Source organism: Ochotona curzoniae, unplaced genomic scaffold (genome assembly GCF_017591425.1).
Source record: "Ochotona curzoniae isolate NIBS_2020 unplaced genomic scaffold, NIBS_Ocur_1.0 contig_293, whole genome shotgun sequence".
Lineage (NCBI taxonomy): Eukaryota > Metazoa > Chordata > Mammalia > Lagomorpha > Ochotonidae > Ochotona > Ochotona curzoniae.
The window spans coordinates 611,897-873,393 of NW_024465655.1; the positions used below are offsets into that span (position 1 = coordinate 611,897).

At 48.4% G+C, this 261,497-nt stretch overlaps 6 protein-coding genes and 1 non-coding gene across 10 annotated transcripts; 2 read left to right on the top strand and 5 right to left on the bottom strand.

The window, feature by feature from the left end:
• Positions 1-18,327: 18,327 nt before the first annotated feature.
• On the bottom strand, positions 18,328-71,429 carry MCCC2 (methylcrotonyl-CoA carboxylase subunit 2). Of its 2 annotated transcripts, XM_040979051.1 has the most exons (17): positions 71,189-71,429; positions 67,143-67,209; positions 57,906-57,990; positions 57,223-57,324; positions 54,691-54,818; positions 46,461-46,573; positions 40,370-40,483; positions 38,062-38,126; positions 34,308-34,407; positions 34,101-34,196; positions 31,549-31,621; positions 28,170-28,246; positions 25,213-25,279; positions 22,858-23,014; positions 21,952-22,066; positions 21,110-21,195; positions 18,328-18,554 (listed from the first exon to the last, which is right to left on the bottom strand). In XM_040979051.1, the coding sequence occupies exons 1-17, from the start codon at positions 71,315-71,317 to the stop codon at positions 18,437-18,439; spliced, it is 1,692 nt and encodes a 563-aa protein (XP_040834985.1). In that variant the 5' UTR covers positions 71,318-71,429; the 3' UTR covers positions 18,328-18,436. The 2 variants fall into 2 exon arrangements, with proteins under 2 accessions (XP_040834985.1, XP_040834987.1); XM_040979053.1 differs by lacking the exon at positions 40,370-40,483.
• Positions 71,430-75,305: 3,876 nt separating this feature from the next.
• On the bottom strand, positions 75,306-147,709 carry BDP1 (B double prime 1, subunit of RNA polymerase III transcription initiation factor IIIB). Its single transcript, XM_040979078.1, has 39 exons — positions 147,421-147,709; positions 142,325-142,598; positions 140,169-140,278; positions 138,971-139,030; positions 137,275-137,406; positions 135,710-135,843; positions 134,625-134,719; positions 132,497-132,551; positions 131,421-131,564; positions 128,215-128,484; positions 126,376-126,523; positions 123,688-123,831; positions 122,415-122,574; positions 121,146-121,237; positions 119,578-119,770; positions 118,415-118,545; positions 116,926-117,898; positions 113,734-113,927; positions 113,086-113,308; positions 111,559-111,716; positions 110,655-110,862; positions 108,423-108,565; positions 104,810-105,866; positions 104,387-104,547; positions 102,225-102,609; positions 99,558-99,680; positions 97,129-97,165; positions 95,026-95,118; positions 93,868-94,096; positions 92,150-92,304; positions 90,302-90,452; positions 89,873-90,044; positions 86,446-86,512; positions 85,821-86,001; positions 84,753-84,957; positions 81,238-81,277; positions 79,726-79,981; positions 76,933-77,785; positions 75,306-75,752 (listed from the first exon to the last, which is right to left on the bottom strand). The coding sequence occupies exons 1-39, from the start codon at positions 147,609-147,611 to the stop codon at positions 75,621-75,623; spliced, it is 8,529 nt and encodes a 2,842-aa protein (XP_040835012.1). The 5' UTR covers positions 147,612-147,709; the 3' UTR covers positions 75,306-75,620.
• A 2,681-nt stretch (positions 147,710-150,390) lies between these two features.
• Positions 150,391-156,905, top strand: LOC121155622 (small EDRK-rich factor 1). Its single transcript, XM_040979054.1, has 3 exons — positions 150,391-150,513; positions 151,079-151,187; positions 156,641-156,905. The coding sequence occupies exons 1-3, from the start codon at positions 150,507-150,509 to the stop codon at positions 156,711-156,713; spliced, it is 189 nt and encodes a 62-aa protein (XP_040834988.1). The 5' UTR covers positions 150,391-150,506; the 3' UTR covers positions 156,714-156,905.
• A 1,645-nt stretch (positions 156,906-158,550) lies between these two features.
• On the top strand, positions 158,551-173,315 carry SMN2 (survival of motor neuron 2, centromeric). Its single transcript, XM_040979055.1, has 9 exons — positions 158,551-158,683; positions 160,542-160,613; positions 162,077-162,196; positions 163,579-163,779; positions 163,916-164,071; positions 165,896-165,991; positions 167,271-167,381; positions 169,151-169,201; positions 172,681-173,315. The coding sequence occupies exons 1-8, from the start codon at positions 158,606-158,608 to the stop codon at positions 169,196-169,198; spliced, it is 882 nt and encodes a 293-aa protein (XP_040834989.1). The 5' UTR covers positions 158,551-158,605; the 3' UTR covers positions 169,199-169,201; positions 172,681-173,315.
• A 1,366-nt stretch (positions 173,316-174,681) lies between these two features.
• Positions 174,682-192,068, bottom strand: LOC121155624 (general transcription factor IIH subunit 2). 2 transcript variants are annotated; one of them, XM_040979057.1, is made up of 16 exons: positions 191,743-192,068; positions 191,346-191,432; positions 190,814-190,891; positions 190,518-190,554; positions 190,194-190,280; positions 186,600-186,650; positions 186,267-186,321; positions 185,027-185,132; positions 183,875-183,965; positions 183,677-183,764; positions 183,148-183,255; positions 180,664-180,727; positions 178,850-178,953; positions 178,275-178,377; positions 176,787-176,826; positions 174,682-174,970 (listed from the first exon to the last, which is right to left on the bottom strand). In XM_040979057.1, exons 2-16 carry the CDS (start codon positions 191,399-191,401, stop codon positions 174,839-174,841), a joined length of 1,200 nt encoding a protein of 399 aa, XP_040834991.1. In that variant the 5' UTR covers positions 191,402-191,432; positions 191,743-192,068; the 3' UTR covers positions 174,682-174,838. The 2 variants fall into 2 exon arrangements, with proteins under 2 accessions (XP_040834991.1, XP_040834992.1); XM_040979058.1 differs by lacking the exons at positions 190,814-190,891; positions 191,743-192,068 and having other exon boundaries at positions 191,346-191,428.
• On the bottom strand, positions 190,048-190,125 carry LOC121155646. The gene has a single exon (XR_005883695.1). It is a non-coding gene; the product is annotated as a small nucleolar RNA SNORD83 (small nucleolar RNA).
• A 4,844-nt stretch (positions 192,069-196,912) lies between the features above and the next one.
• OCLN (occludin) lies at positions 196,913-229,769 on the bottom strand. Of its 2 annotated transcripts, none has more exons than XM_040979084.1 (8): positions 229,720-229,769; positions 225,304-225,979; positions 222,634-222,795; positions 209,285-209,430; positions 203,915-204,130; positions 202,901-203,072; positions 200,246-200,287; positions 196,913-197,976 (listed from the first exon to the last, which is right to left on the bottom strand). In XM_040979084.1, exons 1-8 carry the CDS (start codon positions 229,767-229,769, stop codon positions 197,875-197,877), a joined length of 1,566 nt encoding a protein of 521 aa, XP_040835018.1. In that variant the 3' UTR covers positions 196,913-197,874. The 2 variants fall into 2 exon arrangements, with proteins under 2 accessions (XP_040835018.1, XP_040835016.1); XM_040979082.1 differs by having other exon boundaries at positions 209,282-209,430.
• Positions 229,770-261,497: the final 31,728 nt, after the last annotated feature.

Below are 261,497 nucleotides of genomic sequence, written 5' to 3' on the forward strand. Positions count from 1 at the left end.
CCAGTGGCTGGGTAGCAAACATCCACCAGCAGGTGACTCCTGGGAAACACATCCAAAGAGTGTGTGAAGGTGAGTGAGTGTGTGAGCATGTGTGTGTGTGAGCATGTGTGTGTGTGAGCGTATGTGTGGGTGTGTACTGGGAGTGTGGGAGGTACAAGCATGTGTGTGAGTGTGAGCATGTGGGAGTGTGCAGGTGTGTAAGGGTGTGGGGGTGTGTGTGTCTATGTGTAAGCGTGTGTGTGTGTGTGTGTGTGTGTGTGTGTACTACAACATATAACAGCCTGAAAGATGTATTGATGGGAAGCAGGACCCTTGGAGCGACTACATAACACATCCTTGTCACAGCTAGGATTTGAAACCAATCTGACCCGAAGCCCCCGTGCTCCAGCATTCTGAAACAGCAGCATGAAGAGGATCTTAACACTGTTGTCATAGAAAATCCCGAATCTATCCTAAAAGCATTCATCAAAAGATGGTAACGGATCCGACACTCCTAAAGAACAGCTTATCTGCTCCCCTTTGCCATACTCACGTTCTGTCCTCCATGAATTTTACACTTACAAGTGATCCTGGTTACGAAGAAAAAAGGATGATCTGCTTAGCCAATGTTTTTTTCTGTGAGATTTTGCATTTGGGGGGTGGTTTCTTTTTAGTTTAGTTTATCATGCATTCGTTTTTTTTTTCCTCCTTTTATTAAGGGGGTTATTTTCATCTAAAATGCATAACAACAGAAGCCAAGGAATATTGGGAAAAGCCTATCTATGGTTATTATTTTTAATATAACATCTGTTATTAGCTATAAACATCATGGGAAACCAATAGCATAAATCCGGAGAGAAGCTGTCTACAGCAAGAGGCAAGAGCCCAAAGCAAAGAGCAGGGAGACAGCTCAGGGCTCGTGGTAACTGGGTCACTCGGACAAAGACCTCTAAGCTATGCCTCATGAAAAAGCACCATTCACTTTTCTCTGCCTTGAACCTCCTCTTTCCCCCGCTTCATCTGATGAGCTAACCCTGGGGTCATTCAAGATCAAGTCCCAAAGGTCACGGACACATAGGAAAGAACAACGGCTGGCTGGCAGAGTCAGGCTGCTCCTCATTGAAGTTGACAGAGGCGGGAGTGTGGCTGTCCGCTCGCCCTCTCGTCCACATCAACTCTGGTTGCAAAAGGCCTGTGTCGCAGTGATGTGTCACTTCATGTTGCAAGTACCAACTGGGAGATGCATCCTCAGGTGACTTTGTCACTACGCAATCATCGTAGTGTGGCCATTCACGTCACAGGTGGTGTGGGCTGTGATGGCATAAACAATGTGGTGCAGTCATGGTGGCATGTCATTGACCAAAAACATCACCTTGCCGCTCATGGATGCACTTGAGGGCCAGAGGCATAACAGCCTAGGGACAGGACTTTGGTGCAGCCATCAGGACACCACTGGGAATGACTGCAGTGCCTGGCTTCCGCCCTCACCCCACTTCTGTTTCCAGCTTCCTGCTAATGGGCACTCCAGAAAACAGAAAGAGATGATGCAAGTTCTTAGGGCTCTGCCAGCCACGTGAGAAACAAGGATGAGTCCCCAGCTCCTGGCTTCAACCTGGCCCAGGCCTGCCTATCACAGGTGCTTGAGGAATAAAGCAGCAGAAGGACAAAAGATACTTTTCCCTTTTGACCTTTCAAATAAATAAAAACGAGGGAATGAATTAAAAGCTTCCTTTTTTAAAAAAAAGAGAAGAAGGAGGAAAGAAAAGAAGATGCAGGGGAGGGGAGGAGAGGAGGGGAGGAGTGAGGGGAGGAGAGGAGGAGAGGGGAGGGGAGGAGAGGAGGGGAGAAAGCAAGACCCCACAGGTCCCTAGGGAGACGCTGCGCATCTTTCTCTGCACTCATCGGAAGTCTTCTTCCTGCTGCCCAAGGAACCATCATGGCATAGCACCCGTCCAGCCCCTTTCTCTGATTATTCCAAAACAACTTCAGGCTGTAAGACGCCGAGGGTCTGTCTGAGGGAGACTGTGAAGTCTGTCTGGGGATGGATTTTACAAAACAGAACCGATAGCGTCCTCAACTGGGTGTTGAACATGGCCCCCAGCAAACCAAGACATTCATTGATCTGTTGCTGCCTCACCCCAAGGCCCCGACGCCCTCTTTCCCCTCTCCTTCCCTACAAGCCTTGCCTCCTCTGACATCTTGAAATGCTCCACCACAGGTCTGAAATAAAGTCGCACCATCCAATAATTCCTTGGGCTCCATGATGTACAGACAATTAAATAGTTCTTGGCTCAGCCAGAAGACTCAACAGGTCAGACTAGAAAAAGAAATATTACTTTGGCTCTTCTTGCCCCCACAAATCGCCACTCTCTTTCAAGTCTGTCACAAATGTCCATGACTCCGACGTCTTTTGAATTCAGAACATTTGAAAACTCTTTTTTCTTCTAACAAACTCCGATTCGTGGTATAAAACCTGTTCTTGTTGACAATATCCACGTACTTGCATTTTCTTCTCTGTGTCTATTGCATCCGGGGGAAAGCTGGATGTGGATTCACCTACATGAGTGAGGCCACTGTGGACGTCTCCACTACCCTGAGCCTCTCAGGATGCCTGCTGTCCGTGAGGGACCAGGGCCACCTGGGGGAGATTCCCCTCCTCACCACCTGCCTCGTTCCTCGTTTGTCTCCACATGTGAATCTACCTGAGGCACGAAGCACAACACGGGCCTTTCTCACTCAACAGACCGGCTCCATCCCGATCCAGCTTTCCACATCCCCACGTGTACACTGAGAGCCTTTGCGTGGATACAGAACACAGACCAGAAATACACGGAAGCTTTTTTTTTTTTAATTAAAAAAAATACTCATTTTTTAAATTGGAAAGTCAGATATACAAAGAGGGGGAGAGACAGAGAGGCTTTTCATAGAGAAACAGAGCAAGTAATCCAACCATCCATCCCTCCCGAAATGAAAATGTATGCACATGGGGGGACATCCCACAAGAGTTAGAAGGGACAATCCTATTGAGGACGACAGCTCACAGTTACCAAGTGCACCACAGAACAGTGGCACAAAGCTCTCTCCTCCAGCGATTGGTTTCAAGTTCACCCAGTGCTGCGCTATGAGTTACACTTGGGCTTCAGCAGAAACCTTCATCTCCCACCCCCAGACACAAACCAACAATCATCTTAGAGACGGGAATTTTTAACAATCACCACAACAAACACCAGTTCCTGAGGCCTCCCTGGGCCGGGCCTGATCCAGCGCCTTGGCTTGCTCTAACTCAATTAAACCTCCCAACAACCCAATAAAACAGTGTCACCAGGATTCACTAGAATTCATAGACGAAATAAGATGCAGAGAAGCCAGGAAATTGACTCAAGGTCACACAACTAGTATTGGTAATGCTGGAACTCAACCCGAGCCGCCTGGCCTCCGGGGTCATGATCTTCATCAACACAGAGATGGCAAACTAAAATATGAGCAGGAACAACGCAGGATGAAGGATTTTTATGCAACACCCCATTTCTGGAGACTTTCCCTTGCACCTAAGGAAAATTTCCTGAAGTTTATATGGTTGGTTTTATTTAAGTATTTTTCACCAGAGATATTTGTTTCATAGAGATGCTTGGTCGGTAGTTTACTGCCCCTGCTATGCTAAAGTTTATTGCTACTTTTTTCATTATTGTGCTGCAGGCTGGAAAAAAAAAACACATAAAATATCCCTCTCTCAGACGACAGACTGACATTTATAAGTCAAAACCAAATTTCTTTGCATTCTTCAAAGAAAGACAGGTTCCTGATGACTTTCAGACTGCATGAGAGAGCCAAGCGCAGTGGCCTAGTGGCTAAATCTTTGCCTTGCACGCACTGGAACCCCACGTGGGTGCTGGTTCGTATCCCAGCTGCTCCACTTCCCATCCAGCACTCTGTCTCTGGCCTGGGAAAACAGTAGTGAACGGTCGAAAGCCGTGGGAACCTGCACCTATGTAGGAGATCCAGAAGAAGCTCCTGGCTTCTGGCTTCGGGTCAACTCAGCTCCAGCCATTGCAGCCACTTGGGGAGTGAAACAGAAGACGAAAGACCTGTTTCTCTGTCTCTCCTTCTCTCTGTAAATCTGCCTTTCAATAAAAATAAAGAAATAAATCTTTAAAAACTGCATTGATGGGCCTGGCACGATAGCATAGTGGTTTAAGTCCTCGCCTTGAACGCACCAGGATCCCATATGGGCGCCGGTTCTAATCCCAGTCGCCCCATTTCCTATCCAGCTTCCTGCTTGTGGCCTGGGAAAACAGTCGAGGACGGCCCAAACCCTTGGGACCCTACACCCACAAGGGAGACCTGGAAGAAACACCTGGCTCCTGGCTTCTGATTGGCTTAGCTCCAGCCATTGCAGCTGCTTGGGCAGTGAACCATCATATGGAAGATCTTCCTCTCTGTCTCTCCTCCTCTCTCTATATCTGCCTTTCCAATAAAAACAGATAAGTCTTTTTTAAAAATGCGTTGAGTGGGTTGCCATGGGTGGGATGCTAAGGTATGAATACGATGTTTTTAAGTGGACAGAAAGCAGCTACATCCTGCTCCTCAGAGTAGTTCTATCAGTAAAGAGGGCAGGAAGGGTAACGAAACACTGTCTCGCTAGTGTCTTATCTCCTTACAGAGAAAGCTGGCCAACAAATATACATTTCCAGCACAGCTAAATCTTATGGATACACGTATGGGTGTTTGTTCTGTTATTCGTTGGATTATTGTTATTTTTTTTTTTTTAAAGATCTGAGTCCCCACTGCTCCACTTCAGATCCAGCTTCCTGCTAGTATGTCACTTTTTTTGCTGGGGTGAATTCGTGGATGGCAGATTTTGTTCTGTGAAAAAGAGACACAGAGCGGTCTTCCACCCACTGGCTCATTCCCCAAGTGTCCCCAACAGCCATGTCTGGGCCAGGCTCAAGTCAGAAGTTGGGACTCCATACGTGCCTCCACAATGGTGGCAAAGACCCAAGTGCGGGGTCACCTTCCATTGTTCTCCTAAGCACTTCAGCAGGGAGCTGGATCAGAAACTGGGCAGCCGAGACCAAACTGGCATTCCTATGAAATGCCGACAGCGAGTGGCAGCTTAACGTGTTGGGCCACAATGCTGACCCCAGCTGAACAAACCTTTAAAAATGTCCCAAAACTTTTTTTAAAAAATTGAAAATGAACATAGTGGGGTGTGGGAAATCACAAATTCCAGCTGAATTATTTACACGCTAGGTTTCAGAAGCCACTAACTTTCTCTGAATCTCAATATCCTGATCAAAAACAGAGAGAAGCAAAGACTGTTCACGCAGCACACCGACTCCTGAAAACGATGCCACGTGTGCCAAGCTGTTGGTGCTGCAGGAATGGGAGCTACTATTTTTGAGATTGAACTAAACCAGACGCAGCTATTTCTAACATAACAGGGACAGAAGCAGTTGAAGATTCGGGGTTTGTGGAATTGCTTTCGGGCAATTTTGCAACATGAGTGGTGCTTGAAGCTGAAGAGGGAAGGTAAGGAAAGTACTGGTCCACCTTTACCAGAAAAGAAAGTCAACTTAAAAAAAAAAAAAATTCTAGGCCCGGCTCACAATAACCTAAAGTCCTCGCCTTGCACACGCTGGGATCCCATATAGGCGCCGGTTCTAATCCCGGCAGCTCCACTTCCCATCCAGCTCCCTGCCTGTGGCCTGGGAAAGCAATCAAGGATGGCCCAAAGCTTTGGGACCCTTCACCCGCGTGTGAGACCTGGAAAAGGCTCCTGGCTTCAGATCGGTTCAGCTCTGGCCATTGTGGTCACTGGCATGGCATTCACCAGCAGGTGCTGCAGCCTAACCCAGCCCAGCTGTTTCACTTCTGATCCAGCTAGCTGAGAAAGCAGCAGAAAATGGCCCCACTCCTTGGACCCCTTTCAGATTGGCCCAACTGTGGCCATTACAACCATTTGCCTCCCTATAAATCTTCCTTTCAAATAATAAGCAAACAGGGGCCGGCATAATAATTCAACTGGTTAATCCTCTACCTTCAAGTGCTAGTGCTCACCGGCTCTCGTCCCAGCTGCTCACACCCACCCAGCTCCCTGCTTGTGGCCTGGGAAAGCAGTAGAGGACGGCCCGAGGCCCTGAGATCCTGCACCTATGTGGGATACCCAGGGGAAGTTCCTGGCTCCTGATTTTGAGTCAGCTCCACTCTGGCCATTGCAGTCATTTTGGGGGAGTGAACCAGCGTGTGCAGGAAAGAATCCATCAGTGTAGAATCGAAATCAACAGCAAAGGTGTAGACACAGGAAAGTGTAAGGAAACCACAATCCACACCCAGAGGACCCTGCCATGTCCCAGCCTGGAGTTTCCGAAAAGCAGACCCTGGCACCAAGATTTGAATCCAGACACTTTACAGAGGACATACCATGCCAAAAAGCAGTAATGATGGAGGCATGGGACCAAGTAAGATGGGAGAGCAGGAGAGAAATAAAACTGGGCTTCACATGGACTCCAAGAAAGCTGCTGAGTGTCCCTAGAGCTGTGTCCCCTTGGGGGACAGAGAGGACCAGCCCAGAGAGAGGACTGGGCTAGTCATCCAGACGGGTCCCTGCTCCTGGCTGAGGCTGCCCCGCAGCAGTTACATCCCCAGGGCTGGCAGGCCACCCCGCTTGCTGCACCAGACTCTGACACGTGCAAAGGCCGACCCCCGAGGGAGGAGAGTGTTCAGGCTCAGAGGAACTGTGAGGGCAGCCTGACTCAACCGAGGGCTGTGGGGACACGGTGCCCGGCAGAATAGCTTTGGTGAGGGACAGGCCCCAAACTCAGGGATTAGCATGGAGACCCAGGACAAGAGCCTACTGAGATCAAACAGGCATGTGTGTTTTAAACTGGTACCACGATGCTTCCATGGCATTGGTAATTTCCTCCCATATCGTATTTTTTTTAACATTTATTTATGTGTAAAAGTTACATTGAGAGAGGGAATGACACAGAAAGAGGAAGACAGGCAATTCTTCCATGTGCAATTCACTCTCAAGATGGCTGCAATAGGGCCCGGCAGCATGGCCAAGCAGCCAAAGTCCTTGCCTTGCACGCGCCAGGATCCCATATGGGTGCCGGTTCTAATCCCGGCAGCTCCACTTCCCCTCCAGCTCCCTGCTTGTGGCCTGGGAAAGCAGTTGAGGATGGCCCAGAGCATTGGGACCCTGCACCCACATGGGAGACCCAGAAAGAAGTTCCTGGCTCCTGGCTTCGGATCAGATCAGCATTGGCCATTGCGGCCACTTGGGGAGTGAACCATCAGATGGAAGATCTTCCTCTCTGTCTTTCCTCTTCTCTGTACATCTGCCTTTCCAATAAAAATAAATAAATCTTAAAAAAAAAAAAAACATGATTGGGCCAAACCAAAACCAGGAGCCAGGGACTTCATCCAGGTCTTCCATGTGGGTGCAGGGACCCAAGCCCTTGGGTGCTGGGAGTAGAGCAGACAAGACTCAACTTGCCATGATACAGGATGCCTGTGTGGCAAGTGGCAGACTAGCCTGAGCACCACAAGGCCAGCCTCCATAGGCCCCCTCTTGTGAAGCAACTGCCCCAAGTAAGATTATTATAGCATCTTCAAAGCCAAGAAACGTGAGCCTGGAGAAGAGTGGTAATCATAGCCAGTGGTGTGGTATGGTAGGTTAAGCCTTTACTGTGACTCTGGCATCCCATATGGGCATCGGTTCGGGTCCTGGCTGTTCCACTTCTGATTCAGTTCCCTGCTGGTGACCTGGGAAAGCAGCAAAGGACAGCCCAGGTGCATGGGGTTTTGTCATGTGGAAAAGCAGAAGAAGCTCCTGGCTTCAGACAGGCTCATCTCCCTCCAGTCATGGCAGCCATTTGTCTCTCCTTTTCTCTCTGTAACTCTGCCTTTCCAATAAATAAATAAATTTAAAGGAGGAAAAACGGTCAAGGTAGACACCTGGGCTTGCATGGCCATGCAGTGGACATAATGAAGGCTCGAAGGCAGAATGTTGTTGGTTCTGCAGGCATACCAAGAATGTGGTTCCTCTAGTCCTGCCTCTCTCAGCTAAACACCTGCTTCCTCCAACACCTGGGCCATGCCTTTCTTGCCTCCTGGGCCTCTGGGACCCAAGCTAAGGTGTGCACCAGACCCACCTGAACTGATCCAGGCAAGGCTCCAAAGGTCTTTTATGCGTTTTCCCAATAAACTACTGCAAAGTCAGACTTCCTCAGTTCCATGCCTAGGATTTTATTTCCCTGATTTAGGTGCAGGGCCCTTTATTTCTCTTAAATTTCCTTTTGCTGTTTGGCAGCCTCATTTAACCTGCCAAGAGTTTTGAGATTTATTCCCTCCCCTACTGGGAGGCCGTGAGCAGACAGGGAAAAGCAGTGCTCTCAAGGCAGGTGCAGGCGGGGGATGTCAGATGTGTTTGAGAGCTGGCACCAGTGGCTCTGTGGAAGACACTTTGATTTAAGAGTCTGGCTCCAGGCTGGACAAGAGATGTTCTGCTGTGCAGTGTTTGTTGAGCACATGAATGCAATACTGACTGAGGGCGACCAAGGAGGGACGCGGGCTAGGAGGCTCTGAGGCTGCTCTGTATGAGAATAGAAGTCCTAGTGCAGGTTGCATCGGAGTTGGAGAGGAGGAATTTGGAGATGTAGAATCGCTACAGTTTATGGGGCAATCAGAAACTCAGAGGAAGGAAGTGGGGGAGAGTCACAACAACGCCCAGGGCTCTGGACCCAGCAGCAACGAGGAGGGAGGAGACGCCCCCATCGGCAGTGCTCCCCCTCAGCCCTCCCCACCAGATGTCTGGGGAACAGGAAGCTGTCTCCATCCCCCATGTGTTTAACTGAAAGGAGACTGACACATTCATGAACCTAATTCAATTGTGACATGGACCTATTTGATCAGAAGCAATCTCTGGATGAGATTTGACAACATCGTGCCAAGGCCAACAAACCAGATCCAGAAAGACAAATAAATAGTGTGGTTCCACAGAGAAGAGGCAAATCCACAGGGACAGAAAGTGGAAGATGGTTGCCGGAATAGTGTGGGTGGCTGGAAGGAAATGGGAAGTGGTAGTCTTTGATGAATGGGTCCAGCTTTCATTTTGGATGACAAAAAAGTTCTGCAGATGGCAATAGTGGCACGCACATGAATACCCCTGCATGCTTAGCAAGGTTACCAGGGTGTATGGGCATGGCAGGGATAGTTCACTGTAATTCATTTTTGCTTTATTTTGTTTTTAATGATGTATTTATTTTTAGTGGAAAGGTAGATTTACAGAGAGAAAGCTTCTGTCCTCTGGTTCACTCCCCAAGTGGCCACAACAGCTGGAGCTGAGCCGATCCAAAGCCAGGAGCCAGGAGCGCCTGGAGGCGCAGGGTCCCAAGACTTTGTGCTGTACCTGATTGCTTTCCCAGGCCGCAAGTAGGGAGCTGGATGGTGAGTAGAGCTCAATCGGACTTCAGCACATTACAAGGCAAGGGTTTAGCCACTGAGCCATCATTCCAGGCCTAGTTCATCTCCAATTTGAAAAGCTCAAAAGAAAGAATAATCTCCAGTTATCAACCATTCAAGCCGGTGATGAACTTTTTTTTAAGCCTAATCATGGTTGGTTGGAAATGACAAAGTGACAGGAATCCTTGGAGACCCGTTGCCTCTGTTGAATCCACTAAGAAGTTACAAGACAGGCACCAGGGCATGAAGAAATGACTCAGAAAATGCCCCTGTTCTTAGGGCCATGGTATAAACTCCCTCTGCTTGGGCCGGGTTGGTTTTTGCTGTTATCTTGTGTCTACGCTGCTACCAGGGATTACATCTCGTTAGGAACTGTCAGCTCATGACACCCACTTTCCTCCGTGAACCCAAACCAAGGCAGAGCCAGAGACCATATCAGGCACAATGTGAAATTGGGGCTTTCCAATCCATGGAAGCAAGTGTCTTTAGGGAACCATTGCCGCACAGTGGAACTCGGAGACATGGTCTTCCCTCAACATCTCAAGGGAGAACTTTAGGGATTACAGGTCCCGGGGTTTGATCACCGGAAGGTCTGACTCCATCTGGATGTCTGCTGCTTAAAGTCGCCTGGGTGACTCTGATACACAGGCCGGGTGGCGTGGGAATCACTCACTGAGAACCGAAGGCGACTTCAGTGCCCCGGGTGTGAGGAATCTGCTGTTGGGTGGTAAGAAATATCCAACAGTGGAAAGAGGAGCAAATTGGTCTTTTTTTTTAAATTAATTTATTTTAAAAATAGAATTAGAGAGGGACACACACACACACATATACACACACAAGCTGCCATCTGCTGGTTCACTCTCCAAATGGCTACAGTGACTAGGGATGGTCCAAGTAGAAGCCAGGAGCTTCTTCTGGGTCTCCCACATACGTGTAGGGTCCAAAGGCTTTGGGCCATCCTCCACTGCTTTCCTAGGAGCGTTAGCAGGGAGCAAGATCGAATAGAGCCACCAGGACATGAACCAGAACCTACTTAGGTGCCAGCACTGCCGACGGCGGCTTTACCCTCTGTGCCACAATGTTGAACACAATCTTTGAGTTCTGAAATTTCAAAGCTAGTGGAGAACTTAGAGCTTGGATAGGGCAATGGTTCTCAAAGCCTGGTCGCTGGATCAGCCTCTTAAACATGCACATTCCAGGGCCCAAGGCAGAACTGCAGTTTGGCCCAGCATTTCATGTTTTAAAAAGCTTTCCCATGAAGTGAGAGCTGCAGTGTGACAGGTAGAGCCAGGGCCTGCAATGTTGGCATCCCACAGGAAGGAAAGAAACCTTCCCGATACTCGTAGAACCCAAAGTTTGAGAACCTTGTTTTAGAGATCCGTGGTGCTCAGGTGGCACAGGGTGGGCTTTACAAAAATGTCCCAGTGTACCCCCAGAGACTCTGAGGCAAGCATATTTTCATTATGTTTTGAAAGTTTACTTCTAAAGCATTTGAAAGGCAGAGGGAGAGTCCAATCCATCTTCTATCTGCCAAGTCATGCCCCAAATGCCCATACCAGCCAGGCTAAAGTCACAGCCCTGAACTCAGGCCAGGTCTCCTATGTGGGTGCTAAGGACCCAGGACTTGACTGCCTCCGAGGGGGCCCATCAGCAGGAAGCAGAGGCAGGCCCAGACCTCCAACCCAGGCCCTCCACTGTGGACCACAGACAACACAAGTGTTGTCATAATGGCTGCACGAAGGGCCCACCCCAGGCCCGTTTTTGAAATCCTTAGTGGATTATTCTGATCCTGATCAGATTCCATTGCTCCTTTATCTTTTCTACATTCCTAAGCGTGGAAAGAAGGAGTTTGAAACCAGGCCATGCTAAAGTCAAGACAAAGTTACAAAATGAAATGAAAATGTCAGGCGCTCCAAAGCGCAAACTGTAGCATCAGTAATACTAGAAGCATGCAATAGAACCTGCCTTTGGCAGACAAAATTATGAATGGAAATGAGAGGTGTCAGGCTCGCAGATCCTCAGGGTGGCGTCAGGGAGCCAATGAATGGCCTCGTTAGCGACACGCAATTGACTCAGGGCCAGTTGTCCTGCTCTTTCATTCTTCAACCTGCCAGAGGGGCCACCAGGCTAGGCCTTGAACATGCTTCAGCTGTCGGCTGGGCCTCAGAGCTCTTTGCTTGACTCATCAAGCCTGCACAGGCCAGAAACGAGGACATTTGCCATGGGAGAAAGAGGTTGCACTGGGCAGGTGAAAGCAGGGCCCTTCCGTGCTGCCCAGGCACAGGGGCCAACCTGCTGTTCTCTGTCCGTCACCCCATGGCCGGGCACACAGCAAGCCTCCAGGGAAGCTCAGTCCTTCCAACACAGGAACCGTGCAACAGGGAGGAGGGACCAGCCTAGTAAATGGTTCCCACCATGAGTCCCACAGAGCTTTCTGGAATACGCTTCCGCAGATTCCCGGGGAATCAGGAAGCTCTCAGCACGCCCCCACAAGACCTCCCCCACACCCTCCCCGTAAGCCACTGAGTAGCAGAGATCAGGGAATCTTGGGCAGCGGATAAAAGGCCTGGGCACCCAGAGAGGAGAAGAGCTGCAAGGCTCAAGAGGCTGACTTTGGTGTCCTGCCCCGCTTTATTATTATTATTATTGTGTTGTTTACATTTTAATTGGAAAGACAGATCAGATTTACAAAGAGAAGGAGAGACAAATCCTCCTCCCGATGCTTCACTCCCCAAATGGGCACAACAGCCAGGGCTGATCAACCTGATCCAAAACCAGGAGCGTCTTCTAGGTCTCCCACACGGGTGCAGGGTCCCAAGGCTTTGGGCCGTCCTCGGCTGCTTTCCCAGGCCACAGGCACGGAGCTGGATGGGAAGGGAGCAGCTGGGACACAAACCAGCATCCACAAGGAACCCTGGAGCCATCATGTCGACCGTAGCCACACAATTTCATATCTTAATTATATCTTAAGATAGAAATTAATATCTTAAAATAACTAAATACATTTAATGTGTCATTAAAATTATTAGAAACATTTAGAAATATATCAGTATATTTACAATATGTTAAAGATAGACTACAGGATGACAATATAGTACATCATTTTTGCAAAAAAAAAAGTTACTCGGCCCAGTGCAGTAGCCTAACAGCTAAAATCCTCACCTTGCACGTGTCAGGATCCCATGTGGGCACTGCTTCTAATCCTGGCAGCCCTGCTTCCCACCCAGCTCTCTACTTGTGGCCTGGGAAAGCAGTGCAGGATGGCTCAACTTCTTGGGAATATGCATCCAGGCACAAAATCCAGAAGAGGCTCCTGGCTTCAGATCATCTCAGCTCCTCGGGGAGAGAATCGGCAGATGGAAGCTCGCTCTCTCTGTGTCTCTCCTTCTCTCTGTAACTCTCTCAAATAAAAGAGATTTTTTTTTTAAAAAAAGAAAGGAATACTAAGAGCAGAAACTATCCCTGTGTGGCAGGATTATGGGCAGGGCTCTTGGGGTTGTTTGTTTTTCACTCTTTTCTTACTTTGTCTTCCTAAATTTTCCACAAACACTGTGAGATCTTAAATCACAAATAATTTAAGAACAAATTACTTGTAGCCATCTCATAGCTATGAGAGTGACTAACAGGCTGTGCCTGAGCGCTGAGGTGACATGCACCTGCAGCGGGGCGGCAGCCACCACGTGGGCCTCTGGCATCCCGACGCAGCTGCCTACCAGCCCATCTGGAAGGCAGCAGGTGACAGTCAACTGCTCCCGCACCCCGTGGGAGACCAGCTGCAGCCAGGCCCAGCCCTGGCTCTCGTGGGCCTTTAGGGAGTAAATCAACAAACAGCATGATCTCACTTTTGCTCTCACGGCCTTTGAAATAAATCTTCTACCCCTTAAAATGGTTAAATATACTTCCTCCTGATATTAGTCTCAGAACTTGAAAATTCTAGTTATTTTTCCTCGGGTTTTGCTCCTTGAAAGAAACACTTACTAAAAATACACTTACAGAGGTTGTGGGTGTGTGCGGTGTTTTTCCTCCCAATCTACTTGTAACAAACAACTCTGGGCGTATCTTCTCTTTACACATCATCACCTTCTAAAACCTTGTTCTCTCTCAGATGCCTCTGACGACCTAAGGAGGACTACAAGCCAATGAGTTGGGTCAGCTTTGTGAAGAAACACTGAAACACATCTCAGAAAACTAACAGTCGGGGATAGGGGAGTTGAAGCCATCATTCTAACTCATACCCTGTGGTTGCAACCACACTGAACTCTATACTAGACGTTACAATACAGGTATCTGGAATACTGGCTTGTAAGAATTATGAAGGGCCCAGCATTGTGGTGTATCCGGTTAAGCCTGCACGGGCAGTGTGGGCATCCCACGTGGGTGACGTTCCCAGTCCTGGTTGCTCCACATTCACTAAAGTTACCTGCCTGGGAAAGTAGTAGAAGATGGCCCAAGTGCTTGGACCCCTACAACTAAATGGGACACCCAGAAGTAGCTCCTGGCTCCTGACGCCAGACCAGCTCAGCTCCAGTCATTGGAGTCATTTGGGGAGTCAATCAGCAGATGAAACATCTTGTCTCTCTTTCCCTTTAACTCTGCCTTTCAAATAAGCATAAACCTTACAATTTTTTTTTAGAAAGAGTTACAGTGGTGAGCGGGCTGGAGGGAAAGAGGATGTTATGTGCAACAAGGATTTCAGCTTGGGACGCTCCTATCCTCTCAGCATCCCAGCTCTTCTCTGTCCAGCTTCCTGTTCCCACCCGTGAGAGGCAGCGGGTCCCTGCCAGGCACATGGCAGACCTACACTGAGTTCTAGCTCTTGGCTTTGACCTGGCCCAGCCCAGGCTCTCACAAGTATTTAGCGCAAATTTTAAAGAGCAAAACAAAACAAAAACTTTTTTTAAAAAACATTTTTCATTATTACTATTTTTGTTGGAAAGGCAGATTCACAGAGAGAAAGATTCTTCCATCCACTGGTTCACTCCCCAAGCGGCCACAACGGCCCAAGCTGAATTGAACTGAGCCAATCTGAAGCCAGGAGCTTCTTTCAGTTCTCCCTTAAGGGTGCAGGGCCCCAAGACCTTAGGCTGTCCTCCACTGCTTTCCCAGGCCACAAGCAGGGAGCTGGATGAGAAATGCAGCAGCCAGGACACGACCAGCCCCCATATGGGATGCTGACGCATGCAAGGAGAGGAATTTAGCCACTAGGGAATTGCACTGGGCAACTGCACCCCCCCTCAAAAAAAAAGAAAAAACTTTAAAAAATGTTTCCAAAAGCCAACTTGCAGCCATATGCTTCTGGGTGAGATTATTCTCAGGTGTCCCAGAGTAGGTACCAAACTACAAAGTTATCCTGATTACAGCTGCCTCGTCTGGAATGCACATCTGCCTTGAGAGGTAAAAGGTGTACGGTAATTTCACTTCACACTAAGCTTCATCCTTAGCAGAAGGATTCCAGATCCAGGAGAACTGAGGCATGCCAACGAGGAACACATTTAACAGAAAGCCTTATCATCAACCCAAACTCAGCCATCTGTAAGCAGTGCCAGGGCACCTCCGTCGCTAGAATATTCAATACAAAGATGGGCTTATCTGAGGCGAAAAGAATGTTGAAACCCAAGTCCATGGGGGGGTCCTCAGAAAGTTCACGGTCGAGATCGACATCTGGCGCAGCTGTTTGGGGTGCCCTCAGCCCACACCAGGAGTGCCTGGTCCAAGTCCCAGCTCCTCCCCTTCTACACAGCCTCCTGCTAACGTGTACCCTCAGAGGCAGCAGATGGGGGCTCAAGGACTTGGGTCCCTCCCACGCACTGCGGGAAGCCTGGATTGCATTCTGGCCGGCTGGTAACCATCCCAGCCGAGCCTTGCTTGTTGCCAACATTTGGAGACGAACCAGAACATGGAAAGTACTTCTCTATGTCTCTCTGCCTTTGAAATATAATGAAAATAAATCTCTTTTAAAGGAAAATAGTTATCAAGGAAAGTGTCATGAATTTCAAATTTTGTTTGCACCAATTATCTTGTAATTCTGTTTTCCCGTGTACTTTTTAAGTGCCTTCGCATTTGTGTTTACAATTTGTAAGATCTTGAGACAAATGTGATAAATGACACTAGGCTATAATTACCTAGTTCATCTTATTTAGACAAATTCTAATTTGAAAACATATTTTCAGAAAAACTGAAAAATAGAAGTAATTTTCTCTTTTCATTCCTTACACACTGAGGAGCAAATCTGGAAGCTAATCATCGGACTATCAAAATGTTAAGCAACTAGTATCTTCTCCGTTAAAATTCATACTTACAATAGTGAATGTGGGAGGCAAAATCCTTACCTGTTTTAGTAGATCAACTGCAAATGCTTCTTACAAAATAATCTGTGATTTGATTAACAACCACAATCTTCATAAAAGGGAAGAGCAGACCTGCTAGAGCATCCAGAACTACCTGACCTGGTCATGGTTTCTATCCAGGGAACATCGCTGAGCCTATTAAACAGAGAGGCCAGTGCAGTGCCTCAACAGGTTAATCCTCCAAGTGCCAGCAGCCCATACAGGCACTGGCCGACATGCCCGCTGCTCCACTTCCCATCCAGCTCCCTGCCATGTGGCCTGGGAAAGCAGCGTGGGACAGCCCAAGGCCTTGGGAAACCCGGAAGTAGCTCCTGTCTCCTAGCTTTTGCTTGGCGCAGCTCTGCTGGTACAGCCATTTGGTGAATAAACCAGTGGATGGGAGATCTCCATGAATGTGCCTTTCAAGTCAAAACTAAAATACTTAGTGTGTCCCTCACAAAAGTGCAACCTACCTCGGAACTGAACTCTGCTGTCCGTATGCCCCCCTGCAAAAAACCCAACTGACCTCCTGGTATGCAGAAGCGGCCCTTCAAACTGAGCCTAACACACAAACGCTTGGGCTACCCTCCCTTTATTAGGAAGCACGGACAGCTGTGTTGGGTCAGGCCATCGAGCACCTCGATTTAAAGCTGTGTTGTTTGAAGACATCAATTACAATATGGATTTTTATTTTCCCCACTCATTCAACAAATATTTGAGCATTGCCGAGTGTCAGGCATGGGAGACCCAGGGTCCACAGGAGGCTCCTGCTTGCGTGGCACTCACGCTCCAGGAGGGCGGTATTACAGAAGGCCGTGGCAGCGTGCTGTACAAGAGCATAGGGGGCCACCGACCCAGCCCTGGGACCTCCCAGAGACATTTCCAAGTCAGCATGAAAAATAAAACACTCAAGCAGAAGAAGGGACCGGAAAGCAGTCCAGGCAGCAGGAACATGAGACCCCAAGGAAGGAGCCGCCTAAAATGGTTGGAGCCACACGCCTGTGAAAAGAGGGGTCAAGGAGATTGTGGAGGGCATTCGGGGGTCGGCACTCGTATAGGAAGCCATGGTAGGACACTGAGAGAGGGGCAAGTATGACCTCTGACTGCAGACCTTCGGCCTGTGGCGGTAACGGAAAGAAGCGAGGCCACTCCAGAGGGAGTTAGGGGGCCATGACAGCTGAGTGTGTGCTTCCTCTGTGACAGCCAGGGAGCGGGTGGAGGAGACTGGGAGGCAGGCAGATACGAAGCCTAGGGGTGGGGACCATGTTAAGAACTGTGTATGCAGGAAAACCAACCACATTTTGATCACTACTCAAGCCAAGAGTGGGGCTGGAGTGGCTTCTCAGAAACAAATCAAGCCATGAGAAACACAGGCCTGGAAGAACAGGAAGTGTGCAGGCCCCGGGGGGTACGGGACGCAGAATGGGAGTTAGCATGAAATGGATAAGGAGTTTCAGTTAGGGATCATGGATGAATTCTGGATCCAGATGGTGGTGATGATGGTGATGATGGTGATGGTAGTGATGAGGAGATTTAATGCCACTGGTCTGTGCACTTAGGATGGTTCAATGTTTTGTGTGTGTGCATAAACACAGATAGAAAAAGGCATAATGCATATACGTATGCCTTACTAGAGTAAGAAAACTAAAGCTATTCCTGCGTTATTCTTCTTTTAGTATTCATAGCCAGTAAAAATCATGGCAAATAATCAACGTACAGGATGACAACAAAGGAAGGGCATTGGGACAGGAACTCGGAGGGAATGGTCCAGGGGGTCAGCAGAGCACCTGCAGCGCTCAACAAAGGCAGCTGAGAACAACATCTCGGGGAGCAAGCGTGCAGCTGCTTGGCCTGCTGTGGAGTTAAACCCACTCGTCTCAGCAGCACGGAGCCCATGGGGAACCTCGCACATCGCTGCTGGCCAAGGACGGTGAAAAGGAGCGGAGCGAGCAGGGAACAAGTTAGGGTGGGGCAGAGGGAAAAGTAACATACGGCTTTTTAAAACAAGACAGGGTATCAGGCATAATCAGCAAGACAATCAAATGAGTAAGATCAGTATAGACTAAACAGCTTTAAGAAAAATAGCTGGAAATTATTCTCTTCATTTTATGATTTTCAATTTGATCTCATTTATAAATGTAAAATTAATTTCCTTTAGAAAAACCTACAAGGAACTGATATGCAACAACTAGGTATCCTTGTTGATATTTTCAAAGCAGAAAAGTACAAAGTACTGTGATTTAAAAAATTCTCTTTACAATGGGGCTGGCATCATGGAGCAGCAAGCTGAACCTCCACCTGTGGTACTGCCATCCTGTATAGACGCTAGTTCTGACAGCTCCACTTCCCATCCAGCTCCCTGCTTGTGGCCTGGGAAAGCAATGTAGGACGGCTCGAGGCCTTGGCACCCTGCACTCGCATGGGAGACCCAAAAGAAGCCCCTGGCTCCTGGCTTCAGACAGCCCCACCAGCTATTTGAGGAGTAAACCAGTAGATGGAAGATCTGTCTCTCCTCCTCTCTCTCACTCTGGAATTTTGCCTTTCAAATAAAAATAAATATCTTCAGTAGTAAAAAAAAAAAAAAATTCACTGTAATAACCACATGTAAGGCTATCATAGTTGCTGCTTTTTGGTACATGTCCAACAGAAGACATTCTCTCTTTGGGTTACATCCTGAAGATGCCGAACTCAGACTTCTGGATGGGAGCGTTGAGGGCAGCGCTAATGCTCAGACCCACGACCAATCTGGTGTCCGCCGGGTCAATGATGCCATCATCCCACAGCCTGGCAAAAGAGCAGAAAACGAGTGGTAATGGATTTGCCATCAAACCACCACACACACACACACACTTCAGATGACACAGGTGTCCACCTCTGTGCACTGTGATCACACAACAGAAGAGGTGGTCAAGAGAAGGTAAAAAGAAAAAAAAAATATGCACAGCTCTTGTCTCAAGCCACCAACGAATGTCACAGAGGTTAAGATGCTACAAACAGCTAACCATGAGAAACCCCAAAATGATCACTGGCCTACGCTTACTTACTTTGAGAAAAGTTCACCTGCTCTCTCTTTGCCCACAACGATATATAAATCAACCTGCTGTATTTCTGCCACTAATATGGAGAGACATGGGGACCCAGGTAATAAGTTAGGGACCAGCACTGCGGTACAGTAGATTAAGCATTCGCTTGCAATGCCAGCATCTCGAATCAGAGTGTCAGTTCAAGTGCCAGCCGCTCTGCTTCTGATCCAGCTTCCTGCTAATGCGCCTGGGAAAGTCAGCAGATGAAGGCCCGAGGAGCTGGACCCGTGCCGCCCACACAGGGGACCAGGGTGGAGTTCTGGGCTCCTGGCTTCACCTCACGCATCAGTGGCTGTTGTGGATACTGGAGAGCGAGCCAGCACATGGAAGGTCTCTGTCCCCTGTCTTCTGTGTTCACTATACTGCTCTACCTTTCAAATAAATAAATAAAGCTTTAATTACCCAGTAGGATTCATTACATTTTGATGTAAGATACATTTTTACCACAATAGGAAAAATATGTACAGTCATAACTTTAAGCTACTGTCAGAAGAAGCTTTTTTTAAAAAGATGTTTATTTAGTTGAAAAATGACAAGTATTACTTTCTAAAGGTTATTAATCGGTGGCGATTTTGCTTTCCGTCAACAAACTGCCTTCAATATCTGGCCGTGACATCAATTATTAAACTGTTCCTACAGTGACAGATATGAATCAAACCTTTGCTCATAAAACATTCATCACAGGGACCCTGAAGTCACAAGGGCCAATGAGAAGATCTGTGACAGGTGCACTGCCCACCCAGCCTCTCTCTCTGCAACCTGAGCACCGTCAGCCAGCAGACACCAGGAGGAAGGGGCTGGCTGACCACTGCTAAACAAAGCACAGCTCCTCAGCGGAGACATACCGACTGCGTTCCCAAAGCTCTAGAGAGAGCTTCTAAGCAAAGGCCTGATGAGGGCGGCTGCCAACAGCAGCTGGGCAGAGGGCGGCAGCACACACGGAGGGCCTGGCCCAGCGGACGGATGACCTCATTCTGCAAACACACAGAGCCTTGCCCAAGCCTAACTGGGCAGGTCGGGCAGTTTTACGTTCGGCCAAGCCTGCACTACGTCTGAAGCAGGCCACGGACGGTTAGCTCCTTACCACCAAAGGGCCTTAAAAGGTCGAGCAACTGCCAAGTTAACAAAAAAACCTGGCTTTCAACATCAGTTTCCAAAGATGACCCCATCTGCCCCACGTGATCTCCTGCCTTGGATGGGATCCCTAAAATCCTAAAGTAAGAAAATAATGAAGGATGTGATCTTTTTCAAGAGGCGACTTGTCTTAGCCAGGAGTGAAGAACAAGTTAATACTGGCTCACCCACAATGCACTAGTCTCCACAGTTAATATCCCAACAGCCACTGGGGAAGTGGAGAGGCAGCTTTGTGGCTTGGGACGTTCATACCCCATATTAGTGCCTGGATTCAGATCCTGGCTCTGTTTCCAGTTCCGGCTTCCTGCCAAGGCTCTCCCTGGCTCACAGCAGGTGATGTACTGAGTCCCTGTCACACACATGGAAGACCTGGAGAGAGTCCGAAGCTGCTGGTTTCAGCCTGGCTACTGAAGGCATTTGAGGAGTGAAGCAATGGATGGAAAATCTCTTAATCACCCATCACAGCACAGCCTGCTCACAAGGCACAGTCCATCCATCTGCCCAAGGGGAGTCAGGCTGCCCGACATCACAGGCGCCAGGAGAAGTCCAAAGGCACGGGCCAGCGAGGCTGCTGCTGTGCCGGCCGGCTCGTCCTGTTATCTTGTTAAATGGCTGGTACAAGAGCCAACCAACGAACAGCAGACTTGGAGCTGACATGGAGAGCTTGGCCACTGATCACCCTCTGGATGCACACACACTGCCAGTGAGTACACTGAGGACTTGGACTTGGACTAGCAGGTGTTCAAAACCCGCTATGAGACATGAGAGAGACAGAGACAGGACTAGGCCAAGAGGGCACAGTGGTAAACAAAAGTCAGAACCAACTCCTGGGAGCCCAGCCTGTGGGCTGCATGGCCCTGCCAGGCTCCAGACACCTGAAACTGGGGTGGCTTCACAGCACAGGGAAGCCAGGGAGAGGACCGGCACGCCACCAGTACACAGCAAGCAGTCGAAGGTGTGCGAGTGCACCCTGGGTCTGCATCCCGTGAGGCTGTGCCATCCCACCCAGTCAGGTCCCCAAGAGAGAGCCATGACACAGCCTGCTGTGCCGTCCCACCCACTTGGGTCCCCGTGAGATGGCCATGACACAGCCTACAGGGCGAGGTCCGCTCTGGCTCCCACCTGGCACTGGAGTAGTAGGGGTTCCCCTCCTCTTCGAACCTCCTGACGATGGGCTCCTTCAGAGCAGCTTCCTCAGCACTGGAGAGCTGCAAGGAAAGGACCCAGGCATCAGGGGACTGCAGGGGGACAACGGGCCACAGGCATCCAGGCTGCGTGCCCACCCTGAACAAGCACAAGTGACAAGCAACAGAGCACAACATGGAGGGAGTGCAGGGGAGGGATGTCATACCGGGTAGATACCCGGATCCCACCTGGGCGCAGGTTCGTGTCCCAGCTGCTCTACTTCCATTCTAGCTCCCTGTTGATGGCCTGGGAAAGCAGTGCAGGTCAGCTCAAAGGCTTGGGCTTACACCTACGTGGGAGACCTGGGAAAGGTCCTAGGCCCCTGGCTTCAGCCTGGATCAGGTTTGGTCGTTGCAGTTATTTGGGGAGGGAACCAGCAGGTGGAAGATCTGTCTCTCCCTTTTTTGCTGGCACTCTGCCTTCCAAATAAATAAAATAAGTCTTTAAAAAAATTTTTTTTTCATTGTAACAGTAGCCACATGCTGACTGGCCTGTTTCTCCACCTGCTAATGTATTCAGGTCTCACTGGGTGACTGAGTTCTCCCACTCAAGGCCAACCAGATGGGCTGCTGTCAGTGGAACAGGCTAAGGCCTCCCCGACAGCACAGAACCAAGGATCACACACCGCATCCCTGTGGGCGCTCACAGGAAGCCTGACACTTAAAGCACTCACACCAAAAGGACCCACAAGAAGTAGCTTTAAAAAAAAAAAAAAAAGAAAGAAAGAGGCAGCAACTGCATGAGCAAGCCACAGCTGCTGGTGAGCATGCGCCACTTACCTGCTTGCCCTCCCGCGCCTTCTGGTCCCTGGTTACAGTGGCCAACACGTTGGCTGCCTGCTCTCCTCCCATCACCGAGATGCGAGAATTAGGCCAGATGTAGAGAAACCGTGGGCTGCAGAGGAAGAAAAGGAAGAACAAGCTAATCACCTCCATGATGAGACAGCAGAGGGGGCACGCAGGGGCACGCAGGGGCCCACGTCTGCCTTGTGAGCCGCAGGCTCTGCTTCCAGCTGTGCCACTGTCGCCTGCAGAGCTTTCTGGAGAGACCTGCAAGGAGCCTCTTGCAGACTGACCCCCAGCCAGGAGGGCTGAGCGTGGCTGTGGCCGTCTGGGTCCCCAGGGGACTCTGGTGTCAAGTCTGGTGACACCGTTTAGCCGTGGTCACATCCCATTTCCCACTCGTGCCACTGCTCCTGTGTGACCTGCGTATTTTTTAGCCTCACCAAGGGGTTATTAAATTCACTAAACCTTTTCAACCTAGATGGGACTCTGCTGATCCATCTTCCACTTGCGTTCTGTCACGTACTTGCCATTTTCCTTACTGTGCCGCTATTCTGACTTCCTGAACTATGTGTTCATTCCCTTGATTTGCCAGCCTGCTTTTCCAGTACATACAGTTACATAATCTGTTAACCTTTCACAAAACTAGCCCTTAACTAGCAACACACAAGTCTTAATATGCAGTATTTTCATGATCGGCCATTACTGATATGTCACAACTCCCACTGTAAATCTGTCCCAAACAGTATCTTGAACACTACATTTCATCTCACCTGGTCAGACGACACCAATGGCAGTGCAACCAGTCGATGACGTTCTGCATTTTAAATAAGCCTGAAATGAAGTCTTTCTGACTACACTGTTAGTGTGCCTCTTTCAGAAAGCACGGGGGCTGCGACCTACCTGTACGCTCTGCCACACATCCCATAGTTCCCGGCTCCGTACGACCCCCCGATGATGACAGTTATCTTGGGCACATTGGCACAGGCTACCGCGGTCACCAACTTGGCCCCATCTTTGGCAATTCCTTCTGCTTCATAGTCTCTACCAACCATAAATCCTAGGAGGGAGAACAGAAACAGAGCTATGGGTGAAGAAAGCTGTCCAGCCCACCAGGTACCACAAGGACATCCAAAAGCAGGGATGTGTGACTTCCGCTCCCTACAAAGTTTGCTCTCGAAGGTGCAATAAAATGCCCCTCTGCTAACTCCTCACACCTGGCAGCACACACAGAGACATCTGAGCCACACAAGGATGTCATCAGAGCAGTCATTTGATAATGAAAGAATGTGACATGCCCGCTATGGAAACAACACCGCACAGGCCAAAATGAGGGCTTCCGGATTCGCTGACCTGGTTTGACAACACGGATTGTTCCTACCAAAGCCAAGGTTTAAACATTAATGAGACGAAGATAAATGTTTCATGGAGGTACTTGGTGTTCCTGCTGGGGACTCAGTAGCAAGGTCAGAAAAATGGTGTCTTTCACTGTCATGGCGGGCTCTTCTACCTGTTTAGAACCCACGCTGGAACTGCTCTAAGCTTTACTCTGCACCTGGGGCACCTGGGGCTCCTGCCACTCCACCTGACAAACAGCAGGTCAACCTTCAGCTACCTCCCTCCCTGAGCGGCTCTCCAAGGCCTTTCTTACCCCCAGTCCCGCAGCTTTGCACACCTCCAGTACTGGATGACTCAGGACAACCTAGTGGATTCCCAGGGAGTACCAACCAGCACCTGTCACGGGCACCACAACCCCTGGCTGCCAGGACTGGACACATTCTGCCTCTCTCAGCTACCTGGAGATGATCATGCCTTCAAAAGGAGAGGGGGAGGGCACCCAGATCCTGGCCTTGGCCCTGACCTTGCCCTGGCCATTGTGGCACTGGGGATTGAACGGCACATGAAATTGCCTATGTCTTTCTCATGCTCTCACCCCTCAAAATTAAGTAACAGTAACAATAATAAAAAGAAGAGTGAAGCCACCTCACTCAACTTTTTTCAAATCTTCCTTTCCAGCTAAAAAAAAAAAAAAAAACAAAAAAAAACACATCATCACATTGGCTGGCTCCTCGGCTCTGTGGACGAAACGGGCTGCTCAGCCCCTCCCAGCAGTTCTTATTTCAGAGACGCCTGCTCTGTCGTGGCCAGCTGCAACTGCGTTTCTCTGCTTCAGATTCAGCCAGAAGCCAACTACACAACTCCAGATAGAAATCTACAAAGGAGATGCTGCAAGGGTAAGCTCAGCCTCTGCCTGCTGCCCCAGCACAGGCCAAACAGAAGAAGCCCGCAGGTGACTTCCAAGCACTACACCATGTGGGTCATAATCCTCGGATCGTGACTCGGAAAAAGGCCCCGGGCTGAACCTCCCCATCCAAGGGCAGCCATCTTTACAGCACTCCTTCCGAGCCTCAGCAAGCGCAGGCACAGGACAAAGAGGAGTCCTCCCCGGTCTGACTTCCACCCCATGCACTGTCCAGAGCCCACCCTTCCCTCCTCAGGAAGCCTTGCCTGACCCCAACCCCAGCCAGTAAGAGCCTCTCCTCCCACTGCAGGCGAAACACTCTGCAGGCCAAACTCAAATCCAGTGATCTGGGTTCTACGTGTGCTCCAAGTAACCGCAGAGAGACAGGAAGGGAGGACCATGACTTAGGGGCAAGCACAGGCCTGGGAAAGAACCAGTGGGCCAGACGGCAGCCCCGGCGAAGCTCAGGCTGTGCCCCGGCAGGCGAGAGTCTGCAGCTCTCCAGATGTGTGCAGAGGACAGGCCATCTGACTGCTTATGACTCACGAGGAAACTATGCACAACGGCCTCAGGATACCTGACATGCACAGAGAAAAGTGTGTGAACCATAAAGACACTCCTGAAAGCGTGTTTCAGGGGCATGCAAAGCCGCTGCACGCAGGGACAGCATCCCATCACAGACTCCAGTCCAAGTCCCAGCTGCTCCACTTCCCACCCAGCTCCCTGCTACGCCTGGGAAAGCAGCAGAGCAAGGCTTGAGTGCCTGTGCCTCTACGCCACATGGGAGACTCAGACGAAGCTGTGGACTCCTGGCTTCAGTCTGGTCCAGGCCTGGACATTATGGCCGTTTGGGGAGGGAAGCAGCAGATGGAAGACCTCTCTCTCCCCATAACTCTGCCTTTCAAACAAATAAAATAAATCCTAAAGCAAGCAAGCAAACACGAGGAGCTCCAGGACTGTGTGCTGTGGTGGACGGTGCGCATCCAGGCAGCCCGCTCACTCAGCCGTTGTCTTACCAGTGATGTTCTGCAGGAAGAGCAGGGGAACGTTTCTTTGACAGCACAGCTGGATGAAGTGGGCACCCTGCAAGCAAGCCACAGCAATCTCTTAAAAGGGGGGCTTGAGACTTTGTAGCCATCACACACCCTACAAAGGCCATGCCTTGGGTCCAAGATGGGAAACTACAAGGCCTGGCTGTCTGACCGTGTACAGATAGCACCAGCAGTTGTCCACGGCACTGCCCCCTCTCCAGCAGGACAGAGGACCGTGCTTCTGTGCAGGACCACCCCACTGTGACACCACCAGTACCACGCTACAGGGCACATGTGTCATGTCAAGTCACGGCCGACTTCAGTCCAACATTCCAAAGAACAGCTACAATTCAACTCAGAGGAAACACCCGCTGTTGGGGAGAAGGGCTGATCTTTGTTGCAAGATAATCTCCTAGTTCACCACTTTTGAAAAGATGGAACGCAAGCTCTTTCAGGATATCAGGATGACATTCACATTTTGATCACCATCTGAAATTCCCTCATGCACCAAGATCATAATGAAATACACCTCTCTAAAGAGGTTGGCATTGAGGCAGCTGAGCTAAGCTGCCACATGCCGTGCCAGCATGCCACACTGTAGCGCTGGTTTGAATCCTGCCTGCTCCACTTCACATCAGCTCCTTGCTAACATGCCTGAGAAGGCAGTGGACAATGCCACTAGCCCTTGGGCTCCTGCCACCCACACGGGAGACCAGGACAAACGTCCAGGTTCCTAGCTTCGGCCTGGACCAGCCCCGACTGGCTGTGACCACCAGCAGATGGCAAATCTTCTCACTCCATGTCTCGCTCTTTGTCATTCTGCCTTTTGAGCAAATGGAACAAAGTTTTTATAAAACATTTATGCATCTATCTCTTACCATTATGCCCCTCCCCAACCAAGGAAACCTCAACAGGGTTGAGGGAAAAAAATGGAATGAAAACTACGTTCAAGCGTCAAAATAAACATATCTTTTAGTTCCATTTTTCCATCACCTCTGGGAAGTACCTTTGTAACCTTCTAACCTTGACCTGAGAACACAATTTCACAGTACCACAATGTAGCTGCTCCCTCCCTGTTCTCTGAAGATTCCATGAGTAAGCGAGCAGAGCATCCGTGAACATCTGTGTCTCACTCTTCTTCCAGAGCCTGCTACCTGTGCGGGAAAGTGCTGGACAGGCACAAAATCTCCAAGCAACTGCCCAACCTTACTAGGACTGTTGACAAGAATGAGGAAATGACACAGACCTCCAGGGCTTACTGCAACAAATGGAACGTCAAGCTGAGCCGATCCTAGCTCCTCCCGGGTTTATATGTGTCAAGGAATAAAAGAAAGAAGAATAAAGAAATAAGCCCAGGCAGAGTTGTCAACTCCAGCCAGAGGTTGCCTCTGCTTAAATAAATACAGCAGAGCTGCGGTCAAAGTCACTAATTCAGGAATCCTTACTATTTGGAAAAACACTCAGCATACGAATAAATGAAAATGAGAAAAACCTCTTTGTATATAAATGGCAATATGCATTTTACTTTAAGAAAAAGAACAAAAGTAAGGAAACAAAATGAAATGTTCCTAAGGTTGGTTTCTGGTGTGATTATGGCTTATTTTGCTTTTTAAATCACCTTGATTGTTTCCATTTCCTAAGTGAGCTGAGGGAACAATAACAAATAGCATTCATTGATAAACTATTTCACCAAAGAAAAACGCCTCCCAGCGGGGGCTTGAGTAAGTGTCTGTCATCTTCTTATGAAAACACTTTAGCAAAGAACATGAATTACACTTATCGCAGCTTGAGCAAAGCTGAGACGGGGACGTACGCGAGCTAACAGGAAGCTGAACAACATTCCTCAGAGCTCCAGTGTGAAAGACGCACTGCCTTTGCATCTCCAAAAGCACCAGGAGAATCCGGTGAAACTGATGAAAGCGTGGACAGGCGTGAGGCGGTCACATCCCAGGACCGCAGGGACAGGACACCTGAACCTCCTCCGTGCGCAGAACACAAGACAATGAGACACTCGTGACGAACGCTCTCGACCCGCAGAGCACGGACATGTGTAGGACCAGCTGTGCGGTGCCACCAGGGGGCACCGCTTGGAGTCCCAGCTGCTCCGTTTCTGATCCAACTCCCTGCTAACATGCCTGGGAAGGCAGCAGAAGACGGGCTGCACACTGGGCCCCTGCACCTACATGGGAGACCCAGCTCCCAGCTCCAGCTGCTGTGGCCTTTTAGACAGTGAACTGACCAGCAGATGGAAGATCTCTCTCTATGTGTGTGTCTATCTCTCTGTAAATCCTTCAAATAAATAAATATTTTTAAAAACATACAAACATGTGTTTCCTCTACAGAAACTATACTTCAAGTACCTAGGGGCCAGTGTTGTGGCGAGTAGATTAAGCCACCATCTGCAATTCAGGATGCCAGTTCAGGTGCTAGCTGCTCTCTTTCTAATCCAGCTCTCTGCTAATGTGCCTGGGAGAGGAGCAGAGATGACCCAAATCTTTGGGTCCTTGTACTCATGTGGGAGATGAGGAGAAGTTCCAGGCTCCTGGTTTCAAACTAGTCCAACCGTAGCAATTGCAGCAATTTGAAGAGAGAACCAGTGCATAAACACATACACACACATTCTCCCTTCTCTCTCTTTCTCTCTCTGCATGGCATTCTTTAAAATACATAACCCTTAAAAACTAAAAAGAACAGTCATAAGGTGAGGATATGTGTTTTTTAATAATGCTCCAGCCAGCCCATTGCACAGTGTTAAAGTCAACTACCACAGCAGTTTCAAAGCTTCCACACACTCACAGAGCTGTACACAGTGTTCTGTTTGCACCTGGAGACACATTTTAAATATTCTGTGCAACAAGAACTTTGAATTCATGATTTGACCTTGAAAGTTAACAGTGCTAAATTAAAACAGGAAATCCCAAAGCACTATAAACAGTACTTGCCTTTTTTGCAGACTCAGAAAAGAGAACGCCGTTGTTTCCAATGATTCCTACTGGGTACCCAAAGATGCGAGCAAATCCTCCAAACAAAATTCAAAACGGTTATGCTTTACACAGGGCTTTTAATTCACACACAAACACAAAAAAAAGACATATCTGCACATTCTTTAATTTCAGGTCAAATTCTCGTGAGTCATGAACTAAGCACACTGTCCCATTTGTTGGACTGGTTTGGTTACAGGACTGACTGGGTGTGTCATCCATCTGCTCATTCAAGGAACATTCATCTGAGAGCCTGGCATGTGCCAGACACCAGGAATATTCTGAAATACAACAGACTGGACGCCAGGCAGCTATTTCAACTGTAGACTCAGGGGCAGAACTCCTGGCCAGCTGGACTTAACATGCTATGGTAAAGGCAGGCCCTTCTAAAGGTCGAACCAGCAGGCAAAGGCAAGGAAGACAAAACAAAACAAACAAAACAAAACAGGGCTGGAGCTGGCCACACGCAGGGCAGGCAATCCGGGTCAGCTGGAAGAACAAAGCACTCTCCTTCCACTGTCCCAGTGTCGCTGTATCTGACCACACGGCCCGCACCAGCACAATAACACTTGTACTGCACACACTTGTACTGCACACACAGGACCACACAACCCACACCAGCACCATAACACTCACACTACACACACATGTGCACATGCTCACACCTGACTACATGGCTCACACCAGCACCATAACACTTGTACTGCACACACATGACCACACGGCTCACACCAGCACCATAACACTTGTACTGCACACACATGACCACACGGCTCACACCAGCACCATAACACTTGCACTGCACACAAACACCCACACGCATACACACACACAGGAGAAACGAGGCAGGGAGGGGAACCACTGTCTTGTGAGGCACAGAGCTACTGATCTGCAACCTGAACTTGTCCAGCCAGATCTTCCCAGAGAGATTTTCAATTCCAAACATGGCTGATGGTTGGAGCCCGAGAACCAGCACGCCAGGCTTGGGAGAGGAGGGCAGAGAGCGTAGGCTACTATGTCCCTATGGCTAGAAGCTGAGTCGAGCCAGACAGGTGCCTGGCAGATAATCAAACACCACGGAGGAGTCCTGAACAAGATGAGAATGCTGAAAACCAAGAAGCCAGGCCACTAACTTTTCTTTATTTTTTTAAATTTGTTTGCTTTCAAAGGCAGAGAGACAGAGAAAAGGAGAAAGAGCTCATATAGTTTACTTTCCCCAAACAGCCAAAGGCCAACGGCAGGGCTTGCCCAGGCCAGGCTGAAGTCAGGAGCCAGGACCTTCATATGGGTCTCCCCATAGGTGGCAAGGACCCAGGTACTTGGCCCATCGCCTGCTGCCTCCCAGGAATCAGGGCCGGGCCGTGACCCAGGCACTGCAGTACAGGATGTGGGAGTCCCTACCAACAGCTTAACCACTGGGCTTTCTAAACTCGGGCTTTTTAAAGATTTGATTTTTTTTTCTTTATGCTGGTTTTGTCTTGACTTATTATTATATCCACTGTGAAAAGACAGAATACTGAGAGACCGCCTAGATTTCTCTCTTTCAAAAATTCCAAGCAAAGGCCTGTGTTGTTCATCCTAACTGGCACTGCCTTCCAGGGAGGAGTAAACTTCCCACAGGGTCAGCACATCGGGCTCGCCAGCAAGCCACCAGCCTTGCAGACCTAAGTGAAGTAGCTAGGCCTTCAGTCCAGGCCTGGCCATGACTGAGAGGCTCCAGGCATGGGCAGGGCCTGCCAAGCGGAACACTTGCCCCCTACCAGACTAGGGACGCCAGGAGGGTGGGTCTTCACCAACTGCCCAGCCCAAAATGCAGTTCCAGACAGTAACACAAAATGGCTTACAAACTCAGGCCAGGGCTGAGACAGGACAAAACACAAGGACTTCTCGGAGCCAGCGCTGTGGCGTGGCACGTAAAGCTTCTGCCTACAGCGCTGGCATGCCATATGGGTGCTGGTTTGAGTCCCAGCTGCTCACTTCCCATCCAGCTCCCTACTAACGTACTTGGGAAGCCAGTTACAGATGGCCCAAGTCCTCAGGCCTCAGCACCCACATGGGAGACCCAAAAGAAGCTCCTGGCTCCTGGCTTCAGCCCAGCCCTGCCCAGTTATTACAGCCATTTGGTGAGTGAACCAATGAATGGAAGACCTTGCTCTCTCTGTCACAATCTCTCTCTCTCTCCCTCTCCACCCCCACCTCCCCGGGACTCTGACTTTCATGTAAAATGAATTCATATTTTGAAAAACAGAAGACTTTGTTCTCCCCCCAACCCGCACCCTTCATGCCTCCCACCATCTTCTTTTCACGACCCCCACCTCAGCCACCTTCTTTTCCCCGTTTCCACCCCCTTCTGCTTCTTCCAGTCTGGTTGCTGACACTCCAGGGAGCCGGGGCAGCACGAATCTTTCAAAGACACAGCAGCTGCCAAGGACAGAGAAAGCCGAGACGGCACGGAGCTGCGTGTCTCCCACACAGTGAGGTTACTTCCTGGACTATCTGGTGCTGACAAATCCTGCCTACAGATCAGATGAAAAGCTCTTAATCACTTAAACACCTAAAAACAGAAACATAAATTCCAGTCCCAGCATGAACCTTCTCTTGTTCACAAATCACACTGGAAGGAGCTGTTCGTCCTTAAGCCTCAGCCTGTACTGTCCTTCCCTCCCCTCTGTCTTGATACGTTATCTCCAGACCAACCATCACACTGCCAAGCTTTTTAGGACCAAGAAAAAACCACAAAATTCGTCCTGCTATTTGTTCAAGGCGGATTCATACAGGTCTAGCCTGTCTCTAATCTTTTTCTCCAAAGGCCTACAGACTGAGCACATGAGCTGACAGAATTACAGGCGTCCTTCTGTTTCTGCAGCCGTGCCATGCTGAAGTGCCTGCCTGTATGCAGCGGCTTCAGACGGGCAGTTGGTAGACGCTCTGTGTACGCAGGGACACTGAGAAGGTTTAACTCATTCTTGACCCTTCCAGGAGGCTCAACAACACATTCAATCTCCTGCTTAAATCGGAGACTCTAAGGAGGTGGCAGCACCGAGGTTCTCAAACTAATTACAGCTACCTAGAGAAAAAGAACGCAACCAGGTCCTGCTCACCTTAGGATGCACACCTTCGTATTCGGACAATGCCACCCTACCTCCCCTCCACAAAGGCACTCGGCTCCAAGCGACCCTCCTAACGCAGCCCCTTTGGCAGCCTGATGCGCATGCGGGTACTGCCTACAGTCTCAGCCCGAGCCGAGGCAGGCAGGGATCACACCGAAGCCGTGAGACCTGAGAGCACTCGTTTCAAAGTGGCAGGAAATGTTCTGATTGCCAATTCTTCACTTCCATACCTGTGACTAATGTGTCCCCATACAAGGCTTTGAACTCGTTGAATCTGCTTCCATCCACGATTCTGGCAATGACCTATGAGGAAAAACAACGTCCTGGAGAAATTAAACTGCAAGCAGGTTTCTGCATGAAAGCTATTTATAAGGAGAACAAATTCCCGGGGAAACTGGCACCCCATTTCAGCCTACCCAGAACACACTCTCACTCTCACTCCGTGTAGGTGATGCCTCCAATTCCCTCCGGGCGGCGACCTAGCATCAAGCTGCCTCTGACCCATTCACCCAGAGCACACGCTCTGTGCAGGTCCTGACATGTCATGGAACAGACCACCAGTCCTACAGGCTGGCCAGCAGAGCTTTGGGGACAACTGAACGACTTGGTGGAGGGCCAGGGATCCCTTTAGAAGGTGGGGCTGGACAGGGCGTGCAGTGAGAAGACACAGGCTCCAGGCTAGGATAGCACCGAGCACATGGTGTCCCACAGCAAGCCACTGACCCCTCAAGTCTTGGTCTTACTCCTGGGGTAAGGGTCACGGTTGTGAAGAGAGGACGAGCCCCATGGTCAGGAGAATCTGAGCCAACAGCACCAAGGCAAAGACCAGCAGCTGCCCAGCTCTTCCACAGAGAGCCTGGAGTCAACAGGTGGCTGCCCTCAAACCTCCCTGGCCGCAGTTTCCTCCTCTGTTGGAAACCAGAAATGCTGAGCCTGGCACGATAGCATAGTGGCTAAAGTCCTCGCCTTGAACGCGCCGGGATCCCTTATGGGCACCGGTTCTAATCCCAGCAGCTCCACTTCCCATCCAGCTCTCTGCCTGTGGCCTGGGAAAGCGGTCGAGGACAGCCCAAAGCCTTGGGACCCTGCACCCGTGTGGGAGACCTGGAGGAGGTTCCTGAATCCTGGCTCCTGGCTCCGGATCAGCACAGCACCAGCCACTGTGGTAACTTGGGGGGTGAATATTCAGACAGAAGGTCTTCCTCTCTATCTCCCCTCCTCTCTATATATTTGACTTTGTAATAAAAATAAATAAATCTTTAAAAAAAAAAAAAAGAAAGGCAGAATTAGAGAGAGAGAGACGAGACAGAGGGAGAGATTTTCCATCCACTGGCTCACTCCTCAAACGGCAGAAAGGACTGGAGTAGGGCCAGTCGGAAGCCAGGAACCAGGAGCTTCTTCTGGGTCTCCCAAGCATGTGCAGAGGCCCAAGGACTTGGGGCATCCTCTGCTGCTTTTGCAGGACATAAGCAGGGAACTGGATAGGACTGGAACTGGCGCCCACAGGAGCTGTCAGTGCCTCGAGTGGTGGATTAGCCCACTGTGCTTCAGGGTCAGCATACACATGTATACACTGAAACACCACAGTCATCAATTCATCCCAAAAATACTGACCCAGGGCTTCAGCACCTGGGACCTAACTACACGAAATGACTCATGAACTACTTTGAAAGACAGGGGAAAGCATTTATAACTTAAGCTGGAAAAAAGTAAAGTTTAACATTTTACGTGTATTCTGTATCAACTGCATAAATACATACACATTGTGCCAAAACATCAAAATATTGCCTGCTTTTGTTAGAAAGTGAAATGATAAATAATTCTTTATTTTCTTTTTTGTTTTTATATAATCACAACTAGTAAATGATAGTTTTGTAGTCAAGGGAGAAAGGTAACCTAAAATGTTAAAAGGTTCTAACACAATCTGAAATAATTTCCTAATTTACAAATGATTCTGCCAGCCACAGAATAAAACACTACACGCACCATGCAGACACCAAAAACGGTCAGTCTGATTACAGGAGACTACGTTGGCAATCAGTAACCATAGCAACATCTTCACCGATAATGGGCCCAGTCTCAGCTGATGTCACATTGATCTAAAAGGGTATTTTTCCCCAACAACTTACTGACATTTTCCTGTTTCCTGAAATAAGACACTGAGGGATTATTTGAAAATTTGGTGCAGCACAGTGGCTCAACAGGCATCCTATATGGATAGCAGTTAGTGTCCCGGCTGCTCCACTTCCCAGCCACCGCCTGCTTATGGCGTGGGAAAGCTGCAGAGGATGGCTCAAGCCCTCTGGCCCTTGCACCTGCACGGGAGACCCAGAAGAAGCTCCTGGTTCCCGGCTTCGGATCAGCACAGCTTTGGCAACTGTGGTCATTTGGGGAGTGGAGCAGTGGATGCAAGATCTCGCTCGCTCTCTTTGTAAATTTTTCAAATGAAAACAAATCAATCTTTTACAAAAGAAAGAGAGTTGAAAATTATAAAGTTCTAGAACATCATTACAGGTCCTCAGGAAAATGGAATCCTGTTTAGCAACAAACCAAGCTTTGTGACTATGGCACAAAAACTTTCTGATCCGAACTAAGGGTGGCTTCCCCCTTCTCTTTCAGCGATTACTGTCCTAGTAATATCTCCCCTACTGAAGATTACCTTTCCCACATACCTTGTTACTTCGCGAGACCTCCATATGGGTACATCAAGACAGAGTCAGCTTGAAACACAACACACAGACCCACAGCGTGGCTTACGGCACGGGTGTGCCCTCCTACACACCTCTCGGATCTCAAAGCTCCTCTTGAGGTTGGCACCAACTATTCCGTAGAGTTCATCGGCAGGAAACAGCGGCTCCTCGGAAGGCTCGATGGTCACCTGCAGGCATTCGGGGCAAATACGCGGACGGGTGAAAGGCATGACCTCAAGGCGCCTTTAGTCAAAATGCACTTCAGGAAAACAAGAGACAGAGGCACGCGCCCTACTCACATCCAGTTTCTTCTGATAATTTAGATTCCTTACAACCTTCCTCGCCAAGTGGAGGGCATGCTGGTCATCCAACGCGTAGTGGTCAGTGACGCCAGATGTTCTGCAGGAGGGGGCACAAGAAAATAACCAGAACTTGGTGAGAGCCGAACATCTTAGACGCCCCAACATCTTCTCCCATCTAAAGATAAGAGCAAAGACACTTTCCCCACAAAAAAAGGAGGGGGGAGGGATTTGCTTTTTTGAAACACACAGTTACACACAGAGAGGGAGAGATGGCGACAGCTCTTTCATCTGCTGGTTCACTACCTAAACAGCCACAATGGTCGGGGCTGGGCCCATCTAAAGCTGGGAACCTAGTGCTTCTTCCTGGTCTCTCAGGTGGGTACAGGATTCCAAGTAGTTGGCCTATCTTCTGCTGCTTTCCAAGGCTCATTAGCAGAGAGCTGGACTGGAAGTGGAGCACCTGGGTCTCAAACAGGCATCCATATGGGATACCAGCATTGCAGGTAGAGGTTCAACCCGCTACACTACAATAACAGCCTCACCCAGACCTTTTCGTAAGTGTCGACCCATGTGATGCCCCGTATGTCCCTAGGAAAACAGTGTCATCCTGTTTTTACAAACAGGGAAACTGAGGCATGCCTACACTAAGTGCCTCACCCTAGGCGAGTACGCCCTAACAGGTAGCCTTCTAACCACGCCTTCCATTTTCCTGCCTTGGTCTTGCTGTCAGAGCATCCACTCAGCGCTCCTTCCGGGCACCCTGAACAGCACTGAGTGCAAGGACACCCGCCATTGCTGACGGGGTGCTGGGGCCAGCACCATGGACTTGCACCTGCCTGGTGTCTAGGGGCAGCACTGGCCACAGGCTCTCATTTCTAAGAGATTGCTGACCCCTTCCATCCGAGGTTACACCTGCACATGAGCTGTCACAGGGAGCAAACAGAAAGGCTGGGCGTAGTGTGCCCTGGGTCGTGTGTGAGCTGAGAAGTGACACGATGGTTCTGTAACAAGCAGCAGTGCCGTGACTCAAGCATGGGCTATCTCGGCTCACCAGCTCTCACTCAATGACAGCGCTGGTTACCTGGCACTCAGATGTCCCGTGACTCCCTGCTTAAGAATTTTTAAAACTCAGGAAGGTTAAGCAAAAACATACACCTCAAAGAAGCAGAATTTTGGTTCACTGTATGAATAAGAACTAAACAGAGAAAATCTAGGTTTCGGCGTCATCACCCGTGGCACATGATGTCATCACCCATGGCATGTGATGTCATCACCCACGGCACATGACGTCATCGCCCACGGCACATGATGTCACCGCCCATGGCACATGACATCATCACCCACGGCACATGATGTCATCACCCGTGGCACATGTCAGACCCCAGGACCAGGGTTCCTCCTCTCTGTAGTACCCCACAGCCAGGCAAGTCTCTTTCAGATACTTCTCAACTGACCACAGCCTTTCACCCCTCACATCACACACCAGCGGCACTGCCCACTCAGCCTACGAGGCAGTGCTGTGAGTCACAAGGCCAGAGGACACGGCTTCTACATCCGTCAGCCAAGAGAAGAGCTGGCTACCGTGTCGGACACAGCGGTCAAGGGAACGCTGGATGAGACAGCAAGCAAGGAGGTCTCCGTGTCGACTCATCGCAGAGGGGCGAGCATGGATGCACAGTCACAAAGAGAAAGTAAGGCAAGTGGTGACAACGTTTTATAACACCATTTAAACAAACAAACAAAAAAGCCCTCCCAAATTCATCCCACCCACTGCGTGCAGCAGGTAGCTAGACCTAGAGCAGGGCACACAGGGGACAGGGTGCTCTGACGCCACTGCCCTCCAGAGCTTCATGTCACAGGGAGGAGCGGGGCTTGGTGACGCCAGGCAGCCTGTCTAAGTCACAAGGGGAATAACAGTGAGGCAAGCAAGATGGATTCCAGACTCTACACCCCAATCCGATCCAATAGCTACAGTTTAATGCTCTAAAGGCAGTCAGCATTTTCATAAAAATGATCACACTTCCGACTTTATTTTCAGCATCTCACGCTGCCTAGTCACCCACCCACAACAGAGGTGCGCTCTGTCCTGTGTCCCTAACTCACCCTCCTCAGAAGATCCACACCAGCCGGCAATCCCTACCATATCCCCGTGAAGGTCAGGCTCTGACCCATTCTTGTGCTCACCAAAATACCAGGATACTGTGCAAACGCAGGCAGGAGTTGATCCCTGCCCAGCTCCTCTCTGAGTACCGGCCTTAATCTCTCTGCTGCCTTCAGCTATACAATTATCAGCATGGGCGCTGGCATGGTGGCTTACAAGATGAATCTTCTACCCGCCAACTGCCAGCATCCCACATGGCCCAGTTTGTGTCCCAGCTGCTCCGCTTCCAGCTGTTTATGGCCTGGGAAGACAGCAGAGGAGGGTCCAAGGCTTTGAGACCCTGTACCCACTCGGGACGTACAGAGAAAGCTCTTAACTCCTGGCTTCGGATCAGTGCAGCTCAAGTAAATAATAAATGAAAGTTTGGGACTGCTAGCATATTAGCCCTGTTCCTTCCTTTCTTCCTCCTCTTGCCCAATTACACTATAAAACATGAGAGTAAGGGCTAATGCAATGGCTCAACTGCCTAATCCTCCACCTACAAGCACTGGCATCCCAAGCTGGTTTGTGTCCGGCTGCTGCACTTCCCATCCAGCTCCCTACCTGAGGCCCAGGAAAGCAGTAGAGGACCCCTTGGGACGCTGCACTCACGTGGGAGACCTGGAAGAAGCTCCTGGCTCCTACCTTCAGACTGACTAACTTCCAGCCATTGCAACCACTGGGGGAGTGAACCAGCAAATATTTCTCTCCCCTTCCCTACTTCTCTCTGTAAATCTGCATTTCCAACATAAATAAATACATCTCTTTTTTTTTTTTTTTAAAGAAATGAAGGTATGAGCCTGGCCTGAACTTTTCCTCTAAGACTCCTAATACTTAGTCCAGTCCGTCCACCCAGAGTGGAAGGCATGAGGGAAGCCCTGCGGCAGAGGTCCCAGAGGCAGCCACAAAGGGCAAAGCTGTGTCCCGACAGCTGCCCCCATCTCCCGCACAGCACTGCCTCCGAGCTCGCCATGCGGCAGAGGGCGCATCATCACAGCCACTCACAAGGCCAACCCGTCTCTGGTTCTTCCCGGCATGGTCCTGAGCCCTCTTTTCCAGTTAGTCACATCAAGGTGAGCTTACCTGGTCTCATGGCACGAAACTGCCTGCCCCACCAACGCCCAGGACTCCAGCTAAGGGTCTCAGCTCCGACCGGGACTGCCTGCCCAGCAGTCGCTACCGTGAGGTCCTACGAGTATCTCTGACTTATCATCCAGTCCAAAGGGCAAGCCTGCCCTTCTGCCCATCTCCAGCAGTGCTCACTTAGGGGCATGGAGTCACCTGGTGTCGTCATCTCGGCCACTGACTTCCCCACGAGGGCCTCTACACGAGACCCATCCACACACCTCACCTCCAGAACAAAGCTCAGCCTGGTTAACCGTGGATGTGTAAAAAAATAAGTGCAAAGCTGCCTCTCAGTGATGATGGACAAGCAGATGTTCCAGCTAACAAAGGCAAGTCCAGTGCCAGGTGCTGAACCGCAATGGCAGACCAGAACAGACAAACTGGCGTTGGGCCTGGCACGTGTAGCACTGGGCAGCAGAAATGTAAAACTGCTTTGACAGAAACAAAACAACAGCACTGAAAAGAAACACCTCGTTCCCGCTTCACCTGCAGTGAAGGTCAGCTCCTCCGAGGTCCTCAGCAGAGATCTCCTCTCCCGTCGCCGCTTTCACCTACAACAAGGACCAAAATCAACACTGGAGACTGCGCCAATGGTTGAACTATGCTGAAACAAGCACACCTCCCAAGCGGACTATACCCACACCCTCTTCCCACAAAGCCAAAGTACTTTCGCATCCCATCCCCGGCAAGCCTGGAGGAACACCCCTGGGCCTACGGACAGAGGACTGGAGCCCAGAGTCATGAAGAAGTTGCTTGCGGTCCCTGAGCCACTGATGCAGTTTGACCAGAGCCTGGGCAGTTCCGAGCTGAAGGTTTAGCCCCTTGCTATGTCCTAGGGCCCAGACACCCGTGGTCAAGACTCTGTGTAAGGTGTGTGCATATGTGCGCGTGTGCACACCTGCTCCTATCCCCTTCTCTGCTCCGTGGTACTTGTCATCACCTGAGCCTCCACGTCCCACCCCAAGTCACCCACTGCTTTCCTGTGGCACCAGCAGCCCATATGGATGCCAGTTTGTGACCGGGCTGCTTCACTTGTAATCCTGCTCCCTGCTAAGGGACCTGGAAGGGCAGTGGAAGAGGGTCAAGTGCTTGCGCTCCTGCACCCATGTGGGAGACCTGGAAAAGGCTCCTGACTTGGGATGGACCCAGTTCTGGCCACTGCAGCTACTGCAGGGGAGAAACAGTGGCTAGTCTCGCTCTCTTGCTTCCTCTCTCTCAACTCCCCCTCCTAGATAGATAGATACATAACCTTCTTTAAAAATTCCTTTTTCTTCACATAAACAAATGATTATTTAAATGATGGATGTTAACCTAAAATATACCATAAAAATTAATTATTAGTCATTACGTCAAAAACTGTCTTAGCTAAAATGTTTTTCCATAAGGGAAATAGAGTTTACACTTCCAATTTTTCTAAATTCTTACTTCTTTCCTTTCCAAAGGAAAAAAAAAAAAAACAGTGTACAACTCAGTGCAGACAATAATTAGAAGAGGTGTCTGGATATTTAAAGTTGTAGAGAGCAATAAGCAACAGAAACACTGTGCTTGTACTCAGCTGTGACATCAACTGAGAAAAATAATGATTTGTCATCAGTTGTTATTTATGAAACATCCGCAACAGGTTTGCTAGCAGGAGAGGTGAAAAGACAAGAGAAGCGAAAATTAAAACAGTTTCATTCTACCAAATGGCAAGCTCAGAAGACAGGAGAACAAAAGCTCCTTCACACACTCATGTCACACTGCTCTGCCTCCGCACACCACCCGCAGCCACGCAGGTTGCAGCCACAGACGCCTACGCAGCCTCCCAGCCCTCGGCTCAGCGAGAGGCACAACTTCAAACACCCAGCGACAGCACGCTGGCTCCACCAGCTAATCCACCGCCTCTAAACGTGGTATCCCACAGAATCGCTGGCTCCTGTCCGTGCTGCTCCACTTCCCACCCAGCTCCCTGCTCACGGCCTGCATGGGCAATAGAGGATGAAGGCCTTGGGACCCTGCGCTCCCAGGGGAGACCCAGAAGAAGCTCCTGACTCCTGGCTTTGGATTGGCTCAGCTCTAGCCAGCGTGGTCGTTTGGGAAGTGAACCAATGGATGGTAGATCTTACTCTAGCTCTCCTTCTCTCTGTAAATCTGCCATTCCAATAAAATATATATAAATACTTTAAAAAAGAAAACAGATTTCCGATTCTTGCATAGATGAGGCTGCGACTGCATATCCAGCTCTTGGGGTCTTGTGGCAGGCACTGAGCAACCCCAGGCTACCTGGCGAGCCACTGGGCTGCGTTTTGCTAACAGGAAGCTCCTGCCACAACACACCTGCTGACTCTCAGACACAACCGTCTCTCTCAGGATACTGCCCACATTCCTAATCGGCACTTTCAATTTCTGGTCCCTCCTTTGTTCATTCTCCAATGAAAAGTCGAGGAGAATGATTCGTGTAAAGTGTATACCCTTCACTAGCCCTGACGCTACGTGCATCGGGCTAGGCACAGAAGGGCAGACACAGCAAGGATGCGCTCTCCTATGAAGCATCAAGACAGACGGACAGCGGGGTGCTGGCGAGCAGGGCAGGGCAGGTGGCAAGCCCAGCTGCCAGGCTGGAGTGGAGGAAGACGGAAGCTCCTGATGGTGGCACAGCACGTGAATCCACCCAAGCCCACAGAAGTGCGGCCCAAATGGTGCATTTCAGGCTGTAAAGTTTACATCTGATCACGTTCTAGTAACCACCGGTAAGCAGTGCAAATGACTTTCATCATGAACATGCAGCTTCAATGAGTCAGGATCATGTTCTTACCAAGGGAGGTCCTCCCAGGAAAATGGTGCCTTGTCCGCGGACAATGATGTTCTCGTCAGCCATGGCGGGCACGTAGGCACCTCCCGCCGTACAGGAGCCCATGACCACTGCTATCTGGAATCCAAGCACAGGGACAAGTCCATGAGAGGCAGCTCAAACCAGGACAAACACCATGCCACATCTGCCATGCCATCAACGCGGCAGTGACCAGGTGACGGTACTCGCTGCTCCCACAGACTTCATTCATCAGAGCTGTCCAACACAGCTTCCTCGTCTCCTGCGTCAAACCATTTTGAGGGCCCAGCACAATAGCCCAGCAGCAAAAGCCCTCGCCTTGCATACGCCCGGGATCCCATATGGGGGCTGGTTCTAAACCTGGTGGCCTCACTTCCCATTCAACTCCCTGCTTGCGGCCTGGGAAGGCAGTCAAGGATGGCCCACACCCTTGGGATCCTGCACCCACATGGGAGACCCAGAGGAGGTTCTGGGCTCCTGGCTTCGGATTAGCTCCAGCCATTGCGGCCACTTGGGGAGTGAATCATTGGACAGAAGATCTTCCTCTCTGTCTCTCCTCTTCTCTGTATATCTACCTTTCCAATAAAACTAAAATAAATCTTTAAAAAAATGTTTTTTAATTGATCTATGTCACACTCTTACAAAATCCAGACAAGCTCCTGGGAGGCAGGAGGCTGGCCTGACAGACTTAGCCTGTGCAACTAACAGAATAGAGTCACACTGGCAACTTAATAAACCTGTATTGAAAACTAATTTAAATCTAACTGTACGTCCTCTAAACAGTTGCCCCTCCCCTCAACAAAACACACAGGTAATTTTTCCAAGTGAGTGCTACTCACATGTTGCTACCCTCAAACTACCTAAATATAAAAGTAACACCAGCACTGCTCTGGGAAGTCTTGCCCCAAAGAAAGTCGACTTTACTGAATGTAGTTGGATCACAGGGACAGCCGGACTCACAGCGCCATCTTCCCCTCCGCTTTCCTGTGGATAAAATTCTCCACAAGCAGCTTTAAAAAAGTCTTACCCAGGGATTAGTATGGCACAAAAGAGAATAATCAGTACAGGTTTGGCTGACTAACTCCGGACAGGGGCGCATGGCGTCATCAGAGAAAAGGAAGCGTGTAACAGACGGCCTTTCCAATGACACCAAAGTGGTTCTTGCCACTTGCTCCATTACCTTCCTTACGGTCGTGACGATATCTGTTACGAAAACTACACGTCATACTGGGATGACTCCTCAGAGCAAGGGTTGCATGAGTTAGGAATTTTCCACCCCAATGACCGTTACAAAACACCAAGTTTTCTCTCATGTTATTAAAAGTGGCTGCCGCAACTGTGACTATTTTAACGAGACATGTCACCTGTTCTGTCTATCACCCAAGTTTGCTCCAAAGGTTTCTATGGCTACAAACACTCCTGCCTGTGAACACAAAGGAACACTCCATGTATCAGTGTTTATTATAGGAAAAAATATGCAAATAAACAGCACGGTCATCCACACGGCATTGTGAATGGTCAATGGGTTTTTCCAAGATAGATTTTTAAGTCAATAAATACTCTGAAGATCTGAGGCAAAATTAATAAAATGACCGCCAACACTTAGCAAATCCCGACAGTGAAGATGTGAGCGCTCTGTTCCGTTACCCTTGGTGCTTCCTGTGTATCTGAAAATCCTTTTATGGGCTGTTCTCCAGCTCCACAGGGAGCAAAGGACACAAACCCACCCACGTACCCGCTTCTCTGTAACAGAACACCAGGGCTGGCTCCACTATCCTCAGGGCTCAAGGGAAAAAAAGCCAAGAAACTTCGAGAACAGGCAGCTGAAAAGGAGCTCTTTTCCCCAAATATGACCAAGAATGAAACAGGCAGAGTCGGGGGGCAGACAACAGAGGAGGGGGGTCCGCAATAACAACGGAGAGCAAGGGAGAGGGAAGAAGAGCGAGGGCCAACCCAAACCCAAAACCCAGGGAGCAGGTGGCAAGGGGTGACAAGACGAGGAAGGCCCCTTTGTCTCACGGCCACCCCCCTCCCGAGTCACCGGCACGTTGTGATGTCACGCGAAGATGCAGCCTTCGGGAAGCCAACTTTACATGCAGTCATGAGGGCGGAACCTCCCTGGCAGGACCAATGTCCCGCAGAAAGAGGGAGAGAGAATAGCTCTCCCCATGCACCAAGACCCACAAGAGGGTCCCCACACATCCCCCAGCCACCCCGGCCCTCTGACCTCTGCACACCCCCAGAAGGGTCCCCACACATCCCCCTGCCACCTGGCCCTCTGACCTCTGCAGACCTCTGCCTCTAGAAATGTGAGAGCTCAGTGCTCGCTGTTGGAGCTGTCCAGTCTCTGAGCATTGGGTAAAGCTGCCCTCCTGGGAGGGCAGCGACATGCCCATCTGGTAGAAACACATCAGAGGTGAAGTGCTAACCACTTCCAGCGTGTTGGCCACGCTGCTCAGGGCACTTCAGCAGCCAAGAAACCAACAACTGGCTTCTCTGACTCCAGCTCACACGTGCTCAGTGTGTGGCAGGCGGACTTTACCGAGGGCCCCAGGAGCCCCTGACTCGGAGTTTCCACCTGTGGGGCATCCCCGGCACGTGTGGCAAGTCAGCGGATCTGTGGCTAACAAACAGAACAAGGCAGGTCATGAGGAGTGACTTCCAGGATCACGTAAGACAAACCACCGTCTTCCCACTCACCGCCCTCTCCCACACTGGCACACTCTGTGTTGCTTCGTTGTCCTTTTCCTTGACACACAGTGGGATTTTATATGCCACGGAGCTGAGTGAGGGCCCAGCTCTCAGTGGAGCAGGTAACAGGCCGCTTGCGTGCAAAGCACTTGGAACATTTTCTGCTGCTTTCCCAGAGCCGTTACCGGGGAGCTGGATAGGAAATGGAGCCAGGTCTTGAATCACAAAGGATGCCAGTCCTGTAGGCTACACTACAACGCCAGCCTAAGCCTTTACACAATCTGTAACACTACTCTTGGGATCTATGTGGAGATGAAAACACAGCACAGCCATCAGTAACAATGCTAATGACCAGGGTGACTGCCTGGAGGTAGCGCCCGAGACCTGGCGGACTGCCGGTCACTGGCCACATGCTGGCACGTCTTTTAAGGACACAGCTCTGCTCAGAAGACAATTTCACATTCGTCTCTACGTGGCACTGATCTTTGCTAGGCTCCAACACACTGGCTCCAACATTCCCCGTGAGGCTTTTCAGCTGCTGCTGTGCTGTGCTGTGCAGCACACACAGAGATGCACCGCATGTTCACTCTAGTAGGGGCCACAGGCTGGGCGGGACACACATAGATACACCGCACATGCATTCCCACAGGGCCACAGGCTGGGCGGGACACATAGATACACCGCACCGCACTCTGCCAGGGCCACAGGCTGGGCGGGACACGCATAGATACACCGCAGGCGCACTCCACTGCAGGCGCACTCCGCCAGGGCCACAGGCTGGGCGGCAACGAAATGAAGGATGCCACACCAACTCTAGCAGTGACTTCATTCTACTCTGGCAAGTGCAGCTCTAACTCATCAAAAGCTCCTGAAAGAAATGGCAATGATGCGTCTTTTAATGGAAAGGCAGCACAACAGAGACAGAGAGGGGAAGAGAGAGAAAGACAAAAATTGCCCACCAGAGGATAATGCTCCCAAAATGGCCTCAAAGCTGTGCCAGACTGAAACCAGAAGCCAGGGAATTCTTAGTTCCAAATTCCCTACTTTAAAAGCACAATGCAAAGAGAAGTGGCTCAGTGAAAGAAATACTTAGGTTACAAGTTGTAGAGGACAAAACAAGCTAGCAAAAATAAATTAATGAATTAATTAAATAAGCTAGCAAAAAAAGAAGCCCTTCAAAGGCACGTCGGTCATTTTGGACTGTCCATCACAGGCACATTTGGCTTATTCAAAAACAAATGCTCTCTTCCTCTTAGAAAGGCCTGTTTTACTGAAGCACCTCCAGTTCTGAGTCACACGGAAGAGCCCACCTGGCTTTGTCTACCAGCACGGTGTCTGGCACACCAGATTCTCCATGCAGACTTGCTATAGTGCCCACAGAAGCTGCAGGAATAACACCAAGCCAGAGCAGAGCACACACATGCAAGCTGACAGAGCTTTCCAATGCCCTGAGTGACAGCCCCCAGTGGACAGACCCACAGCCCGATCCCCAGGACCTGTACGACCCTGCTTGGGGAAAGGGGCTTTGTATGTGTGATGAGATTGCCATGGATTCCCCTGGTGGGCCTTGAATGCAATGATGACAATTCAGGTAAGACAAACACTCATGCAGAGGAGTAAGCCACAGGAAGTGGGGTTGCAGAGAGCGCCACCTAGAGTTCAGACCTCTGCCCTCCACACTCCAGAGAGCCAATTCCCGCTAAGTCTCTTTGGTCATTTGTTTCAACAGCCCTGGGAACCTAAGACAAACACAAACTGTAACAGCAGCTTACATGGGCCGATTTCCCCCATAATACACAAGGAACAACTTGCTTCAGGACAGCGAGGGTCAGAGGTACAGAAGTCAACGCAGCCCAAGTTCCTATTTAGATGAACAGAGGATGGCAGTGGGCAAGGTCACTGCCAACATTACAACACACCTGAACATCAGCAGGTAACTAATTAGGCTGGAAATCCAACAGGGAAATGGAAACAATGCCAGAGCACAGCAGTATTACAAAGTTTATCAAACATGCACAAAAAAAGGTGGGAAGGACAACAGCCATTCATTCACTTACTCCCAGTACTAACAGATCTGGACATTCAACCAAATGTACCTCAGAGCTTTTTTGTCTTAGAGGATTAAAATATTTCAGATACAACTGGGGCTGGCTGTGTGACCACAGCAAGTTAAACCACTCCCTGTAACACCAGCAACTCATTCGAGTGCCTGCGCCAGTCCTCGCTGCTCCACTTCGGATCCAGCTCCCTGTTCATGTGTCCGGGGAGGCAGGGGACAATGGCCAAAGAGCTTGCATCCCTGCCACCCACCAGGGAGTTGCGCAGTGAGTTCTAGGCTGCTAGCTCTGCCCTGGCCCGGCCCTGACCTTTCTGGCCATTTGGGGAGAGAACCAGCAGATGGAAGATCCATCCAGCGCTTTCTCTCTCTCTCCTTCGCTCTATGACTCTCCCTTTTAAAATAATAATTCCCATATACGTTTATACATACGTAAGTCGCTGGAGCCCCACGGGTCTCTTGCCCATCCGATTCCTTTCCCCTCCCTCCAGCCTCAGAGACAGCCGCTGTTCTGCAGGTGAGCGAAGCATTCCCGTGTGCCTGTCCCCATCGCGCAACAGGCAGTACAATGACGCACTGCCCCTTTGCAGACACAGTAAGTGGTTGTGCTCTGATTCTACTGCTTTTCTACTCAACAACATAGTTTGATATTGATCTGATGGATTGATTTCAGTGCATTCCATACTAAAAATTCTTAGTCTCACATGAATGAATATTTGGGTTAGTCGTTAACTTTTGTTCCACCGAACAACACTACAACGAACTTTTAATGTCAATGTTTCTTTATTTATTTTTAGATCTTTTGATTACTTGGAAGGTAGAGCCAAAGAGAAGGGAACCCCAGAGAAAAAGGGATCTTCCATCTGCTGGTTCACTCCCCAAATGGCTGCAATAGGCCAGGCTGGGCCAGGCCAGCGCCAGGAGTGATGGCTCCAGCCTGGTCTCAAACACCTGAGCCACTTCTGCCTTCCAGGCACATCAGAAGGAGCTGGGCCAGAAGCAGAGCAGCTGGGACTCAAGTTTAACTGACCGTGACCTGTCCTTCCCTGTCTTCTTCTAGAATCTCTCCACAGGACAGGCCGAGAACAGCAACTACCATATGCCCTTTCTTTTCAAAACTGGTCTTCTTAGAGAAATGACCTTTACTGCGGTATGGGGCAGTGCCAAGATCAACAGAAGGCTCTGACTAGGGACAACTGGAAGATACTTTCTGTGGCGGGGCAGGGCAGCGGGACTAAATTCTGTGTGATTGTTTTCAATCATCCCAGAGTAGCTGATTGGCAAGGACGTGTGGGGTAAACGGCCGTGCAGCTCACCTCGAGACATTACCTGTGTGATATTTTTAGACGACATAATTGCCTGGTTATAGAAAATGCGGCCGAAGTGATCTCGGTCTGGAAACGTATCTGCTTGTCGAGGTAAGTTCGCCCCACCTGAATCAACTGAAGGACAATGAGAGAAATGAGTACATACATCCCTGTGAACAAAACACACTGCCCATGGACCGCAGTGGTCCCCGGTCACAGTCACGTTCCACCATGCTCTGCAGTCTTTCTCCCACAGCCCAAGACAAGCTCAAGCATCACTGCTGATCCCAAACCCACCAGGCTTCCCTGAAACATTTGGGACATTCTCTTCTTCGGACCAGCTAAAGTCCTCTAACAATCCAGAACCATCAGAATGGAACTGAAAATGTATCTTTTCCTCTTCCAGCCCACAATAAAAGCCACTTATGGAATCCATGGAACTGTTCATCACAGAACACCTTCTGATACTGTGTTGATGGCGGACTAAAGCAGAGGTAGGAATGCTATGTTGGGGACCGGCACAAAGGCTCAACTAGCTAATCCTTTGCCTTGCAGTGCCAGTATCTCACATGGGTGCTGGCTCACGACCCTGTGCTCCAATTCCCATCCAGCTCCCTGTTGGCGGCCTGGGAAAGCACTGGAGGATGGCTAAATCCTTGGGATTCTGCACCCAGCTTCAGATATTGGCTCAGGTCCAGCCATTGTAGCCATATAAGGGAGTAAACCAGCAGTTGAACATCTTTCACTGTCTCTCCTTTTCTCTGAAAATCTGTCTTTCCAATTAAAAGAAATATTAAATATTTTAAAGAGAGAGAGATGTTAATTTTTTTTAATTGAAAAGTCAGATATACAGAGAGGAGGAGAGACAGAGAGGAAGATCTTCCATCCAATGATTCACTCCCCAAGTGTCCACAACAGCCAGAGTTGAGTTCATCCAAAAACAGGAGACAGGAACAACTTCTGGGTCTCCCATGCAGGTGCAGAATCCCAAGGCTCCGGGCCGTCGTCAACTGCTTTCCCAGGCCACAAGCAGGGAGCTGGATGGGAAGCAGGGCCACTGGGATTAGAACCAGTGCCCATATGGAATCCCAGCATGTTCAAGGTGAGGACTTTAGCCGCTAGGCTATTGTGCTAGGCCCAAGAGAGATATTAATTTTAAAAAAGAAGAAAAATGCTGTGTTCAGGACAGGTATGTGGTTACAGGTGTCTCCTCACCATGCTGTCTCCGTCTCTCCCCCAGGAAATTAAGGTAACAATGGAGCTACGCCGGGAGTAGTCAGGGGGTCTAGTGAGTGCATACGACAGATGCTTTAAAATCTAGCTTAGCCTATACTTATTACTACAAGTGTGAAGCCTTATAACCTATTTCAAAGTCATTACAAATCTGATGAAGACAGACAACCTTATACTCTTTGCTTTGCCCACTACGGCATCTGGCCTAACACAAAAGAGGTGGGGCCTCACCTGCTGTGGCCTGTACGTGCCCAACTCCCCAGCTGGACCACTGGACTCAAAACTGCCATCACAGGGAAACCATAGGATTCATGGTCTGATTTTGGAATGCCCTTATCGAGACTGGGCCTCTTTGATTGCGCATGCCTATGCAGTGGACGGCATGCCCAGGTGCATCAGAGGGGTACGATGGCCAGCAGAGCCTGCCAAGTGCCATGGCAGAAGGTATGGAGAGCAGAACAAGTTGGACAACTTTCCTGACTAATCTTTGGCAGCTAAGCTTTAGTGAGTGGAGCCAACGAACCTTGGAAGGATCTTCTCAATCTTGGAGCAATAAAACCAACAGCATGTCAGAGCTGTCAGAACCACTCAAGTAATACCCTCAGAACTTTCTTTTCCACTTCGGGGTTTCTAAGATGACATCAGGCGGATATCTCCCATCCCTGGGCACTGATACACTTTAGCAGCCTCTTCCCCCTCCCTCACTCCATTCTCCCCCAAATACAAGAGAAAAAGGAAGAAAAGCAAAGTTGAAGCATTTGCCCCACCCACTTTCCCGCATACCTCAACCCTCCCCACCCTAATCAGAGGTCTTCATGGGTGTACCTCCTTGTTAACTATATAACCAACATTAAGAAATAAAATTAAAAAAAAAAACTCATATTGTGAGTCCATCAGGGAAATTCACTTTCCAGAGAGGGGAAGCAAAAATCTCTACATCAGTGTTTGTGCATAAATGAACAATGTATGTTACCACACTAAATGATATCCAGGAAGTGACAATGGTTATTACACGGTTTTGTTTTTAGGATCTCTTTTGGAATATTCTCTGCCTTAAGAATACTTTAATTCCAGATCCAGTAGAAACTGCATTCCTTGGGGCCTGGCAGGATGGTTCAATGGCTAAATCCTCCCTTGCAAGTGCTGGGTTCCCACAGGGTCACCAGTTCATGTCCCAGTTGCTTTGTCTCTCCTTTGCTCAGTAAGTCTGATCTACATTTCCAGTTTTAAAAATAAATCAATAAAATCTTAACACTAAACCCCGGGGCTTAGAGACCAAGATGGTGGTATAGGATGAGGACAAGTTTAAACTGTTGGGGAATAATTAGCCAGGGTGAAACAGAGGGCAGGTTCCAGGAACTAGGAAAGGCCGATGGCAAAGGAGGCACCTGGAGACGCGCAGACACAGAGAAGCAGCAGAGACAGCTTGGTGGTGTTGCAGTGACCAGACACCCCAGCAGTGGTCAGCCGTAGGTCAACAGTGATCAGCGCTCACCAGTGGGAAGGGGACTTCACCAGGTCAGGATGTGCACCCAGGTAGACTTGCCCATCCTGCTGATCTGTTTGCTCTGACCACAAGCAGAGACAGAGCAGCAGACCCCAAGTGGCAGCACAGGAACAGGGTTGACCAAAAGCGATCTCCACCACAACACACAATAATCAAGCTCTCTTCAGGTAACATAAGGAAAAGGTCCTTAAATGTGCACATGAAAAAAAAAATCAATTAACATTGAAAGGAGCCCCAATCAGGTTCACGGCTGACCTCTCAGGGGAAACTACAGGCCCGAAGAGAATGGAGTGACATATTCCAGATTTTAAAGGGGAAAAATTGTCAGCTCAGAATAACATACCCAGCAAAGCTTTTTTTCTGTCTTCAAAAATGAAATAAAATTCCTCCACAGTAAAGAAAGGTTCAAAGAATTTGCCTCTTCCAGACCTGTCCTACAAATGATACTTAAAGATGTTCTCTTGAAGGAGAAAAGGAAAACCCAGGGCAGTGGCCTAGCGGCTTAACTCCTCACCTTGTATACACTGGGATCCCATACAGGTACCAGTTCTAATCCCAGCAGCCCCACTTCCTATCCAGCTCCCTGCTTGTGGCCTGGGAAAGCAGCTGAGCACAGCCCAAAGCCTTGGGACCCTGCACTCATGTTGAGAGACCTGGAAGAGGCACCAGGCTCCTGATTTGGACCAACTCAACTCTGGCTGTTGCAGCCACTTGGGAGCGAATCACTGGATGGAAGATCTTCCTCTCTGTCTCTCCTCCTCTCTATATATCTTACTTTCCAATACAAATAAATAAATCTTAAAAGAAGAGAGAGAGAAAAGGAATAGCACCTGGCAAGACCAAAGGCAAACATGGAGAACATCCCAGGAAAATAAAGAAGACTAAAATAAATAATTAACAATCCATTGCTAAAATGACAGACCAAATTGCCACATATCCATATTAACCCTGAATGAAAATGGCTTTCAAAAGCATCAATCAAGCATCATAGATTCACAGACTGGATCAAAAAACAAAACCCATGTATCTGTTTGCATCTGTTGCCTACAGGAGACACATCTTACCAACAAAGATAGGCAAAAACTGAAAGTAAAAGGATGGGAAAAGATATTCCAGGGTAACGGAAAGGGAAAGCGAACAGGTGTGCCCATTCTTCCATCAGATATAGACTCTGACGTGAAGAATAGTAAGAGATGAAGAAGCACACCGCATGATGATCAAAGGATTCATTCAGCAAGAAGAAATCACCATAATAAGTGTCTATGCACCAAATGCCAGGGTGCCTAGCTACGGGAAACAAATATTCATGGATTTAAGGGGGAAAGAGACTCCAACACAACAGTGGCGGGGGACCTTAATACAGCATTAACATCATGGACAGAACAACGGGACAAAAGCTCAGCAGGAGTACAACAGGACTCACCCGGACACCAGAGCAAATGGACTCAGTTGATATCTACCATACCATTGATCCTACAGAGAATACATATTTTTTTATCAGCACATGGAACTTTCTCCAGCACTGACCATGTTATAGGCCACAAAACAAGACTTGGCAAATTTTTTTTTTCTTTTTTTTTTTTTATTAATAAATTTTATTTTGACATTCTTTACATAGTTAATTAGGGTAAGAAGGTTCAAGGGCTACAGGAAAGTGGATAATACTAGTATGTTTTCCATATTGTTAGCTTCATATTCAAAGGGGGGTATTTAAGGGAAAAGCCCACCCAATTTCCCACCCTCCCCAGGTCCCGGATATAGGGCATGCTCTGAGGTTCTTGCTCAAGTGGTCTTGATATTGCCACAGTTATGAATCACTGTCAATCTTGCCACTCCAAGCACTATGAGATCTTTGAAAAATCCACTGATTGACATAGTCCATCATAGCTGAGATGGTTGGTTGACCTGTTCTGTCTTCTCTCTTTTCTTCGTTAGGGTTCTGAGTCCAGCATTTAGATTAGGAAGATCTCCAAAGAAACTTCTTGTATGTGCTAACAAGTACAGGGCCTGGCACCGTCCATCGCTCCAATCAGCTGGTGGTTGCAATTCCTGGGTTGGTTCTGTTTTCACTCCCGACTTCCACTGGAACCAATGGGTGTTGCAGTCCAGCCTGGTTCTGCCCAGCACATACTTGGCCCTCACATAAACCAGCAGGAGCTGTAGTCTAGGTTGGAGCGACCCACAATAACCCCAACCAGGCCCACCCCCTACCCTGGTTTGCCAGTAAGTGTAGCAGTAATCCAGTCTGTCCCACATCCCATTCCACCCCAGCCGCTGTCTTAGTTTTATGTCCTCCCATGGAAGTGGTAACCCAAGAGGGATGAGCCCACTATTTCCCTCCCAGGCCTCTCCCACTCCCAGATTCCAGTTGATGCTGCCCAAACAAACCTCGCCCACTTTAATTTTGTTTGCACCAGTAGGAATAATCTGCCCAGCCTGGCCTTTCCCTGATCTAGTCCAAATGAGGCGCACAGGTGTGGTAGCTCTGCCTAGTCTGGTCTGCCCCCATCCCAGCCCATGCTCTCCTGTGGAAGTAGCTGTCCAGCAAAGGAACCCTCCCTTATTCCCCTGCCAGCTCTGCCCACTTCCTTTCTTGTTCTCAGGCTGGTTGGGCGCTGCGGTCCCTTCCGGTACAGGCAACCTCACCTCGGCATTCCATAATGTGCACTAGTCTTTGTTGCGACCGAACCTGGGTCGACCCACACTGGTGCCTGGATTTGCCAGTGGATGACGTGGACAGATTCAGCCTGGTCTTGCCCCCACGTCTGCCAATTGTATGCCAGTGGGTAGTTTTCCATGGCTTTTTCTGGGCTGTTTCCTATCATGTTTCTTGCGTTTACCTGCTGGGTCTGTGCCCTGCCAGAGGAGTTGCCCAGGCTCCTCCATCAGAACCTCTCCCAATGCCAGGTTTCACGCTTACCAGTGGGTCCATGAGCCAACCCTACTCAGTCCACCTCCTGTCATAGCAGGAACTGTGGCTTTTCCTGACTGGCCTTCAACCCAATCTGGTTCTTGCTGTTGGATGTTCCAGCCCAGACATGGTTTGCCCATACCCACGTATGGCTCACACATGGCTCAGTAGGGGTTTGAGACCCTGCCTAGTCCATCCCACATCTGCCCTGGTCCTCCAGAACACCAGGGGGAGTCGGGGTCCGGCCCAGTTCGGTGCATTCAATCCCAGTCCACACTCGTGCCAAGGGAGACTACAACTGTTTCCAGATCAGAACGCAGCCCCCTTCCAGGCCACGCGCCTCTTGGTGGGAACCTCAGCCCAGCTAGGGTTGTCCCCTTTGCTCCCCAACCGGGTCTGTTCCCAGCCATAGATCACATGCCTGCCAATGGATGCTCTGACTCAGCTTGGCACAGCCCCTCCCCTGTCCCGAACTCTGCCTTAGACACTGTGGCTTAGCGTCCCAGGCTCCCACAGACCAGCAGGTACAAGAGCCTAGCTCGGCATGACCTCTGCTCCCTCCTGGTTTCTAGTTTTACTTGTGGGCTAAGGTTTGCTCAGTCGTGCCTAATCTACTCTGTTCCATTACCAGTTGACACTTTGGCCAGCTGTTGGAGCTACTTGTGCAGGACAAGCCCCAAGCCATAGCTTCTGCATGACTGGTATTTGGTGCTCAGCATTATTAGTGATTACAAGTTTTGCTAAGGAAGAGTTACTGCCTGTTTCAGGTCCAAGAAGCACAATGGGTTCAACCTGGAGCTAATTAAGCAGCAACTCAAAGAACCAAATCCCCAGAGCTTCCGGGCCGGGCGGCCAGCAGGCGGAGCCTGGCACCAATGGCGCACTGGCCGCCCGGGGAGAACGGCTCACCATGTGCCCATGGCGGCCGTCCGGGATCCAGGCATGAGACGCCCCGTCCTGAGACCCACCAGCTGCCAGCGGGCTGCTGGAGGTTTAAATAACCCAGGCCCAAGGTCGCGCCCCTCCCAAATCCCATTCACCGCCCCATGAAGGCGGCGGGTGGGCCCCGGACCTGCCCAGTCCCGGAGGCCTCCCCCACTCGGTCTACTCACCCCGAAGGAAGCGGCCCCCGAAACCCAGCAGGCCCGGGGAGAACGGCTCACCATGTGCCCATGGCGGCCGTCCGGGATCCAGGCATGAGACGCCCCGTCCTGAGACCCACCAACTTGGCAAATTTAAAAGAACCGAAATTACACCATGCATCTTCTCAGACCATCATGGGGTAAAAATGGAGACCAACAGTCAAATTACCCCAGAAGACATGCAAATACCTGCAGACTGAACAATACGCTGCTAAATGAACCATGGGTTAGAAAGGAAAGCAAGGGGGAGATTTAAAAGTCGCTTAAAACAAATGAAGGCAACAACACAACATATCAAAACTTACAGGACACCATCAAGGCAGTACTAAGAGGAAAGTTCAAAAAGAACAATACATAAGATCAATGATTCAAAGAGCTAGTCCTTTGAAAAAAATCAACAAAATAGACTCCCCACTAGCACAACTAATCAAAAAAAAAAGGAGGGATAGATATGCATCAAAAGCACCAGGGACAAGAAAGGAAATAGAACAGATACCTCAGATATACATAGAATTATTAGGAACTATTACAAGCAACGATAAGCCAACAAATCAGCTGACCTAGAAGAAATGGATAAATTTTTGGACACATTACAATCCACCAACATTGACCCATGAGGTAATTTATCTAAACAGACCTATAACAAGGACTAAGATTGAATCAGTAATGAAATCCCTCCCAATCAAACAGATTGGACCAGATGGCTTCACTGCTCAATTCTACCAAACACTTCGAGAAGAACTTACCCCAATCCTCCACAAGCTAGTACAAACAACGGAATCCGAAGCAATCCTTCCAAACTCGTTTCATTAAGTCACTATAACCTTAATACCAAAGCCAGACAGAGATGCAACAGAAAAAGAGAACTACAAACCAATACCCTTGATGAACACAGACGCAAAGATCCTCTAACAAAACACTGGCCAACAGGATCCAACAGCAATCCAACAGGATCCAACAGCAATCCAACAGGATCCAACAGCAATCAGGCAGATCATTCACCCGGACCATCTGGGATTCATCTCTGGCAAGCAGGAACAGTTTAACATTCGCAAATCAATAGATGTGATTCACCAAAAAAGAAAACAAAATTATCTTAATCCCAAATTTAAATTTGCTCAAATTATGTAATTTTGCCTTTCCCATGGTGTTGGGCGCTCAAGAGATCCATGAATAGTAGCTGTTGTTTTCACAATTTGGACTCATTATGGGTAAGAGTAAAAATACAGGAAAGGAAAAAAAACTTCCACAGTGTGGAACAAAGACAAACCAAACCCCCACTTCCACCAAGGCGTTCCCAGGGGTCGTTCCCGAGCCGTATTAGCACAGGATGTTCCCCCAGAGTTTCCTCTGTGATTATGGCAGAAATCAACCACCTAGGTTTTTTTTCACTACCCACTGATCACGTCCCATGTCCAGCCTTCTAAACAGGCTTGCGTGTCCCCAGCCGGCCACTTGCCCAGGTAGATGCAGGGCAGCCTGTTCTGCAGCGCGATCTCTTGTGCCCGCAGGTGCTTCTTCACCGTGACTGGATAGTAGGTCCCTCCCTTGACGGTCGCGTCGTTGGCGACGATCATGCACTCTACCCTGAAATTCCACCGGAAAGAGAGCGTGAGTGAGTTCCTCAAAGCAAGGAGCACATCAGAGATGCTCAGCATAAGCTCCGGCTTGCAGCGCATTCCCCCAGGACACTGCCTGGAACCGGTCTTAACGACACCAGGGCAAGCCTTCACTATGCCTTGGCACATTCATTTACACAGTTCTGGATGATCCCGTTAACAAGCCTGCAAGCTCCCACTTGAAAAATTAAAAACCTACGCCTCATTTCGTGATAGCTCCCTGAATGAAAAGATCCTAATGAAGAACAACCAAAAATTAAAAATGCAAGTTTTAGGGGTGAGACACTTTAAGAGTTTCTTTCAAGTCAGATAATTTGCAAAAAATGTACACAGACCCGTGAGGAGTACCAGCACTTAATTCAGCATGTTTTTCAGAAGTTGTCTAGTATTTTGGCATGATGTCGTTCCAAAAACCCAAAAGCTTAATCTAAAATGCAGCATCACCGTGAGGCCTGAAGTCACAGTGGATATAAACTCTAGAAGACATGTGACAGACACAGCGAGCCTCCATCAGGGCCCCTTCTCACCAAAACCCCAGATGACAGAGAGCAGGGCGGGGAACGCAGGCAGCCAGGGCAGGGAACGGGTCTCTCCCCGCCTCCCCGCCAGCGGCTCGTGGGAAACCACGCATAGATTCGTGATCTCTACAAACTTCCATTTTCTTTACATGGATGATACTTTCATTATCTCCTTCTGCATTCCCCATGTCTCTGAAGGATAACCCACTGCACCCTTGTTGCAAACAAACTAGAGAAAAGCAACTGAGCTCCCAGGGTAAGGTGGTGTGTTTGTTTGGGGGTCATAACCCCCGTGCCATACAGCCGCCCCGGGACTTTGCCCTTCTTGTTCAAACAGAAGTCGAAGTAATGAAGACTCATACAACAGTGTTTGATGAGCTGTGGGCAACCGGCGTAGCTGTTAGGATGCACATAGGATGTTCACGTCCCATAGAGTACTAGGGTTCACGGCCCAGCTCTGCTCCAGACTCCAGCTTCCCGCAAACACACATCCCGGAGGGAGCAGTGATGCCTCAAGCGGCTGGGTCTCTGACAGCCATGTAGGAGACCTGGGTAGAATCCCGGCTCCTGGCTTCAGCCTGGCCCTAGCCCTCGCTATTGCAGGCATTTAGACGGGGAATGTCTATCTGTGTCTCTTCCTTGATAATCTGCCTTTCAAATAAAAAAAGAAACTAATCTTAAAAATTAAAGAGGATTTGGGGTTGGTGTTGTGGTGAGTTAAGCTGGTATAATTGCCACTGGCATGCCATATGGGTGCCAGTTTGAGTCGCAGCTGATCCACTTCCGGTGGATGCACCTGTGAACACAACAGAGGATGGCCCCAGTCCTTGGGCCACGTCCCCATGTGAGAGACCCAGAAGAAGCTCCTGGCCAAGCCTGGCCAAGTCCTGGCTGTAAGAGCCATTATAGAGTGGACCAGCAGATGGCCCATTTCTCTCTCTCTCTCTAACTCTACCTTTCAAATAAAGCAAATCTTTCTAAAAAGAGAGAAATTATCCCACTCTATCATACGTTTCCACGACAGATGAATTTAACTGCATTCTGAGTTACTGTTCACCATTTTCAAAGACTGAGAGAGAGTTTTTCAGAATGTGATGCAAAGAATCCAATGAGAACTCTAAGGGCAGAGGAAGAAGCGACATGGGTAAATGGCAATGGCCGCACCTGTGCCCAGGACACAGAGCGTGAGCAGATAGGGAGCACGCGACCAGCCAGCATCAGGGTGCGCAGCAGGCAGGCCAGGCTCTGTGAGACTGAGACCAAGGCTGAGTCTCGCTACCTTGACCTTGGGCCTCGGTCCTCGCTGCGCACCAGCGATGATTAGGACAGCACCCAGCCTCACACAGCTCTGGGCAGAATGAACACAGGCAGTGGATGGGAGCAGCTGCCATAGTGCCTGGCACAGCAGCTGGCAGGAAGGACTGTGGGAGTCCAAGGAAACACACACAGAGAGAACTCCAACAGCAGGAGCCTGGGGCTCATTCAGTCACACGTTGCAGGGCCCCACGCAGCGTTTCTGGCTTAGCACTTCGGCAGAAAAGCTGCGATGGCTACCTGGGGACTTGGAAAACATGGCTTTCACCCCAGGAGGTCACCTGTAGGGTCCCTGAAAACGACACACCAAGTCCAGCCCTGGAGAGTCTGATTAAGCAAGGAGGGCTGGGCTGCAACAAGCACCTTCTGTGGGGTTTCTCCCAGTGTTGTCTGCAACACTCCTTGGGGGAATCCAATGCCGGCCTGCTCTATGGGATGCCTCTGTTCTAAAGGACGGAAAGAGCAGAGAGCCTGCACACTGACACGTGTGGGGAACACACCCCATGACTCGCACTCCCGGGTGCAGCCGCAGGTGCTCACCCTGACACTCTCCCGATGCCCGTGATGATCCCACCGGCTGGCACCTCCTCATCGCCATACAGCTGGTAACCTGCAAACTGGGACAATTCCAGAAACGGGGACCTGTAGGGAAAACAGGGTGCTGCTTGAATTAAGTCACTTAAAATAGACAAACCAACAAAACCCCACTCTTCAGTGGGGTGATGTTTCAAGTGCACCTGCTGTGTATAAGATCTGGAAAAGTGGCCCAGCGACAAGGCACGCTCCAGGGCTGGGTCCCAAACTCCAGTGGCAGTTCAAGTCCTAACTACTCTGCTTGTGAGTTAGCTCCTGGTTAATGTGCCTGCAAAAACAGAAGAAAATTATACAAGTGTTTGGTCCTCTGCCACCCAGGTGGAAGACCCAGATGGAGTCCCTCGTCCCTGGATTCAGCCTGGAGCAGAACTGGCTGTTACAGCCAACTTGAGAAGTAAACCAGTGGAAGGAAGATCTCTCTAGCGCTCTCTCTCTCTCCCCCGCCCCTCCCCTGTCACTTTGCCTTTCAAATAAATAAATATGGTGAAATAACGGACCAGAACACTGCAGGCAGTCTGACACTGCTTGGACGAGCTAGAATCAGACTTGTGCATTTACAAAGCGTCTAACAATGCAGCACACAGCAGAGAACCCTCGGCACCAGCACCCGCACCCGGCCATGCACCGACCCTGGGTCAAGAAGGGTGTCGATCCTGTCTCTGGGTAAGAGCTTTCCTCTTGCTGTGTGACGGGCTCGCGCTTTCTCGTTGCCTCCTACGGTTAAAAATAAGAGTCACTACGTTACACTGACGGGCTAGAAGGTCTCCAGAAGAACACACAACGCTGAGGTGAAAGGCTGGCGCTTCTAGCAAAGTCAGCATAGCCTGTAAGAAACAACTCATTTCCATGTGACTTACAAGTTGCCAGTTTTCTGGAACAAAGGAATAAAAACTCGTCTGACCTGCATTTTGTGCTACAACAACTTCAAGTCCCAGCTATTCCATTCTGATTCAGCAAATGCCCCTGGGTGGGCAGCCGAGGATGGCTCTGGTGCTTGGGCCCCTGGTGGATCCCACCCACGTGGGAGACCCTGGTGCAGCTGCAGCTTCCTGGTTTTAACCAGACTCAGCCCTGGCCAATGAGGCCATTTGGAGAGAGAGAAGTGTTCTCGCTCTCTCTCTCTGTCTCCTCTTCTTTGTCATTCTGCCTCCTAAATAAAAATCAATCTCTCGAGAAGTCAGCAGGCCTAAAACTGCTCAGCCTGTACCTTACTGCTCAGGCTCCCGATCGGCCTCTTCCTAGTCCTCACCAGGGAGCAGGCAGAGTTCAGTTACTCCTCACTTGCTAAGTTACTGGGGATTTCTCTCTCACCCGCCTAACACCATTCTACTCTTCCATTGTTACTATACATCTTGTTGGAGATATCAGACGGTTTTGATTGCCCTAGAATGCACAATTCTGTAAAAGCTTGCTTGAATACTATAAACTGCTAAGTTTAAATTTTTTAAAAAAAAAACTAATTTTAAAAAATAATAAAATTAAGCAAATAGTAAAACTGAAAAGAAGCCTGAAAAACATCAATCTATCCCTGATCCTGGAGTATATCATGCATGTTCCGAAATCACTAGTAATAAATTAAAAGTATATTTATCAGCAATTTATATGTAGCGATTACTGCCTCAATACCACATTTTTTTTAAAAAATTATTTATTTTTATTACAAAGTCAGATATACAGAGAGGAGAGACAGAGAGGAAGATCTTCTGTCCGATGATTTACTCCAAGTGAGCGCAACGGCTGAAGCTGTGCCTATCTAGACCCAGGAGCCAGGAACTTCCTCCAGGTCTCCCACACGGGTGCAGGGTCCCAGTGCTTTGGGCCGTGCTCGACTGCTTTCCCAGGCCACAAGCAGGGACCTGGATGGGAAGTGGAGCTGCTGGGATTAGAACTGGCGCCCATATGGGATCCCGGTGCATCCAAGGCAAGGACTTTAGCCGCTAGGCCACCAAGCTGGGCCCTCAATACCACATGTCAAGTACCTACAGAATATATTTGTATTTACCACTGTACTACATGCTATGCAAAATTTGAAAGAAACTTATATTCATTTACGGCAGATAAAATCATAATTTTAGATGTTTCTTCCATAATAAGCATAAGGCATAAGTAACCATAACTATTTACACTTGCACTTGAGAAAGTTGAACACTTACATGGAACTTACAAAGTGTCCCTTTTGCCCATGTGTGCAGCAGCAACTCTGCTCCCAGCTGAGACACCAGATCCCGAGCCCTGGCAACTCTGATCCAGCTCCCCGCTACAGCATTCCTCCAAGGGGAGGATGGCGACAGCTCTGTGCTCCTGGCTTCAGCCTGGCCAAGGCCCCTGCTGCTGCACGCAGCTGGGTAAAGATACAGAGGAGCCCAGCCTTCCAAATGGATGAAAACAAACCAAAAGAGAAAAAACAAATACAGCACCTCTTTGCTATCATTACTCAGAAATTACCTTCAGTGTTTCTCAACATGGCACACATATTGACAGACAAAATAAATCATAGGGTCTGGTGCAGTAGCCTAGTGGATAAAGTCCTCGCCCAGCATGCACCAGGGAGGGGAAAGGGAGGAGCCAGGGAAGAGCTAGGGAGGAGCCAGGGAGGAGCCAGGGAGGAGCCAGGGAGGAGCCAGGGGCCAGGAGCCAGGGCGGGGTCAGGGAGGAGCCAGGGAGGGGCCAGGGAGTGTCAGGAGCCGTGTACTGTAGCCACACTGAAGCCATTTTGAATATAGAACTATGGGCCAGTGGAAAATCCCTGGCTGGCTAGATGCTTGGGAAAGAAGTTATGAAACTAATCACACGCTTAGCTTCAATTGTTTGTAGCAACTGTTTTAGAATGTGATTTATGTTGTACCTGCCGACATCTTGTTACTGATTACCTATGCTATTGTTGATATGCTGGTTACTATGGTTGATATGGTGGCTGCTCAAGAACAATCGGTCTGGAGACCATGGCTTGCGTCCTAGTTTCTCCTTTCCTCCCTGAGCCTTAGTTACTGAAGAATATAAAAACCCTCAGTTGAAATCAATAAATTGACAGCTTGATCAGACATCCTGTCTTGCTGTCCATTCTTCGTGTCTCTTGTCCCCCAATCTCTCCTAGGTGGTTGCGACCCCCGTTGACTGTCCTGCTGGACGGGACAATTTGGCGCCCAACGTGGCTGGTGTGCAGACCACCGACAGGGAGATCGCCACGCAAAAGGAGAGGCCTCTCGAAGTGGTGTTGAGTAGAACACCGGGTGAGCAGTTTCACGGTTGACCCGCCGGAAGTCGTGCTCGTGGAAATTCGTGGCGCAAATCTTACGGGGTGAAGGTAAGATGGGACAAGCATTATCACAGCAAGAATTATTCTTGCAAGGTTTTATCAGTCTTATAGACTTATTCAAGACACGAGGAATTTGGGTGATTAAAAAAGACCTCAAAACCTTTTTCGATTTTGTTGGTCAGATTTTTCCCTGGCATCCCCAGGAAGGTTCTATATAAGTCAATTAAGGTTTATATAAAAAAAACAAAAAACAAAAAAAAAATGTGTTCTGTAACTTGGTTTAACAAAAGTAATCTGATATAGAGTGGTCCAAATCCACTGTTAAATTAACCTAAAGCATGAGATGAATTATGTGTGCTTGTTTTACAAAATATCTCCAGGCTAAAGTATTTCAAAAAAGAGGTTGGAAATTGCAAGAGATTTAATAGTTATGTGTCTCTGTTCTGACATGTTTGGTGTTTGTGTTTATGTTTGTTTTGTCAATATTGTTGGTGTTCTATTATTTTTGTCCGGACAAAAACTAAATTTTGTTTTAATACTCTTCCTCCAGTTGTGTCTTTGTCTTGAATTGTTAAGTTTTTGTTCTTGTTCTGAATTGTATGCATGTGTGACTGACTGACAGACGAGATGGGACGGACCATGACTAACCTACCTTTTCTCTCCTGGTAAATAATTTTAGAGAGGTCTAACAAATTTAACAGGACCTAGCCAGAACAGACTCCCCACCTCCACTGGGGAAATGTTCTTGTGTCATTTTCGTGCTGTTTGGTCTTCAACTTACAGTGTTGTCCTGGCATTGATTAAGTCTAACATACAGTATTTAACATGTTCATTTAAATGCTAAAGGTACTTTTGGTTTAACTCATTTAGACTTCTAAATTCTTCATAGTCTCATAAATTTGAGGGTTCTAGTAGGATCCCTGGAACTCTCAAAGATTGAGACAAAATTTGAATAATGTGCTTATCATTTAAAATAATTTGGATTATAATCTCACAATATTATAAAATTATGCTAAATTTGTTGCATTATATATGCTATTAAACTAGGTGATTATTTATGTTTATTGGTCAAAATATTTCCTATTCATAAAATTGATTCAGATTGTAAATTACTTGTGTTCTTATTTACAAGGAAGTATGTGAGATTTTGCCTTGCAAGAGAACAATGAATTCTTTAAAGATACATAAGTAAAACTGCTCATAATGTGTATATTTTCTGAATGTTTGCCTTTAAAACAATGGAATTGAAGTCTGATTCTTTGTAAAAAAAAAAACAGTGTTTTAAATCTCCTGTAAGTTATTTTCATCTTATTAATAACTAAACCTATTAACTAACTTCAGTAAATTCCAAGGTAGTCTCTCAAGACAACAGCCAAACTGAAGTTTTTTCAGCTCTTTTAACTTCAATAAAACAGAAGCTAAGGAAAAGCTCCAGGCCCATCAGCCATAAAACAAGGAAGGGGCATGCCTGGAGTCTGCGCTTTGAAGAATTTGGGACTTTGACTTTGTCCCAGTTGTGGTAATTCTTATCTGCCTTCATTAAAAAAAAAAAAAAAAATTCCAAATCAGCTAAAAGAAGGTTGTTTGAAGAAACTTTTCTTTCCTGGTTTTAAAGTGGATTTGTGCTAAAATATATTTCCATGAATTAGGAGAAATGGTTAAAAATTGTTTAAAGCATTGTATTTAAAAGTTGGTATGCTTTTATTTAGAATATGTCTTAAGAAAAGTTGAGGAATAAATCTTATAAGCTTTACATATAATTGGCTATAATTTTAAAGATACTATTACAACATTGTTTAAGTTTTTAACATTAATACCTAATACATGCTGACGTTAGAATTGATACCTGTGTTCAAAAAGTTTTTGAAGTGTGCATACACAGAAATGCTAGTAAATATCTAAAGATAAAAATATCTCCAATTTTGAAAGCTGTTAAAAAAAAATTGAAGCATTGAACCTTAGGTAGTCTCTGTTTAATTGGTGAATTTGTCAATTCTCTATCCAGCTTCAGTAAGCTCTATTCTTATTCCAACTTTTGAATTTGTTAAAGTTCTGAAAAAGTTATGAGATAATTTTATACAGTAATTCCTGTATTTAAGGTTATATTTCCATTTAGGTGATTGACTAAGGAAATATACATTTTGCCTTTCAGTTAGGTAATCCCTTGCGTTCTGTATATTGTCTTTGTTAAATTCTCATGATTTAAAAAAAAACTGTGTTTTCAAGAGTATTTTCTGATATGTATTTACTTTAAAATGTTTGGATGATCATTTATAATTGACAAAAAAAAATTTTTTTTTTGATCTGTTGCTATTTGAATCAGTCTGACTAAATGGGTGGTTATTATAATGAGAAATCTTTAATCAAATACTTTAAGGCCTCTTAGCATAATTAATAGACTTAACTCTTCTGGTTCTGGGATTTCTAATAAATAAGTAAATAAATAAAATAATAAAAATTTGAGGGGGCAGGGGGAATTGCAGAAAAGACACTGGGAAACCTTGCCAGTGGGGAGCCAGGACTAGAATCAATCCTGCTGGGAAGGATAGATCTAAAAAGTACAAGAGTGTGTAAAATCCAACAGGTCATATCAGCGCCAAACATAGAGACTTTGTTTTCTAGGATTCCAGCAGACCTATTTTATCCATTAAAGCTAAAGTTTAATTGTAATACTAAGAGCATATTAATAATAATAATAATAATAATTCTAAAAAATTGGTAACTTTAACATACTTAAGAAAATTCTCAAGTAGCTCTTAAAAGCTGTTGTTTTATGTGTGTTACCTGATATGTATGTGTATGTTTATGAATGAGAATTACTAAGCTAAATCCTTTTTGAAAATAAGGTATAGATGCATAATTAGGCTCTTAGAGAGTCATGTCCATTATTGTTTTCTCAGGATCTATAAGATCTGTTCAGCTCAATAGTTTAACATGATTTCAAATGCATTTACTGCTAGGGTACAGTTTGAAGACTGGCCATGGGAACCCAAATCCACATAAGTTAAATGGAAAATATATGGGTATATGTATGCAAGTGTTTAATGATAACTCAGATCTCAGAGAATGTTAAAATGCTCCAACATGGGAAGCAGCTCCTACAGCAGACTCATAGACTGACAATTTTGAGTAGCACTCAGTGGCCTCAGAATCAGCCCAAAAGGCATTCTGGTCTGACAGGAGAGCCAGCAAAAGAACAAGCATATCAAGTGTGGAATGCCAGGACACTACTGCTAAGAGTGTCCCTCCCTGAAGGACCTCAGTGGTCCACACCCCAGTGCAAAGAAGCAGCCATCAAGGACGGTTGTGCTCTTCCCTCAATGGAGGAGAGAACTTCCACTTTGTGTGTGGTCTTGTCTAATGGGGTTGTTGTAGATTCAAGAGGCTTCCACAGCCTAAACACCATTTGTCTGGAACCTCAGGTTATCACTGACATCACACATAAGAGTGCTAATTTGTTAAATCCACTAGTCACTGTGTACACTGTCTTCCAATGCAGGATCTGTATATTCAGAGTCATAGTACACCTTGCTGTATTTTAGTATAAAGATTTATCATCTCAGTTTTGGTTATGTCTGAATATTTAACTCTTTTGCCCTAAGAAGTCAGTTTGCATTTACCTGTCCTGTGATGGGCTTATATCCTGATGCTGTATGCTAATCCTTGCATTGTTACTGTGCCTTCTGATTAATCTAGGTTACCAGTTTTATGCAGCTCAGAAGTTTCATGTGTTCCATTAAGCTTATTGGGTATGTTCCAAAATTTGAGACTTAAAGAAGTTAATTTAGACAGATACAAATCTAGTCCATAGTCTTAAATTAATGTTCACTCTGACAAAAGTTGAAACCTAACAATTCTCTTACATCTAAGTTCTGATGTTCAAATATTCAAACTGCTAACTGAACTCACAATATGCTAGGCTAGGAAGAGTTATAACTATGTTATGTTTTGCTATTTAGATTTCAACACAGAGAAACTTTTCAAGTGCCAGGATGTACACCAAACACCTGATGACTTCTGCCTTCTATCAGGAACCACAAGATGGACCCCCAACAGCTGCTGTTACCCAACGGCGCCCCCTTCTCAGCAGGAAGTAGCTAAGAGCAGATGACAACGCCCTTTCTCCCTAAAAACAGTTGGGGTTCATTTCTGTTTGAAAATGTAGGAGTCAGATGGGATGATAGGCAGTTAGAGTCTCTGGTTCCTGATAAAACTGTTTTGTATACATGTAACATCTTAGCACTATGTGATTCTGGAATGTTAGTATTTTCAACAATACTTGTACATTGTTAAGTATGTCTTCTTGAATCTCACCAGCCAGCTGTTCCCCAATATACCATCATATATGTATCACCCCAGTATGAGTTCACAATATTTTGGCGAGAGTGATAAAAACCAATCAATACCTCTGGGGACAATGGTCTAACGCCTTCCTAAATCTCACCAGTCAATTAGCCACCAGTATAATTAAAGTAAATGAGACCCCAGTTCTACCCATGTCAGGGAAAGTTATTCTAAATGGCATTAAGCTGGCAGCTTGCATGTTCAAGAAATGCAGCGAGGTTATGGCCTTAAAAACCTTGACGGTTGCTGCAATGGCTCAGGCTCCCCAAGTGATAACACCCCACATTGTGCTGTGCGGCTCCAGTCTTCAAAGAGGCTCATCTAATATAATGAGGCATGGCTTTTCCTGGGTAAGCATTTAGCCAATGACGGGCATCTTTCTGGTACCCCGCCAACCTAAGACAGGGAGCCCTGGATGACTGGCAGGGCTGCCCAGAGACGGGTAAGAGTTGAGGGTCCCTCAGAATGAACCTAAGACAGGCAGTGCTTATCTTGCCTCAAGGAACCTTTTTCTTTTCGCCGCTTTCATTGATATATAGAAAAGAGGGGGAGATGTCAGGAGCCGTGTACTGTAGCCACACTGAAGCCATTTTGAATATAGAACTATGGGCCAGTGGAAAATCCCTGGCTGGCTAGATGCTTGGGAAAGAAGTTATGAAACTAATCACACGCTTAGCTTCAATTGTTTGTAGCAACTGTTTTAGAATGTGATTTATGCTGTACCTGCCGACATCTTGTTACTGATTACCTATGCTATTGTTGATATGCTGGTTACTATGGTTGATATGGTGGCTGCTCAAGAACAATCGGTCTGGAGACCATGGCTTGCGTCCTAGTTTCTCCTTTCCTCCCTGAGCCTTAGTTACTGAAGAATATAAAAACCCTCAGTTGAAATCAATAAACTGACAGCTTGATCAGACATCCTGTCTTGCTGTCCATTCTTCGTGTCTCTTGTCCCCCAATCTCTCCTAGGTGGTTGCGACCCCCGTTGACTGTCCTGCTGGACGGGACAAGGGAGGAGCCAGGGAGGAGCTAGGGAGGAGCCAGGAGCCAGGGAGGAGCCAGGGAGGAGCCAGGGAGGAGCCAGGGAGGAGCCAGGGAGGGGCCAGGAGCCAGGGAGGAGCTAGGGAGGAGCCAGGGCAGGGCCAGGGAGAAGTCAGGGTGGAGCTAGGGCAGGGCAAGGGAGGAGCCAGGGTGGAGCTAGGGCAGGGCCAGGGAGAAGTCAGGGAGGAGCCAGGGAGGGGCCAGGGAGGAGCCAGGAGCCAGGGAGGAGCCAGGAAGGAGCCAGGAGCCTGGCACTGGCCCTGGGTCTCATGTGCAGGAGTCGAGGCCCATGCACTTGGGACCATCTTCCACTTGTCTCCCAGGCACATTAGCAGGCAGCTGGGTTCGAAACAGTGCTCACACGGGATTAATGCTGGCTCCTCAGATAGGAGTATTTTCAAAGGCACACAGCAATTTTTATGATTAAATTTGCCTTAAGATAACCAAGCACATTATATCTCAAGTCTAATTTTCTTCAAAATGAAAATAACTCAAAAAGGGAAAGACATGGTTACAAGAGAGTGGGAATGAAGTCACATGGCTTTTCTCCCAACCACTGGTTAAGTCCTTCCTCGGGTGTGTCTAGGGACAATGGAGGGAGGTAGGGGTTTATTTTTATTGGAAAGACAGATATACAGAAGAGGAAGACAGACAGAGAAGGCACAGTTTATGTGAAAATTTACATCATTTAATATAAGGAAATGGAACATTGTTATATTGGGCATTTCAAGGAATCCTGGAACTGGTGCCCAAGGACATTAAGAGTTAATAGGAGGGCCTGGTACGATGGCCTAGCAGCTAAAGTCCTAGCCTTGAACTCATCAGGATCCCATATGTGCACCGGTTCTAATCCCAGCAGCTCCGCTTCCCATCCAGCTCCCTGCTTGTGACCTGGGAAAGCAGTCAAGGACGGCCCAAAGCCTTGGGACTCTGCACCTGTGTGGGAGACACCAAAGAGCTCCTGGCTCCTGACTTCGGATCAGCGCAGCACTGGCCGTTGCTGTCACTTGGGGAGTGAATCATTGGATGGAAGATCTTCCTCTCTGTCTCTCTTCCTCTCTGTATATCTGACTTTGCAATAAAAATAAATCTAAAAAAAAAAAAAAGTTAATGGGAAAAATAGAACAAGTCTGCACCCTTGCTTGGTGCTTTTAGTTTTCCCCAAAAGCAGCAGCTCTTGGGGAAGAGTCTGGAGGGTAGCCTGCAGCAATGCCGGGCTCACCTAGTTTTATGTACCGTGCTCTTTCATGCAGCTGATTCACCAGGGCCTTCATCTGTTCGTAGTTCTCCTATAACAGAAGGAGGGCAGAGAGAATATTGAGAAAGCAGCTTTTAACCAAAATAAGGAAGGAAAACACCAACCTGTCCCACCTCTGTGGGGTAGTGGCATGCGGCCACACCTGCTGCTGAGGTCTGTGCCAGGCAGCTCTGTCCAATGGAGAGCACACCCCGTTCACACCTTCTCCAACGCCACCACCCCTCTCCAGCACCGCTCCCACAATCTCACCCCTCGTTCCAAAGCCAATCCACGTTCATTTCCTCACCAGCCCTGTACTCCCGCCACACCATCTTTCCTGCTTAAACATGGATTGAACTTCCCCGACCCCCATTGGCTTTCCATTGGAAAGCGAACATCACTTTTAGATATTACTGCACTCAAAACAAAACTTGGAGCTTAGAACTGGATTCCTGGTCTTTCTCTTTTCGGCTCCTCCCAATTCAAAGTGCTGGCAGCCAATACCCTTAGATCTGCAGCTGGGCTCCGCACACTCAAACCTCAGAACCATCTTGTTTGTGGCTTTGCCCTTTTCCGGAAAAACAGGCTTAGCCTGTGCACCGTGCATATCACAACGCCACGCTGTATTCGTGTGTTTCTTGCACAGTGTTGCCATGTGGGTGCAGGGCTTGCCACACTCCTTACACAAGGCCCAGTAGGCTTTGGCAACATTCGCCATGCTTGCCAAACATGAAGAGCTGCTGAAAGCTGTATGCTTGGATGAAGAGCCGCACACCCCATAGGACAGTGCGTGGGTTCAAGTCCCGCCTCCATCTCACGCTAATGTGTCTTCTTGGTAGTAGCGAGCAATGGCTTAACTACTTAGATCCTGGTCACCTACGAGGGAGACCCAGACTGTTCTAGAATCCTGCTGTCAGTCTGGCCCAACCTTAGCCATGATGGGTAGTATGTGAGTAAGCAAGTAAATGGAAGATATCTTTCTCTCTGACCCTCTGCCATTAAAAGAAATATATAAATTTTGGGCCCAGCACAATAGCTCAACTGGCTAACCCTACATCTCCAAGAGCCTAGATCACATACAGGCAGGCTCGAGTTTGTGTCCTGGCTGTTCCACTTCCCATCCACCTGCCTGCCTGTGGCCATGGAAAGATTTCTCTATCTCTCCTTCCCTCTTTCTCTGTACATCTGCCTTTCTCATAAAAATAAATACATCTTTAAAATGTGTATATAAAAATCTTTTTTTGAGGGCTTATTTATTTTTATTGGAAAGGCAAATTTACAGAAGGAAGGAGAGACAGAAAGATCTTCTGCTGTTGGTTCACTCCCCCCAAGTGGCCACAAGAGCCGGAGTTGAGCCAATCTGAAGCCAGGAGTCAGTAGCCTCTTCCAGGTTTCTTACACAGATGTAGGGTCGTAAGGCTTTGGACTGTCCTCAACTGCTTTCCCAGGTCACAGGCAGGGAACTGGATGGGAAGTAGAGCAGCTGAGATTAGAACCGGCGCCCATAAGGGACCCAGCACATACATGGTAAGGACTGTAGCCACTAGACAGGCCCTATCTGTAAATCTTTTTTAAAAAGAAAAAAAAAGTCAGCAAATTGAGAATGTACTGGAAAAGGGGGGTTCAGTTCAGTGTGGCGCAAACCCCCCCTTCGTGCCACAGGACTTGCCTGTGTGTCAGGGAAACCAAGAACTTGGCCCATCTGACAGTAAACCTTTAAGTCCACGAGACAGGAGCCCAGTCCACCTGCAGGAAGAACAGAACCTCCCAGGGCCTCTGAAGGGCCTTGCAGGAAAGCAGAACTTCCCGCCAGTACATGCCCACTGCACCCATCCTCACCAGGTGGCCTGAGGGCCACTCGCAGTGTCACTGGCAAGGCAGCCATTCAGAACTGCTGGCCTGAGGCCCCACAGGGGAAACCACTGCCTGCCTTTAAAGGCTGCCTCCTGTGTGCCCGTCACCTGACACAGGCCCTGTGAGCACAATGGCTCCTGACACACAAACCCAAGTACCAGAGCAGGGCTCCGGAACACCTGTCCCCACATCTGATGCCAAAGGCAGATTTACAGACAGAAGGAGAGACAGATCTTCAATCCGCTGACTCACCCCTCAAACAGCCGCAATGGCTGGAGCTGGGGCTGTGCGCAGCCAGGAGCTTCTTCCGGGCCTTCCCTATGCAGGCAGCGGCTCAAGGACTGCAGCCGTCTCCCACTGCTCTCCCAGGCCATACGCAGGGAGCTGGATCGGAAGTGGAACAGCCGCGACTAGAGCCAGCACCCACCCGGGATGCCGAAGCTGCAAAGCTGATGATTCACCTGCTGAGCCACTGCCCTGGCCCCACCAGGCGCCATGTTCTCCTGAGCCAGGACTGCAGCCAGCACCTGACGGCTCAGGAACAGGCGAGCTACTCTGGCCTCAAGCCCAGGCTCCCCGCACGCTGCGCTCCCTCTGTTGGGGAGCAAACATGCTGATTAAAACACGGCTGCTAAGTGGGAACAAAGCAGCCTTAGGCTCTTGCTTTATGCTTCAGTTCTGTTACTACACTAACGCCAGGGCTGAAAGAAACCCTCTAATGTGACGCCTGGTGTCTCCCATGAACACATGTAGTGAAATGTCCCTTGTGCCCCATAAGTGTGGGAAGTCTCTGCATCCATGAGAAACAAATGCAGAATGGCATGGGAAGGGCGGGCAGCCATCGTCAAGGCCCCATGCTTCGCACGCCATCCCGCCTCCCTCCCTAGGCTCCCTGACTAGGACTTTGGCTTCATTCTTCATGTGTTTTGTCTATTCTGGCTGGGCCGGCTGGAGTCAGAAGTCGGCAACTCAACCCAGGCCTCTCAAGTCATCATCAACCTGCTGCTTCCAGGGCCCACACTGGCAGGAAGCTGGAGTGGGAGGCAGAGCTGGGAATCAAGCCAGCCACTCACTCCAGTGCAGACTCGGAAATCCTAACCAGCATCCTTAAATGTTCCGGCTCGGTGTCTGCCCCTGGTTTTGTTTTGCTTTGACAAAAGACCTGACCATTTTGAATTGAGAAATTTTCCATAAAGAACCTCATCCAAATTGTCAAATACTGGGCCTGGCACCGTGGCCTAGCAGCTAAAGTCCTCGCCTTGCACATGCCGGGATCTCATATGGACAACAGTTCTAATCCCAGCAGCTCCACTTCCCATCCAGCTCCCTGCTTGTGGCCTGGGAAAGCAGTCGAGAACGGCCCAAAGCCTTGGGACCCTGCACCCGTGTGGGAGACCCGGAGGAAGTTCCTGGCTCCTGAATTCAGATTGACGCAGCACTGGCCGTTGCTGTCACTTGGGGGGTGAATCAACAGACGGAAGATCTTCCTCTCTATCTCTCCTCCTCTCTGTATATCTGACTTTGCAGTAAGAATAGGCAAATCTTTTTTTAAAAAAATTCTGGGAATCTGGGTGCCAGGTTGAGCTTCGGCTGCTCCACTTTCAATCCAGCTCCTTGCTAATAGCCTAGGAAAGCAATAGGGGATGTCCCAAGTGCTTGGGCCCCTGCACCCACGAAAACCCAAAAGCAGCTCCTGGCTCCTGGCTTCACACTGGCCCAGCCCTACCTGCTTCAACCAGTTAGGGGAGTGAACTAGTACATGGAAGGTTCCCTCCCTCTCTCCTTGTTTGCAACTCTGCCTTCCAAATAAATAAATCCTTCCCAAAGGAAAAAGAATGTACCAGCTTTGATCATTAAAAAGCTGTGACTTGATTCTTGGAGCTTGCAAGTATTGTTCTGTGAGTATAGTACACTTTTTAAAGACTGGGTATGCACAGTCCGGGAGTAAAGTGTTTTTGCCTGTTAGTTCCCAAAGCTGCCCCCACCAGGTCCCTACGGACTTCACCAAGGGGCTTGACAAAGTCCAGAAGGTCTCCGGGGGGGAGTGCAGGCACCTGCCCACGCGACCGGCTGGCCAGTTCTGGAGTGGACCGACACGGTTGACCCGGCTGCAGGGTCCGGACCGCCGCTTCCCTTAGCTGTGGTCCGCAGCCCGCAGGCGCGCCCTGCCAGCCTACCTGGTAGAGGGCAGAGCCCGAGTCCAGCTGCGTGCCCATCGGGGCCACCGCGTCCCCGTGGTAGGCGCGCGACCCGGGAACAGCGGCGCGCGCGCAGGGCCGCAGGGCGGCCCTCAGGAAGGCCCACATGGCGGCGGGCAGCACGACGGGGGTGCAGAACGAGAGCAGCTGCCCGCGCAGGACAAGCCGGAGACGAGGGGCCCTTCCCGGTCCTTCCCTGGCGGGCAGACACAGCCCGGTGCCCAGGCGCAGTGCGCATCCCGGAAGCGCCGCCTCAGCCCAGGCCTCGCCCAGGCCCGATTGGTCAGCGCCGCGTGCCGCGCCCCCTGCTGCAGCCAATAGGGAAGAGAGGCTCCTCCAGGCCCGTACTCTGGGCGGAAGTACTCTTCCGGGATGACCGGATGCCCCAGTTGGCGTTCGAGGGGTGGAAATGGGCAGGGAAAGGAGACAGGGGAAGAAGGGTGGGAGGACCACGGGATGCAGGAGTGCACGGTCCATGCAGGACACACGTTCAAGGAACCGGAGGCAGAGTGCCCGGGGGGGAAGCCTCGTGTAGGTCGAAGGGAGAGAGGCAGTGGCCCCCAGAATCACCAGGCGTGACTCCCCAGGTGGACGCACGGGCTGGCACGGCCGTGTGCTTGGATGATGTGAGAGCCTTAAAAATCACACCTGTAGAAGGGAAAGTCACAATGATTTGTATGTAGTGCTTGTTTTCATTAATATTCGCTGTGTTCTTAAAAAAAAAAAAAAGAAAAGAAACAAAAAACTCCCTGCTTGTGGCCTGGGGAAGCAGTCAAGGAAGGCCCAAAGCCTTGGGACGCTGCACCCACGTGGGGGACCTGGGGGAGGCTCCTGGCTCCTGGCTTTGGATCAGCACAGCTGCGACCCTTGCAGACACTTGAGGAGTGGACCATTAGATGGAAGACCTTCCTCTCTGTCTCGCTTCTCTGTATATCTGACTTTCCAGTAAAAATAATTTTTTTTTAACTAAGTTACAGAAAGACACACACACTCAGAAAGCGAACCATCCGCTGGTTTATTCCGCAAATGGCTGCAATGGGTAGCCCCGGGGTTGGACAGAAGCCCATGTGGGTAGCAGGGGTCCAGGAACTTGGGCCATCTTCTGCTTTTTCTCTGGCCATTAGCAGGAAGCTGGATAGAAAGCAGAGCAGCCAGGACTAGCTCCTCTCCTTGCCCACGTCCACACTCTCCCTCCCTCTGGTGCTCTTTCAAATAAATAAATTTCATTTAAAACAACAAAACCTTTCTCATCCTGAAGGGCAGAATGACTTAAGCCAGAAGGATAAGGGGTTAGTACCATGTCCAATCTAACGAAATAACAAGGAGTGAGACAGCCCAGGCCATATATTAACAAAACAAAATTGAATAGATACACACTTTTTCCCAGCAATGGAACCAAATATAAACAGGATACCAGTAAACAAAGTCTGCATGATTATAATAAAACCCAATTTTTAAGACTTCTATATGTCATAACGCCCCCTAAAAGGGGGCAGACAAAATGGGGACAATGCAGCCCATGTGAGTAGCTCTTTGATCGTCTGACAAAATCCAAGGCCAAGTTCTTGCGTGTCTCCCATCAGGACACTCATCACAGACATCTCTCTTGACTAAACTTTTTTTGCCAGCCGAGATCCTATCAATGTCCACTTTGCAGGACTAAGATTTCCCAATTGTCTTTTTCTATAGAGAAAATAAACTATGTGATGGGGCGGGGGGTGTGGGAATAAAACACAGGGCTCATGTGCCTAGGAGGACATTAAAAGCAGGCAGTTCTGTAGATGCCAATGCTGCAGCGAGAATGTTTGTTCTTCATTCTTTCCCTGGAGAAGAGCGAAGCTTCCATCACAGCAAACACACAAGAATAAAAATTAATTCCTGCAGGTGTATTTAAACAGAAGGAAGGAAGAGTACACCTGAAAACAGTAAGTGATCCTGCTTAACTGAGCACAAATAACCGTTCAAAACAGACACAACCAAAGTATTATAAAATAACTTTTATTTACATAATGTATACCTATGGAACATAACTTTTCTTTAGAACAAGAAAATTTACAAATGACAGATACTGCATCTATTTGTCAAAAACTTCTTCAGGCGAGACAGAATGCAAGGTCCTTTCTCTACCAAGCAAGGTGGTACACAGAGGACACGGAAGTTTATACCTGGGCCCCAGTCACTTACCAACCACTGGGCTCTAAAGCCACCATGCCCATCACTTGCTGAGACCTAAGTGTTCCGGAAGAACAAGCAAGATAAACAGCTGTAATTGTATCTCCTTTGAGATTTATAAAATAAATTCTTTGCAATATCTTTACATGAAATCAGACTTAGCATACATGTGTCCTTCCATCGTACAAGGCAAATACACTGATTCTGTTTCTTTTCTTCCAAGACTCATTTTAAGAATAACTAGGATAATTTAGCTGGCCAATTTGATTCTCTAATACAAGGAATGCCCTGTGTGTTCACTACCCAGTAAGAAAGTCTATCTTCCATAAAAATAGCGGACTCTGGATGAACAGGGACATGTGCACACAGTTTAAAAATAAACATTACACAGGGACGGTAATCATGGCAACCTAACATCCAACTCAGTACTAACAGACAGAAGGAAATCCTTTCAGAATGAGATTTTTTTTTTTTTTTTAGAACTTACAAAAGCAAGTTATAAAACAGGACTGTGGTTTACTCCATGATTTTTGTGACATATTAATCGCACAGAATAAATACATGTACATCCATGGAGAATGTCCATTCATACTAACACATCCTCCTTTGCGACAAAAGTTATTGTCAATTTCACTCTAAGGCTATGAGTAAAAACTCTGTTGACAGCGTTTCTGCAGATGAGCCATACTGTCATACTCGCTGAGCCCACGCACTGACCAAGCACCTCGAAAACCAGCTACTAGGTTTGTTTTTTTTTTTTAAAACACAGAAGATTTTAAAAACTCTTTCAATTAAAAAATCTAATCATTTCATAATGCAATGAGCAGATCTGACTTATTCAGGCACAAATCGTGACTTCAATGACAACCAGGACACAGTGAGGTCAATACCAGAGAGGTTAGATCAGACTCGGAGCCCACTCCGGCCACTGCCCTTCACCCACGCCCTGCCCCAGACAGCGAGCCCGCACACCCCGAACGAATCTGCAGGAAATGCTGCCAACTCCTAATGAATGCCTGACTGACTCCTGAACCAATGTTACCGACCCAAGACGTCTTTCAATGAAACCGCAACTGGTCTGCTCTTGGAATAGTTTTGACTTGAATCACTAAGATCCGTTTGGGCAGGTAACAGCCAAGGGTCTACTGTATTTGATAATCTGTAAATCATCAAATTTCAAAATTAAAAATCTTTAAATTCATATTGTGATAATCACTGATTTCCTACTGTGACATTAGTTTCTATTTTTAACATCAAAATTAAGTTGTGTACTCCTAAGTATTCCAGCAACAGAATTTTATGGGGAAAAAAAAAAAACTATCAAGAATTTTTTTTTTAAAAAAAAAAGGAGTGTGTGTGTATATATATGTGTAGGAAATTGCTCTGATAAATCAAGTTTTCCTCACCCATGAAAATCCTGAGATTACCCAAGAAATAAAAATAAACCAAAAAAAAAAAAAAAAATTCACAGTATAAAGTTAATATACTAAATAGAAAAAAAGTATCCATTCCAGTTGTTATCACTTTAAATATCTTTAAAATTAGAGAGGAAAAGACAACAGGCATAATTTGCTCATGTCTCCCTTACGCACAATCGGAGGGGTGGATATAATTAAGACTGACTAGCATCATAAATAAAAAATTTAAAAATAAATAAGCTCTCTGATGTGTCATTTTTATAAATAATAACTTTAAATATTAGTTCTCCAATTAGGACTAATGTTATATCACCACGAATTAGAAAAATACATATTTTTCAGTCAGCCAAACAGCTGACAACAGCACAGTTTTCATCTTACCACACTAGAGTGGAGCTACGCAATCTGCTTGCGGATAGTCCGAGGCAAACGCAAAGACCTCATCACGCTCTCAAAAAACAGACACAGGAAATTAAAAAAAAAAAAAATCAAAAACCCCAAACTTCAGAAAAGAAGTTCACTAAGCTAAACAGGACCACCCCACAGCCAGGGGCTCTGAGATCTCCACGTGACGCTCCGGAACCGGGGGGCTCGGCATGTGAACACGAGGGGCGCGTCTGTCGGAGAAAGCTCAGTCGGAAGGAAGGGGCCTCAAGCGATCCTTTCCAGCGATTACAAAAGCTTCCAGCCAAGCTCAGCAAACAGGCAAAAGCAATCTAAACCAAAAACAGTGATTTTTCTCTCTCTGGAAACTGCTCTGTGGATGTAATTCAGTCCGTAAATATCAGCCTTTTTCAAAAGAAACAAGGCCCAAGGCTGTCTCATTCTGCTTCATCCACCTCAATGAAGATATCATTGAAGAAATACTCGGAGACGGTGGTCGGCTCCTCAGCAGGCGCCGCGTGCTGCCCGCTCTGACATTCCCCTCTCCGGGGGGCTTCATCACAAGACACCTAAGGAGACAGTGAAAATTAGAATACAATGCAACATTCACGCACTGCCAACGATGAGCCACCTGCACCTCAACTGCTTCCAAAGCAATACGGCAATTCTGACTTCTGAACAAATTCATCCAGTTTATTTCCATACTGTTAAAATCAAGAAAAGAATCCTAAACATAGTGAGAGTGCTACTAACACGACCTTTGTAGCATTCCTTACAGTAACAGATCATCACTCAACCGAAACAACGCAAGAGACCTTACCAAAAAGGAACACGCCAATAAAAAATTAAGACAGCATGGTACTGGCACAGAAATGCACACCTTATGGGCAAAAAGCAAGAGGTGCAATCGTCCCAAAATATGTGGAATTTTAGCATCAAACAAAAGAAGCGAAAGAAAAACTGGATTATTCAATGAATAACGAGGCATGCCTTCTGATGCCGCTTCCCTCCAGGAGGGCAGCAGCCATGGCGCAAGCCCGCAGGCCCTGCCAGTCACACCGAGCCCTGCAGCTCTGGGCTCCTGGCTTCCAGCTGCCGCACTCACTCAGAGTGAAGCCGCAGATGGAAGATTTCTCTCACACATACACACATACTGCCTTTCCAAAAAAAGAGAAATCTTTAAAAAAATAATAATAATGATGAAAATGAAAACTCATAAAATCTTGGTCTCACAGACTAATTCTAGGGACTATTTTTGAGAAACTCTGAGGTGACTTGCAAGGCCTGCTCCTCGCCGAGGTCACGGATCACACCAGGATCTTTCCGGTCTCTGACACAGGTGGGCACTTCTCCATCACAATACTTGACTGTGGACAGCTTCAAAAATGCACAAAAATGATACATACAAACAACCCAGCTTTCACAGTTCCTGAAACCCTTGCAGGTGTCAGGGTAGGTCTAAGGTAAATAAAACACAGCACTGCTTCATTCTGTCTCCACAAGGCAGAAATGCCTCGAGCTGAAAGGAATGAATGAATTCTGTGTCGTGTATAGGGCTAGTTCAGTCCGACAGCATCCTTCACTTCCTAATCCAGTACCTTACCCTCCCAGCTGGGGGATTATGGGGAAGAGACAGACCCAGTTGCTCTGGAATCATTTCAGATACCTAAGCCACCATTACAGTGCTCCCTCCAGTTAGGCGGGAAGTGCGGTCCATCTGACGCACACCCTGGGGAAGGGATCACGCACCTGCACCTGGGCCGCTGACTCGCCAGGATTCTCAGGCTGGGACCCAGCGTCGGCGTTCGGGGCTGGAAGTGTGTCACGGGACTCCCACCTGGTCTCCTGAGGCTGGGACTCAGCATCCACGCTTGGAGCTGGAAGCGCATCCCAGGACTCCTGCCTGGTCTCCTGAGGCTGACCTCTGGCATCCACGCTTGGAGATGGAAGCGCATCACGCAATTCCTGCCTGGTCTCCTGAGGCTGGGACCCAACATTGGCGTTCGGAGCTAGCAGCGTGTCACAGGACTCCTGCCTGGTCTCTTGATGCTGGGCCCCGGTGTAGACGCTCAGAGCTGGAAGCGCGTCATGGGGTTCCTGCCTGGTCTCTTGATGCTGGGCCCCGGTGTAGACGCTCGGAGCTGGAAATGTGTCACAGAGTTCCCGCCTGGTCTCTTGATGCTGGGCCCCGGTGTAGATGCTCGGAGCTGGCAGTGCGTCACAGGGTTCCTGCCTGGTCTCTCGATGCTGGGCCCTGGCGTTGAGGCTCGGAGCTGGCAGCGCGTCACAGGGTTCCTGCCTGGTCTCTTGATGCTGGGCCCCGGCACTGACGCTCGGAGCTGGCAGCGCGTCACAGGGTTCCTGCCTGGTCTCTCGATGCTGGGCCCCAGCACTGATGCTCAGAGCTGGCAGAGCGTCACAGGACTCCTGACTGGTCTCCTGGATCTCACTTGGTGGGTCAGACCTCTTTACACTCTGTCTTGCTGCAGGGATCAGAGGTTTCAGGCGCTTCTTTCTGTGGACTTGAGCGGGCTCATCAGACCCCAGACTGGTTTTTTTTGAACATATTAAAGATAAAAATCCCAGGGGTTTTCTGTGAGGTCTGAAAATGGAAAATAGAAAACATTAGTCAAACATAACCTAAGGAGATATGTTTTTTTTCCTCTGAATGCCAAGTAGCTTCTGTATTCTCTGTTTAAAAATTATCATACTCTGTATCAAGACACAAAGAGATGATAGATTTCACTTCTAAAGCTCAATATTAAATATTTGTATCTTTTTCCATTCTAATCCTACATAACCGAAAAGCAAAAACTAAAACTCAAGTTATTTGAAGCGCGTCACACTTCTATGATTAGCCAGGCTATGTGATTTTATTCTTGTGCTGTGTGAGCAGATCTGGAGCCTAGAAAGATGGGACCAGGGTGTATCTGTTTTTGAAAAGGTGTGCTAGAGGGCCCGGCGCGGTGGCGCAAGTGGTTAAAGGTCCTCTCCTTGCACGCCCGGGATCCCATATGGGCGCCGGTTCTAATCCCGGCAGCCCCACTTCCCTTCCAGCTCCCTGCCTGTGGCCTGGGAAAGCAGTCGAGGATGGCCCAAAGCTTTGGGACCCTGCACCCGCGTGGGAGACCCGGAAGAGGCTCCTGGCTTCGGATCGGCATAGTATCGGCCCGTTGCGCTCACTTGGGGAGTGAATCATCGGACGGAAGATCTTCCTCTCTGTCTCTCCTCTCTGTATATCCGCCTTTCCAATGAAAAAATAATAAAAATAAAATCTTTAAAAAAAAAAAAAAAAAGAAAAAGAAAAGGTGTGCTAGAAAAACAGACAGCCTGTTACAAGCCAGAACCCAAGGGAAGGACAGGGGCAAGGAGACTCTCATCCAGAAAAAATGCGACTTTCAAAGAGTCCCAGTTTGTACTTTTTTTTTTTTCTTTCTCTCAAAATGGTTAAGAGGAGGTTAAACCCTTTATGAGGAGCCGCAAAGTACTGCTTAGGGTCAGCGCTGCAACAGAGCAGCTGAAGCTGCCCTCTGCAGTGCCAGAACCTTATAAGCACCATTTCACAGCCTCGCTGGTCCACCTCCAATCCAGCTCCTGGTGAGCAGCTCAGGAAGGAAGCAGAAAACAGCCCAAAGGCTGAGTGAGGCCCTAGCAGCTCCGTGGGAGAGGTGGAGAAAGCTCCTGCCTTCAGCCTAAACCAACCCATCAGGATGCTTCCTGCCCCTTGCCTTCAGCATACTGCCCAAGACGCACAATACTGCTATGCTTCACTATCTGGAATTTTAATAACCAAGTAATTTATTAAATACACCTGCCTGCATTACAGTCCTTTCTCATCACTTTCCTTGCGGGAGGTTATTATACGTCCTCCTCTACTTCAACTCCCATATCCCCCTTCGATGCTGCTGCTAAGCTGGAAGTTATCAACAGTCCAAAAACTCACTTGGTGACAATGAGGAAAACAAAGTGGGAGGAACTCGTTTTAGACTTAAATTCCAGTTATTCTTGCAAGGGGAAAACCATGGTTTATTTCATTGCTATGCCAAGTCATCTTTTTTTTTTTTTAAATGGCCTGGCGCGATGTCCTAGTGGCTAAAGTCCTCGCCTTGCATGCCCGGGATTCCATATGGGCAACAGTTCTAATCCCAGCAACTCCACTTGCCATCCAACTCCATGCCTGTGGCCTGGGAAAGCAGTCGAGGACGGCCCAAAGCCTTGGGACCCTGCACCCACGTGGGAAGACCTGCAGGAAGAGGTTCCTGGCTCCGGATCGGCACAGCAATGGCCGTTGTAGTCACTTGGGGAGTGAATCATGGAACAGTCTGGTTTCTGGAATGAACATTCAGCCAAAGCATTTCGACCCCCCCGTAGAAGCTTCCTCCCTTTCCATTGCCAATGGAGGACTATGTTTCTAGAAAAGGACCCTTGGGGCTTGACTTCACCTTCACAGATACACCTATGTTGTAGTCGCTGCCTACAGTGCATGTTCGTAACTGAGAAGGGGGGAGGAAGCTGCTTCTACTGAAGGTTTTCTCCTGGTACCTGGACAGGGGCGGTTTCGTGGCGGGCATCTTGTCCTCCATCCACGGGGACGCACAGGCAGCATCTGTTCTTTCTTCCTGGGTCACCTCAACCCGAGCACACTGAGGCACACTTTTCTCGCCATGTGGGCTGGTGATTTCATTGACAGTTCCAGGCGCCAGACTTTGGCAAGCTGACTCCAGGTGTTCCTTTGCAGGGTCTGGATGCACTGAGCTTCCCAGGGAGGGGGAACCAGCTCGACCCTTACAGGACTCCCCTTAAAAAAACAAAGGCAAACAGCACACACAGGGAAATACCATATTCAGTTTAATTGCAGTATTTGAAGGAAAAAAGCAAGCCATTCTATAACAAACCTACCGTAAAAAGCTAAAGCTGAATGATAATTGAGTTACTGGAACTATTTAAAATAGCACAACTTGCTAGATTTGGCAACAGCTCTGCATTCAGATACAAAGCTCAAACCACAACTTGCCTAGAAAACTTTTGTTTACAAATATTCCTTGAAAAACAATAACAACCAAAAGCAAAAAACAAATATTCCTTGAACTTGATGATATTCTAAAAATCTAGGACTGAGAAGACAGTAACCACCAATCCAAAGCAGAGGGGCAAGGCCACGGGCACAGAAGGCATATGAACCACAGAGGCCCAAACAGTTAAACACGTCTTCCACAGCAAGGAGTGGGAACCAGAACAGTATTTAATTAGCACAAGACAGAGAAATTTCTTGTTAAATAAAAAACTTCATTTTCCCTTAAAATAGTTGCTTTTTTTAAGGTCTATTGCCAAAGAGTTCCAGCACCCACTAAAACAACCCAATTCCAGACAGCATGGAACAGACTCGTTGACAATGCTGGGCACTGTGACCCGCTAATGCCTCTACAGGACAGGAAGAGAACAGAAAGGGCAGCCACACACGAGCCTCCTGGGCCAAGCTGGGAGAGCCAAGGTGGGCCCGTGAGGACCACCGAGGTTACGGAACCTTCCCACTGCCAACACTCTTGGATGCCAAGAGCAGCAGCGTGGCTGCACGGGTCAGCAATGGCTATAGACACGAACGATGAGATTAACAGAGACTGCCGTAAAAGCACAAATGAAGACAAATGCATACAGTACAGGATACACATGTCTAGCTGTTTTACTTCTAAGAGAAATGGCCCCTAGAAGGTTTAATATCCCGGAGAGATTTTTCAATTCCTATAAAAAAGAAAAACTCAAACTGTCTTTTGAGCCTCTGTAGGTAACTTAAGCCTGAAAAGATCCCTGGTTTTAAATGAACTCTCAGGTATAGCTAAGCACTGATTTAAACAATTTTATTCACAAGTTTCTAAGTCCTAAAAGGCAGTCAATGAACTTTTAAAAGAACATCTCTGTAGCCCCTATGGTTCCCTAATAATTACAGTGTGAAAGCAAGACGGACTTCCAAGAATAAAGGAATCACCCAGGGGAAAATGCATCAGATATATCCAGAAACACTCGGCAAAATGCAATGTTAAAATTTACTTCACTTACCTGTTTCATCCAAAACATTTATTAATTCCGTTGAGCATACCTGTTTTGAGAAAATTTATAAGTCATTAGAAATCCACTTACAAAGTAAAATTACAGTTCCTTCCTTCTTTAAGTAAATAAAGCATATCAGGGGCCTGGCACCATAACCTAATGGCTAAAGCCCTTACCTTGCATGCGCCGGCATCCTTTATGTGCACCGGTTCAGGCTGTGGCGCACCACTTCCCATCCAGCTCCCTGCATATGGCATGGAAAAGCAGGCGAGGATGGCCCAAAGCCTTGGCACCCTGCACCCATGTGGGAGAGATCTAGAAGACGTTCCTGGCTCCTGGCCTAGAATCGGCTCAACTTTGGCCATTGTAGCCATTTGGAGAGTGAATCGGTGCATGCAAACAGAGGACTTTAGCCACTAGGCTGCCGTGCCAGGCCCTCGCAGCTGCTTTTGATGCCTGTACCGCATAGAAGAGTGTCAGTTAGCTGTAGGCATCTCCCATTCAGCTGCCCGCTGCCACATCCTAGGAGGCGGGTGACGGCGTCCTAGGTGTGCAGACACTGCCAGCCATGTGGGAGGCTCCTGGCTTCAGCCTGGCCGAGCCCTGGCTGTTGTCGGCATTTGTGGAGTGAACCAGCAGACGGAAGGTGTCTTTGCCTCTGTCTCTTCCTGCTTCTATGCCTTACAAGTAGCTGAAAATAAATATTTTCTTAAAATATGGTCTTACTCCCTACCAAAATATTCTAATCAAGTCAACAGTATTAACTAGAAATTTTACCTTAAATCTCAAAGATGTATAATCCCCAGAAGACACACATGAAAGGACTGATATTCGATTACGGAAAACAAAAACATTTTGTGTGCCTTTCTAAATAAACTGTGTATGCAATCTTTCTCTTTTTTTCTTCTTCTTCTTCAAGACTTTCTTATTTTTATTTGAAACGCAGGTTTACAGACAGACAAGAGAGAGGTATTTTCCATCCCTGCTTCTCTCCCACAATGGTTAAGGCTGTGCTGGTCCAGAGCCAGGCGCTTCTTCTGGGTCTCCCACGTGGGTACAAGCGCCCAAGTGCTTGGGCCATCTTCCACTGCTTGCCCAGGCACATTAGCAGGGAGCCTGGATTGTGAGTAGAGCAGCCAGGACTAGAGTCAGTGCCCATGTTGGCTGCCCGCATTACAGCTAAAGGCTTAACCTGCCATGCCATGGCGCTGGTTCCAAGCATTCTAAATTACATTCAGCAGAAGTGTTTACTGTTAAGGAAGATGAGGGAGTGGTTTTGAGCCAAGTGGCCAGGATGCCCATGGCTGGCATCAGAGCAACTGGCTTCATTTCCCAGCTTCAGTTTCCAACCAGCACACAGCCTGGCACGCAGGGGTGATGGCTCAAACACGCGGGTCCCTGTCAGCCACGTGGGAGATCAGGACTGAATCTCCAGTTCCCATTCACGGCTCCCGGCGTCCACCTGGCCCCAGCAGCAGAGGGTCCCTCGGGGAGGAAGCAGCAGATGGACAATCCATCCGCGATGCATTGGTCTGCCTTTCTCACTCTAAGCCTTTCAAATAAATAAATAACTAAACACAAAAACTAAAGCACAATATGCTTAAGAGAAAAGAAGTGTAGCCAAAAGGTAAATGACACAAGAGGGACAAAACATGTAGGTAATCACAGACACCCCCAAGAATACAAACACTTGGAAATGCATAAAAACAAAAAACTAACCCAGCTGAAACTGGGTAAAGAACACCAAAACTCATTTCACAGAGAAGAAAATGTAAAAGGCTTTTTTTTGGATGATCTTTACATAGTTGCTTAGGGCTCAAAGGGTCAAGACTTACAGGAAAGAGGGTAAGACCATTGTTTCCACATTGTCTTTCCCTCCTGTATCTGGGGGAAGGTGAGAGACAAAGGGAGAAGCCACTCCCAGCCCTGGGAACCATCCCAGGGTCCCCAGTGGCTCTTAAGTATATGAAAAGATGTTTAATCTCAGCCACAACAGAAATCACAATTAGCTGGGATGACATTTCATTATTATTATCCCTTAAGATCCATAATTACTTGGTTTTTTGGTTTGTTTATTTGAAAACCAGATCCCCCATGTGCTAGCATACTCCAATGGCTGCCAAGCTTGGGGACGGGCCAGGCCACATCAGGATCCTGGGGGCTGTTGGGGTCCCTCCCACATGCTTCTGCTATCACCCACTACATTCCCATCCACACAGCAGGGGGCTGGACACAAAGTAGGGCAGCTCTGATAAACTCAGCACCCCGAACAGATAAGCAAAGACCACTGCTCTGCATCCACTATCATCCTAGGACCAATGGTCTCCAATTCTCCCTTTGAGAATGGAGATTCCAAATCGACTGTTGCAAGAACTTTAGACACATGGTCTCATATTTCCCTCAGGCAGTGAGAAATCCTTTTGAAAAGATTTATTTATTTGGGAAAAAAAAAAAATACATAAAGAGGGAGAAATATATATGTATGGGAGTGCCTAGGCTCAATTCTCTTCATGTGCTGGTTCACTCCCCAGATGGCCACAACAGCCAAAGCTGGAAGCCAGGAGTTTCTTCCAGGTCTCCCAGGTGGGTGGCAGGTGCCCAAGGACTTGGGCAATTTTCTGCTGCTTTCCCAGGCACAACAGCATTGAATTGGAAGTGAAGCAGCAGTGGCTGAAATCAGGGCCTAGGGCGATGGCTCAGTTGCCTAACCCTCCCCTTTTCAAGCACTAGGATCATGCAGGTGCCAGATCATGTCCCAGCTGCTCCAATTCACATCCACTTTCCTATTATGACTTGGGAAAGCAGTCGAGGACGGCCCAAAAGCCTTGAGACACTGCACCCATGTAGGAGACCCAGAAGCAGCGCTTGGCGCTTGGCTCTTGGCTTTGGATCAGGTCAGCTCCAGCTGTTGCAGCCACTTGGGGAGTGAACCAGCAGCTGAAAATCACTCCCTCTGTCTCCCTTCTGTGCAATTCTGCCTTCCATATAAATAAATAAGGCAATCTAAAGCCAGTTTTGCCTGGATTATTTTTTAATTTAAAGCAATTATGCTCATTCCATTTAGGTTTCATAGGTTTGTTATGGGTTTCATTGGTTTTAAATAATTTTATTTTATTTGAAAAGCATAAAGAGAAAGAAAGATCTTCCATCTGCTGGTTCACCCCTTAAATTCCCTCAACAGCTGGAGTTGGGCCAGGCTGACGTCAGGAGCCTGGAAGTTCAGGTAGCTCTCCCGAGTGAACGCCGGAGACCCAGACAATTCAGCCAGCACTGCTGTCCGGGCATGCGCATCAGCAGGACATGACCATGAGGAGAGGAGCTGGACTTTATCCCAGGATTCTGTTTCTGATGCAGTTACACCAAGCAGTGATGTAGCCGCTGAACCAAAGGCTTATGGCTGGATAAGCTATGGAGCAAAATGTCAGAACTACGTATCTATCTCAAAGTTCAAAGAGAATGAAGGAAAACAGAACCAGGATCTGCTGCAGTACGGCGATGCTAATTCGGCAGTGATTCGATCTTACCCCAGAGGCGTATTCTTGATGAAGAATTCTTGAAGTGAGTGAACTCTTTTTGGCAGGGGGAGCCTGATCGCTCTCCTCAAGGCTGCAATGAAACCTCTTTCTAGTGGTGAGATCCAAATTAGCAGGAGACTTCTCAGAACCATCTCTCCCAGAAACTGGTAAACACATGGCACCTTGATGAAGTGACGCTACCGGTAAATTCACACTGCACAGAAAATAAAAAATACTAAATCAATAAATTAGAAGTTAACTTACTAAGAATAAGACATAAATCATTACAACGAAAATTCAAAAGAAATTTTCAAATTTCCTAATTCATATATACACGGCCATAGTCGTAGAGCACATTCACAAATGCTGGTTATAAAGTTTCATTCCTATTGAAAGGCTCACAGCCTATTCCATAAGACTGAGTTAAATCTGAGGCACACAGTGTTGTCCATGCCTGTAAAATTAAATAAACCTAAAATGTCTCATCCTGAGGTGAAGGGCTTCAATTTCTAGGGTTACCTGATAGATAGTTAAGTATCATAGGCAATGGTGGTTAAAATGTGTAACACATCTACAACAAGGAATTAAGACACAAGCGTCAGGAATGTCCAAGAACATCTATTTCAATTTTGTATGCTTAAATATGCTTAACACACAGACATTTATTTCTCCGAAGTATCATTTTATGATCCAGACTACTCACATTTTAGACTTCAAGATACCTTAAAATAACACACAAGTTTGATATCCCAGGTATTATGCCTCAAATAAATGGTATCCTTTAAAAACATTGGAAGCAGTTGTCTCACCCACTTCCCCCATTCCTCAACGCTCCTCCCCATCAATCATGGTCCACATGGACATGCACTCCTCTCAACTATGTAAATATCATCAAAAATAAAATGACTTTACTATTAACAGGTATAAAACCACCTACATTGCATTTCCTTTGTTTTTATACAATTACTAATTATGATAACAGAATAATGACAAATAATATTAGTTAGCACCTTGTTCCACTGCCACTGTTCTGCTCACACAGACCCTTTCTGCCACCCAGAACAAGTCACTCATTACCTCCCGTCAGCCCTTTCTTCAGAGCTCGCTGACTTGACCAAGATGGGTGCTGGCAGCAAGGAGGCTGGCACTGATTGGGCAGTGGTGTCAGTAAATTCTGCGGCTGCGCTGGTTGGGATTTCCACCAGAGTCAGAATGAATGCCTGCTCGTCTTCTTGACGGATGTCAGCAGCCATCAAGCCTAGCGGAGTTACAAAGTTAACAACGTTATGCTGAGTCATGGAATAACACAAATCATTCATCTCTAAAAAATAATTTTATGACAACCTATCACCAAAACTAAAAAAACCACATCACATATTCACACCCCTTACAAAGTGGTTTCACAAAAAATAATGATGGTGGGTGAGTTAGTGTGCCACTTCACAAGTTAAGTCACCACCTGAGCGGCATTGCACATCAGAGTGACGGCTCACCTCCGGGCTTTTCTGCCTTTGATCCAGCTCCTGCTATTGCGCTGGGAAAGGCAGCATACAATGGCTCAAGTCCCTGGGCCCCTGCCATCCATACGGGACCCCCAAATGGAATTTAAGCCTGCCGTCAACTTAAAAATGCTGTTCTGCATTTCTGCCTAGTTAGATGAGGTGGTAAGTCACACCAGCAGGCACCCTGACACGCATCATACCTGTTAAATCTTGAGAGCTGATGACATTCCCCTGGTGGACTTCTGCAACATTAGCTGGTGTACACTGCTATAAAAATGCAAATGAAGGATGAGGTTAGCCAGATCTTACTTTCACAAAGTTTCCTGGACAATTTGACACAGCAAAGGAATTCTTCCAATTCCAACAGCTGGGCCCAGCGCTATAGCATAATGGTTAAGGTCCTCTCCTTGAACATGCTGGGATCCCATATGGGCGCCGGTTCTAATCCCGGCAGCTCCACTTCCCATCCAGTTCCCTGCCTGTGGCCTGGGAAGGCAGTCAAGGACGGCCCAAAGCCTTGGGACCCTGTACCCACGTGGGAGACCCAGAAGAGGCTCCTGGCTTCAGATCGGCATAGCATCGGCTGTTGCACTCACTTGGGGAGTGAATCATCAGACCAAACATCTTCCTCTCTGTCTCTCCTCCTCTCTTTATATTATATGTCTAACTTTACAATAAAAATAAATAAATCTTAAAAAAACAAAGTGCTATGGTGTGGCGGGTCAGGATTACACCTACAGCATGGCATCTGGCACAGGCACTGGTTTGAGTCCTGCTGCTGCACTTCCGATCTAGCTCTCTGCTTATGATCTGGGAAAACAACAGAGGGCAGTCCAAGTCCTCAGGTCTCTACACACAGATGGGAGGCACAGAAGCTTCTAGTTTCTGGCTTTGGACCAGCCACATCTGGCTGCTGCGGCCAAATGGGGGGTGAACGCTGCATGAAAGATCTCTCCAACTATGCATTTCAAATAATAAATAAATAAATTCTGAGAAACTCATACTGGGGGCCCGGCGGCATGGCCTCACGGCTAAAGTCCTCGCCTTAGAAGCGCTCAGATCCCATATGGGCGCTGGTTCTAATCCTGGCAGCCCCGCTTCCCATCCAGCTCCCTGCTTGTGGCCTGGGAAAGCAGTCGAGGACGACCCAATGCTTTGGGACCCTGCACCCGTGCGGGAAATCTGGAAGAGGTTCCTGGCTCCTGGCTTCGGATTGGCGCAGTACCGTTGTGCTCACTTGGGGAGTGAATCATCGGATGGAAGATCTTCCTCTCTGTCTCTCCTCCTCTCTGTATATCTGACTTTGTAATGAAAATAAAATAAATCTTAAAAAAAAAAAAAAGAAGAAGAAACCCATACTGGAAATCTCTAAGACAACAACTGAAATGTGAGTGAAAACGTTAGATCACATCACATTCATAAATCGACTGTGAGCAACACTGAGTGGCAACAAAAGCATCGCATCTCTGCAAGGAGAGGCCCCTCCCTGAGAGGGCGTACTGGGGTGAATGCTTCTCCTTGCAGCTTCCTTTCAGAGATCTAGAGATCTAGAGATGGAGAATAAGGCAGTGGGAAAGCTAGCAAAGCCAAGCGTTCACAGCGAATGAATTCAAGCGAAGGCATCGGAGAGTTCTTCTCTCACACTGCCAAGTGCCGGCAGCGCAGGACAGTGCAGCTGCCGGGCAGCATGTGCAAAGGAGGGCCCGGGCCTCGCAGTGGCCTCAGGCCCTGACGCCAGCCTCGTGCTCATGTGCATCCTGGTGCCCCGCTCACCCACCTGGGAGACCTCAGCTGAGAGCCCTGAGCATCACCTCCGGCACCGGGGAGGGGACCAGGCGATGGGAGCGCCGGCCGAAGGGCTCACGCTCTCTCTCCAGTGAATCAGCAGATGAGGTACTTCACAGCAAAAAATAAACGTTAGCTGAGAGTTGAGGGTTTTATAACTTTGGATACCCTGAAACTCCCGAGAGGCTTTAAAAGCAATTTTATGATCTGTTGACAATCATTTCTTTTCTTTTTATTTCCTTTTTTTTTTTTAACTTTATCACTAAGCATTTCCTTCCTACTTCTTCTTTAAGATCAAGGCTTTTCTTGCCTGGGGGATTAGAAAAAAAAAAAAACTAATGCCTAAAGCCCATGCCCAGATGTCCAATTAACTGGACTCAGTTGAGGATGACTCCATAGAGTCTGACACAAATTTTTATCACAATACCTATCAAACTTCATGTAACCACGAGCCTGCTCATCCGCTTCCAAAACACCCGTAACCTTGGTACCTGAGCAGGTATACACGTCCCAGTAACAGCTCAACGAACACCTGTGCAGTGGGTGAACTGGGACTCCAGGTATGGGCAACAAGTTCATTCTTGATGTATAAAACACAGGCTTTTCCTTTCCAAGTTTGTAACAGGGTATTAGCTCTTTTTATCTGTAAGGCCTCAACACTGGCAACATGCACCATTAAAATTCTACCTCAGTCACTCTAGCAAAGTTAAAGAGAAGGGGTCAGTGCTGTGGCACAGCAGCTTAAACCACTGCTTCCCACATCAACATTGTATTTCAGGGATTTTTTTTTTCAGACTGTGTTTATTTGGCACCTGGTGTGGTAACCTAGTGGCTAAAGGATACCATTGGAATGCCCATTCATGTCCCAGATGCTCCACTTCCCATCCACATCCTTGCTTTGGCCTGGGATAGCAGTAGAGGATGGCCCAAAGCCTTGGGACCCTGCACCCACGTGGGAGACCTGGAGGAGGCTCCTGGTTTCAGACTGGCTCAGCTCAGGCTATTGTGGCTACTTGGGGTGTGAATCAGCAGATGGAAGCCCTTTCTCTCCATCTCTCCTTCACTCTGCAAATCTGCCTTTCCAATAAAAATAAATAAATCTGGTTTGTTTGTTTTTATTGCAAAGGCAGTTTTACAAAAAGAGAATGAGAAACAGAAATAAAGATCTTCCATCCCAGCTGAGCCGATGTGAAGCCAGGAGCCAGGAGCTTCTTCCAGGTTTCCCATGAGGGTGCAGGTTCCCAGGATTTGGGCCATCCTCGACTGCTTTTCCAGGCCAAAGCAAAGTTGCAGATGGGAAGTGCAGCAGCCGGGACATCAACGAATGTCTGTATGGTATCCTGCCAGATGCAAGGCAAGGATTTAGCCACTAGGGTATCGTACCAGGACCCTCAGGGGATGTTAAGAATCCAAGCCACTCCACTTCCCATCCAGCCAACTGCTAACGTGCCTGGGAAGCCAGTGGATGATGGCTCAAGTCTATGGGTCCCTACCACCCATGGACGAGACCAGGATGGAGGTCCACCCTCCAGGCTTCAACCTGGTGCAAACCCAGGTGTTGCAGTCATTTGGGCGGAAGGTATATAGGCTGGAGGAACTCTACATCTCCTCTCTATTGCTCTTCCTTTCAAATACGTAATCTTTAAAACACACAAAGAAAGAAAACAGAACCACACTGGTAGAATTTGGAGGCAGAGAATAGCACTATGCAAATTCCAGAGACTGGAGGGGCAGTGGAACTATGCATGCATTGCTTACACCGTAGTGTATGCCAATTAAACTTGAGCTTTGTGAAATGAGGTAAAGACACCCCCACACCCCAGTTCTAGCTGACATCATCACCTGTGGCACTTGAAGGGTGAGCACACCACCTCCTGCAGACTCCTGCCTCAGGAGCCCCTCACCAGAGATCTGGCTGAGAGCGAGCATGGGCACAGCTGGCTCCAAGGAGGAAACGAGTGGAGCAACAGGTGGCACCAGCACCACTTCTGAACCTTCCTCTTCCTCTGCATTTCTGAAAGAGAGCTGTATTAAGTTATCTGGAATGGGGCAACATAAACCAGAGAATTTCTTTTGAGCTAAGCACATTAAAGATCATCTAATTCAATAGCTTTGCAAACAGTTTGAATGTGCTTAATGCAACAAATGCCTTTTACCATCAGATTCCTACATTTACATCTTCTGTCTAGAGCATATAAGCCATATATACAGAACATAATATATAAAGCATATACACAGAACCCCAAACCCAGAATCCCGGCCCTCCTTTACCTTTCAGCTACGTGTGCTTCCTGGGCAACACCCGTCTCACTGCCAGCGCAGGCGCATTCCACCCTGCTCTGCTGCTCACGCCCTGCTACTGTCACTGGTCCAAGGCTTCTAGCTTCCACCTCTGCTGTTTTGGAAGCACTTTCTTCTGTTTCTTTAACATAAAACACATGTAAGATATATATCAAAGTGTTACTGCTAATCTCCTAAATCTCTGTTAACTCAAAACCCATCTTAGTCACACAGCAGGAGGCTGAACCTGGTCAATGGGATTTTCCAACAGTAAAGGATGCTAATGAGCTCTGCGTTACCCATATTCCACTCCTGGCTGCCACAGCAGCAGTGCCCCCCGTTACAGCAACAGCACTGTAACGAGAAGGACATACACAAATGAGCATTCTAAGTGGGTACAAGGTCTTGCCAGCCCCTCTTAGGGCAAAACCCAGGAGGAACCCAGAAGTGTCACAAAGAGGAACGCTAATTTTTATTTTAAAAAGGTTCTGTGAGCTGACACACTCAGAGTTCCTGGATGTTGCAACCTAACTGCACATGCTCACTGCACCACAGGCATTGCAGAAGAGAGGAAATTCCAGAAACAGAAAACTCCTGAACAGGGACGTGAGGTTAGCTCTCCAGGCAGCGTGGAGCTGGCACTGCCTTTCAAACCCTTAATACCACCCAAGGGTGCTGAGTCCTGGAACAGGGAAGTGGAAGCGTGGGAATCCAGAGCCATGCACTCAGCTCAGAAACAATGACGTCATTAAAAACCAAGAGTGCTATGTGATCACATGGCAAATACCTCCCCAATCTATTTGGCTTTAAGAACAGAAGGTGTTAATACCTAAAAAGTTGTTATAGCTCAATAAAAAGGCAGTCCAATTTGAAAACAAGCACACACCTGAACAAACATTTCTCTAAAGATACAGAAGCAAGCACATGAAGATATTCAACACTGTCAACCAGAGGGGAACGCAATCAGAAGGCGTAACGAACCAACACTTCACACCAAGACAGCTACAACCACACAGACAGATGGTGACGAGTGTCTGAAGGGAGGCAGGGAAAGGGATGCTTACAAAGACAGTTGGGTGAAAATATAAAGTAGTGCACTCCCTGTTGGAAGCAATCTGGCAGTTCCTCAAAAGGCTAACCACAGAATAATACAGGATTTTGTACACACACATACACATGCTCTCCCACTTAGAACACTTCCAGGGCAGGCAGGGAAGCCGAGTTCACGGATGCATGGATCCAAGCCCAGCTGTGCTGCCAGCTCCAGCTTCCTGCTGATATACCCCAGGGAGGGAGCAGGAGGGGACCCCAGAAACTGAGTCCCCAACACCTAGGAGGGAGACCCAGACTGAGTTACTGAATCGCAGCGTTGGCTTGGGTCAGCCGTGCTGATGTGGGCACTTGGAGAATGGACCAAGGAGTTCAAGATTTCTGTCTCTAGTTCTCGAAGTCTCAGATCAGTAAGCACATTTTGAGTTTTTAAAAGTCTGTTTCTTAGCTGTTTGCCAATCAAAGTGAGAGTAAAAAGCTGAGAGACATTCCATGTCTTTCAGGCAGTGGCTGTATTTTTTGCTATGTTTTGTGTATGTGCCTAAGGGATGTGTTTATGCACACACTCACACACAGGAAAGACTGATCAAATTACACAAAAATGGTTCTCATTACTGAAACCAGATAGCACATTTATGATATTTATTTCTTATGTAATTTTACTTTTCTCTATGTTAAGCATAATGTTAAAGATAGATCATTTTTAAATCTGAGTACTAAAGTGAATAGTTAATGTCACTTCTGGTGTCAAAGTCACACTGTAATTTGCAGTAGAGCAATAAAACTTACCAATCTGAGACTCTGTTACTACCTCTTGGGTTACACACAAACTGGCATCTTCCTTAAGCAACCTGTTGGTCCGTGAAGCTTGCTTAAGATTGGGTTTCGGCCTGGCAAATCTGCTTCTCATTCTCAAATTACTGGTCATTTTAGATACTGCACTCCTAGATACAAAGAAAGAGGCAGAGAAAGTAACCAACCTTGCAGGACCTCTCTGTCTAGTACTTACACCATAACTGTCACCTGTCAGCATTTATACTGCCTACACCTGTTCATTATTTTTTTTTTAAGATTTATTCATTTTTATTGGAAAGTCAGATATACAGAGAGGAGGAGAGACAGAGAGGAAGATCTTCCATCCACTGTTTCACTCCCCAAGTGAGCGCAATGGCCAGTGCTGCGCCGATCTGGAGCCAGGAGCCAGGAACTTCCTCCAGGTCTCCCACACGGGTGCAGGGTCCCAAGGCTTTGGGCCGTCATCCACTGCTTTCCCAGGCCACAAGCAGGGAGCTGGATGGAAAGTGGAGCCGCCAGGATTAAAACCAGCGCCCATATGGGATCCCGGGGCGTTCAAGGTGAGAACTTTAGCTGCTAGATCATCACACTGGACCCACAAGTTCAGTTCTTAATGCTCAAAGTATAAAGTAGTCATTTTACTAGAGGTCCTGAAAAGACCATCTGGACCAAGTCTAAGAAACAAACACTACATTTACTTTAACTTCACTGAAACTCCAAAGACATAAGAAACAACTCAGGCCTCTGCTGAACCTCTGGCCTGCAGGACATACAAGGTCGACAAAAATCGGTCTGTCAACTGCATAAAGGCCTTCAGATTCAATAAATCTACACCAGGCTAAGTTTTCTTTTTTTTAAGTTGATAACATTTTTTTAAATCTTTTTTTATTTTGTGAAAGGCAAACTTAAAGGCAAAAGCGAGAAAGATCTTCCACCTGCTATTTTACACCCAAGTTGCTGCAATGGCCAGCACTTGGCCAGACAAAGACCAGGAACCCAGAGGCTCCTCTAGGTATCAGACATGCTGCAGGGACGCAAACACTTAGGCCATCTTCTACTGCTTTTCTGAAGCCATTAAGTAGAACAAACTGGTCTCAAAATGCCCAAATGGGATGCTGGTGTTACAGACAGCAACTTGCCCCCGTAGGTCGCAATGCCAGCCCTGATAAATACATCTTAAGGAAAAAGTTATTTCAAAGGCAGAGTCAGAGATAGAAAGGGAGCTTCCACCCTCTGGTTCCTGCTCCAAAGCCAGCCGTGCTAGGGCCAGGCAGCAGCTAGGAGCCTGGAACATCTTTACGGTCTGCCACCTGGGTTCAGAACCAAACTCTTGAACCATTCCTATTGCTCTCCCAGGCCCATTAGCAGGAAGCTGGTTCAGAAGTGAGGCAGCTGGGACTGGAACCTGAGGCGTCACAGGGAACACCTTAACAGACCCCCAGGTGATAAGTTTGCATGGCCCAAGAACATGTTATAAATATCCAAATGACCCTTGGCAAAAAAAAAGATTCCCCACTCCCGCAATACATGCTGCTACAATTTTATAGGTGAACCATTAAACCATTAAAATAAAAACCAATCAATTCTTTCTTAAAAGGGTAAGAAGCCACCATTACCTATCTTATATTTATAAAATAAGAATTATTCAAAGCTATTCAGTGAAATGATGATGGCTTTTTAACTGCATGTACTAATTAGATATTAAAATAAACCTGGTTGGTGTGGCAGTTCCCTTGACTTTTTCCACTAGACCAACTTCTTCTCTCGTACTTTGCTCCTCCAACACAATCTTGTTTTCTTCAAGCGATTCAAGAGCTGTACTGGTGACAGGTGAAGCAAGACCCCGACACTCAGCAACGACTCCGACATTGACATCATCTGGACTAAAGGGAGCATGGCTCTTATCCTCCAAATGAGCATCAGCAAGCACACACACACCTACTGAAAGAAAAGTCAAAAAGGAAGGAGAATTAAACTGATTCACTATCAACAGGTGTCCAAACAACACTTCTAACACTAATTGTAAATTTCTATAAAGTTTGCACTTTTTGGCTCCACATTTGAATTTATGATCTTATATGTATCTCATGACCTTTTTGAAGCTTAATTCTTACAGTCTGGAAGCTCAAGACTATTATATCATTCAACTGAGTCCTTCTGTTTCTTTCAGGAAGAGTAACTCCAGATGGATTTCAAGACTGTGCTTATTAATGATTTTCTAAAAACCTGTATTTTATGTTCTAGAGATGCGTCATGGCCTCTACCATAATCTTCTGCATCTGAGAAAGAAGTGCTAAATGTACAGATTATGAACCAGAGGCTTTCCCGGTAAATACATGGTTAGGAAAGAAAAGACTAACAGTCAAAATGAAGCGCAGGCCAGCCATTACCAGTCAAAACTGTTATTAAAAAAAAAAACAGAATTACCATGACTTTCCATTTCACGTAATTAAAGATCCCAAGAAGCAAAGGCCACAGCTTCTGGGTTTAGCCCACTATTTAAAAGCCCGACTGGCCTATCTCTTGGCTTGATCCAACAACCTTGCTGACTGTGACTGGCCTTCTAGATTGGCTCCTGAGGAAGACAACCCCAGCAACAAGAGTTACAGAGTTAAAGTACTCACTAAGCTTGGCCAACCAACAGAAGCACAGCATCCACTGCTACTGCATCATCCATCTCAAGATGGCTGCCACTACACCTTAAGGAGCTGAGTAAAACACTGGATGGATCAATATGTGGATGCCATCTTTTCTGGAAAAAGTCAAGTCTTGTTTGCCACTTCAACAGCGAAAGGCTTGTAACTCACTCACTATGGGTCTAATTTCTAAAGAGTCAGATTTTTCAGGTAGGAATTAGGTTTCCCTCTTACCATCCCCCTGTTCGGCACCGATCTCCGATTGCAGCACTAGATCTCCCATTGTAAGCAAAGCTATGGCAGCTTCAGCACTTCCGTCATTGGTAGCTAGTGAGGAAACACGAGAACATGAAGACAGAACCGTCACCCAGGAAATGTTTACTAAAAAAAGATTGTTTAATTCAGGTGTTTTTCTTCTAGTAACAGTTTCTAAAATCTTCCATACCATCATTTCTGTTCCATTACTTCCTTATTAGGGCAGTGAACTGCTCAGGTTGTATACAAGTAAAGAAATCATACAATGTTGGCATTAAATTCAAAGTAAACACTCTCATCTTGGTACATCCAGAGGGAATGCTGAACCAACCTTTGTTTATTAAACATCTGACTTTGAAACAGGCATCTAGCACAGTGGCTGAGCCATAACCTGGGATGGCCACATCCTGTTCTGGAATGCCTGGGTTACAGAACCAGCTCCACTGCAAACTCCAGCTTCCTGCTAACGCACACACTGGTAGGCAGCGGTGATGACCCAAGTATCTAGGTTCCTGCCACTCACTCAGAGATCCAGACCGGACCCCAGTCTCAGTCTCACTGTTGCGGGCAGGAGGAAAGTAAGCCAGTGGATTGGTGACCTCTCTCTTTACATTCTTCCAAATAAATTTAAATTAAAACAAAAAAACCCTATCTTTGAACTTGCCTTCTAAATTTACAGTCTAAAAATCAAAGTTTCTCTCAGCTGTAGGCAACTGCCTAGGTGGCATTCTACCCTGGCAAGTGTTACACTGCTGTGACAAAAGCAGCCAACAGCTGGCAGGCACACCGGGCTTGGCTACTGCCAAATCCGTGTTAACTATACCAGTGTGCCAACACAATTGCCTATTCTATTTTTTTTTAAAGATATGTGGAGAAAGCAGGGGATGCCAGGCTGGGTGCTGCCCCAGACCCATGCCACAAGCTGTAACACAGTAGAAAGGCTGCAGATTGCACACGACTAGGGGTCTGGGGACATGCTGGAGTGGGGTTACTGAAGGCACGTTTGACAGGGGAGGAGTGACTTCTGGGGGCTTCCACATACCAGGCCACTAAACTCAGAGATACATTGAGAGAGCACAGACTAGGTAGTTTAGAGGGGGAAATTGGTGGGCATGTTTGGGTCAAGCCAGGACACCAGCCAACATGGGAGACCTGGGCTGAGCTAAATGACATCACCCGCCATCTGCTGAAACATGTAAAGGCTGGGGCTAGGGGCATGCCTGGCTGAGCTGGGCAGTAGTACCCACCTGCAGATCTCAAAGCAGAGGGTGGCCCACATCAGCCTGGGCCACAGCATCCATCAGAACATGAAAGAACCAGATCTGGGGACAGATTCTATAGGGGACTTATGGGCTCAGCTCTGTGGACTGCATGAGAACTAGGGGTGGTAACAGGCCAAGCCAGGCCAGGCTGTAGCACCCGCTGGAACATACAAAGGACAGGACCAAGGGCAGACCACACCAAGCAGGACCACCGAACCCACCTGAAAGCAGGAGATCTGGGTCTGGGGAAAGGCCATGAGGGGAACTTGGGAACTCCATTGCTAGGCTGCAGCGTCCCCTGTTGAGTGAGGCAGCCAGGGCTGGGGGCAGGCCAGGCTGGGATGGGCCCCAACACCTACCAGTTCAAGTGAGTGCCAGGACCTTGAAACATTCTTCCCCACACTGGGTCTCTAAGGCATCATGAAATGACCATTCCCATCCCCAGATACTGATGCGACTGACAGCAAGGAGCAACCCCCTCTTCTTCCCTCCGAACCTCCCCACCCTTATACAAACAGGAGAAAAACAAAGGGAAATAAAGGAAGAACTGAACCATGTGTCCCAACCACCTACTTCTAGATCTCAACCCTTCCCTACCATAATCTAAGGCCCACATTGGCCGTGCATCCCTCTCAACAAAGTCAACAACATTAAAAATAAACTTAAACTTAAAACATCAGAGTTTTTAACAGACACTGTACTAACAACAGGAATCATTTTGTCCAATTTTTCAGTAAATTGATTCACTTACTATCACCATCACTAGATCACTGTGCTAGATTTAAAAAGGAGTTTTAGGAGTTTACTTGTTAACAATTACCTGGCTCATCTTGGGTATGTACACTGCTGGTCACTTCCTATGAGAGGAAAAGATAAGCATCATGTTAAGCCTCTTCCCAAATACGTTTTGCATCTTAAAGAGCACTGCCCTTGGGAGACCTGCAGCCTGTGCTGGAGCTACTCCAATCCCAATTTAGGACCCTGCTCATTGCCTGTGAGAGCAGCTGATGTCGGGCCCTGCTACCCAAAGAGGAAGCCCAGGTGAAGTGTCTGGCTCCTGACTCTGACCCGGCCTGGCCTGGCCCCAGCTGTTGAAGGCATCTGGAGAGTGAACCAGCAAACAGAAAGTCTATCAGTCTCTCCGTGTTTCAAATAGAGGAAAATAAACAGACACCTTTTTAAAAAGCACTGTATTTGGAGCTGGCGTTGTGATGCAGTGCCCATAACGCCTACCTGCAACACCAGCACTCCGTAAGGCACCAGTCCAACTCCCTGCTAACATTCCTGCAAAGCAAGAGCAAGAGGGCCCAAGTGCTTGGCCCCTGTGCCCACCGACATGGAAGAGCTGCAAGAAGCTCCTGGCTAGCCCGACCTTGATCACTGCGACTAACTGGGGAGCAGATCAGTAATGGAGGATTTTGCCCTCTCCTACCCCACCTTACAAAACAAATAAATCTAAAAAAAAAAAAAAAAAGCAGTGCTTTCTGTGCTTTCTGGTTATAACAGTGGGCATATTTTCCGCTTAGTTACAACATTTATAAAATTTCTTGAACAATCGAAATAAAAGCCAAATTATTTATCTCATTCCTAACTTTACCTTTTTCTTCTATTACAAACACATTTTAATTATGACCATACTATTATGTCCATGTAGCATCCTTATTTTACTTTTCACAACAAAGAAAATCCTTCATCTCTAGTCATAATTTTTAGTTTTTACACAATGAAAACCAAGGCCTGAAGACTACTGCAATTCTTATACCATTAAACTTAAAACTTCATTTAATAAAGAAAGAAGCGATAGAACTTGGGGGCTAGAGCTGTGGTGCAGCACGTTAAGTGGCCACATGCGACAGTGGTGTCCCTCCCACATAGGCACTGGATCTTATCCAGATGACAGCACTTTTTAACCCAGCTCCCTGCTAACAGCCTGGGCAAAGCAGCAGAAGACGGCCCAAGTGCTCAGGCCCCTGGAAACACGTGGGAGATCCACATTAAGTGCCTGGCTCCTGCCTTACACTTGGCTGGCTCAGACATGGCCAGTGCAGTCCCTTGGGGAATGGTTCAGTAGATGAAAAATAGCCCCTTCCCTTCTGTAACTCTTTCAGTTAAATAAAACTTCAAAAAAAAAAATCGTTACAGGACTAACAAGCCCGAGGCAACCTAAGGAGCTCCAGAGAGCAGGGTTCCAAGGAAACCAGTGAAGTTAATTAAAAACAACAACAAACAGACACCTGGGGATGGGCCCTCAGCCACCCACCTCCTGAACTGCTCCCTGGAGCACCCACAGCCCACCCTGGAGTTCCTGAGCTCAGGGCCTGGCTCTGCCTCCAACTTCCGCTTCCTGCTAATGCACACTCCGGGAGGTGGCAGGTGTTTGGGTCCCTGCTACCCGCCTGTCTCACATTCCTGACTCTGGCTTAGTCCAGCTTTGTCACTGAAGGAATCTGGGGAGAGAAACACTGGATGGACACATCCCTGGCTTTACCTTCAAGTTTTTAAAAAGAAAAGACTCTGCAACATCATTTCAAGTCTCTAGAAATGGCCCAAAGGGCAAGAAGCAAATGAAGAAGCATCCCTTCTAGGGCCAGCAATGTGGTGCAGTGGGTTAGGCTGCCGTCTGCACGTGGGAGCCAGCTCATGTCCCAGGTGTCGCACTTCCAACCTACATTTCGGCTAATGTAGCTGGGAAGCATGGGAGATCTAATGGCCTGGGGAGGTAGCTGAGGATGGCCCAAGTTCATGGGCTCCTGCATCCACGTAGGAGTCTCCAAGGAAGCTCCTAGCTCCCCAACTATGGAGCAGTCCAGCTCCGGTGAGAGAATCACTGGGGAGAATTACTGGGGAGTAATTCTGACTTGGAAGTGAAATAAACAATTTTTTTAAGTACTCCAACACTTTTTATGATAAAAAAATTTCTGTTCATCATTTACAAAAAATATGAAAGAAAACACACACACAAAAAAAGCAACTGAATTTAAGTAATTTACATTTGATAAGTTTCATGCAATAGAATTTTAACGTAAAACTAAGGATATTAAGAGGTCATACACTGGAAACAAACAAAAGAAACCAATGCCTACCAAATCAAATGTATATGATTATTCATACGTAGATGAATAATTTTTACTGCTCACATGAACAACTCCACACATGAAAGAAGCCAGCTACAAAGTGTTTGTATAAGTCTCCAGGCATTTGAAAGCAAATGGAAATTAAAAAAAAGAAGTCATTGAATTGAAGGCTTACAAGTGATGATGCATTCCCATTTTCTTCTTGTTTCATTTCCTGAGCTGTCACATCTGTGTTTGGGAGCTGAGGTTCAACAACCACGATGCATTCCATGTCTGGAACATTCACGGTAATCTCAAACTGCCAAAATAAAGCTTTATTATTTAATTATGGCATCCCATTGCCAGCAAAACAAAGCTTCATTTTCCACACAGGTGAAGCCAACCATTAAAATGAAGAAATAATCAACTCACACATGATTAAGAAATTCTTAACGTTCCATGAAAGCAATTCGGCAATCCTAAAACATTTGAAGTTTTTGAAAGTTCTGTGACAATTAAAACCTGCAAATAAGTTTCTCTCCCGAGTGCCTATCATATCATTTTCCACACATTCCATTCTGGCCCCTTCGGTCTGCTAACGTTTCTGGCGTATTTTGCAAAAGCTGAAATGCTGTGGGTATAAAGATACCGAATCTGGTAAGACAAAGCTTGGTCCCACCCTCAACAAAGTCACCACCCAAGAGAAAGAGACACGTAATCAACTAATTCTATACAGCTCTACCTGCTAAAGCAGGGATAAGCTGAAGATGCTTAAAAAGACATATCAACCCATTCCTGCACTGCGCTCATCCTAAGCCACAACCCCAAAGCCTGCACGATTCCTAACCCTTGCAACAGCCATGTAAAATACGAGGCTCATTAATCTGACAAAAGCTTTATCAGCTGAGCCTCAGATACACACAACACAGTCTGGCTTTTATTCACCTACTAAGAGTATAAAACGTTGCATGATTCAGCAGAAAACATGAGCAAAGAGTTCATACAAGACTCTGCTTCGAGACACCACAGTGATACTCAGTATGTTCTCGGCTCACTCAGAAGCAAGGACAAGAGAAAGACCTTGGTAATGCCTGATGACTGGAATGAATTAAAAAGGACCAAGTGATCTGAGAAGATAACTAGTTTTCTGAAAACCTAACCTTAAAGAATCATACAGAGGTAGTGCCTTCTAAAAAGTTGCTTTATTCAAATACAATTCATCCATTGAAAGTGCTAAATTTACTGTATTTAGGAATAACACAGATATGTGCAACTGGCACAATTTTATGGCATTTTCCTCACTTTAAAAAGAATCCCCACACCCATTAGCTATCACTCCCCCAATGCCATAAGGCCAACCCCAAAATCTAGGTCTTGACTTTTGTTTATAAATGTAACTACAGATTCAGGCAATCTGCTCATTACTTAAACGGCCTTCTTTCCCATTCTTTCTTTCATCAAGTTGAACTGGGATATCACAAGAATGCAGATATGAAATCCGGTCCTCTCCCAGTCATCAGAACAGGCAGGGAAAGAGAACAATGGCTGCTAGCAAGGATGCTGGGACACTGACACCCTTACATGGTGTCTGTACGCATTACCATGTGATCCTCTAATTCCCACTGAAGACACAACTCCAAAGGGACTTAGAGCAGGGATTCAAAGTGGTATCCCTATAGCCGTGTCCACAGCATTACTTTCAATAACCAAAGGAGCAGAAGCTACCCAAGTGTCCACTGCTAGACAGATGACTCAGTAAAATGTTACACACAAACGAACAGTAGCTACTCTTAAAAAAAAGAGGGGGGAAGGGGGCACCCCAAATTATACGACACAAACCTTGAAAACATTATGCTAACTGCAATGCGCCAGTCAAAATGAACAAATACTAAGTGAGTCCACTTGGATGAAGCTGCTAGACCAGCCAGATTCAGAAAGACAAAAAGGAAACAGGACTGGTCAAAGGTGGGGCAATGGGAATTAAAGCTTATTGGGTAGACTTCCATTGTGCGAGACAAGGATTCTGTGAATGGATGGTGATGATGGCAGCATAACAAAGTGAATGTACTTAACGCCATTGAAATGTGCACTGGAAAATGGCCAAGATGCTAAATCCTACACAATAGATACTTTACTACAACATTTTCCCCCTACTTCCTCTTTTTTACTGGAAGGCAATTTACAGAGCGAAAGAGAGGGAGAGATACAGAAAGATAGTCCGTCTCCTGGCTTATTTTCCCAAATTGCTAGCTCAGTTGGAGCTGTGCCGAGCTAAAGGCAGGAGGCAGAAGCTTCTGAGCTTCCTACATGAGTGCAGGGCCAAGGATTTGGTCCAAGTTCTATAGCTTTCTCAGGAGCATGGCAGGGAGTCGGATCAGAAACAGCTCCCAGTACTGAAACCGATGCCTTAGGGGATGCTAGTGTCACAGACATAATGTCAACCACTACCACAATTTTTTTCCAATACAGGGGCAGGGTGGAGGGCAGGGGCAGAGGAGGGAGGGCCTTTCCACCTTCACTAACTACCAGAACTCAGCCTGAGCCCACAAAAAGGATGAACAGAAAGTAGACTAAGGGGCCACCACATACAAACACACACAGAGCTCTGTCATTGTTCACTGGTGCCGACGGCCTCGCTGGGCCTGCGTCGGAAGGGCTGAGTCATCAAGGGAGGTCACCTTAACCCACCGCTACTGATTCTTCATGTTCTCCACTGGGCTCGAAACAAATTATATTTAGTACAAGTTATTTTGAGAAGCAACTCTTCAAATCTTAATAACCAGTAACAGAAGATATCAGAGAAAGAGGAGGGGAAAAAAGCAAGGGAGATACAAGTGCTAAGGAGTCAAGAAAAACCAAGTACCTCTTCCATCGTTTCCTCAATCTGAGCAGAAACAGGCTCGGGAGACCTGAGACCCAAGGGCACAAACACGGGAGCCTTGTTGACTTCCTCCGGGGCGAGATGGCAGGGCTCTTCCTCGGTGAAGTCAAAATCCTCAGCATCATCTTCCTCTTCTTCGTGACCAGCCCGCAGAGTCACCAGTGTGGACCGGGATGTCTTGGGCTCCCTCTTGGAGGTCCTACCCCGGATTCGCTTGCATCCGCGTCCTCTGCTGACATTTGGCTTGATGTTCCTTTGCATTCTCCTTTTGTTATGACCCATCTTACTCTCAGAGCCAGAAGAGACGGCAAGCGTTCGATCAGAAGCAGTCTTACAGTGATCGGATTCATTGGTCAGTTGTGGACAGCTAAATGATCAAAAAGACAACACGGTCACATATGCACAAAAATAATTGTAAACTTTTTACTTCTTTACTTTACTTGAAGGAGACAGAGCTTGTCTGCTGGTTGTTCCCCAAATGCTCACAGCAGCCAGCTCTGGGCTAACTTGAAGCCGGGAACCCGTAACTCAACGCCAGGTCTTCATGTAGGCGAAAAGGCCCCTAACACGTGGGCCTCAGCTGCCGCCTGCCAGGGTGCACGTCAGCAGGAAAAGGAACGGAGCACAGACTCGCCAGGACCAGGTGCAGGCACGCCAACGCTGAATTAACGCTACATCAAATACCTCCACCACAAGGAATTTTAATGAAAACCAAAAAAGGTAATTCCTTTTCCAGTCATTCAAAGAAAACACCTACCACCCATTCTTTTAAAGCCTTATGCTATGAGGCGAGTAAACAAATTAACAAGTAGCTATCAGTTCTTCAAACAAAGTGAACGCTTAGTTATATAATCATAAACTTTTCATGGTGAATTTTTAATTCTAGGCTACGTTTTCACTATGAAATGGAAGTGGAGATGAAATAAACAGCTGAGTCCGACGCTAAAGTCCTTGCCTTACATGTGCTGGGATCCCATATGGGCACCGGTTCTAATCCCAGCAGCTCCACTTCCCACCCAGCTCCCTGCTTATGGCCTGGGAAAGCAGTCGAGGATGGCCCAAAGCCTTGGGATCCTACACCTGTGTGGGAGACCTGGAGGTGGTTCGTGGCTCCTGGCTCCAGATCAGCACAGCACCGGCCGTTGCAGTCACTTAGGGAGTCAATCATCGGACGGAAGATCTTCCTCTATCTCTCCTCCTCTCTGTATATCTGACTTTGTAATGAAAATAAATAAATCTTTTTAAAAATTTAAATAAATAAATATTAAGAGAAAAGCACTACTGAAAACTCCAAGGAAAAGGGATGTGGGCAGGCACTGTGGCACAGTGAGTAAAGCCGCCGCCTGCAGCGCCAACATCTAACAGGGGCCCTCCAAGAGCAGGCTGCTCCTCTCCCGATCCGTCTCCTGCTGATGTGCCAGGGAAGGCAGCAGCCCATGACCTCAATGTGTGGGTTCCTACACCCAGGGGAGGCTCCTCACTCAGCTCTGGTCTGACCCAGCCCAGGTCCTTGCAGTCAATTCAGGAGTTAATCAGATGATGAATTCAGTCCCTCTCTCTCTCTCTCTTTGCCTCCCTCACTCTTCCTGTGTAACTGTTTCCAATAAAGAAATAAACTTTAAAGAAAGGAGAAAAAGGGAAGAAAGACATGGAACCTACAAATACTGAATATGGAATCACAAAGTGATACTGATTTATATTACTGGATAAACAAATTAGACTTAAAAGCAAAAAAAGGCAGGAGGCAGAGAATCTCTGGGAGTTTGGAGAGCTCAGGCTCCTCCCAGCTTATCAGAGAGCCACGCAGGCAGGGCCCACTCCCGTCCCCAGCCCCAGCTGAAGGAGCACGCTCGTTACCTTGGCAGCATGATTCACACCACCTTATCAGGCTTCTGCTTGTCCCTGACGGACAACACAGAAACTGTAACCCTAGGGAAGAAAAACAATCTTCCTAGGGATTAAACAAACAGGCTGTAATAAAAAAGTATGAGAAATAGGAAAGAAATAGACTTGTGATGAAAATCAACCCCCGCCTGTAGTAACAAATTATCGTTTCAGTCTGCCACTGAATTAAAGCAAGACGTCTACAAGGAGAGATGACTTCTCTGTCTTGGATCCCAAGCATGAGGTAAACTGAGCATTACCTCGCTGGCGTCCTGAGAGGCTGGCTCTCAGCAACGGGGTGCGGGCAGCCATCTCCGCCAGCTCCCAGCCGAGTATCCCGCTCAGCCACACTGGACTGCGCAGCACTTGTGTCGTCCTTTCTCGTGCAAACCTCCAGAGATGTCAGGAACTCGGCCTTCTCCTCAAATTTAAGCAGAAATCACTAACATTACTATGGAAACAAGCTCTGTGTAAACATACGGCTTGGTAGTTTGACCTACACCACTAAGCTTTTATCCACATCCACAACTGATTGACTTCTACATTCTTATACTGCTGTAAATTCATCCCTTTCCATGAAAATAGTTACAATACAATAATCACGACAGCATTTTATTATCATTTTCCTTCGTGATCCTAACAAAACAGAGCTGGCCGACAAGCAGCAGCTTCCCCCAGCTTACCTTGGGAAGCAGCCGGTGGTCGGCCGCTCCAAGCTGCTGGGCTCCAAGCTGCTGGGCACCAAGCTGCTGGGCTCCAAGCTGCTGGGCACAAGGCTGCTGGGCACCAAGCTGCTGGGCACAAGGCTGCTGGGTACCAGGCTGCTGGGCTCCGAGCTGCTGGGCTCCAAGCTGCTGGACACAAGGCTGCTGGACACAAGGCTGCTGGGCACAAGGCTGCTGGGCTCCAAGCTGCTGGGCTCCGAGCTGCTGGGCTCCAAGCTGCTGGGCACAAGGCTGCTGGGCTCCAAGCTGCTGGTCTCCAAGCTGCTGGGCACAAGGCTGCTGAGCTCCAAGCTGCTGGGCTCTGAGTTGCTGGGCACAAGGCTGCTGGACTCCAAGCTGCTGGGCACAAGGCTGCTGAGCTCCAAGCTGCTGAGCTCCGAGTTGCTGGGCACAAGGCTGCTGGACTCCAAGCTGCTGGGCACAAGGCTGCTGGGTACCAGGCTGCTGGGCTCCAGGCTGCTGGGCTCCAAGCTGCTGGTCTCCAAGCTGCTGGAAACCAGGCTGCTGGGCACAAGGCTGCTGGGTACCAGGCTGCTGGGCTCCGAGTTGCTGGGCACCAGGCTGCTGGGCTCCAGGCTGCTGGGCTCCAAGCTGTTGGTCTCCAAGCTGCTGGGCACAAGGCTGCTGGGCTCCAAGCTGCTGGGCTCCAAGCTGCTGGGCACAAGGCTGCTGAGCTCCAAGCTGCTGGGCTCTGAGTTGCTGGGCACAAGGCTGCTGGACTCCAAGCTGCTGGGCACAAGGCTGCTGGGCACCAGGCTGCTGGGCTCCAGGCTGCTGGGCTCCGAGTTGCTGGGCACAAGGCTGCTGGGCTCCAAGCTGCTGGGCACCAGGCTGCTGGGCATCAGGCTGCTGGGCACCGTCTTCGGGGCTGCTCGCCTCACGCTGTTCGGTTGTGTCTTTTTCCACCTCTGGCTCCTCTTTCTCACACTGTGCTGCTCCCAAATCCGGCTGAGTTGTTTGGAATTTCTCTTTTATCAATTGTTCAGGACTAGGAACATACAGCTTATTTTCATGTCTAGAATGAAGCACAAATCATGTTGAAGAACAAAAATTCTGAAGGGATTCTGATCCCTTGTTGATGCAACAGCTGTTAAATCAAACAATTCCGGATACAAACCAATTCTATGCTCAAACGACTATAGGGAAATTGGCTATAAAACCAAGCATGTAAAATGAAACGACACATTACTGATATGAAAGAAAGAACATAAAAGCTTTTACAGCTTCCATTTTCTACAGAGCCCAGGGAACTGTGATAAAATTACATTAATCTCTTTTGTTTTTGGCTTACTTTCAGTCACTTATTTGGCATGTAGCTTCATGCTGCTTTAAGTAAGTTTCAAAAAATAAAACTAGATAACTCAAGAATGCTAAGTACCTAAAGAATTTCATAACTGCGCTTTGAAACAAATGCCATGAACTCAGCTTCAAAACACACACAGTGGCCACAAGCTGTCCTGGACCAAGGGCAGCCTTCAGGACGAGCCGTCTCCCACCCGATGCCCGGCAACTCAGGGCAGCTCTGCGGACAGCCCGGGCCACAGGTCTTCAAGGTGGCCCTCCGCCTGCCCAAGCAGACTCTTCCAGAGGAGCCCTAGTTTCCTGGAAAATATTTCTAACAGCTGGCAAGGAACTCAACTAAGAAGTTTAAGCACTAATAGAAACTTGGATATTCATTAAAAAAGAAAAAAAATCTGGGGTTTCTACTTTGAGTTATTTGAAAGATATGTATTAAAAAAACTAATCCTACAGGATGTTTTAAAATAAATTACCTGAAAGAGGAAAGTGGATGGTAGTGAAGAAGTGCACAGGAAGTTCTAAGCTATGACACTGACTAATATATTGCAGTACAGGCTAATGTATTTGGGCAAACAAATTTAACTACAAACTGTTTACAGTCAAATGCGCTTCTGCAAAGTTATTTAAGAATAAAATATATACGTAAGCCCAAGCTGCCATTGAGCTCAAAAGGGACAACAAAATGTAGGGACATTAAAAGTTAATTATATTCACAGTATTTAGCGATGATTCCTCTAGTCACGGCACAGCTGACAGCTGCAACAGGCTCTGAGGATTTAAAACAGGGGAAGAAGCAGGAGTGGGGATGGACTGCCCTACAGGAAGTTCAAGAGTTAAATCTTCCTCATTAAGAAAAACAAAGGCTGAGCATAAAAATGCTTCTTTTAGGAGACAATACCTGCGTAACTGCAGGAATCTGCTAGTCTGAAAGTCATAAATCCTAAGAACTAAAGTTTAGTAACGAAACTTCTGATTTCACTTTGAGACAGTCATTTAAATCTTCTATTTGCCTGACAATAAATTAAAACATTGGAAGAGGCTGAGCCCAAAGGTCCCTAGCGTTTTAAAGCCCATTCGGTAAAACTCACAGCGGCCCTGCAAAATCGACCCTCGCTGCCTCTTGCCCAGGCACTCCTCCGCCCCAGCTGCTCTGCTGCCCACGGGCCGCCTCCCTGCTCCTCCGTCAGGCCAGGCCTACACCTGCCTGGAGATCTGCACAGGGCTGTGCCTTCGCACCTGCAGAGCCCCTCGACTCGCTCCTTTACCTCCTTCAGGTCTTCTCATCAGTGGCACCCTTTCAACGAAGCATGCTCTGCTCACTGCTAATTAAAAATTACACCAATCACAATACTCCCTCCCCCTCATGTTTCTGCACTAAATCATTTCTTAGTTATTCAACTTATTTCTCATTTATATTCTGTTCTCCAAATTAGAATATAACTTTCACAATAAGAATTTTTTGTCTGTCTATTATCAGCACCTAAGATAGATACAAGCGTCTTGAATGAATTTTAGTGACAAAATTCTCTAGTTTTATTAAGACCACAAAGGCACTGAATTATACGTGAAAACTGGAGGTGGATGTTTGGCAGAGCAGTCAGGACATCTCTTGAGATGTCACTGTTCCATTTCAGAGTGGGTAAGGGTTGTTTGGGTTTAGCTGCAGCATCAGCTGGCAGAAGCTGGCACTGGGGGCTAGTTCAGTCAAGTCAAACCACAGAACTATCTGGAGAGTGCATAATCCGGGAGGGGGAGAGGCCTGGGAGGGAAATAGTGGGCTCATCCCTCTTGGGTTACCACTTCTACAGCAGGGCACGAAAACCAGGACAGGGGCTGGGGTGGAATGGGATGTGGGACAGACTGGACTAGTCTGCTACACATACTGGCAAACCAAGGCAGGAGATGGGTCTGGTGGGGGTTATTTTGGGTTGCTCTGACTAGGCTGCAGCTCCCACTGGTTTATGCGAGGGCCGAGTATGTGCTGGGCAGAGCCAGGCTGGACTGCAACACCCATTGGTTCCAGTGGAAGTCGGGGCTGAAAACAGAATCAACCCAGCGATCGCAACCACCAGCTGTTTGGGGCCATGGACTGAGCCCTGTAGCTGTGCAATTCTTACAGTATTTGAAGAGGTAAATTTAAAATAGTTTCAAAATGATCAACTTACACTTTCACTACATCTTCAAGATGCTAAGTAGCATAAAATCAACCATGCAAAATTTCAACATGTCTCTTCGAAAAATTTTGCGCTTTTCTCAGAAACAGCACACTCACCTCATCTCTTCAGCTAGAATATTTATTTGGTTAACTTGAACATTTTCTGGAAGAACCACATCATGACCTTCATTTTCATAAATTCTGCATTCTGAAACTTTGCAGGACACAGCTTCAATTTCAGCTCCAATTTGTGAATTTGCCTACAAAGATAAAACCATATTACTTTCTTTTAAGGTTTTTGTTTTGTTTTGTTTTGTTTTGTTTTTTTTTTTTTTTTTTTAAAGATTTATTTTTATTATTTTTTCATTGGAAAGGCAGATATACAGAGAGGAGAGACAGAGAGGAAGATCTTCCGTCCGATGATTCACTCCCCAAGTGAGCGCAACGGGCCGATACTATGCCGATCCGAAGCCAGGAGCCTCTTCCGGGTCTCCCACGCGGGTGCAGGTTCCCAAAGCTTTGGGCCGTCCTCTGCTGCTTTCCCAGGCCACAGGCAGGGAGCTGGAAGGGAAGCGGGGCTGCCGGGATTAGAACCGGCGCCCATATGGGATCCCGGGCGGCAAGGTGAGGACCTTTAACCACTTGCGCCACCGCGCCGGGCCCATTTTGTTTTGTTTTTAATGAAAGGCAGAATGAAGGCGAGAGAGAGAAGCAGGGTAGGCGTAAGCACCGCTAGTTTATTACCCCAGATGTCTGCAGCAGGCGGCACAGGGCTGGCCGAGCGAGGAGCATGCAGACACGGCAAGTGTGCCGTCAGTGGGCGGGATGCACTAGCACGAGACTGGACAGAACGCAGAATAACCAGGACTCCCACTGCCCTCAAAGTGCAGGCGCAAGCCAACACGCAACAATCGCACCCCAGTTCTGTCACCTTTTTAATAGCAGAAAATACTTTCTAAATTATTTCAATCACTAAAAAGGGTATTTAGTTTCTTAAAATTAAGAACCAAACGGAGCATTCAACATGCATGCTCTGTTGCCAAAACAATATTACTTAAAGAAAGAGAAAGTTTGAAAGATTATTGAAGAAACGCACATGCTGCTTTAAGAGCACAAGTTATTCACTGCAAAATAAAAAGTAACTTCACTGCTTTTTTTTTAAATGCTTTGGAATCAAATAGAGATCTTAATCATTTTAAATCTAGACTTTGTCCTGATAAAGTACTAAAAAAAAAAAAAAACTGGACATTTTAAAATATGTGTCCATATGTATTTAGATATATAGAGCGAGACAAAAAAAATTATTATGGAGAGGAAAAGACAGAGCGAGAAGTGAGTTCACAGGGAGAAAGACCAAGAGTGAGATGCCCCCCGCCCCCACCTGCTGTCACACTCCTCAAATGCCTGGTGATGGCCAGCTTGCGGATGCACTGGCCCACGCTGAAGCCAAAAGCCAGCAACTGATTTCAGGGCTCCCATGAGTGGACAGGATACAGGAGCCCAGCTTCCTAACTGACCATAACAACCTCCTCAGTAGGAGGCTGGAATCAGCAACCAGGGCTGAAATTACTCGGTCACTCCAATACGTAAGGTAAGGCTAGCTGCCCTGGCCTGCCCTGCACCTTGCAGGTGTCAACACTACAACGTGGACAGGTGTTCTACTACGAAAAGAATATATCACCAAGAAATTGATTCTACTGTCAAGGCAGTATAGCATTATAAACCAAAAAAATATTTTCCTCCAGATTTTTTTTTTTAAGATTTATTTATTTTTATTGCAAAGTCAGATATATAGAGAGGAGGAGAGACAGAGAGGAAGATCCTCTGTCCACTGGTTCACTCCCAAATTGGCCACAATGGCTGGAGCTGAGCCAATCTGAAGCCAAGAGCCAGGAACCTCCTCTGGGTCTACCACGCGGGTGCAGGTTCCCAAGGCTTTGGGCCGTCCTTGACTGTTTTCCCAGCCACAAGTAGGGAGCTGGATGGGAAACGGGACCGTCAGGATTAGAACCGGCACCCATAAGGAATCCCAGCTGGTGCACGGTGAAGACCCTAGCTACTAGGCTACCGTGCCAGGCCCTAATATAGCATTTTGTATATGGCTGAACATTTGTATATGACTGAACATTTCTTAATAAATAACTTCAACAGTTCAGGAAAAAATTATTTTAACTTGCAAAACACAGAACAACAAATCTGAAACAAAACTAGATACATTATATATTCACTGAGTGGAGTAAGTGTCAGATAACTACATTTCAAATCAAATCTGAGTGATCACTTGAGATTTCACTAAAACTCACCACACACAGGGACCTAAACTCACCACACACAGGGACCTAAACTCACCACACACAGGGACTTCTCGTTAGCTTTATCATTTTTTAATACTGCTGTTTCTTGCTGAATCGCACTTCTGGCTTCACCTTTTTGGATCTCTCTTTGTGCAGCCTTTCTTAAATTTGGTCTGGGTCTCTGAAGTCGGCCCCTTATTGGTTGAACAGTTTGGGTAACACTTTCCTTTGTTTCTTGCTGAATAGCATTTTTACTCTGGATTCTAAACAGGTAGACAGAGAGAAGTCATTTGACTACAGAAAGTTGAGAACCGCAATGAAAATAAAATTTGCATCTTCTGTAATAAACTTTCCACGAACATATATCTTAGTTCATTAAGAAATGTTTAACTCTCAGGAGGTAACGGTAACAGATCTCACACTCAGTGTAGACTAAAGCTACAGGGGCAGGAAGTAGAATGTGGATCGCCAGCGAAGCAAAGTAAAGAATGCAAAACCTAACGCTCAGTGGCTAGAGGCTCGGCTACAAGGATGGAGACAGCTGTAGAGACGGATGGCGGTTAACAACTGCACAACAATGGAAGTATACGTAAAGCCACTGGCCTAAACATTCCAAAATGTGTGAAATAGTAAATATCACGTGATGTTTATTTAAACATTCTTTCAAATAAATACAGAACTTAATTATATGCTTTTGTAAATGAAGTGCCTTGCATAAAACATAACACAGCCAATAATGAGATAAGATAGCAAGCATTAAAAGATTTCAAACTCATAAAAATAAATCTTAAGAAAAAGATCTGAAACTCAGTTTGGTTTTTCATGCCTAACACATCAAGAAAAACAAAGCAAGTATTACATTCACTCTTAAAATACATCGATACTTTTTAATGAAATGAAGAACTATGACACAGAAGTATCTTGGTGACTTAGATATTCGAAGAAGCATCACTGCTTACCCACTGGAAGTGATGGCATCATGTGGCTGGATTTCTGCTGACTGAGCGCTCTCTGCAGGCTCGGAGGAGGCTGGAGGCGCCAGGCCCTTTGCAGGCTCTGACCAGGGCAGCCTTGCACTGGCATCCTTTTCTTTTGATGTCATGAGGGAAGCCACAGCCTAGAAGGCAGGAGAAAAATATCCATCCAGCGTTGGTAAAAAGAAAAAGGAAATAAAAACTTTCATGTGCTATTAGAATAAACTGATCTAGACTTTGCAGAGGGCACCATGGTAGTGGTAGCTACCAGAATACTACATTACTAGTGTTTTTCTTTCTACAAATGTGCTTTCTCAGGATCCTCCAGCACAGGAGACTCCGCAGTCCAGCTGCTGTGGATGCGAGCATCCCAGAGTGGGTCCACACAGCTCCCAGTACAACTGGGGCTCAGACACAGCTCCTGCACAGGCCTGCTCCTGCACAGAATCACGGGCAGGGTCCAGCGGGAGCTCCTGGCTGCAGCCCAACTACGATGGGCATCAGGAAGTAAACCAGCAGATGAAAAACCACTCTCTTCCTCTCCATTACTCTCTCAAGTTAATACAGAGAATCTTTATTGCAACACACATGCACACACTAAACACCTATGCAGAAATGTAAAGACAAAGATGCTTATTGTGGCAATTTAAAAGATTCCCCCAAAAGGGGAGAAAAAAAACCAAGAAAATTGGAGAAAAGACAAATCAGTAGAAGACAGATAACTTCAGTTGTTCACAATGCATTACTATCCAGCCTTTAAATAAACTTCATACTAATCCAAAGATGTTCACAATTTTGTTCTAAATGGAAATCCACGACAAAAGACAATGCCATTTTTGTAAAATTAGAAAAATATTCGTACTGTTTTATCATCTGTAAATGTACACGTGGAAAAGTATGGGTGCATATATCCCAAACTGGTATCATTATCCTGGACTCGCAACTTTAAGAACATGTACTTTTCTAAATTGACATTTTTATAATCAGAAAAATAAATAATTTATATTTCATAAATTTATCTGTTATAAGCATTGGTACAGAGTAAAGGATACAGTTATTTCCAGACACAAAATGAGAACTGCAATTCTAAAAAGTACTTTTTAGGTAAAAGATACTCATAAATTGAGCAATTACATTTCACTTCTGCTATGGTCCAAATTAATGAGGTATATCTCTACTTAACTCATATGTGTCTTCCAACTTTTCCTCTCTCATTTGTAACAGAATAAAATAAAGAAGGACTGTTATTGTCTCTCTTTGTTTTAACCACAGAGGCTCATACTACCAAGATCATATTGTTATGTTCACACAAGCCAGGCCTTGAACCGGAGCCAAGACCTTACCCCGACACACCAAGACTCTGACACAAACAGTGAGGGACAAAGGGGCATTTGACGCACCGGAATAGCACTGCACAAGATAAAAATTATTTGGTTCAATGTAATCCAGGCAGTTTTGGTGGGCTGATCACACACGCACACACACAAAGTGCCCATCTTACACAGCACTCACGTGTTGGCAAGGGGGGCTGCGAGCTTGCTGACCGTCCCGCGGTGCCGCACCGGCCTCCGCTGTGCCAGTCTCGGATCCCTCCCCAGGTACACACTTGGCTGCCTCCGCAGCCTCTCTCTTTAACACTGCTCTCGCGAGGTTTGGTTTGGGCCTCTTGAATCGACTTCTCACAAAGGATGCCGGTTTAACTTCGAGTGGCTTCTGCTCTTGAGGAAGAGAGATGCTTTTGGAACAAGGATTACCAAACGTTAGAATGAACTGCAGGGCGCTGGGAGGAGCATCTTGGACAATCTTAGAGAAACGACAGTCAACGTTTGCTTCTACAGAAAAACAAACAAAACTATCTGGTATATTCTAAAGAAACATGAGTTACAACCCAGTCACAAGCCTTGGAATCACACTTTGGGCCAAGGAAAATGGTAGTCTGTCAAATTTGTACTGACTTGGGAGCAGGTGTTAAACCCAGTTCTGATGTGCGGGTAATTCTTACCACCCCGTCAGGCTGACCCCACTTCTCTCCTCCAGTGATCAAGATGATGGACACTCCCCTGTACAGGCTCTGCTTTGAAAGCTCACTTAGCTTGACACAATCCACAAGCACAACTGTGCAAGCTCTTCCTTGACAAGCACACAGAGGCACACACACACCTTAAGGTGGCATCTGAAAATTGCTTCACAGCATCTGGAGGGTGCAGCTCCCGCTTGTCTTTTTCAGTAACGTCGGCAGAAATCTGTGAGCGGGTCTCCAAGTCAGGGAAGTGACTCGATCCTTCCTTCCCGGAACTTCTGTTTTCTTCCGCAGCCATTGAGCACATCTCCGACAGTCCTTCACTGCCAGCGCTCTAGCACGGTTACCGGAAATTACACATCAGCACACAGACAGATACAGGTCTCAGAGCATGCCAGACAACAGACTCCAAACAAAAGATGACTAGACACTAAATACTCTCCTTTGAAGCTTGAAGAGCTTGTTTTTTCATTTTTTAATAAAATAAAACTTACTACAAGTTAAATCTAGAATGCAGGAAAATCTTCCTTTGATAGATTCATCACCATTTTCCAAACCACAAATGCCATTATCTATGAAAACACTTAAAGGAAAAAAGTTCAAGAACATTCTAATGGCATGAATTTCAAGAAAAAAGACCTATTTTTTTTTTCATTGAAAAGGCAAATATACAGAGAGGAGGAGAGACAGAGAGAAAGATCTCCTGTCCAATGATTCACTCCCCAAGTGACTGGACGGCCAGAGCTGTGCCAATCCAAAGCCAGGAGCCAGGAACCTCTTCCGGGTCTCCCCACGTGGTGCAGGGTCCGGCTTTGGGCCGTCCTCGACTGCTTTCCCAGGTCACAAGCAGGGAGCTGGATAGGAAGCGGGACTGCTGGGATTAGAACCAGCAACCACATGGGATCCTGGCGTATTCAAGGCAAGAAGATTAGCTGCTATACCATGCCAGGCCCGAAACTAGCAACTTTTAACAAAAATTTATTTGAATAGCAAAGTGGCACCGAGGCGATGTGACAGCCCGAGTCAGTCAGGGCCAGGGTTCAATAACAAAGTGAACAAGCGCTGCATGGGACCTATCAGGCTGCTGCGTCCCATCCCAAAGTGCCAGGATTCAACACCCAGCTCCGGCTCCCAACAGCAGCCTCCTGCGATGCGGACTGAGGGAGGCGGTGGGAGTGGCTCCAGGCACTGCATGCCTGTCCCACACATGGGAGACCTAGGGTGAGTTCCTAGCTCCCACATTCATACATGGCCTGGCAATGCCACTTGAGAAATGAAACACTGGACAAGAGTTCGTTCTTTCTCTTGCCTTTCACAAGGATTTTATTTTTAAAGATTTATTTCTTTTTACTGGAAAGTCAGATTTACAGAAAGAAGGAGAGAAGGAAAAGATCTTCCACTACTGGTTCACTCCCAAGTGGCTGTAACAGCTGAAGCTGAGTAAATCCGAACCGAGGAGCCAGGAGCTTCTTCCAGGTCTCCCATGTGGGTCCTGGGTCCAAAGGCTTTGAGTCATCGACTGCCTTCCCAGGCCACAGGCAGGGGGCTGGATGGAAGTGGAGCAGCTGAGACACAAACCAACGCTCATATGGGATCCTGGCACATGTAAGGCAAGAACTTCAGTGGCTAAGCTACCACACTGGTCCCTCAACTGAATCTTTTAAAATATTAATTTTTTTTAAGTTAAAAAAAAAGTGAAGTAGAATAGGGAAAAAGATAAAGCAAAAGCAGATACTGATATGACCAAAAGCATAATTAACATGATTGCAGCTAATGGTGTAATTCAGTTCAATTTCCAGCATTCAGTTCAAATTCTTCCATCTTTTTTTAATGGAGAAATGATTTTATTAAACTACACTGCGGCCTTCATCCATGCTTTTTAGGATGATGCGTCCTCCAGCTTTTTAGCTAAAAAAGTTAACTTCAAAATGACACTAAGAGTAACTTGAGGGGAGAGAAGGACCTGGAGTTGTGGTGAAGCATGTTGTCAGATTGCTGGTCCCAGTCAAGCTGCTCTGCTTAAAAGTCAGAGTCCTGCCAATGAGCCAAGGAAGGCAGCAGCAGATGAGGCCCTGCCACCCACAGGAGAGACCACGACGGGGCGACTGCCTCCCGGCTGTGACTGTACCCAGCCTTGGTTGTTGCAGAAATGAAGGAAGTGAAAAAAAAAAAAAAAATAGGGCCCAGCACGGCAGCTTAGCAAAGTTCTTACCTAGCACATGCCAGGATAACTTATGAGCGCTGGTTGTGTTCCGGCTGCTCCACTTTGCTTCCAGCTCCCTGCCTGTGGCCCGGGAAAGCAGTCGAGGTCGGCCCAAAGCTTTGGGAACCTGCACCCGCGTGGGAGACTCGGAAGAAGCTCCTCGTTTCAGAATGGCTCAGCTCTGGCCATTGTGGCCACTTGGGGAGTGAGGCAGTGGACAGAGGATCTCTGTCTCTCTTCCTCTCTGTGTATCTGACTTTCTAAAAAAAATCCTTAAAAACAAAGTCTTGGGCCCAGCGCGGTGGCGCAGTGGTTAAGGTCCTCGCCTTGCACGCCCGGGATCCCATATGGGCTCCGGTTCTATCCCGGCAGCCCCGCTTCCCATCCAGCTCCCTGCCTGTGGCCCGGGAAAGCAGTCGAGGACGGCCCAAGGCTTTGGGACCCTGCACCCGTGTGGGAGACCCGGAAGATTCTCCTGGCTTCGGATCGGCACAGCATCAGCCGTTGTGGTCACTTGGGGAGTGAATCATCGGACGGAAGATCTTCCTCTCTGTCTCTCCTCTCTGTATATCTGCCTTTCCAATTAAAAATAATAATAAAAATAAATCTTCAAAAAAAAAAAGTCTTTCTTCATTTCTCTAACTCTCCCTCAATGCTCTGTCTTTCAAATTAACAGATTTTTTTACAGGTTGGTGGTGCTGTCTCATAGTGATGAGAGCGCCACTTGGGATGCTGACGTGACGTATCAGAGCAATGGCTCTGCTTCCCACTGCAGCTTCCTGCACACGCACACTCAGGAGACATATTTCAAGCGCCTGGGCCCTGCTCCCGTGTGCAGACATCTGAGACCAGAACCAACGCACGGAACGTCTCTCCTTGTCTTTCATACAAACAGAAATGAGTAATAAATTTAAAAAAATTCTTAATTGCTTTTCCATAATTAAAAAGTTTCATAAGATTTAAAAAAAAAAAAAAGAGTACAGTTTCTGCACAATCCTAAGACAGAAATTTAAGGCTCGGAAGAAAGAGGGGAGCAGAAGGCATGCTGAACGCACTGGTGAGACTCCTGGCATGATTTTACAGGCTTTCTTTGTAGACTCCCGAGAGCTATGTCGAGGACAGGACATACCTCTGGCCCTGGGGGAGGCACGGTGGCTCTCCGGTCGGCACTGCTGCTCCGTAGAGAATCCAACTCAGCTTCTCCTGCGGGGCTCGTCTCCTCGGGCTTCTCCTCCCCAGCTCCCTCAGGAACAACCATGTCCTCGGAGGGTCTCTCCTCCAAGGGCCCTGCTCCTCCAGTCCGCTCCCACGTCGCCCCTGCGTGCTGGGCAGCAGTTAGCCCTCCTGGTACCTCTTCTGATAGGGGAATGTCTTTTTTCCCATTTTCTTCCAAATGAAACTCCATTTCCTCACTGGCCTCCAGCAGTACATTTTCCCGTTGGGAAACTTCTCCAACTCCTTCTGGATCTGTTTCCATGTCACCTGTAGCTGTGATCCCCTCAGGGGCCTTGGTCTGTGTGGACAACTCTGTTCCTTCCAGAACTTCCTCTGTTTCCTCCATGGCGTCAGTCATCTCTGGTAACATCTCACTCGGGGGCCCTTCTCTTTCAATGCGTTTCAAATCTGCCTCCGTGTCAACTGTCACTGTGAGCTCCTCTGGGGTGTCTTCCTGTGGGGGTCCGTCTCCCGTGTGGGCATCCCGCACAGCCGTGCCTGCGCCCTCGGACACCTCCTCCCTGAGCGAAGTCTCTCCTGCAGTCATTTCTGAGTGCACTTCCATCTCTACAATGACGTCATCCACTTCTGGCATTTTCTCCCTTGGAGAGATGATGCTTCCTCCAGCTTCTCCTGTATGTGACTCCAGTCCCTTCGCAGCAGAGACCTCCACCAGTACCTCCCCGCTTGGCAAGCTGTCTGGTCTCACAGTTTCTCTCAAAGATGCTGTCATGTCCTCAGAGACAAGAATCTCCTCGGGGACCACTTTGTTTGAACAAATTCCTCTTCTTGCAGCTCCTCTCACTATATTTGGCTTGGCTTTCTGAAATCTAGTCCTTTGACTGGGAACTTGTTTGAGTATATCGGTTTCATTATTCTCTTGAACGCTGTTTCAAAAGAAGATACATAAATTTAAAAAATGGTCAATTGAAGACATGCTGATGGAGTAGTTACTACAGAAATATCAGAAGCACTCAAGTTAAAAAAAAGATGGGCCTGACACAATGATTCGATTAGCTAATTCCCCCCCTTGTAAGCGCCGAGATGCCATATGGGTGCCGGTTAATGCCACGTCGTCCCGGTTGCAGCCCAACTCCCCGCTTACAGCCTGGGATAACAGTGGAGAACGGTGACAGTGACTGAGCCCCATACCCACGTGGGGGACCCGGAAGAGCGTCTAGCTTCACACAGGCTCAGCTTCACCAGATGGGGGAGTGACCCAGCAAATGGGAGACCTCTCTCTGTCTCCCCTTTTCTAACTTTCAAATAAATTTAAACACACACACACACACACACACACACACACATTTACAACAACCACCACCCAAACCAAAACAACAAAATCCAGTACTAAAACTTCGTATAACATTTTTAAACAGCTACAATCAGCACCCTGGCATTACCTTGGAGAGGCACTGCCAGCCTTGGGCTCATCTGACGGTATCTCCCCAGAACCGTCTTTCCTCTCAGGCCCGGATGTGACGTCTCCACACTCCACACTCTCACGTGACTGATCTTCCACTTGTTGAGAAATCTTGAGAACAAACACAATAATTTTTCAGCTTCGCAATAAAACATAACTTAAAAGAATTCAATGAAAACTGTTCGATTTAAAATGAGGAAATGGCCAAAACTTTAAAATTGTGCAGCAAATTCGAAAGCCACATTACAGCCCCCAGCTCCGACGCTCTCTGAAAGCCCCTGTCCCTCTCTTCCCAATCAGGACTGAGTCAGCCTCCTCTGTCACATGGAGGGCAGCCTCCCCATGGAGCCCAACATCCTGAACCTCGACTGGGAACTATCCGATGGGAACTATCCTACAAAATACCACACCTGACTGAGAAATCGAAATCAGGCCAACACTCGCCCTTTTCTCAAACACTATGTCAATAACCTTTGTACCAGGAATCATATTTCAGGGGGGAAAATTTTAGTATTTTATTTTGTTAAAGCCCAGGTTAAAATTCACATATTCAGTAATCTTTTTAAATGGAAACTGTGGGCCCAGCATGGTAGCCTAGTGACTAAAGTACTCATCTTAAACTTGCACTGGGATCCCATATGGACGCCAGTTCTAATCAGGGCAGCTCCACTTCACATCCAGCTCCCTGCTTGTGTCCTGGGAAAGCAGTCTAGCACGGCCCAAAGCCTTGGGACCCTGCACCCGTGTGGGAGACCTAGAGGAGGATCCGGGCTCCTGGCTTCGGACTGGCGTAGCACTGACTGTTGCGTTCACATTGGACAGAATGTCTCTTCTGTCTCTTCTGTCTATGTACCTAACTTTACAATAAAAATAAATAAATCTTTTTTAAAAAAACAAAAAAGTAATCTTTTCAAATGGAAACTGTAACTAAAGTGTGCAATGAGAGGTAAAAGAAAACGTGAGGTCAGGTTGAGCAGATCATCCATTAGACTCTAAACTGTGCTAACTGGCAAAACTCGTACCTATGGCACTTGGACTACAAACTTACTGAATGATGCACATGAAACAGCAGCAACCTTGTTCTAAAACGGCTTCGCTTAAGGTTTAGGACCTCCAGCAGCTGCGGTAGAATAGGGAACTTACGCCACCATCAACACAGGGTGCAGCCTGAGTCTCTTCTGCAGCAGCTCCAAGATTTTCTTGTGATATCTGAGGCTTCCGTTCAGGCACGTTAGCAACATTCGGCTTTGGTCTTTGCAGGCGGCCCCGCGTGAGTCGTGCAGGTTTCAAGGCTTTGGGTGCACTGGCTTCCTGAAGACAAGCTTTCTCATCCAGCCTAAAACAACCACAAAAGAACGAAGTCAACGTTTATTCTGCAGTTACAAACTTCTCTTTTATGGAAAACACTGGGACATAAAGTCAGTTAAAAAACGTCCTCAAGAATACCTGCGAACACTCCTATCTGTATTTTCGGGGGCAGACATAATACAGAAAGACTGACTAAGCAAAATATTTTAAAATCAATTCTTCTTTACAAAATTGGTAAACCTTATGTGATGAGCTCACGGTATTAACTCCTCACCAGGACTGCTGGACAACTCGTAACTCCAGGGCTTAGCACCAACTGCAGGCTGAATACAATACCTACTGAGCAGATTCACATGGAACAAGGCTTTCCCACACCTCCACTTCAGTGTAAATTTTCCCACTTAGGGACAGGTGCCATGGTCCCACAGAGTCACGCTCCACACTGTGGCAGCAGCATCCCATACTGGTAACTGAGTCCCCGCTGCTCCGCTTCTGTTCCAACTCCCTGCTATCGGGAAAAGCAGTGAAGGTGGCCCAAGGTCTTAGACTCCTGAACCACATGGGAGACCCAAAGGAGGCTCCTGGCTTTGAATTGGCTCAGCTTTAGCTGCAGCCATTTGGGGAGTAAACCAGTGGATGTCTTTTTCTGTCTCCCCTTCTCTGTGTAACTCTGCCTTTAAAATAAAAGAAAATTTTTAATCAGTCACAGAGAATTCTTTTTTGCAAAGTGACCAGGTGAACGTGAACATGGAAAGACAGAAAGGAAAAGCACCTCTGGAAGAGGGCTAGGAGGCAAGACACCTCATTACAGAGGGAGAAAAAATGTAAAAACCACTGAGAGAAATTATCTAATTGCTAACTCAATGAACTCATCATTTATAACTACAACGATAAGGACAGAATGAAATATAAAATTGTTTCAACAGGGCCCAGCATTACAGCCTAGTGACTAAAGTCCTCGCCTTTAACATACCAGGATTCCATATGGGCACCAGTTCTAATTCCGGCAGCCCCGCTTCCCATCCAGCTCCCTGCTTGTGGCCTGGGAAAGTAGTTGAGGACGGCCCAGAGTCTTGGGACCCTGCACCCATGTGGGAGACCTGGAGGAAGCTCCTGGCTCCTGCCTCCTGGCTTTGGATTGGCTCAGCTCCAGCCATTGCGGCTACTTTGGGAGTGAAGATTCGGACAGAAGATATTCCTGTCTCTCCTCCTCTCTGTATATCTGACTTTCCAATAAAAATAAGTAAATCTTTAAAAAAAAAAAAATGTTTCAACATTCTACACTTGAAAATGGATCAAAGCACATTATCAGCCGAAAACACAACCCAGGCCCCACTATGCAGCCAATAGGTTGGACAGACAAGGCTGAGGCTCCCACTGGCGCTCAGCGCATGCATACATACCGAGAGGCAGGCTCGGCCGGCAGGCTCTCGCTCTCAGGGCGCTCCATCCCATCCCCGTCACACATCGGCATTGTGGCCTTTTCCACGTGACTCTGTGAATTTAATTTTTATACTTTACTAACCATAAAAATTGCTTAGACTTTAAAACGAACAAATGAAAACCATCTAGTTTCATTTCTAAATTGCTAGTTGGATTTTCCTAAAACTCCACATATGCAAGTCATATAAAATGGATAACCTGATATACTGTTAGAAATCTTTTTCCCAATATACAGTCTTTAAAATGTCCATATCATTTGGAAGACTATTCTAAGAAAATAATCAGAAAAAGATTTAAGTATCAACTAGGATCTCCACAGAACATTATATAAAATGTCAGATATTGCAAATACATAAGAACTACATTAATGAATAAACAGCTAAATAAATTACATTCAACAGACAGAATATGACAAGAAGTTCCTAAAAACACTGTTGTTTAGTGACACGGAGAAATATTTAGGAAATGTTTAGCATGAAAGAAAAAACACAAAAAGAATTGCCAGGGTTAGCGCTGTGGGACAGCAAATAAAGCGAGGTGCTGTGCCGCCAGCATGCCTACGGACAAAGGCCCAGGTGCAGCCGCGGCCTGCCACGCACGCTTCTCGCGACTGTGGAAGGCAGCAAAGACGGCACCACGTCCTTGGCCACCAGTCTGGACCTAAGAGAGCCAGAGGATGGGCCTGGCCCTTGGCTTCAGGTCAGCCCTGCACCAGCCACTGAAGCCACTGAGGCAGTGAACCAGCAGAGAGAAGCTCGCTCTCTCTCTCTCTCTCTCACTTGGTCTTTCAAATAAAGAAATAAATCATTTTAAAAAAACAAATCACACTGGCCGATTTTGTAGAAGATAACTGGCATAAATGTGAACAAATTTACTGTATCAGGATAATAAAATTATAAGCACTTTTTGCTTTAATTTTTAAATTGAATCTGCATTTATTTTACATGAGAATAGAGTAAAATATTCTAAAAAACTTTTAACAAAAATAATTTTCAGATACAAAAAAAAAAAAACCCAGAAAAATTTACGTATACTACAATGTAAATAGAGTTTTTCCTTTAAACTGTAAGTTTGACAATGCATAACGATAAGAGTCATGGATGTATTTAAAATATTTTGACCCAAGAAATAAGTGAGCTCTGAAAAGCCAGACAATTTTATTCCCCAATGTTTTGGAAAGATTTTTCAATTCTTTAATTTTAACTTCCATACATTCTCTTGATCCCTACCGTATCAACAGAAGTTTCAGAAGGTGAACTCTTCCTCTCAGCACCTGTTTCGGCTTGTGGAAGAACAGCCTTCTTCCCAAGTGCCCTGGACAGACTGGGTTTAGGTCTCTGAAGCCGACCTCTCACTCCCGGTTTAACATTTTCCGTCTGTTCCGTATTCCTGAAAAGTATGTGTAAATTACAATTAATGCAATGAATTTCTGAAATAGCCCACTCAGAACCACACAGAAACGGGGAAAGGGACTGCCTTATTTATCAAAGGTTAAAACACATGATTTAGTATTAGTCATTACAACTCATCTCAACATGAGGTTAATAACACAGAAACACAATTTTAACATACAATAAGGGAAAAATCTCAAAACAGTGAGCAAAACATGAAATACAAAACATTTTTAAAATATTAAAGAAAAGTTTAAAACAGAGTTGAAGAGGGCGCGGCAGGGTAGCCTAGTGCCTGAAGTCCTCGCACTGAATGGGCCGAGATTCCATATGGCAACTGGTTCTAATCGTGGCAGTCCCGCTTCCATCCAGCTCCCTGCTTGTGGCCTGGGAAAGCAGTCAATGAAGGCCTAAAACCTGGGGACCCTGCACCATGTGGCAAACTCGGAAGAAGCTCCTGGCTCCTGGCTGCAGAATGGTTCAGCTCCAGCTACTGCGGCCAACTGGGGAGTGAACCAGTGGATGGAAGATCTTTCTATCTTTCTCCTTCTTTCTGTAAATCTCCCTTTCCAATAAATAAATAGTACATCTTTTAAAAAGTATATATATGTATATATTTAACCAGTATCTGCATAGTGGAAGACGTACACACCTCCTTAAAGTCAATGCCCAAAGCCTATTACGCTGACAAAATGGGTGAACAGTAACTCCAGTGAAGTACAAGTGAAATGCAGTAAATGCAGTTAAAATCCAGCAAGTATGTGGAGAGGGAATTAAAAGTAAGGCTACTTTGTTGCAAAAAACTTTTTTAAATCTGTACATAGTTTTTTATAATACAGATTTTCTGTAAGGTTTTTGAAGTATCCTGGTATCCCAAATTATTTTCAAATTTCATCACGTTAGTACTTTGCTAACAAAAACTCTTGGCATTACTACACATCAGATATGGAAGAGAAGAAAACTTTAATGTCATATTCCTAACAGATCACAGCATAATTCTATGTTAAATGGTTTACATGACAAGCTAACACCTACACGGAACATTAGCACATCCAAGAACCTTACGAAACTTCCGGAAACCAACAAAATCCAACCGTGGTAAAACACTTACGCGGATTCACTCTTTGTGCCAACATCTGTTTCTTCTGCACACCCAGCCTCGGCATCATTCGGCGCACACACTGCTGAAGCTTCGACTCCTGACGAAGGGAAGCCTGAAGGTTGGCCTGCCGCCGGCAGGGCCCCTGGGTGACCACTGTGGGCAGAAAAACACGGACGGGCGAAGATTCCTAGTAAATACACTGTCTATGCAGTAACCTGAAGGACGTTAGAAATGCACATAATCAAGGGAGATGATTCTTAGTATAGAATAATCAAAGCTCTCAGCTAACTGATTCCTCTCGCATCAGGTTACAGAAAACCTGTCACTGTAGAGAGAGTAGCAATCCCAAATTAACACATGTGTGAAAGGATCAGGAGTCTCAAAATGAACACTATGTTATGAATTGGGGTTTACAAACAGAATGAACCGTTACGGCTTCAGTCTTCACACAACCATGCTGATCCAAAGACATGCAACATGCACAAACACTGCAAGTTGCAGTTAACACCACACCCTGCAAATGGCGAAATACGAAGTACTTCAATTAACAATACCGCCGAGGCCCGAGGACCAACATTCCCTGCTAACATTTCAACACACATTTAGCCTGACGCTTCTCTCTCCTACTGGGTGTTAATATTTTTGTGAGTTAACAATTCCCATTATATTCTACCTGTCTTCATATGTAGTTTTTTAGCTATATATCACATACAAAAATTCCCAATCATTTTCGGCTGTTTTACATTCTTCATAGAGCCTTATTAAAGGCAGTATTTGATTTCGCGATGGGCAAACCTACTAATTTTATATTTTAAGGTCTGCGCTCAGGCAGCCATGAGGCACAGTATATGAGGCTGCAGCATTCCATCCCAGGATGCTGGATTCAGTCTCAGCCACTCCGTGCTCCTCCCAGCGTTCTGCTAAGGAACCTGGGGATCAACAGCTTAGAGCACAGCCGAGAGATGGGACACAGCTCTGAGCTCCTGGCTTCAGACTGATTCCTACCTGGCTCAGGGTGGAACTGCACAGCAAGCCAGCAGTTTCATTATTTTCTGTCTCCACTTGCGTCACTTCTCTCAAATAAATACTTAAAAAAAAAAAACTAGGGACCGGCACGGGAGCCTGGGGGCTAAAGTTCTCACCTTGCTTGTGCCGGGATCCCTATGGGCATCAGCTCTAATCCTGGCAGCCCTGCTTCCCATCCAGCTCCCTGCTTGTGGCCTGGGAAAGCAGCTGAGGACAGTCAAAAGCCTGGGGACCCTGCACCATGTGGGAGACCCGGAAGAAGCTCCTGGCTCCTGGCTTCGGATCCGGCCTATGCAGCCGCTTGGGGAATAAATCGACAGATGAAAGATCTTCCTCTCTGTTTCTCCTCCTCTCTATATATCTAACTTTCCAATAAAAATAAAATAAATATTTAATAAATAAATAAATAAGGCTCGGTGCGATAGCCTAGTGGTTAAAGTCCTCGCCTTGAACGCGCCAGGATCCCATATGGGCACCTCAATCCCGGCAGCTCCACTTCCCATCTAGCTCCCTGCTTATGGCCTGGGATAGCAGTTGAGGACAGCCCAAAGCCTTGGGATCCTGCATCCACTTGGGAGACCCAGAAGAGGCTCCTGGCTCCTGGCTTCAGATCAGCACAGCACCAGCCACTGTGGTCACTCGGGGAGTGAATCAGCAGATGAAAGATATTTCTCTTTGTCTCTTCTCCTCTCTGTATATCTGACTTTGTAATAAAAATAAATAAGTCTTTAAAATAAGTAAATAAATAACTACATAGATATCTCCAAGCTGTGGGCAACTGCCTACGTTGCATTGTACTTAAGCAAGCATTACACTGCTGGGTAATGCTTTAAAAGCAGCGAGTAGCTGGCAGGCATGCTGGGCCTGCTTAATGCCAAATCTGTGTTAACCATACCAGTGTGCCAACACAGTCACCTGGCCTATTCAATTTTTTTTTTTCCTTCTGAAGATATGTGGGAGGGATGCTGGGTCCATGAGCACCGGGGGCGAGGGTTCCAATGGTGCCAGGTTGCCTGCTCTGGTCCTTAGCCCGCCTATGCAGTGGGTGCAAGCTCTGTTGAGCCCCACTGAGAGGGGTCTGCCAGGACCCAGACAACACAACAACGGTGCCAGGTAAAGCATGCTGACCACACCACAGTGAGCCTATGGAAGCTTGCTTTGTGGGCTTGCAAGGGTTCTGGGGGATGGCACAGGTGAGGGTCTGTGGGGACAGTGAATGTGTCAGAACTGGGCCTCCTCAGTGGAAAAGGCAGAGCCATGGATGGCAGGCCCAGATGCACACAAAGGATATGGCAAGGCACCGGGGCCTGCAGAGGACATATGACACCATAGCAGAGGAAGGAAGATAGGACAGATTGGACAACTCCCCCAACCAAGCACTGATAGCAAATATCTGGGTGGAGGGAGACTCTAAGGTAGCTTAACCAGCCAATGGACGTTGGAAGAATTTCCTCATCCTTGGATCAGTGAGATCCACAGTATCTCAGACCGATCAACACCACCCAAGCAGAACCCTCAGAACATGCTCCACATGGGGGACCCTGAGCTGCTGCGCCATCTGCAGGGGGGACCAGTAGATGGAAGACGTCTCCTCTCTGTCACTCTGTCTTACAAACAAATAAATGAATCATTCGGGGGAGAAAAAAAGACTAGTGAAGCTGCAGAAACGACCTGGATGGAAGGCTGGCGTCCGGGTCCTCTGGGGCTTCCTGACCGGAGACTGGGCATATGCTGGCATCCACGCTCTGCACACAGGATGACTCTTGCTTCTCACCGCACACAGCCTCCGTTTCTGCAGGCTCGAGCGACAAGCTCTTACCTGTGAACACAAGACAGAGGTTAGTCCACACAATGACCACAAATACACCCACTTTCAAAATAAAGGAATTTGGGCCAGGCGCGATAGCGTAGTGGTTGAGGTCCTCGCCTTACATGCGCCATGATCCCATATGGTCGCTGGTTCTAATCCTGGCAGCTCAACTTCCCATCCAGCTCCCTGCTTGTGGCCTGGGAAAGCAGGAGAGGACGGCCCAAAGCCTTGGGACCCTGCACCTGCGCGGGTTACCCAGAAGAGGATCTAGGCTCCTGGTTTTGAATTGGCTCAACTTGGCCTTTGTGGTCACTTGGGGAGTGAACCAGTGAACAGAAGATCTTCCTCTCTGTCTCTCCTCCTCAACGTATATCTGCCTTTCCAATAAAAATAAATAAATCTTTAAATAAAATAATTTACATGCCATGTGCCTTTCCTACAAAACATTGAGTCACACAACATTCATATTCCTATTTGGAAGGCAAATGACTCCCCTTCAGAGCAAAGTGAATACTGTGCAGGAAGGGCCGGAGCAAGGTTTCTGGACAGTCTGTAACGCCTTCCTTTGACCTTGCTGCAACTCAAGTAGCCAGATGGACAGATCTTATAGGTCCAATCAGAAAAACTGATTTGACAACCATTCTGCTGCTTTAAAAGCAACAGCAAATAGGGTTTGGAGCCTTGGCCTAGAGGCTGAAGTCCTCGCCTTGCACACACCAGGATCCCATATGGGTGCCAGTTCTAATCCCAGCAGCCTCACTTCCCAGCTGAGGTCCACCCAGAGCCTGGGGACCCTGCACCTGCATGGGAAACCCGGAAGAAGCTCCTGGCTCAGGATAGGCTCAGCTCCAGCCGTTGTGGCCGCTTGGGGAGTGAACCATTGGACGGGAGATCTTCCTCTCTGTCTCTCCTCCTCTCTGTATATCCACCTTTCCAATAAAAATAAATAAATCTTTTTTAAAAAAAAGTCATACTTGGTAAATAAAGAAACTAGATTTTTTTTAAGTGGGATGAAGACTTATTTAACTTGAGAATCAGAGATACAGAACAGGACAGAGAGATGTTCCATCCACTGATTCGCTCCCCAGGTGGCCGCAATGGCCAGAGCTGAGCTGGACCAAAGCCAGCAGCAGGAACTTCTTCTGGTCTCCCTTTGAGCGCAGAGGCCCAAGGACTTAGATCACCTTTAGTTGTTTTCTCAAGGCATCAGCAAGGAGCTACATATCCAAATGTAACAGCTGGGACTCAAGCTGGCACCCACGTGGGATGCCAGCACTTCAACTGGAAGATTATCGTGCAATGCCACTGTGCCGGTCTCAACAGCCAGATTTCAAGCATGGTCTGGGTGGGCATGACACACCCATTCCTCACATCAGAGAGACTGCATTCCCAGTCTGGCTCCAGCTCCTAACTCCAGCATCTACCAATGCAGATCCTTGCAGGAAGCGGTGAAGGTCCGAGACACCCGCCCCGAGCCCTGAGCGGGGTTTCCAGCACTCGGCCTCGAGGCAGCCCAATACCTAGAGATTATGGCCATGGGGGAAGTGAACCACCAGAGAAGGCTCTCCATCTCAAGGAAACATTTCTAGAAAACAAGCCAACCTCCTCCTCTCTGTATATCTCACTCTACAATAAAAATAAATCTTTAAAAAGAGTAAATAAATCTTAAAATTAAAAAAAAAAAAAGATAAGAAACTTACTCTTACGTTTTTCTCCTTTAGAAAGGCCAGACTGTACCATCGCATTTTCCGAAGGACTTTTTACTTCTTTGTTGTTGGTTTCATCTTTAGTCTTTCTTCTCCTTTTTTTCTGACTGATTTCCTGACCTGACACGGCCTGTTCTGAAGCCTGTCCCGAGCTCGCAGTCTCTTCTGCTGCTGCCTGAGCGCCCTTGGGAGAGCCTGCTACCCCGACCGCGCTCACTGACTCCTCTGCTCCATCAATGACATCTCCACTGGCAACTTTTTTTGCTGAAAACAAGATGGATGGTTATAAACAGACAATCTGCAGAAAAATTAACAGACAAATACTTAAAAATGTCTTCCAGGGTATTAGCCCCGTCATCAGGGAATGACAAACTATACAGTTCTGTAATAAAGAATTATGCTGCCACTAACTGCATTAAAGGAACAAATAGGTTTACAGTATAGTAAGTTGGTATGGTACGCTGCCACCATGGTACATATGGTAAGTTGGCATGGTAAGTTTACGGTATGGTATGGTACATGCTTGCAATGAAAGATTCTTGACTGGATTTGACTGTAATACTGCAACAAGGTGGAGGGATCCACCATGGGAGGGAGGGCATGGGGAGGGGTTGGGGGCATCCCTGAGCCTATGAAAGTATGTCATAAAATGAAATGTAATTAATTTTAAAAAAAAGTATCTCAGAACATATTTATACATTGAAATAATCAGGTGGCAGGGTGTCTAAGCACCACAACCTAGTGGCTAAACTCCTCACTTTGCATGTGCCAGGGATCCCATATGGGTACTGGTTCAAATCCTGGCTGCTGCATGCTTGCGGCCTAGGAAAGCAGTCAAGGACGGCACAAAGCACTGGTACCCTACACCTATGCATAAGCTCCGGGCTCCTGGCTTCCAATCAGTTTAGCTCTAGTCATTGTGGACATTTGGGGAGTGAACCAGTGGACAGAAGATCTTTCTCTTTCTCCTTTTCTCTTTTCTTCTGCCTTTCCAATAAAAAAATTTTTTTAAATCTTAAGAAAAAAAAAAACATGGTAGAACACTATTGATGGTCTCATTTTTCTTCAAAACAATCAGAGGGCAGGTACATGTAGCCGGTTCAGCTTCATTTGGTGGTCCCAGCCTCCCATGAGGGGCCTGATTTGAGTCCCAGTTGTTCCACTTCCCATCCAACCTCCTGCTTACACCCTGGGAAAGCAGCAGAGGACGCCCCAGGCCCATGTGCCACTGCACCCACGTGGGAGACCTGGATGCAGCTCCAAGTTCCTGACTTTAGAGCAGCCCAGCTACAGCTTTCGGACCCTTCAGGGAATGACCAGGGAGGGAGGATCTCTGTCTCTGCTTCTCAGGAAATCTGCCTTTCAAGTAAGTATGTGCTGGGCAGCGCCAGGCTGGACTGCAACACCCATCAGTTCCAGTGGAAGTCGGGGCTGGAAACAGAACCAACCCAGCGATTGCAACCACCAGCTGATCAGGGCGATGGACTGTGCCGGGCCCTGTACCTGCTAGTACATACAAGAATCTGGTCCGAGAACACCTCAGACGGAGTTTCTTTAGTCTTTAGAGATCTCCCCAATTTAACTGCTGGACTCAGAACCCTAACCAAGAAAAGAGAGAAGACAGAACAGGTCAATCAACCATCTCAGCTATATGTTGGCAGCGAAATACGGGGCAAACAGAGACTCTATGATGGACTATGTCAACCAGTGGATTCTTCAAAGACCTCATAGTGCCTGGAGTGGCAAGACTGGCAGCAATTTATAACTGTTGAACTATCAAAACCACGTGAGCAAGACCCTCGGAGCATGCCCCACATCAGGGACGTGGGGAGGGTGGGAAATTGGGTGGGCCTTCTCCCTTAATACCCCCCTTTAAACATGAAGGAAACAATATGAAAATAATAGTCTTACCCAATTTCCTATAGCCCTTGAACCTTTTTACCCCAGTTAACTATGTAAAGATTGTCAAAAATATAATTTAAAAAATTTAAAAAAAAAAGAAACTCAAAACAAAAAATAAGCCCTTAAAAAAGTCTAGACTGTCTTTGTGCAAAACAGTTACTAAAGCCGACTTGACTGCTACCCTTTGAAAGGCTAACCCAGGGGCTTCGTCAAGGAAGCTTCAGACAGCTTCACCCCTCGAACTGTTAAGGCTGCTTCTCACTGCGCCTCAAGTCAAGCTGTTCTGCTAGGAGTCTGAACTGCGCTGTGCTCCAGGCAAGCAGAAGGGACTCCTGGGAGCCCTGCAGTCAATCAGCAAGGCTCGTGTGGCCCTCAGGAGCCCTGCAGTCAATCGGCAAGGCTCACGTGGCCCTCAGGAGCCCAGCAAGGGTTCTCACAGTTGCACGTTTCAGTCCAGCCTCGGCCACTTACACTGTGCAACCACAGGGTAAGTAACAGGATCTCTGGCGGAGTTCCTCAGCCATTCAGCCAAATGGAAAAGAAGAGTAAGACGTGGACCAGCTAACACATAATGTCTCTTACAGTCTTAAGGTTCTGGAAATCATGTAATTCTGGCTGCACATTATCTTCACAAACTAGAGTTTGAACAGCTATGGAAATATAAGCCCTGCAACTAACAGTATGTAACTCGACACAAGCCTTTTCAAATTCTGCTCAAGCAATACAACCGAGTCATCACCTCCAAATACGAGAATTGCATTGCACTAAATATTAAAATTCAACAGCAGAATGGTATTACAGAGGAAGTACACTAGATTCTAAGGCTCTCAAGAAGCCTCAAGGCCGTCTGACAGCCCCACCAGGTGAGCTTTAAAAAGCTGCTGCTGCTTCAGCAGGGGGCTGGCAAATGCACAGGGGTGAAGCCGCGCCAAGGCAAGCTCATCTTAGTTCCCTGGACTTCCAAGGACTCGCCAAGACCTGAAGACAAGGCTTGTGGGTTAAGCAGGTGATTAGTGCTGGGCAAGAACAGGAACTGGGCTTGTGGCTAGAAACACCTAGACTAATTGGACTCATCTGTATCCAATTTCCTGGCTAAATTAGGACTGGAGGGGAATAGTATATAAGGAGAGGTGAAGGAGCAATAGAGAGAAGACTTCGCAGAGACTTCCACCATCAGTGGTCTCCTGTCGGCACTATCTCCAGACCCTCTCCCTGTCCACGTTCCTGGTTCTGCTGGCTGGAGCAAAGGCTTACGCCCACCACTGCTAAATAAACAGCACTCCTTTCAGACTCAGTACCTTTCCCGTGTTTCGTTGATTTGGAGGCCTCCTTCTCCTTTACACTGTGGTTTTTAACCGACTTTTGTTTTCTTTTCTCTTCCTCAGCAAGAACTTTCTGAAGCAAATGAGCAAAAAAATCGAAGTCAAAAGGACGCTTTTCCTCTGTTCAAAAAAAAAGGAAAGAACTTTCAAGTTTTTATTTTTTTTTAAAGAAACTTTTCACCTTTAAAAAAAAAAAACCACAATTTCAAAACCAAGTGGGTCTATCAGCTGGACCACTGGAAAACAAGGCCACAACAGTCTACTACTTAGCAACGAAAGGGACAGAAATAAAATTATTACTACCACCACCAGCATTAACACAGGTGAGTTTCAAAAACACACTGAAGGAAAGAAATCAGAGTACATTCTGTATGATCCCATTCATCAGGTGCTAATTTAAGCAAAGGGCTTGGGGGATGGCAGCTGAATGTCGGTCGAGAAAGGGAAACGCCTGCAACAAGGAACCCGCTCCACACACTGTCGGAGCTGGGGCTTCCAAAGTATATTCTTTGTCAAAATGCAAACTACACTTTGAACTGTGTGTGTGTGTGTGTGTGTGTGTGTGTGTATGATTTGTTTTTTTTAATATACAGATGACTCAGACCTCGTTGGGGGGCCAGCAACATGGCACGGCGGCTTGAGCCACCATCAGCACCTCCGGGATCTCACATGCGAGGGGCAGCTCAAGTCACAGAGGCTGCTCTTCTTCCAATGCAGCCCCCTGCCAACGAGCCAGGCAAGGCAGCAGAGGACGGCCCAGGTGGCTGAGCCCCTGCAACCACGCGGGGGACCTGGATGAAGTCCTGGCTCCTAGCTTTGGCCTATAATCTCTTCAACTTAGAACTCTATGCTCTTGGTGTTGTGGCTAGTCCCTCTTCTTAGACTTGTAGCAATGGCAAGATCCATATTGATAAACACAAGAATGTTGACTGGAATTCGTGTATCCACACAGGGACAAAAACGAGTCCAACACACAATGGGGACAAAAATAAAAGGCTGGCCCTTTACCAGGCTCCCCAAGAGGCACACAGTACAAAGGTCTCAGTACTTACGGAAGGCTTTATCAATTCTCCAGCCATTTGTTCTCTCTTCACGTTTAAATTTATTCTGTCAACAACAAAAAAGTCTGTAAACATTTTCTCCAAGCAAAATCATTTTAGTTTTTTGTTTTACAACATCATTTTAATTGAAAAACAGCATACATTTAACATGCAATTCTTAAAAGTAACAAACTACTCTCTATGAAATGCTAGGCCTTTGCCAAGGCAAGTTACCAGTTAGACCACTAGCTTCTCGTTTGTCTGTTTTTAACAGAAAAAGCAGATATACAAACACAATGAGGTACAGAGAAGCTCCTGGCTCCTGGCTTGACTGGCTTAGCTCAGGCCATTGCAGCCACTTGGGCAGTGAATGGGCGGTTCTCTCTTGCTCTGTAAATATGCCTTTCCAATAAAAATAAATAAAAAACAAAAAATCCTAGAAGTGATTGGTACAGTGGTTAAGTCACTGCCTAGCATGCCCACAGTCCAAACTGGAATTCTGAGGCTCAATTCCTGGCACTGCTCCCCATTCCAGCCTCCTGCTAATGTGCACCCTAAAAGCCAGGAGGTAGAGGTTCAAGAACTGGGGCACCTGCCACCCAACAAACAAGATCCTGACCGCTTTGGGCTCCTGGCCCAGCCCTAGATGTTGCAGGCATTTGGGGATTTTCATTTGCAGGCAGATGAAAGGACCTCTCTCTATATATTTCTATCTCTCAGTCTTCCAAATTTTTTTTTTTTAAATCAATGTTTCAAAGTTCTTACAACCCGAGGTCTGCACTGTGGCGTGGCAGGCTAAGCCTCTGCATGCACACCAGCATCCCAGATGGATACCAGTTCATGTCCCGGTTGTTCTTCTGACCCAGCTACCTGCTTAAGGCCTTGGAACGCAGCACAGGATGGATCAAGTCCTTGGGTCTCTGCAACCACGTGGGAGACCAAGAGGACGCTCCTAGCCCCTGACTGCAGCCAGGCCCAGTCCTAGCTATGGCAGCCATTTGGAAGTGAATCAGTGTATTAGGAACTACAGACTTACAGGCCTTAGACTTGTTGGCCTGCCTGACAACTTGCTGCACTGCAAAACCCACCTTGGGCAAGCAGGGCCGCAGCAAGCAGGATATTGCGGCTAGAACATCCCATACAAAGCAAGCGGAAACAGAACCTCCACCCTTATTCCTGCTCAAATAATTAGTTCCTCCCCATTTCAATACAGATGATTAGTTCCAGGAAAACCCCACTTTACCCTCCTCCCCTAGAGAAGAAGATATGTATACATAAGGAGTAAAATAAAGAGCATGGGACTTTCTCTTTCACCAAATACGTGTCTGTTTCTTGGGCGAGCAGCCCAGCATTCCCAGTCCACCCTGAGGGTTCGGACATCATGTCCTGCAGGTCGGGACACCAGTAGATATCCCTCTAAGTTTCTGTAACTTTGCCTTAAAAAAATAATAATAAACAAAGGACCCAGCATGACAGCCCCTGCATGCACTGGTATCCCATATGGGCGCCGGTTCTAATCCCGGCAGCCCCGCTTCCCATCCAGCTCCCTGCCTGTGGCCTGGGAAAGCAATCGAGGACAACCCAAAGCTTTGGGACCCTGCACCCATGTGGGAGACCCAGAAGAGGATCCGGCATCCGGCATCCTGGCTTCAGATCAGCTCAGCACTCACTGATGGGTGCCCATTTAAAAGATGCAACAAGGATCTGGTGCCATGGCCTAGCAGCTAAAGTCCTCGCCTTGAACGTGCCGGGATCCCATATGGGGGCCAGCTCTGGTCCCGGCAGCTCCACTTCCCATCCAGCTCCTTGCTTATGGCCTGGAAAAGCAGTTAAGGAGACCCAGAAGAGGATCTGGGCTCCTGGCTTCAGATTAGTGCAACATCAGCCGTTGTGGCCACTTGGGGAGTGAATCATCAGACAGAAGATCTTCCCCTCTGGCTCTCTTCCTCTCTATATCTGACTTTGCAATAAAAATAAAACTTTAAAAATATATATATATGTTATGCTTCAAATAATAAAGAGTCAAAATGATACAAAAATCTAATACCAGTGGGGGGGAAAAATCAAAGGAATTAATAATAATGATCATCATGTCATTTTGAACTACTTACAATCAACAAATGTGGAAGATTCACTTTACCTTAATTTCTGTTCTTGCTCTGTGAGGGAAAAGCTGTCCAATCATAGAAAAGTCAGTTCCTACCATGCTGATGGCTAGAAAAAACATATCTGTTTCTGTAAACACAAAACATTTACAGTGACTGGCATTAACCTTGTGAATGCTGCAGACGGAAAAAAAAATCTTACATGAGCATTTTGAATTTAAAATAAACTTGGTGAGATTTAATTTCATCAGAAACTTATGCAACAGTGTTTTAGAAACACTTTCCTTAAATACTGGGGAGCGGAAACAGCAGATTGCAGATCTCTCTTGCTCGCTCTCTTGCTCTCTCTTCCTGTCTTGCCTTCTTCTGTAATTCTGCCTTTCGAATAAATAACTCATTAAAATATCTGTTTTTCTTGGGCAGGGAGGTGGCACGGCAGTTATGGAGGACAGGACTTGGGATGCCGGGTTGTGGTCCCAGTTACTCCAGCGGGCAGCCCAGCTTCCTGCTGGGGGCTGGAGGCAGCAGGCCAGCACTGGATCCTGACCACACACAGACAGTACTTCTGAGCCAATCCGGAAGGCCCTGGCTCCAGCTCTGAGCCAATCTGCCTGCAGGATCAACGAGTAGATGGAAGATCGCTGCCTCTCCACCTTTCAAATAACACACAATTTTTTAAAAAAAAAAGAAACAAAGAAAAAATGAAACAGCAAAAACACACTTTTACATAGGAAGAGACACAATTCTGTCACGGACTGGGGCAAGCAGGAGGCAGTGCCACGGCTCGATGGGCTCATCACAACCTACAACCCATACTGGTGCCAAATCAAGTGCCAGCGGCCCCGCTTCCCATCCAGCTCCCTGCCTGTGGCCTGGGAAAGCACTCAGGGACGGCCCAAAGCCTTGGGACCCTGCTGCACCTGCCTGGGAGACCCGGAGGAGGCTGCTGGCTTCAAGTTGGCCATCTGGGGAGTGAACCAGTAAGTGGAAGATCTTTCTGTTTCTGTTCTCTGGAAATCTGCCTTTCCAATAAAAATAAATAAATCTTACAAAAAAAAAAAAAAGTATAGTGGGGACAGGAGCAATACATAACATACAATTTCAAACAACTCTTGGTTACCTTTGTTTGACCATGGTTTAGAGTAACAGCTTTTCCTAAAGCTGGAGTATGTAGTTGTAGAACCACGCTCAAATATAGGGTCATTCTCCTCAACAACACAGGGGCCTTTTGTCCTTAAAACCTCTACCGTCAAACTGAAAGAAATTTCCAAATAAACCCACATCAGAAAAAAGTCAGAAAACAAAGGCAAAGGATATTTAAATGGTTCCATTTTGACCTCTGCCACAGCAACCACCCCGAGGTGTAACAATGCACATCTCCCAGCGTCTATTTCCATGCTTGCTTCAGCAGCACATACACTACAACGGGCAATAACCGTATTTTCTAAGTTGATCCTATTTTTTACTTAATATATGATTCCAACAAGGCAGAAGAAAATATAGATTAAAAATTCTTATCAGCAACATGAAACTCACAAAATATCTTTGCGCTATCTGAAACACACTCTGTTTATACTTCCTATAGTCAATATACAGTACGTGGCAGGCACATGGCTAGACTGAGAAGCACAAGCATTTTATGCTCACATTTTATATACTTGCAGTCAAAGCAGTTAAATACTGCTTTAATAACCAGTGAAATTATCAATACAAATTAAAATTATGTGAAAACATGTATTTACATTATCATAGAATTTGCAATATTTACAACAATAAAATTTAACTGCAAAATTTTTCAAACTGTCAAAATACATACTATTCATTTTTTAAAAAAATATAGACTTTAAAAATGAAAAACATTTAAAAAAATACAAACTATAAAAGTCAAGGGCCCAGCAGCGTGGCCAAACAGCTAAAGTCCTTGCCTTGAACGCACCAGGGTCCCATATGGGCGCCGATTCTAATTCCAGCAGCTCCACTTCCCATCCAGCTCCCTGCTTGTGGCCATGGGAAAGCAGTCAAGCACAGCCCAGAGCATTAGAACCCTGCACCCGCGTGGGAGACCTGGAAAGAAGTTCCTGGCCCCTGGCTCAGGATCGGCAGAGCTCTGGCCATTGTGGTCACTTGGGGAGTGAACCATCAGATGCAGATCTTCCTCTCCGTCTCTCTTTTCCTGTCTATATATCTGCCTTTCCAATAAAAATAAATAAATCTTTAAAAAAAAAGTCAACTAAATTCCACCATGTCAAATATGAGACTTATTATAATTATTGAAAACCAGAAGATGAATTAGACTGCATAATATGAAAAGCCACTGGATGTTAAGCATAGGTCTCACTGCACATAAGACTTTGGTTGGTAATATGAAAACTTGCACATTAAGTGCAAAACTTAATCCAAGACACCTACCCTCACGGACCCCGGTGGAGCCCAGGACATGAATATTCAACTCAATGACCAGAACGTCAGCAGGACAAGGGTAAGATAATTGATGATAGAACACAGTAACACCATATTCAAATTATCACACATTATACATGAATATATAACCCACTCTGCCATTACAACAACCACTATGCAAATACAGCAGAGTCCATAACAGACACCAGATCAGTATTCTCTCATTATAAAATATACAACTGTTCTTACAAACGTACAACTTTTTGCCCCCTTTTTTTAACCTACCTTTCTTCATCCAAAATAATAGAACCATCTTCGGCCACTTTCACTCGAGGGACCAGCAATGGCCCCTCATCCGTCTCCTCTTCCACTTCTTCACTGCCATCTGCATCAGCAGTATTCTTATTTTCTTGCCTAACCAAAGTAAAGACAGGCTTAATTCACAACACTATGAAAAGGGTTTCCAGAGGAGTTGTGACGTGGGCTGGTGCTGCAATGCAGCAAGCTAAGGCCCTGCTAGCAAGGCGGGAAGCACACAGCAGAGCACCAGTTTGAATTCCAGCTTCCCTGCTTCTGTTCCAGCTGCACACCCACGCACACATGCACCAGAACCCGGGAAGGCAGCAGTGAACAGCAGTGAATGGCAGTGCATGGCAGTGAATGGCAGTGCATGGCAGTGCACAGCAGTGAATGTCAGTGAATGGCAGTGAACGGCAGTGAATGGCAGTGTATGGCAGTGAATGGCAGTGAACGGCAGTGCATGGCAGTGCACAGCAGTGAATGGCAGTGAATGGCAATGAATGGCAGTGCATGGCAGTGCTCGACAGTGAATGGCAGTGCACGGCAGTGAATGGCAATGAATGGCAGTGAACAGCAGTGAATGGCAGTGCACAGCAGTGAATGGCAGTGAATGGCAATGAATGGCAGTGCACGACAGTGAATGGCAGTGCACGGCAGTGAATGGCAGTGAACAGCAGTGTATGGCAGTGAATGGCAGTGAACGGCAGTGCATGGCAGTGCACATCAGTGAATGGCAGTGAATGGCAATGAATGGCAGTGCATGGCAGTGCTCGACAGTGAATGGCAGTGCACGGCAGTGCACGACAGTGAATGGCAGTGCACGGTAGTGCTGGGGCCCCTGCCCCTCATCTGGGAGATGCAGTCAGAACTGCATGTTGCTGGCTCTGCCCTGGAACAGCCCCACCGTTACAGCCATCTCAGGGGAAGCCAGGAAATGGAAGAGCGCTCGCCTCTCTGTTCTGCCTTTCAATAAATAAATTAACGTAAAAAAATGGAAATTTCAGTATTTCCTTTTATTTCTTTTGAATTCTGTACCATATAGCTATATTATTACCCTAAAATCATGATTGCTTTGGCAGGAAACGTATGCCCTAAATTAAAATAGCACCTCTGGAGGCAGAGTTAGGGGCACGGCAGGTAAAGCCTCCCTCTGTGATGCCAGCTTCTCACGTGGGCACCTCAGGAGTCCCTGAGCCCCAGCTGCTCCACTTCCATCCAGCTCCCTGCTCATCGACCTGGGAGAGCAGCAGAAGACGGCCCACGTGCCTGGCCCCCTGCACCATGTGGGAGATCCAGGAAAAACTCCTGGCACCCGGCTTTGGCAGCAGTCCAGCTCCAGCTGTTTTGTCAGTTGGGAAGTGGAGCAGCAGCTGGAGGTTCTCCTCTGTCTCTGCCTCTCTCTAGCTCTGCTTTCAAACGAATGAATAATCTTAGAACAAAAACCCTTTCATTCTAAAAACTTTAATTTAAATCAAAGTGACCAGTTTTACAAGTAGCACTTTTATACTGACTTAAAGAAAGCAGCAACTTTTATTCTTGTTAAGTGAGTCCACTTTCAAAATTCAGCAAAATATCACTTGACAACTATTTATTTTCTGTTAAAAGATTTTTCTAAACAATTTCATTTAAAAAAAAAGTACCCATACGAAAACACATGGAAAAAAGAAGATGGAACGCTTACTCTCTTGTCTGCACTGAAGGCAACGCTTTCTCCGTTTTCTTTTCTTGTTCCAGTGAAGAACTAGCAAATGCAAACAACAGAACTTATTTTAACACATGAACAATGCACAGCTTATGAGTGTGATCTGTAGGTAAGAAGGAAATGATTTTAACGTCCCTTTTGTTTTTAACACGCCTCAGCACTTCACTAGTAATGGCATAGGCCAAAAATCAGCTTTCCAGTCAAGAATTTGTTACAGCATAGTTACGAAACAGTCTTACCCTCTAATTCCTCAAGGAAAGGAGGCGCCTAGTCCCAAGGCATGAAGCAGCCTATCTGGCTCTTCAACCGGGCCAGCAACCTAGTCCTCTGAGTATGTCACTACTCCTCCCTCTACCTGCTAACAATACACCTATTATGCAGCTGCTGGCGGCCCTGTCCTCCACCTGTCCGGGCTAGCTTTGATTAAAGCAGCTTTGCTCTTGAAACAGTTGGTGAATCAAATCACCACTGTATTTCATTACAATGCAGCCCAAAAAACTAAACTACTCCTTTAGATCAGATCATGGTATACAATACAAACTGCGGATTTTTTTTTCTAATTTCCATTCTTTTTTTTATTATATTTTTGACAATCTCTACATAGTTAATTAGCAAACTGCAATCTTAATTACAAAAAAGAAAGTGGCCTAGTTGCCTTTAGTAATCCTGGTACTAAAGATAACAAAGCTATCTTACTTTTAATCTCAGAGGTAAAGAGTATCATTTATCACTGCCACAAAAAAGTTATTTGAGATACTGCAACTGTACAATGAATGCTCTGCTGAAGTCACGAGGTAACCTCAAGAGTCTGCAAGAGCACCTGATGCGATGGCTCAGCAGCTAAATTCCGACCTTGCTCACACCAGGATCCCATATGGGTGCCAGGCAGTGTCCGGGCTGCTCCATTTCCCATCCTGCTCCCTGCTTACGGCCCGGAAAAGCAGTAGAGGATGGTCCAAAGCCTTAGGACCCTGCACCTGCTTCAGGGACCTAGAAAAAAGCTACGTGCTCCTGGCTTTGAATCAGCTCAGCTCCGGCCATTGTGGCCATTTGGGGAGTGAACCAACAGAACGGAAGCTTTCTCTCTGCCTCTACTTCTCTCTGTCAATCTGCCATTCCAATTAAAAATAAATCTTTAAAAAAAAAGGAATCTACAACAGAAATAAATTTTATTTACGTCATTGGATTGCTCTCTGGTAGGTAATATATGAAGTCTCTCATAGTCATCTTTGAACGATCCAGCGGCTTCTGGCATTCAGTTACAGCACATTTGTTCTTCCACTGTTTCTGTATGCACACAGATTCAATTTTATGTTAAAAATACAGAGTTTCAAACAGAGTAGGTTCAAATATGCAGTTTAGATTTATATTTACATTCATTACAAATGTTTTAATAAATACTTCTAATATGCCTAAGTTGGGAGGAAATTTCATGAAGTATTTCAAAATTGTAGCATATTTTCTTAATAGTTTTTAAAAACCGAAAGTGGGGACTGGCGCAATAGCCTAATGGCTAAAATCCTCGCCTTGTAGGCACCAGGATGGACACTGGAGCCTACTCCCGGCGGCTCCACTTCCCAGCCAGCTCCCTGCCTGTGGCCTAGGAAAGCAGGGAAGGATGGTCCAAGGCCTGGAGACCCTGCACCCACGTGGGAGACCCAGATCGGCTTAGCTCAGGTGGTGCAGCCACTTGGAGAACCAAAGGAAGGAAGATTTCTCCCTTTATAAGTCCTTCTCTCTGTATTTTCTTTCCAATAAAAATAAATCTTAAAAAAAAAAAAAACTAAAACTAAAAATGACATGTCAGATCTAGTCCCCGTTGCTCCACTTTGCTCCAGCTCTCTGCTTATGACTCCAGAAAGCAGACTACACCCAAGTCCTTGTGCCCCCACACCCGTACAGCAGCCCGAGGAAGGCCCCGGCTCCTGGTCACAGAGCAGCTCAGCTGCACCACCGTGCCCATTTGGGGAAAGAGCCAAGGGATGGCAGATCTCTGTATCTCTCTATATATATTTAACTCTGTCTTTCAAATAAATCTTTAAAAAAAAAAGCTGCCATTTGTTGGATATTCTGTATTTATCATAAACTAGTCCAAATGTGGTTCACACCTATTAATTCATTTAATCTTCAGTAATATCAGCCCTACTCGACAGATGAGGAATTAAACACAGAAAGGAAACTGGCCACATCACGTAGCCAGTCAGGGATAAGTCTGCACTTCCAATCCGTATCCAACTCCTAGATGAGAGGGAGAAATAAACATACCTTCATGACCCACAAGAAAATGGATTTCATTATAGGCACACCACAAATTCTTCTCATTTGTAATTTCCCACGTCAGATTAGAAAACACTAGGACGCTGGTGTTCAGCTCAGCCAGTGAAGCTGCCAGCTCCCAGAGGATATGCCTGGGAAGCAGCGCAAGTCTGCCGAGCACTTTGTCCCTGTCGCCCTAATGGAACAGCTAGAAGGAATTCCTGCCCCAGGCACAGCCACTGCAGCCGCCTGCAGGGTGACCATGCAGACGCAAGACTTCCCCCATCTCCCATCCTCCCCAGCGTGCCTGGTTCATGTCCCAGATCATTTGTTTGCAGTTTAGCTTCTTGCTAAACCACATCCACTCAGGAACCAAATGATGGCTCGGACCGGCGTCCAGTCCCAGGCTCCTGGCTGCAGCGTGGCCCAGTCCTACAGTGCAGGCCTTTAGGGAATACTTAAAAATAACACCCAGGAGACCTTTCTCCGGCTCCCTGATTCTACAAAACTAAACCATAAAAATAATACACATACAATATTTAAAAATTACTATCCAAAAATGTAAGATTATGACTTCTTCAATCATTTTAGCAACAAAATGAAATATTTTATTCACTTAAGGAATGTGGGGCTAGTTCAATGGCTCATTGGCTAATACACCACCTGCAAGCGGGCATCGCAAGCAGATACCGGCTCATGTCCTGTCTGCTCTATTTCCCATCTACCTCCGTGCTTATGGCCTGGGAAAGCGGCTAAGGATGGGACCCAACACCCACAAGGGGAGATCCAGAGAAAGCTCCTGGCTCCTGGCTTCAGATGGACCCAACTCCAGCCACTGTAGCTACGTGGAGAGTAAACCAGTGAATGAAAGAACTTTCTGTCTCTTTCTCTATGTAAAAGCTGTGTTTCTAATAAAAAAATAAAGTTTTTTTTTTAAATGCTTAAAAAAAAAAAACAGAACTAAACTTATTTGGCTTTATTGCCCAGTAGAATGCTAAGGCGGCTTATTTTCTCGCCGAGGACACCTGCCCACAGACAGACAGCAGTGCCCAGAGGCCAGCAGCCCTTCACCTTCACCTTCTCTTTGCGCAGCTCTTCTTTTAACATCTCCCTCAGCTTCTGGGCTTTGTATATCCGGTAGCGGTCTGAGCATGGCGCCTTCTCCTTTGCTGGAACGGGCTTTGGCTGTGCAGCATCCTCACTAGCGGTGGACACAGGAGGACATTCTGAAGGAACAGTCACATCTGCCTTAAGGACACTAGACGTGCCTGACACTCGCTTTCTTCTCTGCGGAACGGGAGGAGGTTGACTGGATTCTTCAACATCATTCCCACCATCAATCTTTTCATCACTGTTGAAATGGAAAAAGGAAAAAAACAGAAGACACCATGGATCTTCTTTCCTATGTGCTGGTTTTAACACTCTAGTACGAAGGGCTGGTGCTCTGGGATCCCAGCACCCCACACCCAGTGTCAGCTAGAATCCGGGTTGCTCCACCACCGATGCAGCTCTCTGACAATGCACCTGGGAGAGCAGCAGCGCATGGCCCAAGCACTTGAGCCTTTGCACCAACAGGAGGCCCAGAATAAACCTCTGTCCAAACTCTGCGCTGATCCAACCCTGCCAACTTTGGACTTTGGGGAGTGAAACAGCAGGTGCAAGATCTCTGTCTCTCCCTTCCCCTCACTCTCGAACCACCTTCCAAAGAAATAATTTTTTTTTAAGATGTATTGATCTTTATTAGAAAGTCAGATATACAGAAAGGAGGAAACACAGAGAGGAAGATCTGTCCGCTGTCTCACTCCCCAAGCAACCACAACAGCTAGAGCCGAGCCGATCCGATCCAAAGCCAGGAACCAGGAGCTTCTTCCAGGTCTCCCACATGAGCACAGGGTCCCAAGGCCTTGGGCCATCCTCGACTGCTTTCCCAGCCCACATGCAGGAAGCTGGAAGAGAAGCGGGGCCACGAGGAAACAAACCAGCGCCCTTATGGGATCCCAGTGCATGCAAGGGGAGGACTTTAGTCACTAGGCTACCGTCCTGGGTCCAAATAAATAAACTTTTAAAAAAATAGATATACTAATTTGAAAGGCAGATCTCTATACAGAGAAAAGGAAAGACAGACGAAGTCTTCCAACTGAGCTGATCTCAAGCCAGGAGATCCTTTAGGGTTTCCCAAAATAGTGTAGTCCCAAGGACCTGAACCATCCTCCATTGGTTTCCCAGGCCAGGAGCAGAGGGCTGGATCAGAAGTGGAGCAGCTGATACCTATAAAACTGTGACACATAATTCAATGCAATTATTACAAAAAAAAAAAAAAAGTGGAGCAGCTGGGACATGAACCAGTAGCTATAAGAGATGCTGCTGCCACAGCTGGAGGTTCAGCCTGCTTAACCACAACATTGGCCCCTCAAATAACCTTCAAATCCCCCAAAATGCAACTGTATGCACAGCTCCCTCACGACTACAAACACAAAACATCAAAGTTACAGAACAAGGCTTAATTACTCTAATCTGAATTACTAGGTAACACTTTGCTCTTTAAATCGAGTTTACAAATCACAATGACTTTTCAATAAACTGGTCTGAAAACACTATCAACATAAAATCGGTCAAATCAAATACATGAAATTCAAAGCCTCTGAAACATCTGCGTGAGAGCAACTGGAGTTATCCATTTCTCTACATCAACCAAGCAGATCAAATGTATCTTTCAACAGGTGCAACTCATGCATCCTCAGAGGCAACCCTTCACTCCAAGCAAGTACTAAGTCACTCCACATATAAGATATAGATTACAACGGCCTAAAATTAAATCAAGAAAAGAGAACAGGAATGAACTCAGATAGGAGAAACTTCTAATGTTCTACAAACTTGATTGACAGCAATTAGCTACATTTTTCAAAATAGCAGAGACCGACAGCATCCAATGCAGAGATGAAAATCGTCTGAGGTGATGGATGCAACATGCACCCCAATCTACCCATCATTACATATTATATATGTGTGGATGTGTGTATTAACACAATGTACTCCACACATACAATGAACTGAAAACTTTAAAAATATTAGAGGTCACTCCTCCCCTTTGGGTTACCACTCCCACTGGAGGGCACGAAAACCAGGACAGGGACTGGGGTAGCTAGACAGAAAGACACCCAACAACATCTGTGTGGGTTGGATAGTCGGGCTGGTTGGGTTGAACTAGGCTTCATTACCCATTGACATGTACGAGAGCCGAATGAGATGTGGGACAGCCTGGACTAGTCTGATGCACATACTGGCAAACCAGGGTAGGGGGTGGGCATGGTGGGGGTTTTTGTGGGTCGCTCTGACTAGGCTGCAGCTCCCACTGGTTTATGTGAGGGCTGAGTGTGTGCTGGGCAGAACCATGGTGGACTGCAACACCCATTGGTTCCAGTGGAAGACATGGATGGAAACAGAACCAACCCAGCAATTGCAACCATCAGCTGATTGGGGTGATGGACTGAGCTGGGCCCTGTACTTGCTAGTACATACAAGAATCTGGTCCAGGAACACCTCAGACAAAGTTTCTTTGGGAATCTCCCCAATCAAACTGCTGGACTCAGAACCCTAACCATGAAAAGACAGAGGACAGAACAAGTCAATCAACCACCTCAGCCATATGTTGGCAGTGAAAAACTGGGCAGAGACTCTGTGATGGACTATGTCAATCAGTGGATTCTTCAAAGACCTCATAGTGCTTGGAATGGCGAGACTGGCAGCAATTCATAACTGTTGAGCTATCAAAACCACATGAGCAAGACCCTTGGAACATGCCTCAAATCAGGGACCTGGGGTGGGTGGAAGACTGGGTGGGGCTTCTCCCTTTACCTCAGATACAGGAAAAATACAATGTGAAAATAATAGTCTTACCCACTTTCCTGTAACCCTTGAACCTTTTACCCTAATTAACTATGTAAAGATTGTCAAAAATACAATTTAAAAAATTGGAAAAAGTTAAAAAAAATTAGAGGTGGGCCCAGCACGTTAGCCTGGTGGCTAAAGTCCTCGCTTTGCACATGCGAAGATCCCATATGGGCGCCAGTTCTAATCCCGGCTGCTCTGCTTCCCATCCTGGAAAAGCAGTGGAGGATGGCCCAAAGCCTTGGGACCCTGCACCCACATGGGAGACCCAGAAGAAATCCCTGGCTTCTGGCTCCAGATTTGCACAGCACGTGCTGCTGAAGTCGCTGGGGAGTGAATCATTGGATGGAAGGTATTTCTCTCTGTCTCTCCTTCTCTCTGTATATATCTGACTTTAACAATAAAATAAGTAAATCTTTTAAAAAAAAGAAGTATCCTCTCAAAGTCAGATTTAAAAAAAAGATCAATGCTAACGCACTAATGTCTCCAGCCTGCAGATTTAAAGTCATTTATTCCTCATCAATTACACAATCACGCAAAGTTGGCAAAATCTGAGAATTTTATTAACAGTGACTAATGGGGGCTGGGCTTCGAACATAGAGGGGTAAACCCACAGCCTGCAATGTTAGTGACCCATAGGGATGCTGGTTCCAGCTGGGCTGATCCATCCACTCCTGGGAAACGCACTGAAGTGCTACCCACATGGGAGACCAGGAAGAAACTCCTGACTCCCCCCGGCCCCCCACCCTCACACCCCACCCCACCCCCACTTCCAGCTGGCCCAGCCCTAATCCTCATGGCCATTTGAGGAATGAACCAGAGGATGGAAGATCTTTCTCTCTGTAACTCTGCCATTCAGATGAATAAATCTCAAAGAAAAAGTGATACTGGTATCTCCTTTTTAGGGCAGAAATTTTGAAACAGGTTCACATAAGAAACTTTGGGATCTGGCCTGATACAGTAACCTAGTGGCTAAATCCTCCCCTTGCATGCACTGGGATCCCATATGGGTGCTGGTTCACGCCTCAGCTGCTCCATTTCCCTTCCAGCTCCCTGCCAGTGGCCTGGGAAAGCAGTCAAGGATGGCCCAAAGCCTTGGGACCCTGCACCCACACACATGGGAGACCCAGAAGAAGCTCCTGGCTTCTGGCTTTGGATCGGCTCAGCTCTGGCTGTTGCAGCCACTTAGGGAGTCAATCAGTGGATGAAAGATCTGTGTCTCTCCTTCTTTCTGTAAATCTGCCTTTCCAATGAAAGTAAATAAGTATTAACAAAACCAAAAGGAAACTTGAGGATCACAAGCATGGGAGAGACACTGCTGATATATCAGCCTAACCCCCGGAAGCAGTAACAGTATCTCTGCATAACAGGAAATGCTGATGTCTTTCTCAACATCCACAAAGTTTGTACCACCACACTGTGATTCAGAAGTGTGTTTCGTGGCTTCCTCCAATGAGAACATCCTATAGATACTGACCTTCACACTGACAAGTCTGTTACTCAAAAAAAAAAAAACTTTATCAGCAACCATTCTGCCATGTCCTCTGTTCTTATTTGAACCTGTACAATGATTCTCCGTATAAAATAATATTTGAAATATATAGATCTTCCCAGCAATGTTCAGCAGAAAAAAAAAATTTTAAACTAGGTTAATTTCTCCAGCGGATATACCAGGAGCATCACACCGGCATCTCGCCCAGAGCCAGGGGAAGGCGCGGGTTTGCACCCCAGACCACAGCCTCGCTGTTCGAGCTTGCTTGCAGCCTCCAGCGGCCGGCTCAGCGTGCTCCCCTGCTCCCGTCCCCGACGGCGGGGCGGGCGATATGGGGCCGCGGGCGGGGGATGTGGGGTCTCGGGTGGGCGACGTGGGGTCACGAGGCGGGGACGGGGGTCTCGGGTGGGCGACGTGGGGTCTCGAGGCGGGGACGGGGGTCTCGGGTGGGCGACGTGGGGTCGCGGGCCGGGGACGGGGGGTCTCGGGTGGGCGACGTGGGGTCGCGGGCCGGGGACTGGGGTCTCGGGTGGGCGACGTGGAGTCTCGGGTGGGCGACGTGGGGTCGTGGGCCGGGGACGGGGGGTCTCGGGTGGGCGACGTGGGGTCGCGGGCCGGGGACTGGGGTCTCGGGTGGGCGACGTGGAGTCTCGGGTGGGCGACGTGGGGTCGCGGGTGGGCGACGTGGGGTCGTGGGCCGGGGACGGGGGGTCTCGGGTGGGCGACGTGGGGTCGCGGGCCGGGGACTGGGGTCTCGGGGCAGACCCAAGGGCTCCCTCCCCAACGAGCCTACCTGCGCTCGGGCGCCTTCTCCGGGGGCTCGGCGGCGGGCGCCTCGGGGGGCTCGGGGACTTCGGGGGGCTCAGCGGGCTCCGGCGGCCTGCGGGGCTCCCGTCCACGAGGAAGGACGGCGGCGCCGGCGGCCCTGGCACCGACACCCGGCCTGACATTCGGCTTCACGCTAAGGCGTGCCCTGCGGATCATGGCGGAGCCCGGGGGCCCGGGGAGGAGGCCCCGAGCCCCGGCCCCGGCCCCGACGCCAACGGGTTAGGAACGACTCTCCCCTCCCCGAGCAGGCAGCTACCGCCGCTGCGCGCCCCCGCCACCGCCGCCGTTCGCCCACCGCCGCCTCTTCTTCATGACCCTGCCGCAACAAGCTACCTCCCTCCTCCCCGGCTCCCCCACCTTCAGAGGGCGACGGAACCGCTGCGTCATCAGTCCGCGCCGCGGAGAGCGTCAGGCGCTGGGCGCCGGGAGTCATGGCAACTGCCAAGCGCCTCGGCCTGGAAGGCGGGTGAGCGGGAAATGGAGAAGCTTTCACTGCGCCTTACCGCCTTCTCGAACGCGTCCTGAGGAGTTTTTGAAAAGAGGGAAAGGAGGCCGCCTGCCCCTCAGATGGATGCTGGTTTTTAGAGGCCCCTGAAAAGCAATTTAATCGCCCGCTCACCAGTATGCATCAGGGATCAGAACTTCCAATGGAGGAAAAACATACATGAGCATCGCTGCTGTGAAGGAACTGGTAAAGGTTACCGCACGGGAGAGAAACTGGGTTTCGGAGAAACATCCTTCAACGTCTGCCCTTGTGTGTTTTTTATTTAATATTAATGTATTACCCTCCCACAAGCCTTCATTAAGTCGAGTATTCACCTGCCCTGGGAGGTTGCAGGAAAAAGCTGAATGGAACTTTCTGGCTAGAAGAGGCGAGCATACAGCAAGTAAATAAACAATAACTGAAGAATGTGATACATTGCCGTAAAAGTATTTGTTAGGAAAAACAGCTAGAGAAGAGAGATGAGCTTATCCCTGTCCCGCCGACAGGACCACAGAAATGGTGATGCAATTTCCCCCCATACGTTGGAAAAAAAAAGCCCTGGCCCTCTCCTTGGAAGCAAAGAGAATTCTGCCGGAACATCCTGTTACATTTGTAACAAGAGGTCAGAAGCATTGGGCGGTGAACCTTTTCTTCCATTCCAAGGGAGGAGACAAGGGCAGTGGCTCTGAGAGCAGCGGGGCCAGACTGCGCTGAAGCAGCTGTTCCTCCGAAAAAGGGGCCGCTCCGAGGGCTGGATTCCTAGCAACGCGACAGACTCCAGAGGCGTGGAAAGAAGCCCGAGAACTTGCGGAAGAATGCAACTGAGCTTCCTGGGGAATCCTGACTGCCAGGCCCAGGCACCTCTGAACAGACTTTTGAAACAAACTACAGATGAATAAGGCCTTTGCACTGCAAAGTCCAGGACATACCCACAACCTCGCAGTCGGGCAGTCATTAATGAGGAGAATTTAACTGCCTACCAGGAAAGGGGTGGAAATGAGATCTAACTTTTATGATTGATTGTGAAGCCATAATGTGTTTGTTCACACACTCAAGTTATGCAGCATCTGATATTCTTTTTTATCTCTATTTTTCCTTAGTAATACATCCAATGTATTGTACCTGTCATGTGTACCCCTACATCTAAAAAACCTTTCAACTGTAAATAACTCAAGACTATAAACCGAGGAGAATACAGAAATAATGTTATCACACTCACCTTGCTTTCCCCTGTATGAGCAGCTATCTCAAAGTGCAGCCCCTCTCCCTGCCCAAGAGGAGGTTTGCCAAGTGGAGAGGAGGAGCGGCGTGAATGAGTAATAACAGCCAGGGTGGCTGGCTGTCATTGTGAGATGGGCACTTTGGTACGTTACACACTGCCAATGTGTGAAGTGCAATGACCTGCTGCTTTTAGAGCTTGAGGAGGCTCCAGTGCAATGAAATCATCTACCCAAGGTGACATAACCGCTGACTGGTAGAGCTAAGCTTTCAAAGCTGACGTTCTAATTGCAGAGCCCTCACTCTGCTTCCCACCTCTTCTGAAGTAGGTAGTTTAATGACAGACTTGTGCATGTGGAAACGCTGAAGTCTGGCCATGCGCACTTGGAAGTACACTACAGAACCTTCCATACTTCTGCAGCTAGTTGAAATCCTCCAAAACAAAGAGTTTGGAAAAAAGTAAGCGGGCATTTGTCCTGAGAGCCATGTTTGCGGGTTTAAGACACCCACATCCTATATCAGAGTCGCTGGGGGTTTCACAGGCTGCCCTGGGTCCTGCCTCCAGCTTCCTGCAGTACAGACATGTGAAGGGGCAGAAATGACAGCTCGAGTCACTGGGTTCCTGCCACCCCATGGGAGATACAGGGCCTCCGTTTCTAACTTGGCGAGCGCAACAGTGGATGCTTTCTCGAAAATAAAGTTAAGAGCAAAAAAAAAACCCACTTTGCAATTTTAGGGTGTCCACACCATCTTTTACTATTATTCATTTTTATTTGAAAGTCAAAGACCAAGACCGGAGACCACAAGGAGGTAGGAGCTTCTTCTGGGTCTCCCACGTGGGTGCCAGGAGGCCAAGCACTTGGACTGCTTCCCAACAGAAAGTTGTATCAGTAAGTGGACAGCCAGGACACACACCAGTATCACATAGGATGCTGATGTCATCGCAGAAAGAGACTTCACTTGTTGCTCCACAAGACAGCAGGCCCCCACTCTGCTTCTCAATAACAGAACCAAAGAAACCGCTGGAGCATTCTTACAGGTGTTCAAAGGCAGCCTCCTTCCTGCGTCTGAATGAAAGCTAACATTCTTCGATAAGAAGTTTGATGCCGCTGAACGGCTGGTGCACACGCGCCTAGCTTTGCATCGCGCGGAATGCACCCTGCAAGCAGAGCAGCGCGGCCACTCGGTGCTCGCGGCCAGCACCTGCCCTCGCGCGCACGCGCAGCGGCCCTTGGAGCGCGCCGAGACGGTTGGCAGGGGCCCCCGGCCAAATGCCCGCGCGGGTGTCGCCTTCCAGGGAGGCCGGTGGCGACTGGCGCTGAGTCGCTCCCTTGCAGGCTCCGTTCGGCATGGCCCGTGAGTCTGCGGAGCGCTGGGCGAGGCGTCCGACCAGGGAGCATAGCAGGGAGGCGGGGCGAGGACTCCTCGCTACCGGCAGTGGAGTGACAGGGACGCACGTGGCTCCCATCCTCCTCGGGTGGTCGTTTGCACGGCCCCAGCGAGGATCCGGACCAGGAGCTCCTGCTGAGTCGTCTTTGGTTACAGGGCCTTGAAGATTAATAATGTTTTAATAAGGTCTGCCCTTGCTGGCTTTTAACAGTAAAGCTGTGATGGGCTGAACTTGTGTAAGCCGTGGTCTCTGTATTTCTGACCTTTGTCTTTCTACCCCATGCCAGCCATAAGCCAAAACTGACTTTGGGATACTGGCCCCAACAGTATCCCAAATGCCAGTTGTCCAGGGTAGCTTTGGCTTGATATTACTGTTAAACCTTTAAGCTACCTACCTCCTGATCTGATCAATTGCAGTTCTTGACTCAAAAAGCAAAGCAAAGTTCACACGCTTTTTTTTTTTTTATCAGAACTTTTTGGTAGAATCACTTTGGGACATGAGAGAAAGAGCCATGACTGTTTGCCTTTGCAGGTGGAAATCAACGGGAACTTGCCCGCCAAAAAAACATGAAGAAATCCCAGGAGATTTGCAAGGGGAAACGAAAAGAGGACAGCTTAACTACTTCTCAAAGAAAGCAGAGGTGAGTGGCATGAATGGCATTCTGTAGTGACAGCCAGGCCTTCGAAGATGACCAGCATTTGTTCAAACACTTGGTGAATTGCAGGAAAAATGGGCGATAAGGGGTAACCAAGACATGAACATGGGTTTTGTTCTGGGCCTGCCCAAAACACGTGGGGTAGTTAGGATCCAGGCTCGCAGGTGAAAACAACTCTAAACAACGTCACGCAGCTTCTCCAAGTCCAGCTGTTAGAACTTCATCTGGCAAGATAATGGTATGCATGATATTGTAAGACACTGTCTTGTATTTCCAGGAAGCTAGGAGCCAGTTCCCAAAGCAGACAGCCTACCCCATTACACTGCGTGACAAGTATATGTATGTTGTTGCCTGGAGACCAGAAGACTGGTTCAGAGAGGGAAGGCAGACTGTATATGACAAATGTTACAAAGCTGCTACAGAGATAGTTTGATGAAAAACCAAACAGAAAAGGTTAAAAACAAAGTGATGTACTTAATGAAACTTAAATAGTCACTCTCTTTGAAAAAAGGTAACTAGACACAGGACGAGGGGTTAAGATGCCAGCTGCCTGGGTTCAATACCACCCAGGCCCCTGACTCCAGCTTGCTGCTGAGGTCAGTGCCGGGTGGCAGTGGGCACAGTGTCAGCTCAGGTAAGCGGGACCCTGGTGTGTTTGTGGGAGACCTGGCTCCCAGCAGGAGTGAACCAGCGGATGGGAGCTCTCTTGTTTTCTATTCCACCTTCTATCAAATAATTTTCTAAAAGATGACCAAAGCTCAAACTCATTCTAAAATCTTGCCATCCAGGTGGATATTGGAGATGAGCTGGACAATTGGCTGCCCATGTTCAGTGTGGGCCATCAGTGGTTCCACTGGCCACGCGCACTAGAATCATCTGGGGCACGCCTCAAGTCTGTGTCCAGGTGTGATGAAATGCCCTGAGGTCAGCAGAATGCTACGTCTCCTAGGTTATACCTTGCACAGGTGGTTCTCCAATGCAGTTTCCATTAGGAGTCAGCATCAGTACCAACACTGTGGCACAGGCAGCTTACAGCAGTGATGGGGGCCGCATCCTCTGTTGGTGGCCAGTCTGAGTCTTTTCTGCTTCCAGTCCAGCTCCCTACTAGTGCCTGCCCCATAATGGGCAGTAGGTGATAGCCAATTCCTCGTGTCCCTGTCACACTGATGGAGCTCTGAGCTCCTGGCTTCAGCCTGGCTCAGGCCACCTCTAACTCTCATGGGCATTTTGGGGGATTGAACCAGCAGATCAAAGATCTCACTCATTCTCTCTTCCTCATATTCCACCCTGCCCCTCCCCTCTCTACCTCTGTCAATCTGGATTTCTTACAAAATAAAAAAAAATAATAATAATAAGGTTTTTATTTCATACTTTGATTCAGAGATTTTAAAAAAGGTTTATTTATTTTTATTGAAAACGCAGATATACAGAGAGGAAGAAAGTCAGAGAGGAAGATCTTCCATCTGATGATTCACTCCCCAGCCTGCCGCAATGGCTGGAACTGAGTTGATCCGAAGCCAGGAACCAGGAACTTCCTCCAGGTCTCCCACATAGGTACAGAGTCCCAAGGCTTTGGACCATGCTAAACTTCTGTTCCAGGCCACAAGCAGGGAGCTGGATGGGAAACGGGGCTGCTGGGCTTAGAACCAGCACCCATATGGGATCCCAGCGCATTCAAGGTGAGGACTTTAGCCGTTACACTATAACACCGGGCGCATTCAGTGATTTTTTTTTTAATATTTTTTATTGGAAAGTCAGAAATACAGAGAGAAGACACAGAGAGAAAGATTATCTGTCTGCTGGTTCACTCCACAAGCAGCTGCAATGGCTGGAGCCAAGCTGATCCAAAGCCTGGAGCCAAGCTGATCCAAAGCCTGGAGCCAGGAGCTTCTTCTGGATCTCCCATGTGGGTGCAGTGTCCCAAGGCTTTGAGTCATCCTCTACTGCTTTCCCAGGCCACAAGCAGGGAACTAGAAGGGAAATGGAGCAGCTGGGATATGAATCAAGATATTTATGATCAAAGTAATGAGCTTTGCCTTAAATTTGTTAAATTTGTTCATATTCCAATATGAGCATGGTATTGACCAGTGGATCCTGACAGTATATTTTCCATTTGAGAACGTGTCCCTCTCTTGAGGTGGAAAGGACACAGTCACTTCAGCCATGACCCACGCCCTCCTGGCATCTATATTAGCAGGAACCTGGAGGTAGGAAGCAGAGGTGAACGTTGAGGCTGGGTACTTCAATATCAGATGCAGGTATATTAACCAGACCTTGACATTTTTCAATGATTTTTTTTTTTATTTGAAGTCAGATTTACAGAGAGGAGAGACGGAGAGAGCTCTTCCATCTGCTGGTTCACTCCCAAATGGCCACAACAGGTGAAGCTAGCCAATCAGGAGCCAGGAGGCTTGTCTAGGTCTTGCATGTGTGTGCAGGGTCCCAAGGCATTGAGCCATGCTGCATTGCCTTCCGATGCTGCAAGCAGGGAGCCAGGTTGAAAATGGAGCAGCCAGGTCTAGAGCCAGTGCCCATATAGGATGTTGGTGCTGCAAGGCAGAGGATTGGCCTTATGAGCCACCATACTGGCCCCTGTACCAGCATTTTAACCATTAAGCCAAACGCCCATTACTGGATATACGTTTGAAAATGGGGTTTATGGAGCACCTGGCCTCAAATGTTTGTAGTTGATACGACATGTAGTGATTCAGCAAGAAATGCCAAGAGTAAAGTCGGGGCCCAGCTGGGCCAGTGCCTTGGCTTAGCAAGTTAATTTTCCACCCTGTGGCGTCAGCATCCCAAATGGGTGCTGGATTGAGTCCCAGCTGTGCAACTTCTAGTACAGCTCCCAGATGGAACCAACATATGGAAAAACCTCCTTTTCTTTCTCTCTGCAAATCTGCCTTTCCAATATAAACAAAACAAAGTGAGCTGCTTTGCTATAGTGCAGTTTGTGAATCACAAACTGTTTGGGGATGGGCACATATGAGAAACCTTAATTCTGGGTACCAGGTAGAATATCTAGGAGTCGTCTTATCTCTTCTTTCAGGGGTAAAAAAAAAAAAAAAAAGAACTAGAGTGGGGCCAATACATTGGCTCAATTAGCTGACTGTCAAGCACCTGTCATGATGGCATCAGATTGTGTCCCTGCTGCTCCACTTCAGATCCTTGCTTGTGGCCTGAGAAAGCAGAAGATGGACCAAAGCCTTGGGACCATACACCTATATTGGAAACCCAGAGGAGACCTCTGGCTCCTGGCTTTGGACCAGCTCAGCTCTGGCCATTGTCACCATTTGGGGAGTGGACCAATGGATGGAAAAGTTTTCTCTCTGTCTCTCCTTCTCTTCTGTATCTCTGATGCTCAGGTGAAGTAAACAAATCTTTAAATTCCACAATATTAAAAAAACAACCTAACTCCTATATCCTTTTAACACCATATGGCATGAAATTTCCACCTTTTTAGTGCTCTTAATTTTTCAAAAAAATGTTTATTGCTTTATTTATTTGAAAGGTATTGGCCCGGCGTGGTGGTCTAGCAGCTAAAGTCCTCACCTTAAATGCGCCAGGATCCCATATGGGTGCTGGTTCTAAGCCCAGCAGCTCCACTTCCCATCCAGCTCCCTGCTTATGGCCTGGAACAGCAGTCGAGGATGGCCCAAAGCCTTGGGAGACCTCCTACACCCGCATGGGAGACCTGGAAGAAGTTCCTGGCTCCTGGCTTCGGATCAGCACAGCACTGCCCATTTGCGGTCACTTGGGGAGTGGATGATTGGATGGAAGATCTTCCTCTCTGTCTCTCTTCCTCCTCTCTGTATATCTGACTTTGCAATTAAAATAAATAAATCTTATTTTTAAAAGGTAGAGTGACACAGGCATAAATACAAAAACCAAAAAAAAAAAAAAATTCACAAAATTTAAAAAAAAAGGGACACAGGCAGAGAGACGCAGAATAATCTCCTGTCCTTTAATTCGGTCTGCAAATAGCTGCAAGTGCTATGGCTGGACCAGGCTGAGGTCAGGAACCAGGAACCCCATGTACTTGGTTGATAGGAACTTCAGTTATTAGAACTGTTATCTGCTGTTTCCCAGGTGCACTAGCAGGGAGATGGCTAGTACATGGAGTAGCAGGCCCTGAACTGTCCCTCTGGCATGGACTTTGCATGTTCCAAGTGACAGCACAGACTGTGACCTCACAGTATGCACCCCCTAGGACCATTAATGTAATACTTTAGGGTCCTGCACAGTGGCTCAATTGACTGATTCTCCTCTTTAAGTGCCGGGATCCCAAATGGATGCTGGTGTGTGTCCCAGCTGTTTCATTCACACTTCATTCAGTTACCTGCTTATGGCCTGGGACAAGCAATGAAAGATGGCCCAATGCCTTGGGGCGCTGCATCCACATGGGAACCCTGGAAGAAACCCCTGGCTTCTGGGCTGTAACACCAAATAGTAAAAACCAATTAGGCGAGGCCACTGTTCCTTGCCAGGACTGGAGGTAGACTAAGTCAGTCTGGGCAAAGCCCCCACCTGTGTGCACACAAGCTCTGCCACTGGGAGGAGGCCTGATGGAGGAGCTTAGAGAACTCCTCTGTCAGGACACAGGCTCTGCAGGTGACCACAAGGACCACAGCTCGGAGCAGCCCAGCCCAGGCCAGGTTACAGTACACTCCAGCCTACGCGTGAGTCAGGTGTGTGGACAGGCTGGGTCGAGCCAGTTCATAACACGCTCTGGCATATCTGAGAACCAAGACAGGTTAACTCTGGTAGCCAGATGGTTGTCATTGTTTCTGTCTCTACCTGCCTGATATCAAATACCTTGATTTATATTCATAGCCAGGTCTTTGAACAGCCGCGATAGATATTGCTTCAATTTTGAAAGGGCTTTCAGGTTATTTTCTCAAGATCATGGTAACAATAGGGATGATATCCAAATTAAGTCAGCCTTTGAAGATTTTGAGTGTTTTTTTTTTAAGATTTATTTATTTTTATTGGAAAGGGAGATTTACAGAAAGAGAAGGAGAGACTAAGATCTTCCATTCACTCTCCAAACACTTTGCGATGACTGCAGCTGAGCTGATCTGAAGCCAGGATCCAGAAGCTTCCTCTGGGGCTCTGATATGGGTGTAGGGACATGAAGCTTTGGGCCGTGCTGTGCTGCTTTCCCAGGCTGTATGTAGGGAACTGGATGGGAAGTGCAGCATACAAGAAGTGAGGTGGCGCCCAGATGGGATGCCTGCCCTTGAAGGTGGAGGGTCAGCATGTTGAGCCACCATGGTAGCCACAGCTTTTTCAGTTTTTTTTTTTCATTCTTTCTTCCTGCATGAAATCAGGCATGTCATTTTCGTTTTCTTTTGAATGTCATGTGTCATCTGCTAAATGGGTCCTGTGTAGAATGCAAGTCCTCCCATTTCCACTAAGAGACTTCTGTCTTCTTGTAGGGACTCTGAGATCATGCAACAGAAGCAGAAAGTGGCTAACGACAAGAAGGCTTTGCAGACAAGAGAAAAGTGAAGTGTCCATGCGGAGCACCTACTGCCAGCTGGGTGCACCATCAACTCTCACCGGAGCAAGATTTTACAGGAGGCACCAGCACTCATTACATGTGCCATAACTTGTTATAAGCTGTCTGTTTTAAAGTTTGTGTTTCACTCTGGCTGTGATGTCTCTGAACCATTCACCAAAGAATAAAACACTACGCATGCACGTGTCACGTTGCTGAACATTGTTTTAGCAGCAGTGCACCTTTAGATGAGTGGATTGTGTAACGTGATCAGACGGTAGTACTTCTTGTCATAAACCTTTAAAGCAAATTTTATTTAATAGAACTTAAGATCCCTTTATATAAGTTTGCTTTGTAAATAAGTGGTTACTGCACAAACCAGATAGCGCAGACCACCTGCAGGGGTACATAGAAGGATTCACTAATACTGATCTCTGCTTGCACTGGTTTTTTTTTTTTTTTAATTTATTTTTATTGGAAAGTCAGATATACAGAGAGGAGTAAAGACAGAGAGGAAAATCCTCCTTCCGCTGATTCACTCCCCAGTGGCTGCAACAGCCAGAACTGAGCCAATCCAAAGCCAGGAGCCAGGAGCTTCTTCCGGGTCTCCCTTGTGGGTGTAGGGTTCCAAGGCTTTGGGCTGTGCTCAGCTGCTTTCCCAGGCCACAAGCAGGGAGTTTGATGGGAAGCAGGGCCACCGGGGTTTGAACTGGCGCCCATATGGGATGCTGGTGTGTGCAAGGCCAGGACATTAGCTGCTAGACTACCACACTAGGCCCAGAGTTATATATATAGTGTGTGATTAATGACCAAAAGCCTCATTTATTTGTACAATGGGTGATATGAGCATAGAGACTTTTCCCAGCGCTGCCATGATGCTAGACCTCAGCCGCAGGTAGGATGAAAGGCTGCAAAAATTCCAAAGAAGGCCCGCAGCAAAGCACGCAACACTGGACACTGTGGCAGTCCTGCGATTTGGAAGCTCCATGTTCTGCATCTTCCTTCCTGGAGCCTGAGCAGTCTAACCCTCCTCCTTAGGAGGAAAAGCAGGCCTCGCGGTCCAACTTTTAAATCTACTTGTACAGACACTAGCTTTTCTACCTTTGTCTGTGCTGACCAGGTCATGATACATGCAAGTGGCAGAAAGTTAAACTTGTAACGTGTACTAAAATACTATATATTATTGTGATCATTACTATGGTGGGGAGGGTGGTGAGAGAGGAAAAGGAGAGAGGAAGGGGTGGGGTCGATTTCTGTATTTACAAAAATGTACTGAGGAAAGCAAAATGAAAACAAACAAGCAACTACGGGAAAGGAACTCCTCATGGTAGGGATAAAAGGAGCCCAGTCAGTACCGGCTTCCACCTGCTGGGCAGCACTATAGAGACCAGGTATCAATAAGCCCTCACAGAGGACGGCGCTTGAGTGACGCATGCCCTAAGGGTGCAGGTTCGAGTCCCTACTGCTCCGCTTCCCATCCAACTTCCTGCCTGAGGCTCAGGTCCCTGGGACCTTGCACCGGCGTGGGAGACGCAAGAGAACCAGGAACTTCTTCCAGCTTTTCCTCCACGTGGGTGCAGGGTCCCACGGCTTTGCGCCGTCTTCTGCTTTCTCAAGCCACAAGCAGGGAGCCGGATGCGAAGTGGAGCAGCTGGGATGGGATCCCGGCGCGAGCAAGGCGAGGACTTCAGCTAGCGAGCCACCCCAGCACGTTAATCCGCGCGCCTTTCATGTAAACACAACCACAGAAACTCTGGCAACTGGATCCAATAAACCAGGACGCGGAGAGACGCGCACTTCCGCTCCCAGGAGCCCCGGCGGCGCCGGAAGTCGTCACTCCCACAAGGCCCCGAGCGGGCGGCGCGCTGCCTTTGGGAAGCTCACTTCCTTCGGGGAGCTCGCCATGTCGGTGAGCGGCGGTGGAGCTGGCTGCGGCCCCGAGCCCGAGGACTCGGTGCTGTTCCGGCGGGGCACAGGCCAGGTGCGCGAGGTGGCGGCGGACGCGGGAGGCCCGGCCAGCTCCGGCCTGCCCGGCTGGGCCAGCCGCTGCCCGCGTGGTCCGGCTCGAGCAGGGCGGCGTGCGGGGTCGGGGTCCCTGGGTGCCGGGTGTGTTTGGGCATCTTGAGCCGGCATCCTCGGAAGAGCTGGAGGACGGGGAGGTGGGCGGAGGTGGGGCAGGGAGGATGCCCGTGACCGCCTGTCGTGGCTGCTTGTGCCTGGGCGCACAGCGTGGTCGACTGCGCATCCTGTCCTCAGAGAACCCCCATCCACTGTGTGGCACCCCCACATTAGCCTGCCTTTTCCTGCGGCGATAGAACAGTGCACCACGCGACGTCTGACTTGTCTGGCCGTGTACTGATGTGTTGGATAGTAGTATCCTATTGCATATTGCTATGCTGTTACTGTTTTCGTTTGCTCGTTCATGAGCATTTGGGTTTTGTTTGTTTTTTTTTTTCTCTTCTTGTTTTCAGGCAGTCATATGCAGAACTGCTGTGGGCATTCGTGTCCGACACTTACTTGGGGAAATAGTTAGGCGGTAGGATAGAGGCCACTTCTCCACCTGCTGGTTCACTCCCCAGATGCCTACAGTAGCAGGTAATGGGCCGTGGCAGAGCCAGGTTCCCAGAACTCTCAGATGAGTGTCAAGCATCTGAAGTCCTTCAGCCCTCATCTGCTGTCTCCTAAGGGTGCGCAGGATCAGGAATGCCCGAATTCAGACCGGAGCAGGCCCTCGAGTATTGGGTGCTGCAGCCTTTGTCTTTGCTCAATGCCTTCTCTCAAAGGCCGCCGCTCACCGTGTACCTTTGAGAAGTTACCAGGGGGTCTGCGCGGTGGCCCAACTGGCTAACCCTCCACCTCCAAATTCCAGGACCCCACATGGGTGCCAGTTTGTGTCCCAGCTTCCCCGCTTCCCATCCAGCTCCTGCTTGTGTCCTGGGAAAGCATCAGAAAATGGCCCAAAGCTTCGGGACTCTGCACCCGAGTGAGAGACCTGGAAGAAGCACCTGGCTTTGGGTCAGCTCCAGGTGTTGCAGCTACTTGGGGAGTGAGCCAGTGGATGGAAGATCTTTGTCTCTCCCTCACCTATAGCTCTACGTTTAAAGCAGGTGTAGCACATTCCAACCAACAGTGTGTAATGTTCTATTTGTTCCACATTTTGGGAATGCCTGGTATGGTCAGTCTTTTATACATTGTAATATTAGAGTCTGCCATCTTTTTATTTGAAATATTTATTTGGAAGGCAGAGCTTCAGAGAAAGAGATTTTCCATCCGCTGGCTCATTCTGCAAACAGCAGCAACAGCTACAGCTGGACAGAAGTCAGTAGCTAGGAGCTCTGGGTCCCCTGACAAGAGTGGCAGAGGCCCACGCATTGAGTTCATCATGGAGTGCCTTCCCAGGTACAGTGGAGCCTTGTGGAGAGAGAGCTGGTTTGGAAGCAGAGATATTCCAGTCCGGGATGCAGGTGTCCCGAGTGGCAACTAAACCCTCCGCACCAGAGACAGGCCCCTCCACTGCACCTTTAGTCTGATCCGAGAAGGAGCTGAAATGGGCGCTGGGCTTAAACTACCTGCTCACAGTTGATGAATAGGAACTAGATTGTGGCACATTCATTTGGTAATATACCTCTCAAGATATGGATTCATGTCTGGCTGTGGGGGTGAGCTTACTGATGGCATCTCAGCAGGTCGGCTGTGGCTTTTCCCTGGGTTTAAGATGCCCGTTGTTGGTGTGGTTTGGCCACGCTGCGTTAGCACGGCTGTGGGTTCTGTCGCGCGCGCACGTGTTCACAGCAGCCTGTGTGAGCATGAATGGTGTGTTTATTTCTTCCTCTTCCCAGAGTGATGATTCTGACATTTGGGATGACACGGCGTTGATAAAGGCTTATGACAAGGCTGTAGCATCATTTAAGGTATGGACTTGTTTATTCACTCATTTGCTTTCTTATTCAAGTTGGATCAGAAGAAAAAGTCATCAGTGCCATATAGCAGAAGAGTGAAAGTTATCTTGTTTAGTTTTCATTTTGAATAGAAGATAATGTGAGTTAAATCAGATTTTTTTTTCTTAAGATTTGTTTACTTGACTGGCACTGACGGAGAGGTAGAGATAGAAAGATCTTCTCTGTGCTAATTTAGTCAGTCAGATGCCACAGCAGGCAGGTCCGGGCCAGGCCAAGGCCAGGGGTCAGGGACTCCAGCTGAGTCGCCCAGTGCAGGGCCGTTCTCTGCTGCGTGTCCAGGCCCATTGGCGGGGAGCTGGATGGGAAGCAGAGTGGTCAGGACTTGAACTGCTGTTACACACTGTGGCTTAGCCCACCGTGTCGCAGTGCCAGCCTCTAGAAGTTGTGGTTTTCTTAAAGTGTTGATAACCTGTCTAGAACGCCATTCCATTTGCAGAGGCAATTTAAGTAAAATGATTACGCATTTATTCCTCTTCATACTTTTTTATACTTAATACTTTTTAAAAGTGTTAAAGTATACAGGTCTTTACCATCTAATTAATAGGAAGTGGACAGTCCGAACTACAATTTGTTTAAAAATTGTTCATTTTTGTGAGAATGGAAGCTCAAATTTATAGACAAGAGGAAATACAGAGAGATCTTTCATTTGCTTGGTTCTCTTTACAAATGGCCATAACGCCAGAGCTGAGCTGAGCTGAAACCAGAAGCCAGAAACTTTTTCTGGGTCTCCCACGTGGATGTAAGGTCCCAAGGCTTTGGGCCGTGCTAGACTGCTTTCCCAGGCCACAAGCAGGGAGCTGGATGGGAAGTGGAACAGCTGGGACATGAACTGACACCCATGTGGGATCCTGGTGCATGCAAGGGGAGAACTTCAGCCACTAGGCTACTGTGCCGGGTCGGATGGGAAAGTTCTGTGAAATCCATGTTGAAATGGGTTTCACTGCGGGCTGTGATTGGTGGTATTGCACGGATAGATAGTCTGAAGAAAGGAGGGGAAAGCAGATTTTGAGGAAAAATAGTTTGGTCAGTCTCAATTTGACTGTGAAAATGTGAAACGGATCATTGGAAATGTTACATTGGGCCAAGGAGGAAACACCAGAGGTGGTCAGTCGCTTGCCTGGAAATCGTAGTTGATGCGCCAGAGGTGTATGGATTCAGCAGGGGAAGGAAGGCTACCCGCTGTTGAAGGCCTGCAACCCTCCCTCGGCGGGGAAAGTGCCGTGGAAACGAGGCCGGGAGCGAGCCGGCCTGACGGCAGGGCCTCCGGAGCTGCCCCTCGAGCTGTGAGGCCCACACACAGTTCCCACGGTGTGACCTGGTGAAGCGGGGCAGCCAGGGCCTTGGGGGTGAGAGGCCTTGAGACAGTCACAGTGTCCCGTTGTGTGACACGGCCGTTCCTGCTCCCCTGATCATAGCATGCGCTGAAGAACGGTGACGTCTGTGAAACTTCAGAGAAACCAAAACTCACACCTAGAAGAAAACCTGTGAAGAAGAATAAAAACCAAAAGAAGAATACCGCGGCGCCCTTGAAGCAGGTCTGTATATATTGGTTTTTTATTTATTTGAAAGTCAGAAAGAAAACACCTTCCATCCACTGGTTCATTTCCCAGACATCTGCAGCAGCTGAGGCCGGGCAGGGACAAGATGGGGAGCCCAGAACTCAGCGTCTGTGCCTCTCCCCCGAGTTCCTGAGCTGTCGCCTGCTGCGTGTCGGCAGGACGCTGGATCAGAAGCAGGGTGTCTCAGGCACTCCTGTGTTGGGCATTCCCACTGGTACTTACTCATCGCATCACATGCCTGCCCCGGAAACAGGTGCTTTGGTTTTGTTTTCCATAGGCTCAGGGATTTCCACTTCCATCCAAGGATTTCTTGTTACTGCCCCTAGTAAATAGTATAATAGAAAATAACTTCAGTAATTAGTACGTGTTATCATACAACTCCCAAAACAACTACTCACCTCTCTCTTCCATAGAAGTATGTGCTGTCAATAATAAAAAGCGTAGGGGTTAGGTGGGCAGGCTAGCTTGCTGGAATCAGGACTCTGTTTCCTCTGGGGTGGCAGCATGGGGGATGAGCAAGGGAATGCTATTTGGGAGTACTGAGGGCCTTGTTGTGTTTCTTTTTTTTTTTTTCTTAAGATTTATTTATTTATTGGAAAGTCAGATATACAGAGAGGAGGAGAGACAGAGAGGAAGATCTTCCATCCGATGATTCTCTCCCCAAGTGAACGCAATGGCCGATGCTATGCCGATCCGAAGCCAGGATCCAGGAACTTCTTCCGGGTCTCCCACACTGGTGCAGGGTCCCAAGGATTTGGGCCATCCTCAACTGCTTTCCCAGGCCACAGGCAGGGAGCTGGATGGGAAGCGGGGTCGCCGGGATTAGAACCGGCGCCCATATGGGATCCCGGTGCATCCAAGGCAAGGACTTTAGCTGCTAGGCCACCAAGCCGGGCCCTGTTTTGTTTCTTAAAGCTAAGAGATGGGTACCTTCTTGCTTCAAGAAGTTTTAAACTGTTATTTCCAAGGAACCAAAGAGCCTAAGTAGAATTCATGTTCGACCCCTGAGCAAAGAGACTCGGTCAGCTTTGTCATCGCCTCGGACGGAGAGGTGTGCCATTGGATGAGCATTTGCCTGTGTCAGAGCAGAGCACGGGACCGATGATGTGTCTCCTTCCTGCACACAGCAGGTGCAGGGGGTGCTCTCGTTAGTGTAGCCACTTCCAGTTGTGGAGAAGCCTTAAAGAGATGGAGGATTCCAGTGGATGTTTTGGGAGGCCACCCGTCATGCTATTTCATTGCTCCTTCCACATGCGTGAGTTGGGCCACTTCACCCTCTGCCCTCCCACCGACAAGGTGCTGGGCTGCCGCCTTTTCAAATCGTGCGTGCATGTGCGTGTTTGGGATGTGTTTTGTAGTGGAGAGTTGGCGACAAATGTTCTGCGGTTTGGTCCGAAGACGGCTGCGTGTACCCAGCTACCATTACTTCGATTGACTTCAAGCGAGAGACATGTGTTGTGGTTTACACTGGGTACGGGAACAGAGAAGAGCAGAATCTGTCCGACCTACTTTCCCCAACGTCCAAAGCGGCTGATGGCGTGGACCGCACGGCTCAGGAGGTGAGGGCACGGGTGCTTCCTTCCAGGGCGTGCAGCGAGCTGAGCGCCGCAGCAGCTGTGCGTCGGGAGGTGTTCATGTTTTCTTCCTACTGATTCCTGTGTAACAGAAGGACTTTTTGTTTTCCTTTTTTTCAAGAATGAAAATGAAAGCCAAGTTTCTACCGATGAAAGTGAGAATTCCTCCCGGTCACCTGGATGGAAACCCAATCACATCAAGTCAAAATCTAATCCTTGGAGCTCTTTCTTCCCCCCGCCACCCCCGGTGCCAGGGCCAGGCGTCGGCTCGGGCAAGGTAAACCTCCCAGCCAGGATGAGTCTCTTGGCAGCAGCACTGAGACATCGAACCCTCCATTCACGGATGTGTTGCTTTCCTCTGAGATGCCTGTCGCTGTCTTTGATGCTATGAATATGTGTTTTTTGAGAAGAAAATAAGTTTGTGGTTTTAAATAGTTGAAAGACTTGCCCAAATACTCCTGGGGGTCAGGGAGGGGGGCGGTGGAGTTGGGACTGATCAGTCAGCGAACTTGCTCAAGTTACAAAGGATAACAATACTTTATCCTCTGGGGCAATGTTACGCATGCGATGCATACCTGCAAAGGAGTGTATAAGTCACGTGGAGAAACTCTTGAGGTCTTCTGAGATTTTTTCATTTATGGCTCTTTTTGTTATTTATTGAAAGAAGGCGACTAGATTGTTATACGCTATGATATGACACCAAAAGCTATGTCCCAATCCACTTTTTTTTTTTTTTTTTAGTAAATCTGGTTTATTTTTCCTTGAATACTGTATGCTATTCAGACAATACATTTTTTTAAATATTTGATTTTATTGGAAAGTCAGATATACAGAAAGGAGAATAGAACTTCCATCTGCTGACTCACTCCCCAAGTGACCGCAACAGTCGGTGCTGTGCCGATCCGAAGCCAGGAGCCAGAAATTTCTTTGTTTTAACTTTTTCCATTTCTTTAAATTATATTTTTGACAATCTTTACATAGTTAATTTAAGGTAAAAAGGTTCAAGGGCTATAGGAAAATGGGTAAGACTGTTATTTCCATATTGTTTCCTTCATGTATCTGAGTAAAGGGGGGTATTAAGGGAGAAGCCTCACCCAGTCTCCCACCCATCCCATGTCCCTGATGTGGGGCATGCTCCAAGGGTCTTGCTCAGGTGGTGTTGATAGTTCACCAGTTCTGAATTGCTGCCAGTCTCACCACTCCAAGCACGATGAGGTCTTTGAAGAATTCACTGATTGACATAGTCCATCTTAGTATATTAACAGGAAGCTTAACTCACTTTGTCTCATTGTCACCCCCCTGTAATTTTTTTCCCCTAAGATTAATTTATTTTTATTGGAAAGGTAGATTTATAGGGAGAGAAAGGACAGAAAGATCCTCCGTGGGTTTGTTCACTCTGCAAGGGGCTGTAGTAGGCACAGCTGAGCTAGTCCAAAGCCAGGAGCCAAGAGCTTCTTTCAGGTCTCCCACGAGGGTGCAGGGTCCCAAGGCTTTGGGCCATTTTCTTATGCTTTCCCAGGCCACTTGCAGGGAGCTGGCTGGGAAGTGGAGTGGCCGGGACACGAAGGGGTTCCCGTTACCTGGAAAAGGGAGCATTAGCACTGGGCCTATGGTGTTTTTCTGTTGAGGTTTATAACATTAAGGTCTGTTGAATCTCAGAGGATCGGGGGCAAGTGTTAGATGCACTACTGAAGATGTCACTTGGCACGTTTGCATCCTGTGTTGTATCTGGGTTCTGCCCCAGGAGCTGCCCACAGGGCAGTGCCCGCAGTTCCCCTGCCAGGCCTGTTCCCAGCCCCAGATCTTGCACTTTCAGTTATTGCTGATACATAGAAAGGTGCTTTACAGAGTTTGTGGGAAATGGAGGTAAAAGATGTTTATTTTAGTGCATAAAATTTTGAAACACATTCATGAGAGGAGCTCTTTCAAACATTTATGGAAAGTGCACATTATGAAAAAATGGAGTTCAGAAATTTTTTTGCACAAAAACTTTTTCTGGGAATGTTTTAAAGCAATCATTTCATATTCTAGATAATTATTTATCATTTTGGTTTTGAACTGACATTGATGAATTAATTTGCTTTTGAAATATTCTTTGCAGCCAAGCCTAAAATTCAGTGGTCCACCGCCACCACCACCGCCCCTGCCACCCCATTTCATGTCATGCTGGCTACCCCCGTTTCCTTCTGGACCACCAGTGAGTACAAAAGAATTTAGAAAAACTACTTTCATATGTCATTTGTGTTTGAATGGAGTACAGGAGATTGGAATATATCTTTGACCATCCGTAGGGCTGGGATTTTTTTTTTTTTCTTTTTTTAAGGGGTATTTATTTGAGATACAGAGTGACAGAGTAAGAAAGCACTGCTTCCATTTGTCTATTCCTCAGGTGGCCTGGGCCAGGCCAAAGTGACGCGCGGTCCACCGCGCGGGCTTGAATCCTGTCTGCCGCCTCCTTCCTGGGGGTCTCAGCAGGAAGCTGCAGCAGAAGCTGACCAGCTGGGATTGACCAGGGTTCCAGTGGCCTGCCCCACGGGGCAGCGCTCTGATGGATGAAAATTAGAACTCAGCCTCCAGGGTTCGCTTTTTAATGCCACCCTGTTACCCACATGCTGGGCTTTTAAAGCCTCAACTCTGAGCTTCCTTCATTGACGTCTGTCCAGCTGGGAGGTTGTTCTTGTTAGAAAGCGTTTAATATGCACTATATATGAAGGTTTGATATTTTGCCTTCCTGCATATATTGGGATATTAGTTTCTGATTTTCCTAATGGCAGATTTTTAGGTATTACTAACTGTAGCAACACATTTTGACAAGCCGTATCTTGGGACAGATGTTCTACTTAAAACTTCAGCTTAGGTTACTCCTGGTAATGCATTCTGGTGTGTGGGTTTGCTTTAAGGAAAAGCAAGTGTTTATACTTGAACATTGATTGTCTGCTTTCTCATAGAGCAAAAAAAAAAAAAAAAACAATGTATTCACACCTAAATGTCCGAAAAGTGTTAAATACCACCTCTTTTTGTCTTTTAATCCCTGTGAAGGTTAGTTAATTTAGTTGATAGTTTTTGTTGCTATTGTTGACTCTCTCCAAACGTGGCTTTTTATTTTATGTGTATGTTTGAAAGGCAGGACGACACTGATTCAGTCCACGTCCACCAGATCTGCACCGGGCTTGAGGCAGAAGCCAAGTTCTCCCCCGTGGGTGGCAGGGGGCCAGGGACTTCCTAGGCGTGTTGGTAGGAAAATGCACTTGAACTGGCACTCCCATGTGGGATACCCACAGTGTAAGCAGTGCCTAAGGCTGTGTCGCTACAACGGCCCCGCCTGCCAGATGTTACTTAAAAAAAAAAAAATAGAAAAAGTACTGTGAGAAATAGGAAAACATAAAGTTAGCACTCAGCGAACCCTAGGTAGAGGGAATGTCCGGACTTCACAGTTTTGTTCACTGGATTTGAAATGTGCTTGTTTCCGTTTCCAGGTAATTCCCCCGCCCCCTCCCATGTTCCCCGACTCCCTGGATGATACGGACGCCTTGGGAAGCATGTTAATCTCTTGGTATATGAGTGGCTATCATACTGGCTACTACATGGTAAGCAAGCATTTTGGGGGAATTTCTTTGTAGTTGTGGCTTATTTTATGATATAAAAATAGCTTTTGTTATGTCGATCCTAAGAATTGAAAATTGCTTTGACGTTTAAAAAAATAAAACTATCAAAAGGCCCAAATTACTCCTTTTCAGTATATTTTTACATGTTTGTTACATAGGTGAGGGGGCTGCAGGCCCCTTGCCGGTCTCTGGGTGGGATGGGAGGGTGAGGGAGCAGGTCCCGTTCTCCATCCCTTGACCGTGGGGTCAGGGAGATGGAGATGTTCCAGCACTCTGCGTGTCTGGTCCCTTCAGTGTCAGGGGGCACGGCTGCTCCCCCTGGCTTCACCCAGGGATCCTGCCGGGGAGAGAATGGTGTTAGCTTCCTGGCATCAGCAATGAAACACCACTTCCCAGGCTTGCCAGCTGTCTGCGTCAGTGTATCCGTAGCCTTAGATGCTTGATGGAGAGCCTGTCCTGTAGCGTTGTTCAACCTGTGCTCTTTCTACTTTCTGGTGAGGCACCCAAGGTCTCTGTTGAATCAGAGGCCGGCTGTCCCATCCTTCGTGTGTATCACAGTATGTTGTCTCTCCTCACATGGGGTCAGCAATGGGGCAGCCCATTCCCACGGCCTGTGCTCCAGGGCCAGCTCAGGTATCTGGTGTTCCCTGAGGTTAGGGATCTAGTGGAATGGATCCCTGGCCCACTCCTAAGAGCCTCTACTGGGTTGGTCCCCAGATGTGGGTCTCATGGATGCTGTATTCTAGCACACTGCCAGACCCACTCTGCCCACTCAGTAGGACTCAGTAGGACCTGAGGCCTGGTCAGGGTGATCCTCAAGAACCCCAGCCAGGACTGTACCCAGACTGACCTGCAGCGCATGCCAGTGAGTGCTCTGGTGGATGCTATGGGTCTAACCTGACCTGCCCACAGACCTGGCTCTCACACACCAGGGAGTGCTGCGGCCTGGTCAAGGTAACTTCCCAAAACTTCATCCAGGCCTGTGTGCCAGTGGGTGCTGCAGACTAACCAAGACTGGCCCACCCCCAGCTCTGGTTCTTGCATGTGTTGGCAGATGTGACCCATAGATCCCATACTTGGCCCACTCCAAACCCTGAGTCTCTCATATGCCAGTAGGCACTGCGGCCTGGCCCAGCATAGCCTACCCCCAATACTCACTGATGGGTGCACATTTGGAAAATGTGACAAGGGCTTGGCGCTGTAGCCTAGCAGCTAAAGTTTTCACGTTGAACGTCCCGGGATCCCATGGGTGCTAGTTCTGGTCCCAGATCCTCCAGTTCCCTGCTGGTGGCCTGGGAAAGCAGTGGAGTACTGCCCAAAGCCCCTGCACCTTTGTGGGAGACCCAGAGGAGGATCTGGGCTCCTGGCTTCAGATCAGCGCAGCACCGGCTGTTGCGGTCACTTGGGGAGTGAATCCTCGGACGGAAGATCTTCCTCCATCTCTCCTCTCTCTATGTATCTGACTTATTTGCAATTTAAAAAAGTGACAAAAGTATTTTTAGGCCATTATATGTAGTATATGATGAAAGTAAGTCGTAAATGAGCTCAGAATGTTGTTGAACTTGGAGAAAGAAGAGAAATGTGTCAGGCGACAACCGCTGTGTTTACTTTGAAGGCCCCGTGGAGGCAGGAGCCGCCAACGTGCTTTGAGGTGACACTCATCAAAGGCTGTGGGTGTCCTACGGGAGCACGCCGAGGAGCCGCGTAAGCTGTGTGGGCTGTGTTTCTCACGTCCTTTCTTTCCCTTGCAGGGCTTCAAGCAAAGTCAGAAGGAAGGAAGATGCTCACATATCAATTAAGGAGTAAGTGGTGTCATTTTTTTTTTTTTTTTTTTTTTTAAAGATTTATTTTTATTATTTTTTATTGGAAAGGCGGATATACAGAGAGGAGAGACAGAGAGGAAGATCCTCCATCCGATGATTCACTCCCCAAGTGAGCGCAACGGGCCGATGCTATGCCGATCCGAAGCCAGGAGCCTCCTCCAGGTCTCCCACGCGGGTGCAGGTTCCCAAAGCTTTGGGCCGTCCTCGGCTGCTTTCCCGGGCCACAGGCAGGGAGCTGGAAGGGAAGCGGGGCCGCCGGGATTAGAACCGGCGCCCATATGGGATCCCGGGCGTGCTAGGCGAGGACTTAACCACTTGCGCCACCGCGCCGGGCCCAGTGGTGTCATTTTAAAGTGAACTCTCGCTCCACGTGCTTCTGGTTTGTGGTACACAGTGGTTGTGAGCATTTAAGCAGCAGAGTGTGGGAACATTTAACAAGGTAATGTAAATCATCAGGAAGGCACCTGGATGACAAAGCTGGTGAACCCAGGATGGAGCTGTGCCTCGCTGGGATCTTCATGGTGTTAGCGCGTCTTCACCAGCTATTTGGTTCTGTGAGAAAACAAAGCCACTCCTATGACGTATTGCATCCTGGCTGTGAATTGCAGTGCAGTAAGACGTGCAGCTTATTGCCTGTGGCGTGATCTGGTCTTCCGGAGCGTCACTGGGACCGAATTGATCCTTTAGAACTGATTCCCGTTTTCAGGAAGGCCAAGGGATGAGGCAGCCAGTGTTGACGTCAAGTAAATGGACAGATCCAGTTCCACATGGAATTGCAGAAAATAACAGCCCTCCTTTGTTCATATCCTCTGTTGTTTTACTATTAGGTAAATCATCACTTTTGTAAAAAGATTTATGTATTGATCTGAAAGGCAGAGTTACAGAGTTCGCTCCTACGATAGCCACAAAAGCCAGAGCTGTGCGAGGCCAAACCTAGAGCTCTTTCCTAGTCTGCACGTGGTGCTGAGGTCCAAGGGCTGCGTCATCCTCCGCTACTTTCCCAGGCTGTTAAACAGGGAGCTGGATTGAAGTGCAACAGCCAGGACTTGCGGCATCCTTGTGAGATGCTGACCCTCACATAACAGCTTTACCCACTGGACTACACGGCTGGGTGCACTGTGTGTAATGCTGTCCTGCCTTCTCAGCTACTGCTCCAACTGGGTACTCACCCATCTCCCCTGCCTTCTCAGCCACAGCCCCGCCCCTGGACACGCCCCCACCTACAGCCCCGCCCCTGGACACGCCCCCAGCTGCAGCCCCACCCCTGCACACGCCCAGCTACAGCTCCGCCCATGGACATGCCCCTTTCTGTACCTGCTGTAATGCATGGCTTTTCACATCATCTTTATTACTTACGTCTCTTCCTAGTGCTTAGTAGGAAGAACTTGTGGTTAGTGGAGGCTGCCATCCTATTCTTCCTTGTCTGCAGTATCTGGTATTATTTTTTTGTGAGATTGATGATGGGCTTAAAGATCAGTCATTTAACACCATGAGGAGTTGGGCATTCGAGCAGTTTCTTGCTAGTTTTCAGCGTTTCTGTTACGTTGTGCATGCACTAGGTGAATGGTTTTGAGAACTGAATTCAGGTCATAGTGTTTGACTTAGGGTTAATCTTAGGAACAATCTAACTTAAATACTGAGTAAAGGAGCATCACAGGCAGAAAAGAGCCAAGCCAGCCCGTCATCTGATGGACCAAGCCTGGTCACAAAGGGAAGACAGGGTTAGCTTTCTGATTTTTCTTGTTGTTAAGGAAAAAAAATCCTGGCTTCGGATCGGCATAGCATCGGCCGTTGCAGTCACCTGGGGAGTGAATCATCGGATGGAAGACCTTCCTCTCTGTATATTTGACTTTCCAATAAATAAATAAATCTTAAAAAAAAAAAGAATTTATAAAAAAAAATCCCAAGGTCTGTTCGACAGCTGCAGCATTAACTGTATTGAGCAGACAGACAGGAGCCGGGGCGATGGAGAGGCTGGTCGTCCCACGTGGCCCTGGCTGCTGCTCCGTTCCCCATCCAGCTTCCTGCTAACGGCCTGCAACAGCAGACGAGGATGGCCCAAGGCCCTTGGGGCTCCAGGCTTCTGCTTTTGCATCTGCTTAGCTCTGGCCATGGTGGCCATTTGGTGAATGAACCAGTGCATGGAAGACCTTCTCTTGAGAGAACCTACCTCCCCAATAAAAATAATTTTAAAAATTGTGAGTGGATAAATCACTGAGTTAAGTCAGGTTCTAGAGGTTAGCTTCTGTCAAAGTTTTGTTACTTTTAAAGATTTATTTATTTTTATTGGAAAGTCAGATATACAGAGAGGAGGAGAGACAGGAAGATCTTCCATCCGATGATTCACTCCCCAGGTGACCGCAACAGCCAGAGCTGAGCTGATCCAAAGCCAGGAGCCAGGAGCTTCTTTCCAGGTCTCCCACACGGGTGCAGGGTCCCAAGGCTTTGGGCCGTCCTCGACTGCTTTCCCGGGCCACAGGGAGCTGGATGGGAAGCAGGGCCTCCGGGATTAGAACTGGTGCCCACATGGGATCCTGGTGCAGGCAAGGCGAGGAGTTTAGCTGCTAGGCTACTGCACCAGGCCTTAAATGTACAGAGTTAGTGAAGAGTTTGAACATTATTGCCAAAGAGATGCTCTCCCTTGGCCAGACACCTCAAGCAGGAGGAGGTTCCCTCGCCCCAGGAGAGCTCCGTGCATTTCCGTGCCAGCCTACTCTGGCTTCTGTGAGCCAGGATGCCTGCCGCCTCTGGTGGCCCTTACGACCGTGGAGTCACCTGGTAAGGCAGAAGGTTAGTTGGCCTGAGGAGAAACGCGGGTGTGGCATGCACTCCAGTCCAGTCTTGTTTTTCAAGTATGATCGCTTCCCGGTTCAGCTTCAGCTGTTATCCTGAGATAACACATGTAGCATATTTCCAAGAAAAAAAGAAAGGTAATTTATACAGTTGGAGAAACTTTAAAAGCGATCTCCTAGGTTTCTATGTTCTGATGCATTTGTTCCTGGTTCCTGTGAGGCCGAGTTAGCTTTGAGCTGGGGTCTGCTTGCAGTGCAGTATTCTTGGTTAGCAGTGTGAAGAAGCTGTGCAGCTGGGTGCCTGAGCAGGACGGGGTCTGTGCTGCAGTAAGGAGTTAGAGGGAAAAAATTAAACCCTCATTTCATAAGTCTTGGTTTCAGGACACCATTGAGCATGAGTGAATATGAGTTGGGGTTTTATTGCAAATATTTAATATTTATGTATTTAATATTTATGTATGCATTTTTTCAAGAATTTTAAATAACACATGCATTTATAAGTAACATTAGCTATATTTTCTGAGCGATAGTATGTAATACTTATTTAATTCTGTGACTTGTCCAGTCAGATATAACCGTCGCATTTTACTGATGACAAGATGGTCTCGGGGAGGTGACATGGCTTTGGTCAGCGGGCTCCGTGTGTCTTCTGAATTCTCCCTGCAGCTCCCGGCGCCTCCGGTCGGCGTTGGCGAGGACCTGTGCACCCGGCTCCCCTGTCGGCCCCGCGGAGGATCTGGGCACGGCCCCGGGGGGAGCAGCCCGCACGGACATCTAAAGCGCCTTCTCCCCAAGTCCCTCGTCCCCAGGCTGCCCCCCGAGAGCCAGCTGTCTTGCCCAGGACCTGCACTCCGGCCTGCCTCTTCAGGACTCAGGAATGCTGCCGGGTCCCGGGGTCCCGGGTCTATGCTGCCGTCTGAAGTCACAGCCAAACGGAAGGGCGGGATGTCACGGGATGTCACGTTCACTGGCTGTGTCCATTGCTCGATGCTCGAAGATGGCCGACTGTGCCCTGTGTGCCATCTGTCCAGCAGCCCTTCCTCTCTGACTAGTAAGACTGGCTGGCTGGGACACAACGTTTTATCTTTGTCTTCGTGAATACCTGATGGGACAGCACACTTCCTCACAATTAATTTCCAGTTGTTGCGGTTCTCTAAAAACATTAGTCTCTTGTGGCTAACAGAAAATCTACTGAACCAGTGGTACTGTCCACGCGAGACTTCCCGAGCTTATAAACTTCAGCTGCGACATTGGGGGTCACTGGTGTTTTTCTACTTGGCAATAAAAAAGTAAAAAATTAAGTCTAGCCTCTGTTGAGTAGTTCTGTGGAACTATTCTTGTCTATTTTCGTATCTTTGTGTATTGTGAATTTGCATCCTGCCCTCGATTCCAGATCAGCACGCAGCACGCCTAATACAAACAGCATTACATGTCGTCAGGAATGAACTAGTTACTGCGGTGCTATTCATGCTTATCATTTAAAAACTCTCTCTTTCCATTGTTATTTTTCAAATAGTTTGAATCTATTCTTTAATATTTTAATGTTCTTTCATTTTTTAAGCACTGTTGCTCTGTTATGTCTGATAGTAAGACACGTATAAGTGGAAAGTGTAAGATACTATTATTTAATGACCATTGTGTAAGTATACATTTCACGCATGGATGGTGGGCCCTGTGCCATAGCCTAGTGGCTAAATCCTTGCCTTGCATCCTCCACCATCCGTATGGGCTCTGGTTTATGTTTTGGCTGCTATACTGCCAATCCAGCTCCCTGGCTGTGGCCTGGGAGAGCAGTCGAGGACGGCCCAAAGCCTTGGGAGACCAGAAGTAGATCCTGACTCCTGGTTTTGGACTTCTCGGCTCTGGCCATTGCTGCCATTCGTCTTTCTCTTGGGTGCAGGGTCCCTAGGCTTTGGGCCGTCCTCGCTGCTTTCCCAGGCCACAAGCAGGGAGCCGGATCGAAAGAGCATTCGAGACTCAGACCAGCACTCGTATGGAATGCTGGCACCACAGTGGAGAATTCAGGCCAAACTCGGAATGACTCATAAATCCCAGGTCTGGGTTTCAAGTGTGTCTACTGTGTTGTAGCTTACTTCTTTGATTCTTCCACATGCACCTCTTGGTCAAAGTGCAAGTTTGGAAAAAATGCGAGGTTAGGACTTTAGCTGTTAGGCTATCTTGCTAGGCCCCTATATTTAATTGTAAAAAAATGAAATTATCGGGCCCAGCTTGGTGGCCTAGTGGCTAAAGTCCTCACCTTGAACATGCTGGGATCCCATATGGGCACTGGTTCTAATCCCACAGCTCCACTTCCCATCCAGCTCCCTGCTTGTGGCCTAGGAAAGCAGTCGAGGACAGCCCAAAGCCTTGGGACCCTGCACCCGTGTGGGAGACCTGGAGGAAGTTCCTGGCTCCTGGCTTCAGATTGGCTCAGCTCCAGCCTTTGTGGTCACTTGGGGCTGAATCATTGGATGGAAGATCTTCCTCTCTGTCTCTCCTCCTCTATATATCTGACTTTCTAATAAAAATAAGTGTTTAAAAATGAAATTATCACATCAGCTTAATCATTACAAATGAGTTACATATAGTACATAGGGACTGAAAACATTATGACTCTAAACAACAGAAAAAAAAAACAAATGAACCTCTACAGAACTGCAGGTATTCTGGTGACAAATAAAAAAATTTAATAAAATATTATATTTTCTTAGCAAAGAGTTTCTCGGGGAGATTTCTTCTGGCTTTATTCCTTGTGTCTTCGCTGAAGCTTCTTCTGAGGATTCATTTACACATGAATATGTTCTGTTCTGACACACACCGTACACTACAGGCTGGAGTCCGGTCCTGAAGGAGTCGGCACTTTATGAATACAGCCAGGACAGCAGTGCAGCGTGTCGTGGGCAAAAACATCACAGTCCACGCAGAAGACGCTCCGGCACGCGGAGCACGCGTACACCTGCGTTGGAGAGACAGGGAGGGAGTGCCTTCCGGCATTCAAGTACGTGCAATTGCTATGTTCTCTGCTGATCCTCTCAAGAATTTCCCCACTCACCCACCTAACTCCACTGTGTACACTCTCCAGTGCAAGTTAACTGTGGAGGGGCGGTTAAGACCATCTCTCGGGATGCCTACATCCTGTGTCAGAGCTTGGGGACCAGACGCTCCCATCCCAGCTGATGGGAACACACTTGTGTGGGGAGGTGAGCCCACACTGACTTTTGAGCTTCTGACTGAAGACCTGGGTGGGTCCCAGCTACTGTGGCCATGGAGGGAAAAGTGAAAAGGAAGAAGAAAAAAAAAAGGCTAAGGCATGCCGGGTCGGTAGCCTAGCAGCTCAAGTCGTTGAACGCGCTGGGATTCTGTATGTGTGCCAGTTCACATCCCAGCAGCCCCGCTTCCCATCCAGCTCCCTGCTTGTGGCCTGGGGAAGCAGTCGAGGACGGCCCAAACCATGGGACCCTGTACTCCCACGGGAGACCCGGAAGAGGCTCTGGGCTCCTGGCTTCAGATCAGCTCAGCTCTGGCCGTTGCGGCCACTTGAGGAGTGAATCAGCAGATGAAAGATCTTCCTCTCTGTCTTTCCTCCTCTATGTATATCTGACTTTCTAAAAAAGATAAATAAATCTTTTAAAAAAAGATTTTGAAAACGAGTCTATACTATGACAGGACTGCCTCGGCTACTGTCAGGAGCTCTTTGGGGCTGGTACAAGAGCTCGACTGCAATGTTAGGGACCAGACAGGATGGCCGATTTAAAATGACCCTACTTTCAGGCCCAGTGCGGTGGCCTAGCAGCTAAAGTCCTCACCTTGAACACGCCGTGATCCCAGATGGGCGCTGGTTCTAATCCCAGCGGCCCTGCTTCCCATCCAGCTCCTGCTTGTGGCCTGGGAAAGCAGTCGAGGACGGGCCAAAGCCTTGGGACCCTGCACCCGCGTGGGAGACCTGGAGGAGGTTCCTGACTTCGGATCTGCTCAGCTCTGGCTGTTGTGGTCCTTTTGGAAATGAATCATTCCTCTCTGTCTCTCCTCCTCTCTGTATATCTGACTTTGCATAAAAATAAATAAATCTTAAAACAAACAAACAAACTATTCATTTGTTTGAAAGGGAGATGAAAAGACATCTTTCATCTGCTGGCTCAATCCCCAAATGCTGGCAACAGCCAGGACTGGGTGTCCCACTGCACTGGGGTGTCTTACTTGGGCGACGGGGCACCCAGCATCACCTATGGTTTACTTAGGCGCATGCACAGGGAGCAGGCTCAGCAGTGGAGCACCTGGGACCAGCTCGCCGACGGGCTGCTAACACTGCAAGTGGCAGCTTGCTCCGCGGTATCCCAGTCCCTACACGACCGTATATAGTCAACGTTTTAACAAATATTTCCTTACTGGCACAACAGGAGGATCCCTTTTTATCTGTCGCCACCTTAAATGGTGACTCCACCTTAAATGGTGAATTCAACATGAGTTATAACAGAACCTAAAGAATAATGTGAAGAAAACAGTTTATGCACTTATGAATAAAATTCAGTTTCACTTAAAAATCAAGACAATGGATCAAAATATTTGTATGGAAAAATCAGAAATCAGAATTATGCAGCTAATATTTATACCATTTTGCTACCATTTTATCTCTACCTACTATAGTAATATTTATGATTAAAAAAATCTGATTTCACACTGGTATTTAACAACTTGTAAAAAAATTCGTTACACTACCATGTTCTCAATGGTCCTTGCATATTATTTACTATGTAGAAAATCAATGAACTTACATGCTGGTCTTTCAATTCCCCTTGACATCCATAGCAAAATCTGAAAAAGACAGTTGAAGAATCATTGTTTTAACAGAATGCAATATAAAGCAATTTAGCAAATTTAAATAACTAGAATCATTTAATTACCCAATAATTCTCTTTAAACTTTTTTTATTATCATTATTACTTTTACTGGCGAAGTAGAGTGAAAGAGAAAGATCTTCCATATGCTGGTTCACGCCTCAAATGGCCGCCATGGCCAGAGCTGAGCTGATCTGAAGTTAGGAAGGAGCCAGGAGCTTCTTCCAGGTTTCCCACGTGGGTGCAGGGGCCCAAGAACTTGGTCCGCCCTTTGCTGCTTTCCCAGGCCATAAGCAGGGAGCTGGCTGGGAAGTGGAGCAGCCGGGACATGAAGGGGTGCCTGTATGGGATCCTGGTGCTTGCAAGGGGAGGGTTTAGCCACTGAGCCATCGCACTGGGCCCCAGCTCTGTCTTCAAATCTTTTTACTAAAATTTTCACTTCTAGTATATTTAACCTTATCCAAAAATAAACAAGTATAAGCAAAAAGGATGAGTGTAATTCTTACTTGTCAGTTTTGGCCAATATTAAGAAATTTCATAAAATTTATGTTGGTGAATTATGGGAAAATCTACATGAAACCTCTTTGAAGGCCAACTTTACAAAATCTGTCAGGAACTACCCAGTCTTTGCTCTCATCTTCAACAATTGATACTTGCTCTTTCGAAGACACAAACATCATTTTGGACCGTAAAAGAAGTAATCTTCAATATTCCACGGAAGGCACCTGGCTATCAAACTTCCCGGCTGCCATTTCGCCATGAAATACACAATGGTCCATCTTCAAAGATAAGTCTGGTCTAGACATGGCGATATGAAATTGACTTCCAGATTATTTTTTCAGTGTGAAAAGAAACGATAGGTTGAGACATAACGTTCCACTGGGTAATAATGACTGAACGTGGCTCCCCACAGCGGGTTGTTCAAACGAGTCCATCTGTGTTTCTCAAAAACTATTCTACAACACACTACCTGCCTTGATTTCAGCCCTTATTTCACAGGAGAAACATGAAAAACAATTTGACTACTTCCGTCATCCGGCCTCTCCTTTTCAGTGGTATGCTGGCGCTGTACTGTGTGACTTTTAGAAGGTCAACTGTGACAATACTCAGAAATGTTGAGAACTGGTTGTTAAACAGCTGGCATTGAGACACTGGTCATGATGGGAGCATTTATCCCATGGAAACCAGCAAATCTTTCGGGGAACAGCTATACCGCTATACCATCCATTACTGATGCTACCAAGGTGGGTGCAAGGAGATCCACGGGTGTCTGGAGAGACAGAGCCCTCTAGTGCTGAAGCATTTCGATCATAACCCGGGCGTGCTGCAGGCCACCTCACCCGGGTGACTCTGAGTGTCCTGGGTGAAGCACCAGGCGTCTACTCACTCACTGCACCACTGAGCTAACAGACAAGACTCACGTACCTTTCTCCTTTGTGTTCTTCTAGCGGTATTTCTTGGAAAGGATCCAAAGGGAAGAGATGATGGTAAGACCGTGCCAAGTGGGGAGCAGACACCAGCGTGAGGCCTAACAGAGGAAGCACAGACTTGGTGAGGAACCCAAGCAGCAGGGTACCCGGACTTTGACCATCATCCAGAGACACCTGCCGGTGTGCGGGCAAAGCAGGTCCCAGCAGGACGCCTTAGCTCCAGCACACATAAAGCCAACCTCTCAGTTGGCCTGTGCTTCTGACTAGATATCATTAATGTTACATGTATGTGTCATCTATGTAAGTAAGGGAATTGGGAAAATGTCCACTTGCTCTATTGCATTGCTTTTAAAGATCAGACTTTCCTTCAGAGAGGGAATCAAGAAACTTTTCTAGAACATTAGGTCTAACCTGGAAACAGATATACCAGGTACTCAATGAAAATAATTTATTCTTTTTCCACCTGTTAAATCCTGAAATATGAACAGAATTCACACTTCCCTCAGCAGGGATACAGATAAGAAGTTATTCGAGATTAATCGATTGAATAATGAACAGGTGGTCCCTTACCGCAGATTTTGCATTCCACAGGAAGCTCGGAGTACTTGGCCCGACACTGGGGACAGAAATAGCCTCCTAATGTGAGCCCTGGCTCAGAGCTGCTGTCCAAATGCCTGCGGGGAAAAAAATGACCTCAAAAAGCTGACACATAAAGATGTGGAGTGTTACAGCCAAAGAAAACATGCGACCTCAATCTTAACACCTGGGGGCCCGGCGGCGTGGCCTAGCGGCTGAAGTCCTCACCTTGAACGTGCCGGGATCCCATATGGGCGCCGGTTCTAATCCCGGCAGCTCCACTTCCCATCCAGCTCCCTGCTTGTGGCCTGGCAAAGCAGTAGAAGACGGCCCAAAGCCTTGGGATCCTGCACCCATGTGGGAGACCCGGAAGAGGTTCCTGGTTCCTGGCTTCGGATCAGCATAGCATCGGCTGATGCTATGCAAATGTTGAACAGTTTGCTCTGTTCAACATTTGCTCTGGGCACCGTAAGGCTGAGTAGTCGTCACTCCCGGGATAGCTTGGTGCCATCACTGGCACTTCCACTCACAGCGTATCAGGGGCACATCTCCCCAAACACACTGAGAATGGGCACCATTCCATGCCCTACGGGAGCATTACTCGGCCTGCTGCAGCTCAAAGGGTTTTTCTCCTGGCTTCTAGAAGGTTCCACTGGCATGGGCAGCTGACTGCAGGGCAACTCTGTGCACATGTGCAGCTCGACCCTGTGGGAATGCAGCCACCCTTCAACTCAGCAGGACCTCCAGGCTCTGCAGGACAGCTTGCAAATTCCGCCTGGACTAGGAAGCCAGAGCCCCACAGGGTCCCCCTCTCTGGTTCCCCTCTTTTCTACATTGTTGCAAAATGCCCCACTAAATTCCTGTAGCTGGAGACAAGTTTTGTTGGTGAATCTTTAGGATGAAGCTTTCGTTGTACAGTTGTGTAGCATCTAAAGCTCTGGGGAACCAGTGCTGTGGCACAGTGGGCAGAGACGCCGCCTGTGACAACACCGCACATCGGTGCCGGTTCTGTCAAGGTCTGCAGTTAAAAACAGATCTATTCAGTAAAGCCTGGGCTCATTCCTTTCTTTCCCCAACAAAGTCACTTTCAGTTTTTACTTTCGATTTCGATCACTATTGGTTTTTTCATCAACGTAAACAAGGATGCGGATCTAATCTCATGTCCACCTGCTTCTCGGATGTCGAGTGACACCCCTGCCTTGCTGCTTTACTGACAGCCTCTGCACAGGAGCATACAGGGTCGACCCTCAGCCCTGGTCACTGCCCCACGGGAGGGTTGACCCTTAGCCCTGGCCACTGCCCCACGGGAGGGCCGACCCTCAGCCCTGGTCACTGCCCCATGGGAGGGTTGACCCTTAGCCCTAGCCACTGCCCCACGGGAGGGCCGACCCTCAGCCCTGGTCACTGCCCCACGGGAGGGTTGACCCTTAGCCCTGGCCACTGCCCCACGGGAGGGCCGACCCTCAGCCCTGGTCACTGCCCCACGGGAGGGTTGACCCTTAGCCCTGGCCACTGCCCCACGGGAGGGCCGACCCTCAGCCCTGGTCACTGCCCCACGGGAGGGTTGACCCTTAGCCCTGGTCACTGCCCCACGGGAGGGTTGACCCTTAGCCCTGGCCACTGCCCCACGGGAGAGCTGACCCTCAGCCCTGGTGACTGCCCCACGGGAGGGCTGACCCTTAGCCCTGGTCACGGCCCCGTGGGAGGGACTCTCTCACAGAGCCCTCACACTTGCAGCTCATCTTCTGCATCAGTAACTTAGAGGGGGGATTCACAGTTTATCACTGACAGTTCGCACGTTTACTCACGCCATGCTGAAAGAGGGTTTTGCGTCTTGATCAGACATGGAAGCAATGGTGTGCTGGGGAAATCCTTCACAGGAGAAAAGGTATTAGTGTCTGCTTGTAAGCAAAGCACAAGACAGAAAATGTAAAGATGGCTCTAACAGGATATCGACAAAGCTGTACAGAAATGCCCAGTATCACCACTCAGACATAGCTGCGTATGCTTACGATAGCCAAAGGGAACTCGCTACAATTCCAAGCTACAGGAAAAAGTAAACAAGACAGCTTAAAGGGCTGTCTCTCCCAAGGACTTTGGATTCAAATGTTCCTATCTATATTCTCTAATTGAATAACTTCATTTATTTATTTTAAGATTAAGTTAATTGAAAGGTAAAGACAGAGAGCGCAAAATCTTCCCTCCACTGGTTTACTCTGCAAACAGCTGAGATGGCTGAAGCCAGAAGCCCACGAGCTGCTTCTGGGTCTCCCACCTGGGTGGCACGGCCCACGCGCCTGGGACATCTGCAGTTGCTTTCGCTGGCGCGATGGCAAGGAGCTGGACTGGAAGTGGAGTGGTGTGAACTGACACCCCTATGGGATGCTGGCAGGGCAGGTGGAGCTATCTCACACCCCTGGCTCCCCAATGCCGCTTTTGTAAAAATCTGGGACCAGTGCTGTAGTACAGCTGGTTCAGCTTTCCCTTTGCTGGCAGCCAGCCATACTGGACCATCAGTCTGAGTAGTCCCAGCCGCTCCACCTCGCTACCCCTGCCTGCCAGGTGACTGGGACGGCCGTGGGTGACGGCCTGACTGCGTGGGTTCCTCCACCAACTGGAGAGGCCCAGAAGAGCTCCTGGCTTCTGGCTACCAAGGCCACGTGGGAAGTGAACCAGAGGATGGAAGAGCTCTCTTTTCTCTGTCTTCTCTGGCAGAAGTCACTCTGCCTTGCAAATCAATCAGGTAAAGGAAGTTTGTCAATTTTACGTAGTTTCTGATGGAACTGCGGTGTACATTAGTCACCTGACTACTGCCTTACGTTACACGTTCACCTCTCTGCAAGAGCACACGTTTCTGTTACATTTTAGAAACTGCAACCCCTACATGTATTTTTCACATTTAATTTTAAATTCTCAAATATGTTCACAAAAAGAAAAAAACATACAAAACATTTTATTATGCAAGACTAAAAACCTACACACACAGGAAAACTAAACACGTAACTGGAAAATATTTGCATCAGAAACTTGATGTTCCTAAAGCCATCAAGTCAATTTGAAAAATAAATTATAAGTTTAAATGATACTTATAAAATGGAGCAAAAAAAAACATATTAGTAAACCAAAAAAGATGAGTCAACAGAACACTTAAAATCTATCCCGTGTTTCAGCACGCATTATTCTAAATGCCCCGTCTGTGTGTGGCACACACAGCGGATATTTGAAAGTAAATGAACACAGGCTGACCGCTGATTTAAAAACATGCCAAGGATGGAAAACCCTTTCACTTCACTGAGAAACACAATTTGTTTCCTGGTTTTTTAGTTTACCACTGTTTTCATGAAGAAATTTTTGGAAAACAAAGAAGATGAAATATTTTGTAGATGATCTAAAATTAATCATTCTTTCTCCTGAAAAAAATAAAAATCACTTAAAGTAATCTGACGTTTCTCTAACACATCTGTGTTTATACAGTTTGCATTATACAACTTGGTCATACAGTACAGAGTGGATACTGTAGGCATTTTTTTAAAAAAATTCTTAACAAAAGCATTTTTCTACAAACACGGCAACTTTTTTTCTTCCACAATACAGAAAGTCAGTAGTGTTTTCTGGGCAATAGGGCCTGATTCTTTTAATCCTTTCACATCTCTGCATTTCACAAAATTCTTGCAATAATATTTTTTCCTACATAAAAAATAAATAACGATTAAAAAAAATCTATTTTTGTTGGAAAGGCAAATTTACAGAGAGAAGGAGAGACAGAAAGATGTTCCACCAGCTAGTTCACTCGCCAAGTGGCCACAATGGCTGCAGCTGAGCCAATCTGAAACCAGGAGCCAGGCGCATCTTCAGGATCTCCCACATCAGTATAGGGTCCCTTTCTAGGCCACAAACAGGGAGCTGGATGGGAAGTGGAGCAGCTGGGGCATGAACTCGTGCCCATATGGGATCCTGGCACTTACAAGGGGAGGATTAGCTAATTGAGCCACTGCACTGTGCCTCATAATTTAAGAAATTCTTGGGCTCAGTACATTGGCTCAACTGGCTAATCCTGCACCTCCAAGCGCAGCATCCCACATGGGCATGGCTACTTGGGGAGTGCCAGCGGACGGAAAATTTTTCTGTTTCTGTTCCTCTGTACCAATCTGGTTTTCCAATAAATACAAATAAATCTTAAAAAAAAAAACTCTTCATTGTTAAAAAGTACATCCTGTGCAAATGAAAAGAAAGCTTAAAACAGATAAACACATTTTAAAATCCTCTTTTGAAATGACAGAATAAACCCTTACCCATCCGAATGAGTGAGCACTCGGAGCTTGAACTGGCAGGGGGCGGGCTGACGTGATGGGTCAGCAATTCTTTGTAATGACTTTCGTCTAAAATGACGTGGTATGTGCCTACCGGGATTAAGAGGAACGCAAGAGAATCAATCAGTCCCACAGGCGTAACAATGAATGGCAATCCCTACATCAAACGGCAGGCGCTGTAGCCGCTGAAAAAGCTGCACATTTTCCAAAGCGCAACTTAAGCTAAATGATTTTTAAGTTTATTTAAATCATCTCTATAAATTTCTTTAGGAATAGGGGTAATGGCCACTGCATTAAAACCTTCATGAAGTACTGTAGACCCTGGGAAGTACGTACGTCCTCAAGCCCTGACACAGCTCCTGGCAATTCGCTGCTTTTTGAAATGGTGTCCTCTAGGATCAACAGCATATTTTAGCTCATTTACGTTTAGTGGTGTAAGAAAGACTCCAAGGTCCTAATTGAATTACGGACAGGTTTCTACGAATCAAGATTGGATTTCCCAGATACGTACCCCCCGTTTCCCGAGCAAGGACCGTGCACACCCGCACCTCTGCAGACAACCCGATAACAGACACCCTGATCTTTGCTGCCTTGAGGCTCTGCGGGGTTTCAGGGGAAGGAGACATTTTAAGCATTAATATATTCTCCAAATCAAGTGTTGACAATGAGAACGCGTTCTGTAATGCTGGCTCTGGTGTACTGGCCCCACCTTGATCAAATCATAGATGTTGGATGGGTCGCAAGTTGTCAGGCTGCTGAAGATGATCAGGACTTCTCGACTTGTGTGCCCGGGCATGTGCCTGCGGGAGGATAAAATGCTTTGCGATCAGCTGTGACACGTCGCCAGGCGCCAGTCCACCCACACGGCGGGCACGGCCGCCGACTCGCGTCAGCACTGCAAGCACTGCGAGTAGAGTTGAAATATTCTAACGTCAATTTTCCTAAAACGAGATGCACCCTTAAAGAGCTATTCTCTGAAATCGAAGGTTTGGGGCTATGTTCCTGAAGGGTCCCTCACATCTCCCGAGGTACGTTCTAGGAGTCTGAAGTGTATACATGGAGAAATAGGACACTGATCAATAGATCCATTTCCAAGTGTATAAACGCGGCTTCAACAGTAACACACCTCCTTCACAAAGACTGGAATAGTGGCTAATGCTGACTCTGAGTCATAACATTTATGAATGTTGTATACCATTTTGTTAATGCTAGTGTGTGGGTTTTGAGATGTGGTCAGCTCTTATCCCCAATGCTGAACAGGAATTTCGGTGATTCTGAGGGTTATTTGCTATCACAGCCTCCTTCCACCTGCATTGTCATATTCTTCATTGCTGCTTGCAGATCCTGTAAATGTGCTCATCCTTATTACTGCTGCTCCCTCCTTGTCTTCTCCAAAAATAATAGCTGCTATACGTAGAGTGACAAAGTCTGAACCAAGGTGGATGACTGAGAGATAAAATACACAAGCTTCAATGACAGAGGATTTTCTGTAGATTTCTAGTATATTCCTCACAGTTAAACTTGCCAGACCAGTGTGCAAATAATTCACTGACACGCAGCAAGGGAAACTAATAGCTGTCAATAAAGGTGCAAACAATAGAAAAGTTCTCCATCAGCATATTTCTTTTATACAACTGATACTGCCTACAGGTTTTCATGCTTTTGTAAAATCTTTCAGGATACACTTCACGTATTAAAATTACCAACACCATAATAAATATCATGCATGGCAATATGTATCTTTCTTATTTCATGACTTTGTAACAGCTGAGAGCAGGCAGTCCTGTACTGACACCCTGTCATTTCCTTGTAACTCATTGAAAAACTTCCCAACCAACTAGAAGTCATGCGAGGTACTGACTTTAGCGTTTGCATGGCCATACTCAAGGAATTATAAAGAGACGGTTCTCCGTGGCAGGTCATATCTACAGCTTTCTTCAAAGACGTGATATGTTTCCTTGGGTTTCCTAAAACAGAAATGGAAATTATTTGTAAGAAAATACCACGTACTCATCATGGGAATGTAGGTTTATGCTAAGCTTTACAAGTCTGTGATGCTGTGCAAGAGAACCCATGGTGGACATGTGGCACAGTTACAATGCCATTCGGGGTGCTCACGCCCATGGCAGAGCGTTGGTTGGCATCCTAGGTCATGAGCAATGCAGCTCCCTGCCAATGAACACCCAGAGACAGCAGGGCATGGCTCAAGGACTCCGGCCCCTGGAGGCCGAGTGCTAGAGCCAGACGGATCCCTCCTCTGCCTCCTGGCCTAGGGGCCAGCCTAAGCCCTGGTACTGTGGAATGAACTATCGTTTGGGAGTGAACCAGCAGACAAGATAATTCTGCTTTTCAAGTAGCTAAAAGTTAATAAATAAGCAAACATTTAAAAAAAAAAAAAACACACAAAAAAATCCTGCCAAATCCATTGGAACTGAACCCGCTTCTATGGAGCTCCGGTACAGGCAGACAGTCCGAGCTCACCTACAATACACTTCCCTGAGCCACCCACCCCAACTGCTCACAGACAGGCAGACCACGAGCAAGGCCGGCTGAAGCTGTCGACGATAAGGCCCTGGAGACCGGGGGCCGCTATCAGCCAGCGTTCCACCTCACACAAACCTTGCAGAGAGAGAAATCACCAACTCCACACTGCTTTCCCAGGCCACAAACAGGGAGCGGGAAGGGAAGTGGGGCGGCCAGGACGTGACCTGGCACCTGTATAGGGATGGACGACTGGCCAACTGAAGGCCTGCCTTGGATGGACGGATTCTAATAAAACTGTTTACGTTCAACGACGTGCTGTTCACCACTGTGCAGAAGAGACCACACAATTTAGCTGTTTCGCCTAGAGAGCAGAGGAGCTCCTCACTGCATTTACTGGGCGCTCCTAGGGGCAGGGCACAGGGCTGGGTGAACAAGGCCGAGCCTTAGCACCCACACCGCATTTACTGGGCGCGCCTAGGGACAGGGCACAGGGCTGGGTGAACAAGGCCGAGCCTTAGCACCCACACCACATTTACTGGGTGCTCCTAGGGGCAGGGCACAGGGCTGGGTGAACAAGGCCGAGCCTTAGTGCCCAAGCAAGGTGATTTCACGCATACCTGAGAGTTCGGTCAGTTTCTCAGCTCTTTTACTCTTGGTAATGATGATTCCAATCTCAAAATAAAAACAAAAAGTGGTTAATGATAAACGCTTTTTTCTTAAGAACGAAATAGTACGTAGAAAACAGGGGGGAGAGAGACTTCCCCAGCGTTTCGGACAAATTGAGCAGTGAGCTCACGCAGCTGTAACTTCTGCAGTGACTTTGATTCTCATTGATAAGTACTGCAAAAACCAGCACACAACCTGGATCCCATCCTAGCTCAATTTACAAAAACGACTATTGGGAACACAACAGACATTTAATTCTGAATTCTATCATTTCATCCACATACCTGACTAATAGGATTTTGATCAAAATATTCTTCCACGAAGTATTCTAGTAACTGTTCAAAGAAAACAAAACAAAACAAAAAAAATATGATGAGTTCCGGGCAAAGTAAGAATGGAGAAAAGGGTTGATTCGTGTCCTGTGCATTCGGTTGGGCATCACTTCCCGGGATTTCTTTCACTGTACAGGTTCTGCAAGGTTTTCAGTAGCACAATACTAAGCAATAAGGAGCCATCATTTGAAACGATAGGCAGGCGGTGAGCTGGGTTTCCTGGGTGTGTCTGGCACAGTTTTAGAAGCTTACGTCCCATCTCACAGTGCCCACGTGGGCTCTTGTCCCAGCACCAGCTTTCTGCTGCATACCGCACGAGGTGGTCTGCAGGTGCTGGCTTAAGTACCTGGGTCCCTGACACCCACACCAGTCACCTGACTCTGATTCCCAGCCTGGCCCAGTCCTGACTTTGGCAGGCAATGGGGGAATGAACCAGCACGTGGAAGCTCCCCGTGTCCTGTCACTCCGCCTCTCCATCAATCAATCAATCAGCGAAAAATCCAGTGAAGAGATGTGACAATTAGCAGAAGTGACAGTAAGTTCTGAAACAGGAACTCACATGAAGAGTGATATCAATAGATCTTTGTGAGCTGGGAAGACAGATTCAAGGAGGTCAAAGACAAAGGAAAATGAAAGAAACAGCTGAAAAAGCAAGATCCTGACTTGGAGCGAGGGAGAACAAAACCATCAATGTGAGAGCCATCACTCAGAAGGGGAAAGGAATGCGTGCTGTAAGTGTGGACAGTAAAGAGGCCTTCACAGGCCAAGAATCATTCTCACTGTTCAACCCAGAAATGAAAAGGCCCTTGCAGTACCCTATGGGTGTTAATTTCTCGATTAATCAACATCAGGCTATCACCAAACTAAGCCTAGACTCTGTCAGGAACCTTGTCTCCTTTCAGGTAGAAAGCTATGGAGACCCTCCCCCACCCCAGGAGTCCTGCAGCTGTGATTGGTCCCTGCCTGCTCTGACCTCACAAGGACCAGAGGAGCATGTGTCCCAGCACCTGCTGGACCGTGATTGGTCCATTTCTCACTGACGTCATAAGGATCCCTATGGTGATGGAACTCCCGCAGCCTATAGAAGCCCTGCGCGGGCCTGGGCTCTGGTCCACTTTGCCAGGGAGCTGTTTTGGTGACCTGTGTGACTTGGCCCCATCTTCCCTAGCGTTTACGACTGGTCGTGGTAAGTGCTGTTTGGTTGGTTTGTTGGTTTCTTGTTCAATTTGGTTTATCCACTTTCCCACTTTTTTCCTACCTGTTTGTTATCTGACCCCTTCTTAGCCAGAGGGGGCTGCAGACAGCTCGGAGAAGGGGGGTCTAGGGACATGTGGAAGGAAGGGCTACTGAGGGAAAATGTGACAGGTGAGGAGAGACTTTTGGGGGACTTCCACCAACCAGGGTACTGTATTTGCAGGGGGCTGGGACTGGGTAGTTTACAGGAGAAAAACCGAAGTATCTTTCAAAGCAAGAACAACACACCTGCCCACGTGGGCGTCCTGAGGTAGGCTCTTTGCTATCAATGACCACTATTGCTGCACACAAAAGCTGGAGCTGGGGCTCTGCCTGGCAATCTCAGCCACAGTTACCTGCCAGTGAGTGGCAGGGCAGGGGGTGGACCCCGTGGCAAGTGCAGGAGCCAGCAGGGAACAGGCCATGCTGGGTTAGGTTAGGTTATCACACCTCCTGGTTTGCATGAAAGCCAGGGATAGGGGACAGGCTGGGCAGGGCTAGGCTGTAGCAACCACAGGCAAAAATTGATACTGGGGGCTGGTCATCAACGGCAAAGGCCAAGACGAGGGAAGGGCTATGGCTGGCTAGGTCAGAGCAACCATTGGCATACACAAGATCTGTGGCTGGGAGCAGGTCTGATGCGGCTCTGAGTGGATGCCACGGCTAGGCTGCGGTTCCCACGAGTGAGAACTGGAATGGGGGTGGCAAACTAGCCTGGACATGGCTACAGGATCCCTCAGCATGGGTGTGGACTGGGTCTGGGGTGTGCCAGACTGGTCAAGGCTCCAGCACCCGCTAGTGTTTGCAAGACCCAGAGAAGGTATAGAATAAGCTGGGCTAGGTCTTGGCACTCACCGAACCACGCAAGAGCTGGGTCTAGGGGTGGGCCAGGCAGGGTTGGGCGAAAGCATCCAATAGTAAGAGCCATAATGGGTGTGGGCTGATCATGTAAGGCTGCTGTTCCTGCCGGGACAGGACAAGGGCCAAGTCAGGCTAGGCCAAGTGCCCACTACCATACATGAGATCTGCCACAGGAAGGAGACCTGAGAGAAGAGCTTAGGGAATTCCTCTGTTAGGAAGCAGACCCTGCAGATGATTACAAAAACCGAAGATGGGAGCAGCCCAGACCAGGCCACGTTACAGTACCCGTTGGCATACGTATGGCTCAGGTCTGGGGGCGAGCCAATGGCAGATGTGAGAACCAGAACAGGGAACAGGACAAGCCAGGTTAGGCAGCAATGCCAGCCTATTCACACTGACTGGGGGCAGCTGGCCTGAACCAGGCTGCGGTACCCACCGGTGAATGCTGAGTGAAGGGAGATGTGCCACACTGAGCTGCAGCATCCACCAGCACACACACAACATCCACCAGACCCAGGGTGGGAGTGTTGGAAAGTAGGTGGTGGTGGTGGTGGCAGGGTTGTGAAGACTCCCCTGGTGGGCCACTGCTCCCGCTGGTGAGCGCTGAGAGCTGGGACTGGCAAAAGATCAGGCTGGACAGAGCTATAAAACCCATTGGTCTGCATGTTAGCTGGGTTGCCCAGATAGATGCATGTGGGGGACATGACAAACAGTTCACTGAGGCCTGCAGAGGATGTATAATACCATGGAGGGCAGAACAGACTGGACAGCTCTCCTGGCCAAGTGCTGCCAGCGAGTATGTGGCTGAGTGGAGACTCTAAGGTGGACTGTGTCAGGCAAGGGAACTTTTGCAAGGATTTCTTCAACCTTGGAGCAACAAAACCAACAGCATCTCAGAACTATCATAACCAACTGAGCAGTACCCTCAGAGCATGGAGATGCCAGTATGACATTGGGGGGCCCTCCCCCCATTCCTAGGTGCTGATCCTTCCCCTTTTTTGCCTCCCCACTTTCCCTAGATACAGAAAGAAAAAAGCAGACCGAAAACAGTTCTCTCACTCACTTCCCCCATTCCTTGATCCTCCCCACTCTAAACAGGGCTCCACATGGGCATGCATCCTTCTTAACTATGCAATCATCATCAAAAATAAAATACGTTATTTTTAAAAAGAGATAAATAGCCACTTTGGTTTGTCATTTCCCAAACCAATGTAGTGAACTATTACTTAGCTCATACTTATATTAACTGAAAAACAGACCTGCATACACCAAACAATAGTCCCACATTCCTTTTTCTTCATACAGCAGCCATCAGTCCAGGGTGATAGATTCGGGTCATCAACGCGCAGAGCGCTCGCGTCTCCGAATGCAAACATCCTGTGGCCTCAGCAAAGGAGCTTTAGAACCCAGGGTCCTTGTCCGCAGGGAGTGAGTTGAAACGAGCTTACTAACCTTTAAAGTACACGTCAGTCTGTTGGGCTTTAGGTCTTGGTCTTCCATGGTTCTCGATCCATCTACCACCACATACAGGTGGCGCATCTACCAGAGAAGGCGACAGTTGTCAGTACAGATCTGACCGAGGAGTCCAAGGTGCCTTTAACAGTCACATATTCTAGCCACACGCATTAGAACACTTTGACAGACACCACTTATATACTGATATTTTAACTGATGCAGAACATTTTAGGGATATAGTGTCTGTTTATGCCACTAAGCCAAAAAAATTCTCTAACCCAAACTAATTCTGTACCGTAAACAAGCAAACAAAAGCCTTACCATTCCCAGACGAACTTGTCCATGGTGTTCAAACACTCTGTGAAAATCACATAAATATTTTAACGGAGTAGCACATGGGATCCCCAAAGCCAAAGCATGCGTTTTTAGGGCAGTACCCTCTTAAGGCTCACGCCTCACTGCAGGTATCCGGACAGGCCGTGATGACCATTTCCCAGCTGGGGCAGCCCCTCATTGGGCATGCTTCCCACTCAGATAACCACAGTTCTATTCCCCGAAACACAGCCGGGTTTGAAGGAATATGCCTCTCCTTGCCTAACACCATCAGGTCCCCGTACCTTTTTCTCTTTGCCTTAAAGAGAATGTCCTCTATCGTGGCTTTCAGGGATCCCGACTCATCTTCTTTAAGAATCTCCCTGGAAGCAACAAGTACCCGATTGTAAAGAGAGGCTCAAGAGGAAGCCCAGAAATATGAGACCGCTACGTCTACACGGAGATGCGGACATGCAAATCTATAGCAGCACGATTCAGCTTCATAACTGTAAACTACCCAGATGTCCAGATGTTACCTTTCCAGATGTGAATGCTATTCAGCAGCAAAGATGGGGCAAAGGGCTAACCTGGGCTACAACACCAGGAGCCTAAAACCCAGTGAGTGAGGGTCGGCCACAGGGATTAGCCAGAGTAAACCCTCAAACAGCAACTTGACCACTGATTGTGTACGGGTGGGACGGAGTGCTGGGATGGTTGCCCAGCCTCGGGAAATCTTGTATAAAGTCACCAAGTTGTGGCCTGAACCTGGGAAACATCCCATCACAGTATTTGCAGGAAGAAGCTGTGTAAATGCAGAGGGCAGCACCACCCACTCACCACGTCCTCTCGTAGCCGCCTTCCCATCGCTTCGTTCTCTCGGGCTCCTCATCCATTTTTCAAGAAACGTATTCTCTGTTTCAGGCCCTGCGAAAAAAAACCTTGGGTGGTCAACTTCCCGCAGGTGTTAAAAATGCATTCAGCTTAAATTCAAAACGAAAAGGCAACAGGAAACATTGAAAAAGCAGAATGCAAGCTCCCCTTCATTTTCTCTACCCTATTCAGCAATGGCTGTCGTGTGCAAACACAGAATTCTCACCACCTTTTCCCCCGTTTCCAAGAAAGAAGAATGCATATTCATGTACCATTTTAGTACCAATAAACACCATTCTGCAATTTGCAAACACACACACACACACACACACACACACAAATGCACTGTAGACACGTCACAGACCAAAATCACAGAATTCCGGGTCTAGGGGTGGTGTCACCACAGACCACCACTTCAGCAGAGTGATGGCGGCGTGCTGACCCTCCGGGGCCTCCCCGACTCTGACAGTCCAATGTTTGCAAAAGGAAACAGGTGAATAAATGCTAGAACTCGGCACGCTGGGCGCCAGCAGCAGCCGGCTGCACTTGGGGACGCCCTCCCCGACTCCGGGGGAGGCTCAGGAAGCGGCCAGCGCGGGGCACGAGCCTGTCCGAGCTGCTCGCACACAGCTGAAGCTGCTCGGCCTGCTCGGCCTCCTTCCCACCCGGCCCGCGGACCCAGCGCATCCACCGGGCGCCCACGGCACCTGCCGCCTGCAGCCCGCCTCCCGCCGGAACAGCCCTCGGCCGGAAGCGCCGCCCGAGCCCTTCCGCCGCACGCCAGCCGCGCACAGCACAAACGTTCCGGCTACGGCCGGCGGCGGCGGTTGCTGGGAGAGAGGCACCGGGGGACCCCATTTCCCTTGCCAAGTTTAGGGTCACAGACGAGCGAGGAGAAGGGCAGAGGCTCAGCGGCCCTTGATTTTATGAATTCGAAAAGGTTGGCCGGGGCCAGGCACTGTAGCCTAACGGCTAAATCCTCACCTGTGCACAGGCACAGATCCCGAAGGGTCGCCGGTTCGTGTCCCAGCGGCCCTGCTTCCCATCCAGCTCCCTGCTTGTGGCCTGGGAAAGCAGTTCAGGACGACCCAAAGCCTTGGGACCCTGCCAATGTGTGCCAGACCCAAAAGAGGCTCCTGGCTTTGGATCGATTCTGCTGTCGCTGTCCTGCAGCGATGGACTTGGTGCACGGAACCGATAATAACACAAGTGGACTACTGACTGATGATCAATAGCCGAAATTTATTAGGGGCAACAGACTTTATACACTGAGGGTCCTATGGGATAAGGGTGGAGGTATTGAGCCTATCAACAAACCCATCAACGGTTTCTATGTTTTTGTTTGGAACTTCTTTTGTCTTTGTATATTCCACCAAGTGTTCTCATTCACGTGCTGTCCACTCAACTGTTCTCATACAAATGATATCCAATCAGGTATACAAAAGGTAGCCATTCGTTGTTATCACACAAATACTATCCAATCAGTTGTTTTCATACAAATATTGTCCAATCAACTGTAATCCTGTGCCCACCGACCTTCTAGGGTACACTGCTTGGACTCATTTGAGCAGTGAACCAGTAGACGAAAGATCTCTTTTTTCTTTATTACTGGAAGGTCAGGTTTACAGAGAGAAGAGACAGAAGGATCCTCTGTGGGCTGGGTTACTCCCCGAGTGGCCTCAACAACTGGAGTTGAGCCAATGCAAAGCCAGGAGCCAGGAGCCAGGAGCCTCTTCTGGATCTCCCACGCAGGTGCAGGGTCCCAAGGCTTTGGGCCATCTTCGACTGCTTTCCCAGGCCACAAGAAGGAAGCTGGACGGGAAGTGGAACAGCTGGGACACAAATAGGCACCCATATGGGATGGCAGTGCTTGCAAAGTAAGGATTTAGCCATTGAGCTATCATGCCAAGGCCTCAGATTGGATTGGTTTTTTTACTCAAATTGAAATTTAAAATTACTGGACATGAAAATCCTCGAGAAGAGGCCTATTAAGATCAAGTTTCAGAGAAAGATTCATCCAAAACCTTAACAATGGATTATCAGTATCTCATAACCATGACCTTAATATTTTGCTTTCTTGGAAATCTTATTTGTTCTATGCCTGAAAACACTCTGTCACAAAGGCACACATAAAGCACCATCCCTAGAATTCAGAATTTACACGCTAAAGTGCCACGCGACATGGCCCAAGGCCATGAGGTGGGCTGACTCCTACACTTTAAAACACAATCTTTCAAAAAAATTTTTTTATTGGAAAAGCAGATCAAACTATGGCACAAAGGAGAGACAAAGATCTTCTATTTGCTGGTTTATTCCCCAGATGCCTGCAACAGCTGGCGCTGAGCCAGTCTGAAGCCAGAAGTCAGGAGCTTTTGGGTCTCCCACGCAGGAACAGAGTCCCGAGGCTTTGGGTCATCCATCTTTCACTGCTTTCCCAGTCCACAGGCAGGGAGCTGAATGGTAAGTGAAACAGCCAGGACTTGAACCTGCACCTACAGGCGAATGTTAGCACTTGCAAGAGGAGGATCAACTAGCTGAGCCATCATTCCAAGATAAACACAATATGCTTCTTAAAAGTTTTGGGCCGACATATTAAGCTAGTGGCTAAGATCTTTGCCTTGCTTGCCTTGGGATCTCATATGGGCACTGGTTCTGATCCCAGTGGCCCGCTTCCCATCCAGTCCCTTGCTTGTGGCCTGGGAAAGCAGTCAAGGATGGCGAAAAGCCTCGGGATCCTAAACCCACATGGGAGACCTGGAAGAGGCTCCTGGCTCCTGGTTTAGATCAGCTCAGCCAGCTAAGGCTGTTGCAGCCACTTGGGGTGTGAATCATTGGATGAAGGTCTTCCTCTCTGTCTCTCCTCCTATCTCTGGATATCTGACTTTACAAATAAATAAATCTTTTTAAAAAAGTTTCACTTACTGACTGTGGCAGATTAGAATAACTATCTGGGACTCAGCGTGGTGGCCTAGCTGTTAAAGTCCTCACGTTGCAAGCACAGGGATACCATATGGGAGCCGGTTCTACCAGCAGCTGTTTCCCATCCAGCTCCCTGCTTGTGGCCTGGGAAAGCAGTCCTGGACAGCCCAAAGCCTTGGGACCCTGCACCTCCATGGGAGACCCGGAAGAAGCTCCTGGCTTCTGGTTTTAGATCCACTCAGCACTGCTGTTGTGGTAACTTAGGGTGTGAATTATCGGATGGAAGATCTTCCTCTCTGTATATCTGACTTCGCAAAAAAAAAAAAAAACAACAACTAGCTGTATCCTCTTTCAGGCAGGGACTTCGCTTAGCATATTAACTCTTTTCCTACCCAGGAAATTTTCAACAGGTGAGACTGTCACATAGGCAGGCTAACTAAGTAGTCCAAGGGCTGACACCAAAAGTCCAAGGACAAAGATGGTACACACACACACACCCAGGTTCTAACCCCATAGTGCCACTATTGTCATTTACTAACACGCACCAACACAATCTCTCCTAAAATGCTCCCAAATGATGTTAGCATCTGCACTCACTTCTTCCCTCCAGGAGAAAGGTTAACAAAAGCAAACAACAGGATGATGGGTCCTCCCGGGAGAAGGTGTGCTGCAGAGGCAGAATCCCAACTGCTGGGAGAACCAAGGGAGACTTCCCACTGCCCCAACTGAGAAAGTCCCAAAGGAAGCTGCTTTCATGCCAAAGTGGAGGGAGGATGCTGCCCTGGGAGCAGCTCCCGGCACCTGCAGAGAGCGGAGGGCCCCGCGGGCTGTGATGGAAGCGCTGACCCCGGGACGCACCATGCAGGTCAGGTGAATGCTGCTCACGAAAGAATGTACCACGCATGCAAACTCCAGACAACATACTTTATTTACAACAGAAAAAATCTCACATCCTGCAACCCATCGGTGAACAAAATCTACCTAGAACCCCACCGCCTGAGAGCCCACGGTTCCAGTCCTGCCTCATGTGTGAAATGGGACCAAATATCAAATTTACCGGAAGTGGTTATGTAGATAACATGTTGTCGTGATGGTCAAAGGAGCTTTGTGTGTGTGCATGTACCATATGAACAATATGAATTTGTAGCACTCCCTACAAATACTGACAGACTTGATTATATCAAAAACACAAAGCAAGATGTATGTGATCAAGAAGCTAGATGGGAATTGGAGGAAGGACCCAATCCTGACACTCCAACATGTGACATGGGCACATCACGCAGCGGCTTAACCTACAACACCCGGTCCTCTGTGTTTGTTTAAATTTCTCAAAAATAATTAAAATACTCATCCCGCCTACATCTGATCCAAAATGACCCTAGTGAGACAGCATTTTCTATAGGGTTCCTTGATAACATGAACCACATACATTAACACCAAGCTCTTTTTTTTTTTTAAAGATTTATTTTATTTTTATTGGAAAGGCGGATGGATATACAGAGAGGAAGATCTTCCGTCCGATGATTCACTCCCCAAGTGAGCGCAACGGCCGATGCCATGCCGATCAGCCTCTTCCGGGTCTCCCATGCGGGTGCAGGGTCTGAAAGCTTTGGGCCGTACTCGACTGCTTTACCGGGCCACAGGCAGGGAGCTGGATGGGAAGCGGGGCTGCCGGGATTAGAACCGGCGTCCATATGGGATCCTGGGCGTGCAAGGTGAGGACCTTAACCACTGCGCCATCGCGCAGGGCCAACACCAAGCTCTTTGAACCAGAGTTTATAGTCCAAAACAGAGTGCAAGCAGGAGATCAAGAAGGAAAGAAGCCTCTGCAATTGATGCCGAAACTCATACTCCAGACCAGGGGACTTCCTGGGCGGCTTGTCACACTGCCCTCCAGCTGGCTAACGCCAACACTGACCAAGCAGTTCCCCCAATTCTGGCTTCCTTTTGTGGTCTTTGAAGAAGAGTCCAATCTATGGCACAATTTTACAACTTGGCAAAATTTCATAATCCTTATCACTTATTTTGGGCACTCCAGTCCTGCGGTATGACAACATTAGCAGACCTGCCTTCTTACACTGAGCACACTGCCCCCATGGGAGCCAAGGATCCAACCCTTCACAACACACAGCAAGGCCAGGGTTCCTTTCCCTGGATGTGGACCCAGAAAGCTTAGAACATACTCTGTACTAAACCTGTGCAGCACCCAGAAAATGAAGAATTTCTACAGCTTGAAGAAGTGACTCCGTGTTAGACGGGGAACACGGAAGTTTATAATTTGGAAAAGAACGTGGAACCGTATGTAGGAAATTAAATGTGTGAATCGCACACTGAAGACTCGAGACGATGGGGTGTTCAGAGTATGTTGCGCGTGGGCTGGGGACCATCATCACTCGCTTAGCAGAGTACCTGGTTGCCAGGATACGAACAGTGTCTTACCTTCCCAATAACAAGTGATGAGAACTAAGGGCACCATTTGAAATCGTCTCCTGTTATTTGGTACAGTATCCTATGAACCTTCTTCCAGCCACAGGACTAAGCAACAAGCAGGGAGCACCCAAGACAGTTAACACATTCAACTCCTGAGTTTAGTTTTCCTTAGCTTAATTGCACGAATGACGTCAAAGGCTTATATTATGGAAACAAAACACCAGGTTTAATACCTTATAAAATATATACAGACCTTGAACATTCCTGGGAGATACAATTCAAGTCACAACTGAATTATGAAAGTAATTGGATATTTTGATATATCATGAAAAGGTATATAGCTGGTTACCAAAAAAAAAAAAAAAAGCATGTAAACTGGAAGATAAAAAAGTATTTTAAAATACACAAAATTATAACCACTTCATTTTGATTTTGAAAAAGTAAATATATGTTTCTCTTTACAATCTTTAAATTTCACACTTTTACTCAATCTTTATTATCAGGAGGACATAAAAGAAGAAAAAAAAAAAAAACCTCTTTCCAACCACTTACATAACAAAACTTGCATTAAGGAGGCTGCGGAAGGCGATATTCACAATAGTTCAAATACAGAAGGCCGGGGACTTCATTATGAATGGAGTCACAGCAGAGATTTCACCAAAATCAGCTGCTGACAAATGCTTTCACTGTCGACGCTGCATCACAGGGAAACAGGCTCCCGTTCTGGAAAGAAACCCTTTAGGAACAGTGGTTGTCAGACGGGCGCTGGGAGGACCTAGGGAGAGCCACTGCGTGAGCGAACGGCACTTGGGGATCAAGACTTGACTGGGGTGACAAGGTGTGCAGCAATGGTGGTCCCGCAGCCCTTCCTTCGAGGTGGGAAAACCTCCGGGACTATTTTGTTCTTAACCCAAGATCCAGGGTTTTAAGCCGCACCATCCTCCGTCGGAGTGCTCAGCCCAGTTGCCCAGCCAAAGCTCTTTGTAAATATGCTTCAATACTGATGATGATGTTAAAGCTACCAAAATGTGGTCACGGTCATGGAGGACGGCTTCCTGCTGAACGTCCAGAGCCGTGCACCTTCGTCAAACACCCTGGAGCTGTCCAGCCCACACCTGGGTCCTTGAGCACCACGCCACGTGCCCTTCTATGTTCTCCGCCCATCATAGTCCCCAACCATCTTCTTGATGTGCGACAGTCTGCTCTTCAGCTGTTTGCAGTAGTTCCTCTTATTTTTATAATCTGCGGACTGAAAAGGAGGGACAGTGAGTCACGGAGGTGCAGACAGAGCAGGAACGGGCCTGGGAGGCGAAGGGCAGCCAGGAAGGGACCAGCCAGAACTGTCTGCCACTTGGATGTGGCAGCATTACCAGCCACACAGCCAGCCGGCTCTCTCTGTCAACTACAGCTTTAACCTGAGTGAGCACAGAGGATATACACTCATTTCAAAAAAACTCAGAAATCATGGATATGTTTTCTCAGATCCTGAAATTCTGAATTTTTAGCATCGAGTGGCCAGCACAATGACCCAAGTGGCTAACGTTCCACCTTCAAGCACGGCATCCAATATGAGTACCAGTTCATGTCCCGGCTGCTCCACTTCCCATCCAGCTCCCTGTTTGTGGCCTGGGAAAGCAGAGGATGACAAGCCAAAGTCTTGGACCCTGCATCTGTGTGGGAGACCCAGAGAAAGTTTCTAGTTTCACATTGGCTAAGCTCTGGCCACTGCAGTCATTTGGGGAGTGAACTAGCAGACAGAAGTTCTTTCTCTTTGTATCTCCTTATCTCTAGAAATCTGCTTTTAATAATATTCAATAAATAATAATTATATTTATAATTATGTTTATAATTATCATTATAAATAATAACTCTTATTATTTATTTTTATTGCAAAGTCAGATATAGACAGGAGGAGAGACAGAGAGGAAGATCTTCCATCCATTGATTCACTCCTGAAGTGACCACAACGGCCAGTGCTGAGCCAATCTGAAGCCAGGAACCTGGAACTTCTTCCAGGTCTCCCACGTGGGTGTAGGGTCTAAAGACTTTGGGCCATCCTCAACTGCTTTCCCAGGCTACAAGCAGGGAATTGGATGGGAAGTGGAGCTGCCGGGATTAGAACCGGTGCCCATATGGGATCCCGGTGTGTTCAAAGACTTTAGGCATTAGGCCACTGCGCCAGGCCCAAATCTGCCTTTCTAATAAAAATAAATCTTTAAAAACAAAAGAGAAAAAGAAATGAATGCTAACAATTTACCGTAAAAAATGTTAGCATTGAGGTAGACTTTCTATTCTGTCTTCTACAAAATGTTTGAAATTACCCTTGCTTATCTATCATTATTATTTTTTTATTTTAAAGATTTATTTTTATTATTTTTTTTTATAGGAAAGGCGGATATACAGAGAGGAGAGACAGAGAGGAAGATCCTCCGTCTGATGATTCACTCCCCAAGTGAGTGCAACGGCCGATGCTATGCCGATCCGAAGCCAGGAGCCTCTTCCGGGTCTCCCACGTGGGTGCAGGGTCCCAAAGCTTTGGGCTGTCCTCTGCTGCTTTCCCGGGCCACAGGCAGGGAGCTGGAAGGCAAGCGGGGCTGCCGGGCTAGAACTGGCGCCCATATGGGATGCCGGGCATGCAAGTCGAGGACCTTAACCACTGCGCCACCGTGCCGGGCCCATTATTATTATTATTATTTAAGATCTTCCAGGCTACAGGCAGGAAGGTTGATGGGAAGTAGAGCAGTCGGACGTGAACTGGCACTCGCGTGGACTGCAGCACCTGCGAGGTGAGGATTCAGTCACTCAGCCATCGTGCCAGGCCCACCTTCGCTTCTCTAACAGCTGCGTGCACAATGCCGAGACAGCTGAAGCTGCATTAACTGTAAATGCCAAAACCGGGGAGGAGGCTGATGTTCGCTGATCACAGACCGGATAAAGCTGCATTTCAGTTCTTACCATCCAGCAGCAGAAATAAGTGAACCACAACCACATGCCAAAACATGTGCAGATGCCAAACCTGATACTTTGAGAAACCACAGACAAAATACACAGTGCATCACTCCTCTTACACCAAGTTCAAGACGGGATAAACTAGCCTATGACGTCAGAAGGCATAGTGGGTTACCCCCTGGGCAGAGGGGAAGGGCTGGGATGGGTAGGGACTTGGGGTGCTGCTAGGGCCCTGGGAGATGGGGTTCCTCAGCTGGGTGCGGGGGACGCACGGGCAGTCACTCTGTAAACACCTTGCTCAAGCTGGATGGTTTACTCGCGTCTGCGCATTTTTCTGTTTGTATGTCTGACACCTGTGCTTTCTCAAGACGTTTTAAGAAATCAATACTGGTTGGTTGTGGTTGCAGAAAAACAAAGTCAGTTCCCAGTTTCCTAGTAAGTTTCCACAACAACGTGACAGGGCCTTTGTCGGTGACAGGACATGGATGGTCAATGTTCATGGTCATGCCAAAAGTTCATGGGAAGACAGCCCCGGCTCCCTCAAGGAACCGCAGCGCCATGATACTTACGCTCTTCACCTGCTTCAGCCGGTTGTACTCATCAGCAGCCGCCTATCAAGGAGAAACAAAGAAGCATGAGTGAGGCGTCTCCTCCTCCAAGGCCAACATTCCTGATGTCACCCTGAGCAGCTGCAAATGACAGCTTTAAGCCCAAAACCCCTACAGCTCTCAGCCCTCCAGGCCAGCAGGTGGCGCTGCGGGAATCCACGGCAGGAACACTTGTCCCCACCCCACACTGCCCCAGGAGCTAGGACACTCTTCCTGGTCTTCCAAGTGGGTGCAGGGTCCCAAGGCTTTGGGCTGTCCTCCTCTGCTGCTTTTCCAGGCCACATGCAGGGAGCTGGATGGGGAGTGGAACAGCCGGGACTCGAACTGGGCCCATACGGGATGCTGGCACTGCTGACCAAGGATTAGCCTGCAATGCCATGGAGCTAACTCCGTGTCTTAAAGCCGATCTTCACTTTGATAGGAAACAATCACCATAAACTACTGCTGATCAAAGATCAGGAAATAAGCAGTTTTCTAGAAGTCGAAAAAGAAAAGAAAGCCTCAGAATGATGAGGCGAGGTGAGAGGGCCGTGGCAAGCGATTGGAAACCTGTCCCTGGTCAGAGCCAGAACCGACTGCGCCACAGGTCAAGTGGCATTTGGAGTGTAACTCAGAATTGCAAAACGCACATCCGTCGCTCCACACTTAACACGTGACTGATGAATCAAATACATTAGCACTCCCCACACACAGGGAGAAAGAGACGAAGAAACAGTGTGGAAAAGGTAGATTGGAGAGAAAAAGGAGACATTACCAGGACAAAGAGAACCTCAGCCAAGCAGCAAAGACAACCAGAAACTAATGCTGAACCAAACAAGAAGGGCTGGAGTGGTGGCACAGTAGACAAAGCCACCACCTGCAGTGTGGGCTTCCCACCTGTGCACCGGTTCCAGTCCTGCCTGCTGCACTTCCTCCTGCTGCACCTGGGAAAGCAGCCAGCGAGGATCTAAGTGGCTGGGCCCCTGCACGCTGCTGGAAGACCCTGAAGAAGCAGCAAGCTCCTGCTTTCACACCGGCCCAGTGCCAGCCAATGCATCCATTCAAGACATGAGCCAGTGGAGGGAAGAACGCCTTTCTCTAACCCTGCCTTTCAAGTAAATACAAGAAAAATCTAAGTAAGATATAGGACTTTTTACCAATGACTACGTGTTTAAATGGGATCTGGTGGAGTTCGTATTCTGCATGTAATGCTGTCAGGTTCAAGTTTACCGCAGTGAGAACAAAGTGCATTTATAAAGAATATAGCTATTCCTAAGCAGGAAGGTTTAGTTACATGTATCTAGACTAATGCTATGGAATACTACAATTTCCCTTTTATAAAAACTCTTCCTTGGGCCCAGTGTGGTAGCATAGTGGCTAAAGTCCACACCTTGCACACGCCAGGATCCCATATTGGTGCTGGTTCCTGTCCTGGCAGCCCCGCTTCCCATCCATCTCCCTGCCTGTGTTCTGGGAAAGCAGTCGAGGACGGCCCAAAGCTATGGGACCCTGCACCTGCGTGGGAGACCTGGGAGAGGCTCCTGGCTTCGGATGGGTACAGCTCCAGCCATTGTGGCCACTTGGGGAGGTAAATCAGTGGATGGAAGATCTTCCTCTCTGTCTCTTCTCCTCCTTTCTTTCCAATAAAAAGAAAGAAATCTTTAAAAATATATATATTTATTTAAGAGACAGAAAGAGGGAGGGAAAAACAGAGGGAGGGAAGCGAAGTGAACGGAAACACCATGGCTGCTGCCAGGGCTCACAAGCACAGACTGCTGGGACAGTGTTGGGGACGGCAGAGGGACAGTGCTGTGGCCCAGCGAACACCCCCACGGGCGAGGCCCGATGCTCTGCTTCCCATTCAGCTCCCTGCTAACGCGCCAGGGAAAGCAGCTGAGGACGGCCTGAGTGCTTAGGCCCCGGATGAAGCTCCTGGTTTTGACTTGGTCATTTGGGAAGTGAAGCTGTGGATGGATGGAAGCTTGCAACTTCGCCTTTGAAATAAATCAATCTTCAAACAGGAAGGAAAAAAGGGAAAGCTAGAATCAGGAGGAGCCTGGGATCAGGTTGTCCAACCTGAGGGGCAGGTGGAACTACTGGCCAAACACCTGCCACATGCTTCTTTTGTTTCTTTTTAAAAAATTATTATTATTATTATTATTATTATAAAAGCAGATATACAGAGAGGAGGAGACAGAAGGAAATCTTTCATCCACTGATTCACTACCCAAGCAGCCGCAACAGCTGGAGTTGTGCAGATCTGAAGCCAGGAGCCAGGAACCTCTTCCAGGTTTCCTGTGTGGGTGCAGAATCCCAAGACTTTGGGCCGTCCTCCACTGCTTTCCCAGGCCACAAGCAGGGAGCTGGATGGGAAGTGGGGCTGCTGGGATCAGAACTGGTGCCCATGTTGGATCCCAGCATATGTAAGTCGAGGACTTTAATCACTAGGCTACCAGGCTACCTCAGTCCCATGCTTTTTAACTCTTCACTACATCATTACACTCAAGAATCTGAAAAGACTTCCTCCTGGTCTCAATTTCCACTATGAATCAACACTGATAATTACAAGCAAAACTCAGTTGACATTAGAACCCCGTGCCCACAGTATCTAATAAGCAAGTGTTAGTGTCAATGCACCATGTACTCCTCGCTCTCTTCTCTGTAATCGTCCAGCTCCTTATCGAGGCGGGAAAGCTCTCTGTTGACCTCATCGAGCTCTGCTTGCAAGCTCTTGTACTCCTGCAGGCCACTGTCAAAGCTTCTCTTGTAGAGCTGTCGCTGCTGATCCGACGTAATGGGCGGGTACTCCCTAAGGGAGGAGAGGGAACGTGACTTGGATGCATAGATGATACACCTGCCGTCCAGACAGAAAACCCAGCACTGCTGCCTCAAAGCTAATAAAGCTGGTGGGATGAGGCGGCACAGGGAGACGGAGCTGGGGTGACAATAACTTGCATTAATGGTCACATTTTCTGTGGTCCACTGCCGTCTCCCCTACCGCCTGCCAAAAAAAAAAAAAAAAGAAACAAACAAAAACTATGCCTACACAAGTTTCAGGATTGAAGCCTTCCAGTAGAAAGTTATTTATACAAATTCAGGCTAATCCTCAAGTGCTCATTTGTTCCCAGCACACAATACCACCTGCTAATAATTGCAACACTTGGGTTTCAAGTCTTTGAGCCAAAAGTGTGGAATTCAGAGCCTGTTTGGCCCACTGCCACACTGCCCCAAGGCCACAGCTAACCATACTGACAACTGATCCCAATCTGAGTCAGCCCCGAATCTCAGAGCAGGGAGAGGGTGAGGGTGGCCGGAAGGGGCAGGTACCGGAGCTCTTGAAGCCATCGGCACTGCGCAACCCTCCGAGGCCTTAAACAGCCTTTGGGTCATCCATGCGCCCCACGTGTGTCGCTGTCCTCGGAGGACCTGGGTGTAAAAAATTCACCCCACGATTCGGGGTGTCACCAGGGAGGATGCAAAACCGCTACAAGTCACGGCCAAAGGGAAGCCATAGCAGCAGCCTCGGGGGAAAGGCAGCGTGACTGTCTCAGGGACCCGCAGTGAGAACAGAGGTACTGGGGCTGCCCAGTAGCCATTCCTCATTCCACGGAGCAGCTGAAAAGCTGCGGCAAGGCCCTTCCAGCCCCGTACCTGACCCAGTCCTCCTCCAGTTCGTCGCCCGACTCGCCACCGGTTGTGTAGTCCGTCTCGTAGTGGTCCTGCTCGGACCTCCTGGGCCTCCCCGCTCTTCCCTTGGCGGGGCCCTTTTTGGGTAGGGTCTCCAAGTTCCCACTGCTGCTGGAACGGGGCTGCCTGAAGTCGTCCACGGATGCAGTCAACGGAAGCTCCTGGGCCACCTCCGGCACCCTGGTAAAAGCAGAAGCCAGCGCTGAGTGCCGTGGAGTGCCACGGGGTACACCGGATTACCCCTGCACCCCAGAGAAGAGCAGGACCTGTGAGCACGCCCAGAGGTGCTCAACTCTGAGCAGACGCCTACCGTCCTGAGGTCGAAGTTGGCATCGACTCAGATCCTCCAGTACACACAGATGGCCTGGGCCCACGTTGAAGCCCGCCCATCAACCTTCCAAGGAAAATGGATGTCAGATTTCATCTTAGGAAATCGCAGGCTGATCTGCGAGAGGGCTATTGACCAGTAAGATAACGATCATGACTGTGGGCTCTTCCAGTTCGTCTGCAGTGGCTACCGCCTACAGCACTTCACCTTTGAAGATCAAAGCTTTGAAAAACTAAGAAAAGTAAGTATGAAGAGGAAGACACTAAAAAGTTTGTAATGAATAAGAGTTCACCAAGGATTCTTTCACAGCTGCTATTCATCCAGAAGCCTTTGTGGAATGAATGCGAGGGTTACACTTCCTGTTTTTCTGATGTGTTGGATTTTAACTGGCACATAAGCTTCAGAGCCTAACACTGGGGTGGGGAGGGAAAAAATCGAGAGCTGTGCCAAGTATAACCTCCTCCTGGGAGACAGGAAAGGAAAATCTCATGAAAATGCGAACACCAGGGGTCAGTGTGGTGACACCACAGGTTCAAGTCCCCAGGCCCCAGGCCCCATGGTGCAGTTCAGCTCCTTCCTACTGGGTCTGGGCAAGCAACGAAAGAGGGCTGGTGTGTTTTGGAGAAGTGACCTTGGAGTTCCAACTTCCTCCCCTTACCTGGCCAGTCCTGGTTGTGGCTGCCATTTCGGCAATGAGTCAGCAGGCAGATTCATATTCCTTCTCTCTCCCTTCCTCGCTTCCTCCCTCCTTCCCTCTCTGTAGTTTTGCCTTTCAACCAAATATTTAAAACAATATTTATGCGGAGAGCATGGCCTTGTGTATTATGTCAATGCTATTTCCACTGCAGGGAAACCTTGACTTTCTCCCAAGAGTCAATCATTAATGAATTCCCAACACTCCGCCAAAATGGGCAGGTACTATGTATGCTGCTTGCTCTGGGATGGAAAAATAAGACCTTTAGAAGGTAATGGGTCTCTCTGAGGGGGTGGGGACAAAAGAGGGAAGAAGGTGAAGGACAACCAAACTTTGGGGAAAAAAAATATCCTGCAGGTCTCCTGCTATAACCCCATGAACACTGCCTACTTGTTCTATGATGGATGTTCGCCTCGGAAGTGTTCCATCTCCCTTGAAATCACCAAACAGAAACATACTTAAGCTGAAAGAAAACTAAGACCAAAAACACTAAGAAAAGTATTTACAAGCCCAGCAGGCATGTGGTTCACTCGGTAACCTGCCAACGCACTTCCGGAGCAGGCATTTATCTAGCCTAGCAGTTAAGACACCCACACTGTACATTGGAGTATCGAAGTTCACGGCCCAGTTCCTGCTCCTGACTCTAGCTTCTTGCTCGAGTCCCCCGGGAGGCAGCAGTCACTAAGTTTCTGCCCCACATTGCATGGGAGGCCTGGACAGAGTTCCTTCAACTCTGGCTCCAACCCAGCCCAGGGGCAGGCACTGCAGGTGTTTGGGGAGTGAACTGCCAGGCAGGAATAAGCAGCATACTCTCTCTCTACCTCTCTCTCCCTGCCTCTTAGGTAAGTGTGGAGAAGACAAACTAACCTTCAGTTCCAAGTCCTGTTAGGTGTAAATACACACATGGCCAAGCCTTGTGTATATACTTCCCAGCCCTGCCCTCTGGGGGGATCGCTCTTCACTCACAGGCAGGCATACTCAACCTCCTTAGGACTCCAAGGTCAAGAGGCACACATTTGTAGTTTTTGAATTTGCCCTTCATCCTTACTCACACACACACACCCCACGTCTCTGTGGCTCTTACCCTGACGCTCAGTATCGCTGCTCTTCCCTTCCTTCCATTCCTGTTTGGCAACCTTGATGAGAACACGGACTTGGTATTCCCAGGGGCATCTGACCATGGCAGGTGTTCAAGGTAATTACCGAATGAACACACATTCCCAAGAACCCTGCTTCTCTGATGACACACAGTATCAGGAAAGGAAGGAAAACAAGACTGACATGCAGTCAGCATCAGTGTGGGGATGGTGAGAAGGCTGCTCAAGGCATTACTTTAGGGCGGGGGGGAAGGGGAACACCGGCTGAGCTTTGCCAGTCAGAAAACTCCCCTCTCCTGGCCGCTGGGATGACGGCGGCCCAAAGAGGGCCAAGGAAAACCTTTTCTGTTCTCCAATGCTTTAGAAAAGGAGACTCCAGGATTGGAGCACTGGCTGAAAGAGGAGGGAGGGTGTGGGCAGGTGGGCGTCCACAGTGACACGGTCACAGCTATGCTGAGACAGCGCACGGGCGCCCAGCATGCGGCAGGCAGGCATGAAGCCCAACACGGCCCTTGGCCGAAAGTGCAACAATGCATTTCTCTCTTTACCTAGGCTAGTTGAAGCTGGTTTATGAATCCCTCTAACTTGCATACCAAACCTAACAGATGAACAGTCTACTGTGACCAAACAGCGGTCTGCTGTGGCTCTGCAGGGAGTCAGCCTGCTTGGAAAGCTCTGCATTGCAGTGCCTTGCTTCGTATTGGTCAGCTCATCCTGGATGTGGCAGGGTTAGTTGAGTACCTAACAGGGATACCCTAAATTCACTTCATAAGGTTGGAGAAGCAACAATTTACAGCTAAACTATAGTGATCTCTGGGGCCAGATTAATTCAAATTAGCAGACTGTAAGACATTATGTAAAAGAAAGGAGGGACCTGGTATTGTGGCCCAGTGGGTTAAGCTGCCACCTGCAGCCCGAACTGAGTGTCAGTTTAAGTTCCAGCTGCTCCAATTCCAATCCAGCTTCCTGCTGATGAACTTGAAAAGGCAACAGGAAATGGCCCAAGTACTTGGGCCCCGAACACTCACAGGGGACAGATGGATGAAGTCCTAGGTTCCCAGTTTTATCCTGGATCAGCCTTGGAAATAATGGTTATTTGGGAAAAAAAAAAAAAAAAAAAACAGCAGCTGAAGACCTCTTTGCCTGTCTAACCAGTTCACATAAATCAGCACCTCCATTTTGAGTCAAGGTCACAAGAGGCTAAATGATAAGACATGGAAAGAGTGCCCAGGTGTGTGGGCATCAGCAGAGAAACAGCCTAGGGTCAGCGCGAGGTGTCACAGTGAGCCTGGCACAACAAATGAGATGCCACGTGTCACGGTTTGGGCAGGGTCTGAGCACTTCCAGAGCTTCATGTGCTTGGTCCTTGGCGAGGCAGTGTGACAGGTGGTGGGGCTGGCTTGGGAGGTGCCTGCATCCCTGGGGACGCTGCCTCGGAGAGCATCAACAGAGTGCTCCCAAGAGCTCAGCTCCACGCTGACGCCTCACTGCTGTCCAGGTTTCCAAGGTGATCCCTCCTGGTACAGGTGCTTAACCCGCCATGCCAATACCCGTGCCATCGCCCTGGACCTTCTGAACTGTGAGTGAAATAAGCTTCCTCTCTTTATAACGTTAGCCTCCTCATGGAGTTCATTACAGCAACAGAAACACAAACTGATATCTGGGTGCTTGAAAACGTTTGCAGGGCACGGCGCGGTGGTGCAGTGGTTAAGGTCCTCGCCTTGCATGCCCGGGATCCCATATGGGCGCCAGTTCTATCCCCGCAGCCCCGCTTCCCTTCCAGCTCCCTGCCTGTGGCCCGGGAAAGCAGTCGAGGATGGCCCAAAGCTTTGGGACCCTGCACCCGCGTGGGAGACCCGGAAGAGGCTCCTGGCTTTAATTGGCACAGCATCGGCTGTTGCGCTCACTTGGGGAGTGAATCATCGGACGGAAGATCTTCCTCTCTGTCTCTCCTCTCTGTATATCTGCCTTTCCAATAAAAAAATAATAAAAATAAATCTTTAAAAAAACAACAAGGTACCTTCCCAGGGAAATGTATGTGGGTGGGGTTAATGAAAGGGCAGGGGGCCCCATTTAGTCGGGAGGTCTAAGATTCACAAGCAGAGACCCACAGCTGCACTTTGCTCGATTCCCTCACCTTCTCTCACCTTTACCTCCACTTCTATTTATTTAAAGATTTATTTTTATTATTTTTCATTGGAAAGGCGGATATACATAGAGGAGAGACAGAGAGGAAGATCTTCCGTCCGATGATTCACTCCCCAAGTGAGCGCAACGGGCCGATACTATGCCGATCCGAAGCCAGGAGCCTCTTCCGGGTCTCCCACGCGGGTGCAGGTTCCCAAAGCTTTGGGCCGTCCTCGACTGCCTTCCCGGGCCACGGGCAGGGAGCTGGAAGGGAAGCGGGGCTGCCGGGATTAGAACCGGCGCCCATATGGGATCCCGGGCGTGCAAGGCGAGGACCTTTAACCACTTGCGCCACCGCGCCGGGCCCTACCTCCACTTCTAAAGCCTTGACGCAGCACCCAGGGGACAGCACCATGGCACAGGTGCGCCAGACACCAACGGGGGATACTTGGATCCCATACTGGCTTGCCAGTTCAATTCCCAGCGGCCCCAGGCTTCCTGCTCGTGTGCACAGGAGGCAGTGGGTGATGGCTCCAGAAGCTGGGTTCTCGCCATCCGTGTGGGAGACCTAGAGGGAGCTCCAGGCTCCTGGCTTCAGCCTGGCCAACCCTGGCTGCTGCAGGCTTTTGCGGGCAGTGAACCCACAGATGGGGAGGCTCAGTTTCAATACCCCTCTCTCCCTGTCTCTTTCACTTGGCCTTCCAACAATAAATAAATGAACCTTGAGAGAGAGAAGAAGGGCGGATGATGTAAGGCTATTTCACAAACCACTTTGTTAATGGTGTACCCAAGCAGCCCTTCATTTACACCAGCAAGTCAAACGATGCATTTCCACATCAAAGGCAAAGAGAACCTCAACCTCCCACCCTGGTCCACCAGCAGTCCGATCTCTAACCAACAAAGCTTGAAGACACTGCAGACAAAAACTTCCACACGTAAATCATGCTTCTCCAGCTGCTGTGTGCCCTTGCTGGGGGAGGGTTCACGTTTTATAAAAAGGAGAATGTGACACGAAATAACAATTGATTCTAAACGCATTCCTGTTTAGACTTCTGCTAACACACACAGGCAGGGGGAATACTTACAGCGGAGTTGACTTGTAGGAAGATTCTGGATAAGGCCTCTTGCCGTTCAGCTTGCCGTTGGACGAGTAGGCCACGGAACCGTCCATTCTCTCCACAAAGTCCGACGGGGGTGGGGGCATGTCCTGCGTGCCGGCAGACACGTTTTTGACCTAAAACGCAAAAAGCACCAAGAGACGATGATTCTTTGTCCCCCTGGAAGAGGAAGGCATGCAAAGGATCATCGGTAAAATGGAAAAATACTTCCTTGCTTGGTAAAATAAACCAGTCCTGAGTGCTTTTTTATTCGCAGTGAGAACAGCCAATTAGTTCTTTTTATAAGCACGAAAACAGTGACGGGCATGGATGGACGGGACCCCGTGTTACCACGAAGGGAAGTCCCGCCTCCTTGTCATTCTGATGTCATCAGGTGGAATACTGTCCCGCCCCGACACGAGGCAGAGTAGCAGTCACTTTATCCATGCTGTCTTCCCTGTTTCACCCTGGCATGTAAGCGAACCAGCGAATAAGCCTTAGAGGTTACTAGAGGTTAGGCTGTGGTCATACGGAAGGCTCACAGAGCATCTTTTAGGAGGAAAACAGCCTTAAATAGAAAAATTGGATTCCTAACACTGCTAGATTTCATGCAGCATTTTCAGCACTTGTTAAAATTTTACCTCGAATCCTTCACACTGTTTTAAAGTATTCACATGATAAAAGAATCATTTCTGGGGGAAAGAAAAAAACCAAAAAGACCTCAAATGAGTGCAAAATCCAGACAAACCCGTTAGTAGTTTTAGCACAAAGGAAACAGAAATAAGTGCAGAAAGATCAATAATTACACAAGTTACTGTCTTGGAAAACAGTAACTCTGTGAAAATAGGGAGGATGGAAACAATTTTAGCATCTTGCTGCAGGTAGGAACAGCGTCGGGCCCAGCCCTGTGGCATAACAGGTTCAACTGCCACCTGTGGCACTGGCATCCCACAGGGGTCCCAGTTCAAATCCGGGCTGCTCCATTACAGATTCAGCTTCCTGGGAAAGCAGTAAATGATGACCGTGTGCTTGGGTTCTTGCAGCCATGGGGGAGACCTGGCGTAGTCCCAGGCTGCTCCCAGCTGCTGCAGCAACAGGCCATGGGGGGAATAAACCAGTGGATGGAAGAGTCTCTATGTAACTGTGCTTAATCAATACTTGAAAAGAGGGACGGTGGAACATGGCGTCAGGCTGTCCATGTCCCCCCCATGCTCCAGTTCTTTCAGGTTTTAGTCTCTCATTTGCATAAAGTGGGGGGCCTTACCTTCTTTATATTTTGTTTTGAGACACAGATTTCACCTCAATTGCTTGTAATGGCGGGGGAGGGGGTGGCAGGGGGCGCGGAGGGGGTTGGGGCCAGGCCACAGCCTGCAGTCTGGAAATTCAAGCTGAGCCCTCCAGGTGGGTGGCAAGAATCCAATTACTTGAGCTGCCAAAGGAAGCAGGAGCTGGAAGCTGGGATCCCAGCAGAGTGGGGGCTGGGCCCCGGGATTGTCTGGTCGCTGAACGACATGATAAGGTGTCATGTTCACCAGTGCCTCTGGACACAGCAAAAATTCAGAAGATACTGGATTCTGGATTTGAGGCCACTGGACCCGATCAAAGGATGTTTAGAACGTGCGAGAGACTTTTTAACTGACAATTTTGATATTAGAAAACTTTTGCTGTTAGCGTCTGCATCAAACTCCCTTGCAAAAATACACACCTTCCCTCTTGGATGCATTTCCATTCTCGGAGGCATTAAAATGCAGCCTGTGGGCCCAGGGTGATGGCTCTGAGGCTAAATCCCTGTTTGGAAGCACACCCATTCCGTATGGGTGCTGGTTTGTGTCCTGGCTACTCCATTTTCCATCCAGCTCCCTGCCTGTGTCCTGGGAAAGCAGTTGAGGATGGCCCAAAGCCTTAGGACCCTGCATGCGTGTGGGAGACCTGGAAGAAGCCCCTGGCTCTTAGTTTCAGATTAGCTCAGCTCTGACCTTTATAGTCACTTGGGGAGTAAACCAGTGGACAGAAGATCTTTGTCTCTTCTCTCTGTAAATTTTCCTACAAAAATTTAAAAATCTTTAAACACACACACACAGCCAGCATTTCTCCTATCGCAGTCACAGCACACACTGAGCTGTTCTCTGGCCCTTCCAAGGACGCAGGGGACACACTCATTTCCCTCTGCAAGGACTTGGCAGCGACTGCAAAGCCAGTGGGTGGGTTTCCAGGGGGTGTGCCCGGATCACACAGCAGGTGGCCCGGGCGGGAACCATTTTCCGCTCCCACTGAATTCCTAAGTGCAGGCCGCCCAGCCACCCACTGAGGCCGAGGCTTGGGCTGACCCCAGAGCTTCAGCACAACTGTAGAAAACTTCCTCTTCTTCACAGCCCAGCCAGCTTCTCCATGCCCCAGCTTCTCTGGCCCCAGCTGCAGCACAGCCTGCCTGCCCTTTGAAAGACTGTTCTTGTACCCTCCTCCTGTTTACCTGCTAAACGTTGGCTGGCCTGCAGGGCCAGCTGCTGGAGTCCCAGCTGAGCGATGCCCCAGCCTGCCCTCCTATCTCCCCACACCTGTACCTACACACCCGTGGCCCAGGCACTGAGTGCTGTGCCCAGCTGTGGCCAGCTCATAGGGAATGGCTTATCTCGCTATCTCTACCTTCAAGCGACCCATGGGTTGTGCCCATGTACCAGATAGGAGCTGGCAAGATCTGTGCCAGGCACAACTTCATGAATAAACACTCCTCCTCGCTGAGAAACGAGGCAGCTGTGGCTCAGGCAATGGAAGCCTCCCCAAGGGCCCTGCCCTGCGTGGTGAGAATAGCAAGTGGGCAGGGCAGGCTCCTGCTTGCTTCCCTGGGTCCCCGAGGCCCAGCAGGTGCCTCGTACAAATGAGGAGCTGGGGATTAGCTCATAGGGGTTCCCTCAGTGACCGTGCACCACTTCTGCCCACAAAATGACCGTGCACCACAAAATGCCCACCTGGCAGTGATGCCAGACCCGCAGCGAGGGGAGCAGCAGTTCACCCACGAGCCAGGGGGCACGGACAGAGGCAAACCTTCCCGCAAACATGGAGAAGGTGTTTTTCACTGTTATGTTTCACAGCCTATTGGGGCTGGTTCTCACCCAAGTCGTGGCAGCAATGCACGCTGCACACGCTGCCAGGCTGCGGGAGGGAGGCGGCAGGCAGTGCCCAGGTGGGCATCAGCCACCTTGCCAAGGAGGCCCTGCCCGACTTTTGCCATGAGATCAGAAAGCTGCACAAGTTTCACTATCGCCCTGAGCATGCCCAGCCAGTCCACGGGACTCCGCGGTGTCACAAAAGCTCTTCGCGAAGAAAGCGAAGACTCATCCTTCCCACCACCATGGGAAGTTTGCGCTTGCTCGTTTCGTTTCGGTTTTTAGTTAGATGGAGAAGGATCGGCTGATTCACTCTCCAAATGGCTGCAGTGGCCAGAGCCGGGCCAGTCTACAGCCAGGAGCCTGGAGCTCCCGCGGGGGTGCGAGGCCCAAGCACTGGAGCCATCCTCTACTGCTTCCGCAGGTGCGTTAGCAAAGAGTTAATGAGGAAGCGGAGTGGCCAGGACTCCAACTGCTGCTCATGAGGGATGCCAGCACTGCGTAACTGCTGCCAGCTTGCTATGCCACTGTGCTGACCCCCTATTGCAGTGTTTCAGGCTTCAGAGCTTGAAAGAGCCAAGCAGACTTCCTTCTGGAAGGGTAACTCGGCTGCCGGGAGCAGCTCTAAGTAGCAAGGGGCAGGAGGGGGTTGGATACAAGCCAGGGGCGACTTGTCTAATGAGGGGCATGGGGCGGAATGCAGCAGTTTGTGCCCACGGGACTGGAAAGTGGCCGTTGGCTCTCCTGCTGGAAGCAGAGCGGGGTCTCCGGCCAGCTGGGCCTGGGGCACTTGGAAATGAGCATGTTTGTCCCTGGCTGCGTCTCAGAGCCGCCTGCCCTCCACTCAGACTCCCCCAAGGGAAAGACACCAGAACCCCAGAATGGCCAGGCTGCCAAACAGGCTGAGAGTTGGGAGTGGCAAAGACGCCGCAGCAAGCAGAGGACGGTTCCACACTGGCACAGGATAACAGGCCAGGCTCGGGAACGGCATAGGGGAACGCGCAGGTGTTCTCTGCGGTTTCACAGGAGGCGACTAGGGCAAGGACACGTTTATATTTACATTCAAAATGCAATTGTACTTGTTCAGAAGACATCTGGTTCTGCTACATGCGAGGGGAAGAAAATCTCAGAGAAAACCATCTCATGCTCTTGAGTGAGCCACTCTCCAGCCACTCCCCTCCCGCACCCTCGCCTTCCTCCCTACCCTGCCTCCCTGGGGGGGCCAGGGGGATAAAAGTCAGGGGAGCTTTAAGTCAGGGCCTCCCCTAAAAATGTCGCGAATACACTCCTCCTTACTGCCCATGCCACCTGGGGTGATGGGGTCACTGCTCCCCTTCCATTCGCCCTGCCTTCTTTCAGTGGACTCTCAAATCCAACCCCGCCACTGGACAGGGCCTTTCTTTCACTCTATCTGTATTGTGAGAACTACGTCAGTCCCCAGGAATGCACGGAGCACCTGCAGTGAGGGTTCGGAAGCAACAAGGGTAAGAATCTCAGAGCAGGCCTCCCGCTGCTGTCCCGCCTGCCCCACCTCCGCCTGCACCTGCAGCCAGCAGGAAGTGATCTGACTGGTTTTCCTTGTTTGCTGATGCTGCATATGCCCCAAAGAAAAGCCTCAACAGTTTCCTTAAAAGTTCTCTTGGATTTTGGAAAGTTCTTCCTCCTCTTCCGGCCCTTGAAAGCAGATGTTCCCACAGGTAGGGGGCCCCCACAGAGGACAGGGGGCTGGGCCGGGGCTGAGCTGATGGCACTGCCAGGTGGCACTGAGGGTCTAGCAGACCACCCCCCGACTCAGCACAGCACTGATGGAGTTGTGATACTCCCCGAGAGGCTGTGCGTGGAGATGAGGAGACACCCTACACCTGCCGGCTGACCCTTAGACGCGGCCCTGTGCAACTGTCTCAGTACCAGGGCCCAGGGCCAGCACTGGGCAGGTGCACAGAATGGCGGCAGGAAAACACCTCAGTTCTCACGCGGAGCCTCCTCCAGAGCGCTGCGGTGTGCAGGACAAGGCCAGTGCTGTGTAACCATGCCAGGAGGCAGTGGAGGCAGCCAGAGTCTGCCCAGCAGCTGCTCTCCCAGGAGGGTTCCAGACCAGCAGGACCTGTTTGTCCAAGCCTCCTGGCAGCAAACACTGGGGTCAGCCAGCTCAATGAGCAAGGCCTCCTGGGGCTGCACACTACGGTACAGCACGGGATTGTCCTGTGCAGTGGCTCAGACACTACACCCAGGGTTCATCTGAGCGAAGCAGCCAAGTGCTGTCAATCCAGGAACCGCGCCTGCTTCCAGCCGGCCACAAAAACACAGGCGCCAGCTCTCTGCCTCCCTGCGCCTTGTTCAAGCTCCCTCCTCCATTCATGCGTTGACAGGGCACTCGGCACTGCACACTGGCTGGTTTTGAAAGTTGCATACGGCTCCTGCAAATGTGTTCCACAACACCACAGCAGAGGGCACAGATAATGCCAACCGTGCCAGTGGTGCCAGGGTGGGAGGCCAGACAGCAAGTCTATGGCCCACAGGCCTGCCCTTACAAAGAACGGCTGCCCAAGCTTCATCGGCTGTCTGATGCTGATCACACCACTGCCCACCCAGCATGCCCATCTTCCTCCCTGCACATCGACAGGTGGGGACAGGGAAAATGCACCTGCAGTGGTGGCATCCCGTGTGGATGCCAGCTCCAATTCTAACTGCTCCACGTCCAATCCAGTTCTCTGCTGACGTATGGGGTAAAGCAGTAGAAGATGATGCTAGTGCTGGGGGTCCTGCACGTAGGTGGGAGAGCCTGGCTTCAGCCTAGCCCAGCCCCCACTGCTCTGGCCATCTGAGGAGTAAACAACAGGTGGAAAATCTCTGTGTGTGTCTATCTTTAACTGTTTCAAGTAAAAATAAGCAAAACAATAAAAAAACAAACAAAACGGTCCAGCGCAATAAGCCTAGTGGGGCTGGGGTCCTTGCCTTGGGCACACATGGATCCCATGTGGATGCCGGTTCTGGTCCCGGCAGCTCTGCTTCCCAATCAGCTCCCTGCTTGTGGCCTGGGAGGGCAGTCAAGGATGGTCCAAGGTCTTGGGTTCCTGCACCTGCATGGGAGACCTGGAGGAGCTCCTGGCTCCTGGCTTCGGATTGGCTAAGCTCTGGCTGTTGTGGCTGCTTGGGGAGTGAACCATCGGATGGAGGATCTTCCTCTCTGCCCCGCCCCCTCTCTGTATATCTACCTTTCCAAAAAAACAAAAAAAAGCGACCACATCTCAGCCTTGACGTTCCTGTGTGAGTTCAGTGGGGCAGGCAGATCACCTGACCAGTCACTCAAACTTTAAAAAATAAGTTTAAACTTTATCAAAAGGAGCACCTGGAACTGAGGTTCTTCCCTTTAAGCCGCTGCTTTGCCCTTTTGCTCACCGCGGGTACCAACACACAGGCATCACACAGCCCTCACTGCCTACTGGAGATGTGTGCTTTCCCAATGCTGGGCTCCCGTTCTTGGGGCTTACCCTGGAGAAGCCAGACCCACATGCAGTGGGATTTGTAACTGCCTACAAATCTAAGAGGGGCTGGGAACAGAAAATGACTAAGCTGTAATTCTGGTCCTTGAGGACGAAGGGGCTCTGAGCCCTCCCTGCTCAACCAAGACACCTAGGCCAAGCAGACCCAGTGAGCCATGGACCAAGCATTCTACCCCTGTACCTGCCCATCCCCCCAAGCAACAGGGCACCTTGAGGGGAGAAGTCAGCAGGTACACTGGAAACTGAACAGAAACTCATCCTAAGCTCTTCAAACTGCACCTAGCGTGGTGATGACAAGGGCACAGTTATAACCGATGCATACAAGCCAAGTTCATGGCACACACTGCCTGCACAGCCTCTTTCCTCCAGAAACCATCTCCTCATTCCACACACAAGTGCTGGGGATGCCACCAGCCACGCGAGGTGAGCAGCTGCTGGCCCTGGACTCAGGATGAGCGGAAGAGTGGTCTGCCACCTGACCTGCACTCAGCCACTCGGGTCCCTTCCAGCTCAGTTTATAATTTTATTTTAATATTTGTTTTTTATTGGAAAGACAGATTTAACAGGGAGAGGAGAGATGAAGATCTTCCATCCGCCGGTTCACTCCCCAAATGGCCGCTACGGCCAGAGCAGGGCTGATCCCAAGTCAGGAGCCAAGCGCTTCCAGCCACCCTCTACTGCCTTCCCAGGCTACAAGGAAGGAGCTGGATGGGAAGTGGAACAGCTGGGACACAAACGGCATCTTTATGGGATCCCAACACTCCCAAGGCAGAGGATCAGCCGGACTCCATCAGCAAGTTTTAGAGGGAGCGTGGACAAGCAGGACGAGTTCCAAGTGGCTGCCTCTGCCTGGATCCCCTGGGAGCGGCCTCCCCAGCAGAGCAGCTCCCAGGGGCTCAGTCCCTGCCCCGGGGCTGTTCCCCGAGCGCAGCCACTCCTCCGCCCTCTAAGTTGCTTCTACTCTTTCTAGGATCCTGAGAGTTGCCGCCTAAAACCTTGCCAATACATTCCCCTTTACACCTGAGCAATTTCTAACACCTATGACTGGCAGGCTGCTCATTTATTCAACACGGAAATTGTTTTCTATGGAGTCAGCTGTTCTCCTTCAGTATCCTGCGTGTCACACAATCCTACTGCCTCATCCATCTTCTCATTAACCTTGGGAGCAACTTCCCAGTCAGGCAGCCTGAGATTCAGAGGGGTCGCCCTGCCTGTCAAACCACGCTGGAATCGGAATGCACACCCAGAGTTGTAGGGACCGCTGCACGCCCCAATGCCAGGAATTCTCCCAACTAAACCTGCTTAACATTTATATTGGTTTCCAGTGACAGCATACAGCTGGTGCTGTGGCAAAGCCAGGTATGGCCACCGCCTGCAGCACTGGTTCAAGTCCAGGCTGCTCCAGTTCCTACCTGGCCCTCTGATCATGTACCCGGGAAAGTAGTACAGAAGATGGGCCAAGTGCGTATGGTCCTGCACACACATGGGAGACCCAGAATAAGTGCCTGGCTTCTGCTTGGCCCAGGCTCAACTACTGCGGCCTTTTGGGGAGCGAGCCAGCAGATACAGGACCTCTCTCTGTGTAACTCTGCCTTTCAAATAAATAAAATACTACATTAAAAACAACAACAACAACAAACAGAATCCATTCTCTAAAATCACAACAGAGGCCATAAAGCTGATCGAAGAGGAGACCGGCTCTCCTGTTCCACCCAGACCAAATCCTTGCCTTTCCGAGGAGTGGAAAACCAGTTTCCTGAAACCACCATAACCAGCACTGACAGAGGCCAAGCTTCAGCTGCCTGCCCAGAGGGATCTCCAGCCGATCATAACATGGTTACTGTATGATGGCTGACACGCCTACTCCCATCACATACCTGCTGGCATGACTCTTTCGAGATTTCCAAAAATGGTAAGGAAATGGGCAGATCTCAGATGTCACTGCCCCGCCCCACCAAAAAAAAACATGCCCTATGAATATTCAAGTAAACACTGGCCCAGGGGCCAAACACATGCCTCCAGATCAGAGGTGACCCCGAACTTCGTGTACATCTTCAGCCAGAAGGTCTTCATTCTGTGCTAACCTTTACATTCTGTGTCACAGACAAGCACTTGAACTTAGCCCACAGATGACATCCGGACCCAGAAGTCCTGTGACACAGCTGGAACTCAGGTACATTCCAGTTAGTTAACCCTCAGGAGACATTTTGATGAACAGAAAAAAGAAAGCATGGACAATTCTACCAGGCAACTTCTCTGGGGAAGGGGGCTCCTTTGTCTACAACGAGCACAAACCCAGCAGTGCCTACTTTGCTGGCCTGGCTTGTCGTGCCAGCCCAAGGGAGGAGGCCCCATGCCCCTGCACAGGAAGAACTGGAGGGCACCGGGGCACACACTCAGGACTCTGGCACGGGGAAGGAACACATCTTTGCCAGCTATGGTGGGGAGGAACTGGGGCTTGTCCCATCTGTCATGCTGAGTCATCCATGGAAAGTACACTAATGACCGGGCCACACACTGCACCACCTAAGAGCCAGGCCTTGTAAAAGCTGACCTTTAGTCCAGGAAAAGCTCCTCTATCGGTATCGGAGAAACTGGCCGAGTTTTGCCTTGTCAGCAACTGGCCAAGTGTAAGATGTAGGAAAACCCTCATGCCCGCTCAGGAAAGGGACCAAACCAGACGATGGGGACACATGTTTGCACATTTGTGGCAAACATTATCGTGAAGTTGAACAACACCAACAGTAGCTAGAAAGATTGTAAATGGGCAAACGTCAAGGCCAGCATTGTGGTACAGCCGGCTAAGCCACTTCTGGCACACCAGAGCCTAATCTGAGCGCTTGTTTAAGTCCCAGCTACACCCCTGCTAACACACTGGGGAAGGCAACAAGAATGCCCAAGTGTTTGGGCCCTGGCACGCATGTGGAGGAGACCAGATGAAGCTCCTGACTCCTGATTAGAAGAACAGTAGGCCAGATCCAGCATGGTAGCCTAAGACTTTAAGGTCCTCACCTTGCACGTGCCTGGATCCCATATGAGCTGCAATTCATGTCCCGGATCCTCCACTTCCCATCCAGTCCCTGCTTGTGGCCTGGGAAAGCAGTCAAGGACGGCCCAAAGCCTTGGGACCCTGTACCCTCGAAGCAGACGCAGAAGAGCTCCTGTCTCCTGGCTTTGGATTGGTGCAGTTCCAGCTGTTGTGGTCACTTAGGGAGTGAATCATCGGATGGAAGAGTTTTCTTTCTGTCTCTCCTCCTCTCTGTATATCTGACTTTGCAATAAAAAATAAATGCTAAAAAAAAAAAAAAAAAAGGCAGTACCCTAGGCCAAGAACTACTTGGGAAGTGAACCAGTAGACAGCAGACTGACCATCTCTGGCTCTGTCTTGGTGTGCGCGACTCTGTCACTCTGCCTTTCAAATAAATACATTTTTTAAAAAGATTTACTTTTTATTGGGAAGACAGATTTTCAGAGAAGGAAAGACAGAACAATCTTCCATCTGCGGGTTCACTCCCCAGATGGCCACAATGGTCAAGGCCGAGCTGATCCAAAGCCAGGAGCCTGGAGTTTCTTCCAGGTCTCCTAAGTGGGTGCAGGGTCCCAAGAACTTGGGCCGTCCTTGACTACTTTCCTTTCCCAGGCCACAAGCAGGAAGCTGGATGGGAAGTGGAGCAGTGGAGATACAAACGGGTGCCCATATGCGAAACCAGCACACACAAGCAGAGGATCAGCCAGTTGAGTCATCATGCTGTCCCCAAATAAACACACTAATAGTCTTAAGAGACATACATATGTACATAAATGAGTAAACTTTGGAAAATACTTTGGTAGTACCTTATAAAGATCTACATTTATAAGCTCCACTCTCAATGTTCCACTCTTGTGTTCACACCCATAGGAAAACTCATACAAGCATGGGAGACACCAAAATATTCCTGAGGAATCCACAATCCCAGTACTATGCATGTAACCAAAGGAAAGGAACGCACCTGCCAAAGAGACAGATGCAGCCCACATAATCACAGCAGCGTAGATATGGAATGCGCCCACATTCGTCAACGGATGAATGGACAAAGGGCATGTGTTACATGTACCCAACAGAGCATCACTCAGCCATGAAAAATACAATCTAGTCCTTTGTGGCCACTGGTTTCTTCCATCTGCTAGTTCACTCCCCAAGTGACAGCGACAGCCACAGCTGAGCCAATCCAAAGCCAGGAACCAGGAGCCTCTTCCAGGTATCCCATGGAGGTACAGGGTCCCAAAGCTTTAGGCCATCTTCTACTACTTTCTCAGGTCTCAAGCAGGGAGCTGGATGGGAAGTGGAGCAGCTGGGCCACAAACTGGCACCCATATGGAATCCTGGCACATGCAAAGTGGGGATTTAGCCACTGGGCCATTGCAAAATGGTTTTGAAGACCTGGCAAAATGGCTCGATGGGTTAATCCTCCACCTCCTGACAAAAATTGAAGACTGGGAATATCTAGGGCAGGAAAGATGTTGGGGAACGAGCAATTTTACCTACCATCCATCCCTTAGTGGAAACAGCAGTGGCTTTAAAACCAAGTCAGCATGGCAACACAGAGTAAACCTTTGGATATGCACACCTGATGGCCAGTTCTAGAAATCTATCTTACGCAAATACCTGCAAAAGTGCATCCACATCCGTACAAGACTGTTCCCCGCAGTGGTATTTACAATAAAACAAACACTGGCAGGCGTATTTAACGATACGTAAGATGTCATTGCAGTGTATAACAGTAAGCCATGAAAGCAATTAAAACATCTATAATTGGAAGAATGAAGTCTGGCATATTCATTGGCCTCTAAAAGCACTATGTGTACCAACAGACTTGGAAAGATGTTCAGAAAACACAGAGATTTTAAACAAGCAAACCGCAGGAGCTGCCATGCCTTACAAGTGCCAGCTTGAGTCCCGGCTACTCCAGTTCTAACCGCACTTCCTGCTAATGTGCTTGGGAAAGCAGCAAAGGATGGCTCAAGTGCTTGGGTCCCCGCATCCTAGTGGGAGACCCAGAGGAAGCTCCTGGCTCCTGGCTCGGGCCTGGCTCAGACCTGGCCTTGGCAGCTATTTGGGGAGTGGACCAGCAAGTGAAAGATTTTTGTGTCTTCCTCTACCTCTCTAACTCTTTCAAATAAATGCAGTAAATCTTCCCACAACAACCCATCTCCCAACACATTTCACAAACAGCCTTTCTTTCTCAGGCATTCCAGCTGGGGAAACAAGAGGAGAGGGAAAGGAAATGTGTGATTTCATAGCACAGAGACAGTCTGGGGAAGACCACCTGTCCGCTCTTCAACTGTCATCCCTAAGTTCTTTTTTTTATTTTTTAAGATTTATATTTATTACAAAGTCAGATATACGGAGGGGAGGAGAGACAGAGAAAAGATCTTCTGTATGATGATTCACTCCCCAAGTGACCGCAACGGCCAGAGCTGCACCAATCTGAAGCCGGGAGCCTGGAGCTCTTCCGGGTCTCCTACGTGGATGCAGGGTCCCAAGGCTTTGGGCCATCCTTGACTGCTTTCCCAGGCCACAAGCAGGGAGCTGGATGGGAAGCGGGGCTGCCGGGATTAGAACCAGTGCCCGTCGCTTCTCGACCTTTTGGCTAAGATCAAGTGTAGAACCGGTGCCCATACGGGATCTGGGCGCTTCTAAGGCGAGGACGTTAGCCGCGAGGCCACCACGCCGGGCTCCATCCCTAAGTTTTACCTGTTAGCACACACAAACAACAAGCAGGATGTGAAGCAACCCTGGGATGAGCAACATCCAGAGATTCTGGGAAACGCTCTGTAAAAATACTGCCTGGTTAACAGCTAGGCGGTCCTTCCTGCCTAACCAACATCACCATTGCCTGCATGGCTATGTTCTGCCAAACGATCAAGAGCTCCCAGAACTGATTACAACTTGGTTACAATAAAATCAGGTGAGAGGCCAAAGTTCCTTGGTTCTCTGGTACTCCTGGTACTGGCCTCCCTTGAGTAGCAAGGTGTTTGCCTCTCGAAACCTAAAGTAAACAGACCCATCAGCCAGTGAAAACTGACACGCCCAGAAACTCTGGGCGAAACCCTGACGTGATCGCTGCCAGCAGGCCGTCCCGGTGCAGCCACGGGTCTCTGGTGGGGAGCCGCAGCTCAAAGGCAAACATTCCCTGACACCTTCACGCTTCAGGACAGGGAGACACACAAACGAGCTCTTTGTTGAATACTCATTCATTAATTTACTTGAGAGGCACAGTGAAGAGAAGCACGCATACCCATAAACATGCCGACAGAGAGATTTTCCAGCCACATGTTCACTTTCCAAATGCCTACCGCAGCTAGAGCCAGGAGCCAGCAGCTCCATCCAGCTGTCGCACAAGGCAGGCTGTCATCCAAAGCCTAGGGGCCACTGTGGACTCCCCAGGCGTGCTGGCAGGACGCCGGACCTCAGGGTGACAGGCTACAGGGGATGGAGCGCCCCGAGCAGCTTACCCTGTCACACCGCAAGGCTACAGCAGCGCCACGGCAAACCTTCAGCTTTGTAGCCAACACACACGTCACGCCCTTCTGGACTCTCCTAACACTGCTGTCATTTCGCTCTTGAACTAACTTGATGAGAATGTAGTCTGTGTCTCTTGGCTTCATAACAAACGCAAAGTTCAACAAAACATTGAGCATGAAGAGGCCTGGGCCCGTCAGGGAAAGAGGAAAAGTGCTTTTTTACGCTTACCCACTCTTCAACATTGGGGGGCTGCTCGTCATAGATGCGTTCCTTCTCCCATAGAATGTTGGATTTGTCGTAGCGGTCCATCTTTCTTCGAGTTTTCACAGCAAAGAAAATGATTAAAGCAAAAGCCACAAGAATCAAGAACCCTAGTACAATGGCAATGGCCTAAAAAGGGATTGAAGATATTGGCAGGATTAGATTTTAGTTGCTTGCTAGGTAGCAATGCACCTTCTATAAACTCCCCAAGCCCTCACATGCCTGGGAACCTTCGACTAAGTGTCTGTCATTGAATTAGATGGAGACATATGCAAAAATCTAACCCTCACCGACTGGGCCAAGGCCAGGAACACACAGACCCGATCCTCAGGATGTGTTTTAGGGTACGTGTTCCCAGCCTGCAGAGAGCCAGTCCCGACACTCGTGTCCCTAGGGCTGTATTTTTATAAGCAGATACAAAGGGCCAGTGAATGCACTCTGCCATGGTTTGCCCTAATGGGCTTGGCAATGTTATTCTCAAATAGCTTTCGATACCCAGTCATGCTTACAGCCTTGCTCCTAACAGAACCTGGTCAACCCACAGAGGAGAGTAGGCCTTTGTGTAGGAGACACCTCCCACGGAAAGCAAATGGACAGTGACCCCTTTGGCCCCGGAGACCCTCTGTTTCAGACTCTTGGGGATTTAGCAAAGACTGGGGACAAAGAATCCTGTCCGTGCTGGTCCTCCCTGTGTCGGGTGTAGGAAGTGGCGCACTGGCCCAGGAGACTCTCGGAATGGAAGCAGGTGGCTGGCCACTGCCCCGGGGGCCGGATCTTTATCGGGACATTCTTTTCCTTGCAGTAGTCCAAGGACAAAGAGGGATAGGGGTGTGGTGAGATTAGAGGACCAACCCAGTCCCCATCTCCTTATCTTCTCTCAGCAGCAAAAACATTCTAAAGTCTCCAGAGACAACATCCCCACCTCCTAAAGCAGGCCAGGCAGTGATTAGAGCAGCTCTAACCTCCAAAGCTAGCGACTCATCCAGGGAACAGAAAGGGAACTCCTGAGTCGGTGCATGGATGGAAAAAAAGAAGCTGGGACAGTGTCAGGTGTACTCCAATCAGGGTGAGTCAGGGTTGTGGGAGGACAGTGTCCCGCTGCCCCTGCACAATGCAGGGAGGCACCCAGACTCGCTTCTGGGGGAAAAAGACAGCCAGCCAGGCACCCGGCCTGCCAGCCCCCTGTGTGCGCCCTGGCAGAGCTGCAACCGCAAGGCTCACAGCCCAACGTGCGCGCGACGAATGAGAAACTACACTTCATCAAAGAAAACACCTCTGTGCAAAGGACACTACCAAAGGCAAGAGAGGCCAGCAGAACGGGGAAGGCGCGCTGGCAAAATCACCTATCTGATACGGGACTTTCATCCAGATGTGCACGGAATCTTTACAAGCCATCAAGGAAGATGGCCCCATTTGAAAATGGGGGGAGGTTTGTGAAGGGTCATGCCTTCGGGGGTGATCGAGAAATGGCCAAAAATAGGACGCTCACTCTGTCAGCTTCCAAGGAAAGGTCAGTCACGCCCGCAGGGAGCAGCACCGCCCAGGCAGGACTGTGACAGTTAACACGAGAAACGGCTGGGGAGGATGTGGGCAACTGGAATCCTCACACACTCCTGGTGGAAACAGGAAACAGTACAATCTCTTTGGGAAAGCCTGGAAGCTCCTCAAAAGGTTAATCAAAGTCATTACAAGAGCTATCAATTCTGAGCCCAGTGCCGTGGCCTAGCAGCTAATGTCTTCACCTGGAACACTCTGGGATTCCATGTGGGTGCCGGTTCTAATCCCGCAGCCCCGCTTCCCATCTAGCTCCCTGCTTGTGGCCTGGGAAAGCAGTCGAAGACTGCCCAAAGCCTTGGGACCCTGCACCCGTGTGGGAGACCAGGAGAAGTTCCTGGCTCCTGGCTTCAGATAGGTGCAGCACTGGCCATTGTGGTCACTTGGGGAGTGAATCATCGGACTTAGGATCTTCCTCTCTGTCTCGCCTCCTCTCTGTATAGCTGACTTTCCAATAAAATTTTTTTAAAACATTAAATTTAACAACAACAACAAAAAAAAACTATCAACTCTACCCTAGGTATACAACTAATCCAAGAGAGGCAAACACAAGTTTCAGCCCAAAACTTATAAATGTCCATCAACTGATGGATAAATAATGTGTGCGACATTGTATGTTGGGAATATTGGCTGGGACGTGCCGTGTCATGGATAAACCTCAGAAACACTAAGCTAACGGAAAAGACACAAATCACTTGTATGAACTACACAACAGGCAGATCCACGGAAGTAAGATGAGTGTGGCTGCCTTGGGCGGGGGCGGGTTCGAGAAAGGGGAAGTGGCCGCTAGTTGGTACGGTCCTCGGGACAGTAAAAATGTTCTCAACTGGTGGCGTACTTCTGTGACTACACTGAAAAACCACTGGCTCCTTCTTTCAGTGATACGGTAGGTATGTCACTACATCCTGGTCATGAGACCCACGCCCTTCCCCAGGCTCGGACTTAAATCTCAAGTGGGGCCTTGGCATCAATATTTTTAAAAAGTTCCCAGGGCGACTTTGCTATGGGTCCCATGTTGACAGCCTCTGACCTAAGGATGGAGGGGGCAGAAAAAAAAAAATCCCAAACATTCTTCCTTCCTACCTCCTGGGGATCCACCACACAGTAGTGGTACAAATACTGATCCACGTAGAGGCCTGAGACACCAGGCGTGTAGAACTGGTTGCAGAGAGCATAGATTTGTGAGCTGTACATAGATCCGGACGCTTGGGCCGTCGGGTTGACCCCCATGATGTAGACGATGGTGGCGATGAACATCAGGATGCCCAGGATGGCACTCACTATTATCACAGTCAAGTAGTACCTTCTCGTCCTGGCGATTTCCGATCTGATCACGCTGGTAATGAATACCACGAGGGCGAAGATGAAGCAGAAGGCAGCCATGGCCAGCAGGAAGCCCTTGGCCGCTCGCGGATCCGTGTAGGCGCCGTAGCCGTAACCGTAGCCGTAGCCGTAGCCGTAGCCGCTCCCGTAGCTTCCAAAACCGCTGCCGTACGGGTAGCCTATGCCACTCCCCAGCAGGCCAGTACTGTAGGTTCTGTCCCAGGCCAGCGTGGAGGCGACGCAGGCAAATATGGCAATGCACATCACGATGATGAGCATGGACAGGATGCGGATCACTCCCGGCGGGGACGTCCATTTGTAGAAGTGAAGAATCTCATCTTCCGGGTAGAAGGAATACGCCGGCTGGGACAGCATCGGTCGCACGTGCATCTCGCCGCCGTATATGTCATTGCTCGGCGCGTAATGATTCGGCTTGCTGAAACACACACAGCCACTGCGAGTTAGCTTCCGTGCCGGTGGACAGACAGAACGGGTAAAGTACTTGGGATAATTTACACTCTTACCCTCTCCCCAAATACTACAGGTATCTGCGCCATAGAATCACCTGGAAGCATCGTGCAGCAGTTTACTGCCCCGGTCCCAGAACCACTGACTCTATAGGTCTGCGATGGGACACATTTCCAGCTGATGTAGCTGGCCCTGGGGCCACGCAGCAACAGCTCTCATAACGGACTCGACAGAAAGATCGCTCAGGAAACGTCTAGAAAAATCTTGTCTGGAAAACACCAAACGAGTGGAACTGGACTTCCTGGCGATGGCACCCCGGCGGCGTTAGCAGTGTGCACTGGCTTTGCCGCTTTAGTGCAGGACCAAGGCTCTCATCTACAGTGGCCTGGCCAGGGTCATGGGCAGTTCCTGATGAGCTCGCTCTCCTCCCCCAGAAGACACATTCAGCAGGGAGAGTCCACCACAGGGAAGACAACGCTGGCTGGGACGCCTGGATCCCTCAGCCAGAGCTCCTGGGCGCAAACTGCAACTCTGCTCCCCATCCCAGACCCCGCCAATGTGCACGCCACGAGGCTGCAAGGGAGGGCCCCGCTGCCTGGATTCCCATCATCCACATGCAAGTCCTGGAACAAATTCAGTTCAGGTTTCTGGGCTCCCGCCCTGCCTAGCCTGAGCTGTTGTGGAAGGCCGCTCGCTGTTTCTGTTTGTTTGTCAATTTCTGACTCCATGTCTTTCCAATAAACTGACATTTTACGAAGCGCATTCCGGGGTGGGACTTTGGGCGCAGCAGGTCAAGAGGCAACCATATCAGAGCAGAGCTTCGGGTCCTTGTTACTCTGAATTTCCAATACACTTTCCTGTTAATGTGCACAGCAGACAGCAGCCCAAGTACTGGGGTCTCTGCTTTCCATATGAAAGACCCAGGTGAAACTGCTTTCAGCCTGGCTTAGCCCCCAACCCGTTTAACAACGCATTTGGGGAGTGAACCAGTGGATGGAAGCTCTCTGTCTCTTTGTCAGTCTGCCTCTCAAATAAACAAATCTTTCTTACAAACTAGAGTACACTCACTCATCTACCCACCTGACGTCCATATCCTGGAGTTGCTGGCCGGATGTGTACCGGGCTCTGGGCTAGTGAATGGGTTTACAGCAATGATCTCACTCCACTCTGTTTAGGACCCAAGGTACAAGCATCCCGTATGGGTGCCAGTTTGTGTCCATTTCTGCTCCAGCTCTCTGCTTGTGGCCTAGGAAAGCAGAGCAGGGAGGCCCAAGTGCTTCGGCCCTTGTCCAGATGTGGGAGAGCCAGAGGAAGTTCCTGGTTGCTGGTTTAAGCCTGATCTAGTGCCGGCTATTGTAGCCTTTGGGGAAGTGAACCAGCGGACAGAAGATCTGTCTTTCCCTCTCTCAGTCTGTAAATCTACCTTTCAAATAACCAAAATCTTAAAAAGAAATAATTAAACAAAACCCTTAAAGGTAATATTCAAAGAAACAAGACAGGAACAAAGCCATGTAGCACTGTTACATTCAGATCAAGTTTAAGAACAAGTGACACTAAAATGAATCCATATGACACATATGCAGAGAAGGCGAAGTGATGGCCACGCATATGGAGAGCGGGGGTGCAGGGCAGCAGCATCTCCAGTTGCTCTGTCTCATAGGCTGGGTGACACCTGTCCTAACTCAGTACCTCACACACGTGCTGTGGGTCTTTTCCCCGTGGCTCTTACAGCCCTCCTTACTCCCAAAGGCAATTCAAAACAGCAGGAAAATACGGTATAAGCTACCTTCTTCAGTGTCTTCTATGAAGAGATGCATTGATTTGAAAGCCGGGACAACAAAGACAGGGAGCACCACAACCGCCAGGGCTGGGTGGGCTGACATCAGTGGCCAGGAACTCGATTTGGGTCTCCTGCACAGGTGGGAGGGGTGCAAGCACTTGGGGCTCCCTCTGCTGCTTTTCTAGGTGGCTTAGCAGGGAGCTGGATCAGAATTGGAGCACCCGGGACTTCGCCCTGCGCTCAGGTGGGATGCCAGCACTGCACGGAGCAGCTGTGCCACAATACCAGCTCCCTGCCAACACGGCGAAAACCACACCATCACAAACAACCATGTTCCTATCATAGTCAGGCTCCAGGAAGGTCGCTACACCCTCCCTGTGTGTGCTATTGTGAACTCGACATTTGGCCATTGACCCCTTTTCTGCCATCCAACTGCTAAACTCCTTAGACTCTCCAAAGCTGCCAGTGTAGTGATGAATCAACTTGGTTGGCACTGGCAGCCACTGGGAAACTTCAAGGTTGCCTCTGATCGTAGGAGAGACTAGACGGCTGAGAGTTCTCTGCCCCAACCCCAAACCCTAGCGAGGGAAGAGGGACGTGGTGCTGATGTCCAGTGGCCAAGGACTTCATCAATCGCATTCAGTCACAAAGCTTCCATAAAGCCCCCAAAGTGACGCCAGAGATGTTCCTGGAGGCTGGTGTGTGTGTGCGCGCGCGCGCGCGTGTATGTGTGTGTGTGTGTGTGTGTGCGCGCGCGTGTATGTGTGTGTGTGTGTGTGTAGCGGGCCTGGAAGCCCTCGGCCTCTCCCTGGTGTGGGGGTGTGTGTGTGTGTGTGTGTGCGCGTGAGTGTGGAGCGGGCCTGGAAGCCCTCGGCCTCTCCCTGGGGTGTGTGTGTGTGTGTGTGTGTGTGTGTGTGTGTGGAGCGGGCCTGGAAGCCCTCGGCCTCTCCCTGGTGTGTGTGTGTGTGTGTGTGTGTGTGTGTGCGCGCGCGGAGCAGGCCTGGAAGCCCTCGGCCTCTCCCTGGTGCCTGCCCTGTCCCTCTCTCCATCCAGTGTCCACAGGCATCCTTTCTGATGGCCTGACATCCGTGCACCGCTCTAGCTTGGCTGCCGGTGTAGAGAAACCCGCCCCGCCCCAGAAGTCACGCCTGTGTTAGGAGAGTGCCAGAGGAGACCCGAGCTGGCTTTTCCTGCATGACACTCACCACGCTGGCCAAAGACTTGAAGCCTTAGACTACTTACATACTACACGTCGCTACCAACGTTTGGGAACAAGTTTAAAACTGAAGCATGCCTTCATAAAATCCCAAATGATCGAGAACCCCTCATCTTTGCTTTATACTGGGACCCCTCATCTTTGCTTTTTACCATGCTTTTGCAAAAGGACAGGAATCAATTTTTAAATTGGCATTTAACAAAAAAAAAAAAAAACCACATTATGCTAAGTTAAAAGAAGCCAAGTACAAAAGGCCACACAGTGTGTGATTCCATGGAAACATCCGGAGTGTATCAGTTGGTGGTTGCCTACGGCTGGGGGGAATCAGGAAATGCTCCCAATGGGTAAGTTTCTCCAAAAAATGACATCCATGCTCTAACAACTAATGTGCTGATGACGATCGTACAAGCCCGACAACACACTCAAAAACCTAAGCTGGCAGACTGCAATCCAAGCCAGGCATTAGCATTCGCGTCTCATACCATTAGTGGAAAACAAAAAAAGGAAGACACAGACACAAAAACACAAAACTAGACAATCTCTTGAAGAAAACTGGCAGCCAGTGAGAGCAGTCAGCGCTTCAGAGAAAGTCCCCCACCAGCAAAGTCATGGGGAGAGGGACCCACAAATCCCACCGTCCCCAAGCAAACACTTTGCTTTTTAAACACAGGATGGTTCTGAGCAAACCAAGGCCAGAAGTGAGTGGACTTACAATTCATCAGGTCTGTAAGGAGGCGGGCTCTCCAACGGCCGGGAGGACATGGCTGCTGGCGGAGTCGGTGCTCTTCAGGACCAGCGGGGATGCACCAGGGGAAGTTGACCTAAGCACAAGAGTAGAGTGATGCAGTTAGAACCAGGCTCCCAATCTCCTGGCATCGCCGCAGACTCGTCCACCGCCATTCCTACACATGTCACCGCACGTCCCTGAGCACAGGAATCCGAGCCTAGGAGTCAGCCACCCTAGCGTTTCCCACAGCCCCTGTCATTATCTCAGCATTAAACACAACATCTTGGAACTTGGAACTCCAGGGCCTGGCATGGAAGCCTAGCCGCTAAAGTCCTCGCCTAACACACGTTGGGATCGCGTATGGGCACTGGTTTGTGCCCCAGTTGCCCTGCTTCCCATCCAACTCCCTGCTTGTGGCCTGGGAAGGCCGTTGAGGATAGCCCAAAGCCTTGGGGCCCTGCACCCACATGGGAGACCTGGAAGAGGCTCCTGGCTCCTGGCTCCAGATGGGTTCAGCTCTGGCAGTTGTGGCCACTTGGGGAATGAATCATGGGACGCAAGAGCTTCTTCTCTGTCTCTCCTCCTCTCTGTATATCTGACTTTCCAATAAAAAAAAAAGAGAGATAAATAAATCTTTAAACACAAAAACAAACAAACAAGAATCCTTGGAACTCCAAATACACAGCAATGGCAATTTCAGAAAAAAATCATTTTTCACAGGTGCACAAACGGCATCTTTGAACCAGCTACTGCAAGATCAAAAAGGTGAAAGTTCCCTAAAATTTGATCATGCTACTTTCTAAAGTTCATATAAGGTGAGAACACATACTGAAGTGTATGGACAGCCACATCCAGCACACACTGGCCTCTCAACATGATCGACTAAAAGGTTAAAAATGGTGCTTTTATCATCCTCGCCTTCTTTCCCAAGCCTTCAAATTGAGCACCACTTTTACAAAAGGGGCAAACTTGCATTGAAGGAAAAAAAAAAAAGTCTTGCGGTAGGAAAGAAAAGCAAAAAACCATTTTGTTCCAAAATTCCTCAGAGCACAAAGCCAGAACATTTCACTCAATCAACAAGGGCTGATTAAGAGCCTGCACAATACCGAGGCCGTGGGAGGCCCAAGGGGCTGGGCTCCGAAGGTCACACACAAAGGGCTGCCCCACAGGCTGCATAGGGCAGGAAGGAGACAGGCATGGAAGAGTTAAAGAGGAAGGGCCAGCAGCAGGGGGTCCAGGGAGGGAGTGAGGGGGAGCAGGCATCCTTGCTGGCGGGTGCTGCCTCCCAGGCCCACTGGGGAGACAAGGTGGGGATAAGCCAGGCCCCGAGTCTTACAAGGCTAGGGAGGGCTCTGACAGTCTTCTGGAAAGCAAGGAAAGGGAGGCTGTAAGTCCCCTAGACATCCAACTGTAACTACAGAGCCAAGTGGCCTCGGGAAGGAGGTCGGAGAGCCGAGCTAGGAGAGGCAGAGGCGAACCCACACTGCTCAGACACCCGCTGTGACGTCACATTCTCTCCATATCTCAGATCAACCCTCCGGGGGTGGGGAGCTCAGCCACTGCAGGATCAATAAAGGGTGGCAGAGAGGATGAGGGACGATCCCACCAGCTTTCTACTCTCACAGCTCTAGCAGAGGGAGATCTGGAGCCAATGTTGTGGCATAGCTTGCAAGGCTGCAGCCTGCAATGCCAGCATCCCATACCGGCTCCCATTCATGTCATGGTAGCTTCTCCACGTCCTGTCAAGCTCCAGGCCGATGTGTCTGCAAAGAGCAGAAGATCACCCAAGTGGCTGGGTTCCTGCCACTCACAGGGGAGAACCAGATGAAGCTCCTGGCTCCTAACTTTGGAATGGCTCAGCACTGTTAGCCATGGCCATCCGGGCCATGAGCCAGTGCATGGAAACTCTATTAATTCTGATGTTCAAAGAAATAAATTTATTTCAATCCACTGGTTCATTTCCCACACGGTCACAAGGGCTGGGTCTGTGCCAGGCTAAAGCCAAGAGTGTATTTCAATCCTACTATGTGGGTGCAGGTCTCGCATGTAGCCTACAGGGGCCCAAGCACATGGGTCATCTCCCAGCTTCCATTGATTTCCTAGGCACATTAGCAGGGTGTAACCAGGTCTCAAACTGTGTCACTGTGTCAGCAATGGACATCAGAAGGGATTCTTCATCCACAGATTGGCGAGATTGAGAGCTTTTCAGAACTATCGCATCCACCTGGGCAGAATCCTCAGCGCGTGAGCCACACCGTGACCCTGGGTTGATATCAGGTGGCCTTTTCCCATCCTTGGGTACTGGGATGGTTGCGAGGCTGAGTATGGCCAATATCCCCTCATCTCTTCCCTACCCCCAGAAATGAGAAGAAATCAGAAGTTTGGAAACAATGCTCACACCCACTTCTCCCTAACCCTAGATCCTTCACACCCTGATCGACTAGGTAAGCATCATCTCAAATAATAATAATAAAATTAAATTAAAAAATGAGTTCTGTGTGGGCTATCCAAGTCTTTGCATAGAAGAATACCACGTATTTACGTCCATGACGCAATGAAGCTAAAGTAACCTCCCACCGCTCACAGTTGTGGACCCCCGAGCATTAAAAGCTTGCCAGGAATAAAACCAATCTTCTTTCACTGAGATGTGTTCAACACTCTGCCCCCCAAGAGGTTTGAGGTTTCCTCCAGAATACCAGGGCTAGGGATCCTGGCACGGCCTTGGTAACTTAAACCACAACCCCGCAGACCTGCTGGTTCGGTTCCCTGATCCAGCCATCCAGTCTTTGCAGGTGACACAGAGATCAACAAAGAGGGGACCTGCCTACATGGAATGAACTGAAGTTACATTCCATGTCGGCAGGAATCCACGCCTCTTGGTTTACTAACTAAAACAATGCCTAGGCACAGGCATTTGCTCCATGTTTACTTGAATCACACTGGACCATGGATATGTCTGCCTGCAGAACGTCTTGCACATTCAGGCCGAAGCATCACTCCGGAGGGCACCTAGGCAAGGCGTCACTGTACCCAAATCTAGTCTTCTTTCCCTTTTCAAGTAAGAGCCCCGTCTTGTTGGAGACATTATATCAATTCAAACGCTTTCCATTTTGCTTTTTTAAAATTAGCAGCATTGGGCCCAGCGCGGTGGCGCAAGTGGTTTAAGGTCCTCGCCTTGCACGCCCGGGATCCCATATGGGCGCCGGTTCTAATCCCGGCAGCCCTGCTTCCCATCCAGCTCCCTGCCTGTGGCCCAGGAAAGCAGTCGAGGACGGCCCAAAGCTTTGGGACCCTGCACCCGCGTGGGAGACCCGGAAGAGGCTCCTGGCTTCGGACCGGCATAGTATCAGCCCGTTGCGCTCACTTGGGGAGTGAATCATTGGACGGAAGATCTTCCTCTCTGTCTCTCCTCTCTGTATATCCGCCTTTCCAATAAAAACATAATAAAAAAATAAATCTTTAAAAAAAAAATTAGCAGCATTGTGGCACAGCACACAAGCTGCCACCTGCGGAGCAGCCACCCTTATGGGGGTGCCAGTTCAAGTCCATTTCGGATCCAGCTCTCTGCAGGGGGTGAGCCAAGTGTCCGGACTCCTGCTACTGTCATGAGAGTCCCACACAGACCGCCTGACTCAGCCCTGACCATCGCCATTACATGAGGAGTGAACTAGCGGATGGAAAAATCTCTCCCAGACGGCCATAACCCATGCCTCCAACAACCAATGAACAGAAATGAGCTGATCTGGAGCTTCTTCCTGGCATCCCATGAGGGCAGAGGGGCCCCCCAGCCTTTGCTAATCTTCCCCTGCTTTACTCAGACTGTCAGCAGGAAGCTGGATCAGAAGTGCAATAGCTGAGGCTTGAGCACGCAGCTGTATGGGTTGCTGGCCCTGTAATCTTAAGTATCACTGCTGTAAAGGCAAGTGTCATTGACCCACAGAATTTTCTGGCTTTCCAGAGAATGGACATGGGAGCTAGATAGAGGAATGAGTGCATTTAGATTTTGGCTACTTTGTTGTATGTTAGAGTTCAATGAGTTTTTACAAATAAAAATATAGGGACAGATGTAGATGAAGCTACTGCTTATGGTGCCTAAATTTCCACATTAGAATGCTTGTTCTAGTCCCAGCTCCTCTTTGCTGCCAGTCCAGCCTGGAAATGGGTCGAGTGTTTGGTCCCCTGTCACCCATCTGGGAGACCTGGATGAGGTACTTGAATTTGACCTGACCCAGCTGCAGTCATCTGGGAAATGAATCAGCAGATGAAGGATCTGGCTCTCCTTCTTCTAACTCTGACTTTCAACTACAATCTAAGCAACATGCAGCAATGATGAGGGTTGGCAATGAGGCATAGCACATTAAGCTGCTGCCTGTGGTGCTGGCATCCTGTATGAGCCCAGTGACTCCACTTCCAATCCTGCTCCTTGCTAAATCACCTGGAAAAGCAGCAGCAGAAGGCCTAGAAAAGCTTGGGCCTCTGCCACCCAGGTGGGAGACTCAGAAGACATTCCTGGCTCCTGATTTCAGCCTGGCCCAGCTCTGGGCCATTGTGGTCATTTGGGTAGCGAGCAGATAGAAGATCTCTCACTCTCTCTCTCTGGAACTACACCCTTCAAATAAATATTTTTTTAAACACTGTGTGTGACACATAATAGCTGATAATTAATGACCTCAGAGGAATCTCACATACCTGTGACAAACTCACTGAAGACTAGTCTCACAGCTGCAAGTTCAAGGTAGGTTCTGAAAATGATAGAGTACAGACTCTGTTCATAGGAAACCTAAACAAAGTCCCCTTTCAAACTGCAGCTCCCTGGGTTCATGGTTTAGCTGTCATGTTTCCCCCAAGAGCAGAGATTTTAAACTACAAAATAACTAATTTCAGAAAGCTGCATGGCTCAGCTGGCCGATTTTTTTGTATCACCAGCATCCCACATGGGCACCAATTCATGTCCCAGTGGCTCAATGTTCGATCCAGCTGCCTATTGTGGCCTGGGAAAGCAGTGGAGGTGAACCAAAGACTAGGCCCCCTGCACCTGTATGGGAGACCAGGAAGAAGCTTCTGGCTCCTGGCTTTGGATCCGTCCAGTCTGGCTATTCTGGCCATTTGGGGGAGTGAACCAGAAAATGGAAGATCTCTCTCTGTAACTCTGCCTTTCAAGTAAAACAAAAATGAATCCTAACAAAAAAAAAAAAAAAAAGTGATTTGACACCACCCACGTTTCCTTTAGCTTACCAAATTGGCAGATGAAGGATGACAAAGATCCTTCAATACATCTTTACACAGCTGGGCAGCTAATAGGTACCCAAAAGAATGGACCAACTGGTCTACCTCGAGAGAGGTTTACATCACCAACCACATGCAAAGGGACTGAGGCAAATTTGCCCACACTTGCAGCTGACCAAACCCTGGAAGGGTAACTGAACCCTTAGCTGGTCAAGGTCTCCACAGGGTCAGCACGGTAAGTTAAAATAAACTAATGGTCTTAACAGCCCCATCCATCTACTGTCGCACCACCCAGCAAGCTACTCGCCTTCTCCGAGCCTCATCTCACGGGTAGAGTAAGGACAGTGGGGTCGCCGCTGTCTGTGTCAACAACGTTCCTATCCTCAGGTTCAACTAATTTCGAACTAAAAATACTCAGAAAACAAAAACTACACCTCTCTGTGTGCACATTCTCCCCTTGTCATTATTTCCTAAAAACAACAAAAAACAAAAAAACAAATAGAGCCTAACAACCACCAACATGACACGCCGTGTCAGGTACCAGGACAAGCCCAGATTATACGCAGGTACCACATCACATTCTATGAGAACCTGAGCCTCCCTGGAATCTGATATTCAATCTGGAAAAAATGCCCAACACATTATTGACTTTATCATTAGGCATGATAGCCTAGTGGCTAAAGGCCTTGCTTGCATGCACCAGGGTCCCACATGGGTGACGGTTCTAGTCCCGCTGGCCCTGGAAGAACCTGGAAGAGGGCTCCAGGCTCCTGGCTTCAGATGGGCTCAGCTCTGGCCATTGCGGCCACTTGGGGAGTGAATCATCGGACGGAAGATCTTCCTCTTTATCTCTCCTCCTCTACGTATGTCTGACTTTCCAATAAAAATACATAAATCTTACCAAAAAAAAAAAAGAAAAAAAAGAAAAAGGGCCAAGCATGGCAGCCTAGTGGCTAAAGTCCTCGCCATACATGCACCAGGATCCCAAATAGGTGCCAGTTCTAGTCCCGGTGGCTGTGTTTCCCATCCAGCTCCCTGCTTGTGGCCTGGGAAAGCAGTAGAGGATGGCCCAAAGCCTTGGGACCCTGCACCTGAATGGGAGACCCGGAAGAAGCTCCTGGCTCCTGACTTCGGATTGGCTCAGCTCTGGCCAATGGGAACGCTTGAGGAGTGAATCAGTGGACAGGAGATTTCTCTCTGTATCTCCTTCTCTCTGTATATCTGCCTTTTTCAATAGAAATAAATACATCTTTAAAAAAAAGAAGAAGAAAAGAAAAAAGAAAAGGAAAGGAAAGAAGAGAAAAGAAAAGAAGTGCCTGCCTTCACAGTGACCTGGCTATCCCGAGCAGAGACATCACTGCCCAGCTCCACTTGCCAGGCCGCGCCAGAGAAGGCTCTGTCTCACATAGCCCTATGGCTACAGGGTCCCCACCCAGCAGAGGCAGACACCTGCTGGTATGGAGGGAGAGACTGACACACTGGCCAAAATGGGGCTGGCTCCCTCACAAACCGGGGTGATCCTGAGGGATTCAGCGACATTGTCCACCCACTCTCCCCTTGCCCCAACTCTGATAAAGGGGAAGACCCTGTCTGAGCTCAAAGGAGCCCCGACGGCTCCTCCCCATTTCTGACAGTCGGCATGTCTTCCTTCGAGGAATATTCGAAGCACACACAGCCCTCAAGCATAGTCAAGCACTCAGTCTGTCCAGTGCGTCATTCCCTTTCTGCAGTCAGGCCCGGCCTCAGTACAGAGCGGACAGTGCCAGCACTGGCTTCTCATGGGACGCCTGAATCCCACCACCCTCCAGGCTCCTGGCCATCTTCACCGCCACCAGGAACGTGCAATGGAAGTCCCGTGTCCCTGGCATCCTTCAACTCCACAATCCCACTCCCTTTCTTTCACGCCTTTCTCCCATTCACTCCACCTTTGCCAACTTGAACCCTGACTCCCCTGAGGGTGCCTTCCTAACTTGGCATCTCACCTCTCTGTTAGACCCAGTCATTCCGTGCAAGCAGCGGCAGCCTGGGGTTAGACCCCCAGTTCCCTCACCAAGAGTTCCTCGGGCTGGACTCATGGTCCTTAACAATGGAAACAGACAGGATAAATGATCCTGGGAAACTCAGAGGCCCAGATGCTTCAACTCAACTGAGTCTAGCTTGTTCTTCCAAGAAACATCCCCCTCAGGAGACCATCAGGGCAGATAACCACACCCTGCACCATTTTCCCTAAAACTGCATCAGGAATGGGCAGTTGGACACAGGAGCAACACCTGTTCCCAGCCCCAGCCTCCCCTGGACCATGTCCTCTCTGCAGTCATGCTGGCCATCAGCTGTCTGGCTGCCCCATGGTTCCTTAGTCTTGGCCCAAGCCTTCAGCCCCCAGGCAACCTGCTATAGGCAAACGGATCCTGAGCCAGGTCTTCCGGGACTCCTGGAGAAGACTAAAATAGCCTAGGCGGGCACCACCACAGGCCTCCACCTCCTCCACCACCACCTCCCAGTTAAGGGAGCCCTGGCTAACTCAAATGCTAGGAAAGCAATGTTGTGCGCCCAGCGCAATTGCTCAATTGGCTAATCCTCCCCCTTCAAGCACCAGGATCCCATATGGGCACTGGATCATGTCCTAGATGCTCCATTTCCCATCTAGCTCCCTACTTGTGGCCTGGGAAAGCAGTGGAGGATAACTCCCAAAGCCTTGGGACCCTGCACCCATGTAGGAGACCCGGAAGAAGCTTCTGGCTTTGGATCAGATCAGCTCCAGTGCTTGCGGCCACTTGAGGAGTGAACCAGCAGATGGAAGATCTTTCTGTCTTTCCTTCTCTCTATAAATATGCCCTTCCAATAAAAAAAATAAATAAATATTTTGCTTAAAAAGACAATGTCATTTTTTGCAAATACAGGTGCTGGTTATTCTGGAACTTCTCCCATCTCTATTGTTGGGGTTAACAGGTTTATCTCTTGCATCCCCCTCAAAGAAAGCCCATTCTCCCTTGGTGCCTGAAGTCACTTTTCTCCCATTCCTTTCTGGTTCTTTCCTTGTCCCACTTTCATCCTGGGATGAGATAGCCTTTAAACGCCTGACTCCCCTGAGAGTGTCACCTATGTCTACAGGGTCTCAAGCCCCTACTGGTAGACCCCTCAAGGCACACACTCTCCAGTTGGCCCCCTCCCCTTACGACACCCTCATCTTCCCAGCCAAAAACCCAATGGCTCCCTCTGCCCCATTCAGATCTTCATTAGTAAAGCTGGCACTCCATTACACCTTTCTATCCCTCCTAGCCCCTAAAACACAACATAACACCAGCCCTTGGATCCAAGGATGATTTCCTTGCTGTCTGTGCTGTCCACCTTGGCCCCTCCTAAGATCTCTTCATGTTTACAGGACAGAGACACACTTCGCTCACAACTTCACGGGCTGTCCTTCCCCAAGCTTTCAGAAGCAGCTCCCATCTTTCAAGTCTAGCCAAAAACCTTTCCTCTCTTTCCCTCCTACGAAGCACCCTCTCTCAATATGTTGATAACCTCTTCCTGGGCACCCCTGAATGACAGACTTCCCAACTGGGTCTCCTCCCGCAAGGCCCAACAGATTCAATTCCCTGTCACAGACCCAGCATCCATTCTATCTCCAGGAAAGTGGGAAATTATCACACAGCAAAAGTAGCTCGTTCCTTCTCTTCCTGGCCCGTCCTCAGTATTTATGACATGTAAAATGCTCACATCATGATCTCAAATAGTGTCAATACCAACATAAGGTCACTTCCAGAGCCTCCCTGCTCTTTGGCTGACTATAGTATCCTTTGTGTCCATCAGCTCCACGGTGCCCACTACTGTGGTCTCTTCCCTGCTATGGCTCCTTAGGATAACGCTCCACTTACACATACAATCCTAGACATGCCAGGTGGCTGGCATCACATTCTTTACCTCTGTCCTGTGAACTTTTCTCTCCCTTTCAACCCAGACAGCCTCACATTCCTACCCCCTCAACTTCCCACCCGATTCTCAATCGACTGAACCAAAACAGACCTAATGACCTTGACAAAGATCATTGTTTCTGTGGCAGTACCTCCTTCCGGGACAGACTGATTACAATCCCACTTGCTCCAAATGATTGGAGTTAGTCCTTTCCTGTTTCGATGAGCTGAGATGGTCTGTCAATCACAGAGACAAGTCCGCTGACTCCCATACCCTCCTAGGACACCTGCAAAACAGGCCGAGCTTCAATATCCAGGGATCACATTTCCCTCCATCTCTTTCCAGACAGGCAGTGGACCCATTCTGTCACAGTGCTGCCCCTGTTCAGTTTATACTATCCTAGCCAGCGAGGTAAGGTCGACTTTGCCCCGTCAGGAATGTGTTGGCTTACATTAAATGAGAGCTGCCTGGCTGTAGATGTGGCTTTGAGGAATTGGGCTGATGTGGTGCAGGTTTGGCTTTGGCAGCCGGGACAGGTTGGGCTGTGGAGTCTGAATCCAGTGGAATGGGATACCGTCATTGGCTCTTGAGAACTTGGGGACCGTGTCATCAATGGAGCCACTCCCATCCCGCAACCTGCGACTCAGCATCCCATATTGTGTCCTAACTCGTGTCCTGGATGCTCCACCTCTGATGCAGCTCCCTGCTAATGTGCCTGGGAAGCACAGAGGAAGATGGTCCGGGTGCTTAGGCCCCTGAACTCAAGTAGGAGACCAGGAAGAAGCTCCTGGCATGGACCTGGACCAGTCCCAGCCATTAGGGCCATGTGGACAATGAACCAACGGACAGAAGATCTCTGTTTCACTTTCCCTCTGTAATTCTACCTTTCAAATAAATACATCTTTTTAAAATAAACAATCACTGCATGATCTCACTGCTAATCAAGGATGAACTTGTATGGAGTTAAGATAAAATACATAGCTTCTTTGTTAATTAATCCAGTAGTGTACATATCCAACTAAAAAAAAGTATCAGAAAGACCAATAACTTCTCCACACTGGTAATAGACTGGCACTACCCCCTCTTACTATTCCTTCCCTCTGGTCAGTTCCCATTTCTAACTTTCTTCACCCAAGGGCGAGTCCAGGCTCTCAGGGAAGCTCCACAAAGAGGACAAACTCAGAGGTGTTACTCCAAGGTATCCCAACTTCCCACCCTTCTGGCAGGAGCAGCTCTGGAGCCCCATTCAGCAGCAAGTGGTTATGGGAGACTTGACCTTCAAATACCAAGAGAAGAGAATGTCATGGGAAAGGACCCCCACCCCCCAAACACACACACACTGAAATGCAAACACACACTCAGCTCTTTCTCTCTGTATCCCCTTCTCTCTGTAAATCTGCCTTTCCAAAAAAAAAAAATTAAGATAAAATAAAAATTAAGGGGAGGGGAGAAAGATACACATGACTCAGTTGTTAAATCCTCGTCTTGCGTGCACCAGTATGGGCACCAGTTCATGTCTGGCTACTCCACTTCCCATCCGGCTCCCTGCTGGTGGCCTAGAAGGACAGCACAGGACGCCCCAGAGCCTTGGGATCCTGCACCCGCGTGGGAGACCTGGAAGAAGCTGCTGGATCTGGGTCAGCTCTGGCCATTGCAGCCATTTGGGGAGTAAACCAGAGGGCGGAAGATCTCTCTGTCTCTCCTTCTCTCTGTAAATCTGCCTTTCTAATAATAATCACGATGATCATGATGATAATGAAACAGTTAAGTTTCTTCTTGTTTGAGGCCCTCTTATACAGAAATTCTTCATGCCTGCTGATTTCTGGAGTTTTCAGAATAAACACTTCCACCCTCAACCAGCAAGCTTACTGGTCGACCAGCCCAGGACACTTAATCCAGCCCTCCACCCATTGCTCCTTGAGGCCATCCCTTCCCAGCCCTTCCTCAACGCACTAGAACAACTTGCCCAATAAACTGCTACTAACCAATCTATTTTTTTTTAAAGATTCATTTTACTTTTATTGCAAAGGTCTTATATACAGAGGAGGAGAACAAGAAGAAGACCTTCCGTCCAAAGATACACTCCCCAATGGGCAGCAATGGCTGCAGCTGAGCTGATCCGAAACCAGGAGCCTGGAACCTCTTCCGGGTCTCCCTGCCTGTGCAGGGGTCCTATATGGGCGCTGGTTCTAATCCCAGCACCCCTGCTTCCCACCCAGCTCCCTGCTTGTGGCCTGGGAAAGCAATGGAGGACAGCCAAAAGCCTTGAGACCCTGCACCTGTGTGGGAGACCCTGAGAAGCTCCGGGCTCCGGGCTCCACATCAGTGCAGCTCCAGCTATTGAAGCCACTTGGGGAGTGAATCAATGAACAGAAGATCTTTCTCTCTGTCTCTCCTCCTCTCTACATATTTGCCTTTCCAATAAAAACAAACAAATCTTTGGAAAAAATATATAAACTTAAAAGATTCATAGCATAAATTCAGAATAAAAAGACGTGGTGTCATCGATGTGAGTTTTTTTTTTCTCCTTTTTTTAAATTACAGTTCCATAGTAAAAATTTCAGCCAAAGCCATCAAACTAGCCCAAACTCAGGCTATATTCACGGAAGCCAATGCTTGGACTTAGGAATGATGCGATTATTAAAAAGAAGCAAAGTCTAGAGGCCGGCACACCATGTTCTAAACCAAGTGCCTTTCCAAGGGGGACCGGGATTGTTAAGACTCCAGCAAAGCCATGGCTGGACACACATGCCTACAAAAACAGGAAATGTTTGGCCCGCAGAACTCAATGTTTGAAGGGCTCCTCTGGCAGCTGAAGAGCTATCTTTGTAATCCTTCAAATGATTCAACAGCAAAGGGACCCAGCACCAAAAACCAAACCTGTAGGATCGGATTTCAGCTCAACCTTAGAATGCCTCTAGTCACCCAGATCCGCAGCCCCCTTCAGGAACAACAAACAGCAACCTGTACTTGGGCCATGGATGCAGACAGCACGTTATGAGGTGTTTTGGGGTACACCAGACCAGACGTGTTCCAGGCGATGAAGACCCATGCTCAGCACAGCGCCTTGTACAGCCCTGTCAGCAGGTGAGTGTCCAGGGCAAGGGAAACACAAAACAAGGAAGAAAAGGAAGGGTCCCCACGATCACCTTCCTGAAGCCTGTGCCAACAACAGCAGTCAGATGGCAACATCGAGTCGGGGGCAAAGATGCAACCTACAGACAGAGCCTTCCAGAACACGTTCCTTGCCAAGCCAGCATCTGGAGCCAGTGCTAAAATAGAAAACAGGCCCTTTCCTGGAAAACAGTTACTGGATAAAACTGTCTTAACAGAAAAGAAAACTAAGTTGGAGGAAAAGGTTTGAAAAAACACTCAAAGACTGTCAACAAGTCAAAAAGTAACTTCATGACAATTATGCACTGGTGCCATGCAGAGCAGGTTAAGCCTCCACTTGCAGCATCTGCATCCCCCAGGAGTCCTGGTCGCCCCACTTTCCATTGAGCTCTCTGCTAACAGCTTGGGAAAGCAGCCAAGCAACTGCTTGGGCTCCTGAGCCCACAAGGGAGACCTGGAAGAATGTCCTGGCTCCTGGATTCAACTGGCCCAGCCTGGATCCTTGCGGCCATGTGGGGAGTGACCCAGCGGATGAAGATGTGCTTCTGTGGGTCTCCCCCTCTTTCTGTAACTCTGCCTTTCAAATAATAAATACATAGATATTAACAAAAAGATATGCTGCATTCAGTCCAGCTCCTAACGGGAGTGTCCTGGGTCGCAGCGAGGATACCTGTAACAGCGTTCCTGCCACCCCATCTCCCATGGGAGACCTGGAATTGCATTATTGCTCCGGGTCAGGGCTCCCTGCTCTCTGTGTGCACCTGGGAGTGAATCAGCAGATGGGAGCACCTGGGCAGACTCTCTCTCTCTCTCTGCCTTCAGATACTGGACTATCAGGACTGCTGCCACCCACACACACACACACCATGCCCCATCCCACCCCAGTTCCCACGTCAGGGAACCCATCAGTAAGCCAGCCCAACTGTTATGTGTGCCCCCTGCAAGCCTGCAGCCACCTTTAACATGGAGTTCCAACAGGAGAAGGCACTGCCCATTACTCCTCAAATCACCCAGGTGAACCCAACGGCAGGAGGGGGTGGATCTCTCTCTCTGCCCCTTTCCACCTTACCAAACGAAGCACCGAATCACTAAACGCAAAGACCTTTTTTTTTTTCAAGCGTGTTACCTCGTTTAAAGAAAGTATCTCTAGGTGTGGCCCTACCTTTTAAGGTCCCTTTTAAAGTCCACTTAAAACACCAATGACGTTCCACCTGGTCGCGTTTGCATGCCAGGTTTGAGAAAGCTACTAGAAACCGATTAGTGTTTTCGCCCAGGGCACAGTCCCCAGAACTGCCCTAATGGGAAGGGCTATTTCGTTTCCCGGGATCTCCAGAATGCACCAGTTGTGCAGAGAGAGCCGTCCAACAACCAGGAAAAAAAAAAAAAAAAAGGCTTCCACTCCCTGCCCCGGAGTCCAGGGAGCTCCATGGCAGGCCTGAAGGAGCAAGCGCTGCAAGCCGAGAGGCCAGGGGCTCCGAGGGGCTCTCAGCCCACAGGTGCAAAGGAGAGGCCTTGTCGGCTGCCGCCCTCGGCGCCCGTCTGCACGGTGGCCCGCCAGGCGGCTGCGGCGCCGGGCCGTGAGTTCCACGGCGCCGCCGGAGCATGCTGCGCCCCAGGCAGGTCCGTCCACCTGGCCGTAGCCTTTGGGTCACGGGTGAGGATCCGAGGCTTAAGCAGCTTCCCTCGAAATTCACTCACCCCCGCCTCCGGGCTTAAAACTCTGTGGGTTCAAATAACTCCCACTAAGTGGCTTCCAAAGGCCGGGGTAACCTGCCACTCTAGGAATTCGGACCAGGACGCCCAAAGAGGAGGGTTAAGTGGGGGCCGACAGGACCAGGTATCCAAAACCAAAGCCGCCAGCATCGGACCCTCGCTCCAGCACCCCCCCCCCCAAGTCGGGGATCCCTCACAACAGCGCCGCGCCCCTATACCTAGAAATTTCCCCTCCTTTCTCCCAGAAAAACAACTTGTAGCTTCCGAGCCTGGAGTTGGAGCCTCGCGTTTCTAACACCTCCCGCTCCCACAAAGCAGGGAAGTAGCCCGCGCCGCCTGGACCCTGGTTAACTTGTGGAGTTTGGGCCGAACCAAGCTGACCCGGTCACCCTCGGCCCTGAGAGCAACCTCCCCAAAAGCGCTTCTCCCCCGCCCCGCGGACCCACCACTCTGAGGCTCCCCCCGAGCCGCGGCCCCCGGGGCGAAACCACCACCGAAACCAGCGCCCAGCGCCCTCCGGGTCGGCGAGCGGAGACCCTCGGGCTCCCGTGCGGCCCTGGCGCAGCGTCCAACTCTCACCTGCACCCCGCAGCCGAGCCCGACGCCCCCCGGGGCCGCAGGAACCGAGCAGCGCGCTCACCTGCCGGACGCACCTGAAGACGCGCAGCCAGGGACTGGTTAGAGACTCAGCCACACGCCTCCTTCTCCTCTCCTCCTCCTCCTCCACCCCGACTCGGCAGCCCAGCCCCGGGCATGCGCACCAACCCTAGGCCAGGGGTGCGCGGGGAGCCCCCAGCGAGTCCCACCTGCTGCGCCGCGGACCGGTGTCCCGCGCTCCCACTCGTTGTGCTGGCGCACCTGCCGCCTGTGCGCGCGCCCAGGGAGGCCGGGGCAGGTGGGCGCTCGCCAGGGGTGTGGTGCTGCGGCCTCCTCCCTCGGTGACCCATTCACCTGAAACTCGGGCGGGGGAAGGGAGCGGGGAGCGGGAGGCGGAGGACCCAGCCCTGGCCCGCGCACCCGGCCGGCGCGCGCGCAGTTAAAGGTACCGCGCCGCGTTTCCAGGCGCTCCGAAGGCAGAGTGTGCGGCGGGCATCTTGGAGGGGTGGCGGAGCGGGGAGCGGGGATCATGGCTGGGCGAGGTCGGCCAAGGACTGTTTTCCTCACCCGACACCTTCCCACCCGCGAAACACGGTTGAACTATTGTTGGCAGATAGTATTCGGGTGTGTCGCTCCAACGGCTGGGAAAGCTTTCCCAAGTCAGGCGTATTGTTAGGAACGGCCGGGAGTAGGTTCCAGTGTTCCACCTCTGCCCTTGATGTAACTGGCTGCACCGAGGGGGCGTTTCAACTTCTTTGAATTCTCTTTGAATAAGACACACCTTCCGCTTGCCCTGTTCTCATTCTTCCTATGCATAGAAGGGTGTTGTTTGTCGTGTTTTTTTTTTATATATATATAAAACTTTTTTTTTTTTTTAATGATACGGTCATTTTAGTTCTTGCATTGAGAGCTGGAATTTAGACTCAATGCCTGCTTTTCGGTGACACTTGGGGTGTCATCAATTGCCAACGAATGTGTCCAGTCCCACCCACTTCTGAGCCTTTAATAAGTGGTTAGGACTGTGACGCTCGCAAGTATTAGCTCGGAAGGCATCATTCAATAGCGCAGGAAGTAAAAAGCGTGTCAGTAAAAATAGCGTGTGTTAACGCTATTTTAAACGATGACAGCCTTGATTGGCAATTCATCTAATTGGTATTTTTTTTCCCCGTGGAAGTCAAGGCTACATTTTTGTTTTTAATGATTCTGTTTAAATTAGTATTGTTAACACTGGAGAAGTCAGGTTAATCCTCTTACATGGTGGATGCCAGATTACTGAAATCTCCAAACATTCCTCTGGGTTTATAATTAAGCAAGGGAACATTTCCTAATACTCCACTGCTCTGTAAACACATTCTACGATTCCAGCATGTATTCTGACCTATGGCAGAGTTGATCCTCAGTTTCTTGGTCAGAAAAAGTGCGATGCATATACCATCAAAAGAATCCTTTACAAGTGCGCGTTCAGGCGTGTGGCTTTTGGTGCAGCCACAAGGTTGTGCAAGCGCTGTGTTCCCACATGACATTTTTCTCACCCCCAAAAAAAACCCCAGACCCAGCAGATGACACTTGACCTGCCCTGTCCCCCAGCCTATGACGAACACTGACGGACTTTTACGTAATCCAATACTGCCGTTCCTCAGTGTCCAAGGGTAGAGAAACCCGAGCTGATCAAGGTGCCATGCAAACTACATGTTATTTACATAGATCTTGTGCATAGCTCCCTTAAGCCCTGCCCCAATGTAAGTGCTGCGTAGTGCCTGTGCTATGTTGTTCAGTGAATAATGGTGAGGAAAAATGTCTGTATGCGGGCACGACACGCCGAGGCTTTCTTCCCGTGAAAGTTTTCCATCCAGAGCTGCTGGGATCCACCTGTTCAGATCCCAGGGACCCGAGGCACAGCTGGATACAGCCTGGCTGGCTGGCTGCTGTCAGGTCACACTGTTTCCATGGCTGCTGCATGGTGTAACAGCTACTATCCCTTCACTCTCTCTCACGTGGCTACAGAGTCTCATGGTCTTGGACCATCCTCCACTGCTTTCCCAGGCCATCGGTAGGGACCTGGATGGGAAGCAGGGCAGCTGGGACATGAACCAGCACCCATACCGGATCCTGGCGCGCTTGCAGTTTGAGGATTAGTCACTTGAGCCACTGCACTGACCTCATGGTAAGTTGTGTGGCCTTCTCTTTAGTCCTCTTGGGTAAGTTACACTATTGTGTGTTTCTATTTTTCTTTTTTCTCTGTTTGTATGAAAAGAAGAGTTTCCACCTGCTGGCATTCCTTAAATGTTCTCCATGGGCAGCCATGATACCAGAAACCAAGAATTCAGTGCAGGTGTGCCACATGGATGGGAGGGACCCAATGGCTAGAGTCCTGGTCTGCTTCCTCACAGGATCTGCCTGAGTGGGGACCCAGAGCAGAGCCACGATGCCAACTCAGGCCCTTGGATGACGGATGCGGGCATGTTGGATAAGGGGCTAACCGCTGTGCCAGATCCCTGCTCTGAAACTTATTCTAGTTATTACTGAATTCATTCAAAGAGATAATAGGATTTATTACATTGAGCTAGATGAAGTTGGCAGGAGTTGATCATTTCCTAATTGCAAAAATAACAGCTGCCTACGGTTCAAGTTAACACTAACTTAAAGGTTCTGGGGAATGTTTTATGCTGTTTTTATTCAGTTCAAATTAGTTTTGTAAACTATGTCCCAAATCTAATATTATTTGGACTATTGCCGAATACTCATTCTGTAGCAGTGGGAAGTGTCAAGAAAGAAATGCAACCTTAAAACTTAAGCACATCTTCAGTAAGCAGAACAAAGTGTGATAGAGGCTACATGATGCTGTATTCAGTTGAAGCACATTCTGTAATCATAAATTGTAGCAAAAACTAGCTACGTTTTTAGCAACAATTCCTTCTTGGCAACCCATTATTGGACCATGATTTGGTCAAAACCCTTGTGACTCAGAAACAAAAGTAAATGTTGGTCCTCAGCGGACCCATGATTAAAAACCTGCACTCGAGTGATAAAACTAAACACAGTTTTTGCTTCTTTTTCATATGTAAAGGCGGTTGGGAACTCAGATTATACTGTCAGAAATGTGCGTTCAAGTATGCATTGCAACTTAGGACTAGGTGGGAATAAAGCAAATTATCACAAAGCTAGTTTTTTTTTTTTCTCCTGCTGTACATTGGGGTAAAAATAAATAGCAGCTGACAAAGTAGCTGGCAGGTTCCTGGAACATTCTCCAAGACAAACTGCAAGCTGGGCCACTGAAACAACTCTTCATGCATTTAGCAAATTATGCCTGTGGTCCATCTCCCTGAAATGGTACTTGCCACAGAAATATTCCAGAACTACTGCTTGAGCGAGCGGGTGGCTGATATGCAACCCGGATTCCCGTGGTCCCACCAGCTGGTGGCAGAGTCCTGTCCATCTCTTCAGCGGCCTTCTCCACTGTGAAACCATCACATTCTTTCCCAGCACTTGAAGGCTTACATCTGGAGTACTAGGGCTTAGCAAAGAAAGGAAGCAAGATGAAAATAGTTCGACTCTGCCTCACCTGCCTGGTGAATGAATTCAGCGCCTGGTATTTGCTCAAGGGCAATTCCGTTTGGAGTTTTGGAGTTGTGAGGTCCAGGCCTGGAAGATCCCTGTTTCTCAACTCAACCCTGAGGGAAGCTCGCTCCTTCACAAAGGTTAGATTCCTTGGGAAAAATGGAAGGACTTACACGGGGAAGTCACCAGCAAGGCAAATTCCTCAAAACCCTCAAATTCCTAAGCCCACAACCCTCTGTCTCCTGTGAGTTAAGCAAGATCCTCCCAGGAGGAACCCAAGGCTGAAACACAGAGGATCAGCAGCTGAAGAAGAACTTCAACAACAACCCTCATTGCCCAGGGACAGGTGTGTGCCAGGCACCGTGCTGCCGGTCCTACGAGCTTTGGATAGCTTCTTAGTCTAGACAAGCAACCACACAATGGATTGTTTTTTCTCCATGATGTACGCTGGAAACCTCAAGCTCTGGGAGGTTTAATCATTGACTAAGGCTATCTGCTTGGTGATCCTCAGGAGTCGCGCACAGGTCACGTGATTCCAGATCACCTGTTCTTCCGTCTCCCCGCCTTTACAATGGCGCATCTGTGAGCCACATGTCATTTCCTCACCTGGCTGCAGAGCACATGCTTATCCTGTTCACGTTAGAGTAATGTGTGGAACTGTGCATGCATTTTTTTTTTTGGAGGGAATTATGTAGTTTATAATGCAAAATATCTTTTGAGAATAGAACTTAGGGGAAGGCTCTGTTGGTAGGTCTGCTTCCCTGGGTACCCAGAGCTGGTCTTGACCACTCACAAGCCCCTTCTGTGGAGGTATTTTGAAGCCGATTCTCAGGCCCCAGGCCATTTCTGAGATCAGGATCTACCATCTGGGCTCCCTAGAGTGAGCAAGTGGCAACTATGCTCGTTCCTTCCCAGAACTTGGAAATCTCATTACATGTCTTATTGGAAAGGTGGATATACAGAAAGAAGAGACAGAGAGGAAGATCTTCCGTCCGATGATTCACTCAACCAAGTGAGTGCAACAGCCGATGCTATGCCGATCCGAAGCCAGGAGCCTCTTCCGGGTCTCCCATGCGGGTGCAGGGTCCCAAAGCCTTGGCCTGTCCTCGACTGCTTTCCCAGGCCACAGGCAGGGAGCTGGATGGGAAGTGGGGCCACAGGGATTAGAACTGACACCCCTATGGGTTCCCGGGTATGGGTAAGGCGAGGACTTAAGCTTCTAGACTATCACACCGCGCCCAGCATGGGTTTTAATGGCAGCTGTTACAGTTTACTGTGAAGATCAGGAACAAAAGGCAGTAGAACCGAAAGAATAGGAAAATCTGCAGCTTGGCCAGAGACCAGAGTGAAAATAAGGCAGGTGTTGGGACAGGAAAACATCCTGGAGAAACCCCAAGAGATAAACCCAGGCCAAAGGCAGTCATGTGTTAATGGAGCAAGACAATAAGAACCCCTCCCCTCCACCACAGAGTGGCTGCCCCTTCCCCCTACAGGCTCCCGCAGATGTGCAGCTGGGCAGGTTTCCTTGCAGTGCCATCCTGGCACAGTCCTTTGCTAAGTGAGCTTTGGGCCTGCCCCACTCTTGACAGGTATCTCTGGTAGCCTTGCAGATCACACGATGCAACAGTGAACGGGTCAGGGCAGCTTCCCCTGACATGTGGAAATAAACTTGCAAATCAGGCAGACGGAAGCTGTGGGTCCTGGAGGCACTGAATGGAACCAGGTTGTGAGTGTGAAGTTTCACGATAGTGGAGGTGCCAGTGACATGAAAAAGGCTTGGAAACCAGTGACGGGATGGGTGGCAGGTCCTCCTGGGAGGGCTACAGATCTCGGCTAGCAGCCTCGGGGAGCAGTCAGCCGACCGAGGGCAGAGGAGATTCGGAGGTTCCTGCCTGGACTGCAAAAGATGTTTTGGATAAACTGGGCCCCTGCAGAGATGGTCTGAGGGGCGGAGCTACTACAGGAAGTAAAGGTTTAAGCTGCCACCTGCAGCGCTGGCATCTCATGTGGGCATTCCATTTCTGATCACGCTCCCTGCTAAGGTACCTTGGAAAGCGGTCCAAGGCAGCCCAGTCTGTGGAGACTTGAAAGAAGCTCCAAGCTCCTAACTTTGGCCTAAGCTAGCCCTTTGCATTGCGACTTTTGGGGGTGTGAATCAGTAGGTGGAAATTTCTCTGTCTTGTTCTCTCTTTCTGTAACTCTGACTTTTAGGTAAATTACATCTTTTTTAAAAAAAGATTTATTTTTTATTGGAAAGTCAGATATACAGAGAGGAGGAGACAGAGAGAGGAAGATCTTCCATCTGATGATTCACTCCCCAAGTGAGCGCAACAGCCGATGCTATGCTGATCTGAAACCAGGATCCAGGAACTTCTTCCGGGTATCCCACACGGGTGCAGGGTCCCAAAGCTTTGGGCCATCCTCGACTGCTTTCCCAGGCCACAGGCAAGGAGCTGGATGGGAAGTAGAGCTGCCAGGCTTAGAACCGGTGCCCATATGGGATCCTGGCGCGTTCAAGGCAAGGACTTTAGCCACTAAGCCGCACCGCCAGGCCCATAAAATACATCTTTAAAAACAAAATTAATATTGCAGCCTGGCTCAGTAACTTAGTGGTTAAAGTCCTCATTTTGCATGCGGCAGGATCCCATATGGATGCTGATTCATATCAGACAGTCCCACTTCCCATCCAGCTCCCTGCTGGTGGCCTGGGAAAACAGTTGAGGATGGCCCAAGTTCTTGCGACCGTGCACCCATGTGCCTGGCTCCTTGCTTTGGGTCGTCTCAGCTGCAGCTGTTGCAGCCACTTGGGGAGTGAATCGTAGGCGGAATGTCTTCCTCTCTCTGTAACTCTGACTTTCAAGTAAAATAATTCTTTTTTTTTTTTTTTAATTAACATTGGACTGGATGAAGACTTTGGTACTTCTGGGATGAAATGATTCTGTGTTGTATGTCAAAGCTGGATGAGCTTTGGGACGCCGAGGTGGAATATCGCACGTTGAGTTGGACTTGTCTCCCCAATGCTATTTCAGATGTTTCAACTCTGATGTTCTAAAGTTATTGGTGATTGATGAAGGGTGCAGGCTGGATCTAAGGAATCTGGAAGGTGCGCGTGGTGGAAGGTTGTCAGGTCACTGGGGATGTGCCTGCCCGGGGCCTGCGTTCCAGTGAGATTTGATGATTTGAGCTCCAGTTGTGCCTAGCTTCTGTCTGCTTCCTGGCTCAGGGAGCCTGGCCATGGGCAGCCTCCCCAGACGCCAGGCCATTGGGGCTACTGGATCCTGCACTGTCTCCACAATGTAAACTACAATAGGGTTCCAAAGAAGCTCCTCTCCTGTGTTTTAGTTAAAGCAACAACAGGAAGTTGGCGAAGAGTACAGTGTCCCTGGCTGATCAAGCTCCTGAATCCATTACTGAATTGGTGGTTGCATAATGGGTATGTCCTTTCTATTTTTAAAAATTATTTATTTGAGAGGCAAGGACACAGAGAGAAGCGGAAGCAGAGAGTGGGTGTTCCTTACCCATCTGTGTACAGTGGCCAGGGCTGGGTGGGGCTGAGGTCACTCCTGTGGGACGCCATTATCCCAACAAGCACCTGCCCCAAAGTTATTTTCTAATACTATCATGTTCTGTTATCAATTTTATCGAATATTACCAAGGCAGGAGTGTGTGTGTGTGTGGCGGGGGTGAGGGCACAGTTTCAAAAAAATAAATGAGAGGGCCTGGTGCTAAAGTCCTCACCTTGCACGTCCGGGATCCCGTATGGGCACCGGTTCTAATCCCAGCAGCTCTACTTCCCATCCAGCTTCCTGCTTGTGGCCTGGGAAAGCAGTCGAGGACGGCCCAAAGCCTTGGGACCCTGCACCCATGTGGGATACCCGGAAGAAGTTCCTGGATCCTGGTTTCAGATCAGCATAGCATCGGCCGTTGCTGTCACTTGGGGAATGAATCATTGGGTGGAAGATCTTCCTCTCTGTCTCTCCTCCTCTCTGTATATCTGACTTTCCAATAAATAAAAATAAATCTTTTAAAAAAAAAAGCAGCTGAACGTGGCCAAGTGCTTGGGTCCCCTACACCCATGTGGGATACATGCAAGAAGTTCTGCACTCCTGGCTCTGGCTTGGCACTGCCCCAGCTGTTGAGGTCATTCAGGGAGTCAACCAGCAAATAGAAGATTCTGATTCGTCATGATATAATCTTCCTTCGGGTAACAATGTTTACCTTCAAATTATGTTTGCATTCAAAGATTCAACTGATTAACTAGGCAGTTCCCTACTTACTGAGAACAGGTGTGAGAGGCAGAGAGATAGAAACAAAGACCGACAGAGAAATCTGCCATTGCTAATTCACTCCTAAACCTGAAGGCTCCCAGGGCCCACATTAGCAGGAAGCTGGACAGGGGAACAGAGCTGGGACTCAAAGCCAGGTGCCAGCACATGAGAAGGGAAAATCTCTACCAGAAAGCACTTTTTTTTTTTGAAAGGCAGAGAGAGGGAGGAGGAGATTTGATCTGTTTAGGATTCTATCCCACAAGTCAATCAGAAGCTGACTCTCGGAAGCTGGGGTATCTGTTCACCAGCCAGTGTCGACCTGTGAACTATCCCACACTACTGCACGTGGAAGCGAGGAGCAGCCACAACCACCCACGGGCAGGGCTTTTAAGCAGCAATAATACAACCTACTGATAGAGCACCAACACATGATACAAATCATGAACTCAACCAAGCTTACATCAGTACACAATACAAATTATCCAGTCCGCCGTGGTGGTGTGAAACACAGAGACCCAATCGGTTTGAACATCATGTACTTCTGAACTACCCAGTGAGTACGAGCTGCATCCTGCCTGGTGGTGAGCAACAGAACCAGGCAAACAGGTCCTTCCAATTCCACAGACAGAAATCAATCGGAGGAGGTCAGCTTACCACATGAGCTCTGAAATAAAAGCAAGATCTTATCCTGGAATAAGAACTCTTGTTTCCTTTTCTGGACTTCCAAGAACCTGACATTTTGGACTCCTCTTGGAAATGTTTCAGGAGATCTAGCCTTAGTGTCCCCGGATGCTTACATTCCATCCAGCTCTCTCATGTAGGTCGCAGTGGTCCTCTGCCGTCCTCCCAAGGTGAACCTTTGTAGGAAGCTAGAATCCCAAGTGGAGCAAGTACCCAGGAACCTCACTATAGAAGTAGGTGACCCCAGTGGCTACCTATACGCTCCTGGCTTTGTCCTGGTCCTTATGGCCATTTGGGGAGTGAACCATTAGATGGAAAATCTCTTTCTCTTTGTAACTCTGCCTTTCAAATAGTTTCCTTAAAATATTTATTTATTTTTATTGAAAATGAAGATTTACAAAGAGAAGGAAAGACACAGAGAAAGATCTTTCATCCACTGATTTATTCCCCAAGTGGTTATAATGGCTGGAGCTGAGATGATCTGAAGCCAGGAGCCAGGAACTTCTTCCTGGTCTCCCACGTGGGTGCAGGGTCCCAAGACTTTGAGCCATCGTTGACTGCTTTCCCAGGCTACAAGGACAGAGTTGGATGGAGAGTGGAACAGCTAAGACATAAAGTAGAGCCCATGTGGGCTGCAGGTGCTTCAGGGTGAGGATTTATAGCCATTGTACCATCACGCTGGGCCCTCTAGTTTTTTAAGTCCTTAAAAGAAAAAAAAGACTCTCACTGTCTGGACAGGCATTTGACACAGGGGTCAAAAGGTCACTTGGTGGGGCCTGGGGCAGTAGCCTACTGGCTGAAGTTCTTACCTTGCACGCGGGTGTGGGTCCTCCTTCTAAACTTGGGCACGCATTTCCCTTCTGATTTTTCTGTGGCTTTTTCTGGTCTTTTTGCTTTATGTTCATGTGGTTGAGTGAATGGGCAGCGCCGTGCAGTCGCTAAGGGTACTGGAGTCTAATTCAGTTGGTCAAAACATCGCTGAGAAACCTGCACTTGCCCTGTGTGTTTATTTTTCTCGAACATTCTCTTTGCAGTAGCAGGTTAACAAGGAAGTTCCCTTCACTCCCTTCCCCTAGACAGAAGGAAAAAAAAAATAACAGGAAGTGCAGCACCGAAAACAATGGAGATGAATATCAGATATTTATTCCCCTCCTTAGAGTATTAGGTCAGTCTCGCTACACTTGAAAGACTCCAAGTTGCTTTGAGGTTGAAGCGTTTTTGCAGAGAAACTTGACTGCGTTTGCTAAAATGGAGGCAAGTTAGAACACAGCCTTTTGAACAAAAATGCGTAGATCCAATTCCCACAACGCACAGTCTCCTCTCGAGCCTGCTAATCACGCTGGAGATCCAAGAACCTGAACTGATCTAGCGGTAGATAAACTACTTCCTTGCTGCGTTCCCACGGACTCTGTGCATCGTAGGGCAATAAATAGGACATATTATTTATTATGTCCCTCTGTGTGTGTCAGAATTTTTGAAGAGATTTTTGTTTGTTCGAACAAGTTCCAGGGAGAGAACCGTCCATGCGTTAGTCTACTGTGCACTTGGCTGCAATGGCCAGGCTTGGGCGAGGCTGAAGCTAAGAGCCAGGAACTTCATCTGAGTCGCCCACGTGTGTGGCGGGGTGCCCAAGTACTTAGAGTATCTTCCGCTGCTTCTCCAAGGCCATTAGGGAACTGGATGGGGAGTGGTGCAGCCAGAATTTGAATCAGCGCCAATATAGAATGCCATTGCTACAGATGGTGACTTAACGCGCTACACCGCAGCGCTAACCCAAGAAACACAGGCTTTAAAGACATTTTTATTTTATTTCAGAGATTTTTTTTAAAGATTTATTTATTTTTATTACAAAGTCAGATATACAGAGAGGAGGAGAGACAGAGAGAAAGATCTTTCGTCCAATGATTCACTCCCAAAGCAGCCTCAATGGCCAGAGCTGAGCCAATCCGAAGCCAGGAGCCCAGAGGCTCTTCCAGGCCTACCACGCGGGTGCAGGGTCCCAGGGCTTTGGGCCGTCCTCTGCTGCTTTCCCAGGCCACAGGCAGGGAGCTGGATGGGAAGTGGAGCTGCCGGGATTAGAACTGGCCCATACGGGATCATGGCGCAGTGTTCAATGCGAGGACTTTAGTCACTAGGCTACTGCACCGAGTCCTATTATTGTTTTTAAAGACTTATTTTTATTGAAAAGGCAAGTTTAGAGATCAAGAAGGGGAGACAGAGAGAAAGAACCGCCTTATCTGCCGTCTCATTCTCCAGATGGCCACAGCAGCTCCTGATCTGAAGCCAGGAGCCTGGAACGTCTCCCACGTCTCCCATGTGGGTGCAGGGACCCAAGCCCTTGGGCCTCTACTGCACTTCTAGTAGCATTAGTATGGAGCTGGATTGGAAGTGGAGCATCCAAGATCCAAACCATTGCCTTTCTGGTATGCTGGCACCATAGATGGTGGCTTAACCTACTTTGCCATAGCACCAACCAATTCACGTCTTTTATTTATTTATATATTTATTTATTGGAAAGGCAGGTTTACAGAGAGAAAGAGAGACACCGAGATATCTTCCAACTGCTGATTCACTCCAAGTGGCCACAATGACTGGAGCTGAGCTGATGTGAAGCCAGGAGCCAGAAGCTTCTTCTGGGTCTCCCATGTGGTTGCAGGGTCTCCCAGGCCACAAGCAGGGAGCTGGATGGGAAGTGAACACAGACTGAGACATGAAGCAGCAGCTCTATGGGATCCCAGCACACGCAAGGTGAGGATTTAGCCACTGAGCAACTGCGTCGGGCCCATTCATGTCTATTCTTAAATCATAGTAATAGAAGATATATAATTTACTGTCTCATGTAGCCCTTCAAGGAGCACTTTATGGAAGTGGTTTTATAAACACCGGCTCATTATACCCAGACCACAATTCTAGGAAGTAGGTATATTAGCAAGATTTTAATAGTTCCGTATTTTATTTAATTCACTTTTTAAAAAGATGTGTTTTATTTTCATGGAAAAGTCAGAGATACACAGAGCAGAGACACAGTGAGGAAGATCCTCTGTTCAATGATTCATTCCTTACCTGCCACTGTGGCTAGAGCTGCGCCAGTCTGAGACTCCTCCAGGTCTCCCACACGGGTGCAGAGTCCCAACACTTTGGGCCATCCTTGTCTGCTTTCCCAGGCCACAGGCGGTGAGCTGGATGGGAAGTGGGGCAGCTGGTATACAAACTGGACCCGTATGGGATCCCAGTGAGTGCAAGGCGAGGATCATTGCTCCCTAGAGGCCTCTGCCCTGGGCTGTGGTCAGCGTGGAGGTGATACAGAAGGATTCTGGGAAGGGATGGCAATGGATGGGAAAGTTGGGAGGCTGAGTGAGCCCTGTGACGAGGAAGTCAGGACTGATGTTCACTCCCCATGTATCAGCAAAGGCCAGGAGCCACCTGCAGGGCCAGCTCTGTCCCCCACTCCCTGATCTCGGCGTTCACCCTTCCAGGGCCCGGCAGGTGCTCTTTCCTGAAGCACTCTGCATCTCCTTCCCACATCTCACGGGGTCTTCGTCAAGTACAGGCTACGTTTTCTTCACAATCCTTTCTCTTGGAGGATCTCAGAGACACTGGAGCCATCCGCACCTCCAGCCAGACACCCTGAGACGTGCCCGTCCATTTCTTACTCACCTATGGAAACACCACCTTGGAGCAGAGAGGTGAGCAGCAGACATGGGCACCTGGTACCAGGAGAAGCAGGCTCTGGGCTTGAAGTTCGGGCCCTCCTGTCCAGTCCAACCCCATCTCATCCCATCCCACCCCACCCCATCCCATCCCATCCCATCCCACCCCATCCCATCCCATCCCATCCCACCCCATCCCATCCCATCCCATCCCATCCCATCCCATCCCATCCCACCCCATCCCACCCCATCCCACCCCATCCCATCCCATCCCACCCCATCCCATCCCATTTACTCCAGTCTATTGTCTGTGACTTAGACTCCTGAACTGGTCAGCCCAACCAACAGAGTGTCAGTTCCATCTGCTGGTCTAACTAAACCCCAAGGCTTTGAGTCCTCTGTCTGTCAATTTTCAGTTCTGAAGATGATCTATTTGAGATTATTTTCTGGAGTGCATCTTCACAATTCTTCTGAAGAACAAACACATGGATTTAGGTAAATTCAAACTATCTCAAACCAACATTATACAAAAAACTTCTACAACTGAACAAATGCAGAACTTTTAAAACCATGGAGGAGGTATTTAAATAGATATTTCTTCAAAGAATATGTACACATTGTCCATAAGTGCCTGAAAAGATGCCAATGACTTATGAAAGAATGCTAATGAATCTATAATGACACATCACTTCGCATCTATTGAGAAGGAAGTGTTGGCAAGAATGTACTAACACTGGAACTCTCCTGCCTTAGCAGTGGCAATGTCACCAAGTAGAGGAATTTCTATTTTTAAAAAGCCCAGAAGGGATCCGAGAACATGCAAGACAAGGATTTAGCCACTAGGCTATCATGCTGGCCCAAAATAAATAATAAATCTTTTTTAAAAAATGTTCTTATTTAGGGACCAGCAGATAGCTCAATAGGTTACTCCTCCCCCCCTGTGGTGCTGGCATCCCACGTGGATGCCAGCTCATATTTCGGCTGCTCCACTTCCCATCCAGCTCTCTGCTTAGGTCCTAGAAAAGCAGCAGAGGATGACACACAGCCTTGGGACCCTGCACTGCCTGGGAGACCTGGAAGGTGCTCCTGGCTCTTGGCTTTAGATTGCCTCAGCTCTCACCATTGTGGCCAATTAGGAATTGAACCAGTGGATACGAGACCTTGTCTCTCTAGCTTTGCTTTTCTCTACAGGTATTCCTTTCAAATAAAAACAAATAAAACTTTTCAACAATTCTTATTTAGGGGCTGGCGGCATGACACGCAAGGTAAAATCCTGTGGACTTGGCATCTTGCATGAGCACTGGTTAGAATCCCCGCTGCCCTACTTCCCATCCAGCTCCCTGCCAATGTGCCCGGGAAAGCAGCGGAGGACGGCCCCAAGCCTCGGGTCCCTGCACCTGCGTGGGAGACCCAGAAATGTTCCTTGCTTCGGACAGCCACTGGGAGAGCGATCCAGCAGATGGGCCATCTTTCTCTGGCTTCTCCTGTCTCTGCTCCCCTCTTCCTCTGACTCTCCCATTCAAACAAATAAATAAACTTTAATTTAAGAAAAGTTATCTTGTAAAATTTGTTTGGAAGGCAAAGGGACACAGAACAATCTTCCATTTGTCCATTCTTCAAAGGCTTACAAAGCCAGTTCAGAGGGGAGCCAGGAACCTAATCCAGGTGGCTCCTGTATGTGGCTTGGATCCACCTGCTCTAGCCAGCACCCGCTGCCCCTCTGGGCACTGACAGGCGGCTTTCACAGGGGCGGAGCTGAAATTCCAACCCAGGTGCTGTGGTATGGGGTTATGGGCATTTCAAGTGGTGGCACAGCCACTAGGCTAAGCACCTCCCCCAGGAGGAAGAATTTCTTTTAGCTTTTTCAAAAACATATGTATTTAAAAGGCAAAGTAATTTGAGAGAGAGAGAGAGATCTTACATAGCTTATTTACTCCCCCAAATGGTTACAATAACCTGGTCCAGGTTAGAATGAAGCCACGAGCGTGTAACTCCAGCTGCGTCTCCCACAAGAGTGTGTAGTTAGCATGAAGCCAGATTGCAAGTTGAGCAGTCAGGACTCAAAACCAGTGATCTGCTAAGACAAGCTGGCATTGCAGGCGATGGCTTACCCCACTGCACCCACAACGCCAGCCCCAAATGGAGGGATTTCTACAGTTCAACAGCAGTAAGCTGTTACTGCCACAAACCCAAAACACCAGACACAGTAAATGAGCCACAGGAGAGGTCTTTATTTTCTGCTGGCGAAGTAGCTGTGGGGCAGGGAGAAAGTGAGCAGAGAGAACAAAGGGGTGAGGCATCTTTATAGCCTCCGGGTGGGTATGGAGAGTGTGGGCTCAGGGAGGTGCCTATTGGCGGATGCACAGGTAATGCCTCAGGAGATTGGTGGAGAACACAGAGCTGAAGGTCATTAAGTTTACTTGGGCAACTGTGGCTTAACGGGGCCAGGACGTAGGGGATTTACGGCCAGCAAGTATTCAAGGCATTCAAGATGGCGCTGAATCCAGGATGGCAGGACGTTGGGTCCGTTTTCCGGGCCTCTGTTGCATTCGCTCCTTGCAACCATTTTCTCATCAGGAGACGGGGCAAAAATCAAGGAACCACCTGCAGACAAATGGTGGCGCCATGAAAGTGGCTCCCGCATTGTGCTACCCCCGGGTACGTGGCATGTGGGCATCAAGCACTGACAACATGACTGCAGGAAGTACTTCGCTCTCTGTTCTCGGATCTCACACTTCAACCCCCAAGAGCTTCTCAATAAAAACCAGGGCACCATTACCGGAATACTGGCCCTGGGGACTGAGGCACAGGGCAGGCACCTTGCAAATACCAGGGATGCTAATAACAGAGCAGCCATGCCCTCAGGCAAGAACAATCCCCAGAGGACCCTTGAATGTTAACCTGCCAGGCAGGCTCTCAGGTCACAAACAAGTTTCACACAGATTAGGGCTGCTGGTTTTCTACCTGCTACTAACAACATCGCCCTCTGCCTGTCCAGTGTCCGGTAGCTATGTGCCCTAGCCACTGAGAATTTACAGATCTGCACATAGTGATGCTAAAAAAAAACGGTTTGCACGGGAGACAAGCATGATGGCTTAGTGGCTAAATCCTCACCTTACAAGTGCCAGGATCCCACGTGGGCACTGTTTCATGTCCTGCCTGCTCCACTTCACATCCGACTCCCTGCTTATTGCCTGGGAAATCAGTAGAGGACAGCCCAAAGCCTTGGGACCCTGCACCTGTGTGGGAGACCAGGAAGAGGTTCTGGGCTCCTGGCTTCAGATTGGCTCAGTTGGGGATTGAACCATATTGAGTTGAAGGCAGTCAGGAAAAGCCACTGTTTCTGCTAGGACAGGAGGTGAGCTGAGTAGGGTTGGCTCATGGACCCCCTGGTATGCGCAAAATCTGGCACTGGGAGAGGTTCTGATGGAGGAGCCTGGGCAACTCCTCTGGTAGGGCACAGACCCTGCAGGTAAGCACAAGAAGCATGATAGGAAACAGCCCAGAACGGGTCATGGAAAGTGTGCCACTGGCATACATTTGGCATGGGTCTGGGGCAGACCAGGCTGAACCAGTTCACATCGCCCACTGGCGAGTCCTAGCACCAGAACTGAGAGTGGGTAGAGCCAGGTTCAATCGCGACAAAAACCAGTGCACATTACAGAATGCCAAGGTGAAGTGACCTCTACTGGATGTGACTGCAGCCCCCAAGCAGCACTGAATGCGAGCTGAATGGGATGTGGGACTGCCTGGACTGGTCTGATGCACATACTGGCAAACAAGGGTAGGGGGTGGGCCTGGTGGGGGTTTTGTGGGTCGCTCCGACTAAGCTGCAGCTCCCACTGGTTTATGTGAGGGCTGAGTGTGTGCTGGGCAGAATCAGGCTGGACTGCAACACCCATTGCTTCCAGCGGAAGACATGGATGGAAACAGAACCGACCCAGCAATTGCAACCACCAGCTGATCGGGACGATGGACTGTGCCGGGCCCTGTGCTTGCTAGCACATACAAGAATCTGGACCAGGAACGCCTCAGACAAAGTTTCTTTGGGGATCTCCCCAATTTAACTGCTGGACTCAGAACCCTAACCATGAAGACAGAGGACAGAACAAGTTAGTCAATTACCTCAGCTATATGTTGGCAGTGAAAAACTAGGCAAATGGAGACTCTGTGATGGACTATGTCAATCAGTGGATTCTTCAAAGACCTCATCGTGCTTGGAATGGTGAGACTGGCAGCAATTCAGAACTGTTGAACTATCAACACCACGTGAGCAAGACCCTTGGAATATGCCCCGCATCAGGGACCTGGGGTGGGTGGAAGACTGGGTGGGGCTTCTCCCTATATCTCTCCCTTTACCTCAGATACAGGAAAAAAACAATGTGGAAATAATAGTCTTACCCACTTTCCTGTAGCCCTTGAACCTTTTTGCCCTAATTAACTATGTAAGGAATGTCAAAAATAAGGGAAAAAGTATGAAAAGAAGAAAGAAAGAGAATGAGTGCCAGGGACTTGGTGTCCTAGAGGCTCTCAAGGACTTTCCAGTTTATTCTCTGCTAAAAGTGAGAACATTTTCAGAAACACATCAAAGTGTGAACAGGGGAATTTTACCAAAGCACGGTAGAGGGCACACACACAAGCACAGGTGACCTGACATTCTAACACCCTTAGGCACACTGCCACAGAGTTTCACAAAAACAGTTGTCACAGCACTGGCTTTCAATGCATTTACAATGGTAGGAAAATGAAGTTTGACACAGTTCAATTTCCTTAAACACTTTTGCAATATTAACCTAGCTATTTGCAGCCTATCAAAAATGCTACTTTATTTACTTATCAAAGTACTGGCAGGGCTGGTATTGCATCATGGATTAAACCACTGCCTACTGCACTGGTATCTCATACGGGCAAAGGTTCAAGTCCCGGCAGATCTACTTCCACTCCAGCTTCTTGCTAATACGCCTGGCAAAGCAGTGGAGGTTGCACTCATATGGGAGACTCAGAAGCACCATGTCAGAAAAGAACCAGTGGACAGAAAATCTCT

Excerpts from the sequence above, each read along its gene's own strand:
- SMN2 (XM_040979055.1), top strand. The coding sequence starts at position 158,606 with ATGTCGGTGAGCGGCGGTGGAGCTGGCTGCGGCCCCGAGCCCGAGGAC. Across the intron at positions 162,197-163,578 it reads CCGCGGCGCCCTTGAAGCAG|TGGAGAGTTGGCGACAAATG; the intron begins GTCTGTATATAT and ends TGTGTTTTGTAG. Across the intron at positions 163,780-163,915 it reads TGGACCGCACGGCTCAGGAG|AATGAAAATGAAAGCCAAGT; the intron begins GTGAGGGCACGG and ends CTTTTTTTCAAG.
- MCCC2 (XM_040979051.1), bottom strand. The coding sequence starts at position 71,317 with ATGTGGGCCTTCCTGAGGGCCGCCCTGCGGCCCTGCGCGCGCGCCGCT. Across the intron at positions 54,819-57,222 it reads GGCATCGGGAGAGTGTCAGG|GGTAGAGTGCATGATCGTCG; the intron begins GTGAGCACCTGC and ends GTGGAATTTCAG. Across the intron at positions 38,127-40,369 it reads TCCTGGGAGGACCTCCCTTG|GTGAAAGCGGCGACGGGAGA; the intron begins GTAAGAACATGA and ends TCCTTGTTGTAG.
- LOC121155624 (XM_040979057.1), bottom strand. The coding sequence starts at position 191,401 with ATGGATGAGGAGCCCGAGAGAACGAAGCGATGGGAAGGCGGCTACGAG. Across the intron at positions 180,728-183,147 it reads GTGCTCACTCATTCGGATGG|GATTTCCCCAGCACACCATT; the intron begins GTAAGGGTTTAT and ends TCTCCTGTGAAG. Across the intron at positions 174,971-176,786 it reads GGGAATTGAAAGACCAGCAT|GTGTACGCGTGCTCCGCGTG; the intron begins GTAAGTTCATTG and ends TCTCCAACGCAG.
- LOC121155622 (XM_040979054.1), top strand. Across the intron at positions 151,188-156,640 it reads ACTTCTCAAAGAAAGCAGAG|GGACTCTGAGATCATGCAAC; the intron begins GTGAGTGGCATG and ends GTCTTCTTGTAG.
- OCLN (XM_040979082.1), bottom strand. The coding sequence starts at position 229,769 with ATGTCCTCCCGGCCGTTGGAGAGCCCGCCTCCTTACAGACCTGATGAA. Across the intron at positions 222,796-225,303 it reads GTGTGGTGGATCCCCAGGAG|GCCATTGCCATTGTACTAGG; the intron begins GTAGGAAGGAAG and ends ATCCCTTTTTAG. Across the intron at positions 203,073-203,914 it reads CTGGAGGAGGACTGGGTCAG|GGAGTACCCGCCCATTACGT; the intron begins GTACGGGGCTGG and ends CTCCTCCCTTAG.
- BDP1 (XM_040979078.1), bottom strand. The coding sequence starts at position 147,611 with ATGATCCGCAGGGCACGCCTTAGCGTGAAGCCGAATGTCAGGCCGGGT. Across the intron at positions 122,575-123,687 it reads GGCACAAAGAGTGAATCCGC|GAATACGGAACAGACGGAAA; the intron begins GTAAGTGTTTTA and ends CATACTTTTCAG. Across the intron at positions 94,097-95,025 it reads CGGTGCCGAACAGGGGGATG|TAGGTGTGTGTGTGCTTGCT; the intron begins GTAAGAGGGAAA and ends CTTTTCTTTCAG.